We start from the raw sequence: 288358 nt of genomic DNA on the forward strand, positions 1-288358 counted from the left end.
GGGATTGGGCGCAAGAGGAGAAGGGGACGACAGAGAATGAGATGGCTGGATGGCATCACTGACTTGATGGACGTGAGTCTGAGTGAACTCCGGGAGTTGGTGATGGACAGGGAGGCCTGGCGTGCTGTGATTCATGGGGTCGCAAAGAGTCGGACACGACTGAGCGACTGATTTGATCTGATACATTTATTCCTTTATTTGCTTTTTCTACTGTTCTTTTCCCCTTGCAGTTAATCTTTAACATATATAAATCTTCTTTATCTACCTCTATTTAACTTTGCATATCTATTCTTTTTTTTTTCTCTCGTTTCTTCTATACTTATTTGTTAGTTTTATTTTCATTGCTTTATTCCCCATTGGCACCTTGCTTTAGTTGTGTTTTCTAGTTTGTGCTTTAGTTTTGTGCATAACTAGTAAATATGATTTTTTATTTCCTTTGTCCATGTGTCAATCTACTGTACTTTATTTTTGTTGGTCTGTTTTGAATTTGCTCATGGGTATATATGTATATGTGTATATTACATTATTTTAATTATTATTTACCTAATTTTGTAACTGCCATTTGTCTGGGGCTCATCTTTGGTTTCTCATTTTTTGATATTTGTTTTCATCTCACTTAATGACATAAGAAACCACTTGTGGAATCTTCGTTCCTGACCAGAGATAAAGCCCTAAGTCTTTGGAGTAGGAGCAGACTCCAAGACCCTAGACTGTTAGAGCACTAACCCTAGGGAGTACCAAATAGTGAGAACTCACACAAACAAAACCACTTGAATACAAGACCCAACATCTTTTTATTTTTCATTTATTATTTTTTAATTTGACTATAACTACTTTGTTCACAACAGTCCATCTAGTCATGACTATGGTTTTTCCAGTGGTCATGTATGGATGTGAAAGTTGGACTATAAAGAAAGCTGAGTGCTGAAGAATTGATGCTTTTGAACTTTGGTGTTGGAGAAGACTCTTGAGAGTCCCTTGGACTGTAAGGAGATCCAACCAGTCCATCCTAAATGATCAGTCCTGGGTGTTAATTGGAAGGACTGATGTTGAAGCTTAAATTCCAATACTTTGGCCACCTGGTGCCAAGAGCTGACTCATTTGAAAAGACCCTGATGTTGGGAAAGATTGAGCGCAGGAGAAGGAGGTGACAGAGGATGAGATGGTTGGATGACATCACCGACTCAATGGACATGGGTCTAGGTAGACTCCGGTAGTTGATGATGGACAGGGAGGCCCAGCGTGCTGCCGTTCATGGGGTTGCAAAGAGTTGGACATAACTGAGTGACTGAACTGAACTAATAATTACTTTGCAATGTTATGTTAGTTTCAGCTGTACAAAAAAAAAAAAAAAAAAAAAAGTGAATCAGCTCTATGTATACATATATATCCCCTGTCTCTTAGACCTCCCTTCCACCTCCTCTCCATCCCACACCTCTAAATCATCACAGAGAACCAAGCAGAGTTCCCTGTGCTATACAGCAGCTTCCTAATAGGCATCTATTTCAGACATGGCAGGTTACATATATCAGAGCTACTCTCCCAATGCATCCTACTCTACCCTTCCTCCCTGTGTGCAAATGTCTGTTCTCTATGTCTGCATCCCTATTCTTGCCCCTTACTCATGAAGTAAGTTCATCTGTACCATTTTTCTAGATTCCATATATATATGCATTAACATTTGCACAATACTTGTTTTCTCTTTCTGACTTATTCACACTGTATGACAGACTCTAGGTCCATCCATATCACTACAAATGACTGAATTTTACTGCTTTTTATTGCTAAGTAATATTCCATTGTATATATGTACCACATCTTCTTTATCCATTCATCTCTCTATGGACATCTAGGTGGCTTTCCTGTTCTGACTGTTGTAAATAGTGTTTCAGTGAACATTGGGGTCCCCAACATCTTTTGTCATTAGTTTTAGTTGATATTTAAGGTAATGGCTTGGGCCATTTTCAGGAAGTTATTTTTCCTGGGTTCCTTCTATGTTTACAAGGGATATATGCATGTTATTAAACTTCTGTTAGTTTAGTTTTGTTTGTTTGTTGTTGATTTTCTTTTTTCCTTTTAAAAAAATCTTTTGTAGTTTTGTTGCTGTTGCTGTGTTGCTGCTTGTTTGTTTTGCTGTTAATCTGTGTCTTTACAGGAGCTTATCAGCCAAGAAAAAAAGCTCTGACAAGCATAGACAGCATATTAAAAAACAGAGATTTACTTTGCCAACAAATGTCCATATAGTCAAAGCTATGGTTTTTCCAGTAGTCATGTATGGATGTGAGAGTTGGATCATAAAGAAGGCTGGGTGCTGAAGAATTGACACTCTTGAACTGTGGTGCCGGACAAGACTGTTGAGAATCCCTTGGACTGAAAAAAGTTCAAACCAGTCAATCCTAAAGGAAATCAACCCTGAATATTCATTAGAAGGACTGATGTTGAAACTGGAGTTCCGATACTTTGACCACCTGATGTGAAAAGCCAACTCATTAGAAAAGACCCTGATGCTGGGAAAGACTGAAGGCAGAAGGAGAGGGGATGACACAGGATGACATGGTTGGATGGTATAACTGACTCAAAAGATATGAGTTTGAGTAAGCTCCAGGAAATGGTGAAGGACAGGGAAGCTTGGTGTGCTGAAGTCCATGGGGCTGCAAAGAGTTGGACATGACTGAGTGACTTACCAACAACAAAATCAGCCTAGAACCTAGGAGGGTAGAGGAAAAATTATTTTTTCTCCTTCACAGTTTCACAACAAGTGGAGGGACTTTCAGAGACACCATATTTTCTATGGAGACTACAGACAGGATCTTAGAAAACTGGCAGAAGCTGGTGAAGATTAAGAATTCTTACAAAAGTCAGATTTCCTGGATCTAATTTTGTGGTACTCAGTCAAACCAGTGACCCCAAAATTCAACTTCTGTACAACAGTACCAAATTGAACAGCAGAGACAGAGCTTTAAGTAAAATAGAAAAGAATAGCTTTATTGCTTTCCCAGACAGAAGGGGACACCGCTTGCTGATGCTCTTAAAATTGTGTTGCAACCTGGGTGGTTTGGGGTGTGTGCTTGTGAGGAGTTTTATAATCAAGGAACAGTGTTGCTGATAAGAGTCAGGGTGCCTGCAGGGCCTGAATTCCTTCAGTCCAGAATCATCTGGCATCAAATGGTTTCGTAGTGGGCTTCTGTTTTTCTTGAAGTTATTGAACTGTGACCCTCTCTCTGGAATGAAGAATGCTTCATTAAGTAGTTAACTTCTTCCATTTGGTAGGTGTTTTAGTTCTCCATAGGAGTACAAAGATATTGTTATGTGTATCCTTTGAGGAGGAAACAGGATCCTGTCCCAAGTCTGCACATTTGTTTCTTAACTGCTCTTCCTTTGTCTCTGTATCCCTACCTTCCCTAATTAGGAACTGTTTAAAACTGCTCTTTGGAACTTGGGGAATGTCATGGAGGCTGAATGAAGCCTATTTCCTATAAACAAGAAACAAGGGAAACATATAGGCTTTTGTGCCCAGGAGCCCTACAGGGGTCCTGGTCAGTTTCAAGAGGAAGGTAAAATTTTCCTGTTCCTTCCATTTCAACTTTGAACTATCAGGAGACAATATTTGTGAGAATTAGTTCCTTGGGTAAAAATTTGTTATGAGTTCTCTTATTTTTTATTCATCCTTTTTATCCCAGAGATAGTTATTATTTTCTTTTGTTTTTGTCATTTTTCATAAGAAGGGGAATCATAGTTGTAATGAAATTTTCCTTTCATCTTGTTCTTCATCTTCATATTGTGATTTTGTGATTAGTGAGAATAGCCTGTCTGGTCTTTGGCAGCTGAAGGATGCATGCATAGGAAAGCGTCTGCATACAGTCAAATATATTGTGGCTCTGAGGAGCAGCAATCTGTTTGTCCCACCATCCAAGCTCTCAGTAGAGTTTTTCATGAACCAACCTGGTACATAAAGGGCCTTTTTTGTCTCAACCTTCATTGTTTTGTTACTGTTGGAGACGTCTCATTCCAAAAGAATCTCCCCAGTGTCACAATTATCAGGTTTGTGACTGAGAGTGTTTAACATTTTTGAGAAACCAGAGACATTGTTTTAACTACAATGTTCTGCTCTCTTGTGACAATAAAAATATTTGTTTTTTGGGGGGGGCAAACTGAATATAAGTTTTCTAGATCTTGTGAGGACTGCATCTTTTGCACTTTTTAGGAATGACTCATTTGTCCAAGGTTAAGTCATAAAAAGGCTGAGTGATTTGAGTGACACTGAGATAAATATATAAGATCCTATTTGTCAATGGCCAGGTGATGGATCCTGTGAGTTAGAAAAACTTTACCTTTGAAAAAGTACTTAGAGAGTTTTCATTCAAAACAATTGTCTTATTGGTACCTATATGGAAAGACAAAATTTGAAAAAAAGAGTAAGGTGACTACCTTTGGGGTTTCCCTAAAAAGATTAAATTAAAAAGCTCTTTTTGCCTCCACTTTCAGAAGGTGCTATAACATTTAGAGAAGAGTTAAAAGATAAGTGGTAATTCACAGCTTCCACTCATGGGAAATTTGATAAAGGCTTTCCACTCCTGATTATACTGTAATTTTCAAACAAGCCAAATAGCATCCTGGGAACCCCCCACCTCCACCCCGCCTCCCTCAGAAGACATGGATGACTGGAATTTTTCATAGATTCTCCTAAAAATGATCAGCTGAAGGCTAATATTTAGGGACTCATTAAAAAATAGTAGAGGTTTTGCCCTCTAAGGTGAATTACCTATGTTTGATTTATGCATTTAGAAAGAAAACTTTCATTACAGAGATATGGATAAAGAATATGTGGTACATATACATGAAGGAATACTACTCAGGCAGTAAAAATAAAAAAAATATAATGCCATTGGCAGTGACGTGGATGGGCCTAGAGGTTGTCATATTGAGTGAAGTAAGTCAGACAGAGAAAGAGAAACATTGTAGGATGTCCTTTATATGTGGAATCTAAAAACAAAGTATATGAGTGAATTTTTTTTTCAAAATAGAAACAGATTCACAGACTTGGAGAACAAATTTATGGTTTCCATGGAGGAAGAATGAGGGGGAGGGATGGTTAGGGAGTTTGGAATAAATATGTACATATTACTATATTTAAAATGAATAACCAGCAAATACCTACTTTATAGCACAGGGAACTCCACACAGTGTTATGTGGCAGCCTGGTTGGGTGGGGAATTTGGGGGAGAATAGATGCATGTATATGGATAGCGGAATCTCTTTGCTGTCCTCCTGAAACTATAATAACATTATTAATCAAATATACATGTGTACATGATCATCCATGTCCAACTCTTTGAGACCCTATGGACTGTAGCCTGCCAGGCTCCTCTGTCCATAGGATTTTCCAGGCAAGAATACTGGAGTGGGTTGCCATTTTCTCCTCCAGGGGATCTTCCTGACCCAGAGATTGAACCAATGTCTCCTGCATCTTCTTAATTGGCAGACAGATTCTATACCATTGAGAGTATTCCCAGGTGGCGCCAATGGTAAAGAATCCTCTTGTCAATGCAGGAGACGCAGAGATATGGGCCTGACTTAAAAAAAAAAGAAAGAAAAAAAAAAGAAATAAATCTTAGTTGCATTAGACTCTAAAGGTTTACAACATATAAATCTTTTGATTTACATTATATTACATTGCATCTTAGTTAGAAATCTCCCTTATTTGATAAAGGAATAAATTTGAAGTTAAACACTAAAGAAAGTATAGTTGTATGGACTAATCACCCTTTTGAAACCCTTTGCTACTGCTGCTGCTAAGTCACTTCAGTTGTGTCTGACTCTGTGTGACCCCATAGATGGCAGACCACCAGGTTTCCCCGTCCCTGGGACTCTCCAGGCAAGAACATTGGAGTGGGTTGCCATTTCTTTCTCCAATGCATGAAAGGGAAAAGTGAAAGGGAAGTTGCTCAGTCATGTCCGACTCTTCACTACCCCATGGACTGCAGCCTACCAGGCTCCTCTGTCCATGGGATTTTCCAGGCAAGACTACTGGAGTGGGGTGCCATTGCCTTCTCCATTTGAAACCCTTTAGGCTTTGAGAAATCTGTATGCAGGTCAAGAAGCAACAGTTAGAACTGGACATGGAACAACAGACTGGTTCCAACTTGGGAAAGGAGAATGTCAAGGCTGTATATTGTCACCCTGCTTATTTAACTTATATGCAGAGTACACCATGAGAAATGTTGGGCTGGATGAAACACAAGCTGGAATCAAGATTGTCCAGGAGAAATATTAATAACCTCAGATATTCAGATGACACCACACTTATGGCAGAAAGCAAAGAACTGAAGAGCCTCTTGATGAAAGTGAAAGAGGAGAGTGAAATAGTTGGCTTAAAGCTCAACATTCAGAAAACTAAGATCATGACATCTGGTCCCATCACTTCATGGCAAATAGAGGGGAAACAGTGGAAAGAGTGACAGACTTTACTTTCTTGGGCTCCAAAAATCACTGCAGATGGTGACTGCAGCCATGAAATTAAAAGGCGCTTGCTCCTTGGAAGAAAAGCTATGACTAACCTAGACAGCATATTATAAAACAAATTCATTACTTTGTCCACAAAGGTCCATCTAGTCAAGGCTATGGTTTTTCCAGTGGTCATCTATGGATGTGAGAGTTGAACTATAAAGAAAGCTGAGTGCTAAAGAATTGATGCTTTTGAACTGTGGTATTAGATAAGACTAGATCCAGCCAGTCCATCCTAAAGCAGAGCAGTCCTGGGTGTTCATTGGAAGGACTGATGCTGAAGCTGAAACTCCAATACTTTGGCTACCTGATTTGAAGAACTGATTCATTTGAAAAGACCCTGATGCTGGCAAAGATTGAAGGCATGAGGAGAAGGGGATTATAGAGGATGAGATGGTTGGATGGTGTCACCAACTCAGTGGGCATGAATTTGAGTAAACTCTAGGAGTTGGTGATGGACAGAGAGGCCTGACATGCTGCAGTCCATGGGATCTCAGGGAGTCGGACATGACTGAGTGACTGAACTGAACTGAACTGAGCCTTTGAAATCCTTAATTTTTCCAGGATTTGGAAACAACTACCTTTGTCTTGCAAATCTCTACAAAGCCAGAAATGCAGTTCTAGGAGCAATACAACATCCTGCTATCCTTATCAATTCACAAACCTTGCTAATTCATCTCAAAATTCTTATAGGTTAATGTAAAAGATCAAGATATTGGAAATAGGCCTGTTCTGCACTTAAGAAGAAAAAAAAAAAATCAATAATAGTAACTGTAGATCGCTGACAATAGGCAAAAATACTTCTAAACCATTGCATCTTTGAGATTTTCTATTCCCATCTTCTCTAGGATCCAAGAGCCTTTTTTCAAAATGTAAACTTTAGGGAGAATTTTCTCATTAGAAAAAGAAAAATGTACTTTGGGAATTGCACTAATGAAAAATCTTAAATGTTCTCTTTACAAATATTAGTAAAAGGCTTTACCTTTAAAAATAGTGAATTTAAAAATTCAATGGCAAAAAAAAGAAAATTAATCCAACTCTTCTTTAATAAGCTGCTGAGTTTTGTATTACTGTATTAGACTCATAGCTACAATTTTAGAATGATAATAACAATGTTTCTCTCTGCACCTGTCAGTATGTTTATGTGTGTCTACATATGTGTGTTGTATTTGTATGCTATCCCTCTACATCTGGATAGTATTGCCAAAATTAATTTGTAAAAGAGTGCTGTTTAATTGAGTTGAAAGAAAAGCACGTGCAAGAATTGGGTATTCTACAACTCATAGAAATAAAGAATTAACCCAACCGTTTCCAAAGTTCATGTGATCTGGGATAATCTTTGGTATAAAATATGGTTGACGTTTGTTTATTTAATTAAACTAGGCATGACTTCAGGGTTACCTACACAAAATAGGCATGACTTCAGTTATCTCTAATACAGATAAACAACTTTTATTCAGCATGTGTTTGCTATTTAAATTTACATTATCCTTGTTATAAAATTTGTCAGCAAGAAAAACAGCTTGAGATAATGGCTGGCTTCATTTAATGTCTCAAGAAGTTTTCATGTGTAGTCTAAACACAATTGTTAAGAACATGTGATTTAGATAGATGTAACAGGGATAAGGACTTTACAGTGAACTTTTCACCAACAATTATGCTTTATGTTGTGTCTGCTTAAAAACAGATTTTCAAATCTTTTGGTAACTTCCACCATTAGTTTTTTTAAGTTAAATAATGGAAATTCATTGAATACACATTAATAGATCATTTCTAAATAAGATGTATTTCTTATTTCTAAATAAACTCTCTTGGACTGCAAGATCAGACCATTCAATCCTAAAGGAAATTAGTCCTGAATATTCATTGGAAGGACCGATGAGGAAACTGAATATTTTCAACACCTATTGAAAAGAACGGTCTCCTTAGAAAAGACCCTGATGCTGGGAAAGATTAAAGGCAGAAGGAGAAGGGGATGACAGAGATGAGATGATAGGGTGGCATCGTCAACTCAATGGACATGATTCTGAGCAAGCTCCAGTATTTGGTGATGGACAAGTAAGCCTGTCGTGCTGCCATCCGTGGGTTGCCAAGAGACAGACACGACTGAGCAACTGAACTGAACTGAACTCTAAATAAGATAAAATATTGAACATTAATCAGTGATTATATATTTGCCTACACATTCCTATTACAGAGGAAATAAACATATTTGGGTTTGTTTGTAAACATGTCTTGGTCACGTTGAAAGATTATACTATTTAAAAACTGCATGTGAATGCATGAGCTAAGCTAAGTTGCTTCAGTAGTATCTGATCCTTTGCAACCCTATGGACTGAAGCCTGCCAGGCTTCTCTGTCCATGGGGATTCTCCAGGCAAGTATAATGCCATTTAATGCCATGGGTTGCCATGCTCTCCTCCATGACATCTTCCTCATCCAGGGATAGAACCTACATCTCTTAAGTCTTCTGCTTTGGCAGGTAGGTTCTTTACCACTTGTGCCACCTGGGACACCCCGAGTGTTAACCACTCAGTTGTGTCTGACTCTTTGATACTGTATGGGCTGTAGCCTGCCAGGCTCCTGTTCTGTCTATGGTATTGTCCACGCAAGAACACTTGAGTGAGTTGCCATGCTCTTCTCCAGGAGATCTTCCCAAGCCAGGGACTGAACCAAAGTGTCCTTCTTTACAGTTAGGTTATTCACCTCTAAGACACCAGGGAAGTCCAAAAAGGGCACATGCTTCCATAAGCTACTAAATGCATTCATTAAATTGCCAGTCTACAGAATGTTAGCATAATATACAGTTCACATTGTCTACTTCTTAGCTTTCCCTAGAAATTCAAGTTTCTAAGGGTTAAGAATTCCAATATATATAATTAAAATTATGAGAATTAGTAAGGGAAATAACTGTGCAAAAGTATGATGTGCTTCTTTTGGTTAGAAAAGGCATGAGGTACATAGAAGCATTTTTGCTGAGGAAAATGAAAGTGATTTTTTTCCTAAAGTAAAACTGGTTATTTCAGAAGGGGAAAGAGAAAAATAATAGAACAAACTAAATTTAGAAATTTAAAAATAAAGAGAATAAGAGAGAGAGAATTTTATCTTGTTTAATCAAGTTGGCTAAAATTGAATTATTATAAGGGTTTTAAACTAAACTTCAATATCAATAGTGTACTTATGCAAAATTGGAACTCAATTTTCTTTCAACCTCTAAATAGACAAAATTTTTTTATGATTTGTTTGCTCTAGTAAGACAGTGAAAGGATTTTATTTACCTTTTACATAAGCTGTTTAAGAAAATGATTGGATGTTTCCAAAATAATTTTCTAAGCATTATGTTGTCTTAATCAGGTATTTGATTAGTTAAGAAAACTTAATATTCTTATTAAAAAAACTAAGTTTACTATATAGTCTTCTGTATTTGTCTTTGAGATCTTTCATTGTCACATTGGCTGAATAGATAACAATATTATTTCATAATAATTCTTGATTCTTGTTTAGTCAAGTGTCCAAACTTTTTGATATTTTTTAATAAACATGAAAATTAAATTGTAACTAAAATCTATTTTTTAATTTTTTTAAATTTAAAATTGGAGTATAATTGATTAAAAATGTTGCAGTAGTGTCAAGTAGAAGACAAATGATTCAATTATGCATATACATGTATCTATTCTTTTCCAAAATTTTTCCCATTTAGGTTGTGCTATACAATGGGTTATCCATTTTAAATATAGTGATATATACATGTCAAACTCCCTAACTATTTCTGCTCGCAAACCTTTCCACCTACATTTGTAACCATAGGTTTGTTCTCTAAATCTGTGAATTTGTTTATGTTTTATAAATAACTTCATTTGTATCATTTCTTTTTAGACATCACATTTATTTTTCTTTCTCTGTCTGACTTACTTCACTCAATATGACCATATTTAGGTTCATCCATGTAGCTGCCAATGGTATTATTTTGTTATTTTTATGGCTGAGCAATATTCCATTGTATATATGTACCACATCTTTTTGATCCATTCTATCAATGGATATTTAGGTTGCTTCCCTGTCTTGGCCATTGTAAAACAGTGCTGCAACGAACATTGGAGTGCATGTATCCTTTCAGACCATGTTTTTCTCCCATATATGACCAGGAGTAGAATTGCTAATTCATATGGTATCTCTATTTTTAGTTTTTTTTTTTTTTAAATGGAATTTCCTTATTGTTCTTCATATTGGCTGAGGGAAATGAAAGGGATCTTTTTTGGTAGTAATTTACTTTCCCATCAACAGTAGAGAAGGGTTCCCTTCTATCCACACCCTCTCTAGCATTTACTGTTTATGGATTTTTTGATGATAACTATTCTGACAGGTGTGAGGTTATACCTCATGGTAGTTTTTATTTAATTTTTCTCTAATCATTAGTGAAGTGAGCATCTTTTTATGTGCCTCTTGGCCATGTGTATGTCTTCTTTGGAGAAATGTTTATTTAGCTATTCTGCCTATTTTTTGATTGAGTTGTTTGTTTTGATGACGTTAAACTACATGAGCCATTTGTAAATTTTGGGTACTAATTCCTTTTTAGTCCCCATAAACTGTGGAAAATTCTTAAAGAGATGGGAATACCAGACAATCTTACCTGTCTCCTGAGAAATCTGTATGCAGGTCAAGAAGCAACAGTTAGAACCAGACATGGAAAAATGAACTGGTCCCAAATTGGGAAAGAAGCAAGTCAAGGCTGTATATTGTCACCCTGCTTATTTAACTTATATGCAGAGTACAACATGTGAAATCCTGGGGCAGATGAAGCACAAGCTGGAAGCAAGATTGCTAGGAGAAATATCAATAACCTTAGATACGCAGATGGCACCACACTTATGGCAGAAAGTGAATAAGAACTAAAGAGCCTCTTGAAAAATTGAAAGAGGATAGTGAAAGGTTGGCTTAAATTTCAATATTCAAAAAACTAAGATAATGACATCTGATCCCATAACTTCATGACAAATAGATGGGAAAACAATGGAAACAGTGAGAGACTTTATTTTGGGGGTCTCCAAAATCACTGCAGATGGTGACTGCAGCCATGAAATTAAAAGATGCATGTTCCTTGGAAGGGCTTCCCTGATAGCTTAGTTGGTAAAGAATCCACCTGCAATGTAGGAGACATTATGGCCAACCTAGACAGCATATTAAAAAGCAGAGATATTACTTTGCCTACAAAGGTCCATCTAGTCAAATTTATGGTTTTTGCAGTAGTCATGTATGAATGTGAGAGTTGGACTATAAAGAAGGCTAAACACTGAAGAATTGATGCTTTTGAACTGTGGTGTTGGAGAAGAGTCTTGAGAGTCCCTTGGACTGCAAACAGATCCAACCAGTCCATTCTAAAGGAAATCAGTCATGAATATTCTTTGGAGGGACTGATGCTGAAGCTGAAACTCCAATACTTTGGCCACCTGATGCAAAGAATTGACTCTTTGGAAAAGACCCTGATGCTGGGAAAGATGAAGGCAGGATAGGAACGACAGAGGATGAGATGGTTGGATGCCATCACCAACTCAATGGATATAAGTTTGAGCAAGCTCTGGGAGTTGGTGATGGACAGGGAAGCCTGGCGTGCTGCAGTCCATGGGGCAACAAAGAGTTGGACATGACTGACGACTGAACTGACTGGCTGAATCCTTTGTCAATCACATTATTTGCAAATGTTTTCTCCTGATCTGTTTTTGTTTTTCCCTTGTTTATTTTCATTTTATTTATTTATTTTGCTGTGCAAAAGCTTTTGAATTTAATTATATGTCCCATTCAAACCAGTGGACTATGGACCAGTAGGCCAGTGCATAGGGAAGCCTGGTGTACTGCAATCCATGGGTTCACAAAGAGTCAGACATGACTGAATGACTGATATGTCCCATTTTTTAATTTTTACTTTTCTTTACCTTACTCTGAGATATGGATCAAAAAACATATTTCTGAAAATTTTTTTCAGAGTGTTTTCTGTGTGTTTCCCTCTAAGAGTTTTATGATGTCTGGTCACACATTTAGGTCTTTATTCCATTTTGAGCTTTTCTTATTGTATGGAGTTTAAAAAGTCCTAATTTCTTTCTTTCTTTTTTTTTTTGTAACCTGTAGCTGTCCAATTTTTTCAGCACAATTTATTGAAGATACTGTCTTCCCCCACTGTGTAATATTACCTCATTAGTTGCAGATTAATTGACCATGCTGCTGCTGCGTCACTTTAGTCATGTCCGACTCTGTGTGACCCCACTGACGGCAGCCCACCAGGCTCCCCCGTCCCTGGGATTCTCCAGGCAAGAACACTGGAGTGGGTTGCCATTTCCTTCTCCAATGCGTGAAAGTTGAAAGTGAAAGTGAAGTCGCTCAGTTGTGTCTGACTCTAGAGACCCCATGGTCTGCAGCCTACCAGGCTCCTCCGTCCATGGGATTTTCTAGGCAAAAGTACTGGAGTGGGGTGCCATTGCCTTCTCCGTAATTGACCATAGGTGTGTGGAATTTTTTCTGGGCTTTCTATCTTGTTCCATTGATCTATATTTCTGCTTTTGTGCTGGTACCATAGTGTTCTGATGAGAATAGCTTTGTAGTATAGTCTGATGTCAGGGAGCCTGATTCTTCCAGCACTGTAAATAAAGTCTTTTTGACCTGAAATCGACTTTGGGATTTTCCAAAGGGCCCTTGTAACACCTAAGAAGATTTGTTCTTTCTTTTTATTAAAAAGAACTATTAAACTTTAGTTAATCAGGCTTATTCATATGTTAAGTTACATGGAAAGCCTTGGCAAATGAGAAGTAATACTAAGTCTTCTTTATCTTGTATTTGTATAGGTATATAAATGTTTTAGAAATTGTGTGAAATTCCTAAAATTCTGATATGCCCTGGTATAATATTTATCAGTCATGTTTCTAATTATTATCTTACAATGTTGTGTGTCATGGAAATAAGTAACTTCTGTTAGCTGCATTGTAATGAACTCTCACTAAATTTTTAATCATGGCCATTTTAAGTCTTTCACTATTTCCAGTTGTTATTTTACTCTGATGTTTTTGCAAAAATGTTCTTGCAAAAATGTTTCATCTTCAAGGAAATTCATGAAAAGGACTCTAGCAGACACAGGTTTCTGATAATTTTAAGATCATAAGACTGAACTGGTAAAAATTTCTACAACTGAGGAAATAATTGGATTCATGCAGGATAAGAATTAATAACATGTGGCTTAAATAATGCATTTAATGTTTATGAGTTTTGGTTTGAAATATTGCTGGTTCTTAATGTTTTATTTTTCCAGTTTTCTTTCTGCAGATCTGTGGGCAAAACAGAAAGCTTACCTGAACACACAATTGCATTATCAGATAGATCAATTGCAAAGGATACTTTAACCCTCACATGTAGAAGTCTTTACTGGCTGCCTCCAGAATCAGAAACTGGTTTTTAATTTACTCCAACCATTAACTTTTGTTTTTCTTTTATTTATGTAAAAGTTAATTTTATTAAATGTCTGTCTCTGTAATAATACAGGACTAACTTTGGGACCTTAGCTGCATCACCACTTCCTGAAATTAGACACACGTGTTTAACTGAATTTAGCAGTTCTCGGGGCTAAGAGACTGGTTCAGTAAGCTAGGAAATCTCAGCTGCCCAATTAAAAAACTTCTGGGGTACTCTTAAAAGCAGGGCATAAGGGAAGAAGTATTTGTCCCCCAAAAGTGTGCCTCTTTAGCATTTGGTTATTTTAAGATTCTTAAATATATATATATATATATATATATTTAATTATTTATTTGTTTATGATTGCCTTGGGTCTTTGCTCCTGCATGCAGCCTTTCTCTAGCTGTGGGGAGTGAGGCTACTCATCACTGCAGTGCAAGGGCTTCTTGTGGTGGCCTCACTAGTCATAGAGCACGGGCTCTAGGCTTCAATAGTTGTGGCACATGGGCTTAGTTGCTCAGCAGCATTTGAGATCTTGGACCCAGACAATTCTGAAAACCAGGCAGAATTGGCTTCATGTCTGCTCTTCCATCATAATAATCTGCCTTCTAAACCAAAGTTTTCTACATTTTGTATCTTGAAGTATTTTGGGCCATTTTATATCTTGAAGTATTTTAGAACATATAAAAACCAAGTATAAGTATCACCTATGTTTAAGTGATATCTCTTCCATAATGTCAAAATCTCCTCCCCAGCAACAAAGCATTATTTTTTATAATGCTATTTTACTTTTTAAACTATTTTATATTGAAGTATAATCAGTTAACAAGTTTGTGATAGTTTTAGGTGCACAGAAAAGGGACTCATTCATATATATACATGTATATATTCTCCCTCAAACTCCCCTCCCATCTAGGTTCTACATAACTTTGAGCAGAGTTCCCGTGCATGTAGTAGGTCCTTATGGGCTACCCAGTTTAACATACAGCAGTGTGTACGTGTAGATCCCAAACTGCCTAACTCTCCCTTCCCCCATCCTTCCCCTCAGCAACCATAAGACTCATTCTCTGTGAACCTCTTTCAGTACAGACTGTTCTTATCATTTGCAAAGCAAATGAACTCACTCCTAAAGAACCTCTTTCCCCTTGATCCAATCTTGTGATAACTCAGAAACTTTCAAAGTAAAGTGTGTTTTATTAACATTTTGCTACTTTGCTAATTAATTCCTTATAGATATTCCAAGGATCTTTATATCTATATATCCATATATAGATATATAGATATTATATATATAATATACTGTGGGTAAATATTGAGTATCAAGACTAGAATTCCTGAATATTCTGGATGAGATTTAACATTGCCTAGTTATATGACTTGTAAGCAAGCAATGAATATGGTTTTTATTTTAAAACATGGTCTTAGTAATATCTTTGTTTTCTTTGAAAGGTTTTTGAAGAACTAAAGAAGATCACATATGTGAATGTATTAATTGATACTAATGACACCATGTAATTTGGAGTAAAACAATCAGATATCTGCAATTATAACTGAAAATTTCTTCCTTAAAACCTTCTCAATAGTCCTTAAATATTTACACATTATTAGTTTGTGACACTGTACACTGAAGGTAGTCCCATGGATAGTGTGCTAAGAAATAAACAGTCTTTCAATGCATTTGAGAGAATATTATTCAGGAGCAAACAAAAGCCCTTAAATCTGGAAAAATAAAGGCATGAGAAAAATAACATATTTTTGTAAAAGAATTTTCCAAAATCACAATAGAGTTATTTGGCTTTTGAAAGTCTTGCTTAAACATGATGTGAACTTTATTTAAAGTGACATTTGATCTGCCTCTCTCCATTTCAGTAATATCTGCATTTTCTGCTAATAATCCGTGGCATTTGATAAGCAAACTGTCATTTTCACTGGATACTGTTTTCTTTGTATAGCAAGCACTTTGGGAAAAAATAGCCTAGAATACACAGAAAAATATCTTACAGACAACGTTATTTGCATACCATCCATCTCATATTTGACTGCAAAAACACTACTAGAATCATTTGCATGAAAACAAGATCTTTGTCTTTTAAGAGTTTATCTCCTTCTGTTGCTGTTTATCTGATGCTGGATAATGTCTTCAAGTGAGGGAGAAACAGCAGGAACAGATGAACTCTTAAACATAAGGATCCTGTTTTCATGCAAATACCTCTAATAATTAAAACAGAGAAGTAGAAAAATCATACACAAATTATCTGACAAAATCCAATAGGCTTATTCAAGAATAAAAAGACTTCGTGTTTAGATTTAACATTATCTGTGTTACTTTGATCTGTAAAACCCTATGTGGTCCTGATGCTGTGATTTTCAATGAAGTCTTTTAGGCTTCCTGAAGTCCTCCTGCTCAAAGAAGCTGAGAAGAAGCTAAGCATAATTGTTTTCTTTCAAAGTTTACTTTGCAAACATCTGTTGCATTTGAAGATGCAAAATAACGTGTGTGGTATGTAACATATACATTTGTGTACATGTTTAAATGCCATAATACTTCATTGTATATAAGATTAGCTGTATCCATTAAAATATATTTTTCTAACAAGATAGTAGTTTTCAGCCATTTCAGGGAGGAGAACATTTTTTATTATCAAATAATGTTGTCTCCTCTTCACATGATAAATGTTACATTTTTCTTTATTATGACTTTGGACAATATTTATTGTGTATGCAGATGTCTTTAACCTCTTTTGATGGCATGCTTGCATCACTCCACTTTCCAAAATAGCCAAGTTAGTATGTATTTGATTTCCTTACTTATTATGAAGGAGGAAACAGAACAGGCTCCATCTTGAAAGCAGGACTCCATCTTGAGCTGGACTGTGTACTTTGAGCTATATGCCCAGTATCTATGGAAACGACATACCAACTGGAAAACCAGGCTCCCTGGAAGGAAGAGCCCCAGGGCTCATACCTAGATTCTCTGTTGCCTAAAATAATACCCTAATTATATGTGTAACCAAATAGAGTCATACATTCTATTATGCTTATTGGGGTATGACCACAGGCCTATTGATAATTGTCCACTGTTAACCACCTAGGCTTAAGGCATATGAATCACAGGTTAACTTTGATTGTATCTTTCTTTTCCTTTGTTCAGACTAGTTTCAGGGAATCTGGGAGGTGGGTTTGGGCACGTACCTTTAGGGTATATAAGGTTTTCAGAAAAACTGGTCAGGGTCCTTGGCTCAGAGGAGACTCTGCCTTGGGCCCACCAGTGTAATAAACTGCACTCCACTATCTTCATTGTCCTTCTGAGTGAGTTTGTTTCCCAGAACGCACGGCGACAACATTTGGTGCGTTGGCCAGGAAACTCCTCACTTTGAGGAGACAAGTCCCATTTGGGACTACTCCAAGGCCTTAAGGCTCGAATCTTCTAGAGTGGGAAAGGCGTCTCACCCTTCTGGAAGGATTTTGCTTCTCAATGCCCTGACCTTTCACATTAGCAGGTAGTGGATGGCAGCAAGGGACGTGAGTGCTCAGGTGAAGAGGAACCCACCCAATAGAGTGGAAGAGGGGGCCTGATCATCCCCTTGGGAGGGATTAGAAGGAGCACAGACCCACAGGAGCCTGGAATAGGCAGGTGGCAACGATTGCTTGATACACAGGTTGATGAGCATGTTAGGGCTTAGGAAGGAAATTTGTGAAGGTCATTCAGGAGGTGGTGTCCATGCCATCTTGGGGAAAATTATTACCAAGCAATTGCCAGGGGATTTTTAGGAGAAGAAACTTGGTTTTTGTGTGTTAGTATTCTGCCCTCCCCAAGCAGGTGTCCCATCTGCTATGAAATTCTTGACCTCCTCGGTATTGTCAGATTAGAAGGAGGGGGATACATAAATGAGTACAAATTGGCTTTTCTGGAGACGGCCTGGGACGTGGGCTATTTAACCCATCTGTATTTTCATCTGCACCTGATCAGGCCCACCAAGGAAGAATGGACTTTAAAAGTTAAGGGAGAAACAGTCTTGGATCACGTGGTGTCCTGGTTCAGCTGTGCTGACCAGCAGGTGAAAACACGCCAATCCCCCTTCTTCCTCTGGGATCTAGCAGGTAAGGCTCATCTCATCCCAATTAGAAAGGAGGCAGAATGGCAATTTAAGTGTCATTGAGTGGAAATATACTGATAACTTCGTAGACAGAACGAAAAGAAAACGTAGAAGAAGGTCCGAGAAGGTAAGCAAGATGGGGGGTAGTGAATCTAAGGCAACTGTATTGGAGTGCATGATTAAAAATTTAGAAAAGGGATTTGGAGGAGACTATGGGATGAAGATGAAGCCTAACTGCCACCACATACTCTGTGAGGTCGAATGGCCCCCTATGGGAGTAGGATGGCCACCAGAGAACAACATGAACTTAAAAATAGTGGAAGCAGTCTATATAGTAGTCACAGAAGAGCCAGGACACTTGGATCAATATCCATATATTGACTCATGGCTAGGGTCAGCTCAAGACCCGCCTACTTGGACAAGGTTCTGTATCCAGAAGGAAAAAGGAAAAATATTAATGGCACAAAAATTGACTGATGATAAAAAAGGAAATTCTACAGGATTTGGATGGAGACGACCTGACTCCTCCCCCATACTGGATAATGATGCGCCTGCCTCCCAGTGCTCCACCAGGACCGGAGGCTGCCTCAATGCCTGATCCAGGGCCAGGTGAAGTTCCTGCAGCAGCCACTGCTCTTCCACCAGCTCTGCCGGAGTTCATAAAGCCACAGTTCTGGCAGGCTCTGATCCCAGCGATGGAGACCTCTGGTCAATGCCCCCAGAATTCCACCTCAGCTGGACCTCCTAGACTGTATCCACCTCTCCCGGTTAGTACTAATGGGAAATGTGAAGAAAACACAGCAATTAGACAGAGGCTGTGCTCCTCCAAGGAACAGGGGGAAAGAACCCCACTACAGATGCCCCTCAGAAAGCTACAACAGCCTCCAGTTCAGGACGCATGGGGCACTATCATCAGCCCTCTGTAGCCTATTATTATGAGCCATTTTCCTCTACGGATATATTAAACTGGCAGAGACAGGCTCCACAGTACTCATGGGAGCCACAAGCCATGATTAGGCTAATGGAGAATATTTTTCAAACCCACCACCCTGCATAGGATGACATAATCCAACTACTAGTCTCCCTTTTCAGCACTGAGGAAAGGCACAGGATCCTAACTGAGGCCAGAAAATGGTTAAGAGAAATGGTACCTGAGGGTACTGCAAACCCACAGTGGTGGGCAGAACTAGCCACCTCCAATAAGAGGCCCAATTGGGACTGTAACACAGAGGAAGGGAGGGGCCACCTGGAGAGATATCAGGTGACTATTTTACAAGGTCTCAAGAGGGGGGCCTGAAAAGCTATGAGTATCGCAAAACCCTCGGAAGTGATTCAAAGGGAAAGTGAATCACCCTCTGAGTTCTGCAGAAGACTGTGCAACGCCTATAGACTTTATACGCCAATAGACCCACCCAGAGGCTGCTGGATCTCAGATGGTGATAAATGCAGCCTTTGTGTCTGTAGCCTACCCTGAAAATGTCAGATGGGGGGACACCAAGTGACTCATGAATTTTTATACATCCCTGAATGCCTAGTACCTTTGTTAGGAAGAGATTTTCTGTCTAAATTGGGTGCACAAGTGACCTTTCCCTCCACGAAAGACCCAATGTTTGAATGGGCTAAACCACCTATTTACTCTTCCTCTCAGTAACCTCTCAAGATAAATGGAGGTTGCACGATCTCCTGGCAAGGAAACTGGACCATTAAACAGTAAAGAGAGAGTTAACTCAACAATTCCCTGAGGTCAGGGCAGAAGACAACCCCACCCCCCACTCACCCCCCACACCCCCCACCCCCGCCCCCGCCAGGCTTGCAAAACAAGTCCCACTGGTAATAGAACTCAAACTCAGTACAATTACATCAGCACCCGCCTTGGGCCTGCCAGACCTTGCTAAACCATTTACTCTTTCAGTTCAGTTCAGTTCAGTTCAGTCGCTCAGTCCTGTCAGGCTCTTCATGACCCCATGAATTGCAGCACGCCAGGCCTCCCTGTCCATCACCAACTCCCGAAGTTCACTCAGACTCATGTCCATTGAGTCAGTGATGCCATCCAGCCATCTCATCCTCTGTCGTCCCCTTCTCCTCCTGCCCCCAATCCCTCCCAGCATCAGAGTCTTTTCCAATGAATCAACTCTTCGCATGAGCTGGCCAAAGTACTGGAGTTTCAGCTTCAATATCATTCCCTCCAAAGAAATCCCAGGGCTGATCTCCTTCAGAATGGACTGGTTGGATCTCCTTGCAGTCCAAGGGACTCTCAAGAGTCTTCTCCAACACCACAGTTCAAAAGCATCAATTCTTTGTCACTCAGCCTTCTTCACAGTCCCACTCTCACATCCATACATGACCACAGGAAAAACGATAGCCTTGGCCAGACGGACCTTTATGGCAAAGTAATGCATCTGCTTTTTAATATGCTACCTAGGTTGGTCATAACTTTCCTTCCAAGGAGTAAGCATCTTTTAATTTCATGGCTTCAGTCACCATCTGCAGTGACTTTGGAGCCCAGAAAAATAAAGTCTGACACTGTTTCCACTGTTTTCCCATCTATTTCCCATGAAGTGATGGAACCAGATGCCATGATCTTTGTTTTCTGAATGTTGAGCTTTAAGCCAACTTTTCCACTCTTCACTTTCACTTTCATCAAGAGGCTTTTTAGTTCCTCTTCACTTTCTGCCATAAGGGTGGTGTCATCTGCGTATCTGAGGTTATTGATATTTCTCCTGGCAAGCTTGATTCCAGCTTGTGTTTCCTTCAATCCAGCGTTTCTCATGATGTACTCTGCATATAAGTTAAATAAGCAGGGTGATAATATACAGCCTTGACGTACTCCTTTTGCTATTTGGAATCAGTCTGTTGTTCCATGTCCAGTTCTAACTGTTGCTTCCTGACCTGCATACAGGTTTCTCAAGAGGCAGGTCAGGTGGTCTGGTATTCCCATCTCTTTCAGAATTTCCCACAGTTTATTGTGATCCACACAGTCAAAGGCTTTGGCATAATCAATAAAGCAGAAATAGATGTTTTTCTGAAACTCTCTTGCTTTTTACATGATCCAGCGGATGTTGGCAATTTGATCTCTGGTTCCTCTGCCTTTTCTAAAACCAGCTTGAACATCAGGAAGTTCATGGTTCATGAATTGCTGAAGCCTGGCTCGGAGAATTTTGAGCATTACTTTATTAGCATGTGAGATGAGTGCAATTGTGTGGTAGTTTGAGAATTCTTTGGCATTGCATTTCTTTGGGATTGGAATGAAACCTGACCTTTTCCAGCCCTGTAGCCACTGCTGAGTTTTCCAAATTTTTTGTCATATTGAGTGCAGCACTTTCACAGCATCATCTTTCAGGACTTGAAATAGCTCCACTGGAATTCCATCACCTCCACTAGCTTTGTTCGTAGGGATGCTTTCTAAGGCCCACTTGACTTCACATTCCAGGGTGTCTGGCTCTAGGTCAGATAATCATCATGATTATCTGGGTCGTGAAGATCTTTTTTGTACAGTTTTTCTGTGTATTCTTGCCACCTCTTCATAATATCTTCTGCTTCTGTTAGGTCCATACCATTTCTGTTCTTTATCGAGCCCATCATTGCATGAAATGTTCCCTTGGTAGCTCTGATTTTCTTGAAGAGATCTCTAGTCTTTCCCATTCTGTTGTTTTCCTGTATTTCTTTATATTGATCACTGAGGAAGTCTTTCTTATCTCTTCTTTCTATTCTTTGGAACTCTGCATTCAGATGCTTATGCCTTTCCTTTTCTCCTTTGCTTTTCACTTCTCTTCTTTTCACAGCTATTTGTAAGGCCTCCTCAGACAGCCATTTTGCTTTTTTGCATTTCTTTTCCATGGGGATCGTCTTGATCCCTGTCTCCTGTACAATGTCACAAACCTCATTCCATAGTTCATCAGGCACTCTGTCTATCAGATCTAGGCCCTTAAATCTATTTCTCACTTTCACTGTATAATCATAAGGGATTCAATTTAGGTCATACCTGAATGGTCTAGTGGTTTTCCCTACTTTCTTCAATTTAAGTCTGAATTTGGCAATAAGGAGTTCATGATCTGAGCCACAGTCAGCTCCTGGTCTTCTTTTGGTTGACTGTATAGAGCTTCTCCATCTTTGGCTGCAAAGAATAAAATCAATCTGATTTCGGTGTTGACCATCTGGTGATGTCCATGTATAGAGCCTTCTCTTGTGTTGTTGGAAGAGGGTGTTTGTTATGACCAGTGCATTTTCTTGGCAAAACTCTATCAGTCTTTGCCTTGCTTCATTCCATATTCCAAGGCCAAATTTGCCTGTTACTCCAGGTGTTTCTTGACTTCCTACTTTTGCATTCCAGTCCCCTATAATGAAAAGGACATCTTTTTTGAGTGTTAGTTCTAAAAGGTCTTGTAGATCTTCATAGAACCGTTCAACTTCAGCTTCTTTAGCATTATTGGTTGGGGCATAGACTTGGATTACTGTGATATTGAATGGTTTGCCTTGGAAATGAACAGACATCATTCTGTCGTTTTTGAGCTTGCATCCAAGTACTGCATTTCGGACTCTCTTGTTGACCATGATGGCTACTCCATTTCTTCTGAGGGATTCCTGCCCACAGTAGTAGATATAATGGTCATCTGAGTTAAATTCACCCATTCCAGTCCATTGTAGTTCACTGATTCCTAGAATGTCGACATTCACTCTTGCCATCTCCTGTTTGACCACTTCCAATTTGTCTTGATTCATGGACCTGACATTCCAGGTTCCTATGCAATATTGCTCTTTACAGCATTGGACCTTGCTTCTTTAACCAGTCACATCCACAGCTGGGTATTGTTTTTGCTTTGGCTCCATGCCTTCATTCTTTCTGGAGTTATTTCTCCACTAATCTCCAGTAGCATATTGAACCCCTACTGATCTGGGGAGTTCCTCTTTCAGTATCCTATCATTTTGCCTTTTCATACTGTTTGTGGGGTTCTCAAGGCAAGAATCCTGAAGTGGTTTACCATTCCCTTCTCCAGTGGACCACATTCTGTCAGATCTCTTCACCATGACCTGCCCATCTTGGGTGGCCCTACGGGCATGGCTTAGTTTCATTGTGTTAGACAAGGCTGTGGTCCTAGTGTGATTAGATTGACTAGTTTTCTGTGAGTATGGTTTCAGTGTGTCTGCCCTCTGATGCCCTCTTGCAACACCTACCATCTTACTTGGGTTTCTCTTACCTTGGGCATGGGGTATCTCTTCACGGCTGCTCCAGCAAAGCGCAGCCACTGCTCCTTACCTTGGATGAGGGGTATCTCCTCACCCCCGCCCTTCCTGACCTTCAACGTGGGATAGCTCCTCTAGGCCCTCCTGCGGTCGCACAGCCACTGCTCCTTGGACGTGGGGTTGGTCCTCCCATCTGCCGCCCCTGTCATCGGGCATTGGGGCATGGGGTAGCTCCTCCTGGCTGCCGCCTCTGACCTCATTTGTGGGGTATCTTCTCTCGGCCACCGCCCCGACCTTGGACTTGGGTAGCTCCTCTTGGCCATTCCTGCGCTGTCACAGCCTAACACTCTCTGCTGCTGCCTCTGACCTCAGACGTGGGGTAACTCCTCTTGGTCACCACCCTTCAGGCATGGAGTCCTCCCAGCTTCTTCCCCTGACCTCGGACGTGGGGTAGCTCCTCTTGGCCGCACTTAGGGCGCTGGTCACAGCCGCCACCACTACTGAAAAGGACAAGGTGGCTATGGGAGTGTTTTCCCAGATTATGGGGACATGGGACAGACCAGTGACTTATCTCTAATCAGCTGGACAATCTTGCCACTGGGTGGCTGGGATGCTTATGGGCAGTTGTTGCAGTTGCCTCACTGGTCCTGGAGGCAACCAAGCTGACTTTGGGCAAAGATTTGTTCATAAAAGTCCCACATGAGGTCAACACTCTCCTGCAAGGGGACCCCCATAAATGGCTGTCAACATCCCAGATTACTCAATACCAGGAACTGTTCTGTGAGAACCCCCATGTTACTACTGAGCCTTGTCAGGCCCTGAATCTGGCCACTCTGTTTCTTGTGGGAGAAGATGGACCCTCACATGATTGCAAGGAAATATGCCAGCAGACCTGACTTAAGAGACCAGCCAATCCCGGACCCAGATTTGCTCCTGTACACCAATGGCACCAGCCTGGTGAAACAAGGACAATGACTGTTGGGATATGCAATAGTCATGGAAAAAAACATTGTTGCGGCTAGCTCTCTCCCATCACACTGGTCCACTCAACAGCCCAAACTAAATGCTGTAATCCAGGCCCTCCAGCTGTCAAAAGGTAAGAAGACAGACATTTACACAGACTCCAGGTATGCTTTTGCCACACTACAGAGCTCTGTATAAGGAGAGAGGCCTTTGACAGCTAGTGAAAAAGATATTAAAAATAAGGAAGAAATTAAGACCCTATTAGATGCTGCCTGGGAACCAGAAAGGGTTGCAGTCATACACTGCTGAGGACGTCAAAAAGAGGATACCCCCGGCTCAGGGAACAGACTGGCAGATAAGACCACTAAACAAGCAGCTGAGGGTTTGGGGGTGACAAGGGAAGCCCCTATTAAATCTCTCATATTGGCGGAGCTACCTGAGCTAACGCTGCTGCTACTGCTAAGTCACTTCAGTCGTGTCTGACTCTGTGCGACCCCATAGACGTCAGCCCACCAGGCTCCCACATCCCTGGGATTCTCCAGGCAAGAACACTAGAGTAGGCTGCCATTTCCTTCTCCAATGCATGAAAGTGAAAAGTGAAAGTGAAGTTGCTCAGTCATGTCCGACTCTTCGTGACCCCATGACTTTAGCCCACCAGGCTTCTCCATCCATGGGATTTTCCAGGCAAGAGTACTGGAGTGGGGTGCCATCACCCATTGGAAGGGTGCATATACTGTTGTTCTAGCCAGCCCTACTGCAGTTAAAGTTGCAGGTGTCACTCCCTGGATCCACCATATGAGGGAGAAGAGAGCATACCACGCAGACCCGGAGGATGCCAAGTGGACTATCCAGAAGGAGAAGGGGACGACAGAGGATGAAATGGCTGGACGGCATCACTGACTCGATGGACGTGAGTCTGAGTGAACTCCGGGAGTTGCTGATGGACAGGGAGGCCTGGCGTGCTGCGATTCATGGGGTTGCAAAGAGTTGGACACAACTGAGGACTGAACTGAACTGAACTGATCCCTGTGAAACCAAGATCATCTTAAAGAAGAAAAAGAGATGATGCTCTATATTCAACTGCTGCTACAGGACTTGCTGGTATCATCTTGAGACTAACCATAGTTTCAGTACAAAGAGGGACCTGTGCTATAATTAAAGTTGAATGTTGTGTATATATTCCTGATTTATCTGGTTATGTATCAGCCACCCTAGATGACATGAAAGGTCAGGTAAAAGTTATGACTGATGATAATCTTCCTTTTTGGACTTCAGTCCTATCTTGGGTGAAGGGTAACTGGTACAAAACTACATTTACCATTGTTATAGTTCCCTTGATAGTTCTTCTTTGTGGACCCTTTATTTTACATGTATTATGAGGTTTGTAACCCAAAGATTGATGTCATTCTCCCAAATTGGAGGTCGGAGAGTCAGGGTGCAATATATCCCTATGAATGATGCTCATACTATGAGTTGAGAGCATCAAGAGAGGGGAATGAAGGAGGAAACAGACAGAACAGGCTCCATCTTGAAAGCAGGACTCCATCTTGAGCCAGACTGTGGAATTTGAGCTCTATGCTCCATATCTATGGAAACGACATACTAACTGGAAAACCAGGCTCCCTGGAAGGAAGAGCCCCAGGGCTCATACCTAGAGTCTCTGTTGCCTAAAAGAATACCCTAATTATCTGTGTAACCAAATAGAATCATAAATTCTATTATGCTTATTGGGGTATGACCACAGACCTATTGATAATTGTCAACTGTTAACCACCTAGGCTTAAGGCATATGAATCATGGGTTAACTTTGATTGTATCTTTCTTTTCCTTTGTTCAGACTAGTTTCAGGGAATTTGGGGAGGTGGATTTGGGCATGTACACTTAGGGTATATAAGGTTTTTAGAAAAACTGGTCAGGGTCCTTGGCTAAGAGGGGACTCTGCCTTGGGCCTGCCAGTGTAATAAACTGCACTTCACTATCTGCATTGTCCTTCTGAGTGAGTTTGTTTCCCAGAATGTATGGCTACAACAATTACTATGACTCTGCTTTATGTTTTGTGTACAGCTTGACTGTACACAATAGTACAGCTTGACTGGGTTGATGGATCTCCTTTCATGATGGCTCACTCATGTGGCAGCCAAAGTGGGTGCCAGCTACTGGCTGGGTGCTCTGCTGAACTGTTAGCCAGGGGTCTATTTTGCTTTCCTTATGGTTCTCACTATAGTCTGCTTGAAAAGTGAAAGTGAAGTCACTCAGTCGTGTCCGACTCTTTGTGACCCTGTGGACTGTAGCCTATCAAGCTCCTCCAACCATGGGATTCTCCAGGCAAGAATACTGGAGTGGGTTGCCATTTCCTTCTTCAGGGGATCTTCCAGACCCAGGGATCGAACCCAGGTTTCCCACATTGGAGGCAGACGCTTTAACCTCTGAGCCACCAGGGAAGCCCATGCTCAATAAGAAGGAGTATTCCACACAACAAGTGGAACAGATCACTAAATGACTGGGCTCATAGATGTGACCCAGCATCACATCTCTTGTGCTTTATTGGTCAAGTCGTCACAGGCTGCACTCAGATTCAGAGGAGGATATTCTTTGATAAAAACTTACAGAATTTTTGGCTACTTTTAATGTGCCATAAGTTTTCTTTGTTTGTTTTATGATTCAGGATCCAAATATTGGCAACCAAGTTTTGCTTCATGCCTCGAAATAAATTAGCAAAAGTTAGCATCCTCTGCTAGTCACTGTAGAGGACACAGCACATTCCAGAAGGCCTAGTCTGTTCCTTTTGCCATGTCCTGTGCACGGGTGTCTTGAGGATTGCAGAACAGCTCTGCATCTCTATGAATTCCCACATAACTTCTTCCAGGAGTTGTTCACTCACACCCACCAGTGGGCAGGAAGCTCTTCCTCTAAGTTAGGCCTTTGGTGACCTTTGGGCCTTCAGTGGGAATACTCAGGCCTCCTATAGCAGCATTAGCCAAAGATCAACAGAGGAAAATTCTATAATAAAGCAAGGCATGGCATCCATGAAGTATTGTTGCTGCTCATCCTCTCCTGGAAATTCTGAATCCCCGATCCTAAGGTAGATCCTCTTTCCTGCTCATATAGGCATCAAAAGAGTTGATTTTTCCTTTTTTTGCATGTTTGGTGAGATTTCCTCTCACTCTTTTAATACACCTTTTTATTTTTATTTTTTAAATTAAAGAGACACAGATGTATAATACACCTTTTTAAACAACAAGGAGTCTTAATTGAGTGTACTCAAAATAAGAATACTAGATTTGGCACTTAAATTAGTGAAATGCTGCTGTTTCCTTGGTGTAAGGACAGATGATTGACTTCTCCAAATGGTGACTTTGTGATTTAGATAAGCTGCAGCTTATGTAGTGGCCACTCTTTCAGAGGTCAGAATTATTTGGATAATTTGCAGGTAGCCCCTAATTCCTTTCCAGGTCTTCACCTCCTTGGAGCCTTACCCACTACTTTTTTATTCCTGTCACTATAGGCTTAATATAAAGTTTACAAACCTAACTATTTATTTTTGGCTTTGACCCAGGCTTTTGTGGTCTCGATTTATATGTATACACATCTGTTTAATGTGATTTAGGTTTATTCATTTTTAGATAGAATGGGGGTAGGTGGAGGAGATAAACTCGGTATAAAAACAATGACAGCTCTTCTCTGGACTCTAAGTTCGGACCTCTAGGCAGATTAGACTTTCCTCTGAAAGAGAAATAACTAGCCGGGTCAATCCTGAAAGTATTATGCTTCTCAGTTACATGGAACTAAAAACAGGTTTGTAAGAATGCCCTATTCTTATTTAACGATTCAGTTTTAGTTGTTCCTATCATATTTTACTTTCATGATAAATACTGGAATATGTAGAAGCAGTACGTTGATTTTTAATTGTCCTCTTGCCCATAAATCTTACAAGACCCACGCACTTTTCTTTAAGTTGTAAATGTTATCCAAATACTGGAATAAGGAAAGACATCCAATGTTCTATAATACATTAGTAGATCTGCATGATCATAGTGCAATCAGATATTATCCTAAATGTGTGACCCTCCGTGGTCAGTGAAGATGTGTTCATGAGACCAGAGACTGCACTTTCAGACTGACCTTGTCAATCTGACCCTGAGAACATTGGATTTTTTCTCCTATTCTGTGCCATTAATTTAATGCATCATCAATTTGCTTAATGTGAGAAATGCACTATTTTGAGATTAAACAAGTTTTAGCTGTGAACTGTTCAAACAGCATGTTAAGAATGAGAGAATATATTAGTTGGGGCGATAAAATTGCTGACATTTTGGGGAATGACTCTTCCTTCTAGTCTTCTCTCCCCCTAATCATATCATCCTTTGTTCATCAGAGATAAGGCAGTTTTCTTGTCTTCTTTTGCTTTTCTCTTCCCTTCAGATATAGGACTTTTTATTAATGGTGAAATTTTCAATAATAATCAGAATTTTATTAGTTTAACACCTCTGGTGATCTGACTCCTAAAATAAGCACATTTTAATTAGCATGCATCTTGGTGCCACAGAACTGGTGATAGGAAGCAGAAAGATATTTCTTCCAAAAACTTACCAAACGAGCTCTCTGATTGACCACTAGATATTAACAAAGGCCTGTCGTGTGATACACCCAATTTAAGAGCAGTGCTAATGAAAAGGTGAAGAAAGGGAAGCCTGTTTGTGTCAACTACAAAATTTAGATAGTTATTTTCTTCTAAACTTTTCTTATTCTATTAACACTATCTTTCCTTTAAAACTTCCACTGGACTTGAAAAGAATAGTTAAGACTTATGGGACTGTCTATTTAAAAGATCATTCTTGGTTGAATATCAGCAGAAAGCTCTTGAAAGTACCTGTTACTTATTCACTCAAGATACACTTATTCTGTAACAGGACATAATCTTCTCACTAAATCCCATTTACTCTACTTCCAGTTTTGTTCAGTCAATCAGTCGTGGCTGACTCTTTGCGATCCTATGAATTGCAGCATGCCAGGCCTCCCTGTCCATCACCAACACCCAGAGTTCACTCAAACTCATGTGTATCGAGTCAGTGATGCCATCCAACCATCTCATCCTCTGTCGTGCCCTTCTCCTCTTGCCCCCAATCCCTCCCAGCAACACAGTCTTTTCCAATGAGTCAACTCTTTGCATGAGGTGGCCAAAGTACTGGAGTCTCAGCTTTAGCATCAGTCCTTCCAAAGAACGCCCAGGGCTGATCTCCTTTAGAATGGACTGGTTGAATCTTCTTGCAGTCCAAGGGAATCTCAAGAGTCTTCTCCAACACCACAGTTCAAAAGCATCAGTTCTTCAGTGCTCAGCTTTCTTCACAGTCTAACTCTCACATCCGTACATGACTACTGGAAAAACCATAGCTTTGACTAGATGGACCTTTGTTGGCAAAGTAATGTTTCTGCTTTTTAATATGTAGTCTAGGTTGGTCATAACTTTCCTTCCAAGGAGTAAGCGTCTTTTAATTTCATGGCTGCAATCACCGTCTGCAGTAATTTTAGAGACCCCAAAAATGAAGTCTACCAGTGTTTCCACTGTTTCCCCATCTATTTCCAATGAAGTGATGGGACCAGATGCCATGATCTTCGTTTTCTGAATGTTGAGCTTTAAGCCAACTTTTTCACTCTATGCTTTCACACTCATCAAGAGGCTTTTTAGTTCCTCTTCCCTTTCTGCCATAAGGGTGGTGTGATCTGCATATCTTACGTTACTGATATTTCGCTGCTTCCTTACAGAGCTTTTTAATAACTATGGAGATCCAAAATATGTATTAAAAGAGAAAAAGGTCGTAAATGGAGTCCCTAGTCCTAAGTCCTATATCAGCAAACCAAGACTGAATCAGTTCAGTTCACTTCAGTCGCTCAGTCGTGTCCAACTCTTTGCAACCTCATGAATCACAGCATGCCAGGCCTCCCTGTCCATCACGAACTTTCAGAGCTCACTCAAATTCACGTCTATCGAGTCGGTGATACCACCCAGCCATCTCATCCTCTGTCGTCCCCTTCTACTCCTGCCCCCAATCCCTCCCAGCATCAGGGTATTTTCCAATGAGTCAACTCTTCAAATGAGGTTGCCAAAGTATTGGAGTTTCAGCCTCAACATCAATCATTCCACTGAACACCCAGGACTGATCTCTTTTAGGAAGGACTGGTTGGATCTCCTTGCACTGCAAGGGACTCTCAAGAGTCTTCTCCAACACCACAGTTCAAAAGCATCAATTTTTTCAGTGCTAAGCTTTCTTCACAGTCCAACTTTCACATCCACACATGATGACTGAAAAAACCATAGCCTTGACTAGACGAACTTTGTTGGCACAGTAATATCTCGGCTTTTTAATATGCTATCTAGGTTGGTCATAGTTTTCCTTCCAAGGAGTAAGCATCTTTTAATTCCTTGGCTGCAATTACCATCTGCAGTGATTTTGAAGCACCCAAAAAATAAAGTCTGGCACAGTTTCCACTGTTTCCCCCTCTATTTCCCATGAAGTGATGGGACCAGATGCCATGATCTTTGTTTTCTGAATGTTGAGCTTTAAGCCAACTTTTTCACTCTCCACTTTCACTTTCATCAAGAGGCTTTTTAGTTCCTCTTCCCTTTCTTCCATAAGGGTGGTGTCATCTGAATATCTGAGGTTATTGATATTTCTCCCAGCAATCTTGATTCCAGCTTGTGCTTCTTCCAGTGCAGCGTTTCTCATGATGTACTCTGCATATAAGTTAAATAAACAGGGTGACAAGATACAGCCTTGACGTACTCCTTTTCCTATTTGGAACCAGTCTGTTGTTCCACGTCCAGTTCTAACTGTTGCTTCCTGAGCTACATATAGGTTTCTCAAGAGGTAGGTCAGGTGGTCTGGTGTTCCCATCTCTTTCAGAATTTTCCACAGTTTATTGTGATCCACACAGTCAAAGGCTTTGGCATAGTCAATAAAGCAGAAATAGATGTTTTCTGGAACTCTCTTGCTTTTTTGATGATCCAGCAGATGTTGGCAATTTGATCTCTGGTTCCTCTGCCTTTTCTAAAACCAGCTTGAACATCAGGAAGTTCACGGTTCATGTATTGCTGAAGCCTGGCTTGGAGAATTTTGAGCATTACTTTACTAGCATGTGAGATGAGTGCAATTGTGTTGTAGTTTCAGCATTCTTTGGCATTGCCTTTCTTTGGGATTGGAATGAAAACTGATCTTTTCCAGTCCTGTGGCCACTGCTGTGTTTTCCACATTTGTTGACATATTGAGTGAACCCCTTTAACAGTATCACCTTTCAGGATTTAAAATAGCTCAACTGGAATTTCATCACCTCCACTAGCTTTGCTCATAATGATGATTTCTAAAGCCTACTTGACTTCACATTCCAGGATATCTGGCTCTAGGTGAGTAATCACACCATCGTCATTATCTGGGTCATGAAGATCTTTTTTGTACAGTTCTTCTGTGTATTCTTGCCACCTCTTCATAATATCTTCTGCTTCTGTTAGGTCCATACCATTTCCGTCCTTTATAGAGCCCATCTTTGTATGAAATGCTCCCTTGGTATCTCTGATTTCCTTGAAGAGATATTTAGTCTTTCCCATTCTATTGTTTTCCTCTATTTCTTTGCATTGATTGCTGAAGAAGGCTTTCTTATCTCTCCTTACTATTCTTTGGAACTCTGCATTCAGATGCTTATATATTCCCTTTTCTCTTTTGATTTTCACTTCTCTTCTTTTCACAGCTATTTGTATGGCCTCCCCAGACAGCCATTTTGCTTTTTTGCATTTCTTTTTCATGGGGATGGTCTTGATTCCTGTCTCCTGTACAATGTCATGAACCTCTGTCCATAGTTCATCAGGCACTCTGTCTATCAGATCTAGTTCCTGAAATCTATTTATCACTTCCACTGTATAATCATAAGGAATTCCATTTAGGTCACAACTGAAGATCTACTGGTTTTTCATAGTCTCTTAAATTTAAGTCTGAATTTGGCAATAAGGAGTTCATGATATGAGCCACAGTCAGCTCCCGGTCTTGTTTTTGCTGACTCTATAAAGCTTCTCTACTTTGGCTGCAAAGAATATAATAAGTCTGATTTTGGTGTTCACCATCTGGTGATGTCCATGTGTAGAGTCTTCTCTTGTGTTTTTGTAAGAGGTTGTTGGCTATGACTAGTGAGTTCTTTTGGCAAAATTCTATTAGTCTTTGCCCTGCTTCATTCCATATCCCAAGGTCAAATTTGCATGTTACTCCAGGTGTTTCTTGACGTCCTACTTTTGCATTCCAGTCCCCTATAATGAAAAGGACATCTTTTGATGGGCTCGATAAAGGACAGAAATGGTATAGACCTAACAGAAGCAGAAGATATTAAGAAGAGGTGGCAAGAATACACAGACAAACTGTACAAAAAGATCTTCACGACCCAAATAATCATGATGGTGTGATGACTGACCTAGAGCCAGATATCCTGGAATGTGAAGTCAAGTGGGCCTTAGAAAGCATCACTATGAACAAAGCTAGTGGAGGTGATGGAATTCCAGTTGAGCTATTTCAAATGCTGAAAGCTGATGCTGTGAAAGTGCTACACTCAATATGCCTGCAAATTTGGAAAACTCAGCAGTGGCCACAGAACTGGAAAATGTCAATTTTCATTCCAATCCCAAAGAAAGGCAATGCCAAAGAATGCTCAAACTACTACACAATTGCACTCATCTCACACGCTCGTAAAGTAATGCTCAAAATTCTCCAAGCCAGGCTTCAGCAATACATGAACCGTGAACTTCCTGATGTTCAAGCTGGTTTTAAAAAAGGCAGAGGAACCAGAGATCAAATTGCCAACATCTGCTGGATCATGGAAAAAGGAAGAGAGTTCCAGAAAAACATCCATTTCTGCTATTGACTATGCCAACCTTTGACTGTGTGGATCACAATAAACTCTGGAAAATTCTGAAAGAGATGGGAATACCAGACCACCTGACCTGCATCTTGAGAAATCTGTATGCAGGTCAGGAAGCAACAGTTAGAACAGGACATGGAACAACGACTGGTTCCAAATAGGAAAAGAAGTATATCAAGGTTGTATATTGTCACCCTGTTTATTTAACTTATATGCAGAGTGCATCATGAGAAATGCTGCACTGGAAGAAGCACAAGCTGGAATCAAGATTGCTGGGAGAAATATCAATAACCTCAGATATTCAGATGACACCACCCTTATGGTAGAAAGTGAAGAGGAACTAAAAAGCCTCTTGATGAATGTGAAAGTGGAGAGTGAAAAAGTTGGCTTAAAGCTCAACATTCAGAAAACAAAGATCATGGCATCTGGTCCCATCACTTCATGGGAAATAGAGGGGGAAACAGTGTCAGACTTTATTTTTTGGGCTCCAAAATCACTGCAGATGGTAATTGCAGCCAAGAAATTAAAAGATGCTTACTCCTTGGAAGGAAAACTATGACCAACCTAGACAGCACATTAAAAAGCCGACATATTACTGTGCCAACAAAGTTCGTCTAGTCAAGGCTATGGTTTTTTCAGTCATCATGTGTGGATGTGAAAGTTGGACTGTGAAGAAAGCTGAGCACTGAAGAATTGATTTTTTGAACTGTGGTGTTGGAGAAGACTCTTGAGAGTCCCTTGCAGTGTAAGGAGATCCAACCAGCCCTTCCTAAAAGAGATCAGTCCTGGGTGTTCAGTGGAATGACTGATGTTGAGACTGAAACTCCAATACTTTGGCAACCTCATGTGAAGGGTTGACTCATTGGAAAATACCCTGATGCTGGGAGGGATTGGGGGCAGGAGAAGAAGGGGACGACAGAGGATGAGATGGCTGGGTGGTATCACCAACTCGATAGACGTGAATTTGAGTGAACTCAGAAAGTTCGTGATGGACAGGGAGGCCTGGCATGCTGTGATTCATGAGGTTGCAAAGAGTTGGACACGACTGAGCGACTGAAGTGAACTGAACTGATTTAGTCTTGGTTTGCTGATATAGGACTTAGGACTAGGGACTCCATTTAGGACCTTTTTCTCTTTTTTGTTTTTGTTTTTTGTTTTTCTCTTTTAATACATATTTTGGATCTCCATAGTTATTAAATAGCTCTGTAAGGAGGCAGAGAAATATCAGTAACCTCAGATATGCAGATCACACCACCCTTATGGCAGAAAGGGAAGAGGAACTAAAAAGCCTCTTGATGAGTGTGAAAGCGTAGAGTAAAAAGTTGGCTTAAAGCTCAATGTTCAGAAAACGAAGATCATGGCATCTGGTCCCATCACTTCATGGGAAATACATGGGGAAACAGTGGGAAAAGTGTCCGACTTTATTTTTTTGGGCTCCAAAATCACGACAGATGGTGACTGCAGCCATGAAATTAAAAGACACTTACTCCTTGGAAGGAAAGTTATGACTAACCTAGATAGCATATTCAAAAGCAGAGACATTACTTTGCCAGAAAAGGTCTGCCTAGTCAAGGCTATGGTTTTTCCTGTGGTCATGTATGGATTTGAGAGTTGGACTGTGAAGAAGGCTGAGCACCGAAGAATTGATGCTTTTGAACTGTGGTGTTGGAGAAGACTCTTGAGAGTCCCTTGGAGTGCAAGGATATCCAACCCGTCCATTCTGAAGGAGATCAGCCCTGGGATTTCTTTGCAGGTACTGATGCTAAAGCTGAAACTCCAGTACTTTGGCCACCTCATGCGAAGAGCTGACTCATTGGAAAAGACTCTGATGCTGGGAGGGATTGGGGGCAGGAGGACAAGGGGGCGACAGAGGATGAGATGGCTGGATGGCATCATTGACCCGATGGACGTGAGTTTGAGTGAACTTTGGGAGTTAGTGATGGACAGAGAGGCCTGGCATTTTGCAATTCATGGGGTCGCAAAGAGACAGACACGAGTGAGTGACTGAACTGAACTTGGGATGTTAGTTCTAAAAGGTCTTGCATATCTTCATAGAACCATTCAATTTCAGCTTCTTCAGTGTTACTGGTTGGGGCATAGGCTTGGATCACCGTGATATTGAATTGTTTGCCTTGGCAACGAACAGAGATTATTCTGTTGTTTTTGAGATTGCATCCAAGCACTGCATTTTGTCCTCTTTTGTTGACCATGATGGTTACTCCATTGTTTCTAAGGGATTCCTGCCTGCAGTAGTAGATATAATCGTCATCTGAGTTAAGTTCACCCATTCCAGTCCATGTTAGTTCACTGATTCCTAGAATGTCAACTTTTACTCTTGCCATCTCCTGTTTGAACACTTCCAATTTGCCTTGAATCATGGAACTAACATCCCAGTTTCTGAAACGCTGGACTGGAAGAAACACAAACTGGAATCAAGATTGCCGGGAGAAATATCAATAACCTCAGATATGCATATGACACCACCCTTATGGCAGAAAGTGAAGAGGAACTCAAAAGCCTCTTGATGAATTTGAAAGTGGAGAGTGAAAAAGTTGGCTTAAAGCTCAACATTCAGAAAACGAAGATCATGGCATCCTGTTCCACCACTTCATGGGAAATAGATGGGGAAACAGTGGAAACAGTGTCAGACTTTATTTTTCTGGGCTACAAAATCACTGCAGATGGTGACTGCAGCCATGAAATTAAAAGACGCTTACTCCTTGGAAGGAAAGTTATGACCAACCTAGATAGCATATTCAAAAGCAGAGACATTACTTTGCCAACAAAGGTTCGTCTAGTCAAGGCTATGGTTTTTCCTGTGGTCATGTATGGATGTGAAAGTTGGACTGTGAAGAAAGCTGAGCACCGAAGAATTGATGCTTTTGTACTGTGGTGTTGGAGAAGACTCTTGAGAGTCCCTTGGACTGCAAGGAGATCCAACCAGTCCATTCTGAAGGAGATCAGCCCTGGGATTTCTTTGGAAGGAATGATGCCAAAGCTGAAAGTCCAGTACTTTGGCCAGCTCATGCGAAGAGTTGACTCATTGCAAAAGCCTCTGATGCTGGGAGGGATTGGGGACAGGAGGAGAAGGGGACGACAGAGGATGAGATGGCTGGATGGCATCGCTGACTCGATGGACGTGAGTCTCAGTGAACTCCGGGAGTTGGTGATGGACAGGGAGGCTTGGTGTGCTGCAATTCATGAGGTCGCAAAAAGTCAGACACGACTGAGCGACTGATCTGATCTGATCTGATCTGATGCAATATTGCTCTTTACAGCAATGGACTTTACTTCTATCACCAGTCACATCCACAACTGGGTATTGTTTTTGCTTTGTCTCCAACCCTTCATTCTTTCTGGAGTTATTTCTCACTGATCTCCAATAGCATATTGGGCACCTACCGACCTGGGGAGTTCCTCTTTCAGTATCCTATCATTTTGCCTTTTCATACTGATCATGGGGTTCTCAAGGCAAGAATACCGAAGTGTTTTACCATTCACTTCTCCAGTGGACCACATTCTGTCAGACCTATCCACCATGACCCATACATTTTGGTTGGCCCCACAAGGCATAGCTTAGTTTCACAGAGTTAGGCAAGTCTGTGTGATCAGATTGGCTAGTTTTCTGTGATTATGGTTTCAGTGTGTCTGCCCTCTGATGCCTCTCGCAACACCTACCATCTTACTTGGGTTTGTCTTACTTTGGATGTGGGTTATCTCTTCACGGCTGCTCCAGCAAAGCACAGCCACTGCTCCTTACCTTGGACTAGGTCGCCCCTACTGACCTTTAATGTGGAGTATCTCCTCTCGGCCCTCCTGCGCCCATGCAGCCACCACTCCTTGGACATGTCATTGTTGCACTTGGCTGCCATCTTGACTTTGGAAGTGGGGTAGCTCCTCTCGGCCACCACCCTTGACCTCTACCTAATCTGATTACAGTTTCAGTGTCTCCTAGAAATGCAGCCTTAACCAGTCAGTCTGGAATTTCCTGACTAGCACTAGTCAGATGACCCACCTGATAGGCCCCTGCCTTCTCCCAAAGGAAAGTGATTTTGCCTGAAATGGTCCTTGTTTATGACTTCTCTGTCTCTTTTCTGCCTTTAAAAACCTTTCCTTTTCTGCAGCTCCTTTCTATTTGTTATATGGGTTACAGCCTGACATGAATACTTGAATAAAGCCAATTTTCTCTTTAAATTTTCTCAGTTGAATTTTGTTTTTAACATATACAAAAATAGTAACTAACCTATCTCATATTTTACTCCTAGTTAGCTTTCCTTTTCCAATATAATAGGTACCTCAGCAAAGTGTTTGGCCAAGGTTGAATGGTTAATTTTATGTGTTAACTTGGTTGGGCCATGAGATGCCCAGATATTTGGACAAACATTATTCTGAGTATTTCTCTGAAGGTGTTTTCAGATAAGTTTAACATTTAAATCAATGGACTTTCAGTAAAGTAGAAGTCCTCCATAATGTGGGTTGGCCTTATCCCCTCAGCTAAAAATAACATTCTCCAGCAGATTACCTTCATCTGCAATGTCAACTCTCCCTGGTTCTACAGCAGATGACTTTACACCCACATTGGGACATTTCTGGAAGGTTGTCATCTCCATTTCATTTAATTGCCTTTCTTGGGATTTATCTTGTTCCTTGTCCTGGGATATAATCTTGGTGTTTTTTGGTTTTTGTTTGTTTTGTTTTGTTTTGTTTTCCATTTTGGTTAGCTTTCTGTGATTGTGATATTAGTTCTGTCAGGTTCTGGGATTGTAGTTCTTGTTTCTTTTGTCTGTCCTCTGGTAGCTGAGAATAAGAGGCTTGTGCAAGCTTCCTGATGGGAGGGACTGGCTGTGGGGGAACCTGGGTCTTGCTCTGGTGGGCAGGGGTGTGCTCAGTTCAGTTCAGTTCAGCCACTAAGTCACATTCAACTATCTGCGACCCCATGGTCTGCAACACACCAGGCTTCCCTATCCATCATCAACACTCAGAGCTTTTTCACACTCATGTTCATCAAACGGGTGATGTTACCTCATCCTGTCATCCCCTTCTCCTCCTGCCTTTAATTATTCCAAGCATCAGGGTTTTTTTCTAATGAGTCAGTTCTTCACATCAGGTGGCCAAAGTATTAGAGTCAGCTTCAGCATCAGTCCTTCCAAAGAATATTCAGGAATGATTTCCTTTAAGATTGACTGGTTTGATGTCCTTGTAGTCCAAGGGACTGTCATGCGTCTTCTCCAACACCACAGTTCAAAAGCATCAACTATTCAGTGCTCAGCTTTTTCATGGTCCAACTCTCACATCCATACATCACTACTGGAAAAAAAAAAAACAGCTTTGACTAGATCGACCTTTGTCGACCAAGTAATGTCTTTGCTTTTTAATATGCTGTCTAGATTTGTCATAGCTTTTCTTTCAAGGAGGAATTTCATGGCTGCAGTCACCATCTGCAGTGATTTTGGAACCCAATGAAATAAAGTCTGTTACCGTTTCCATTGTTTCCCCGTCTATTTGCCATGAAGTGATGGGACTGGATGCCATGATCTTTGTTTTTTGAATATTGAGTTTTATGCCAGCTTTTTCACTCTCCTCTTTCACCCTTATCAAGAGTTTCTTTAGTTCTTCACTTTCTGCCATAACGGTGGTATCATCTGCATATCTGAAGTTATTGGTATTTCTCCTAGCAATCTTGATTCCCGGTTGTGCTTCATCCAGCCTGGCATTTTGCCTGATCTACTCTGTATATAAGTACAATAAGCAGAGAGACAATACACAGCATTGACATACACCTTTGCCAATTTGGAACCAGTCAGTTGTTCCATGTCCAGTTCTAACTGTTGTTTCTTGACCTGCATACAAGAGACAGGTAAGGTGGTCTGTTATTCCCATCTCTTGAAGGATTTTACAGTTTGTTGTGATCCACACAGTCAAATGCTTTGGCATAGTCAACAAAGCAGAAGCAGATATTTTTCTTGAATTCTCTTGCTTTTTTGATGATCCAACAGATGTTGGCAATTTGATCTCTGGTTCCTCTGCTTTTTCTAAATCCAGTTTGAACATCTGGAAGCTCTCAATTCACTTACTGTTGAAGCCTAGCTTGAAGAATTTTGAGCATTATCTTGCTGGCATGTGGGCTTCCCTGGTGGCTCAGACGGTAAAGTGTCTGGCTGCAATGCTGGAGACCTGGGTTTGATTCCTGGGTTGGGAAGATCACCTGGAGAAAGAAATGGCAATCCACTCCAGCACTCTTGCCTGGAAAATCCCATGGATGGAGGAGCCTGATAGGCTACAGTCCATGGGGTCACAAAGAGTTGGACATGACTAAGCGACTTCACTTTCACTTTACTAGCATGTGAGATGAGTGCAATTGTGCGGTAGTTTGAATATTCTTTGGCATTGCCTTTCTTTGGGGTTGCAATGAAAACTGACCTTTTCCAGTCCTGTGGCTACTGTTGAGTTTTCCAAATTTGCTTGTATATTAAGTGCAGCACTTTAAGAGCATTATCTTTTAGGATTTGAAATAGCTCAGCTGATATTCCATAACCTCCACTAGCTTTGTTCATAGTGATGCTTCCTAAGGCCCACTTGACTTCACATTCCAGGATGTCTGGCTCTAGGTGAGTGATCACACCATCGTGGTTGTCTTGCTCATGAATATCTCTTTTGTATATTTCTTCTGTGTGTTCGTGGCACCTCTTCTTAATATTTTTTGCTTCTCTTACATCCATACTGTTTCTGTACTTTATTGTACCCATCTCTGCATGAAATGTTCCCTTGGTATCTCTAATTTACTTGAAGAGATCTCTAGTCTTTCCTATTCTATTATTTTCCTCTATTTCTTTGCACTGATCACTTAGGAACCCTTTCTTATCTCTCTTTGTTATTCTTTGGAACTCTGCATTCAGATTAGTATATTTTTCATTTTCTCTTTTGCCTTTAACTTCTCTTCTTTTCTCAATTATTTATAAGGCCTCCTCAGACAAACATTTTTCCATTTCTGCATTTTTTTTCTTTGGGGTGATCTTGATCACTGCCTCCTGTACAATATCATGAACCTCCATCCATAGTTCTTCAGGCACTTTGTTTATCAGATTTAATCCCTTGAATCTATTTGCACTTACACCGTATAATTATAAGGTATTTTATTTAGTTCATACCTGAATGGTCTAGTGGTTTTCCTTACTTTCTTCAATTTAAGTGTGAATTTTGCAATAAGGAGTTCATGATATGAGCCATAGTAAGTTACCAGTCTTGTTTTTTGCTGACTGTATAGAGCTTCTCTATCTTTGGCTGCAAAAAATATAATCAACCTGAATTTAGTATTGACCACCTGGTGATGTCCATGTGTAGAATCTTCTCTTGTGTTGTTGGAAGAGGGTGCTTTTTGTGACCAGTGCATTCTCTTGGCAAAACTCTATGACTATTACATCTACTACTGTGGGCAAGAATCCCTTAGAAGAAATGGAGTAGCCCTCATAATCAACAAAAGAATGGAAAATGCAGTACTTAAGTACAATCTCAAAAATGACAGAATGATCTCTGTTCGTTTCTAAGGCAAACAATTCAATGTCACAGTAATCCAAGTCTATAAACCAACCATTAATGCTGAAGAAGCTGAAGTTGAATGGTTCTATGATGACCTGCAAAACCTAGAACTAACATCAAAATAAAAGATGTCCTTTTCATCATAAGGACTGGAATGCAAAGTAAGAAGTCAAGAGATACCTAAAGTAATAGGCAATGTGGACTTCTCGAGTACAAAATGAAGCAGGACAAAGTCTTTCAAGAGTTTTGCCAAGAGAACACACTGGGATGTGCTCCGTAAAGCTTTAATTCTATTTTATTCTGATTGGTGTGGCTGTGTTCCTCCCTGTTATTTGTTTGGCCTGAGGTGACCTAGTCCTGGAGTCTACAGGCTCTCAAATAGTGCTATTGGTGACCTCCAAGGCAACTTGGACACATCTCCCAGGACTGCTGCTGCCACTGCCCCTGTGCCTGTGGTGGGCCAGTGGCAACACACACCTCTGCAGGAGGCCCTCAAACACTCACAGATAGGTCTCGCTCAGTCTCTTGTAGGGTCACTCTTCCTTTCCCTTCAGTCCTGGTGTGTGCAAGGTTTTGTTTTCACCCTCCAAGAGTGGAGTCTCTGTTTCCCCAGTCTTGTGGAGGTCCTGTAATCAAATCCTGCTGGCCTTCAAAGTCATATTCCCTGGGGATTTCTGGTACCTTGGCCAGATCCCCTGCTTGGGAGTCTGATATGAGGCCTAGAACCTTTACAATAGTACAAGAACGTCTTTGGTATTATTGAGTTCCAGTTTGTGGGTCTCCCACGTGGCAACTATAGGATTTGATTTTATTGTGGCCATGCCTTTTCTACCATTTTATTGAGGGTTTTCCTTTGTCCTTGGATGTGTGGTATCTTTTTATGGTGGTTCCAGTGTCTTCATGCTGATGATTGTTCAACAGCTAGTTGCGATTTTGGTGCTCTGGCAGGAGAAGAAGAACACATCCTTCTGTTCTGCCAACTTGAACCAATCTCTGCATTAATATTTTTAAAACGTGTTTCCTGATGCATTCTGATAGCTACAATATGACCATTGTAGACACATGACCATTATGATATAATATTGCTAAACTTATTTTTTATGAGTCTCTACTAAAAAGAAAGAATTATTTACTTTTAGGTTTTACTGGGAGCTGAATCCAAACAAATAAAAGAAAATAAATATTTCACAGATCCTACTATCTTGAATTCTGTGAAGGGTGTTAATCAATCAATTCTTTAAATTAAGAACTTTACAAATATTTTCTTTAGTTATGTGGTTTCTTAACATAAGTTTTCCTTCAAAATGATTAAACAGTTCAATATATTTTGTGGAAATGTCATGATTAACTGCAATTGTATCAAACTATGTCAATGGTTCTTAAATTGAAGCTGAATATTGTGCAGTCTACTAATTTTTAGTGCTTTTTTCTATACTTCATATAGAATGATGTAGTTGTTATTTTTAACATATCTCAAAAATTGGAATAAATTCTGCTATGGCTGGCCACTTAAGAGTTTATTTGCATCATGCAATAAGTGGGGTTTTTGATGTGAGTGGGCTTTTTCCTGAGGAATAACCTGATCTCAACTGCAGAAGATGGTGGAAAAAGAAGAAAATCCAGGCTTAATGTATAATATTCAATTTTCTGTGTCAAAAGAGGCTATAGGTACCTATTTCTACAGGGACCAAGGGACTCTAAACTGGTGCTTTGTGTGCTGCTAGAAAATAGGGTGGGCCATACTTGAAGTGAGGGGGATGGCATAACCAAGGTGTAGGAAACAAGAAAAAAAAAAAAGCATCACAGAGTATAGTATAGTGAAGTCGCTCAGTCGTGACCTACTCTTTGCAATCCCATGGACTGTAGTCTACCAGGCTTCTCTGTCCATGGGATTTTCCAGGCAAGAGTACTGGAGTGGGTTGCCATTTCCTTCTCCAGGGGGATCTTCCTGACCCAGAGATTGAACCCAGGTCTCCTGCATTGCAGGCAGAAGCTTTACCCTCTGAGCCAGTATAGGAATATGTATCTCACATATAGGACTTCTGATAGTTAGACGTGTGGTAAGTTATGTTACAGTCACAAAGGACTATAATCCGAATGAGGATTTTTTACTAGAGGTAAGACAATACAATAAGGGTTAAAGAAAAACTTTGGCCCTAGGCAAGAGAGTGATCATAAAACTTCCATAGGTGGTTCCAGTCTTGGCAGAATGATTAATTCTACAGTTCATCTTCTAACATGTTGTAGTCTGGGTCCAGAACAAATTATGCTTGGTGTGAAGGCTGGAGATATAAATACATACAGCTGGAAAAGACTGGTGATTATAAAAAAAAAAAAAAAAAAAGGAATAGATGTTATATTTTGGGGGGTTTGTCTAGTTCTCATTATGGAGAAGGCAATGGGAACCTACTCCAGTACTCTTGCCTGGAAAATCCCATGAATGGAGGAGCAGGGTAGGCTTCAGTCCATGGGGTCGCTGAGTTGGACATGACTGAGCGATTTCACTTTCACTTTTCACTTTCATGCATTGGAGAAGGAAATGGCAACCCACTCCAGTATTCTTGCCTGGAGAATCCCAGGGACAGGGGAGCCTGTTGGGCTGCCATCTATGGGGTCGCACAGAGTCGGACACAACTGACATGACTTAGCAGCAGCAGTTCTCATTAAGAAGGAAATGACAACCCACTCCAGTACTCTTGCCTGGAGACTCCCATGGACGGAGGAGCCCGGTAGGCTACAGTCCATGGGGTCGCTGAGTAGGACACGACTGAGCGACTTCCCTTTCACTTTTCACTTTCATGCATTGGAGAGGGAAATGGCAACCCACTCCAATATTCTTGCCTGGAGAATCCCAGGGACAGAGGGGCCTGTTGGGCTGCCATCTATGGGGTCACACAGAGTCAGACATGACTGACACAACTTAGCAGCAGCAGCAGCAGCAGCAGTTCTCATTAAAAAGTTGAACTTATTTGTTATCATTAAAACACGTAAAAGTCCTGGATGTGTTAGACAGCCCTACTCTTTCATCTGTCATGTATCGGTGAATCATATGTCAGTGAATCATATTTTGGTTCCTACAAGGCTCTAGGAATTGAAACATGGGGCTTATAAAAACACTAAACCACCTTTCTACTGATGGGATAGAGACAGCAAGCAAGCACAAAATAAAGAAAATTCCATGGTTGGTTCTATGAAGAAAATAAGCAAGGTAAGTGACCGAGTGACCAGATGGAGGGGCTTTACGTGGAATGGTCAGGAAAGGTATTTGTGAAGGGGCAACTATTGAGCAGAGGCATGGAGGCAAAATCAGAGATAACATAGGTAAAGAATGCAGGGCAGGAACATCTTGGATCAGTTGAGTTCTATTGAGGATGCAGTGCTTAAACTCTGCCTCTCTGTACCAGTGCCAAAGCAAATCTTGGAGACAGAGTTTCAGGTGAAGTAGAAAAAAATAGCTTTATTGCTTTGCAAGGCAAAAAGGGACACAGTGGGCTCCAACTTCAAAAACTATGTGTCCCAAGCAGGGAGGATTTGAAGAATTTTATAGCAACAATTCAAGGATGGGGTTGCTGAGAGATTAGGGTGTTAGCATGGCCTGAGCTCCCTTACTTTTGTCTCAGGTGGTTGGTCTCCTAGATTTGATGATCTTCTCTGGCCCCTTTAATCTTGTCTCAAGTGGTTTCTTGGCTGTTTCTCCCTTGATTAGCAACTATTTGAATCTGTCCTTTGGAACACAGGAAAGGTCATGAAGGGTGGTGTCTATTTCTTACAAATAAGAAAAGGAGGACACAGAAAAACTTCCATGTCAAGAAATCCCACAGGGTCCTTCTCAATTCAAATGCTTGTTGTGTCAGATCACAGTGAGAGGGAGAACAGACATCTGTTATGAAGCAGATACAAGTACGGTCTAGAAAGCATGGAAAGAAATAGAAATTTTGCTCTAAGTACAAAGAGAAGCATTGAAGATTATGTGATACGTAATAGCACTCTTTAAAAAAATAGCTTTTTCAGGGAGAGATGGTATTAATGAGGAGAAAATTTTTACCAGGTTTTTCAATTGTAAATGTACTATTACCCCTTTCCATACAATAGTCTTGAAAGTAGGTTACTAGATCCATTCAAAAGTTCAAATTCAAAGGTTGGGAAATTAAGCTCCACTTCCTGGAAGGGGTTATCTGCATGTCTTTGGTAGTCCAAGGAACTCTCAAGAATCTTCTCCAATACCATAGTTCAAAAGCATAAACTCTTCGGTATTCAGATTTCTTATGGTCCAACTCTCACATCCATACGTGACTACTGGGAAAACCATAGCTTGGACTATATGGAACTTTGTCTACAATGTAATGTCTCTGTTTTTTAATATGCTGTCTAGGTTTGTCATAGCTTGTCTTCCAAGGAGCAAACGTCTTTTAATTTCATGGCTGTAGTCATTATATGCAGTGATGTTGGAGCCCAGGAAAACAAACTTTTTCACTGTTTCTACTTTTTCCTACAAGAAGATCAAACAAGCCAATCCTAAAGAAAATTAATGCTGAATATACATTAGAAGGACTGATGCTGAAGCTGAAGCTCCAATATTATAGCCACCTGATGTAAAAAACTGACTCATTGGAAAATACCCTGATGCTGGGAAAGATTGAAGCCAGGAAGAGAAGGGGACGGCAGAGGATGAAATGTTTGGATGGCATCACTGACTAAATGGACATGAGTTTGAGCAAGCTCTGGGAGACAGTGAAGGACAGGAAAGACTGGTGTGCTGCAGTCCATAGGGTCACAAGGAATCAGACACAAATTATCAACTGAGTAACAACAACAAAGCTATTACAGACAGAATGAATATTGTTTAATTCTGTCACAATAATAACCAGTGTTTGACTGTTTGCCTTAGAGCAGCACATTCAACAGCAGAATGTCAGTTTCAACTTTCTAGGTTGTACCTTCTTTAGTGCCATAATTAACAGTATTAGAAAGGAAACAACAGGCCCCAAATGGAGTTCTTTGTAATCATTACCATGTCAGCAAACCAAAACTTCATATCTAACCTAACTGTAGTTTCAGCTTCTCTCATGAATGTGACCTTTAACCAGTCTGTTTGGAGTTACCTGCTCAGGCCTAGTGAGGTAATATAACTGACAGATCCCATTTTCCCCCCAAAGAAGGTGACTTTTCCTGAAATAATCCACTCTTTGCTAGGATAACTTACTTGCCCCACTTCCTTCTGCCTACAAAAGGCAGCTCCTCTGAGCACTACTAGATGTGATGCTGAAAAATTAATATATCATTGAATAGAGCTAATTAGATTTTTTAATTTACTCAGTTATTATTTTTATTTTCTTAGCAGCATCAGTCTTGGAAACCCTAATAGTCATAACAACTGCTAGTCTCTGACTTCTAATTTCCTACACCTTATATTGAGCATTTTCTGTGCATTATTTAATTTACTGAGATATGGAGGAGTTAGTCTCTCTGTTTAACAGGAAAGAAAACTAAAACTGAGAGTAGTTAAATGATTTAACTTCATTTTCATAGATGGTAAATAGTAAAATCAGGACGAGAAGCCAGTCTGCTTGATTTCAAATACTGTACTTCAAATTTTTGTCCTTTCATAGGATCCACTTCTGTTGTGATATTCCCTCACATCCAGTTCAGCTCAGTCACTCAGTCATGTCCAACTCTTTGTGACACCAAGGACTGCAGCACACCAGGCCTCCCTGTCCATTGCCAACTCCCAGAGTCTACTCAAACTCATGTCCATTGAGTGTGATGCCATCCAACCATCTCATCCCCTGTCGTCCCCTTCTCCTCCTGCCTTCAATCTTTCCCAGCATCAGGGTCTTTTCAAATGAGTCAGCTCTTTGCATCAGGTGGTCAAAGTATTGGAGTTTCAGCTGCAGTATCAGTCCTTCCAATGAACATTCAGAAATGATTTCCTTTATTTAGGATGGACTGGTTGGATCAAGTAAAGCTAGTGGAGGTGATGGAATTCCAGCTGAGCTATTATAAATCATAAAAGATTATGCTGTTAAAGGGTTGCACTCAATATGCCAGCAAATTTGGAAAACTCAACAATGGCCCCAGGACTGGATTTTAATTCCAACCCCAAAGAAGGCCCATGACAAAAAATGTTCAAACTACCACACAAATGTGCTCATTTCACATGCTAGCAAGACAATGCTCAAAATCCTTCAAGATAGGCTTTGACAATACAAGATAACTGAGAAATTCCAAATGTATATGTACAAGTTGGCTTTAAAAAAGCAGAGGAACCAGAAATCAAATTGGCAGCATTCATTGAATCATAGAAAAAGAAAGGAATTCCAGAAAAACATCTATTCCTTCTTCATTGACTATGCTAAAAGTTTTGACTGTGTGGATCACAACAAACTGTGGAAATTTCATAAAGAGATGGGAATACCAGACCACCTTACCTGCCTCCTGAAAAACCTGTGTACAGGTCAAGACTCAACACTTATAACTGGACATGGAACAGAAGAGTGATTCCAAATTGGGAAGGGAATATATCAAGGCTATATATCGTCACCTTGCTTACTTAACTTTTATGCAGAGTACATCATGTGAAATTCTGGCCTGGATAAATAACAAGCTGGAAACAAGATTATCAGGAAAAACAGCAACAACCTCAGATATGCAGATGATACAACTCTAATGGCAGAAAATGAATAGGAACTAAAGAGTCTCTTGATGAAGGTGAAAGAGGAGAGTGAAAAATCTGGCTTAAAACTCAACATTCACAAAACAAAGATCATGGATTCTGGGCCTATCACTCTGTAGCAAATAGATGGGGAAAAAGTGGAAACAATAGCTGATTTTATTTTCTTGGGCTCTAAAATCACTGTGGAGAGTGACTGAAGCTATGAAATTAAAAGACAGCTGCTTCTTGGAAGAAAAGCTATGACAAGCATAGAATGTTAAAAAGCAGAGACATCACTTTGCTGACAAAGGTCTATAGAGTCAAAGCTATGGTTTTTCCAGTAGTCACATATGGATATGAGAGTTAGACCATAAGGAAGGCTGAGTGCCAAAGAATCAATGCTTTTGAACAGTGATGCTGGAGAAAACTCTTGAAAGTCCCTTGGACTGCAAGGAGATCAAACCAGCCAATCCTAAAGGAAATCAGTCTTGAATATATATTGGAAGGACTGATCCTGCAGCTGATGCACCAGTACTTTGGCCACTTGATGGGAAGAGCTTTTCCTCATTGGAAAAGACCCTGATTCTGGGAAAGACTGAGGGCAAGATAAGTGGGTGACAGAGGATGAGAGGGTTGGATGGCAGCATTGACTCAATAGACATGAGTTTGAGCAAACTCCATGAGATAGTGAAGGACAGGGAAGCTGGGTGTGCTACAGTCCATGGGTTCACAAAGAGTCGGATATGACTGATCACTGAACAACACCATCAATAACATGCTAAGCAAGTTTGCTTTTCTCTATTGACCAATTTTTTTATTACAAGGGTATCTCAACCAAAAACCTAGAAGGGTAAAGGAAGAACTATTTTTCCTCCCTCAGGGATAGTTTAAGTAATTACAAAAATTTTTTTGAACAATGTCTTTCCCTCTAATCCTTTCCATCTTCTCCTCTTCCTCCCCTTCCTTCTCCTCCTTAGCTGCCTCCTTCTTCACCTCCTCTTCTTCTTTTCTTCCTCTCCCTCACACTGCATTTTTTTGAATCAGAAGATAAATGGGCTCCTGGCTAAGCAGCTGAACTCTATGGACAGATATCCCAAAATAAACTGAGTGGCAGGATCAAGGAGTCTTGCTTAGATAAAAGATAAAGAGACCACATTATTGAGGTTAAAGAGACCTCTCAACTACACAAGCACAGAAAGCTTCTTTAGGGCTCAAAAAAGGAAGGGACATCACCTCATAATATATTGTGTCAACCTTCCCATAGGTCTCTGCACTGGAATTCATCTTGTCTAAGAAATGTGCGTGCACACAAGGGAGGACCCTGAATTAAAATAAATATGAATTCAGAGCCAGGCAAAGAAACATGAGTGACCACTGGAAAACTAGAAGTGATCTATATAAGTGATATAAACTACCACAAAGGTGTAACTCTTTCCCTGAGCCCACCCATATATGTCTATTCACAGGTACTTTTTTCCCCCTAATAAACACTTTACTTTTTTCTTTATTTTCTATTTATTTGTTGAAATGTGTTTCTCCAAAGCAAACAAGCCATGGCTTTGTCACTAGCCCCTGGTTGGGTATCTGAGATCTTGCTTTAAGCTGCTGCATGCCAAGGCCATCTGAGATTAATTTCAAACTGAAAACTAAAAGATAATTTAGAATTTGGGTGAAAAAAAGTAGACAAATAGAATTCATGAATAATGACTTTTTAATTAAATTCTGACTCCTTTTTGCAAGTTTTATGGAGGAAAAAGATATGGTCTTAGACTTCATTATGTTATAAAATTTTGATTCTAATTCCTAAGAATAGACTTCCTTTTTAAGATTTCCACCTGTCTGGGACTGGTTCTGCATGGCCATAGATCACTGGACTTGTATAGTGGAACTTTCTTGATAGGAAATGGAGCAGGAGAGGCAATTGTTATCAAGTTTGAGGTGGAGACAGGCTGTCCATTTTTTTCAGGAGGATATTGTCCTCTTTAATACCTATGAAGATACCTGGCATTTCTTGTCATTTGAGTCATTTCATATTAATACAATTATACATCAAATATTCATTGCCTCCCATTTTCATAGTACTATTGTACAGTACTGGGGCCAGAGGGTAACTGAGAGTCTTTATCAACTCAAAATACTATCAGCGTCTCTACCACTAAAAGTGCCCCCAAATAAACATGCAATCTACATGAAAATGTTTGCTTTGAGAATGAATTTTCAAGAGAAATCTAGCAGTTCACCCAAACTTCCCTCTCAACAGAAGATATTGCTAATTCCTTCCTGTAGAAAAATTTTGGAACTATCACACTAGAAAATGTAAAATTTATAAAGTGTGGTGCTTTCTTTCAATGATCTTATAATCTAATTGTAGAGTAAAAACATAAACTTGTAAGGAAATTAATTAGCAATAAAATATTTACTAAGGCCTTTTTTTTGGGGGGGGGTGGGAGTGAGAGAGTTAATTCTGTGGAGGGTTGATAAGGAGCCCAGGGTCCTCAATGAGGAAGGAGTCCTTAAGCCCTTAAGGAGAAAGGGGTCCGGGGTTCTCAAGGAGGAGAAAATGACAGACATTGTTTTGCTTACATTCCTTAGTCTTAGTCATATAAGTCAAACAAGTCTTTATTTTCTTTAAGGCCAGACCTAATGATTACACAACAAAACAACTCATCTTAAACTCTGTATATATATATATATAACAAGATTATATAACAGCAATGTATCTTGCTCAAGGACAAGTTTCTCCTTCTTAACAAGAACTTTCTGACTAATCTTGCTATTTTAATATATATGTGTGGGAGTCAGTCTGGTAAGACCTTTCTACTGTTAGTTCTAAACTTTTTAACTTAAGATCTATGTTGTGGGAATGGGTCTATTAAAAGTATATAAGGCCTTCCTAAGACTATAAGAGGTCAGAACTCTCTCTGCCCCTCTTCTGATGGCTATATCATAAGTTTTCTCTGTCCCTTTTTATACTTTAATAAAGCTCTGCTTCACAAAAGCTCTTGAGTGATCAAGCCTAGTCCCTGGTCCTGAAGCTAAATCTTCTTTGGAGGTCACAAATCTGACATCATTCACCATAAGCTATCAGGGGAGCACAATTTTTTTTTTTTTTTTTTAAGTTTTGTCTTATTTATTTATTATTTTTTTATTTTATTTTTTTAACTTTACAGTATTGTATTGGTTTTGCCATATATCAACATAAGCACATTTTTTTTTAATAAAAATGGGTTTTTATTTACCGTTCTTTAAAAATCACGTTCAAAATTTGATCTCCCCCAATGCCCTGAGGCATGAGCACATAGGAGGGAAGGAAACCCCAAACCAGACTTGATGGGAAGCAGGTATAACACCACACAGGGCATCTCCGCAAGCAGGAGGAAGCATGTGGTGGACAAGGTGGAACCCTGTGGGCAGTGACATAGAAAGGATATGGGGCCATAAGCCTGGACACCTGAGAGTGTTGCAGAGAATTCTGACTATGTTGGATCTGCTTTTTGACTTTAAACTTTGTTTTTTGTTGCTTTTTTTGTTACAGTAATACATCATGGCCTCTCTCAGGAAAACCTATTCCTTTTCTTGATTGTTACACTAAAATGTCTTTGTCCAGCTAACAGGGAAATAATGACTCTGCCCACATGTGATTGACTGCAGGAAAGAAGAGATTAACACACCCCTTACCAAGGTTGGCCATTCTAGGAGTGATTTGCATGATAATGGCCTTTTTACTTTGCTTTCTCAACTCCTCCCTCTCTCTGTTTTATTAAAAACCAAACAAATAAGCAAAAATCCTGGCATCCAGGCCCCAACAAGATGGTTATTTTGAGACATTAATCTTCTATGTTCTCAGTCATCTGTCTTTCTGAATAAAGTCATATACCTTGCTCCCACACCTTGTCTCCAGACTATCAGCCTGTTGCGAGGTGAGCAGATTGAGCTTGAACTGAATAACAGGGGCAGACTGAATGCCATGGGATGAGGAGGGCTGTCTGCTTCCCAGATTGGTCCTCTATGGCCTTGAACAGATGAGGCTTTGCCCAGATTTGGGGCAGTGCAATGTTAGGGCCAAGGTAGTACAGTGTGGCATGACTCACATGTACTTTCCTTCAGACCCTGAACTTGAACTCTTAGGGTGGGAGGAAGAAGAGGGGCTGCAGTGATGGTGAAGAGTATAATCTGTCACCTCAAAAACTGCAGGCTGAATAGAAGTTTCTCTTCTTAATCAACATTTATATTGTTGATTGTCTTAATCAACATTATATTATTATAAATAAACATTTATATGTGTAAGAAAAATCTCCATTGGTAAAGGTATCTTCCTCTTTGTACCAGAAAGAGGAGGATGACCAAATCTCTAGAAACCTATCAGTGCAGAAGTCAGGGACTTAAATCTGCATAACAACCTTACTCTTGTTCACTGTTCTTTTCCAAAGGTCATTTCTCATAACTCTACCCTCTCCCAACATATTTTGCCTTTAGCATGAGATATTTTTAAGGTGACTTAAGTTAATGACTTGAGTCATTTCTAGGGACTACTCATTTTTCCTGGGTCTCTCATATAAAAAGAGATATACATGTCATTAAACTTTTGTTTATTTGTTTGTATTTTTTTCCCTTTCAATCTTGTCTTTTATTACATGGGGGTTTTAGCAAGGAACCTAGAAAAGTAGAAGGAAATTTATTTGTTCTCCCACACAAGGGCAGGAATATCTGCTGCTAATACTACTGTCATGACAGAGCTCCACAATGTATAGGCAAGGTCGGAACGGAAGCAGCCAGTGACATGGGGGCTTTTCCCACATTAGAGGCAGGAGCCAAGATACTGTGGGAGGCCTTGGGATCAGGGAAATAATGAGGCCTCTCCTCCACCAACCAGGTGGAGGACAGACAGTACAGGGCTCTTTACTAGTCATAGGAGGGATTCTGTGGGAAAATTAAAGTAGCATCACAAAAATAAATTCCCAAAGTCAGTAAGTCCCAGAAGGGTCAGAAGGAGAATAGAAGTTAATAACCAGAGTCTGGAGCTCTAGATCTTGGTTTCAATCCTGGTTCCATCACGTGCTATGTGACCCCAGGTTTCAGTTTTCCTGTCCACGGAAAATGGAAATAACATAATGTTGTACTGTGCTGCGCTGTGCTTAGTCACTCAGTCATGTCCCACTCTTTGGGATCCCATGAACTATAGCCTGCCAGGCTCCTCTATCCATGAGGCTTCTCCAGGCCAGAGTACAGGAACTGGTTGTCATGCCTTCCTCCAGAGGATCTTCCCAACCCAGAGATCAAACCCAGGTCTCTCACATTGCAGGTGGATTCTTTACCAACTGAGCCACCAGGGAAGCCCCAGAACACTGGAGTGAGTAGCCTATTCTTTCTCCAGGGGAACTTCCCAACCCAGGAATCGAACCAGAATCTCCTGCATTTCAGGCTGATTCTTTACCAGCTGAGCTACCAAGGAAGCCCAGGATGTTGCGAGGAGTAAATAAATTAACACATCTAAAATACATAGAAGAGTCCCTGATGCCACAGAATGATGTATTAGCCACTGTTATTGCTTTCACCATTATTGGCTTACCAGCTGGTGTTAGAGGTAAAAAACCAGCCTGCCAACGCAGGAGACATAAGAGAGGCAGGTTCGATCCTTGGGTCGAGAAGATCCCCTGGAGGAGGAAATGGCAACCCACTCCAGTATTCTTGCCTGGAGAATGCTGTGGACAGAGGAGCCTGGCAGGTTACAGTCCATAGAGTTGCACAGAGTTGGACACACCTGAAACTGCTTACACACATACACATTGTTTTCTGAAGGAGAGATAATCTTGGGTTGTAACACTCAGGTGAGGTGCTATGAAAAAGGTCATCATTTTGACTTGGTTTGACAGAAAGTTAGTATTTGAATCAAAGGAACTTAAATTGTAGCGGAACAAAACATGTCACCACAAAATGTGTCTCTTTGGCTTGAGGATTATTTGGAGCTGGTTATTTTTCAGAAACAAAAGGTTAGGAAGAATCTTTTATTACCTCCTTTAATGGCCTAAAGATAATTTAGATAAAAGGTCTTTTCTAGGAAGAAGAAATGTAATCACTGATAACTACCATGTAATATGAATTAAGTGTGGAGAAAAGTCTATATGATTAGAGTCCCCTCCATGTCTCACTGTCCCTAAATGGTTTAGCAAACATTTATTTACCAAATATTTGCTCTTTTTTTCAGCAAAGTAATATTCATTCCTTTGAAGACCCAAACCCTACTTGCCTTCCGCATCTCTCAGATGGCATGTACACTTTGTCTATTTTGTCCTTGGGCCCCATATTCTATGGAATCACATACCTGCAACAGTTAGATATGATTTTCTCCTATTAATCTGTCACATGTCAGTTCAGTTCTTAGAACAGCAAGAAGGGTAGAGGAAAGTTTATTCCTTCTCCACAAACCCAAGACTCTAAATGATATATGTGAAAATAATAGAATGTGTGGAGTATGATGTTTGTTTCCATGATGCTGCAGTGAGTGTTGTCTCTTCTGCATCACACCCAATAATGGTTCCAGGAAAAAATGATTAGCACCTACTATCAATATGGTACTAATGGTAGAAAATTTTAGAGACTCATTGCAGTTAAGTATTTTCACAGTAAGCTGTTTATCTTTTTAATTTTTTTCATTTTATTTTCTTTATTATTTGAAATAAAGCTAACTTACATTATATTAGTTTTAGATATAGAATGTAGTAATTCATTAGTTTTATATATTAAAAAATGATCACCGTAATAAGTCTCATGAATATCTGTCTCTAAGCTATGTTCTGATACCTTTATTTTATAATTGGGAGTTGTGCCTCTTAATCCTTCCTACTTACCCTCAGTCTTCCTCCCTTCTGAGAACTGCTTCTTTGGTCACTGACTCTATGAGCATGTTATAGTTGTGTTGTTTTGTTCATCTGTTTTGTTAAAAAGCAAGTATCCACATGAAGGTGAAATTATATGATGTTTTTCTTCCTCTGACTTATTTCATTAAGTCCATCTATCTTATTGCAATTAAAGATTTCAATCTTTCTTATGCCTAGTAACGTTCCACTAGGTATGTATATTGCATCTTCTTTACTTATTTATGCTTTGATGGGACAAAGTTTGTTTCCATAACTTGGCTGTTATAAATATTGATAAAATGACCATAGATAGGGGTGTATATATCTTTTAGAATCAGTGCTTTTGTATTCTTCAGAAAAATGCCCAGAAGTAGAATTGCTGGAGCATATGGCGGTTCTATTTTTAATTTTTGGAGGAAGCTCCATCTTGTTTTCCACAGTGGCTGCACCGATTTATGTTCCCACAAAAAGTTCTTGATAACACTTGTTTTTTGTTGTCTTTCCGATAAAGCCATTTTGAAAGGTCTGAGGGGACACGTCTTCATAATTTTAATTTTCATTTCCTTGATTATTAGTGATATTGAGCATCTTTTCAGTTGTCTATTTTCTTCTGTATATCTTCTTAGAAAAATGTGTATTGGGGTCCTCTGCTCACATTTTAATCAGGTTGCTTGTTTGATTTTGAGTGGTATGTGTTGTTTGTGTATTTTGAATATTAACTCATTATCAGATATACCATTTGCAAGTATATTCTCCCATTCAGTAGGCTGCTTTTTCACATATTTGATAGGTTTTTTCACTATGCAAAAGTAATTGTTTTCCTTTGTTTCTTTCCTTTTTTTAGTTTAATATATTCTGATACATGTATTTTTACCTGAATAAAAATATTCAAAAAATATTGCAAAGACCAAAGAGTATAGAAGTTTTATGATTTCATGTCTTAACATTTGTCTTTAATTCATCTTGAGTTTATTTGTTTATATGCATGAGAAACTGAACAATTGGATTCTTCTACAGGGGCTGTTCAGTTTTCCCAACACGATTTATTGACACAGCTCACTTTTCCCTACTTTATATTCTTGCCCCTCTGTAATAGATTAATTGACAAATAAATAAGTGTTTGTTAATTTCTGGGTTCTCTGTTTTCTTCCATTAATCTGTGTCTATTTTTGTGCCAATACTATAATGTTTTCTCAACTGTGGCTCTGGAGTACAGTCTCAAGCCAGGGAATGTGATACCTCCATTTTTTGTTCCTTCTCAAGATTCTTTTTTGGCTATTGGGGATCTTTCATATTTCATACAAATTTATAATTATTTACAAATAATTATGTTATGTGAAAAACCCCTTAGACATTGCATTAAATCTATACATTGCCTTGGGTAGAATGACTATCTTAGTAATATTTGTTATTTCAATCCATGAGCATGGTGTATCTTTCCATTTGTTTGTGTCATATTCAGTTTCTTTCATCAAAGTCATAATTTTTCAAGTACAGACCTTTCATGGCTTTGCATATGTTTATTTATAGTTTTTATTTAATGTAATTATAAATTGAATTACTTTCTTAATTTATCTTTCAATAGTTGTTAGTGTATAGAAATGCAAGAGATTTATATGTATTGATTTTCTATCCTATAACTTTATTGATTTTATTGATTAATAAAAAAATCAGTCATGTCTTTAGGATTCTTTCTAAATAGTATAATGTCATCTGAAAACAATCACAGTTTAACTTCCTCCTTCCCAATTTAGATTCCTCTTATTTATTTATTTTTTTCTTATCAGATTGTTGTGCTCATGATTGCCAATACTTTGTTGAATAAGAGAGTAAAAGTAGCGATTCATATCTTGTTTCTGATCTTAGAAGAAATATTTTATCTTCATCACTGCATATGATTATGATATGATTATGGATTTGTAATTAATGGTTTTTATTAATATATAATATATATATTGTATTATGGCTTTTATTATATATATTATGTTATGTTCTCTCTATAGTTTTGTTGAGAGTTTTTATCATAAATGGATGTGACATTTTCTGAGATGATTACATAAATTCTATTCTAGATTTGTTGATATAGTGTATTTTACCATGTTAAATGTTTTGACTTAATAATTAATCTTTTTTGTTTTGTGCAACATGGCAACTTATTTTGGATAGAGACACTTCTACTGTTTTTGTCTTTTAACCTTTCTTCTAGCTTTCTACAAGTGGTTGATGTTCTCTTGTTTATATATGCCTTTACCAGAGTTATTTTTTTCCTTTTATAATTTCTACATTTCTAGTTGTTATCCGCTTACAGAATTCCTTTTAACATTTCTTGAAAAGTTATTTTAGTGGTAATGAACTCTTTTAGCTTTTGCTTCTCTATAAAACTTCTTGTCTCTCCTTCAAATCTGAATGAAAGCCTTGACTGTTGAGTAGTCTTGGTTAAAGGTGTTTTCTTTTCATCACTTTGAGTGTATTATACCACTCCCCTTTGATCAGCAAAGTTTCTGCTGAAAAATCTGCTCATAATCTTATGGGAGTTCCCCAGTATATAAACAGCTGTTTTTTCACATTCTGTTCTTACTCTATTTGTATTTAATTTATGCCACTTTAATTCTTTGGGTTCCTCTTGTTTGGGACTCTTTGCTTGCTAGACTTTGATGTCTATTTCATTTTTCTAGTTATGGAAGTTTTTAAATATTATTGTCAGATAAGTTATATGAAGCTTTCTCTCTCTATTTCCCTTTGTGATGCCTAAAATAAAATTTTATTTTTCTTGATGTTGTCTCAAAAGTTTCTTAAATGACTTTTTTTTTTTTTTAATTCTTTTTTTCTATTCAGCTTGGGTGATTTCCACTACTCTGCCTTTTAGTTTGCTCATCCATTCCTCTGGATAATCTATTCTATTGTTAATCCTTTATAGTGTATCCCTCACTTAGATTATTCAATTCTTTGGCTCTGTTTTGTTCTTCTTTATATTTTCTAACTTTTCACTGAAATTCTCACTCTGTTCATGCAATTTTCTTGGGTTTGTTGAGAATCTTTATGATCATTACCTTGAACTTTTTATTTAGTAGATTAGTTATCTCCAGTCCATTTTGTTCTTATTCTGTGATTTGTCTTATTTCATTTTTCAGACCACATTCTTCAATCATCTTACTCTGCTTAGTTCTCTGTGTTTATTTCTTAATATTACATAAGTCAGCTGCATTTCTTAATCTTGCCAAAATGATCTTTTGTAGGAGACATCATATATTACCCAGCAGCACACTCTCCTTTTGTCATCAGAGGTAAAATACTCTTCAGGTGCTGCTTATGTAGGTTGTGTGCACTTTTCTGTTGCAACAGGGCCAACTACTCTTAGTACACTGGTATGCACTGGCATGCACAGTCCAGGGGACCTGAAGGATGTTTTCATTCTCTTAGTGAGAGGAATGGGGTCCTGGTATGGCTGCCTATGTAGCCTGGGGGTCCAGGGCCTGATGATGTCCCAGTTTTAAATGGAACCATCTCTCCATGGTTGTCTCTAGGGCCAAATAAGTCCAGGTTGGTGCTGGCCTGCTGGTGGGTAGTGTCATTGTATGGCTAAATGATTGACCTGTGGTCCCTGGAGCTGGTACCAACTACCTGATGGGCAAGTAGGTCCGTGTACTAATAGCATGACAAGAAGAATTCAAATTAGCGCTTGCTAACACCAGAGTCTTTGTTATAGAATGAATTCCCCAAAATGATGACTGCCAGAATGTATTCTCTAAGGAGAGTCCCATTTGCCTCTTGACTTCCTGAAGGCTCTCCAGGATCAGCAAAAAGGGCTGACTCAGGTTCCTTTTATTTATTTTTTAAATTTAATTATTTTAAATTGAAGGATAATTGATTTTCAGAATTTTGTTGTTTTCTGTCAAACCCCAACATGAATCAGCCATAGGTATACATATGTCCCCCCCTTTTTGAAGCTCCCTCCCATCTTCCTCCCCATCCCACTCCTCTAGGTTGATTCAGGGCCCCTGTTTGTGTTTCCTGAGCCATACAGAAAATTCCTGTTGGCTAATTATTTTATATATGGTAATGTAAGTTTCCATGTTACTCTTTCCATACATCTTACCCTCTCCTCTGCTCTCCCCATGTCCATAAGTCTATTTTCTATGTCTGTTTCTCCACTGTTGCCCTGTGAGTAAATATTTCAGTACGATGTTTCTAGATTCTTTATATATGCTTAGAATATGATATTTATCTTTCTCTTTCAGACTAACTTCACTCTTTATAATAGGTTCTAGGTCCATCCACTTCATTAAAACAAACTCAAGTGGATTCCTTTTTATGGCTGAGTAATATTCCATTGAATATATGTACCAAAACTTCCATATCCATTCATCTTTTGATCGATATCTATGCTGCTTCCATGTTCTAGCTATTGTAAATAGTGCTGCAATGAACATTAGGGAACCTGTGTCTTTTTCAATTTTGATTTCCTTAAAATGTATGCCTAGGAGTGGGATTAATGGGACATATGGAGGCTTTATTCCTTGTTTTTAAAGGAAGCTCCATACCATCTTCCATAATGGCTGTATCAATTTATATTCCCACCAACAGTGCAAGAGCATTCCCTTTTCTCCACACTCTCTCCAGCATTTGTTGTTTGTAGACTTTTTGATGATAGCCATTCTCACTGGTATGAGCTGATATCTCACTGTAGTTTTGATTTGCATTTCTCTAATATGCTGAGAATCTTTTCATGTGTTTGTTAGCCATTGTTATGTCTTCGCTTTTCCCACTTTTTGATTGGGTTGTTTGTTTTTCTTGTATTGAGTTGTATGAGCTGCTTGCATATTTTTGAAATTAATCCTTTGTCAGTTGTTACACTTGCTATTATTTTCTCCCATTCTGAGGGTTGTCTTTTCACCTTTATTATATTTTCATTGTTGCTTATACTTCCCAAAATTACTGCAGATGGTGACTGCAGCCATGAAATTAAAAGATGCTTGTTCCTTGGAAGAAAAGCTATGACCAACCTAGATAACATATTAAAAAGCAGAAACATTACTTTGCCATCAAGTCAAAGTAATGGTTTTTCCAGTAGTCATGTATGGATGTGAGAGTTGGACTATAAAGAAAGCTAAGCATGGAAGAATTGATGCTTTTCAACTGCAGTGTTGGAGAAGGCTCTTGAGAGTCCCTTGGACTGCAAGGAGACCCAAGTTATATATCCTAAAGGAATTCAGTCCTGAACATTCATTGGAAAGACTGATGCTGAAGCTGAAACTCTGATACTTTGGCCACCTGATGAAAAGAATCAACTCATTGGAAAAGACCCTGATGCTGGGAAAGAATGAAGGCAGGAGGAGAAGGGGACATCAGAGGATGAGATGGTTGGATGGCATCAACGACTCAGTGGGCATGAGTTTGAGTAAACTCCAGGAGTTGGTGATGCATGGGGAGGCCTGGCGTGTTGCAGTCCATGGTAGTAAAGAGTCGACACTACTGAGTGACTGAACTGAACTGAACTGAACTAATACTTTCATAGCCTGTGCAAAAGCTTTTTAGTTTAATCAGGTCCCACTTGTTTACTTTTGTTTATACTTCCATTACTCTAGAAGGTGGCTCATAGGGGATTTTGCTTGGCTTTATGTCACCAAGTTTTCTTCCTGTGTTTTCCTCTAAGTTTTATACTTTCTGGTATTACATTGAGGTTTTTAATCCATTTTGAGTTTATCTTTGTGTATGATGTTAGAAAGTGTTCTAATTTCATTCTTTTACATGTAGCTGTCCAATTTTTCTAAAACCATTTATTAAAGAGGCTGTCTTTGCCCCATTTGTATATTTGTGCTTCCTTTGTCAAAAACAAGGTACCCATAGGTGCGTGGGTTTATTTCTTGGCTTTCTATCTTGTTCCAGTGGTCTATATTACTGTTTTTGTGCCAGTATCATACTGTCTTGATGACTGTAGTTTTGTAGTATAGTCTGAAGTCAGGAAGACTGATTCCTCCAGCTCCATTCTTTTCTAAAGACTGCTTTGGCTCTTCAGGATCTTTTGTGTTTCCATATGAATTGTGAAATTTTGTTCTAGTTCTGTGAAAAACGCCATTGGTAATTTGATAGGGATCTCATTGAATCTGTAGATTGCATTTGTTAGTGTAGTCATTTTCACAATATTGATTCTTCCTACCCAGGAACATGGAATATCTCTCCAACATGGAATATCATCTCCATCCAAAATGATTTCTTTCATTAGTGTCTTATAATTTTCTGTGTATAGTTCTTTTTTCTCCTTGAAAGTGAAAGTTAAAGTGAAAGTGAAGTCGCTCAGTCATGTCCGACTCTTTGCGACCCCATGGACTGTAGCCCACCAGGCTCCTCCAAAAGTTTATCCCCATATATTTTATTCTTTTTGTTTCAATGGTGAATGAGATTGATTCTTTAATTTCTCTTTCTGATTTTTCATTCTTAGTATATAGAAATGCAAGTGTGATTTCTGTGTATTGAGTTTGTATCCTGCAACTTTGCTAAATTCACTTATTAGCTCTAGTAATTTTCTAATACTATCTTTAGGGTTTTCTATGTACAGTATCATGCCATCTGCAAACAGTGAGAGCTTTACTTCTTTTCCAATCTGGATTCCTTTTATTTGTTTTTCTTCTCTTATTACTGTAGCTAGGACTTCCAGAACTACATTGAATAATAGTGGTGAAAGTGGACATCCTTATCTTGTTCCTGATTTTAGGGGGAATGCTTTCAGTTTTTCACCATTGAGAATGTTTGCTGCGGGCTTATCATGTATGGCCTTTACTATGTTGAGGCAGGTTCCTTCTATGCCCATTTTTGGAAAAGTTTTAATCATAAATGGGTGCTGAATTTTGTCAAAGGCTGTTTCTGCATCTATTGAAATGATTATATGGTTTTTATCTTTCAATTTGTTGATATGGTGTATCAATCACATTAATTGATTTGCATATATTGAAGAATCCTTGCATCCCTAGAATAAACCCAACTTGATCATGGTGTATGAGCTTTTTGATGAATTGCTGAATTCTGATTGCTCAAATTTTGTTGAGGAATTTTGCATCTATGTTCATCAGTGATATTGGCCTGTAGTTTTCTTTTTGTATGTTGTCTTTGTCTAGTTTTGGTATCAGGGTAATGGTGGCCTTGTTGAATGAGTTTGGAAGTGTTCCTTCCTCTGCAATTTTTTGAAAGAGTTTTAGAAGGATAGGCATTACCTCTTCTCTAAATGTTTGATAGAATTCTCCTTGAAGACTTCTGGTCCTGGGATTTTGTTTTTGGCGAGATTTTTTTTTTATCACAGCTTCAATTTCAGTGCTTGTGATTGGGTTGTTCATAATTTCTATTTCTTCCTGGTTCAGCCATGTAAGATTGAACTTTTCTAAGAATCTGACCATTTCTTCTAGGTTATCCATTTTATTGCCATATAGGTATTCATAATAGTCTCTTATAATCCTTTGTATTTCTGCATTGTTTGATGCAACCTCTCCTTTTTCATTTCTAATTTTGTTGATTTGATTCCTCTCTCTTTTTTGTTGATGAGTCTGGCTAATATTTTCACAGTTTTGTTTATCTTCTCAAACAACTAGCTTTTAGTTTTATTAATCTTTACTATAGTTTTTTTTTTTTTCATTTATTTCTGTTCTGATCTTTATGATTATTCTTCCTTCTGCTACTTTTTGGTTTATTTGTTTGTTTGTTTTTCGTTCATCCTTTCCCAGTTGTTTTAGGTGTAAAGTTAGGTTGTCTATTCAATGTTTGTCTTGTTTCTTGAGGTAAGATTGTATTGCTATAAATTTCCCTCTTAGAACTGCTTTTGCTGCATCTCATTGGTTTTGAATTGTTGTATTTTAATTGTCATTTGTTTCTAGATTTTTTTTATTTACCTTTTGATTTCTTCAGTAACTTACTGGTGATTTAGAAACATATTGTTTAATCTCCATGTGCTTGTATTTTTTTTTTTACAGTTCTTTCTTTCTTTCTCATAATTGATATCTAGTCTCATAGAGTTGTGATCAAAGAAGATGCTTGATATGATTTCAATTGTCTTAAATTTACTGAAGTTTGATTTGTGATACAAGATGTGCTCTATCCTGGAGAATGCTACATATGCTACTTGAGAAGAAGATGTATTCTTTTGCCTTTGGATGGAATGTTCTGAAGATATCAATGAGATCCGTCTCATCTAATGTATCATTTAAGGCTTGTGATTCTTATTAATTTTCCATTTTGAAGGTCTGTCCATTGGTGTCAGTGAACTGTTAGTTTCTTACTATTATTGTGTTGCTGTCAATTTCTCCTTTTATGTCTGTTAGTGTTCGTCTTATATTTTGACGTGCTTCTAAGTTGGGTGCATAGATATTTACAATTGTCATATCTTCCTCTTGGATTGATCCCTTGATCATTATGTAGTATCCTTCCTTATCTCTTGTAATCTTCTTTATTTTAAGGTCTATTTTCTCTGATACGAGGACTGCTACCCCAGCTTTCTTTTGCTTCCCATTTGCATGTAATGTATTTTTCCATCCTTTCACTTTCAGTCTATATGTGTCTTTAGGTCTGAAGTGCGTTTTTTGTAGACAGCATATATATGTGTCTTGTTTTTGTATCCATTCAGCCAGTCTGATTCTTTTGGTTGGAGCATTTAATCAGCTTACATTTGAAGTAATTACTGATATATATGTTGCTATCATCATTTTCTTCTTTGGGGTTTGACTTTGTAGATCTTTTCCTTCTCTTGCATTTCTTGACTATAGAAGTCTCTTTAGTATTTGCTGTAAAGTTGATTTGGTGGTAGTGAATTTTCTTAACTCTTGCTTGTCTGAATACCTTTTGATTTTACCACCATTTTTTAATGAGATCCTTGCCTGGTAGAATAATCTTTGTTGTAGATTTTTCCCTTTCAGTACTTTAAATATATTCTTTAAATATATTTAAATATCTTTCGGTACTTTAAATATATTCCCTTCTGGCCTGCAGAGTTTCTGCTGAAAGATCAGCTGTTAAGAATATGGGGTTTCCCTTGTATGTTACTTGCTGCTTTTAATGTTTTTTCTTTGTGTTTAGTCTTTGTTAGTTTGATTAGTATGTGTCTTAGTGTGTTTCTCCTTGGGATTATCCTGTATGGGACTCTGCACCTCTGGGGCTTGATTGACTATTTCCTTTCCTTTTCCATGTTGGGGAAATTTTCAACTATAATCTCTTCAAAAATGTTCTTATACATTTTGGGCCCTTGTAATTAGAGTGTTGGTGTGTTTGATATTGTTCAAGAGGTCTCTGAGGCTATCCTCAGTTCTTTTCATCCTTTTTGTTTTACTCTGCTCTTCAGAAGTCATTTTCACCATTTTATCTTCCAGCTCCCTGATTTGTTATTCTGCTTCAGATATTCTGCTATTGATTCCTTCTAGAGTATTTTTAATTTCAGCAATTGAGTTGTCTCTTTATGTTTAATCTTTAATTTTTCTAGGTCTTTGTTAGTTGATTTTTGCATTTTCTCTGTTCTGTTTTCAAGGTTTCTTTTTGTTGTTGTTGTTGTTTTTAATCATCTTTACTATCATTTTTCTGAATTCTTTTTCAGGTAGTTTACTATTTCCCATCATTTATGTGAACTTCTGTGTTTCTAGTTTGTTCCTTCATCTGTATAGTATTTCTCTGCCTTTTCTTTTTTTTTTTTTTAACTTATTCTGTTTGAGGTCTCCATTTTCCAGGCTTCAAGGTTGAATTCTTTCTTCCTTTTAGTTTCTGCCCTCCTAAGCTTGATTCAGTGGTTTGTGCAAGCTTCATATAGGGTGAGATTTGTGCTGAGTTTTCCTTTCTTTGTTTGTTTTTCCTCTGATAGGAAAGGCTGAATGAGGTGGTAATCCTGTCTGCTGATGATTGTGTTTGTATTTTGTTGTTGTTGTTGTTGCTTTGATGGAAAGTTCCACACAGGGTGCTACTGGTAGTTGGATGATGGCAGATCTTGTATTCAGGTGGTTTCATTTGTGTGAGTTCTCATTATTTGATATTTCTTAGGGTTAGTTCTCTGGTAGTCTAGGGTCTTGGAGTCAGTGCTCCCACTCCAAAGTGTCAGAGCTTGATCTCTGGTCAGGAATGAAGATTCCACAAGTGGTTTGTTATGGCATTAAGTGAGATTTATAACAAATAACCAAAAATGAGAACACAAAGATGAACCCCAGACAAATGGCAGTTACAAAATCAAGCAAATAATAACGAAAATAATGGAATATATGCATACACATATACACCCATAAGCAAAATTGAAACAGCCCAACAAAAATAAAGTATAATAGATTGCCCTAGCGAACAAAGGAAACCAAACAAATTATCTACTAGTGAAGAATAAAACTAACTAAAGCACAAACTAAAGCACAAACTGGAAAATAAAACTAAAGCAAGGTGCCAATTGGGGAATAAAACAGTGAAAGCAAAACTAACGAATATGTTGAGAGGAAAGAAAAGAAAGAAAGAATAGATATGAATAGTTAAATAGAGGTAGATAAAGAATATTTATATACATTAAAGATTAAATACAATGGGAAAAGAGCAGTAGAAAAAGCAAACAAATGAAAAAAAATGTAAAAAATAATAATAGGCTTAAGAATTAAAATTTAAAAAAAATAGAAAAGGAAGAAAAAAATAATAAAAAGAAAGAAAACGCCACAGAACTGCAAAAGCCAATGTAGAAGCAGAGGTTTAGAGCAACAATAAAAAATGTGACTGAGAAAGAAAAAGGAAAAAAAAAAAACAAACTCAAAAACAATTAGATTTCATATTGCCAATAAAACTGGCAACTATAACAGAGGGTGGGAAAAAAAAAAAAAAAGGAATCTACAGCACAAGTCCAATCATAATAATAATAAATGTTTTTCTTGAGTAACTGCTGTCAGAGTCCTTTCCTTTGCTTGGAGTCACAGTCCACCTAACCTCCCTAGGATGCTCTCCAACACTGTGCTGGTCTCTGGACCTGCTATGGGGGCAGCTCAGATTCTAACCTGGCCCTACTCTGTGTGTTATTGCTCCAATGTCCACAGCTATCAGATCTAGTGTGTTTTCTTTTGTGGGAGCTCTCAATGACCTTTTATATTGTCCATAGACACAGAGTCTGCTTAGTTGACCGTGTGGATTTAATTTGCAGCTTGTACAGCTTGTGGGAAGGTTTTGGATCTTCTTCCTTAGATGCATTGTCCCCAGGTTTCAATTGTGGTTTTATTTCCACCTCTGCATGTGGGTCATTCACTGGGGTTTGCTCCTGAGGCTGCCCTGAAAGACTTGGGTCTGCCCTAGTGAAGGCCAAGTGTGTAGGTGGTGCAGCAGCTTCAGACAAAGGGGTTCAGGCATCAACAAGTACTCAGGGGAGTTGGCGGTAGGGCAGTAGGAAATATAGTGCTCTAGAAGGGTATTGCAACCAGTATTGGCCAATACACTTCCAGTATTCTTTCCTGGACAAAGAAGCCCGGAAGGCCACAGTCTATAGGGTCACAAAGAGCTGGACAGGACCGAAGCGACCCCACATGTATAGACATGAGTCTTTTTTTTTTTTTTTTTCTTGGCCTATGGCAGCTCTGCCCCAGTGAGGGTTGAGCATGAAGGTGTCACAGCTGCCTGGCTTGTGGCACCAAGTGTGCAGGGACACAGACCACCTCCACTGCAGAAGTTAAAGCCCTATCAGAGTCTTTTATTGACCTTTTTGTAGCTGGAGATCAGAATCCCTCTTTGATCCATTTAGGCACTTAAAGGGCTCCCTGCTTGGGGTCCTTCTCTGTTGTTCAGTCAGACACATAGAGGATCCCCCTTGGCTGAGGTCCTATTCTGTAGATTGGAGAGTCAGGCACTTAAAGGGGCATCCTAGATGGGATCCTGCTCTATAGTTTGGTGGGCCAGCCTCTCTTTTGTTCAGCTGCCAATTCTGGTGTGTGGGGAGAGATAGGTTATGGTGATGGCTCCACCCCCTATGCGTGACTCAGCAGTATTGCCTTGCTTCCATGGCTGCCTGGCTTTCTGCCACAGGCATTTCCCACCCCAATCTCCTTCACATCCCCTTGATCAGTCTCTCTTCAGTCAACAGCAATCGTCACCCTGGGATTGCTCCACAATGTCTAAACTCCAGCTCCCAGCCACAGCACCTTCTAGGGTATGTGCATCCTTATCTGGGGTATGTATGGCTGTGGCAAGAACTGTCTGATTCTCTTTCCATTTAGGCTGTCACACATCAGCTGTTTCAGCCTAAAATGTTTCTCCTCTGAGTCAGACAATTGCCCCAATGTGGGGACTGGACCTCTGCTTCAGTTTCCCCACCCACTGAGGGCAGGCCCAGGCCTACTAATACTCCTGTTTCCCCCTAGTTCCTTCATCCTACCAAGTTTCATGTGGTCCTATACATTATTTTCCACTGGTCAGGTACTCTTGTCCACTCTCAGCTGGTATTCTGCATGCACTTCTGTGTCTGAAGTATTCCTGATGTATCCATGGAGAGAGATGTACTCCACATCCACCGGATCCTCCACCATCTTGTTCTCCTCCTCCAGAAATTTTAACACCTATTCTCCAAAGTTTGTGTCTGTTTCACTTTTGGAAGCCCTAGAAGAGATGGGTGTATGTCAGGTTCCTTTTAAATTAATGCTTCTGTTCTTGCTATTGGGGTGTGGGATTTTTTGGTGTACCCTTTAAGAGCAGAGTCTCTGCATCAAGCTCTCTGAAGTGAAGTCACTCAGCCATGTCTGACTCTTTGCGACCCCATGGACTGTAGCCCACCAGGCTCCTCCGTCCATGGGATTCTCCAGGCAAGGATACTGGAGTGGGTTGCCATTTCCTTCTCCAGGGAATCTTGCCGACCCAGGGATCGAACCCAGGTCTCCCGCATTGCAGGCAGATGATTTAACCTCTGAGCCACCAGACATATATAAGAGCAGAGTTTCTTCATGAGGCTCTCTAGCTCTCCCATATTCAAGTCTCACTGACCTTCAAAATCAAACATTGTCAGGGTTCATATTCTAGATGCAGGGTCCATTGATTGGCAGATCCTGATGTAGTATTTGGACACCACTTCTTGGGGAGAATCTCTGTTGTAGGTAACCCAACTGGGGCATGGTTCTTGATTAGACTTTGTGTTCAATTTTATTACTTTATTTAGTAGTAGATCTTTTCTGCTGGTCTTTATGTCATTCTAATCAGTAGTTACCCTATAAACAGTTGTAACTTTGGTGGGTCTGTGGGAGGAAATGAGTCCAGGGTCTTTCTACTGTCATCTTGAACACACATTTTCATAGTGATTTCTAATAATATTAATTACAGACAACACAGAGTATTTAAAATGGGCCAGGAATTGGTTCTATGTGATTTATGTGTGTGTGTGTGTATATATATATATATATATATAATTTTACCTTATCACAACAATCCTTGAAGGTGTTTCATTTTATTATTGTTAGATAATTACAGATAGTTGAGAGACATGGGGAGGTTACATAACTTGCTATTGGTAACTCTACTAGGAAGAGATGTGGAGACAGGAATTGAATATAGAAAGTTAGAACCTTCTTTGAATTTAACCTGTTAATAAGGGGAGGAGATTAACCCACAACTGTTTAGATGGGGGAGATGCTATGAGGCACAAAAGATGTTGGTACCCTTAAAATCATTTCATTTAAGCCACTTTCTGTTCTAGGTGCCCTGGTGATAGAGTGGACTAATGTATCTGATGATTTCAAACGACTGCATCAAATTTACTTTACATCTACCAAGTCAGTAAGTCCAGTAGAAATTCATCTATACAATTAAAAGTCTCTTTAATGTGTTAAAGTTGATTTAAAAACAATGAGTACCTTTTGTTCAGATTCCATTTCAGAGACACATTCACAAATGTACAAATCCACTTCCCCACATACGTGGTGTGCTGTGCTAATTTACTTTAGTCATGTCTGACTCTTTACAACCTTATGGATTGTAGCCCATCAGGCTGTTTTTTACACAGGATTTTCCAGGCAGAAATACTGGAGTGGGTTGCCATTCCATCCTCCAGGGGATCTTCCCAACCCAGGTATCAAGTCCACATCTCTTATGTCTCCTGGGAAGCCCTCACCACATATAGATGGTCAATTATGCACTTTACTTGGTATTTGGATACACAATTTAACCTGGAGTAAGAAGCATGAACAAAAACACCTCAAGAGAACCTTTACAGAACTCTGATTCTTAGGTTACACAGCAACCTGAGATAAGGAGAAGACACAGTTAGGAATAATTTCTAGTAACATCAGACTCCATTCATCATTTCATGATCTTGTCTTAGAAAAAGGATATTTGGATACAGTGATTGGAGTTTTCACTGAGGAAACAACTAAAATTAATGGAGCACCTTGTATGGTTCTATGTGTGTGTGTGTTTGTCATATATCATGAATGATATAGGGAGTTCTGAGCAAAATGAAGCAAACAGCAAAGCAACTTGTAATGAAAAATATAGATTTATTCAGCAAGGAATATTTTTGACCAAATACAAGTGATATTAGCTCTTTAGGAGTTTGTAATAATGATACTAGATCTACTGTCTGAATAAGATGTTGTCAATAATTGCCAAGAATAACATTTATTTACTCAACATATGGATATAAATATATTCTATTAAAAAAATAAGCTAAAGTGAGGTGACTTTAGATGATCCAAATAAAAGTGCACTATTTCTCATAGTTTACCCTTGCCATTTGAATTTTGTTGAATTTTATTTAATGATTATTTTAAACTTGCTTCTTTGCATTTGTTGAAATGTCTGATAGTATTGCTCCTCAGTTGCTGATGATCAGAATTACCTGGGAAGGTGTTTGTACAGAGTTTTGAAAGTCATCCCTTATAATTCAAATTCAATAACTTTGTGTCAGATTTGTGTCAATTTTAATTATTTTATGATTGTTAAATCAAACAGAATTTCTAAATTATTGCATCTATGAGTGATCAAAGAAATGTTTCCTAAACTATGACTTAAGCCCTATTTTCCCAAAATCTGTTGCCACATGTACTGGAAAGAAATCATGATTATTTTACAAAGGCCAACAGCATGCACAGCAATTAACTCACATTTTAAAAAAAAATTAGTTTTGAAAGAGGTTAGGTAAACTTCACAGACAACATATGTTCACATTGCTGGCAGATAGAGTCAGAATTTTGAACCTTAGCTATTGAATCATACTATTTTTCTAAAGTCAGTGTATTGGAGTTTTGAAGAATAATAACTGGATAAGCACTTTCTTCTTCAGGCATTTGTTTCCATATTTATATATTAAGAAAATGAATATTTTTTCCCATTGGAACTTAATGCTTGCATAAGATAAAATGGTTATGACTTAAATAACCAATGGCAAATATTTCAATGATCAATAATTATAAGATAATTTGATAAAACAGTCTAAAAACCAATATTTTATTTTGTGATAACAAAATTGAGTATTTTTAATTTCTTGTTTTGTTAAGGTTTTTGAAACTTTAAGAGCATCTAGAACTTTCTGATCTCTAATTTTCTGATATATAAAACAGGTGTTATTTCATTACATATGAATAAATTAAGCCACTTCTCCAATTTGCATTATTAGTATATGTTAGTAGGACATTTACAGTAGAGTTTGCAGTTTTTCTCATCTCCAATCCACTGATAAATACCCTGGCAATAGTTTATACAATTAATGTGTTATCTTTAAACTAAAAGTGGAGGGAGAAAAAGTTGGCTTAAAGCTCAACATTCAGAAAATGAAGATCATGGCATCCGGTCCCATCACTTCATGGGAAATAAATGGGGAAACAGTGGAAACAGTGTCAGACTTTATTTTTATTTATTTATTTTTTTTTGGACTCCAAAATCACCACAGATGGTGACTTCAGCCATGAAATTAAAAGACACTTACTCCTTGGAAGGAAAGTCATGACTAACCTAGATAGCATATTCAAAAGCAGAGACATTACTTTGCCAACAAAGGTCCGTCTAGTCAAGGCTATTGTTTTTCCTGTGGTCATGTATGGATGTGAGAGTTGGACTGTGAAGAAGGCTTATCACTGAAGAATTGATGCTTTTGAAGTGTGGTGTTGGAGAAGACTCTTGAGAGTCCCTTGGATTGCAAGGAGATCCAACCAGTGCATTCTGAAGGAGATCAGCCCTGGGATTTCTTTGGAAAGAATGATGCTAAAGCTGAAACTCCAGTACTTTGGCCACCTCATGAGAAGAGTTGACTCATTGGAAAAGACTTTGATGCTGGGAGGGATTGGGGGCAGGAGGAGAAGGGGACGACAGAGGATGAGATGGCTGGATGTCATCACTAACTCGATGGACGTGAGTCTGAGTGAACCCCGGGAGTTGGTGATGGACAGGGAGGCCTGGCATGCTGCAATTGATGGGGTCGCAAAGAGTTGGACACGACTGAGCGACTGAACTGAACTGAAACTGACTGAGCTTTACTTTAAAACTAAGACATTTCATAATCTTAACCAAATTTATCCTTCAAATTCCAAACATTGTCATGGCTGGGAGTCCTTCTTTTGTTGTGAAGACATCCTCTAAAATGATATAAATAAATAAAGTTTTGATTTGGAGCAAAATGAGTCCGTACCTTCAGGGAAGAACCAGATTGGGGTCTGGTGATTCTTACTGTCACAGGCCACTGGGACTGCTCACATACCAGTGTGTTTCCAAGAGTAAATGCCAGACATAAGCTTGCAGTTCTGTTTGCATGGGTTATACTTTGTTTAGAATACCTTCCTAGAAATTGAATAGTCTATTTCCAGTTTTTTAAGGAATCTCCACACTGTTCTCCATAGTGGCTGTACTAGTTTGCATTCCCACCAACAGTGTAAGAGGGTTCCCTTTTCTCCACACCCTCTCCAGCATTTATTACTTGTAGACTTTTGGATCGCAGCCATTCTGACTGGTGTGAAATGGCACCTCATAGTGGTTTTGATTTGCATTTCTCTGATAATGAGTGATGTTGAGCATCTTTTCATGTGTTTGTTAGCCATCTGTATGTCTTCTTTGGAGAAATGTCTATTTAGTTCTTTGGCCCATTTTTTGATTGGGTCATTTATTTTTCTGGAGTTGAGCTGTAGGAGTTGCTTGTATATTCTCGAGATTAGTTGTTTGTCAGTTGCTTCATTGCTGGGCATACACACTGAGAAAACCAGAAGGGAAAGAGACACGAGTACCCCAATGTTCATCGCAGCACTGTTTATAATAGCCAGGACATGGAAGCAACCTAGATGTCCATCAGCAGATGAATGGATAAGAAAGCTGTGGTACATATACACAATGGAGTATTATTCAGCCATTAAAAAGAATACATTTGAATCAGTTCTAATGAGGTGGATGAAACTGGAGCCTATTATACAGAGTGAAGTAAGCCAGAAAGAAAAACACCAATACAGTATACTAACGCATATATATGGAATTTAGAAAGATGGTAACAATAACCCTGTGTACGAGACAGCAAAAGAGACACTGATGTATAGAACAGTCTTATGGACTCTGTGGGAGAGGGAGAGGGTGGGAAGATTTGGGAGAATGGCATTGAAACATGTAAAATATCATGTATGAAATGAGATGCCAGTCCAGGTTCGATGCACGATACTGGATGCTTGGGGCTGGTGCACTGGGACGACCCAGAGGGATGGAATGGGGAGGGAGGAGGGAGGAGGGTTCAGGATGGGGAACACATGTATACCTGTGGCGGATTCATTTTGATATTTGGCAAATCTAATACAGTTATGTAAAGTTTAAAAATAAAATAAAATTAATACAATATTGTAAAGTTTAAAAATAAAATAAAATAAAAAGCCATATCAAAAAAAAAAATAAAAATAAAATAAAATTAAAAAAAAAAAAAAATTCATTTAATACTTAAAAAAAAAAAAAAAAAGAAATTGAATAGTTAGGCCAAAAGTTATGCATATTCACAATATTGAAAGATACTACATGTTGCTTTCTTTTAATTTCATCCATAAGCTATGAGTGTTCATGTATATTAAAACAATTCCAAAATGAATTTTAGTGTATTAAAAAAAAATGCACTTTAAAACCCCAAAAGTTTGGTTTTAAAATGTTACTTTTCTTTTTGTATATTTTTAGGTTTATACTTTATTTATATTTTTATAATTATTTGGAAACTGTTCATTATCTTTGGATTAGTAAGAGCTCTTCATATGTTATGAAAATCTCTCATTTATCTGTCATGCAAACTATATGTTGAAAATATTTTCCCAACTTTGTTGTTTGTATTTTAATTTTACTATACCATTTATCAAAAAAGTTTTAAACTTATATACAATAGAATCATTCAATTTTTTCTTGTGACTGCTGAGAATTGTTTAGAAACACTCTTCCAATCTAAAATTATATTAAAAAGTAGTATTCTGCATGGACTACTAGTTATTTTATTTTATTTTTTTGTTTCTTTTTTTAATTTTATTTTTTCACTTTACAATATGGGATTGGTTTTGCCATATATCAACATGAATCCGCCACAGGTATACATGTGTTCCCCATGCTGAACCCTCCTCCCTCCTCCCTCCCCGTACCATCCCTCTGAGTAGTCCCAGTGTACCAGCCTCAAGCATCCAGTATTGTGCATCGAACCTATCTACCTGGAATTCATTTTGAAAGTTATATGAAATAAAATATAAATCAGTTTTCCCCAAAAGTACATCTAATTTCTTCAACATCACTCATTTAGCATTCCCAATTTAAAAATTACTAACAAGAGACTGGGCTTCCCAGGTAGTGCTAGTGGTAAAGAACCCATTTGCCAATGCAGGAGACATAAGAGATGCAGGTTCAATCACTGGGTCGGGAAGATTCCTTGAAGGAGGGAATGGCAACTCACTCCAGTATTCTTGTCTGGAGAATATCATGGATGGGGAGTATGGCAGGCCATAGTCCACAGGGTCGCAAAGAGTCAGACATGAATGAAGCAACTTAGCACACATGAATGCATGTGTGAACAGGAGATTTGTTTAAGATGGCAGAGTAGAAGGAAGTGTGCTCATCTTCTTAAAGAACACCAAAATTGCAACTAGCTGTTGAACAGCTATCAGCAAGAGGAAACTGGAACCCACCAAAAAAGGTACCCCATATACAAGGACAAAGAAAAAGCTACAAGATGGTAGGCAGGGTACAATCATAAGAAAATTAAATCCCATACCCACCAAGTGGGCAACCCACAAACTAGAGAACAATAATACCTAAGAAGTTCTCTCACTGTTGTGAAGGTTATAGGCCACACATCAGGCTTCATAACTTCAGGATCCTGCAAAGGGGCTGGGAATCCCCAGGGAATTTGACTTTGAAGACCAGTGGGATTTGATTTTAGGACTTTCAGAGAATTGCAGAAAACAGAGACTCCATATTTGGAGGGCAAAAACAAAATATTGTGTGTGGCAGGACCCAGGGGAAAGGAGCAGTGACCCCACAGGAGACTGGGCCAGACCTACCTGTGTTTGAGGGTCTCCTACAGAGCCGTGGGTTGGCAGTGGCCTGCCTCAGGGACAGGGGCTGTGGCAGCAACAGTTCTGGGAGATGTATCTTGGCATAAGTCTTCTTGGAGGTAGCCATGAACTCTACCAAATAGCCTGTAGACTCCAGGATTGGGTTGCTTCAGGCTAAACAAATAACAGGGAGGGAGTGTAACCCCACCCATCAGCAAACAACTGATTAAAATTTTACTGAGTGGGGCCCTGCCCATCAGAGCAAGACTCAGTTTTCCTCACAGTCAGTTCCTCCCATCAGGAAACTTGTAAAGGCTTCTTACCTTCATTTGCTACTGCTGCTACTGCTAAGTTACTTCAGTCGTGTCCAACTCTGTGTGACCCCGTAGACGGCAGCCCACCAGGCTCCCCCGTCCCTGGGATTCTCCAGGCAAGAACACTGGAGTGGGTTGCCATTTCCTTTTCCAATGCATGAAAGTCAAAAGTGAAAGTGAAGTTGCTCAGTCATGTCCGACCCTCAGTGACCCCATGGACTGCAGCTTTCCAGGCTCCTCCATCCATGGGATTTTCCAGACAGGAGTATTGGAGTGGGGTGTCATTGCCTTCTCCGTTACCTTCATCTAGCAGAGAGCAAATAGAAGAAATAAAACTACAATCCACCTCCAGAATTAAAACCACAATCATAGAAAGCCTACCAAAATACAAAGAAATAAGATTATATCCCAGATGAAGAAACAAAATAAATCCCAAGAAAAACAACTAATTGAACCTTAAAGTGCCTCTGAGACAACATTAAATGCACCATTACTCAAATTATAAGGCTCCCAGAAAGAGAAGAGAGAGAGTGTAAGGACCTGTGAAAACATTTAAAGAGATATTTAAAAACTTTACTAACATGGGAAAGGAAATAATCCACCAAGTCCAGGAAACACAGAGAGTCCCAGGTAGGATAAATCCAAGTAGAATCACACTGAGACACATAGTAATCAAACTGACAAAATTAAAGACAAAGATAAAATATTAAAAGTGACAAAAGTTAAAAGACAAAAAACATACAAGGGAAATCTCATAAAGTTATCAGCCAATTTCTCAGCAGAAAATCTACAACCTGGAATGCAGTGACATGATATATTCTAAGTTGTGAAAGGGGAGAAACTACAACCAAGAATACTCTACCCAGCAACATTCTCATTCTCTGATTTACTAGAGAAATCAAAAGCATTCCAGACAAGAAAATTTTAAGACAGTTCATCACCACTAAACCAGATTTACAACAAATGCTAAAGGAACTTCTCTAGGCAGGAAACAAGAGAAGAAAAATACCTACAAAAAGTAAACAGAAAACAATTAACAAAATGGTCATAAGATCATATGTATCAAAAATTACCTTAAATGTAAATGGATTAAATGAAACAACCAAAAGACATAGGCTTCCTGGATGGGTAAAAACCAAGGCCCATATATATGTTTTCTAAAAGAGATCTATTTCAGACCTATAGCCATTTACAGGTTGAAAGTGAAGGGATGGGAGAAGATATTTCATGCACATGGAAATTGTAAGAATGCTGTAGTAGTAATATTCATATCAGGCAAAAGAGACTTTAAAGCACAGACTGTTACAAGAGACAAAGAAGGACACTACATAATGATCAAGAGTTCAATTCAAGAAGATATAAAAATTACATATATATATGTGTACCCAGCATAGGAGCACTTCAATATGTAAGGCAAATACTAATAAACATAAAGGGATATATCAACAGTAACACAATAATAGTGGAAGACTTTCATCAATGTATTAATCATCCAGACAGAAAATTAATAAGAAAACACAGGTCTTAAATGACACTTCAGATGATTTGGACTTAATTGATATTTATAGAGTGTTCCATCCAAAAGTGCAGGTTACAACTTCCTCTCAAGTGCACATGGAACATTCTTCATGATTGACCACATGCAGGGACAAAATGTGATCCTTGATGAATTTAAGAAAATTGAAATTATATCAAGCATCTTTTGTGATCACAATGGTATGGGATTAGAAATAAACCACAAGAAAAAAAAATAAAACCTTAAAAATACAAACATATGGAATCTAAACAATATGCTATTTATCAACCATTGGCTCACTGAAGAAATCAAAGAGAAAATAAAAAATATTTCTAGAGACAAATAAAAGTGAAAGCACAATGATCCAAAACTTATGGGGGTACTGTAAAAGCAGTTCTAAGAGGGAAATTTATAGCAATACAATTGTACCTCAAGAAACAAGAAAAATCTTAAAAAGCCTAAGCTTACTCCTAAAGTAACTAGAGAAAGAACACCAAGCAAACAAAGTTTTTAGAAGGAAGGAAAGCATAAAAATTAGAGCAGAAATAAATGAAAAAGAGATAAAGATTATAATCACAAAGATCAATGAAACCAAAAGCTGGTTCTTTGAAAAGATTAAAAAAATAAATAAATAAACCTTTAGCCAGCCTCATCAAGAAAAAAAATGTAGAAGACACAAATCGATAAAATTAAAAATGAAAAAAAAAAAGAAGTTACAACCAGAAATACAAAGAATCATAAGAGACTATGATGAACAACTATATGCCAATAAAATGGACAACCTGGAAGAAATGAATAAATTCTTAGAAAGGTACCGCCTCACTAGACTAAACTAGGAAGAAATAAAAATATGAACAAACAGGTCAGAAGCACTGAAATTAAAACTATGATTAAAAACTTCCTAACAAATAACAGTCCAGGACCTGATGACATCATAGGCTAATTTTATTAAACATTTAGAGAAGAGTTAACATCTATCCTTTTGAAACTGCTCCAAAAGTTTGCAGAGAAAGGAAAACTTCCAAACTCAGGACCAGACAAAGATAGCAAAAAAAAAAAAAAAAAAAATTACAGGCCAATATCATTGATGAACATAGGTGCAAATATCTTGAACAAAATACTAGCAATCTATAACCAACAATACACTGAAAAGATCATATACCCTGATCAAATGGGATTCATACCAAGATGAAATGTTTTTCAACATCCACAAATCAACCAATGTAATACACCATATATACAAATTGAAAAATAAAAATCATATGATCATCTCAATAGATACAGAACAAAACTTCTGACAAAATTCAGCAACTATTTATGACAAAAACTCTCCAGAAAGTGGGCATAGAAGGTTGATACTTCAACATAATAAAGGCCATGCATAACAAACCTACAGCTAGCATCATACTCAATGGTGAAAAGCTGAAAGCATTCCCTCTAAGATCAGGAACAAAACAAGGATGTCCACTCTCAACACTTTAATTCAACAGTATTGTCAGTCCTAGCCACAGGAATCAGAGAAGAAAAGGTAAAGGGAATTCAATTTGGGAGAGAAAAAGTTAAACTGTCACTGCTTGCAGATGACATGATACTATACATAAAAATCCTAAAAGATGCTGCCAGAAAAATATTAGAAATCATTCATGAATTTGGTAAAGTTGCAAGTTACAAAATTAATACACAGAAATTTTTTGCACTTCTATACACTAACAATAAAAGATTAGAAAGAGAAATTCAAAAAGCAATCAAATTAACCATTGAATCAGAAAGAATTAACTATCTAGGAATAAACCTATTTAAGGAGACAAAAGAAATTTACTCTGAAAACTAAAAGATACTGATGAAGGCAATTAAAGAATACATAAACAGATGGAAAGATATACCATGTGAATGGATTTGAAGAATCAATATTGTCAAAATGACTGTTCTTCAAAAGGCAGTCTACAGATTCAGTGCAAACTCTATCATATTACTCAAGGCATTTTTCATAGAACTAGAAAAAAAAGTCTCAAAATTTGTATGGAGACACAAAAGACTCCAGATAAGCCACTGGAATCTTGAAAAAGAAAAAATGGAGCCGCAGGAGTCAGGTTCCCTGACTTCAGATTATACTACAAAGCTACAGTTATCAAAAGAGTATGATACTGGCACAAAAATAAAATCATAGGTCAACACAAGAAGATTGAAAATCAAAAATAAGCCCATACACCAATCTTTGATAAAGGATGCAAGACTACACAATGTTGGAAGAGAGTCCCTTCAAAAAATAGTGCTGGGAAAACTAGGCAGTTCAGTTCAGTTCAGTCACTCAGTCATGTCCGACTCTTTGTGACCCGATGAATCGCAGCATGCCAGGCCTCCCTGTCCATCACCAACTCCTGGAGTTCACTCAGACTAACGTCCGACCAGTTAGTGATTGCATCCAGCCATCTCATCCTCTGTCCTCCCCTTCTCCTCCTGCCCCCAATCCCTACCAGCATCAGAGGCTTTTCCAATGAGTCAACTCTTCGCATGAGGTGGCCAAAGTACTGGAATTTCAGCTTTAGCATTATTCCTTCCAAAGAAATCCCAGGGCTGATCTCCTTCAGAATGCACTGTTTGGATCTCCTTGCAGTCCAAGGGACTCTCAAGAGTCTTCTCCAGCACCACAGTTCAAAAGCATCAATTCTTTGGCACTCAGCCTTCTTCAGAGTCCAACTCTCACATCCATACACGACCACAGGAAAAACCATAGCCTTGAATAGATGGACCTTTGTTGGCAAAGTAATGTCTCTGCTTTTGAATATGCTATCTAGGTTGGTCAAACTTTTCTTACAAGGAGTAAGCGTCTTTTAATTTCATGGCTGCAGTCACCATCTGCAGTGATTTTGGAGCCCCCCAAAATGAAGTCTGACACTACTTCCACTGTCTCCCCATCTATTTCCCATGAAGTGATGGGACCAGGTGCCGTGATCTTCATTTTCTGAATGTTGAGCCTTAAGCCAACTTTTTCACTCTCCTCTTTCACTTTCATCAGGAGGCTTTTGAGTTCCTCTTCACTTTCTGCCATAAGGGTGGTGTCATCTGCATATCTGAGGTTATTGATATTTCTCCTGGCAATCTTGATTCCAGCTTGTGCTTCTTTCAGTCCAGCATTTCTCATGATGTACTCTGCATAGAAGTTAAATAAACAGAGTGACAGTATACAGCCTTGATGTACTCCTTTTCCTATTTGGAACCAGTCTGTTGTTCCATGTCCAGTTCTAACTGTTGCTTCCTGACCTGCATATAGGTTTCTCAAGAGGCAGGTCAGGTGGTCTGGCATTCCCATCTCTTTCAGAATTTCCCACAGTTTATTGTGATCCACACATTCAAAGGCTTTGGCATAATCAATAAAGCATAAATAGATGTTTTTCTGGAACTCTCTTGCTTTTTCAATGATCCAGTGGATGTTGGCAATTTGATCTCTGGTTCCTCTGCCTTTTCTAAAATCAGCTTGAACATCTGGAAGTTCACAATTCATGTATTGCTGAAGCCTGGCTTGGAGAATTTTGAGCATTACTTTACTAGCATGTGAGATGAGTGCAATTGTTTGGTAGTTTGAGCATTCTTTGCAACTGCCTTTCTTTGGGATTGGAATGAAAACTGACCTTTACCAGTCCTGTAGCCACTGCTGAGTTTTCCAAATTTTTTGTCATATTGAGTGCAGCACTTTCACAGCATCATCTTTCAGGATTTGAGATAGCTCAACTGGAATTCCATCACCTCCACAAGCTTTGTTCGTAGTGATGCTTTCTAAGGTCCACTTGACTTCATGTTCCAGGATGTCTGGCTCTAGGTGAGTGATCACACCATAGTGATTCTCTTGGTCGTGAAGTTCTTCTATGTATTCTTGCCACCTCTTCTTAATATCTTCTGCTTCTGTTAGGTCCATACCATTTCTGTCCTTTATCGAGCCCATCTTCGCATGAAATGTTCCCTTGGTATCTCTAATTTTCTTGAAGAGATCTCTAGTCTTTCCCATTCTCTTGTTTTCCTCTATTTCTTTGCATTGATCGCTGAGGAAGGCTTTCTTATCTCTTCTTGGTATTCTTTGGAACTCTGCATTCAGATGCTTGTAGCTTTCCTTTTCTCCTTTGCTTTTTGCTTCTCTTCTTTTCACAGCTATTTGTAAGGCCTCCTCAGACAGCCATTTTGCTTTTTTTTTTTTTTTTTTTTTTGCATTTCTTTTCCATGGGGATGGTCTTGATCCCTGTCTTCTGTACAATGTCACGAACCTCCGTCCATAGTTCATCAGGCACTCTATCAGATCTAGTCCCTTAAATCTATTTCTCACTTCCACTGTATAATCATAAATTATTCGATTTAGGTCATACCTCAATGGTCTAGTGGTTTTCCCTACTTTCTTCAATTTATGTCTGAATTTGGCAATAAGGAGTTCATGATCTGAGCCACAGTCAGCTCCTGGTCTTGTTTTTGTTGACTATATAGAGCTTCTCTATCTTTGGCTGTAAAGAGTATAATCAATCTGATTTCGGTGTTGACCATCTGGTGATGTCCATGTGTAGAGTCTTCTCTTGTGTTGTTGGAAGAGGGTGTTTTCTATAACCAGTGCATTTTCTTGGCAAAGCTCTATTAGTCTTTGACCTGCTTCATTCCATATTCTAAGGCCAAATTTGCCTGTTACTCCAGGTGTTTCTTGACTTCCTACTTTTGCATTCCAATCCCCTATAATGAAAAGGACATTTTTGGGGGGTGTGAGTTCTAAAACATCTTGGAGTTCTTCATAGAACAGTTCAAATTCAGCTTCTTCAGCATTGCTGGTTGGGGCATAGACTTGGATTACTGTGATATTGAATGGTTTGCCTTGGAAACGAAGAGAGATTATTCTGTTGTTTTTGAGATTGCATCCAAGTACTGTATTTTGGGCTCTTTTGTTGACCATGATGGATACTCCTTTTCTTCTAAGGGATTCCTGCCCACAGTAGTAGATATATAATGGTCATCTGAGTTAAATTCACCCATTCCAGTCCATTTTAGTGTGCTGATTCCTAGAATGTCATCATTCACTCTTGCCATCTCCTGTTTGACCACTTCCAATTTGCCTTGATTCATGGACCTGACATTCCACGTTCCTATGCAATATTGCTCTTTACAGCATCGGACCTTGCTTCTATCACCAGTCACTTCCACAACTGGGTATTGTTCTTTCTTTGGCTCCATCCCTTCATTCTTTCTGTAGTTATTTCTCCATTGATCTCCAGTAGCATATTGGGCACCTACTGACCTGGGGAGTTTCTCTTTCAGTATCCTATCATTTTGCCTTTTCATACTGTTCATGGTGTTCTCAAGGAAAAAGTACTGACGTATTTTGCCATTCCCTTCTCCAGTGGACCACATTCTGTCAGACCTCTCCACCATGACCCGCCCAATTTGGGTGGCCCCACGGGCATGGCTTGGTTTCATCGAATTAGACAACACTGTGGTCCTAGTGTGATTAGATTGACTAGTTTTCTGTAATTATGATTTCAGTGTGTCTGCCCTCTGATGCCCTCTTGAAACACCTACAATCTTACTTGGGTTTCTCTTACCTTGGATGAGGGCTGTCTCCTCACCACCACCCCTCCTGACCTTGAACAGCTCCTCTAGGCTCTCCTGTGCCCGCACAGCCACTGCACCTTGGACGTGGGATTGCTCCTCCCAGTTGCCGCCCCTGGCCTCGGGCGTGGGTTAGCTGCACCTAGCCGCTGCCCTTGGCCTTGGGCTAGGGGTAGCTCCTCCCGGCCGCTGCCCCTGACCTCAGTCGTGGGGTAGTTCCTCTTGGCTGCTCCTGCACTGTCACAGCCTGGCACTCTCAGCCACCGCCCCTGACCTCAGACGTGGGGTAGCTCCTCCTGGCTGCTGCCCCTGACCTCCCAAGAAGGGTAGCTCCTCTCGTCCATTCCTGCACCATGTCAACCTGGCATTCTGGGCTGCTGCCCCTGACCTCGGACATGGGGTAGCTCCTCTTGGCTGCCGCCCCACTGACATGGGGTCCTCCCAGCTTCTGCCCCTGACCTCAGACGTGGGGTAGCTCTTCTCGGCTGTGCTATGTGTGCCTTCACAAAATGAAATTCGTTCATTTCATAACTCTGTACACAAAAATAAGCTCAAAATGAGCTAAAGATCTACATGTGAATCCAGATGATATAAAACTCCTAAAGGAAAACATAGCCAGAGCACTCTCTGACCTAAATCACAGCAACATTTTTTTCGATCCATCTTGAATATCCATTTTGATCTATAAAAGCAAAAGTCAACAAATAAGACCTACTTAAACTCAAAGCTTTTGCACAGAAAAGGAAACAATAAACAAAATGAAAAGACAACCCACAGATTGGGAGAAAATATTTGCAAGTGATGTGACTGATAAGGGATTAGCCTCCCTTATGAGGACTTATTAGTCACCCTTATTAGACTCCGTCATTAGTCTCCCTTAAGGAGGATTTTACAAAAAGCTCATGATGCTTAACAGCATCAAAACAAACAACCCACTTGAAAAATATGAGCACTAGACTTGAACAGGAGAAGGCAATGGCACCCCATTCCAGTACTCTTCCCTGGAAAATCCCATGGACAGAGGAGCCTGGTAGGCTGCAGTCCATGGGGTCGCTAAGAGTTGGACATGACTGAGTGACTTCACTTTCACTTTTCACTTCCATGCATTGAAGAAGGAAATGGCAACTCACTCCAGTGTTCTTGCCTGGAGAATCCCAGAGATGGGGAGCCTGGTAGGCTGCCATCTATGGGGCTACGCAGAGTCGGACATGACTGAAGCGACTTAGCAGCATCAGCAGCAGCAACAACAATTACTTAATTGTATATAGCACATGGAACTCTGCTCAATGTTTGTGCTAGCCTAGATAGGAGGCAGATTTAGGGGAGAATGGATACCAGCATATATATGGCTAAATCTCTTCACTGTTCATCTGAAACTACCACAACATTGTTAATTGGCTATACCCCAATACAAAATTAAGTTTGTTTGGAGAAACAAAATAAAACAACAATAATAATAATAAAGTAAAAAGTACTAATGTAATATATATTTTCATATGTTTATATATCTTTACACATACTATATATTTATACACATGTTACATATAAATGTAAGCAGGTTGCAGGTATATAAATAAACACACACACATATATATATATCTCATCCATGTGTGTGTGTGTGTATATATATGTTACTTGTTTACATGTGTGCATAGTATGTGTGTATATATACATATGCAATGTTGGTATTTTTACTTTATAAATGTATGTCTGTCACAATCTGTGCTAACAATATATTTTAAATCAATGCATCTTATAATATATTTTGGTATATTAAATGACAAGTTGCTACTCATTATCATTTTTCTCACATTTTAGGGAGCATTCTTGTACGTTTAATTTTCCAGATGAACTTCAGAATCACTTTAAAATCCACTTAAAACTCCAATTGACGTTTTCATTGTGTTTGCATTCAACTTATAGGGCGATTTGGGGAGAACTAAATCTTTATAATGTTGAATATTGTCAACCAGAAAATTAATATAATTCTACACTGATTCAAGTATTCACTTATATCCTTCATTAAATAAAGTGTGTCTTACATAGATCTTATACATTTCTTGGGGCTTCTCTGGTGGCTCAGTGGTAAAGAATCTGCCTGCAATGCAGGAGACCTGTGTTCAATCCCTGAGTTGGGATGATCCTCTGGAGAAGGTAATGGCAACCCACTCCAGTATTCTTGCTTGGAGAATCCCCTGGGAGAGAGGGGCCTGGAGTGCTATAGTCCACAAAGAGTCAGACAAAACTGAGAGACTAAGTGCATATCTCTTATTATATTTCTTATTAATTTTATTCCCAGATACACTGTCTAGGACTAGATTTGGCTGAAAATAAAAGAGACTCAAAGTAATAATGGCTTAAATATGAGAGAGATTTATTTCTGTCTCACATGAACGTGTGTCAGAGTGCTGATAGTTTAGTACTGCCACAAGGTCTTAAGGTCTGTTTCCTCTGTGTCATTCTCAGTTCTGGTCCTCATGACTCATAGTAAGTGCAAAAATGGCAGCTGATATATTTGCATTCCAGGAATACTGAGGAAAAGATACACAAGAAGGAGGCAAGGAGAACATCCATTTATCTTACAAGCAAGACTTCTGGAAAGAGACATTTATATCTTTCCATTTCCCACTGGCCAGAATAAGGCCTCACATGGCCAGCCTTCAATGGCAAGAGAAACAGAGAGAAAATTTCCTTTATTCTAGGACATTATGAATCAGCAAAAGTCCAAACTTTTATTTGCATGAAAGGAGAGAAAATTGACACTAGGAGACAACCAGCAGACTCCACCATAGTCAGTACTTTTTAGTTTTTGCTGCTAATATAAACACGTGTTATTTTGAATATATATTTTTGCACATGCTTTTTTCTTATGCTTATATAAACAAAGTTAAACTCAGTTATAACTTGTTAAGTAGTGCCACTCCCCCAAAAAAGTCTGTCTATAAAAAGGTAAAATCATGCCATTATGCATTTAATAAAATGACCAAGGTGAGACTATGTGACTGTCAGATAGAGTTCCAGGATCAGGACAAAGATCCAAATTAAACTTTATGCTACCTGGTTCAGTCCTGCATTCTGCTCCTGGTTGGGTTTCTAGGGTGTCTGCCGGGAGCCGGCATATTGCATATTGAGTGCACATTGCATATTGAGTGTAGCACTTTCCACAGCATCATCTTTCAGGATCTGGAATAGCTCAACTGGAATTCTATCACTGCTGGGAGCCAGCGTGAGGAACTCCGCCCATGACAAAGGTCATGAGGAAGGAGGCTTGGCATACGCAAAGGCGGGATCGAGCCTCAGGAGTGCCCCTGGAAATTCTCGAGCATCTACCCCCCAAACCTGAGTCTGCCTACTTTCTGCTTTGTGCTTTCACCTACACCTCTGACTTTATGGGGACTGTCCCCCACTACCTCTCTCTGAAAAAAGAGTTAGCTTACAGCTCCAGTTAATAATTCTTGGGTGTGACAGTGTTTCAACCTACAAACTCCTTTGGAAATCCTCTAGCCTGCCTGAATAGGTTTTTCTGGCCACATGTGATTGTTCAGAGCCTCCCAACTGTGAGAGGCAGGAGATGTTCTAAACTGCCTAAACACAGATTCCTTTGAGTAGTTAAAAGATTGATTAGAAATTGTATTGTTGAAGGGTTTTTCACTTGTTGGGCCAATGTTTGCTGCTAAGTCTCCATACACCTTACCTACTGTGTCCTTGGCAGTGTATTGATTGATATAATGGGTGTATAGAAATGTAAAATGCAGCTTTGTCCAATGCTTTTTTGGAGGCTGGTGCCTGATTTTGAAATAATCACCTTTAGAGAAAAATAAGTTTCTTAAAATGTTAACAGGCCTCCGGGCCAGAAGATGATGTCAATCACCTGAACTTTTGCATATGATAAGTTTGAAAGCCTGGCTTAGATTAGAACCAGGAACTGCTGTCCTTGCATGACTCTACCCCTTCCCCCATTATCCTCTATGCATAACTTAAGGTATAAAAACTACTTTGGAAAATAAAGCGCGGGCCTTGTTCACCAAAACTTGGTCTCCCCATGTCGCTCTCTCTTTCAAATTCTGGCTGAGTCTCCATCTGGAGCGCGGAACCCACCATGCTTGCTAATTATGCCTGGGCTTCTAAGATCCGACCGGGGAGGCCTCAGTGTCTCCTCTCCTTCGGGAGAACGGAAGGACGCCTGTGTCCTATGTAAGTGGTGCAAACTTCTTGTCTTGAAGTTTTATTGGTCTCCCGCATAAACCAAGCTACTCAGCCTCTTTTCTCCACTGAATTTTCCTACTGAGCTATCCTCATTCTATTACTCTTTGTATCCTTAATTAAAGTGTAATTAAGCAGTTGTTTCCTGACCCTCGCCTATGCCGTCTCTCCTTCAAATACCCTGGATCAGCCGGGGCTGGACCCCGGCAGGTGTCTGAGACAATTTCAGCAATTGTCAGTTCAGATGGTAGCCCTTTGTTGACCCCAGTGGGTAAGATCAGGCTGGTAGCGTCTTGAAACACAAAAATGCATTTTTCCCTCTACTGAAGTTCCCTTAGCAGTCATTCTCTTTCCACGTGATCTTCACCCAAAGATAATGCTTAATCCCACTTTTCGTTTAGAAATGGGGCTGTGATAAAGAAGTGTGTTATTTGCATTATTCAAAAATTCCCATCAGTGGAGGACAGAAGAAAACAGAGGAGGAGTTAAAAGTGGTGATTACCTTCCTCCCCACAAATAAATCGACAATTCATCTGAATATGGAACAATTTCTACAGAACAACTTCTGAATGGCAGAAGACAGCAAACTTCAGAAAAGGCAAGTCAATCTCCTTAGAATGAGGCAGGGCAAAATGTAAAGACATGAAAAGAGACAAAGGATTTCAAGACAGGGACTTGTGCCCTGAGGAAGGGAGTCGTGAAGGAAGAAAAGTTTCTGCACACTAGGAAACCCCATCATGGGGATTGGGAGCTTTGGAAATTCAGACTAGAGTGCAGTGGTGTGAGAGGGGGTTCAGAGGGCAAACTAGAGAGAATTCACCACAGAAATCACTGCTGAATAGCACACTTCTTGACTGAGAAGCAGTTCACAGGCTACTGCCACAGCAGTGGGTGGGGACAGGGTGCTGAGGCTCAGGTTTTGGTTTTAGATGCTAGGGAGAGATTGGAGGATGCCTGTTATTTGAACACTCTGAAAAGGCTACTTTGACACAGTGAGGAGAGCCCAGAGAAAAGACTAGGTGTCACAAAGTGGCAAAAAGTCTTTGTCCATGGGACACTGATGCCACACTCACAGACAATGGCTGAGTGCTTGCCAGTGGTTGCCAAAACCAGAGTGCCAGCTGTAGAATTAGACATGACTAACATTGCCAAAGCTAGAGAAAGTGCCTGAAGCATCAGACAGAATGCCGTTGATACAGTCCCAATCCCAGAGATGGCAACTACCTCCAAGCTGTGATCAGGCACAGTTACCTCCTGCACCTTTCTGGGAACTTACATAGCTTGGCTCTTCCTAGGGACCCAAGACCTGGGGTCAACACCTCTGGAAAAGTGCACAACCTACCTTAGACTATAACAACATCTGGCTGGTCTCTATTGCCACTGGCACTTCTTGGTACAACCCAATTGTGGCTGCTGCATTTTCCCCTCTCCCCAGCCTGAATAAGAATGTGAGACTAATAAGCTTTGGCCTTCACTCCCCACATCTGGGTGGATAACAGACTTTAGGGGCAACTGTGAATTTTAGGAGAAAATATAAGCTGAAGTAAGGCCAGATCTGAGAATGAGCTGACCCCACACTGCCCAGAAAAGTCCCAAGACCCTCCTAGAAATATTAGAGGACTTTGGTGTGGATCTCACTGGGTGTTCTGAGCTGTTGAATGTTTTCTTCATCAAGAGCTTTGGGGTTTTGTCTTCTATGCTATGTGGCTTCTGAGGTCTTGGTGCTACAGTAGGGGTCAGGCTTGAACCCCTCAGGTGGAAGACCCAAGCCCAAGACTTGACCCACCAGAGAACTTTTACGCCAGGGAATATTAATAGGTGAGATCCCTACCAAAAGCCTCCATTTCAACCCTAATACCAAGCCCTACCCAAAGACCAGCAAGCTCTAGCTCCAGACACCCCATGCCAACCCTTCAGTAATACAGGAAAACAACTCTGCACACTAGCAGACAGGATACTCAAAGCCATAGCAAGCCAACAGATATCCCCAAACACCCCAAAACACACGACTGGATATGGAACTGCCCTTCAGAGAGATAAGATCCATACCCATCCACCAGAACACAGGCACAAGTCCCCCCAACTTTCACAGCACACTAGTCCAACACCATCCATGGATGTCAGACTCCACAATTAAGAGGAACTACAACCTTCCAGCCTGTGTCTGGGAGACCCCAAACACAGTAAACTAAACAAAATAAAATAACAGAAGAAGCAGAAGATGAAGGAACATGGTAAAAATCCACAAGATCAAATATACGAAGAGGAAATAGGCAGTCTATGTGAAAAATGATTCCCAGCAATGATAGTTAATAACAAGAACCTAGAAAAATTAAAGAATAAACAATAATTAACAACACAATGATTTGAGATTTAAGGGACTAGATCTGATAGATAGAGTGCCTGATGAACAATGGAAGAATGTCCATGACACTGTACAGGAGACAAGGATCAAGAACATCCCTAATAAAAAGAAATGCAAAAAAGCGAAATGGCTGTCTGAGGAGGCCTTACAAATAGCTGTGAAAAGAAGAGAAGTGAAAATCAAAGGAAAAAAAGAAACATATAATCATTTGAATGAAGAGTTCCAAAGAAGAGCAGGAGAGGTAAGAAAGGCTTCCTCAGGGACCAATGCAAAGAAATAGATGAAAACAGTAGAATGGGAATGACTAGAGATCTCTTCAAGAAAATTAGAGATACCAAGGGAACATTTCATGCAAAAATGGGCTTGATAAAGGACAGAAATGGTATGGACCTGACAGAAGCAGAAGATATCAAGAAGAGGTGGCAAGAAGACATTGAAGAACTACACAAAAAAGATCTTCACCACCCAGATAATCACGATGGTGTGATCACTCACCTAGAGCCAGACATCCAGGAATGTAAAGTCAAGTGGGCCTTAGGAAGCATCACTACAAACAAAGCTAGTGGAGGTGATGGAATTCCAGTTGAGCTATTTCAAATTCTAAAAGATGATGCTGTGAAAGTGTTGCACTCAATATGTCAGCAAATATGGAAAACTCAGCAGTGGTCACAGGACTGGTAAAGGTCAGTTTTCATTCCAATCCCAAAGAAAGTAAATGCCAAAGAATGCTCAAACTACCAAACAATTGTGCTCATCTTACACGCTAGTAAAGTACTGATCAAAATTCTCCAAGCCAGGCTTTAGCAATACATGAACCGTGAACTTCCAGATGTGCAAACTGGCTTTAGAAAAGGCAGAGGGATCAGAGATCAAATTGCTAACATCCACTGGATGATGGAAAAAGCAAGAGACTCCCAGAAAAACATTTATTTCTGCTTTATTGACTATGCCAAAGCCTCTGACTGTGTGGATCACAATAAACTGTGGAAAATTCTGAAAGAGATGGGAATACCACCTGACCTGCCTCTTGAGAAACCTGTATGTAGATCAGGAAGCAGCAATTAGAACTGGACATGGAACAAGAGACTGCTTCCAAATAGGAAAATGAGTTCTTCAAGGCTGTATATTGTCACCCTGCTTGTTTAACTTCTATGCAGAGTACATCATGAGAAACTCTGGGCTGGAAGAAGCACAAGCTGAAATCCAGATTGCTGGGACAAATATCAATAACCTCAGATATGCAGATGACACCACATTTATGGCAGAAAGAGAGGAAGAACTAAAGAGTCTCTTGATGAAGGTGGAAGAGGAGAGTGAAAAACTTGGCTTAAAGCCCAACGTTCAAAAAACTAAGATCATGGCATCTGGTCCCATCATTTCATTGCAAATAGATGCGGAAACAGTGAAAACAGTGGCAGACTTTACTTTTTTGGGCACCAAAATCACTGCAGATGGTGATTGCAACCATGAAATTAATGGACGCTTATTCCTTGGAAGAAAAGTTATGACCAACCTAGATAGCATATTAAAAAGCAGAAACACTACTTTGCAACAAATATCCATCTATTCAAGGCTAATATTCAAGGCTAATATCCATCTATTCAAGGCTTTTCCAGTAGCCATGTATGGATGCGAGGGTTAGACTATAAAGAAATCTGAGCGCTGAAGAATTGATGTTTTTGATCTGTGTTTTTGGAGAAGACTCTTGCAAGTCCCCTGGACTGCAAGGATATCCAACCAGTCCATCCTAAAGGAGATCAGTCCTGGGTGTTCATTGGAAGGACTGATATTGAAGCTGAAACTCCAATACTTTGGCCACCTTATGTGACGAGCTGACTCATTTGAAAAGACCCTGATGCTCAGAAAGATTGAGTGCAGGAGAAGAAGGGGATGACAGAGGATGAGATGGTTAGATGGCATCACAGACTCAATTGACATGAGTTTGGATAAATTCTGGGAGTTGGTGATGGACAGGGAGCCCTGGCGTGCTGAGGCTCATGGGGTCGCAAAGAGTCAGACACGACTGAGCAACTGAACTGAACTGGATTGAACTGAATAACACAATGACTATGATTAGAAATACACTGGAGGGAACCAACAATAGAGTAACTGAGGCCGAAGAGCTAATAGTGAGCTGGGAGAGTAAATGGTGGACATGACTGAAGTAAGATAAATAAAGACAAAGAATAAAAAGTAATGAATGCAGTGTCAGAGGCCTTTGGGACAACATTAAGCATAGAAACACTAGAATAATATGTGTCCCATAAGAAGAAAGCAAAAGAAACGGTGTGAGAAAATATTTGAGGAGATCATAGTCAATAATAGCCCTAAAATAGGAAAGGAAATAGCCACCCAGATCCAAGAAGCCCAGAGATTCCCATAAAAGATAAACACAAGTATAAACACACCAAGACACATATTAGTCAAACTAACAAAAAGTAAACACAAAGATAAAATATTAAGAGCAGCAAGGGAAAAGCACCAAATAACAAACAAAGGGATCTCCATAAGGCTAACAGCTCATCTTTCAACAAAAACTGTTCAGACCAGAAGGAAATGGCAGTATATACATAAGTGATGAAAAGGAAAAACCTACAACCTAGGCTACTCTACCCAGCAAAGTAGCAAGGATCTCATTCATATCTGAAGAAGACACGTAAAAGTCAAGAGAACTCAGCATCACCTACCCAGCTCTTCAACAAATGCTAAGGGAACTTCTCTAGACAGGAAACACAAAAAAGAAAAGACATACATAACAAACCCAAAACAATAAAGTAAATGGTAACAGGATCATATATATCAATAATTACCATAAGTGTAAATGGGCTAAATACTCCAACCAAAATATGGATTGGCTGAATGGATACAACAACAAGATCCCTATATATGATGTGTACAAGAGACCCACCTTCAACCTAGGGACACATACAGACTGAAAGTGAGGTGTTAGAAAAAGATATTCCATGCAAACAAATCAAAATAAAAAAGGAGTAGCAATACACATATCAGATAAAATAGACTTTAAAATAATGACCATTACAAGAGACAAAGAAAGACATTGCATAATGATCAAAGGATCAATCCAAGGAGAAGATATGATAATCATAAATATATATCCACCCTACATAAGATCACCTCAATACATAAGGGAAATGTTAACAACTATTACAGGAGAAACTGACAGTAACACAATAATAGTATGGGACCCTATACCCCATTCACACCAATGGACAGATCATCCAGGCAGAAAGTTAATAAGGAAACATAAGCTTTAAATGATACATTGGACTAGTTTGACCTAATTGATATCTACAGGGCATTCATCCATAAACAATAGATTGCACTCTTTTCTTCAAGGGCACATGAATCATTCTGCAGGATAGATCACATCCTGGGCCACAAATCAAGTCATGGTAAATTAAAAAAAAAATGAAATCATTTCAAGCATCTTTTCAAAATACTGTAAGATTAGATATCAACTAGAGCGGAAAAAAAAACTATAAAAAACACAAACACCTAGAGGCTAAACCATATGCTTATGAATAACCAACAAATCCCTGAAGAATCAAAAAGGAAATAAAAATAAACATATAACAGTGAAAGCATGACAACTCAAAACTGATGGGATGCAATAAAAGCAGTGCTAAGCCGGAAGTTTATACCAATACAAGTCTACCTCAAGAAACAAGAAAGACATCATATAAACAACCTAACCTTGCACCTAAAGCACCTAGAAAAAGACCTGGAAACTCCCAATAATAATAGTAGAAGGGGAAAAAAAATCATACAGATCAGAGCAGAAATAAATGAAAAAGAAATGAAGGAGACAATAGCAAAATTAATAAATTAAAAGCTGTTTCTTTGAGAAGTTAAACAAAATTGATAAACTGTTAGCCAGATTCAATCAAGAAAATAAGAGAAAAGACTCAAATAATTAAAATTAGAAATGAAAAAGGAGAAGTTATGACAACAAAGAAATACAAAGGATCATAAAAGACTACAATGTGAATTTATATGCCAATGAAATAGACAACTTGGAAGAAATGGACAAATTATTAGAAAAGTATAACATTCCAAAACTGAACCAGAGAGAAAAAGAAAATATGAACAGACCAATCACAAGCATGGAAATCAAAACTCCAATAAAATGTCTTCCAACAAACAAAAGCCCAGGGACAGATGGCTTCACAGATGAATTCTACCAAAAATTTAGAGAAGAGCTTACACCTATCCTACCCAAACTCTTCTAGAAAAGTACAGAGGAAGGAAAACTCCTAAACTCATTCTATGAGGCCAGCATCATCCTGATAGCAAACCCAGGCAAAGGTGCCAAAAATAAAATTAAATTAAATAAAAAAATTACTCATCAACATCACTGATGAACATAGATGCAAAAATCCTCAACAAAATTCTACCAAACAGAATCCAACAGCATATTAGAAAGATTATATTTCATTATCAAGTGGACTTCATCCCAGGGATGAAAGGATTCTCCAATATGCACAAATCAGTCAATGTGACACACCATGTTAACAAACTGAAAGATAAAAACAAGATGATCTCAATAGATGCAGAGAAAGTCTTTCACAAATTTCAACACCCAATTATGATAAAGACTCTCCAGAAAGTAGATATAGAAGGAACATATGCTAACATAATAAAGGCCATAGATGTTAAACATACAGCAAATATTATCCTCAATGGTGAAAAGCTGAAAGTCGTTCCTCTAAAATAAGGAACAAGACAAGGATGTCTATTCTTGCCACTATTATTGAACATAGTTTTGGAAGCCCTAGCCATAGCAATAAGTGAAGAAAATGAAAGAAAAGGAATCCAGATTGGAAAAAAAAAGAAGTATACCTCTCACTGTTTGCAGATGACATGATTCTCTACATAGAAAACCCAAAGGATGCCATCAGAAAATTACTAGAGCTAATCAATGAATATAGTAAATTCACAGGACATAAAATCAGTAGACAGAAATACATTGCATGTCTATACACTAACAATAAAATAACAGAAAGAGAAATCAAGGAAAGAATCCCACTCACCATTTCAGCAAAAATAGTAAAATACTTCGGAATAAATTTGCCTAAAGAGACAAAAGTCCTGTATGTAGAAAATTCTAAGAAAACACTGAAGAAAGAAATCAAAGATGGTACAAATTGGTGGAGAGATATATCATGTTTTTGGATTAGAAGTATAGATATAATGGAAATGACTATACTGTCCAAAGCAATTTATAAAGTAAATGCAATCCCTTTCAAATTACCAATGATATTTTTCACAGAATTAGAACAAATAATTTATTAATTTGTATGGAAACACAAAAGGCCTTGAATAGCCAATGTAATCTTGAGAAAGAAGAATGGAGTTGGAAGTATCAACCTTCCTGACTTCAGACTATACTACAAATCTACAGTCATCAAAACAGTATTGTACTGACACAAAAACAGAAATATAGACCATTGGAGCAAGATAGAAAGCCCAGAGATAAATCCATGCACCTATGGACAACTTACCTGTGACAAAGATGACAAAAATATGCAATAGAGAAAAGACAGTTCTTCAACAAGTGGTGGTGGGAAAACTGATGCCTAAAAGAATGAAATTAGAACACTTCCTAACACTGTACACAAAGATAAACTCAAAATGGATTAAAGACATAAGTGTAAGAGCAGAAAGTATAAAACTCTAAGAATAAAATAGGGACAGAATACTCTCTGACACAAATCAAATCAAGATCCTCTAAGACCCACCTTCTAGGGTAATGGAAATAAAAACAAAAATAAACAAATGGGATCTAATTAACCTTAAAAGTTTTTGTACAATGAAGGAAACTCTAAGCAAGGTGAAAAAAAAAAAAAAAAAACTCAAAATGGGAGAAAATAATAACAAATGAAGCAATCAGTAAAGAATTAATCTCAAAAATAAACAAGCAGATCATACAGCTTGATACCATAAAAATAAACAACCCAATCAAAAAGTGGGCAGAAGACCTAAACAAACATTTATCCAAAGAAGACATACAGATGGGTAATAAACAAATGAACAGATTCTCAACATCACTCATTATCAGAAAAATGCAAAGCAAAACTACAATGAAGTATACCAGTCATAATGGCCATCATCAAAAAGTCTACAAACAGCAAATGTTGGAGAAAATGTGGAGAAAAGGAAACCCTCTTGCACTGTTGGTGGGTATGCAAATTGATATAGCCACTATGGAGAATAATATGGAGATCCCTTAAAGAAACTGGAGTAAAATGTCTGACTATTGGGCATATATGCTGAGGAAACCATAACTGAAAACGATACATGTACCCCAACATACACTGCAGCACTATTTGCAATAGCCAGGACCTGAAAGTAACCTAGATGTCCATTGACAAATGAATAAGGAAATTGTGGTACATATATACAATGGAAAATTACTCAGTCATAAAAAGGAACACATTTGAGTCGGCTCTAATGAAATGGATGAACCTAGAGCCTATCATACAGAGTGAAGAAAGTCAGAAAGACAAATATCAAACATTATTAACACATATATATGGAATCTAGAAAAATAGTAATGATGTTCCTACTTGCAAGGCAGCAAAGGAGATACAGATAAAAAGAACACACTTTTGGGCACAGTGGGGGAAGGAGAGGGGGGTGACTTGAGAGAATAGCATTGAAACATATACATTCAGTTCAGTTCAGTTTAGTCGCTCAGTCGTGTCTGACCCTTTGCGACCCCATGAATCACAGCATGCCAGGCCTCCCTGTCCATCACCAACTCTCGGAGTTCACCCAGACTCACGCCCATCGAGTCAATGGTGCCATCCAGCCATCTCATCCTCTATCATCCCCTTCTCCTCCTGCCCCCAATCCCTCCCAGCATCAGAGTCTTTTCCAATGAGTCAACTCTTCGCATGAGCTGGCCAAAGTACTGGAGTTTCAGCTTTAGCATAATTTCTTCCAAAGAAATCCCAGGGCTGATGTCCTTCAGAATGCACTGGTTGGATCTCCTTGCAGCCCAAGGGACCCTCAAGAGTCTTCTCCAACACCACAGTTCAAAAGCATCAATTCTTTGGCGCTCAGCCTTCTTCACAGTCCAACTCTCACATCCATACATGACCACAAGAAAAACCATAGCCTTGACTAGATGAACCTTTGTTGGCAAAGTAATATCTCGGCTTTTTAATATGCTGTCTAGGTTGGTCATAACTTTCCTCCCAAGGAGTAACTATCTTTTAATTTCATGGCTGCAGTCACCATCTGCACTGATTTTGGAGCCAAAAAAAAAAAAAAAAAAAAAAGTCTGACACTGTTTCCCCATCTATTTCCCATGAAGTGATGGGACCAGATGCCATGATCTTCATTTTCTGAATGTTGAGCTTTAAGCCAACTTTTTCACTCTCCACTTTCACTTTCATCAAGAGGCTTTTGAGTTCCTCTTCGGTTTCTGCCATAAGGGTGGTATCATCTGCATATCTGAGGTTATTGATATTTCTCCTGGCAATCTTGATTCCAGCTTGTGCTTCTTCCAGTCCAGCATTTCTCATAATGTACTCTGCATAGAAGCTAAATAAGCAGGGTTACAATATACAGCATTGACATACCCCTTTTCCTATTTGGATCCAGTCTGTTGTTCCATGTCCAGTTCTAAGTGTTGCTTCTTGACCTGCATACCTCAAGAGTCAGATCATTACCACATGTAAAATGCATAAGCAGTGGGAGTTTGATGTATGAACCCAAAGCCAGTTGTCTGAGACAACCTAGAGGCATGAGATGGGGAGGGAGGTGGCGAAGGGTTTTGGGGGGGCATATATACACCTGTGGCTGATTCCTGTTTATGTATGGCAGAAGCCATCACAATATTTTAATTATCCTCTAATTAAAAATAAATAAATGAAAAATTAAAAAAATGTTATTAATGAGAGATGTTGTAACAGTTTCTTGGTAACAGATTCACATTGAAACAAGGTTAAAGACAAAGATAAATATAAAAAGTAAGCAAAAGTCATATATAACTCCATTTGTTGAAAGTGGAAAATATTCATTTTTCTTTCTCACTCTTTCTTTCTTGTCTTTTATTTATTTATTTTTTCTGTTAACTTATGACTGTGAGATGCAGAATAGATTGAATTGCACAGTTTAGCTATTAAATCACCTATTCCTGTCACCGATAGTGTTCAAACCCTTTCCATATCATTAATCTCAACTGAGCTAGTTGGAACTGGGCTCTACTTTTCTGGGCCCCAAAATCACTGTAGATGATGATTGCAGCCATGAAATTAAAAGGCAGTTACTCTTTGGAAGGAAAGTTATGACCAACCTAGGCAGCATATTGATAATCAGAGACATTACATTGTCAACAAAGGTCCGTCTAGTCAAGGCTATGGTTTTTCCAGTGGTCATGTATGGATATAAGAGTTGGACTATAAAGAAAGCTGAGTGCTGAAGAATTGATGCTTTTGAACTGTGGTGTTGGAGAAGACTCTTGAGAGTCCCTTGGACTGTAAGGAGATCCAACCAATCCATCCTAAAGGAAATCAGTCCTGAATATTCATTGGAAGGCTGGATGTTGAAGCTGAAACTCCAATACTTAGGCTGCTTGATGCTAAGAGCTAACTCATTTGAAAAGACCCTAATGCTGGGAAAGATTGAGCACAGGAGGGGAAGGGGATGACAGAGGATGAGATGGTTGGATAGCATCACTGACTCAATGGACATGAGTTTGGGTGAACTCTGGGAGTTGGTGATGGACAGGGAGGCCTGGCATGCTGCGGTTCATGAGGTCACAAAGAGTCCAACATGATTGAGCGACTGAACTGAACTGAACTACCAAAAGGTTGTCTGCCAAAGGAGATGTCCACAGGGGAACATTTACAATATTTTACCTAGTTAGCCAACTTTGTGTGTGTGTGTGTATGTGTGTGTGTGTGTGTGTGTGTTTAAACAAACTAAATAAAAATAAAAACAGCAATCTGTTTTCCCCATTAGCTGTTAAAATATGTTGGAGTTGAGCTGAAAACAAATCACCTCAGTACACATTCATGACTTGCAAAATATAAATTAAAAACTAAGGAAAAATGTAGATAAGGAAACAGTAGGTAAAAGACTCAATTATCCTTCAGCAAGTGAATATTCTTGTCTGGAGATAGACAAAAACCATTCACATCGTATTCCTCAGAGGTGTCATCACCTAAAACATTGTGGCTTGGTGGCCAAGATCATGGGATCAGTAGTTAGGCAGAATTGATTTGTAATCTCACTTCACTCATCCATACAGTTTTGGCCACATTATTTGTTCCTGAGACGCCTCAGTTTCTTCATCTTCTTTTAAATTAATTAATTTATTTTCATTGGAAGCTAATTACTTTGCAATTCTTTATCTTTTGATTGAGGGTAACAACACATTTCCTTGTAGTGCTTTTGTGAACACTAAGATAATTCATTCAAAGATTTCAGACCACAGTGAAGTCAATAAACATTAGCTATTATGCTACACAATAATAATATATATTAATATATTATTATTATTTGTACTCCTACCATAAGAAGATGTTAACCTAAACTCTAGTGAATCTCACTGCCCAGTATCTAATTCCTTGCAATGTGACAATACCATTTCTCCCACAGTAGATGGAATCTATCTCTACAGTTCTTGTATCTGGGCTGACCTTGAGATGTGCTGTGGTGAAAGTAATGTTGGGTGAGTTCTAACATTAGACCTTAAGAGTTATTACTTTTTCTGTTCTTGGTCTATGGAGAATCACCGTCTAGCTTTCTGGAGGATGAGACACCATGTGAAAGAAAATCAAGACACTCAAGCAACATTCAGCAAACTGCCAGATACATGACTGAGGCCATCTTGGATCATCCAGCCCCAGCTGAACCATCAGGTGACCACAGCCACATAACTGATCTTGGGAGAAACCAGCAGAGATGCCATCCATCTGTGCTCAACCAAAATTGCTCATCTGCAAGTAGAATAATTTTTGCTATAAGTCATGTTTTGTGGTTTGTTATAACTGATACACTTTTATATATTATTTTTCTCTACAAACTCCTTTCACTCAAATATTTTAAAGGCCAAGGGTTTGCTTGTGCATATTTTTTAAAATTCATATGCTGGATACTAGGGCTAAAAGTATCAAATTATGCTTGCTAAGGGCACTCTTCATATGAAGAGATTTTATTTGGAAAGGAAGGAGCTGCAGCATATAGACAGTAAATTGTATGATCCAAGAAAGAACAAGTTTATATTTTTAGTAATTTCTGTTTGAAATCTAGTGAGAAAAATCTTAGCACTAATATTGAAAAACTTAACTAGAATGCATGACAAAGTTTTTTTTTTTTTAATTTTATCTTATTTTTAAATTCTACATAGTTGTACTAGTTTTGCCAAATATCAAAATGAATCCGCCACAGGTATACATGTTTCCCCATCCTGAACACTCCTCCCTCCTCCCTCCCCATACCATCCCTCTGGGTTGTCCCAGTGCACCAGCCCCAAGCATCCAGTATTGTGCATCGAACCTGGACTGGCAACTCGTTTCATACATGATATTTTACATGTTTCAATGCCATTCTCCCAAATCTTCCCACCCTCTCCCTCTCCCACAGAGTCCATAATACTGTTCTATACATCAGTGTCTCTTTTGCTGTCTCGTACACAGGGTTATTGTTACCATCTTTCTAAATTCCATATATATGCATTAGTATACTGTATTGGTGTTTTTCTTTCTGGCTTACTTCACTCTGTAAAATAGGCTCCAGTTTCATCCACCTCATTAGAACTGATTCACATGTATTCTTTTTAATGGCTGAGTAATACTCCATTGTGTATATGTACCATGGCTTTCTTATCCATTCATCTGCTAATAGACATCTAGGTTGCTTCCATGTCCTGGCTATTATAAACAGTGCTGCAATGAACATTGGGGTACACCTGTCTCTTTCCCTTCTGGTTTCCTCGGTGTGTATGCCCAGCAGTGGGATTGCTGGATCATAAGGCAGTTCTATTTCCAGGTTTTTAAGGAATCTCCACACTGTTCTCCATAGTGGCTGTACTAGTTTGCATTCCCACCAACAGTGTAAGAGGGTTCCCTTTTCTCCACACCCTCTCCAGCATTTATTGCTTGTAGACATTTGGATTGCAGCCATTCTGACTGGTGTGAAATGGTACCTCATAGTGGTTTTGATTTGCATTTCTCTGATAATGAGTGATGTTGAGCATCTTTTCATGTGTTTGTTAGCCATTTGTATGTCTTCTTTGGAGAAATGTCTATTTAGTTCTTTGGCCCATTTTTTGATTGGGTCATTTATTTTTCTGGAGTTGAGCTGTAGGAGTTGCTTGTGTATTCTCGGGATTAGTTGTTTGTCAGTTGCTTCATTTGCTATTATCTTCTCCCATTCTGAAGGCTGTCTTTTCACCTTGCTAATAGTTTCCTTTGATGTGCAGAAGCTTTTAAGGTTAATTCGGTCCCATTTGTTTATTTTTGCTTTTATTTCCAATATTCTGGGAGGTGGGTCATAGAGGATCCTGCTGTGATGTATGTCAGAGAGTGTTTTGCCTATGTTCTCCTCTAGGAGTTTTACAGTTTATGGTCTTACGTTTAGATCTTTAATCCATTTTGAGTTTATTTTTGTGTATGGTGTTAGAAAATGTTCTAGTTTCATTCTTTTGCAAGTGGTTGACCAGTTTTCCCAGCATCACTTGTTAAAGAGACTGTCTTTAATCCATTGTATATTCTTGCCTCCTTTGTCAAAGATAAGGTGTCCATATGTGCGTGGATTTATCTCTGGGCTTTCTATTTTGTTCCATTGATCTATATTTCTGTTCTTGTGCCAGTACCATACTGTCTTGATAACTGTGGCTTTGTAGTAGAGCCTGAAGTCAGGTAGGTTGATTCCTCCAGTTCCATTCTTCTTTCTCAAGATCGCTTTGGCTATTCGAGGTTTTTTGTTTTTCCATACAAATTGTGAAATTATTTGTTCTAGCTCTGTGAAGAATACTGTTGGTAGCCCTATAGGGATTGCATTGAATCTATAAATTGCTTTGGGTAGTATACTCATTTTCACTATATTGATTCTTCCAATCCATGAACATGGTATATTTCTCCATCTGTTAGTGTCCTCTTTGATTTCTTTCACCAGTGTTTTATAGTCTTCTGTATATAGGTCTTTAGTTTCTTTAGGTAGATATATTCCTAAGTATTTTATTCTTTCCGTTGCAATGGTGAATGGAATTGTTTCCTTAATCTCTCTTTCTGTTTTCTAATTATTAGTGTATAGGAATGCAAGGGATTTCTGGGTGTTGATTTTATATCCTGCAACTTTACTATAGTCATTGATTAGTTCTAGTAATTTTCTGGTGGAGTCTTTAGGGTTTTCTATGTAGAGGATTATGTCATCTGCAAACAGTGAGTGCTTTACTTCTTCTTTTCCAATTTGGATTCCTTTTATTTCTTTTTTTGCTCTGATTGCTGTGGCCAAAACTATGTTGAATAGTAATGGTGAAAGTGGGCACCCTTGTCTTGTTTCTGACTTTAGAGGAAATGCTTTCAATTTTTCACCATTGAGGATAATGTTTGCTGTGGGTTTGTCATATATAGCTTTTATTATGTTGAGGTATGTTCCTTCTATTCCTGCTTTCTGGAGAGTTTTGATCATAAATGGATGTTGAATTTTGTCAAAGGCTTTCTCTGCATCTATGGAGATAATCATATGGTTTTTATTTTTCAATTTGTTACTGTGGTGTATTACATTGATTGATTTGCGGATATTGAAGAATCCTTGCATCCCTGGGATAAAGCCCACTTGGTCATGGTGTATGATCTTTTTAATGTGTTGTTGGATTCTGATTGCTAGAATTTTGTGAAGGATTTTTGCATCTATGTTCATCAGTGTTATTGGCCTGTAGTTTTCTTTTTTTGTGGGATCTTTGTCAGGTTTTGGTATTAGGGTGATGGTGGCCTCATAGAATGAGTTTGGAAGTTTACCTTCCTCTGCAATTTTCTGGAAGAGTTTGAGCAGGATAGGTGTTAGCTCTTCTCTAAATTTTTGGTAGAATTCAGCTGTGAAGCCGTCTGGACCTGGGCTTTGGTTTGCTGGAAGATTTTTGATTACAGTTTCAATTTCCGTGCTTGTGGTGGGTCTGTTAAGATTTTCTCTTTCTTCCTGGTCCAGTTTTGGAAAGTTGTACTTTTCTAAGAATTTGCCCATTTCTTCCATGTTGTCCATTTTATTGGCATATAATTGTTGATAGTACTCTCTTATGATCCTTTATATTTCTGTGTTGTCTCTTGTGGTCTCTCCATTTTCATTTCTAATTTTATTGATTTGATTTTTCTCCCTTTGTTTCTTGATGAGTCTGGCTAATGGTTTGTCAATTTTATTTATCCTTTCAAAGAACCAGCTTTTGGTTTTGTTGTTTTTTGCTATGGTCTCTTTTGTTTCTTTTGCATTTATCTCTGCTCTAAGTTTTAAGATTTCTTTCCTTCTACTAACCCTGGGGTTCTTCATTTCTTCCTTTTCTAGTTGCTTTAGGTGTAGAGTTAGGTTATTTATTTGACTTGTTTCTTGTTTCTTGAGGTGTGCCTGTATTGCTATGAACTTTCCCCTTAGGACTGCTTTTACCGTGTCCCACAGGTTTTGAGTTGTTGTATTTTCATTTTCATTCATTTCTTTGCAAATTTTGATTTTTTTTTTTATTTCTTCTGTGATTTGTTGGTTATTCAGCAGCATGTTGTTCAGCCTCCATATGTTGGAATTTTTAATAGTTTTTCTCCTGTAATTGAGATCTAATCTTACTGCATTGTGGTCAGAAAAGATGCTTGGAATGATTTCTATTTTTTTGAATTTACCAAGGCTAGCTTTATGGCCCAGGATGTGATCTATCCTGGAGAAGGTTCCATGTGTGCTTGAGAAAAAGGTGAAATTCATTGTTTTGGGATGAAATGTCCTATAGATATCAATTAGGTCTAACTGATCTATTGTATCGTTTAAAGTTTGTTTTTCCTTGTTAATTTTCTGTTTAGTTGATCTATCCACAGGTGTGAGTGGGGTATTAAAGTCTCCCACTATTATTGTGTTATTGCTAAATTCTCCTTTCATACTTGTTAGCATTTGTCTTACATACTGCGGTGCTCCTGTGTTGGGTGCATACATATTTATAATTGTTATATCTTCTTCTTGGATTGATCCTTTGATCATTATGTAGTGACCTTCTTTGTCTCTTTTCACAGCCTTTGTTTTAAAGTCTATTTTATCTGATATGAGTATTGCTACTCCTGCTTTCTTTTGGGACCTATTTGCATGGAAAATCTTTTTCCAGCCCTTCACTTTCAGTCTGTATGTGTCCCCTGTTTTGAGGTGGGTCTCTTGTAGACAACATATGTAGGGGTCTTGTTTTTGTATCCATTCAGCCAGTCTTTGTCTTTTGGTTGGGGCACTCAACCCCTTTACGTTTAAGGTAATTACTGATAAGTATGATCCCGTTGCCATTTACTTTATTGTTTTGGGTTTGAATTTATACACCGTTTTTGTGTTTCCTGTCTAGAGAATATCCTTCAGTATTTGTTGGAGACCTGGTTTGATGGTGCAGAATTCTCTCAGCTTTTGCTTGTCTGAAAAGCTTTTGATTTCTCCTTCATACTTGAATGAGATCCTTGCTGGGTACAATAATCTGGGCTGTAGGTTATTTTCTTTCATCATTTGAAGTATGTCTTGCCATTCCCTCCTGGCTTGAAGAGTTTCTATTGAAAGATCAGCTGTTATCCTTATGGGAATTCCCTTGTGTGTTATTTGTTGTTTTTCCCTTGCTGCTTTTAATATTTGTTCTTTGTGTTTGATCTTTGTTAATTTGATTAATATGTGTCTTGGGGTGTTTTGCCTTGGGTTTATCCTGTTTGGGACTTTCTGGGTTTCTTGGACTTGGGTGATTATTTCCTTCCCCATTTTAGGGAAGTTTTCAACTATTATCTCCTCAAGTATTTTCTCATGCTCTTTCTTTTTGTCTTCTTCTTCTGGGACCCCTATGATTCAAATGTTGTAGCATTTAATATTGTCCTGGAGGTCTCTGAGAATTCTCAGACTATTTTCCTTAGCAAGGCATTTGAAGCATTTAAAGAATCAGGGGAAATTAGGGCCTGAAACAAGAAAGGCTTGGTCTCAGGGATTATCAATCATCTCTGTTAATCCTGGCTTTGCAAATGACATGGAAACTAGAAGCAAACCCATGGTAGATGTAGGAATTTAGGGAACAGTCCAGTGATAAGCTATATTCTTGAAAACAGAAATGAAAGGAAGCAGCGAGGGCAAAAGTCTAGGAATTTCAGGGGTTGAAAATTTTGAAAAAAAGATACAAGATGGGTGTTTAAAATACATGTGACTCAGCCTAAAGTCTGAAAGAAGGGGAAAAAAGAAGTAAGACAGGAAGAGAAGGATGAGGAAGTTTTTGTGGTCGAATAGTTTTTTGTTTGTTTGTTTGTTTCCTTAAAGTCTTCACCCGAGCTTACAAAGAGCACATTAGCTGAAGAATTAAAGCTTCTTACAGTTTAGAATAAAGAAATCCCCTGGGTGAAAACCAGAGGAGGGCTTCTCAAAGGTCTCAGAATCTTTGTGTATATTACAGTGAAATAAGTTGATTTTTCTGGTAAACTTACTTGGGCTCATGTTAAATGATTAGTTGATTCTAAATTCATCTCACTTGAAAAAGACAGTAGTTGAAACTATTTTGTTTCTATTTTCTCACTTTATAAACCTATTTACTTAAAGCAAACAAATTAAACATGTCAATTTTATTTTAGTTTAACAATTTTTTTTTTGTAAAACTAGAAAAGGAGAACTCAATCTTAAAATATAAATGAAGCCTTCTTATGTAATTTTCAAGAAATGTATCTATCTTCACTTGTTTTCCACTTATTTTTAGCTCATTGCAACAAGTTTTACTTCCTGGTCAATCATTGACTATTCTAAAATCCCCAAGTTTTTAACGGAAGCATTTAGTCTTTATTATCATAACTAATGAAAACCAGTTGGCAGTAATGTGCACTTCATAAAATTTTCTCTTCCTCTGATATCTGTGACCCAGATTCTCCATCTCTCTCTTTAGATTCCCTCCCTCTCTTTCCTTTTAAACATCTGTGACCAAAGGTTTTATTCTATTCTTGGAACTCTCTACTTTTGTATTTCTTTCTTTTTTTTTTTTTTTCTTTTTTTCTTGTCAATATTATCCATCCTCCCCCATGGTTAATTTTTTTAATTATTATATAAGTTTCAGGTGTACACCATTATTATATATATATATATATATATATATATATATATTCTACAAAATGATCACCATGACAGGTCTAGTTACCACCCATCACTGTACAGTTCACAGTTTTTATATCACCAGCATATTATTTACTCTGAGATGTGTCTTTAGCCATTACTTCTCTCTCAAGCTTAAAGCTCATACATTCAGCTGTCATCTGAGCACATTCTGGAGTTCCTGGCATCTAACACTAATTTTCTTTTTCTTTCCCTAAGCTTACTCTTATCCTAGACCACTTTGTGCCAATATGAATTAATCCTATCACACAAACCTGAGTCGGAAACTTGGGTCATTCTTGAATTCTTCCCCTTTATTAATTTAAACGTCCAATTAGTTAGCAAGATCTGTTGACTAATACATAATTAGGAAAAAAAAAATCTTTAGTCTCTCACTTCTCTGATCCAATTATGGTATTGCTTAGAGCTCTCTTTGTAAAGCCCAAATAAATTATCAACCTACTTAAGAACCTTGCGTGGTCTTTCATCCTCTTGATAGCTTATAATTTTTTTTAGTTTGGTAGTAGTGGCAGTTTTCACCATGTGGCTTCAAGATACACTTCAGCCTCATTTGCACCCCACTTTTCACTGAAGTTAATGCTACTAGCACAGAACTATTCTGAATGTCCTAAATAGATCATGTAATATTACGCTCTGTACCCTTGTACTTGCTAATCTATTTGCATAGATATTCTTCCTCTCTTCCATCTGGTTATGGAACAGTTCAAGGAAGGAAACATTCCTTAAGACACAGCACACACACTATTTGCTTTATAAAGTTATCCTTAAGAGTCTCAATTTTTCTTTTTAGGTTTGTGCGTGTACTTTTGTGTACACTTAATTATAATCATTTGTTTGTCAACATGCTGCTCCTGCTGCTGCTAAGTCGCTTCAGTCGTGTCTGACTCTGTGCTTCCCCATAGACGGCAGCCCACCAGGCTCCGCAGTCCCTGGCATTCTCCAGGCAAGAACACTGAAGTAGGTTGCCATTTCCTTCTCCAATGCATGAAAGTGAAAAGTGAAAGTGAAATCGCTCAGTCGTGTCCGACTCTTTGCGATTCCGTGGACTGTGGCCTACCAGGCTCCTCCATCCATGGAATTTTCCAGGCAAGAGTACTGGAGTGGGTTGCCATTTCCTTCTCCAGGGGATCTTCCTGATCCAGGGATGGAAGCTGGGTCTCTCGCATTGCAAGCAGACGCTTTACCTCCTGAGCCACCAGGGAAGCCCCTCAAATAATAAGTTCCTAGCACAAAGCTTGACCATTGGTATGATAGTTATATATAAATCAATCAGGTGGTTTATTAATGAATGAGTGATAGAACTTCTTGTGTCAGACTCATATTCCTTGTCATACTGTAACAGATTTTCAAGCTGAAATAAAAATGTATGACTTTATAATATGAGTGCTTCTTACTTCGTGTTTCCTTTTTTAAAAATGTGCTGATAAGATTGATATTAATAAGACAAATGTTAATAATAACATTTCTTCCCTTCATCCACAAGCTAGTTACTGAATTTCTGGGTTGTTGATTATAGCACTCCTGGCAATGATGATTTTCATCTTGTTGAATGCAAATTGTAGATTCAAGTCTCTAACCAAATCAAGGTTCTTCTTCATCTGATTTAAATTTCCACATCATGAATAATTCTGTCACTGCACTTTCACTGTGCTTGTTTAGCTTTGTTTAGAGCCTCCACACATGGTTTTACATACCTCACTGAAAGTTAAGTATTGTAATTATTTAGAAGATTTTACAGTGAGAAGTGGTATTTGAAAAGCCTAAAAATGAAACATATGTTGGCTTGGTAATGGTGATTACCGATTTTATTTAAAATACTCTAAAAATATGTTTTTTCCTAGGTCAGGTAATCAAACAGAAAATTATGGTTAAAATAGCACTTAAAAGTAGAAATCCAGTGATTTTATTTTTATGGCCACATTCTATTCCATTGAATGAAAGAAAAAAATTAAGTAGATCTTTACTAAAGGGCATTTGTATAGCCTCCACATTTTGCCATTACCTAAAATATTATTGTAAGCTCACTTTTAATCAAAAATCTGTTGTTCAGCTTTCACACTGTTCCCAGATTAATAGAAAGGAAATGATATCTCAGAACAGTTTTAAAACTTGATTTTCTATTATCAATGCTCAATATCAATTATGCATCTTATTACATGTTTAAGGACCATTTACATTTCTCTTTCCACATATTGTTCACATATTAAATCCATTTTTCTACCTTGTTGTTAGTTTTCTCTTCTGTTACTTAAATATTATGATTATTAATACAGTATCAATGAAAATGCTGTATAAGTTGAAAATATGACATAAGTTGAAAAAAAGTTTAAAATATTTCTCTGATTTTCCATTTTTTTCTCTTGATCATGTTAATATAAAATATGTCCATACACAAAAGTATATAACTTAAAATTTACTTCAATCTAACAATTTATTTAGTTCAATTTATGAATTATCCTTTTATTGTATCTGGATTTTAAGTATAGAGAATATTTTTTTCCTGCCCCAAGTTATAGTAGACTTTAGCCACTTTTTTTGTAATACTTGAGTAATAACATTTTTTATATTTAAACATTAAAGCTATTTAGAGTCTATCATAGCATACAGAAAGAGATTCAATTTTTATTTTATTATATTTTTATATTTATATAATAAATATAATGCATATTATATTTGTTATTTTGCTATCTAGTTATTTTAATATCATTTATTAAAATGGTCATATTTTCCCTAATTATTTAACATGTAATCTTTATCATGTGCTAAATTTTTAAGTGAGATTAATCCTATTTCTGTAATTTTCTTTCTTTCTTTTTTTTTTTTTTTTTGGTCATCCCATGTGTTTTGTGGAATCTTAATTTCCTGACCAGGGATCAACCTATTCCCTTTGCAGTGGAAGCACTGAGCCTTAAACACTGGACTGCCTTTGAAGTCTCTATGTTTTTCAGTTTTATTCCATTGGCTACCAGCTTATTCATACTCTAAATGCCACATGATTTTAATTACATAAGCTATATAATATGTTTAAATATTTGGCACAGCCAACTACTTCCTAACTCCCAATTGCTTTCTTTAAATAGAGGTATAACTGACATAGAACATCATATTAGTTTCACTTTTACCACATAATGATTAAATATTTGTATACATTGGGAATTGATCAGAACAATAAATCTGGTCAAAATCCATTCCCATACATAGTTAGAGAATTTTTTTTTCTTGTAGTAAGAACTTTTAAGATTTACTCTCATAGTAACTTCCAAACATGCACTACAGTATTATTAACTATAGTTGCCATAATATATAGTCGCATTACATCTCCATTAATTATTTATTTTGTAAAAAATAAAAATTTATATCTGTTGGTGCTCTTCTCCCATTTTGCTCATTCCATCTGGCCTGGCAACAACCAGTTAATTGGTTCTCTGTATCTATAAGCTTTTTGATTCCCCAACATATAAGAAAGATTATATGGTATTTTTCTTTCTCTATCTGATTTATTTTACTTAACATATTGATCTCAAGGCTCTTCTTTTAATGGGTGGATAATATTCCATTGTGTACATATTTGGAGTACTATATGTGTAATATATACACACCAGATCTATATCATTCATATATTGATAAATACTTAGGTTGCTTCCATATCTTGACTATTGTAAATAACAACTGCAATGGAACATGGAGTATGCATATATCTTTTAGAGTTTATGTTTTCATTTTCTTTGGATAAATTCCCAGAAATGGAGTTTCTGAATAATATGGCATTATTTTTAAGTTTTTGAGGATCCTCCATACTGTTTTTCCATAGTAGTTGCACTAATTTTTATTCCTACCAACAGGGCACAACGGTTACTTTTTCTCCACATCCTTGCCATCACTTGCTATTTCTGTTTGTTTGTGGGCTTTTGATAGTAATTATTGTAACAGGTGTGACATGATATCTCATCATGGTTTTGATTTGCATTTTCCTGATGACAAGTTAAGCTGAGCATCTCTTCACATGCATTTTGACCATCTGTGTCTTTTTTAGAAAAATGTCTCTTAGGTTTTCTGCCCATTTTTAAACTAGGTTATTTATTTATTATCTTATTGATTTGTATGACTTCTTTATATATTTTGTATATATAAATTTTGTATAACCTCTTGAGAAATATGGTTTGCAAATATTTTCTCCCATCAGTGGGTTGATGGTTTCCTTTACTGTGCAGAAACTATTCATTAATTTAGTCCTACTTGCTTACTTTTGCTTTTGGTATCAATTTTTAAAAATCATTACTAAGACCAATTACAAGACATAACTCTTTTTGTTTTTAGTATTTTATTGTTTTTTTCTTGCTTATTTTTTTCCAAATACATTTTATATTCAATTTGTCTAATAACAGGGAAATAAAAATTGTTTATTATTATAAACATTTTATATTTAATGTGTCAGCCTTCCATCTGATCTTCCTGCATGTCATGTTTTCTTAAAATAGTAGATAGTTATCCTGTTAATACACAAGTCAGACCATGTTACTCCTTTCCTCAAAATTGTTTTCCTATCTCAGTCAAACAAAAGACCTTACAATGTCCAAAATCCCACAACATCCAGTCCTTACTTGCTTTTCTGATATAATCTCCTAACTTTTAACCTCACACACTCTGTTTCAGGCACTTGTACAAGGAAATGCTTTTGCCAACACATCTACATCATTTGTCTTCTCTATCATTCAAATCTTTCTCAAAAGCCATATTCTTTATAAAGAACTTCCCACACCAAACTATTTAAAATTTCAGCCAGATCCTCATTCCTTGGCATATCCTACCCAGGTTTCCTGCCTTATTTTTTTTTTTTTTTTTAATTTTATTTTATTTTTATTTTATTTTTTTTTAATTTTTTTTTAATTTTATTTTATTTTTAAACTTAACATAACTGTATTAGATTTGCCAAATATCAAAATGAATCCGCCACAGGTATACATGTGTTCCCCATCCTGAACCCTCCTCCCTCCTCCCTCCCCATTCCATCCCTCTGGGTCGTCCCAGTGCACCAGCCCCAAGCATCCAGTATCGTGCATCGAACCTGGACTGGCAACTCATTTCATACATGATATTTTACATGTTTCAATGCCATTCTCCCAAATCTTCCCACCCTCTCCCTCTCCCACAGAGTCCATAAGACTGTTCTATACATCAGTGTCTCTTTTGCTGTTTCGTACACAGGGTTATTGTTACCATCTTTCTAAATTCCATATATATGCATTAGTATACTGTATTGGTGTTTTTCTTTCTGGCTTACTTCACTCTGTAAAATAGGCTCCAGTTTCATCCACCTCATTAGAACTGATTCACATGTATTCTTTTTAATGGCTGAATAATACTCCATTGTGTATATGTACCACAGCTTTCTTATCCATTCATCTGCTGATGGACATCTAGGTTGCTTCCATGTCCTGGCTATTATAAACAGTGCTGCGATGAACATTGGGGTACTCGTGTCTCTTTCCCTTCTGGTTTTCTCAGTGTGTATGCCCAGCAGTGGGATTGCTGGATCATAAGGCATGTCTATTTCCAGTTTTTTAAGGAATCTCCACACTGTTCTCCATAGTGGCTGTACTAGTTTGCATTCCCACCAACAGTGTAAGAGGGTTCCCTTTTCTCCACACCCTCTCCAGCATTTATTACTTGTAGACTTTTGGATCGCAGCCATTCTGACTGGTGTGAAATGGTACCTCATAGTGGTTTTGATTTGCATTTCTCTGATAATGAGTGATGTTGAGCATCTTTTCATGTGTTTGTTAGCCATCTGTATGTCTTCTTTGGAGAAATGTCTATTTAGTTCTTTGGCCCATTTTTTGATTGGGTCCTTTATTTTTCTGGAGTTGAGCTGTAGGAGTTGCTTGTATATCCTCGAGATTAGTTGTTTGTCAGTTGCTTCATTTGCTATTATCTTCTCCCATTCTGAAGGCTGTCTTTTCACCTTGCTAATAGTTTCCTTTGATGTGCAGAAGCTTTTAAGGTTAATTAGGTCCCATTTGTTTATTTTTGCTTTTATTTCCAATATTCTGGGAGGTGGGTCATAGAGGATCCTGCTGTGATGTATGTCAGAGAGTGTTTTGCCTATGTTATCCTCTAGGAGTTTTATAGCCCATGATTTGATCATTTAACATTGTATTCATTTTATTTAGTTAGCTAGTTCAATTTTGGTATATTCTCCTTAAAAGATGTAGTCTTCAAGGGCAGGGATTTTTTTTTTTTAAACTGCCATATCTCCCACACCTAAGAAAATAGCACATATTGTTTACTAAATATTTGTGTCTGTGTTTTAACTTTACTTAATATGTCACTGATTTTATAAGATGGTCAATCTGGCTCTAGGAGAATGACCACACCATCATGGTTACCGGGTTGTTGAGACCTTTTTTGTGCAGTTCTGAGCATTCTTGTTACCTCTTCCTAATCTATTCTGCTTCTGTTAGATCCTTGCTGCATTTGTCTTTTATTGTGTCCATTATGCATGAAATGTTCCCTTGGTATCTCTAATTTTCTCGAAGATATCTCTAGTCTTTCCCAATCTATTGTTTTCCTCTGTTTCTTTGCTTTGTTCACTTAAGAAGGCAATCTTATCTACTTTACTATCCTCTGGAACTCTGCATTCAGTTGGGTATATCTTTCCCTTTCTGATTTGATTTTCACTTCTCTCCCTTTCTCAGATATCTGAAAGACTTTCTTAGACAACTACTTTGCCTCCTTGCATTTCTTTTCATTGGGATGATTTTGGTCACCCCCTCCTGTACAACGTTATAAACCTCCATCCATAGTTCTTCAGACATTCTGTCCACAAGATCTAACATTTTGAATCTATTCATTACCTCCACTGCATAATCATAAGAGATGATATAGGTCATACCTGAAATGCCTAATGGTTTTCCCTACTTTCTTCAATTTAAGCCTGAATTTTGCAGTAATAAGCTGATGATCTGAGCCACAGTCAGCTCCTGGTCTTGTTTTTTATGACTGTACAGAACTTCTTCAATTTTGGCTGTAATAATATAATCAATATAATCAATCCAAACTTGATATTGGCCATCTGGCGATGCCCATGTGTATAATCATCTATTGTGTTGTTCTAAAATGGTGTTTGCATTCTCTTGACAAAACTCTGTTAAACTTTGTCCTGGTTCATTTTGTACTCCAAGGCCAAACGTGTCTGTTACTCCAGGCATCTCTTGACTTTCTATTTTTGCACTCAGATCCCCTATAATGAAAAAGATGTCTTTTTTATTTTGGTGTTAGAGAGTTTTGCCAAGAAAATGCACTGGTCATAGCAAACACCCACTTCCAACAACACAAGAGAAGACTCTACACATGGACATCACCAGATAGTCAATACCGAAATCAGATTGATTATATTCTTTGCAGCCAAAGATGGAGAAGCTCTATACAGTCAACCAAAACAAGACCAGGAGCTGACTGTGGCTCAGATCATGAACTCCTGATTAGCAAATTCAGACTTAAATTGAAGAAAGTAGGGAAAACCACAAGATCATTCAGGTGTGACCTAAATCAAATCCCTTATGATTATACAGTGGAAGTGAGAAATAGATTTAAGGGCCTGATGAACTAGGGACGGAGGTTCGTGACATTGTACAGGAGACAGGGATCAAGACCATCCCCATGGAAAAGAAATGCAAAAAAGCAAAATGGCTGTCTGTCTGGGGAGGCCTTACAAATAGCTGTGAAAAGAAGAGAAGCGAAAAGCAAAGGAGAAAAGGAAAGATATAAGCATCTGAATGCAGAGTTCCAAAGAATAGCAAGAAGAGATAAGAAAGCCTTCCTCAGTAATCAATGCAAAGAAATACAGGAAAACAAGAGAATGGGAAAGACTAGAGATCTCTTCAAGAAAATTAGAGTTACCAAGGGAACATTTCATGCAAAGATGGGCTCGATAAAGAACAGAAATGGTATGGACCTAACAGAAGCAGAAGATATCAAGAAGAGATGGCAAGAATATACAGAAGAACTGTACAAAAAAGATCTTCATGACCCAGATAAACACGATGGAGTGATCGCTGATCTTGAGCCAGACATCCTGGAATGTGAAGTCAAGTGGGCCTTAGAAAGCATCACTATGAACAAAGCTAGTGGAGGTGATGGAATTCCAGTTGAGCTCTTTCAAATCCTGAAAGATGATGCTGTGAAAGTGTTGCACTCAATATGCCTGCAAATTTGGAAAACCCAGCAGTGGCCACAGGACTGGAAAAAGTCAGTTTTCATTCCCATCCCAAAGAAAGGCAATGCTAAAGAATGCACAAACTACTGCACATTTGCACTCATCTCACATGCTAGTAAAGTAATGCTCAAAATTCTCCAAGCCAGGCTTCAGCAATACGTGAACCATGAACTTCCTGATGTTCAAGCTGGTTTTAGAAAAGGCAGAGGAACCAGAGATCAAATTGCCAACATCCAGTGGATCATGGAAAAAGCAAATGAGTTCCAGAAAAACATCTATTTCTGCTTTATTGACTATGCCAAAGCCTTTGACTGTGTGGATCACAATAAACTGTGGGAAATTCTGAAAGAGATGGGAATGCCAGACCACCTGATCTGCCTCTTGAGAAATCTGTATGCAGGTCAGGAAGCAACAGTTAGAACCGGACATGGAACAACAGACTGGTTCCAAATAGGAAAAGGAGTACGTCAAGGCTGTATATTGTCACCCTTCTTATTTAACTTATATGCAGAGTACATCATGAGAAACGCTGGACTGGAAGAAACACAAGCTGGAATCAAGATTGCTGGGAGAAATATCAATAACCTCCAATACGCAGATGACACCACCTTTATGGCAGAAACTGAAGAGGATCTAAAAAGCCTCTTGATGAAAGTAAAGGTGGAGAATGAAAAAGTTGTCTTAAAGCTCAACATTCAGAAAACGAAGATCATGGCATCCGGTCCCATCACTTCATGGCAAATTGATGGGGAAACAGTGGAAACAGTGTCAGACTTTATTTTTGGGGGCTCCAAAATCACTGCAGATGGTGACTGCAGCCATGAAATTAAAAGATGCTTACTCCTTGGAAGGAAATTTATGTCCAACCTAGATAGCATATTCAAAAGCAGAGACATTACTTTGCCAACAACGGTCCCTCTAGTCAAGGCTATGGTTCTTCCTGTGATCATGTATGGAGATGAGAGTTGGACTGTGGAGAAGGCTGAGCGCTGAAGAATTGATACTTTTGAACTGTGGTATTGGAGAAGACTCTTGAGAGTCCCTTGGACAGCAAGGAGATCCAACCAGTCCATTTTGAAGGAGATCAGCCCTGAGATTTCTTTTGAAGGAATGGTGCTAAAGCTGAAACTCCAGTACTTTGGCCACCTCATGCGAAGAGTTGACTCATTGGAAAAGCCTCTGATGCTGGGAGGGATTGGGGGCAGGAGGAGAAGGGGACGACAGAGGATGAGATAGCTGGATGGCATCACTGACTCAATGGACCTGAGTCTGAGTGAACTCTGGGTGTCAGTGATGGACAGGGAGGCTTGGCGTGCTGGGATTCATGGGGTCTCAAAGAGTTGGACACGACTGAGTAACTGAACTGAGCTGAAGGTCTTACAGATCTTTATAGAAACATTCAAATTCCACTTCTTTGACATTAGTGGCTGGGTTATAGCCTTTGATTACTGTGATATTGAATTATTTTCCTTGCAAATGAACCAAGATCATTCTGTTATATTTGAGATTGCACCTAAGTACTGTGCAAAGCTAGTGGACATGATGGAATTCCAGTTGAAATATTTCAAATTCTAAAAGATGATGCTGTTGAAGTGTTACACTCAGTATGCCAGCAAATTTGGAAAACTCAGTGGTGACAACAGGATTGGAAAAATCAGTTTTCATTCCAATCCCCCAAAATAAGACAATGCCAAAGAATATTCAAAGTGCTGAACAATTGCACTCATTTCACATGCTAGTATGCTAAATGGTTTCACATCAAACCATAATATGCTAAAAATCCTTCAAGCTATGCTTTACCAGTATGCGAACTAAGAAGTTCCAGATGTGCAAACTGAATTTAGAAAAGGCAGAGGAATCAGAGATCAAATTGCAACATCAGTTGGATCATAAGAAAAACAAGGGAATCTCAAAAAAAAAAAAAAAAATGTACTTCTGATTCACTGACTATGCTCAAACCTTTTACTGTGTGCATCACACACACACACACACACACACACACACACACACATTAAAAAAAAAAAAAAAAAAAAAAAAAACTGCCGAAAAGTCTTAAAGAGATGGGAATAACATATCACCAAACTTGTCTTCTGAGAAAGTTGTATACCTGACAAGAAGCAACAATTAGAACTGGACATGGAATGGACTGATTCAAAATCAGGAAAGGAATATGTCAAGGCTCTATAATGTCACCCAGCTTATTCAAATTATATGAAGAGTACATTATGCGAAATGCCAGGGTGGATGAAGCACAACCTGGAATGAAGACTGTGAGAAGAACTATCAATAACCTCAGGTATGCAGATGATACCACTTTACTGAAAGAAAATGAAGAGGAAATATTGAGCCTCTTGATGAATGTAAAAGAGAATGGTGAAAAAGCTGGCTTAAAACTCAACATTCAAAAAATAAAGATCATGGCATCTGGTCCTATGACTTCATGGAAAATAGATGGAGGGATTTCTGTGTGTTGACTTTATATCCTGCAACCTTACTATATTCATTGATTAGTTCTAGTAGTTTTCTGGTAGAGTCTTTAGGGTTTTCTATGTAGAGGATCATGTCATTTGCAAACAGAGTTTTACTTCTTCCTTTCCAATTTGGATTCCTTTTATTTCTTTTTCTGCTCTGATTGCTGTGGCCAAAACTTCCAAAACTATGTTGAATAGTAGTGGTGAAAGTGGGCACCCTTGTCTTGTTCCTGACTTTAGGGGAAATGCTTTCAATTTTTCACCATTGAGGATAATGTTTGCTGTGGGTTTGTCATATATAGCTTTTATTATGTTGAGGTATGTTCCTTCTATTCCTGCTTTCTGGAGAGTTTTGATCATAAATGGATGTTGAATTTTGTCAAAGGCTTTCTCTGCATCTATGGAGATAATCCTATGGTTTTTATTTTTCAATTTGTTACTGTGGTGTATTACATTGATTGATTTGCGGATATTGAAGAATCCTTGCATCCCTGGGATAAAGCCCACTTGGTCATGGTGTATGATCTTTTTAATGTGTTGTTGGATTCTGATTACTAGAATTTTGTTAAGGATTTTTGCACCTATGTTCATCAGTGATATTGGCCTGTAGTTTTCCTATACACTAATAATGAGAAAATAGAAAGAGAAATTAAAGAAACAATTCCATTCACCATTGCAACGAAGAGAATAAAATACTTAGGAATATATCTACCTAAAGAAACTAAAGACCTGTATATAGAAAACTATAAAACACTGGTGAAAGAAATCAAAGAGGACACTAATAGATGGAGAAATATACCATGTTTATAGATTGGAAGAAGCAACATAGTGAAAATGAGTATACTACCCAAAGCAATTTATAGATTCAATGTAATCCCTATCAAGCTACCAACTTTATTCTTCACAGAGCTAGAACAAAAAATTTCACAATTTGTATGGAAATACAAAAAACCTCGAATAGCCAAAGCGATCTTGAGAAAGAAGAATGGAACTGGAGGAATCAACCTGCCTGACTTCAGGCTCTACTACAAAGCCACAGTCATCAAGACAGTATGGTACTGGCACAAAGACAGAAATATAGATCAATGGAACAAAATAGAAAGCCCAGAGATAAATCCATGCACCTATGGACACCTTATCTTTGATAAAGGAAGCAAGAATATACAATGGATTAAAGACAATCTCTTCAACAAGTGGTGCTGGTAAAACTGGTCAACCACTTGTAAAAGAATGAAACTAGAACACTTTCTAACACCATACACAAAAATAAACTCAAAATGGATTAAAGATCTAAATGTAAGACCAGAAACTATAAAACTCCTAGAGGAGAACATAGGCAAAACACTCTCTGACATATATCTCAGCAGGAGGATCCTCTATGACCCACCTCCAAGAATATTGGAAATAAAAGCAAAAATGAACAAATGGGAACTAATTAAACTTAAAAGTTTCTGCCCACAAAAGGAAACTATAAGCAAGGTGAAAAGACAGCCTTCAGAATGGGAGAAAATAATAGCAAATGAAGCAACTGACGAACAATTAATCTCAAAAATATACAAGCAACTCCTACAGCTCAATTCCAGAAAAATAAAAGACCCAATCAAAAAATGGGCCAAAGAACTAAATAGACATTTCTCTAAAGAAGACATACGGATAGCTAACAAATACATGAAAAGATGCTAAACATCACTCATTATCAGAGAAATGCAAATCAAAACCGCTATGAGGTACCATTTCACGCCAGTCAGAATGGCTGCGATCCAAAAGTCTACAAGCAATAAATGCTGGAGAGGGTGTGGAGAAAAGGGAACCCTCTTACACTGTTGGTGGGAATGCAAACTAGTACAGCTACTATAGAGAACAGTGTGGAGATTCCTTAAAAAACTGGAAATAGAACTGCCTCATGACCCAGCAATCCCACTGCTGGGCATACACAATGAGGAAACCAGAAGGGAAAGAGACACGTACCCCAATGTTCATCACAGCACTGCTTATAATAGCCAGGACATGGAAGCAACCTAGATGTCCATCAGCAGATGAATGGATAAGAAAGCAGTGGTACATATACACACCGGAGTATTACTCAGCCATTAAAAAGAATACATTTGAATCAGTTCTAATGAGGTGGATGAAACTGGGGCCTATTATACAGAGTGAAGTAAGCCAGAAAGAAAAACACCAATACAGTATACTAACACACATATATGGAAGTTAGAAAATAAAATTAAATTAAAAAAGAAAGAAAGAAAGAAAGAAAATAGATGGAGAAACAATAGAAACAGTGACAGATTTTATTTTCTTGGGCTCCAGAGTTACTGCATACTGTGACTGCTGCCAAAAAAGTAAAAGCAGCTTTCTCCTTGGAAGAAAAGCTATGATAAACCTAGACAGCATATTAAAAAGCAGAGACATCACTTTGCTGGCAAAGATTCATGTTTGGATGTGAGAGATGGACCATAAAGAAGGCTGAGTGCTGAAGAACTGATGCCTTCAAACTGTGGTAATGGTGAAAACTCTTGAGAGTCCCTTGGACAACAAGGAAATCAAACCAGTAAATCCTAAAGGAAATCAGTCATAAATATTCATTGGAAGGACTGATGCTGACACTGAAACTCCAATACTTTGATCACCTGATATGAGAAGCTGACTCATTGGAAAACTCCCTGATGCTAGGAAAGTTTGAGGGCAGGAGGAGAAGGGAGTGACAAAGGCTGAGATGTTTGGATGGCATCACTGACTCTATGGACCTGAGTTTGAGTAAACTCTGGGAGATAGTGAAGGAAAGGGAAAACTTGCATGCTGTAGTTTATGGGGTCACAAAGAGTAGCACATGGCTTATCAACTGAACAGCAAGATGGCCACTATTGAAATGTTCATATTAACCATTAGATTATTATTTTTGATTATTTTAGAACATAAGACATTTACTTTTTTATTCATATAAGTTTTTGGCTTTCTATATTTCTTCCCTTCTTTTAGTCTATCAGAAATAATTTTTGAAATCAAATTTCCCAACTCAAAATTCTAAGCCAGGTTAATTTGTGAACACATTACTAAATGAATAGACAAATGATCAAAATTTTTAGGAATATATCATTAAGTAGGATTCTTTCAAATAAATGTAAATCAAGCAAATTTTTTTTCTAATGGAATCAGTGAATCTTCAAGTATCTGTGATTGTTTCAGTTCCAACATTCTTATTTTTTCTTATGAGAAAATGACTGTATCAAAAAGACTGCCTTTGATATTTTCCAGTAGCAATGTAATCCCAGAATCTGGATTAATGGTGAATCATCAGTTTAGTAATGTTTTCCATAGTATATGTTCTGAAACCAAAATGGAAATACATGAATTTATGACTTAATTTCATTGGGCTTATAGAGGAGATTATTCAAAATCAAAAGGGGGTGTTGGAAAATGTGTGCTGCATGGTAATCATAAGAGATCTTACTGCTTCCTTACCTCTTTGTGAATTATCTTCAAAGTTCAAGCTAAGTAAATAAATTAGGCCAGTTAAGTAAATTAGGCCAGTTTATGTTCCAGTAAGTTTGTCAGCTGTATACAGTGTCATCTGAAGACCACTGAGTAACCTCCTTCCACCTCCTCCCACCACACATCCATTTCCCTTCCCAAACTTCTTCAGCTGTTGAAGTGCTATCTTTGAACTTCCCTTTTAGCTGTAAAATTAACTGCATTTACTAATATGTGCTTCTTAGGTGGAATATCATTCTTTTTTGTCACCTTGGAATAATGAATTTCTCAAAGTCTTAAGCAAAAGAAAGATCTCGAAAAAATAAAACACAAGACAAGGTAAATTGCAATGGTGAGAGAAGGAGATGGGAAAGATTGAAATTTTGAAGGCTTGTTTGACTTAATATTGATAGACTTCAGTAATAGAGAATCAACATGACTAAATCAGCCAGTTGCCACAGGATTCTGGAAGGAAGAGGTTTGATAGTGACATCTGATCAAATTCAGAACATCACTTTGCCTTCTTCATATTTTGAATAAAGGCAAGACAAGCAAATAGCATGAAACAATTTTTCATAGGTTGTACAAATAGAGGAAGTTATAGGTACAAGAAAATTATGAGGTTGTTAGCTCTCATCCAAGAAAATATCTTAATTGTTTCATTTTATAAGAGCTCATTCCCTTTTAATGTAAGAGATGAAAGTGGAAAATCACAACATTAAACAGAATGGCAAAAGTACCAATGTATAAGATAGATGTGAAGATGAATTTAAATTATTTTAACTTTAATGTTATTCATGGTGGAATTGATTATGAAGCCAAATTAAAAAAAAAAAAAAAAAAAGATTATCCCCTGAGCAAATGCTAATGTTCTCAAGACTCCCAACAAGAGTATATTGAAAAAAGGATGAAAAGAAGTTAAAAGATTGCATCATGAGAAGGTCATCCTTTAAGCTAGCTGTGTCTACTAAAAGATCACATCATCTCTCAAATGTATGTTTCTTTGAATCCAAGAATCTGTCCCAATTAGAGAAGTTATCAGTTTTCCATGCCCAAAAGCCACAGCATAATCTACAGTATGTGAGTAACATTCTTACATCAAAAGAGAATCTCACAACAGCACCAAAAGCACTAAGAGTGACTTTGTAATGGTTTGAGTACTCTGAAGCAGAGGGAGGAGGCAGGGGAGTGTCATCTCACAGATTTGATATGCTATGCCATATGTGACACTGGAAAGGGTCATTCTAGAAGGTGGGAGTTTCTTTTGCATATCACATGTTTGCAAGCTTTGTGGATAGTATAATTCAAAATTAACACTATGCTTAGAAGTCTTTAAAACCTCATCCATTTTCCTCAGCAATAAGATGATTTGCCTATTTGTCAGTTAATTGAGTAGAACATACTCACTGGGATCACTTAATATATATATATATTTTTAAGAACTCAATATTGATAAGACATATTAACATATAATCATATCAAAATACATTTGTAAAGAGAATTAGTGTTAAAATGGTTCAAATATTAAACTTCTGCCTTAAGACTTATGTTTAGCTATGATCTTTTTTTATTTTTAATCTGTCACTGATGTGTCAAGTGACAGGCAAGTTAACAGACATCAGCTGAACTATAAGTGGCAAAATTTATAAAACAAGAATAATTCCTGAGGACTTCCCTGGTGGTACAATGCTTAAAAATCCACCTACCAAATTCAAGGACATGGTTTTGATCCCTAGTCTGGGAAATAAGATCCCACATGCCATGGGGCAACTAAATTTGTGTGCCACAACTACTGAGCCCCTGAACCTCAGCTACTGAAGCCCAAGCATCCTAAAATCCATGTCTGCAATAAGAGAAACCATCACAATAAGAAGCCCACACACAACTAGAGAGTAGCCCCTGCTCACCACAAATAGAGAAAACCTGCACAGCAATGAAGAGTCAGTGTGCCACAACAGAGATCCAACACAGCCAAATTAATTAATTAATTAAAAAAGAATAATTCCTTTACTCATTTGTATTCTCCCTGGTGTAACTGCTATTCAAATATTAGGATTTTGAAGCTATTTGAAGGAAAACCTTATATGTACATATATATATATATATATATATATATATATATATATATATATGTGTGTGTGTGTGTGTGTGTGCGCGCGCATGTGTATCATAGCAACCAATATTATTTGGCTATGTAACAGATTCTTCCTTTTATAATTATCACCTCCATATATCTTAGTAAACATAAGTGAGTGGAGTGAAGTCGCTCAGTCGTGTCCGAATCTTTGCGACCCCATGGATTGTAACCTACCTGGCTCCTCCCTCCATGGGATTCTCCAGGGAAGAGTACTGGAGTGGGTTGCCATTTCCTTCTCCAGGATTAGTAAACATAAGGACTTAATATAACATAAGGACTTAATAAATATATCAACCCCTCCAAAAATCCTATGGTATTACACTGTGGCAAAATACCCAGTTGTGCATAAATAGTTGTTGCCAGTTTTAGATCACCATTTGTATACAAATCATTTGCATTCAACAAACCTGCTAAAAATTTTGTCAATATTCAATTTAGATTACCAAAAAGATTCCCAAGTTTCAGTTTCATTATATATTTTAAAGTGTCTCAAAAAATCTTCTCTCCCCTCCCACCTTTTGTAACAGTGAGATACAGCATTGTAACTGAAGATACAGCATTGAATAACTCACTCATGACTCCACACATTCCTCTGATAACACTCATGTCAAAACAAGGATTCAAACATTTCAAACTAATATCCAAATTGTTTATGAATTCAACCAAAGAGGGCACAGTTTTCCAACAAATTGTCTCTGTATTATATGAGCAGGATGAGTATGTCAGAAATGAAATTTTTAGCATGTAGTATAAGCATATTTAGTATTAAAAATACTGTCAATTCTGTGTTAAAATATGTGAGAAGTGCACATAATTCTCTGTGAAAATTATCTCCCAGAGTTTCCCAGAAAACACAACTGAATTTTACATAAGATACTTTATAACATTTTGATATGATGTTCTTTAAAATGGAGAATAGGAAGGTCATGTTGATCACATTCTTTGTGTTTCAATGCCAAAATAAACTTTTAAAAAACTAATACAATTTTGTAAAGTTTAAAAATAAAATAAAATTAAAAAAAATAAAAAGCAATCCATTGTTTTCTTTTTTTTTTTTTTTTTTAATGATGTCAGGAATTAAATGTTGGCTTTTTTTTTCATGAACTGTCTAATACTTTCACACAAAATTGACCAGATTCCTTGGCCGTTTCAGTGACAAGCAATTATATTAACATGGAATTAGTAAATAATTAAAGGAAAGAGATTGTGATGCGAGGCATTATTTTCAATAGTTTTATCAGTGAAGGCTTTTTAGAGGAGGACTATACTTGGCTGATTTGACAAATAGGCCACTGTGGCTGGAATCAGTGTTTCACAGTGAAGACGGTATGAGATGTTTCTGGGAACTTAGCCAGGGCCCATTCATGTAACTGTTCAGTTCAGTTGCTCAGTCGTGTCCGACTCTGCAACCCTATGAATTGCAGCATGCCAGGCCTCCCTGTCCATCACCAACTCCCAGAGTTCACTCAAACTCACGTCCATCGAGTCGGTGATGCCATCCAGCCATCTCATCCTCTGTTGTCCTCTTCTCCTCCTGTCCCCAATCCCTCCCAGCAGCAGGATGTTTTCCAATGAGTCAACTCTTCACATGAGGTGGCCAAAGTACTGGAGTTTCAGCTTTAGCATCATTCCTTCCAAAGAACACCCAGGGCTGATCTCCTTTAAAATGGACTGGTTGGATCTCCTTGCAGTCCAAGGGACTCTCAAGCGTCTTCTGCAACACCACAGTTCAAAAGCATCAATTCTTCGGCGCTCAGCCTTCTTCAAAGTCAAAGTCTCACATCCATACAAGACTACTGGAAAAACCATATCCTTGACTAGATGGACCTTTCCTATTTAAGCTTGGATAAATGGCTGTATTAGTTTCTCAAGGAATTTTCTGATATGGAGAGTGCCACACTCATAGAAGGATACACACCACGAATCTTTCTTGCATGAAAGAGACTATCTGATACTGCATTTGTTCTCATGATTCTAGCAAAACTGATTAGTGCTTAGTATAGTCCTCCAGTCTAAGAAAGGAACTTGGAATGCTATTTCTAGAAACTGAGTCAGGAACCTAATCTTCACCATGAGAAAAAAGGAAGAAGAAAGAAGTATATTGCTAAGTGTGGATCCAAGTATCTACAATTTACCCAGCTCGCTGTGTCCTGAATGTAATACAGTGTATCTTGTCTCAGACCAGTAATTCTGACTAGATGAGGCCTCCTAAGATTCCAATCAGGGTTCTTTACCTTCCCTGTTCAATAGAAATTGACTAGAAGAAACACAAGAAATTCAGGCAAGGCTGCTACAGTGATAACAAACAACAAGTTCCTTTGCTTGTCCACTTGCTGAGTGAGAGACAAGCTTGTATCTTATATGTCATAAGGGTAAGGCTGTTGAAAGGTCACTGCTGCGAGCCATGTGCTACAATGGGTTTTGTGACCTCCGGAGGAGAGGATTTCTATCAAAGGCCAGAGACCAGGTTTAACTACTAAAAATTTTTGTGTTCAGTTCAGTCCAGTCACTCAGTCGTGTCCGACTCTTTGCGACTCCATGAATTGCAGCACGCCAGGCCTCCCTGTCCATCACCAACTCCCAGAGTTCACCCAAACTCACTTCCGTTGAGTCGGTGAGGCCATCCAGCCATCTCATCCTCTCTCGTCCCCTCTTTCTCCTGTCCCCAATCCCTCCCAGCATCAGAGTGTTTTCCAATGAGTCAACTCTTCGCATGAGGTGGACAAAGTGCTATAGTTTCAGCTTTAGCATCATTATTTCCAATTTTTGTGTAACATAATTTTATTAAAGTGCAAGAGATACAAAGAAAGCTTCTGACATAGACATCAGAAGGGGGCAGAAAGAATGCCTTATTACTAGTTTTTAGCAAGCTGCTAATCAGATAAGAGAGACACCTCAAGGCTGAGGGAGTTTCACCAGGCCTCTCTCCTACAATATGCATTTTTTGAGATAGAATAGGGAGAGGTGTGTCATCCCCAGTCATAAAACAATTGACATGATTACTGGTTTGTTGAGCCGTTATCAGTCCAAGGTTTGAGAAAAGAATAAAAATAAGGTTGGTCTTATGCAGAACTGGTTTTGTCAACAGAGAAGGGGGCGGGGGAGAAGCACCTGCCACTTGCAATTTATTTTATAGTTTATTTTTTCTCCTGTCACTTGGGGATTTCTGTGCTTCCTACCTGTTACTTTCTCATTCCCCCCTTTTCTTTCTGGAGAATTATATTGCCAAAGGAAAGGAGTGTAATTTTTATTCCATAACCACTTCCTGCTGGGAAGAGGCTTGTTCCTAAATTGTTGAGGTAATATATTCTCCTAACCCTCATACTGAAGGTGCCCAAGTAGTAGTTGGAGGAAGCTGTGGCACTCATAGGAGTTTGGACAACCATTTGTAACTTAAAAACCTTCACACAACTAGAAACAAATCAATCTACACAATTACAGATGCAAGGAACAAACAACAAAAACAGAACAATCAGAATTATTACCATTAAGACAGTCTTCCACCATGGGAACAAGTTAATATTTCCCAAAGTGAGGCAACTGAGGCTTCAGGAATATCCATCACCTGAATCAACTTGTTCATGTGTTTAGTAAACGTGAGTAACATTAGTGCTCGTATCTGATATATATGTACAACATTGAGTATGAATGATGGCACTAATTACTCCTTGTGAGTAATTACAGTCCTTGTGAGACTTAAAATATCTGAGGCCAATCGATTTTATAAAACCACATTTATACTTTGTATTTGTTCAAATTAAGGGCTAAAACCTAACCTTAAGGGCCTCTGACTGTGTGGATCACAATAAACTGTGGAAAATTCTGAAAGATACGGAAATACCAGACCACCTGACCTGCCTTTTGAGAAATCTGTAGGCAGGTGAGGAAGCAACAGCTAGAAATGGACATGGAACAACAGACTGGTTCCAAATTGGGAAAGGAGTTCCTCAAGGCTATATATTGTCACCCTGGTTATATATTATATAACTTATACGCAGAGTACATCATGAGAAACTCTGGGCTGGAGGAAGCACAAGCTGGAATCAAGATTGCCGGGAGAAATATCAATAACCTCAGATATGCAGATGACACCACCCTGATGGCAGAAAGTGAAGAGGAACTAAAAAGCCTCTTGATGAAAGTGAAAGAGAAGAGTGAAAAAGTTGTCTTAGAGCTCAACATTCAGAAAACGAAGATCATGGCATCTGGTCCCATCACTTCATGGCAAATAGACGGGGAAACAGTGACAGACTTTATTTTGGGGGCTCCAAAATCACTGCAGATGGTGAATGCAGCCATGAAATTAAAAGACGCTTACTCCTTGGAAGGAAAGTTATGACCAACCTAGATAGCATATTGAAAAGCAGAGACATTACTTTGCCAACAAAGGTCTATCTAGTCAAAGCTATGGTTTTTCCAGTAGTCATGTATGGATGTGAGAGTTGGACTATAAATAAAGCTGAGTGAAGAATTGATGCTTTTGAACTGTGGTGTTGGAGAAGACTCTTGAGAGTCCCTTGGACTGCCAGGAGATCCAACCAGTCCATCCTAAAGGAGACTAGTCCCGAGTGTTCATTGGAAGGACTGATGTTGAAGCTGAAACTCGAATACTTTGGCCACCTGATGCAAATAACTGTTTCATTTTAAAAGACTCTGATGCTGGGAAAAATTGAAAGTGGGAGGAGAAGGGAACGACAGAGGATTAGATGATTGGATGGCATCACCGACTCAATGGACATGAGTTTGAGTAAACTCCAGTAGTTTATGATGCACAGGGAGGCCTGGCATACTGCGGTCCATAGGGTCACAAAGAGTCGAATAGGACTGAGCGACTCAACTGAACTGAAGGGCTAAAATAGCTTTTTGAGAATCCTGTAAAGCCTGATGAATAAAATTTGTCAGAGCATCAACTCATAGAATAATATATGTAGTTCCCAGAGAGGGAACATATATTGCAGCTAAATAATCATACCAGTGAAATACAGACCTTGTCCAATGAGTTCTAAGGTGTGGCAAATTAGCAGGTTTCTCTGGAAGCTCTGAAAATATGAAGCCATGTGTATAAGCTAGACCGAGGGTGCATCTCCCTATCCCGCCAGGGAGAAAACACATCCTTAGGAAGACACATCCTGCCACATATCCAGCAAGTCCCGGTTGGAGCAAGCCAGAGTGACTGAGGGATCCAGATCCAATCAGTGCCTGGCCAGACAAAATGAGGACCTGAACTGGGGTTAGAAAACACAGGAATGACTACATTGCATGTTTCTTAAGGTAAAAGCCCCAATTGTTTCCAGTCATTATAATTAAGTTGTTGGCTAATTTCCGGAGATGGTTCTATTTGTTCCCATCTTATTGGGGACACTAGACATTAGGCATTTCTTTTCAGGAATTAGTCATATGACCTAATCCCATATTTGATAAACATCAGGTAAAAAACAATCAGACCTAGACCCATATGTCATCTTATGTGCAGCAAAATCGTCATTCAGTTCAGTTCAGTTCACTCACTCAGTTGTGTCCGACTCTTTGTGACCCCATGAATAGCAGCATGCCAGGCCTCCCTGTCCATCACCAACTCCCAGAGTTCACTCAGACTCACGTCCATCGAGTCGGTGATGCCATCCAGCCATCTCATCCTCTGTCGTCCCCTTTTCCTCCTGCCCCCAGTCCCTCCCAGCATCAAAGTCTTTTTCAATGAGTCAACTCTTCGCATGAGGTGGCCAAAGTACTGGAGTTTCAGCTTCAGCATCATTCCCTCCAAAGAAATCCCAGGGCTGATCTCCTTCAGAATGGACTTGTTGGATCTCCTTGCAGTCCAAGTCACTCTCAAGAGTCTTCTCCAACACCACAGTTCAAAAGCATCAATTCTTTGGCGCTCAGCCTTCTTCAGAGTCCAACTCTTATATCCATACATGACCACAGGAAAAACCATAGCCTTGACTAGACGGACCGTTGTTGGCAAAGTAATGTCTCTGCTTTTCAATATGCTATCTAGGTTGGTTATAACTTTCCTTCCAAGACAAAGTGTAATCAAAGTTAAAAGTCACATTATGTCTGTAGTTCAGGTACAAAGTGTTACACCAATCCATATTAGAATTGTTAGATGTCATCAGATTAAGGAGAGGCATCACATGTGATTATTGTTGTTGAAGATAGTTGCAGACTGGGAGAAAGTCCTTTCCCTGAAGTGGAGATTCCCACCCTGGGAAACCTTCCACTGATGAGGTGATAGGGCTCCGCAGACCCACCAATTAGATCAATTGTGGAACACAGCATAGGAATGAGCCCAGGACAGGAAGGTTGTCTTAAGGATCAAACGGCAGACTCAAAATTTTTGGTGTCAGCAGAAGCAGGCTCACATAGACTATCAGGCCCATTTGAAAAGTGGAAAGTAAAACCACAGAGAATAAAGATGTAAAAATGGCATTGCTTAGTCTGAGGGGTCAGGATGCCACTTTTTAACTCGAGTATGGTGCACCCACGAGTTGATTCCTGGCATATTGACAGCTGTGGGAGAAGAAATAATAACCTGGTAAGGGACTTCCCAGAGGGGCTCAAGAGATTGCTGCTCCCCTCCCCCACCCCACCCCAGATACCAATGTCTTTATCAGGACTTTGGTTCCTGGCTGAAACAGCAGCTTCTTTGACTCAGAGGCTGGGTCAGGAGTCACCTCTTAGAGTTCCAGTAATGTCTGTTGAAAAGCTGAAAGTTGAGTTACATAGTTAATTAGGCTTCAGGGTCTATAAAAATATCTTTGCATAATAAGGGTTTTCCATAGAGACATTCAAAGAGGGACACTCCCTTCTTTTGGGGGGCTGTTTGAGCCATCATTAAAGCTATGGGTAGGACTTTAAACTAATTGTCCTGTATCTCTTGAGTTAATTTATGCAAACATCTCTTAATAATGTCATTATCATTTTAAACCATTCCTGAGGATTGGGGTGTCCAGGAACACTGTAAGTGATATTCTATTCTTAGAGCCTTTGACATGCCCTGAGTTACAGCAGTTTTAAAGGCATAGCCATTGTTGCTCTGAAGGCTCCACAACAGCCCAAGCCTGAGAATCATTTCATGGATAAGAATTCTTAAAACCTCCTTAGTTGTTCACTAATGCTGAAGAAGCTGAAGTTGAATGGTTCAGTGACTACCTACAAGACCTTCTAGAACTAACATCCAAAAAAAATGTCCTTTTCATTATAGGAGACTGGGATGCAAAAGTAAGAAGTCAAGAAACACCTGGAGTAACAGGCAAATTTGGCCTTGGAGTAGAAAATGAAGCAGTGCAAAGGCTAATAGAATTTTACCAAGAGAACACACTGGTCATAGCAAACACTCTCTTCCAACAACATAAGAGAAGACTCTACACATGCACCTCACCAGATGGTCATTACCAAAGGAAAATTGATTATATTCTTTGCAGCCAAAGATGGAGAAGCTCTATACAGTCAGCAAAACCAAGACTGGGAGCTGACTGTGGCTTAGATCATGAACTCCTTATTGTCAAATTCAGAATTAAATTGAAGAAAGTAGGGAACACCACTAGACCATTCAGGTATGGCCTAAATCAAATCCCTTAAAATTATACAGTGGAAGTGAGAAATAGATTCAAGGAATTAGATCTGATAGACAAAGTACCTGAGGAACAATGGATGGAGATTCGTGACATTGTACAGGAGGCAGGGGTCAAGATCATCCCCAAGAAAAAGAAGTGAAAAAAAGCAAAATCGCTGTCTGGGGAGACCTTACAAATAGCTGTGAAAAGAAGAGAAGCAAAACGCAAAGGAGAAAAGGAAAGATATACCCATCTGAATGCAAAGTTCCAAAGAATAGCAAGGAAAGACAAGAAAGCCTTCCTCAGTGATCAATGCAAAGAAATAGAAGAAAACAACAAAATGGGAAAGACCAGAGATCTCTTCAAGAAAATTAGAGATACCAAAGGAGCATTTCATGCAAAGATGGGCACAATAAAGGACAGAAATGGTATGGAACTAACAGAAGCAGAAGATATTAAGAAGAGGTGGCAAGAATACACAGAAGAACTGTACAGAAAAGATTTTCACCACCCAGATAATCACAATGGTGTGATCACTCATCTAGAGCCATACATCCTGGAATATGAAGTCAAGTGGGCCTTAGGAAAAATCACTATGAACAAAGTACAGGTGATGGAATTCCAGTTGAGCTATTTCAAATCCTGAAAGATGATGCTGTGAAAGTGCTGCACTCAATATGCCAGCAAATTGGGAAAACTCATCAGTAGCCACAAGACTGGAAAAGGTCAGTTTTCATTCCAATCCCAAAGAAAGGCAATGCCAAAGAATGCTCAAACTACTGCACAAGTGCACTCATCTCACAAACTAGTAAAGTAATGCTCAAAATTCTCCAATCCAGGCATCTCAATACATGAAATGTGAACTTCCAGATGTTCAAGCTAGATTTAGAATAGGCAGAGGAACCAGAGATTAAATTTCCAACATCCACTGGATCATCAAAAAAGCAAGAGTTCCAGAAAAACTTCTATTTCTGCTTGACTGAATGCCAAAGCCTTTGACTGTGTGGATCACAATAAACTGTGGAAAATTCTGAAAGAGATGGGAATACCAGACCACCTGACCTGCCTCTTGAGAAATCTGTAGGCAGGTGAGGAAGCAACAGTTAGAATTGGACATGGAACAACAGACTGGTTCCAAACTGGGAAAGGAGTTCCTCAAGGCTGTATATTGTCAACCTGTTTGTTTAAATTTTATGCGGAATACATCATGAGAAAGGTTGGGCTGGATGAAACACAAGCTGGAATCAGGATTCCTGGGAGAAATATCAATAACCTCAAATACGCAGGTGACACCACTCTTATGACAGAAAGCGAAAAAGAACTAAAGAGCCTCTTGATGAAAGTGAAAGAGGAGAGTGAAAAGGTTGGCTTAAAGCTCAACAAAATTCAGAAAACTAAGATCATGGCAACCGGTCCCATCACTTCATGGCAAATAGATGGGGGAACAGTGGAAACAGTGGCAGACTTTATTTTCTGGGGCTCAAAAAATCACTGCAGATGGTGACCACAGCCATGAAATTAAAAGATGCCTACTCTAAAGGAAACTTATGACCAACCTATACAGCATATTAAACAGCAAATCATTACTTTGCCAACAAAGGTCCGTCTAGTCAAGGCTATGCTTTTTCCAGTAGTCATGTATGGATGTTAGAGTTGGACCATAAAGAAATCTGAGCACCGAAGAATTGATGCTTTTGAACTGTGGTGTTGGAGAAGACTCTTGAGAGGCCCTTGGACTGCAAGCAGTTCAAACTAGTAATCCTAAAGGAAATCAATTCTGAATATTCATTGGAAGGACTGATGCTGAATCTGAAGCCCTTATACTTTGGCCACCTGATGCGAAGAACTGACATTGGAAAAGACCCTGATGCTGGGAAAGATTGAAGGCAGGAGGAGAAGGGGACAGCAGAGGTTGAGATGGTTGGATGACATCACTGACTCTATGGACATGAGTTTGAATAAGCTCCAGGAGTTGGTGAAGGACAGGGAAGCCTGGCATGCTGCAATCCATCGAGTCACAAAGAGTCGGGCACTATTGAGTGACTGAACAGAACTGATAGTGGTTTTTTGGGCCTTCTGATAACTCAGATGGTAAAGAATCTGCCTGCAGTGCAGGAGACCTGGGTTCAATCCCTGGCTAGAAATATCCCCTGGAGTAGGGCATGGCAACTAACTCCAGTATTCTTTCATGGAGAATCCGCAAGGACAGAGAAGCCTGAAGGTTACAGTCCATGGTGTCACAAAGAATCAGACATGACTGAGTGACTAAGCACAACATAGTTGGTTTAAAATGCTTCAGGTGCATAGCAAAGTGATTCAGTTATATATATGTATGCCTTTCTAGTTTTTTTTTTTTAATAGGATATTATAAGAAATTGAATATAAATCCCTATACTTTTTAATATACAGTTATTGTTATTCAGTCCCTAATTTGTGTCTGACTCTTTGCAACCACATGGATGGTAGCATGCCAGGCTTCCCTGGCCTTCAGCATCTCTTGAAGTTTGTTCAACTCATGTCCATCAAGCCAGTGATTCCATCCAACCATCTTAGCATCTGTCTTCCCCTTCTCCTCCGGCCTTCAATATTTGCCAGCATCTGGGGCTTTTCCAATGAGTTGGGTCTTGTATTAGGTGACCAAAAAAATTGGAGCTTCAACTTCAGCCTCAATCCTTCTAATGAACATTCATGATAGATTTCCTTTAGTATTGACTGGCTTGATCTCCTTGCAGTTCAAGGGACTGTAAGTGTCTTCTCAAACACCACAGTTCAAAAGCATCAATTCTTTGGCACTCATCCTTCTTTATGGTCCCACTCTCACATCCATACATGAGTATTGGAAAAACCATAGTTTCAACTATATGCATCTTTGTCAGTAAAGTAATATCTCCTTTTTAATCTGCTCTCTAGGTTTGACATAGCTTTCTTCAAAGGAGTAAGTGTCTTTTGATTCCATGGCTGTAGTCACCATCTGCAGTGATTTGGGGGCCCAAGAAAATAAAATCTGTCACTGTTTCATTGTTTCCCCATCTATTTGTCATGAAGTGATGGGACCAGATGCCATGATATATGTTTTTTCAATGTTGAGTTTTAAGCCAGCTTTTTCACTCTCCTCTTTCACCTTCATCAAGATGATCTTTAGTACCTCTTCATTTTCTGTCATTAGGGTGGTGTCATCTGCATATCTGAAGTTGTTGATATTTCTCCCAGCAATCTTGATCCCAGCTTATGTTTCTTCCAGCCCAGTATTTCATATGATGTAATTTGCATATAAATTAAACTATCAGGGTGACAATACACAGCCTTGATGTACTCCTTTCCATTTTGAACCAGTCCATTTTTCCATGTCTGGTTCTAACTGTTGCTTCTTGTGGTTCTAACTGTTGCTTCTTGACCTGCATACAGGTTTGTCAGGAGGCAAGTAAGATGGACTGGTATTCCCATCACTTTAAGAATTTTCCACAATTTGTTGTGATCCACAGAATCAAATGTTTTAGCATAGTTACTGAACCAAAAATATATGTTTATCTGGAATTCTCTTGCTTTTTTCTTTGATCCAACGTATTTTGGCAATTTGATCTCTGATTCCTCTGCCTTTTCTAAAACCAGCTTGTGCATCTGGGAGTTCTTAGTTTATGTACTACTGAAGCCTAGCTTGAAGGATCTTCAGTATTACCTTGCTACCATGTGAATTGAGCTCAATTGTGTGGTAATTTGAACATTCTTTGGCACTGACCTTCTTTGGGATTGGAGTGAAAACTAACCTTGTCCTGTCCTATGGCCACTGCTGAATTTTCCAAATTTGCTGGCCTCTTGAATGCAGCACTTTAACAGCATCACTTTTTATGATTTGAAATAACTCAGCTGAAATTCCGCTACCTCCACTAGCTTTGTTCATAGTAATACTTCCTAAGGCCCACTTGACTTCACACTCTAGTATATCTGGCTCTAGGTGATTGATCACACCATCCTGGTTATCCAGGTTATTAAGACCTTTTTTTGTACAGTTCTTCTGTGTATTCTTGCCACCTTTTCTTTTTATCTTATTCTTTTGGTAGTTCCATACATTTTCTTTCCTTTATTTTGCCCATCTTTGCATGAAATATTCCCTATGTATCTCCGATTTTCTTGAAGAGTTTTCTAGTCTTTCCCATTCTGTTGTTTTCTTCTACTTCTTTGCATCATTCACTTAGGAAGACTTTCTTATCTTTCCTTGCTGTTCTTTGGAAGTCTGCATTCAAATGGGTATATAGATTTCCTTTTCCCCTTTGCCTTTCACTTCTCTTCTTTCCTCGGGTTTTTGTAAGACCTCCTCGGACAACCATTTTGCCTTTTTTGACTTCTTTTTTTCCAGGGGATGGCTTTGATCACCACCTCCTGTTCAGTATGAACCTCTATCCATAGATCTACATGCATTCTGTTGATCGTATCTAATCCCTTGAATCTATTTGTCACTTAAACTGCATAATCACAAGGAATTTTATTTAGGTCATACATGAAAGGATTAATGGTTTTCCCTACTTTCTTCAATTTAAGTCCAAATTTTACAATAAGGAGTTCATGATCTGAGCCACAGTCAATTCCTGGTCTTGTTTTTTCTGACTGTATAGAGCTTCTCCGTCTTCGACTGCAAAGAAAATAATCAATCTGATTTTGGTATCGACCACCTGGTGATGTCCGTGTGTAGAGTCATCTCTAGTGTTTTTGGAAGAGGGTGTTTGCTATGATCAGTATGTTCTCTTGGCAAAATTCTGTTAGCCTTTGCTCTGCTAAATTTTGTACTCCAAGGCCAAATGTCCTGTTACTCCAGGTATCTCTTGACTTCCTACTTTTGCATTCCAGTCCCCTAGGTTGAAAAAGACATGTTATTTCTTCACTCTTCTCCAGTAGCCTATGAGGTACCTAAAGAGTTGGGGATTTCATTTTTCAGTCCTTGTTGTTTATTTTATATATATATATATATATATATATATATATATATATATATATATATACTAGTGTGTATCTGTTAATACCAAATTCAAAGTTTTTCCTTTCCCCCTTTCTCCTTGGTAACTGTAAATTTTCTATGTCCAAAATAAGCAGATTATTAAGGACAAACCAGCTCTTTACAGTTTCAGATATCTTTCAAATGATGTACTCATTTGATCCTCACAAAGCATTAATGATTCAGTGCTCTATTGCCATTTCTAATTTACAGAGGAAGAGGGAAATGAGAAATAGAGGCATAGTGCATTTTCTAAGAACTTACTAGCAGTCTCCCAACCCGCCTCCTGCTCCCCAGTGTGTGCACATAGGACTCTTCATATGCAAGGGGGCAAAGTGAGGCAGAAAATCCAGTTCCAGGCTCTCCCAAGCTGTGTCATATTGAATGTCAGCAGCTTCATCCTCAGAGATGGTAGTCGCTCTTGCTTGCAAACCTGAAAGAGGGTCAAAAATCTGACACCAGCTAATCTGAGGACTGCTCGCCTCAGAATAAAAATGTACAGTGCTTTTCTTGAAGAATCGGATTCATATTATGCAAAACTATAAAATAAAACATATACAAGTTAAATCCAAGACACCACTAATAGTATTTTCCCTGTTATGACCAACCTAGATAGCATATTAAAAAACAGAGACAATTCTTTGCCAACAAGAGCTAGAAGGATTGCCTCATTCACCAGGAAGGACTTTAAACCTGCTGGCATGGGAGGAGTGACCCCAATGTAGATTATTTTTATACCAAACTTTCTGCTGACTGAGAATCAGGTTGACTTCAGCAACACTGATGATATAACATGTATACAAATATATGCGTGTTGTTGTATAGTTGCTCAGCAGTGTCTGACGCTGAGACCCCATGGACTTTTCCTGGCAAGAATACTGGAATGGGTTGCCATTTCATACTTCAGATATAAATGTATGTGTACAAATATATATATATATATATATATATTCATAAGTCTGTACATGTATTATGGACATGTATATATAGGTGTGAAGATGTAGTTACAATTTTCACTATTCAATTTTCACTATTTTAGGTTGCCATTCAATTTGGTAAATCTCAGATTGCTACTTTCAATCAGATTTCAAATCTCTGATGGTTGCTTTCAATCTTTTTACCAAGAAAGGATTTGCCAGTGTTTTCCAAGACTTTCATAAACAGTGAGAAATAAATCTTTGAAATTTTAAGGGTGAGATTCTGGGGTGTTTTGTCCAGCTTATACGGACCATCACAGTAACTCTACCAATATAACTTGTTGATTCCTTAAACTTACCTTCTACCTGACCCTTCTAATACTATTTCATTCTATCAAAATATTGGGTTGACCAAAACGTTCTTTCAGTTTTTAAGTAGAAATGAAAGGCATATTTTTCATTTTCACCCAAAACCTTGTTGAACAATGTTCTTTGTTCCACTACTTTCTGACACTTTCCAGGCAACTTCATAATTCCATCTTCCCCAAAACTATTTATCTTTTTGAGGAAATAACTGTTCCAGGTGCATTTTAGAGACTTCCATGGAATGGGAACTTCTTCCATTAAGAAATTTTTGTAAATTGTGAAATAAATGGACACCCTAAGGTGCATTGTTAGATAATATGGTGGATAAATCAGAACTTTACAGCCAAGCTGTAACAATTTTTGCCTGGACATCAAAGAAAGATGTCAGTTCAGTCATTCAGTCATGTCCGACTCTTTGAGATCCCATGAACTGCAACACGCAAGGCTTCCCTGTCCTTCACGAAATCCCTGAGCTTGCTCAGACTCATGTCCATTGAATCAGTGATGCCATACAACCATCTCAACCTCTGTCGTCTCTTTCTCCTCCTGCCTTCAATCTTTCCCAGCATCAGGGTGTTTTCCAATGACTCAGTTCTTGGCACCAGGTGGCCAAAGTATAGGAGCTTCAGATTTAGCATCAGTCTTTCCACTGAATATTCAGGTTTGATTTCCTTTGGGGTTGACTTGTTTGATCTCCTTTGGGATTGACTGGTTTGATCTTGCAGTCCAAGGGACTCTCAAGGGTCTCCCCCAACACTACAGTTCAAAACATCAACTCTTCAGGGCTCAGCTTTCTTTATGGTCCATGTCTCATATCCATACATGACTATTGTAAAAACAATAGCTTTGACTAGACAGACATTTGTTGGCAAATTAATGTCTCTACCTTTTAATATGCTGTCTAGGTTGGTTATAGCTTTTATTCCAAGGAGTAAATGTCTTTTAATTTCATGGCTGCAGTCACCATCTGCAGTGATTTTGGAGCCCAAGAAAATAAAGTCTGTTACTGTTTCCATTGTTTCCCCATCTTTTTGCCATGAAGTGATGGAACCGGATGCCAAGATCTTAGTTTTTAAATGTTGAGTTTTAAGCCACATTTTTCACTGTCCACTTTCACTTTCATCAAGAGGCTCTTTCGTTCTTCTTTGCTTTCTGCCATAAGGATGGTGTCATCTGCATATTTAAAGTTATTGATATTTCTTCTGGCAATCTTGATTCCAGCCTGTGTTTCACCCAGCCCAGCATTTCTCATGATGTACTCTGCATATAAGTTAAATAAACAGGGTGACAATGTACAGGTTTGAGATACTCCTTTCCCAGTTTGGAACGAGTCTGTTTCATGTCCAGCTCTAACTGTTGCTTCTTGACCTGCATATAGATTTCTCAGCAGGCAGGAAATGTGGTCTGATATTCCCATCTCTTGAATAATTTTCCACAGTTTGTTATAATCCACATAGTCAAAGGCTTTGGCATAGTCAATAAAAGAGAAATAGATTTTTTTCTGGAACTCTCTTGCTTTTTCGATGATCCAGCAGATGTTGGCAATTTGATCTCTGGTTCCTCTGCCTTTTCTAAATCCAGATTGAACTCGGGAAGTTCACAGTTCACGTGCTGTTGAAGCCTGGCTTGGAGAATTTTGAGCATTACCTTACTAGCATGTGAGATGAGTAAAATTGTGTGGTAGTTTGAACATTGTTTGGCATTCACATGTAGTCTTGAGTTACCCTGATGTAAGTTTGTATGTTTACCATTGAGTTATTCTGGATGCTTTTCATCAAGTGCCACTTTCAGTTAGTCTAATTGTGAGCAGTACTTGTTGGAATTAATTATTTTGTTTTCCAGAAGGATGTTGCCCTTCCAATTCCACCTTCTTTGGATGAAGACGCATTTGGTGTGGTTAGTGGTGGTTCATCTCTCTTGTGCCATGATCTCTTCTATTTCACCTTATTGTGCAGTATCCACTTTTCATTGTCTGTCACAATTTGCTTTAAAGGAAGAACATTTTCCTTACATTTCAGTGAAGAACTGCATGCTGAAATACAGTCAAGATTTTTTTTTTCCCCTTAGATTATGTGGAACTCAAACATCAAAGCAATTAATATAACCAAGCTGGTACCAATGATTTTCTCTGCTTTGTTTGAATTTTTTGAGTGTGTAGATTGTCACCTACATAGTATACTGTTGATTGTTTTCAATGAATGGCTCGATTTGATCTCTATCAACTTCCATTTGTCTTCCTGACTATGGAGCATTGTCCAATAAGAAATCTTCAGCATAGAACTTCACAAAACACATTTGATCTGCCACAGCACCTTTTGCATATCCTGCACTAGTGATTTTTTTGTGTGGTTCAGTTGCATTTTTATCTTTCTTGAATCAGCAAAGTATAATATGCTGAAATGTTGCTTTTTCTCTTCCATCTTGAATATTAAAATGGCTACACAAAAATTGACAAAGTTTGATTTTTTTTAAATGCACACAATATGACAGCTGTCACAATACAATCTAACATAATTGTTTTGAATGAAGTCAAAGACAACTAACTGCTACTAGATATATAATACAGGGGAAAAAGAAAAAACATACATTTTTCACCAACCCAATATCTTTTTTTACTATGTGGAATGTTTCTGCTTGTTTTTATACACACAAATTATGCTGCAAACTTCATGCTAAACTTGTTGTCTATTTAATTTCTTCTGAATATGTTAAATATGTTAATACTATACATTTTGAGCCCAATGACACAGTTTATAATATTGTTACAAAGGCTTTTTTATGAATTATTTAAAAGTATTTGAGTATATTATAGAAGAGGAATATGAGGAGAATACACAGGCAAAACTCAAGATGTGTTAGGTGTGGATAACATGTACCCATGTTAACAAGCGGCTTGTGAGATATAGTGATAAGGGGGATAGTAAACTGAGCTGAAGATAGATATAGAAAATAGAAAGATCAAAAACTACCTAATATTTGTGGTAAATAAAATATCACCAGGATATTTCTGGTGGCTCAGATGGTCAAGAATCCACCTACAGTGCGGGAGACCTGGGTTTGATTCCCGGGTGTGGAAGATCCCCTGGAGGAGGGCATGGCAACCCACTCCAGTATTCTTGCTTGGAGAATCCTATTGACAGAGGAGCCTAGCAGGCTACAATCCATGAGGTCTCAAAGAGTCAGACACGACTGAGCGACTAAGCACAACACACAAATATCACATGATATTTATGAGACACTAAATATATATGTTAGCCATTAAGTGTTCATAAGATTTTAATTTGGCCTGTCAGTACTAATAGTCACTCACTCTGGCCTCATATATTCTCTGCTCAAGAAACACAGATAAAATCCATAGCTCCCCATAGGCTGACCAGAGATTAGTTGGGCATATTTGCCCTGCATCTCTCTGGTAGACCATGTATATGTGCTTGGCCCAGGCCTTTTGTATCCGTTGAGCCTATTTACTGAATCCTCAACTCCATGCTTGTAATTATACCCCTTAATAATTAAGGGGCTAGAGAAGCTCAGAAGAGAGAGAATAGAAGATTGAATAGTATTATAAGATTATATAGGGCTTCCCTGGTAGCTCAGTTGGTAAAGAATCCGCCTGCAATGCAACAGACCCCAGTTCAATTCCTGGGTCAGGAAGATCCCCTGGAGAAGGGATAGGCTACTCACTCCATTATTCATGGGCTTACCTGGTGGCTCAGACAGTAAAGAAGCTGCCTGCAATGCAGGAAACCTGTGTTTGATCCCTGGGTTGGGAAGATCCCCTGCAGGAGGGCATGGCAACCCACTCCAGTATTCTTGCTTGGAGAATCCCCATGGACAGAGGAGCCTGGATGGACTGATAGATACTTTATCAGTATTAGTTTGACTGTTATATTTGATGATTATTAATTCTGCTGCACAGACTGTGAAATTTATTTGTAGAAATATGTATTTATTTTATTTTTCTGAAAACTTGCCAAAAGTAAAATGCTCTGAATACTACAAAGCATCCTTCAGTCTATAATTCTTTAAACGAGCTGATATTCCAAACATTTTATGTCTCTTTCATAAACTTTGTTTAAGGGACTTCTATGTGTAGTGCATTATGTTGGATCACATGGAAATTACAGACGTGAAGATGTAATCTTTGTCTGCAAGAAATTGGTGTTAAACAGGGCAAAGAGTGTTCATATGAGGTGAAATAGTACAAAAAGTAAAATGTAAAAATATGCAGAGTTGAGTACTGTAGGAATCTATAGGAAGGATCCAGAAGACAGAGAGATGCCATTTACAAAAAGGGAGCGTGAGGACTTTCCTGGTGGTCCAGTGGATAAGACTCCATGTTCCCAATGGAGAGGTCCCAGGTTCAATCATTTTTCAGGGAACTAGATCCCTCATGCTGCAACTAAGACCTGGCACAGTCAAACAAATTTTAAAAAAACATTAAGAAATATAAAAATTAAAAAAAAGGAATATGGAAAGTCCTTGTGAATTTAGGAATATAAGGCATATGTAAAGATAAAAATTTGCCAAGAAAAGTCAACTCCCTGCTAAGGGGACTTATGTTTAGTTGTTCAGTCATGTCCAACTCTTTGCAATGCCATACACTGTAAACTGCAAATTTCCTTTGTCTATGGAATTTTCCAGGCAAGAATACTGGAATGGATTGCCATTTTATCCTACGGGGCTTCTTCCCAACTCAGGGACCAAACCTATGTCTCCTGCATTGACATGTGGATTCTTCACATGTCTCACCACTGTGTCCCCAAGAGGACTTACACAGTGCAGTTAATGCCACATAAATTTATCAACTGGTGAGGTCAGTTCAGAAGTTAATTCAATTTACCTTTAAATGCATGGGAACAAAAGTAAACTTTATTATTCTGATCTTATAGTAGAAACACACAAAGAATTTATAATCCTATAGCAAAATATTGAAAAACATGATCACACACATCTTTGGGGGCAGAAAGCATATACTGATTATGGTATTATCATTCAGAGACTTATTATATATCTATTTTAAAAATATCCTTTACTTTTTAAAAATTATTGGCCATCATTATTATTTATGCAAACTTTATTGTACTTTCAAAGAAAAAAATGTAATTTCAAACTTACAGAAAATTTGCATATACATACTATACACAGTACATATACTATACATAGTATATACACAGAACAGGCATTTATTTTTAGTCTTTTGATAGTAAATTGAAAACACCATGCCTTTTTACTCTGAAGTACTTTGGTGTGCATTCCTTAGAACAAAAATATTCTTTAACAGAACAATGATATAGTTTACTAAAATAATAAAATTTAATACTGATACAACATGATACAATATTTTTATCTATAGTCCATATTAAAGTTCCATCAATTATCTCAATCACATCTGCTTTATGTCTACTCTTTGCTGGTCCCAGGGCCACCAATTGCATTTAGTTGTCATGCCCTTTTAGCCTCTTTTAATCTGGAAGAACTCCTCAGACTTTCTGTATGTTTCTTGAACATGATAATTTTGAAAAGTTTAGACCAGGTTTTTTTACAGAATGATGTCACTCAAATTCTTTTTTTCTCCTCATTATTTGTTTCAGATTATGCATTTTTGTCAAGATTTCTGCAAGCCAATTTGTGTCTTTCTCTTCTAAGAGTATCACATCAGGAGGCACAGGATGCTCATTTTCCCATTTATTAAAGATGCTGCCTTTGATCACTTGGCTCCAGTGGTGTGCATCAAGTTCCCCCACAGTACAATTGCTGTTATTTCTGTGCAATGAGAAATAATTGTGGGGACTTCCATAGTGGTCCAGTGATAATGAATCCACCTTTCAATGCAGAGGACGTGTGTTTGATACATGGTTATGGAACACGATCCCACATGCCATGGGACAGCTAAATCCACATGCCATGACTAGAGAAGCCTGTGTGACAAAACTACCAAGGCAGAGCACTCTAGAGCTGAGTACCACAGCTGGAGAAGCCTATTTGCTGAAACAAAGACCCAGCACAGTCAAAAAACAATGCATAACAAAACAAAACAAAACAGAAAAACAGCAAAGTAATTGTGGGGAGACAGTGAGATTGTGTATGCCATAAGCTTTTACCCACTGGTTTTCATCCATGATAATTTTCTATTCCATGATTCCTTCTTACTAATTGGTCCATTCACACTGATTTCCCTTCAAATCAAAACACATGTCTTTTGACATGTCTGTATCAGTCTTACTTCATGACACAACAAGATATTCTAGGATCATCTTGTAGTTTTTATGCTCTGGGAATGAATCCACCAAGGAGTCTTATTTTCCTTTTTAAAAACTGCAAATTCATATATTTAGTTTTGATTGCACTAGGTCTTTGGTGCTGCTCATGAACTTTCTCTAATTGCAGTGAATAGGGGCTACTCTTCATTGTGGTGCATGGGCTTCTCATTGTGATGACTTCTCTTGTGGAGTTCAGGGTCTAGGCATGCAGACTTCAGTAGCTGTGGCTTCTGGGCTGTAGAGTGTATTCCCAGTAATTGTGGTGAACAGGCTTAATTGCTCTATGACATGTGGAATCTTCCCAAATCAGGAATCAAACCTATGTCCCCTGCTTTGGCTGGCATATTCCTATCCACTGTGCCACCAGGGAAGTTTTCCCCCTATTTCCTTAAATGGAATATGGTATTTAGAAACCAAGATTTGGGTGCTGTGTATGCTTACTGATACTGGTGTAATATTGTGTCAGTTAACCATTTTATTATCTGTTCACTTGGATATGATTGTGAAGGGAGCAACAAAGAAACAGCAGCTTAGACATGAAAGAGGGAAAAAGGAGGAAGATAACCAGAACAGAGATTCTCTGATTTTTCACTAGTTCTTGAGTCTTTCCCACCTTCTCTTTCCTTCCTTTCACTGTTAATCATGACTTTATCTCCCTCATGTAAGAAAGTTTTCCTTTATTGAGGTATAATTGGCATACTATTATATGGTCTTCACGTTTATAGCATAGTCATTCAATATTTGTATACACTGTGTACACTGTGAAATAATTATCATAATCTAGTTACCATACAAAGCTAACTTTTGGAATTTATTCTTTTGGCAACTTTGAAGTATGCTCTACCATATAATTAACTATAGTCACCATGCTATGCATTACATCCCCATGGTTTACTTACTTTGTAGATGGAGTTTGTATCTATTGATCTTTATCCAATGTACTCACTCCCCAGCAGTCACTCCCCTCTGGAAACCATCACTCTGTTCTCAGTATCTATGATTTTTGTTTTTTTATTTCTTTTTATTTTTTAGATTCTACATATAAGTGAAATTATATGGTGTTTGTCTTTCTCCATCTGATATTTCACTCATCATAATGACCTCAAGATTCATTTATATTGTCACAAATTACAAGATTTTATTCTTTCTCATGGCTGCATAATATTCCATCATAGATAGTTAAATAGATGGATAGATAGCTGTTTCCATATGATGACTATTGTAAATAATGCTGTAATGAATATGGGGATGCATGTATCTTTTTGAATTAGTGCTTCTGTTTTCTTCAGATAAATGCTCAGAAATGGAATTGCTGGATCATTTAATAATTCTACTTTTCATTTTTTGAGAAAATTCCATACTGTTTTCCACAGAGATTGTATCAATTTATATTTTTATCAATAGTGTATGAGAGTTCCCTTTTCTGAACATCCTCTGTAACACTTGTTATTTTTTGTCTTTTTGATAATAACTATTCTAATAGTGCAAGGTCATATCTTGTACTATTGTGGTTTTTACTTGTATTTCCTTGATGGTTAGTGATTGTGAACACTTTCTATGTGTCTTTTGGCCATCTGTATGTCTTCTTTGGAAAATATCTATTCATATCATCTGTGCTGTGCTGTACTTGGTTGCTCAGTCATGTCCGACCGTAGCCCATAAGCTCCTCTACCCATGGGGATTCTCCAGGCAAGAATACTGTAGTGGGTTGCCCTGCCTTCCTCCAGGGAATCTTCCTGGCCCAGGAATCGAACGGGGGTCTTCTGCACTGTGGAAAATCCTTTGCCAGCTGAGCTACAGGGAAGCCTATGTTTTAATCAAATAGTTTTTCCTTGTTGCTATTGTTACTAAATTTTATGAGTTATTTGTAAATTTTAGTTATTAATGCCTTATCAGATACATGGATTGCAAATAATTTTTCTCACTCAGTAGGCTATCTTATGATTTTATTGATGGTTTCCTTTGTTGTGTAGAAGGTTTTGAGTTTAATGTGATATTATTTATTTATTTTGCTTTTTCTACCTTTGGTTTTGGAGTCAGATCTAAAAATTCATTGCTAAGACCAACATCAAGGAGTTTACCATCTATGTTTTTTTTTTTTTTCCCCCCCTAGGAGTTATATGGTTTCAGGTCTTGCATTTAAGTCTTTAATCCATTTGAGTTAATTTTTTTGTGTGGTGTAAAATAGTGCTCTAGTTTGATTCTTTTCCATAAAGCTGTTCAGTTTTCCCAGTACTTTTGAATAAAGAGAGCATTCTTTCCCCACTGTATATTCTTGCCTCCTTATAATTACAATTCATTGTAAATTAACTGACCTTGTGTGAATGAGTTTATTTCTTGGATCTCTATAGTGTTCTATTGATTTATGTGTCTATTTTTTTAACAGAAGTATTAATATAATTGATTTACAATGCTGTGTATGTGTCTTTTTTTATGGTAATGCCTTATTGTTTTGATTACTGTAGCTCTGCAACAGAGTTTGAAATCAGAAAGCCTGATGCCTTCAGATTTGTTTTTCCTTCTTTACATTGCTGTGGCTAGTTAGGGATTTTTGTGGTTCCATACCAATTTTAGGACTGTTTTGCTCTATTTCTGTGAAATATGAAATTGCAATTTTTATAGAGATTGCATTAATTCTATATATTGCTTTGAATATATAACATATTTAACATTTAAAAATATTAATTCTTTCAATTTATGAATGGGAAATAGCTTCTCATTTTTTTCTGACTTCTTCAATTTTTTTAATCAGTGACTTACAGTTTTCAGCATAGAGGTATTTCATCACTTAGGTTAAATTCGTCTCCATGTGTTTTATTTCTTATGATGCAATTTTAAATGGACTTGTTTTTCTCAATTTGCCTTTCCAATAGTTTGTGGCTAATATATGTCAGTTTTTTGCATATTGATTTTGTACCCTGCCACTTTATTGAATTTTTTTATTAGTTATAACAGATTTTCTTTCTTTCTTTCTTTTTTTTGGTAGTATCTTTAGGGTTTTCTATGTATAAAAGTATGCCATCTGCAAATGATTACTGTTTTACTTCTATCTTTCTGATTTGGATATCTTTTTATTTCTTGCTTAATTGCTCTGGAAAACATTTCCAATACTCTGCTGAAGAGGGGATAGTGGGCATCCTTGTCTTTTCCTGATTTGGGGGGAAAACTTTTAGTTTTCATCATAAAATATGATGTTAGTTAGTGTTAGTTGCTCATTCATGTCAGACTCTTTGTGATCCCATGGACTCTAGCTTTCCAGGCTCTTCTATTCATGGAATTCTCCAGCCAAGATTACTGGTATGGGTATGCCATTCCTTTATCTTACAATCCAGGGATTGAATCTAGATCTCCTGCATTGCAGGCAGATTCTTTACCATCTGAGCCACCAGGGAAGCCCAAATATGATGTTAATTTCTCATATATAGACTTCTGATATATGGCTTTTATTATATTGAGATAATGGAAGTTGAACTTTGTCAAATACTTTTTCTGCATCTGTTCAGATAATCATATAATTTTTATCCTTCATTTTGTTAATGTGGTATGTCACACTGATGGATTTGCAGATGTTGAACCATCCTTGAATCCCTGGAATAAATCCTACTTGATCATGATGTATGATCCTTTTAATGTATTATTGAATCTGGTTTATTAATATTTTGTTTTGCATCTGTGTTCATCAAGTATATTGGCCTATAATTATCTGTTTCTTTCTTTCTTTCTTTGATATCATTATCCGGCTTTGATATGTGGGTAATTTTGGCCTTGTAAAATGAGTTTGGAAGTATTCTCTCCTCTTGAAGAGTTTGAGAAAGATGGGTATTACATCTTTAGGTGTTTGGTAGAACTCACTAGTGAAGCCATCTGGTCTTGAACATTTGTTTATTGTGTAAATTTGACTACTGACATAATCTCATTACTAGTAACTTTCTATTTAAATTTTCTGTTTCTTCCTTGGTTCCGTCTTGGGAGATTGTATGATAATAAGAAGTTATTAACATCTTCTAGGTTCAATTTGTTGACATATACTACAACATCTTTAAGTATGAACTTTATACAGTGTATAAGTTGTTATAAAATAAGACTTACAAAGCATTATTGTCAAATCATCAATCTCATGAATTTGGTCACTTTAAATATTTGAAGTTCCACTGCAAAAAAAAATTATTTAAAAATACTTAAGAAAATGCCAACATGCATTCTTTTTTTTTTTTTTTTTTCCAACATGCATTCTTTAGGTGCAACTAGAAGGCAATGGCACCCCACTCCAGTACTCTTGCCTGGAAAATCCCATGGATGGAGGAGCCTAGAAGGCTGCAGTCCATGGGGTCGCTGAGGATTGGACACGACTGAGCGACTTCATTTTCACTTTTCACTTTCATGCACTGGAGAAGGAAATGGCAACCCACTCCAGTGTTCTTGCCTGGAGAATCCCAGGGATGGGGGAGCCTGGTGGCCTGCCGTCTATGGGGTCACACAGAGTCAGACACGACTGAAGTGACTTAGCAGCAACAGCAGCAACAGCAGCAGCAGAAATACGGGAACAATGTAGCACTTCTTTTTGCTTGAGATATTTGCCTGCTATAAGGGTCTTGATTTCTTGTGAATAGAGTAATAACTGGTGCTATGTATACAAAAGTTAATAAAATTATATATAACATGTGTGTAGTTTTACTCAAGTTTATGAAAAATACCAGGTTTCTTCTCATTGTGTCTCTTTCCTGAAGAGGAATATGAGTGATGGAGCAGACTCAGCATAGGTGAGAGTGGGGGGGCTCAGGGGCGGGGTATCTGCAAAGTGCTGTCCATGGTGTTGAACCCAGCTTTTTTGACACAAATGCAAAACTTCATCACGAATCAAGCAAAGCACTTACTCCTACTGTACTACAGGTACCTCAACTGCATACCTTGGAAACTGCCATCAATTCCTTATAGATGGTTCACAAATTAAAACCTATCAGGCAATTCAACTCGAATTCATGTCTCAGATTTGCATGTACTTCAGAACGTGTGGAAGAAAACTTATTTTAATATGTACACAGTTGACTCATCATCATCAACAGTTTACTAATTTTCACATAGAAAGTACTTGGAAGAATGATTATCAAGAGGATAAATAATCTCATTTTATTCACAAATGAGATTTAACCAGCATTTAGTCTGTACTTGGCACTGTTTGAAGTGCTTCATATATATTGTGATAAAATAATCACAACAAACCTATAAAATAAGTACTTATAATTTTTGTTTTATAAATAAGAAACTTGAAATACACAGATGGAAAATTAGAGAACCAGAATTCTGCCCCAGGAACCAATCTGTTCAAGAATATGGGCCAGGGTATTCCCTTATTTCTAATTCCTTTGTGTGTATTTGTGTGTGTGTGTGCTCACTAATAATAATTGATTCTGCTTGATATTTCTTTAAGTAAAGGCAATATTGCATAGTGATTGAGAAAGATTAGAAGATAGACTTTCTGGGTTTTAAATATCACTTGGATCATCAATACTTCCATGACCTTTGCAGTTTGTTATCCATTCTGCATCTATTTTCTCATCTATGAAGCAGGGAAATATTAATACCTGTTGAATAAAGTTGTGAAGAATAAATTAATTAATATATATAAAGTATTCAGAAAAATACCTGGTACATAGCAGAACTCAGAATATGTTAGCTATCATTATTGCATGTTTTCATAGCATTAATTAAAGGCAATCAGATTTTGAAAAACCTTATCTTGTTCACAAAAAAATTTTTTTGAACATGATTTAAATATTTAATTTATTTCATACGCATTACTTTTTTTATAATTTAAATATAGACGTTTGGCTGCTTGTCCAGCCCCATACACATCTTCTAAATTTGGTCTATGTGGCTGGATAAACAAGAAAGCATAAATTACAAATTAAGACATCCAGATAAATAGTGTTTTGCACTGTGTAGCTGATTTACAATATATAATATTGTAATAGCATTCATATGTGAAATAAGTCAATTAAACTTAACAGAAGAATTGACATTTCTTAGCACGTATGATTAGCTAATCATTAGTTAGCACCTAAAGAAAAAGTGGTCAGTTGCCACAATAAGATGGTCAGATGAGACACACTATATAAATATTAAGGCAGTATTGAATCAGAGATTTAAATGAAATAAGCACTTATAGGAATGCTAAAGGCCACAATTTCTCATAGCTATTGTTTCATTTTAATAATGTCATTCATTTATAAAACATTGATTTGATTAAGCAGGTATTCTAGGCTTTATAACTGGATATTTTATTATATTTTGGTATGCAAAGGATAAATAAAAAATGAACAGACAAAATGCAAGATGGAGTTTTCATCCTTAAAACATTTGATGTCAATGGAAGAGATAATAAGTTATGAAAATAGAGTGTATAAGAAATATGTATAAAATATCATGTGAATAAACAGAAGGAAAGGCCTGTGAGAGTGATTTCAAAAATTATATAATTCTTCGATGTTCTGGAGTAGCATCTTATGAGAAAATACAGTTTGGTTTTTAAGATGTAAGTGAAGTCAGGCTTTAAGTCTTAAATTGTGCTGCTGGCGTAGACTCTGAAGGGTTCCTTGGACTGCAAGGAGATCAAACCAATCAATCCCAGAAGAAATCAACCCTGAATATCCATTGAAAGTACTGATGCAGAAACCAATACAATATTGTAAGGTTAAAAAATAAAATTAAATTAAAAAAAATTACTCTTCAGCCCTCAGCCTTCTTTATGGACCAACTCTCACATCCATACATGACTACTGGAAAGATCATAGCTTTGACTACATGAACCAGTGTCAGCAAAGTGAAGTCTCTGCTTTTTAAATACACTGTCTGTGTTTGACATAGCTTTCTTTCCAAGGAGCAAGTGTCTTTTAATTTCATGGCTGCAGTCACCATCCTCAAGGATTTTGGAACCCAAGAAAATAAAATCTATCACTGCTTCCACTTTTTCCCCTTTCTTTTTGCCATGAAATAATGGAACCAGATACCATGACCCTAGTTTTTTGAATGTTGAGTTTTCAGCCAGCTTTTTCACTCTCCTCTTTCATCTTCATCAAGTGGCTCTTTATTTCTTCTTAATTTTCTGCTATTAGGGTGGTGGTGTCCATATATCTGAGGTTGTTGATATTTCTCCTGGCAATACTCCCAGCTCTACTTCCATTTATCTTAAAATCCTCTCAAGTTGGACAGATGTCATTAACTTCCTTTCCCAAATGATAACGATAAGGTGGCTAGGTTAAATGAATTGCTTAAGCCATAAAAAACTTAGTCACTAAGAGTGTCAGGTCTAGAAGCAAGGTCATAGCCCTCTGATCCCCTTCCATATGGCTCTTAGTGTATGGTGTACTTCAGGAATTAAAGACTTGGAAAATCAGGAATGCCTATTAGGTAGGGTCTTTCCTTGGTAAATATGTTTGTTAGTGTTTTCTCCTACAATAGTTAAAAATGATACAGCTTAGAAAAGTAGTTTACTGTAAAGATTAAGAACTATGACTCAAAAATCAGAAACCTATTGCCCTGTTGTGAATATTTAATTCTGTGTTATCCTGAATTACATGTCTATAAATGGGGTCAGCTGAGGTAATTGAAGTAATCTGAAGATATAAACATGATCACAGGTTCTCGGTGGAAATATTGGAGACAGATCACGTATGCTACTATGACATCTGAATGCCACGAACATTTGATTAAGAGAAACTCCCTCTTAAAATGGAGAGAAACTAACATATGCTTAGATAAATTTGTATCTCTACTTTTTAAATACTTTTATTTTAGGAGAGATTATATATACACACACTTTTTCAAAGCCTGCTACTGTTATATTAATATATAACTCCCTTTTCCCTTTTACAAGCAGTGTGGCATTTCAGAGAACTTTCCCTTATTTTTTTCTCTACCTTTGAACAAAAGTGTTTCCTCTATGACCATTTTTGTGTCCTGTTAGTTTCAATGACCTGCTACAGACACCACAGAAAGAGCACCTGGAAAATGAGCATAAGACATGGGACAACCACCTGTCCTGTAAAATAAGCATGTTTAATGACAGAACATACTGAAACCAGAGTCCATATAACATTAATATTTAGATCACATGTATGAAATAGATTGATTTATATGGATTTCCATTGTTTGTTTACATTTTTATTTTAAAAATGAGATATTAATACAAAAAGCTAGGTTAACAGCATGCTTTCAAAGAATGATAATCTGTGATATATACCTTTTAAACTTTCTGCAAATCCATTCAAATAATCCTTGTTAGCAGAGTTACTGAACATCAGCCAAGTATCAAAAAGGTGAGATAAAAAGGATTCTGGAAAAATCTATATACTGAACTATTTTATTTAAAGAAGCTTGGTTATACATCTGTGCCCAGGGAATATTGCTTTCTATGAGAAAAATGTATGGGTTCTTTCAGATACAATTTGTAAAATGATCTATTTTTCTTGTTAACATCCACAGAAAGGAGGAAGTCTCTGTTTGAATGAGTGGTGCAGTTTGCTCCCCAGATCTACTAGCAGACCAAATGTGCAGAGAAGACAGTTTCTGAGGTAGTCTTTATGTTTATTTATATTTTTATGTGTCTTTCTTTTAAAATTTCATTTTACAGTGATCAGTCTCCCAGTATGAATTCACTGCACCTTGCTTTCTGTCCGAAATTATTTAAGGATACTTTAGAAACTAAAATGCATTGGTATCCTGAGGTACCTTTACTTTGTATTAATAAATAACCTTGGAAGCATTTCATTAACAAGATGACGAAAATAAATTTGGTGATGAATTTAGTAATTGATAGCAAAATTCACGAAATCGTATTCTCCACCTCACTAAATAGGATATGTATATAGAAAATCATCATGCTTTTACTTTTCCAGAGGAAAATTATCTAAAAGTTGCTAGCATGCATTATGAAGGTTAGCTTTATGTACTTAGGCTGATAGAATACATTCTTAGCTTTGACTTGTTACTGATTTTGTTACCTGGCCAATTTTTGTAACCCTTTTAGGTATCTGTTTCCTCATTTTCAAGAGAGGTTAATAAGACATTCATGTCATGGGTCAGTTTTAAAGATCAAAGGGAGATATATATGTAAACGGCACAGTATCTGACATTTAATAAAGGCTTAATAATATTAGCTTTGCTTATTATGTATTAACAAATTCATATCTATCAAAGCTTGTTTTAAAAAGTCACTAGTATTTTACGAGTGTAAAAATGTTATATTTCTTGAAATTCACAAAGGAAAATACTAAAATGTGTTTATTTTCCCCCCTGAACATTCATTGTTTTGTGAAGAGAATCATGTCTCAACATGAAAAGAGTGCAACCAAGCATCAATAATTGGGGCAAAGTTAATATTTCCACTCAGAATCTTCAGTTTCAGCATTTTATATATTCGCAATTTGAATGAAATTAGAGTGTAAGTTTTGTAAGATATGAGTTTAGATTTATTTTTTTCTAAGAATTGTGATACTCCTTTCAATGTAATAATTGAATGTTTTCTTTTAGTCTTGTACAGCCATTCGTTTGGATAAAAATATCTTAAAATAAGGCAAGAATACTGGAGTGGGTTGTCATTTCCTCTTTCAGGGCATCTTCCCCACCCAGGGATTGAACCTGTGTCCCTTATGTCTCCTACAATCCAGGTGGGTTCTTTACCACTAGAACCACCTGAGAACCCCATGGGAGTTCTGTAGAGATGTAGTTAATTCACTTTGCTAACATCAAGGGCCCCAGAAAAGGTGATAATACAGTAATTTTAATTCTCAAAAAGGTCAGAATCATATAACTGAAGAGTTTTCCATAGGACCAAATAAATGAACACATACAAAAACAGTTCATTTTTCTTAGAGTTTTCACTGTAACCCTTTATTGCAGCATTAAAAAAAAAAAGTTGAGAGATACATTTTCTTAACTTTTTGGTTATTTGGCTCAGTCCCTCAGATATGCTACATTCCTATGAACTTCTGTCTCCTTACTTTTGTATTAGTCCAGAGAATGTTGAAGAACAGAAAGATAAACAGAGGCAATGAAGATAGATGGGGCATCAAAGAAGCAATCTAGGACTTTCTGCTACACTTAGAACAGCATCATTCGCAGTTCTAGTTACCTTCTTTCAAGCAATTAGATGATTTTTTTCAAAAATAATCATTGTTTACATTACCAAATTCTCACCTCTCATTTTTTTTCCATCTAGTTTATTTCCTAGTTGCCCTGAATCTTAAAAATCTTCAGCATTTTGCCATTTAAAAATACTTGTTTTTAAAAGTTGTTCATACACTTTATATGTTTTTTTGTACTTTGATTTGAAGGAAAGAATAAGTGATTATCCTTAAAAATAATTTTTTTAATCTTAAAAAAGTAAGGATGTTAACAGGGATGGTAAATATATAATATATAGATTAAAATATTTGGGGTATCATGAATATATATATATGTATAGTTAACATCCTTACATATAGATATCATAGATTTCCTATATTATTTACATGCTATGTGCATCATGACCTTTTTGATATTTTATTTTTAAAAATAATTTCTGATACTGATTCTCACAATTTATTAACCTTTTCTATGAGATGCCCCAGTGGACTTTACAATTTCATAATGCATAACAACACCTCTTTAATGTAGCAAATAGCTATCAGGTTGTTATAACATTGAGTCCTCCTCCTTGTGTTTACAAAGATTAAGGAATTCCTCATTGTACCTATACTTTCAATAAATGCTGTTCCTACTCTTTCTTTCTAAAGGGAGGGTAGAGACCAGGAGGAAAAGTGCGGGTTCTGCTGCAAAGGTTGAAAAGAAAGATGATGGATGAACCTGCTGGCAGAGTCCCATGTTCTTGCCCAAGCACACCCAGGACAGCGTGTCTCCCTAGTACTGGCTGTTGGTGGTCCTCCTTTGAAATTTTAGCTTCTAAAAAGGATGAGAGTAGTAGGTAATCCTGGGAGCTTCTAGAGATAACAACACAGCCTATCACTTGTTCTGAACATTGAGAGTTTTTAACATGATTGATGTAGGGCTAGGTCTCAGGTGTGTTTGGGTGTGTGTCCATTTGTACACGGGAATTCAAAAGTACCGAAGCTGTTTTCCTATTTCTCTAATAAAATCTCAATTGACATTATAGAGAATATTAACCAAAAATGATTGACATTAAATCTTTTATGGCTCTTAATGAGCCTCTTTGATTTAAACGGTGTTATCAGCTAAGGCAGTCCTTGGGAGACCACGAGGAAGTCACCTCTAGAGTGTCCAACAGTATTTGGTGGGGAGACAAGGAGCAACAAACTAAGGCCACGGGGTGAGTCTCTGTTATTGGCTTCTCCCTTGGGAGCCAAGGTCTTTTCCGTGTTAGTTTCCTGGGTCATCCCGTCCTCAATTGCTTCCCAATGCTTTGTTTCAGGAGAAGGCAATGGCACCCCACTCCAGTGCTCTTGCCTAGGAAATCCCATGCACGGAAGAGCCTGGTAGGCTGCAGTCAATGGGGTCGTGGAGAGTCGGACACGACTGAGCAACCTCACTTTCACTTTTCACTTTTATGCATTGGAGAAGGAAATGGAAACCCACTCCAGTGTTCTTGCCTGGAGAGTCCCAGGGACGGTGGAGCCTGGTGGGCTGCCGTCTGTGAGGTCTCACAGAGTCGGACAAGACTGAAGCGACTTAGCAGCAGCAGCAGCAGCTTTGTTTCAGATTCTTTCTCCCATAAACAGTGCACGCCTTCATCCTTTTAGCTGCTTGTCATTGAAGCTGCCAGCAGCCAAACATCCTAAACTTTCACACAGAGGTTAGGGCTCCAGAATCCCAAGGATTCTGGTCAGTCTCCAGGCTGCAACAAAAGTGTCCATCAGTGTGCTGGGGCGCATGAGCTGCTGAGAAGCCAAAAAACTTTTTCACCCTCAACATATACAGTCAGTCTAAACACCAAGATAGAAGAAACCTTTGCAGCAGAACCCGCACTTTTCCTCCTGGTCTTTACCCTCACCTGGCTTGCTCATACCCTAGGAGCCACCTTTTGGCAGACCCCCCCCCCCACCACCACCCTACTGTCCTTGACTCCCGAGATCCTGGTCGGGCCGACTCTGGGCGCGTCTCGGTTTCCACGCCGCCTCCGCCCGCGCTGCGTCCCCGCGTGCGCGCCGGGTTATCCAGTCTTTGAGCATGGCAGATTTTCACCAGATGACATCATGGGAGCTAGTGAGTGCCGGCTCCGCAAGGGGGACGGAGAAGGGGAGGGAGGAGGGGAGGGGAAAGGCTGGGAAGCCGTGCCAGAGCCGTTGCCTGCCGCCCGCCGTCCTTCCGCCAGCCCGGGAGGAGCTCTCCGCCGGTTACTGACAAAGGATGGGAGGATGCCTGCGCCCCGAGATGAGCGTTGTGCGCAGCCCGGCGGCCGCCTGAGCAGCTTCGCCCTTCGCCGGTGAGTGACCACGAAGATCCTCCAGGAAGCGTCGCTGCGAGCCTGTAGCTCTTCAGTTCGCGGTCCCAGAAGCCTGGGTCTTCCACCCGAGCGAGTCTCGGCGTGCCGTCAGCCCAAAAGCGCAGTCAGCAGGTGCCCTTGTCCGGTGGGTCCGCACGAGAGCTCAGGGTCGGTGTTTGCGCTGGTGCTGGGACCCACCTCGTCGGCTGCTGCCAGGGCGGTCGCCCGCCTGTCCGCCGGCGCTCTCCCTGTGCGCCAGCCCTTTCTGGTGGGTCCCCGGTGCGCGGCAGATGCGGACACCACCTTCGTGTTAGGGCCGAATGGCGCCGCTCAGACAGCACTGAATCGATGACAGTGCCTTGACAGGCTCGAGTGTGGGCTTGAGGATCGGACACCGATTCCCCGGGGAGGCGAGCGCAGCTGGTCGCGGAGCGCAGCCTTTGTTTCGCGTTTGCGCCGGGGCGCTCAGCCCCGCGGGTGTTCTCGGCGACTATCCAGGGGAGAGCGGGTTCCGGCTCCGCCCGCCTGGAGGGGTGCTGTCGCGTTCTTTCCGCGGGCAGGACTGAGACCCCAGAAGGGTCTTGGGCTCACAGGTGAGAATCGCAGTTCTGCAGAGCGAGCTTCTTAAGCTCCAGAAAGTGAAGTGACCAATCGAGGCAGAAAGACGCCCAAGTTCTGTCCCCAAGTGGTAAGAGTGAAAGAGCAAACTTGGGGGGAGGGGCTCACTCTTTTTTTTTTCCTGCTTGTTTCCGAAGCGCTGTTTTGTTGAGGATTCTTTGTGGAAAGTGGATGGAGTTAGGGAGGCATATCATTAACGAGACCCACGTTTACCTGGCAATCCCCTTTTGTTTTTCAATAGTTCTAGAAAAGATTTGCTTGCTAAATATTTTTGAAGTCAGCATCTGTCCTAGTACAGAGCTTTGTGGGCTGGTAGAAAAGTCCCTTAGTTTAGAAAAGTCCCTGGCTGCTCAAGTCCCTTAGAGTTGGGCTGCCTCTGAAAGCTGGAAGCCACAGTGCCCACGCCCACTCCTGCTCGCTGCCTGTCTGTTCCACACACATTTTACTAGTGAATTCCTGTTTAAGAAGTCAAATTTTCAGATGACAAAGCAGCGATACCTATTGAAATATTTGATTTTAATGTCAGTTTATTTGACTTTGTGAAAAAGGTGAAAGACGATAAAGTTTGCTACTTTGGGTTCAGTTACTTTATTTTAGAGTTCAATATACTGCCATTGACGTCTGAAAATATTTAAAATTTTAAGAGTTCATATTCATGAATTTAATGATGATAAATGATCTCTGAATAGTAACGAGATTCTTGGTATACACATTTGATATTCCAACATCTAACGTAATAGGAGAGTATGAGAAATTCAGGAGGTCATTTTATTTTCTTTTTATTATAAAAAAAATTGCTGATTTTTCTCTTGACAGGTGTTTCTAAGTAAGCTTTTCCAAACTAGAAGTATCAAAATATATTTTGTTGATCAGTGCATGCTCTTCTGATAAACGTAAGGTCTTTTCAGGACAGACTTGATTAAAAAAAAAGTTATTGGAATAAGAAATGCTGTGGAAGTGAAAAAGGAACTGGTTGAGACCATAGGCAGGTTTTACTAAATAGAAACGGTGGGAGGAAGATGGGTTTCAGAGGATGTCATATCAGTTTTTGTTCATTGTAGCTTTTGCATAGTTAAATAGTTGATGGTTATGTTGAGAGACCAGTGATATAAACAGAAAACCTATCTTTATCCAAAACTTCTGGGTTTAAAAACAAAGTTTTCTCCCGTTGATTCAGAAATGATTTTTACCTCATTATTTGTTTCCTGACTTCTTAACAGAAAGGGCTCTACCAGTTTCTTCAAAAGTTTTATTTCTAACTTTGTTGTACTCATGTATTTATAGTAAAGCTTAAGAAACTTTCCATGAAAGTTCTTAAAGAGCACGCTTCTCACATCAGCTGTTCTCCTGAAATACAGTAATACCAGAATCTGTTTGAAACTAGCCTAGTGAATGACCAGTCTTCTGATATGCTCACATGATGGCATGTACCAGACAAAATAATATACATTTATGTAAAGTATATAATCCCAATCTGACAGTCAGCGAGCAGTGAAAAGCAGGAGGTGTATGGTATTTGGCAAGTGATATTTCCTTTAACAATAAGATATTTTACCCCTCCCCCTTTATATGATAAATGAAGATGTGCATTAAGATAACAGGTTATACTTTAGGTCTGAAATCTTTTATGTCAAAAATATTTATCCAAGAAGGTAAAAATGCTCTGATGTTTTACTACACATAAGATAGAATATGTGAGGAAAGTCCTCAGAAAGTGTAAGCATCTAATAAATCAATATTATTTAATGTATTTGATAGGCAGTACAACATAGATTTTAAATATATGAAGTAATATTCTCATAATGTTCTTTATTATGTTTCACAAATATTTGAAACTATTTTATTACACTGCTAAGTCACTTCAGTCGTGTCCGACTCTGTGTGACCACAGAGACGGCAGCCCACGAGGCTCCCCCGTCCCTGGGATTCTCCAGGCAAGAACACTGGAGTGGGTTGCCATTTCCTTCTCCAATGCATGAAAGTGAAAAATGAAAGTGAAGTCGCTCAGTCGTGTCCGACTCTTAGCGACCTCATGGACTGCGGCCCACCAGGCTCCTCCGACCATGGGATTTTCCAGGCAACAGTGCTGGAGTGGGGTGCCATTGCCTTCTCCGATTTTATTACACAGGACTCTGAAGTTGGAAAGATTAGGGGAAGAAGAGGAAGTTGTCAGACAAAAACAGAGCTATACTATATTGCCACAAGTAGTCAGCAGTGGTGTTTCAGGGTCATGGAAAAGAGCATTATGTCAGAAGACAGGAAGATTCCTGAGGAATAAGTCAATAGTTTTGACTTATGTGACCTCTTGGTTTGTTATTTCAGTTGCTTTATATGAACAGATAATGTAGGATTTCTTTAATACAGTAAAACTCTGTTCACCTTCCTTGAGGCAAAATTAAATATTGAACCCATTCAGAAGTTTGTTTTATGGTCTTAAGGATGCTTTATAAATCATAAAACATCATGACTTGGGTATCGAAATTGATCAGTAAAAGCTTTGTGGCTGAAAGGTTTTTGTATTTCAGCCTTTTCTGGAATTATAATTTAAGAGTAAAAACCAAAAGTTACGGAATTGTTGAAAATACTCAGGAAGGTGATGATATTTTGGGGCTTCCTAAGTGGCTCAGTGGTAAAGAAACTCCCTGCCAATGCAGGAGACATTGGTGTAATCCCTGGGTTGAGAAGATCCCCTGGGGAAGGAAATGGCAGCCCACTCTAATATTCTTGCCTGGGAAATCCTATGGATAGAAGAGCCTGGCGGGCTACAGTCTATGAGTTTGCAAAAGAGTCACATATGACTCTTTCAGCAACTAAAGAACAACAAGGATGATGTTTATAAGAGAAGATAATTTTGTTAATGGGGTTTCTAAAAATAATTTTTTAAGAAATTGAAAAAAACATCCTCAGAAGCCAAAATTATTCCTTTGTTATATATTGCATACATTTTGCAACTTAATGGACCCTTTTGATACTATAAATTCATTTTCTACCTCCCAGTGTAAGAATGTTGAGGACCAGGTAAGAAAAATTTGTTCTAGCTTTAATTTTGTCATCAAATTGAGGATGAGTCTCTGAATCTCCTAACAATTTCCTCTTATATAAAATAAAGATGACAGCATCTGCCTTGTATTTCTCACAGGAAGTGCTATATAGTAAATGAGCTAATATGCAAATATGATTTTAAAAATAGAAGAAGAACTAAAGATTATGTATTAATTAACTTTTAAACTTTAGGTATTTTCAGTTAAAGAAGTAAATGTATATAAAAGTTAATTTAGTTTGTGATTTCTATTTTAAACATCTGGTATTTTCAATTAGAAGCATTCTTAACAATTCACTTATTGTACTCTTCATAAAAATTTTTAAGTAGATTTTTATAAAGTTGTCAACTTTACTGGTAACAAATTCTCTCAATTTTTGTGTGTCTGAAAATATTTGCTTCCCTGGTGGCTCGGAGGTTAAAGCATCTGCCTCCAAAGCGGGAGACCAGGGTTCGATCCCTGGGTCAGGCAGATTCCCTGGAGAAGGAAATGGCAACCCACTCCAGTATTCTTGCCTGGAGAATCCCATGGATGGAGGAGCCTGGTAGGCTACAGTCCACTGGGTTGTAAAGAGTCAGACATGACTGAGCAACTTCACTTTCACTTTCTTTCTTTCTTTCAAAACTTTACCTTGTTATTCTTTGATTCTGGAGTCCATCAGATCTGTCAGTCTTCTTGTTGCTTTAGAGATACTGTGTCTTTGCTCTGACTGATTTTAAAATTGCCATTTGTCTTTTTTTCTCACATCTACTGTGATGTTCCTGGGTATGATTTTCTTTTTTTTTTTTTTTTTTAATTTTATTTTATTTTTAAACTTTACATAATTGTATTAGTTTTGCCAAATATCAAAATGAATCCACCACAGGTATAAATGTGTTCCCCATCCTGAACCCTCCTCCCTCCTCCCTCCCCATTCCATCCCTCTGGGTTGTCCCAGTGCACCAGCCCCAAGCATCCAGTATCGTGCATCGAACCTAGGCTGTCAACTCATTTCATACATGATATTTTACATGTTTCAATGCCATTCTCCCAAATCTTCCCACCCTCTCCCTCTCTCACAGAGTCCATAAGACTGTTCTATACATCAGTGTCTCTTTTGCTGTCTCGTACACAGGGTTATTGTTACCATCTTTCTAAATTCCATATATATGCGTTAGTATACTGTATTGGTGTTTTTCTTTCTGGCTTACTTCACTCTGTATAATAGGCTCCAGTTTTCTGATTTAACTTCTTTTAAGTTTGCAGAGCTTTTTGCATGTGTGGATAGACATCTTTCATCAGATTAAATTCATAGTGAATTCTTGATACTCTACTCCATTTTCTTTCTTTTCCTGAGATCTCAAGTATATTTTTAATACATGGTTTCACTGTGCCCAACATGGCTGTTTTACATACTGCACTATTTTCTACTCAATGCTTATTTGGAAAATTTCCTTTGACTTTTTCTCTAATCTTTTCCTATACCTACACTATGCCCTTTAAACTATTGAACTTATCTATGGGTTTCTACTCTAGTTAATGTAGTTTTTCAGTTTTCAAATGTATATTTCATTCTTTTTTATGAATACCAATTTATTTTCACTACCTTTTCCTGTTATTCTGCACATACTAATTAAATAAAAAAAATTTTTTTTTCTGCTAATGCCAATAACTGGATTATTGTGAGCTTCTTTTCAGCATCTCTTTACTTTCAATTTTAGTAATTGCGTATGAAATTTTTTAAGTCTCTAGACAATTCATCCAAGACCAAAGAATTGTCAACATTTCTTCTGCTAAGTAGATAAAATGGAAGTGAAGTGAAGTCGCTCAGTCGTGTCTGACTCTTTGCAACCCTATGGATTATAGCCTATCGGGCTCCTCCATCCATGGATTTTCCAGGCAAGAGTGCTGGAGTGGGTTGCCATTTTCTTCTCCAGAGGATCTTCCCAACCCAGGGATTGAACCCACATCTCCCACAGTGTAGGCAGATGCTTTACCATTTGAGCCACAAGGGAAGCCCTGTAACATGCTAGGAACAGATAAAATGGAGAGGTGGACAATCGTTGCAATCCAGTTGATGATGGAGCTGGCTCCAGTGTAAATGGACTTCATCCCAGGCAGGGGTACCTAACTGCCAAGAAATAGACATCTAGAGCCTTCCACCAGTGCATTCACAAATACTAAACACAATTACTCAGAGCAAGACCTCTGAGAATCCTGCTCTTCTTTTCAGATGCTTTCTTGTTAGCCTCTTAGCCTCCAATCATACGCACGACTTTATATGAGCAAACATCATGTGGGTAAAACCAGGCGTATGCCAGTTTGGTACTTCATCATTTATTTCTTACTGGAATCTCAGCCTGTTCTAAATTTAATCTTTTATATTTCACTCCAAAAGCCATTTTTTTTCCTGGATTCTCTACCCTGAATCAGGAGTCCTTTGCCCAGGCAAAGCCCATATTCTCAACCTCTTGCTGTGTGTGTAGGTTGCCAAATGCCCCCATTCTCTGTTCCAGGGGAGAAGAGCTCCTTCAATAGTTCAGTTTACCTCTGCATGTTTCCTTTATTTGGAGTCTTGAAGCCTCTAGTCTTGGCTTCTTCAGAAGCTCTTCAATAGTTTTTAACAGATTTTTTTTCTGGCTTTTCTTCTTGTTCCAGGTGGTAATATTGGTCATTGTGAGTTACTCCACTATAACTGTCAGGTGTATTGGGTCATTACTTTTCACTGATTACAAAAACAGATGTGTAGAGATGTAAGACAGTTACTTGGTGATAAAGCTGGGGTAAGTAATCTCAGTAATTTCAATTTATAGGCTTCTAAGCAATAGAGCTAATTCTGAACCCATTTGATTTTAAAAACTGTTGTTATAAAAAGAGGTCAGATGGTTTGGGAAGATCCTCTAGAGAAGGGAATGACTATCTATTCCAGTATTCTTGCCTGGAAAATTCCATGGACAGAGGAGCCTGGAGGGGTACAGTCCATGGGGTTGCAAAGAGTCAGACATGAGTGAACAATTTCACTTTCAGGTAATAGAGCTAACTCGGAACCCATTTGATTAAAAAAAAAAAGGATGTTATTAAAAGAGGTCAGATTCTATAATACTATGCAGTTTCATTACATACAATATGATTTGGAAACTTTTTATTTCCTTTTTGAGGTAGAATTTCACAACAATAGAATGCAGTAATTCAAATAGGTAGTACATTTACATTCATGGTTCAGTTTAGTTCAGTCCAGTCGCTCAGTCGTATTCGACTCTTTGCGACCCCATGAATCACACACGCCAGGCCTCCCTGTCCATCACCATCTCCTGGAGTTCACTCAAACTCACGTCCATCGAGTCGGTGATGCCATCCAGCCATCTCATCCTCTGCTGTCCCCTTTTCCTCCTGCCCCCAATCCCTCCCAGCATCAGAGTCTTTTCCAGTGAGTCAACTCTTTGCATGAGGTGGCCAAAGTACTGGAGTTTCAGCTTTAGCATCCTTCCTTCCAAAGAACACCCAGGACTGATCTCCTTTAGAATGGACTGGTTGGATCTCCTTGCAGTCCAAGGCACTCTCAAGAGTCTTCTCCAACACCACAGTTCAAAAGCATCAGTTCTTCGGTACTCAGCTTTCCTCACAGTCCAACTCTCACATCCATACATGACCACTGGAAAAACCATAGCATTGGCTAAACGGACCTTTGTTGGCAAAGTAATGTCTCTGCTTTTCAATATGCTATCTAGGTTGGTCATAACTTTCCTTCCAAGGAGTAAGCGTCTTTTAATTTCATGGCTGCAGTCACCATCTGCAGTGATTTTGGAGCCCAAAAAGATAAAGTCTGACACTGTTTCCCCATCAATTTGCCATGAAGTGATGGGACTGGATGCCATGATCTTCATTTTCTGAATGTTGAGCTTTAAGCCAACTTTTTCACTCTCCTCTTTCACTTTCATCAAGAGGCTTTTGAGTTCCTCTTCACTTTCTGCCATAAGGGTGGTGTCATCTGCATATCTGAGGTTATTGATATTTCTCCTGGCAATCTTGATTCCAGCTTGTGCTTCTTCCAGCCCAACATTCTCATGATGTACTCTGCATATAAGTTAAATAAGCAGGGTGACAATATACAGCCTTGACATACTCCTTTTCCTATTTGGAACCAGTATGTTGTTCCATGTCCAGTTCTAACTGTTACTTCCTGACCTGAATGCAGGTTTCTCAAGACATTCATGGTAAATAAACACAATAAACTGGCAAAATTGTTCTTTCTCTTAGGTGTGATGCAACACATACACATGTGTGTATTTAAAAAGCACTCCTTTCTGAACATAAGCATCCCATGATTTAGGAATTATCCTAACTCACGTAAGTTCTACATATGAGGAGTAAATAGGGAATCCTCTGGCAGCCCGGTGGTTAGGACTGACTGTTCCCACCACAGGGGCCTGTTTTGATTTCCGATAGGGAAATCAATATGCCATGTGACCAAAAAATAAATAAATAAAAATAAAAGAGAGTGAATAATGTAGGAAGTCTAGAGCCACTCTCTTTGTAGAAACAACTGTCCTTTGTTTTTCAGATTGTTACTTCAGAACAGGAAGGTACATTCTTAGCTTGTCAAATGCATATAATAAAGTTAACAAGTTAATAGTACATCAATTTTTATCATCTTTGTTATATGGTTGACACTCAGAATATTCCTCCAGAAGAAATGTTACAACTGATGGTCAGTTGGTTTTGAAATGATGTCCTTAACAATATACTTAAAGCATGACCTAAATTAACTCTACTTACAATGCATTAGCCTAGAAATTTTGTCGAATCTGTTTATGAATGGATGGATACTCAAAGTGAACTAAAATATTTAATGATATTTCTAAGTGTTTATAACATATGAGAAACCACTGACTTTTGTGTAGAAATTGGAGACTCCAATTCTATTACATGGAAATTGGAGAATGCTGGGAGTGGACTTTTTGCTGCTTTCAGTTCAGGGTCCTGAAGTCCTTTTGGAAATTGAGTGATACTGGTAAGAGTGATGTGTCGGTACTTGCTCACTATTAGGGGCTGGCACTGATGATCAGTGAATTGGTTCTAACGGCATATCACATGCTTCAACTTAGTCCCTGCCTGATACACTTTCAGTCTCACTCTGCTTCTGTCTGTGACTATGGCAAGCATTGTAGCCAAGCTATGACTCAGTTGTATTGATTTCTCACATTGAGCTTCTGCTAAGTACCTTTCACTTTCTCCTCTGTAACTTACCAGTGTGTCTTTCCTCTGTCCCTGGAAGTGCAGCCTAGAAGTAGGAGGCATGAGACTGAATAGGCAGTTCTGAGAGGCTTTCTATGGGGCCTCAGAAGTTCCTGGGTGGAACTTCAGGTGGCCATGATCATGACCTGAATCCATACACCTGTATTAGCTTTTATTTGCCTGTTTCACTTTACCTGGTGTTTCATTCTTATTCTCTGAGATCACCTTCTACTATACGTACATTAGTTTTTATTTCAGACACTGCTTTTGAAGGAAACTTGGCCTAAATTATGTGATAAGTTGACTTCTTCCCTACAGGAAAATTAGAAAAAGAAAGAAAGAGGAAAAGAATCATGGCTAAAGCCTAAGTGAAGTGAAGTGAAAGTCGTTCAGTTATGTCTGACTCTTTGCCACCCTATGGACTATACAGTCCATGGCATTTCCCAGGCCAGAATACTGGAGTGGGTAGCCTTTCCCTTCTCCAGGGAATCTCCCCAACCCAGGTCTCCCACATTGCAGGCAGATTCTTTACCAGCTGAGCCACAAGGGAAGCCCAAGAATACTGGAGTGGGTAGTCTATTTCTTCTCCAGCAGATCTTCCTGATCCAGGACTTGAAGCAGGGTCTTGTGGCTCAGCTGGTAAAGAATCCGCCTGCAATACGGGAGACCTGGGTTCAACCCCTAGGTTGGGAAGATCCCCTGGAGAAGGGAACAGCTACGCACTCCAGTATTCTGGCCTGGAGAATTCCATGAACTGTATAGTCCATGGTGTCACAAAGAGTCAGACACAACTGAGCGACTTTCCCTTCACTTCCCTTCACTCCTGCATTGCAGGCAGATTCTTTACCAACTGAGCTATCAGGGAAGCCCATAAGCCACATTCATTTACAATAAGAGAAAGTGATAAGGAAGAAGATAAAAGTGTGTTTCTCAAAGGTATTTAATTTACAAAACCATAATTTTTAGATTACCAAATGGAGTGCTATAAGGTCATCTGTTTACTTAATGATTAATTTCCCTCTCTTCCTCCCTTCTTTTCTACTTCCCTTTAATATATAATTACTGGTCATCTACTTCATAGCTTGTACTAAACTAGGTCCTGGTAATATAATGATTGGAAAATGTGGCATGATCCCTGCCTCTTTGGAAAGTTTTATTTTGTGAAATGAATTAAACACTTACCCAAGCAGATACACATACGGGAGAGTGAATGTATTGAAAAGGACAGCTATACACTGATGAGAAAGCCTGTACCTGGGGACTTTGACTTAGTTCAGTTTAGAGGGAAGGTCTAGGCAAGGCTTCTTGAGGCCAGGACATTTGAGCTGAAAGCAAAAGGGTGAGTATGAATTAATCAGGCAGGAAGAGGAGGAAAGAGTCTTCTAGTAGAAGGACAAATGTACTGTGCTCAAGGCCCTTGTTGTTGGGAGAAGTCTGACAAATTTCAAGGTACCATTGGCATCTTGAAAGAAGGAGTGTGATGTGGTTGAGCAGTTGTGCCAGATATGAGGAGCTGTTACAAAATATTTCAAATATTGTAGAATGAAGTGTGTGTGTGTGCATCTGTGTGTGTGATTGTGTTTGTGTGTGATGGTGGCAGTAAGGACGGTCCCTCACAAATAAATGAGATGATACATTAGCAAAAAACAAATATATAAAACCTCTGGGGAAAACACTGTATAATATATACAGTCTAAGAACTATTGAAAGTTATGAGCATTTGAAAGATATTGTATGAATGGTAGGAATTGATCCTTCTATGTTAATCCATTCCTGAACAGAGTTGAATAAAAGGGAATGAAGTATTCATTTTTTTTTTTTTTTTTGCTCAATTTATTTGTCCTAGCTCATGTTACCTTAAAAACTGTAAAAATGTCTTTTTAAGTTCAAGATATTTAAGTAGTTTTATATTGGTATAAAATTTATATATCTTTGCTTGTTATGTGTTAATTTTTAGGGTGGTAGAAATATAGGTAGACTTTTCTCTTTGAAAAGTATTTCAACTAAAATGTTACATGAGGTTTCTTTTAGTAGTGTAACACAGAAGGCATCTACTTGGATGCACAGTAGCATGGTGCCTGGCCATGTTTAATTACCCAGTCCCAAGTCAGCTCCTGCACTGAGGTTTTAATAAAGTTAAATTACCTTTGTACCCACACAAGTTTGGATCCTGGATCTGCTAGTTTTTCTTGAATTTGAAATTCAAGGGCTTAGAGACAAATGATTTTACAATTAGAGCTACATTTCCTTTGGTATGTCTTGGCATTAATTTTGCCTTAATTGAACACAAAGTTATAGTCCAGACTCAGTGTGAAATGACCTTTTAAGATTTAACATAACACATTCAACAGCTCTTGCTAGCTATTCTCCCTTCTTGGTGAGATAATATGATTTATTTTTATAGGTTACTTGTAAACTTAATCTTTTATGAAATCTCTTAGTCACATGATTATGTCTTATATTTTTAATGTTTAATAAATAAATGGATAAGCAAGCATTGATTTAGAAAGTACAACATAAAAAAAGATTTGTGCCAGGAACAAAGACAAAGAATTAGGCATATGGGGGAATTAATTGGAAGATTATTAAGATAATGAATAACAAGTTTAAAAGGAAAAGCCTGGGACTGTTGATTTGTTCTTTATGATGTTCATCATGGAGGATAACCACCCCTAGATTCAGAAAAGCAAACTTAGAAAATTCCCCTCCGCTATTTTTTCTAGACCAAAAGTTAGAAAAAAATATCTGAAAAGCAGTGATAATAGACACTATTTTCATGGACTTTTGTTATGAGGATGAACCGTAGCTGTCAACTTACAGAAATTATTAATAATGAATCAGTAAGTATTAACTTACTTTTCATCACATATTTCCCAGTAACCCAGAAAGCCCAAAAATCTATTTTGGGGACATGAAAAGAGATCTTAGAATTTGAAGTCTAATTACAATCATCTGTTTTTCTTTAAATAATAAATAAAAATATTTCAAAATATTGGCAGTAGTCATAGGAGTATGGTTAGTTTATTTCTTTATTTTTTAACTGTATTTTCATATAATCATAAGTATGATTTATTTTTATAGAAAAAAGGAAATAAATACTTCTTGAATGGAAAAAATAAGTATCTGAAGCAAAACTTCAAAGTGATAAATTCTGTTAAATTTGATTTGTTTTGTAGATGTTTGTTATTTTTTAATACTTTTCTCCACATGTGTGTATATATAAATATATTTATGATAATTTTTTATAGAGAAAAATTATGTAAAAGGGATCTTCTATTTCATGCTAAGTTACACTCTATGTCTAGTGCAAAAATTTCGTTGAATAACGTGCTCAACAGTATAAGTGACAACATATGTTTGGCAATTTCTTACTGGGCTCCCAGATTTTTTTATTTTGTTTCAAATAAATTGTTCCAAGAAAATTGTTGATTATCCTCACTAACTTGTCCTAAAAAATAATGAAGAGAACACTTTAATACTGTCAAGTTTTGCTTTTTACTTTTATATATTTTCATGAAGAGCAAAGAGTTATCCACATTTTTTGCCTCTCTATTTTTTATGGTAGCAACATTTGTCTAGATTCAGCACTCTAAGCTCACAGCCACTTACACCTGCATGGGCTCCTCCTCCTTTAGCAACTGCAGGGTCATTTACTCATGTGCGCTTTATCATGTGGGTGCCAGGGGTGTCTGTGCTTTTAGAAAAGGAATAATTTTGTGTTAGTTCTCCCTCAATGAGTGAAAAACTGCTATAATTCAATTTGTACACTTTACTTAAGGAAATATTTGTTATATAAGGCAATTTGAAAGTTGGTTTTAAACAGAAAGGCCTACTAGAGGAATAGTAAGCAGTAGTAGTTGGAAAAAGCTCAGATTCTAAGTCATATGGAAGTCCCCACTCACTAGTGAAGTACACTAACCAAAATGCTTAACCTGTTTGAATGTCAGCTTCCTTATTTGCAAAACAAGGATAATAACCCCTCCCCATTAGGGTTGTTGAGCTTCCCTGGTGTCTCAGTGGTAAAGAAGTCGCCTGCCAATGCAGAAGACAGGGGTTCAATCCCTGGGTCAGAAGATCCCCTGGAGAAGGAAGTGGCAACCTATTCCAGTATTCTTGCTTGAGAAAGAGGACAGGACAGAGGAGCTTGATGAGCTACAGTCCACGCGGTTGCAAAAGAGTCAGACATGACTTAGTGATTAAACAATAGCAGCTAGGGTTTTAGACATTACTTTGAGAGACAAAGGTCTGTCTAGTCAAAGCTATGATTTTTCCAGTAGTCATGTATGTTTGTGAGAATTGGACTATAAAGAAAGCTGACACTGAAGAATTGATGCTTTTGAACTGTGGTGTTGGAGAAGACACTTGAGAGTCCCTTGGACTGCAAGGAGATCAAACCAGTCAATCCTGAGGGAAATCAGTCCTGAATATTCTTTGGAAGGACTAATGCTGAAGCTGAAACTCCAATATTTTGCCCAACTGATGCGAAGAACTGATTAATTGGAAAAGATCCTGATGCTGGGAAAGATTGAAGGCAAGAGGAAAAGAGAACAGAGGATAAGATGGTTAGGTGGCATCACCGACTCAATGGACATGAGTTTGAGCAAGTTCAGGGACTGGTGAGGGACAGGGAAACCTGGCATGCTGCAGCCCATTCGGTTGCAAAGAGTCAGATACGACTGAGCAACTGAACTAACCTGAGGGTTTTATGAGGATTAAAAGTAGTAAGTAAATTCCCTAATAAATATTAGGTATTTAGTGCAAGTTCTTCATGCTATTATTTAAGCCAATATTATATACTGTCTATAAACTCTCAGATAGATATTTATCTATCTGTATCTATCTATCTATGCCTTTCCTGGTGACTCAGACTGTAAAGAATATACCTGCAATTAAGGAGACCTGGGTTGGATCCCTTGGAAAGGGAGTGGCTACTCCCTCCAGTATTTTCACATGGAGAATTCCATGGACAGAGGAGCCTGGTGGGCTACAGTCCATGGTGTTGCAAAGAGTTGAACACAACTGAGTGACTAACACTACTTTTGCTATTATATATAAGTTAGATATGATATACATTATGCATTTTAATCTTTGAGTTATCTTGGTACTTACTAGGTGTAGATGAAATTTGAAGATGAAATTTAGTTACATGGGAAACTAAGAAAATTGCCAGCAGGCATCACCATCATGACTTCCAAATGAATGAATGAGTTAATATATAAATATTATTAATACATGGCATCAATTTACAGTGAGTGCTCTTAAATTTCCTTTTTTTGTTGTTTTAAAAGTTTTCAATGATGAGAGCATATCACTTTGATAATATAGAAAGGAACTTTATTTTTAAAATGAGCTCTTACTAGTTTGTGACTCATAACAATATAAGAATTCAATCTGATTTCTAAAGTATTGTTAATATATCATGGTGCTGCTAAGTCACTTCAGTCGTGTCCGACTCTGTGCGACCCCAAAGACGGCAGCCCACCAGGCTCCACTGTCCCTGGGATTCTCCAGGCAAGAACAGTGGAATGGGTTGCCATTTCCTTCTCCAATGCATGAAAGTGAAAAGTGAGAGTGAAGTCACCCAGTTGTGTCTGACCCTCAGCGACCCCATGGACTGCAGCCTACCATGGACTTATGAAGGCTCCTCCATCCATGGGATTTTCCAGGCAGGAGTACAGGAGTAGGGTGCCATTGCCTTCTCCGTAATATATCATAGTAGGGTAATAAACATAATGCAAAACAAAAGAACAAATGTGGATTTTTTTTCAATGTTTTTGAAGCTAAAACACTATAAAAGCAGGTTTGTTGTAAAAAATTTAAACAATATGCAAATATGTGAGTGAAAAGTGAAAGCCCCTCTTTAATTCTCTCCAAACTCAAAATTACTGACTTTCTTCCTGAGATGTGGCCAAAATGCTGACGTTTTATGTTCATATATATCATGTATATTTACGTTCATATATATTATAACACATACATTTTAATAAATGTGTATTGTGTTGTGCCTTGTCTTTTATTGTATCTCTTGGATATCTTTTTCATGTATGGAATTATACTTCTGGACATATTCAGCAATTTAACTTTTAGAAAAACCCTACCATGTGGGCACAAAAAGATGAGTTTATAAGAGTATCTTTGTATTAATTTAAAAATCAAAAAAATCATAAAATTATAATATATTTATATAGAGAGATACCATATAGAAATTAAAATGACTAAGCTGAAATATACATGTTGGCATAGATCAGTGTGTAAAATTTAGCTTGATTGTAAAAGATGATTATAATGTTACATCTTTTTTATAATTTTACAATTAAAAAAGGTAATTCTGCATGTTACATATGGTTCCTTAAATATGTAGTAAAGTTTTGAAAATGTGCACTGGTTTGAAAGAGCAGTTTCTATTTTCAATATATCTTTGTAGCTCCATCTCTCTTCACAGATATTATGAAGGTGCTCTTCATAATTGTTGTACCTGTACATGCCCTTCAGCAATGCATTATCAGACTTCTTAGTTTTGCATATGTATGTTTAAATATCTCATTGATATTTTATTTTCTTTCATCTGAGTGGTACGTTAAGATCTTTATATAAGGACTATTCAGTTCTTCTCTTTTGTAAATTATCTTTTAAATATGTAGTTATTTTTTTTACCCTCAGTTTGGATACTTAAAATTTGTACACTTTAGGTACTAACTTTTTATCATTTATATACATTGAAAGTATTTACTTTGCCAATGGCCCTTTTAAAAATATTATAATGTTATTTATTGTATAGAGATTTTGCAATTTTATTACTTTCAGTTTTAGTATTCATTTCTTTTATGAATTTTGGTTTTACTTGTTTGGGTAGTCTTTTCTTAGGGATTATAAAGCTATCCTCTAGTTTCCTCCTGAAGCTGTAACTGTGTTTTGTACTGAAATCTGAAATAGTTGAAAGTTGAAATTTATTTTTGTAGTTATTTGAAGTATGAATCACCAATCTCCTCCCCACTCAGAGCACCCACACCCCTGATTTGTAAAGCTAATTTATGGGTTTGTTCTAGATGGTTTGTTCTGTTCCATTGGTTCATTTGTCTAATCCCATGTCGATTCAGTATTTAATTCTTTAATCCTTTAAACATTATAAACAGTCTTTTTTTTTTATTTTATTTTATTTTTGAATTTTACATAACTGTATTAGTTTTGCCAAATATCAAAATGAATCCGCCACAGGTATACATGTGTTCCCCATCCTGAACCCTCCTCCCTCCTCCCTCCCCATTCCATCCCTCTGGGTCGTCCCAGTGCACCAGCCCCAAGCATCCAGTATCATGCATCGAACCTGGACTGGCAACTCGTTTCATATATGATATTTTACATGTTTCAATGCCATTCTCCCAAATCTTCCCACCCTCTCCCTCTCTCACAGAGTCCATAAGACTGTTCTATACATCAGTGTCTCTTTTGCTGTCTTGTACACAGGGTTATTGTTACCATCTTTCTAAATTCCTTATATATGTGTTAGTATACTGTATTGGTGTTTTTCTTTCTGGCTTACTTCACTCTGTATAATAGGCTCCAGTTTCATACACCTCATTAGAACTGATTCAAATGTATTCTTTTTAATGGCTGAATAATACTCCATTGTGTATATGTACTACAGCTTTCTTATCCATTCATCTGCTGATGGACATCTAGGTTGCTTCCATGTCCTGGCTATTATAAACAGTGCTGCGATGAACAGTGGCTGATAACTACTTTCAGTTTGACGGAAGTGGAGGTCTTAATAAAAGATATAAAGATCTCCACTTCCGTCAAACTGAAAGTAGTTATCAGCCATTAATGAACGGTAAACGGTAAACTGTTTCACTAGTCAGGCTCTCTTTGTTTCTATAAAAACTTGTGTGCCTTCTACATGTCATGTAGTGTAAACAATAAAATGTTTCTCCCAGTTTTTTTTTTTTTTTTTTTTTTTAGGAACTTGTAGTCAGTCCTGTTTGATCTGGAGCCAGTTAAGACCATCAGCCCTCCAGCTGGTCATGCTCCAGTATCCACTTGTGACCTTTTGATATCAAGAGCCAAAAACTCCACCCTCAGAATATGTTAATGCTGCTATTTTCTGAGCATGCATCCCATGGAAAAACCTGTAAGTTATGTCTTCATAGTGTGATGATTACTTCATCTTTTTCTTACCTCCAATTACCTTTCCCCTTGCCTCATCTTTATCCCATAAATACCCCAAGCCCCTCACCTTCAGGGAGGCAGATTTGAGACATGTTCTCCCATCTCCTCACTTGGCTGAGTGAGAGCAGCTGCTGGCCAAGTAGCATTCACTGCCACTTATGTCCTGCAAGTCCTATATGGTAGTCCCCCTTGCCCAAGATTTTGCTTTTTGCAATTTCGGTTATATGTTTAACCTCTGTAAGAAAATATTAAATGGAAAATTCTGGAAAGAAACAATTTATAAGATTTAAATTGTGTGTCATTCTGAGTAGTGTGATGAAATCATGTGTCTCCCTTGGACATGAATCATCACTTTGTTCAGTATATCTGCACTGTATACACTATCCATCTGTTAGTGCTGTAGGGAAAAATATAGTGTCTGTGAAGTTTGATACCATCTGAGGTTTCAGACATCCACTGTGGGTTTTAGAACATATCCCATGTAGATAAAAGGTGGCTACTGTGCTACAAAGCTCCAGTTTCATCTACTTTCTGTAACTCTGTACCTTCCTCTTGCCCCATCAAGCCTGGGATGGTTAACAGCATCCCTCTTTTAATTATCATCATGCCTCAGTAATTTTTCCCTTTGGTTGTGATATCTTTTTTCCTCCACGCTTTTGACATACAGCTTGGTGGGATTGGAAGGGCATTCATTTTATAGTTTAAGAGAACTGTCATTTTTATGATAGGGCCTTTCTACTTATATATATGTTATACATCTCTGTTTACCTAGTTCTGCTGTGTGCTTCTATCATGTTATAATTTATTCTATAAAGATATTGCTTAGCCTTTTTGAGATTTATTCCAAGAATTATTCTCATGTTTATTATAATTATGAATGTGATATTTATAAAGATATAAGGCTATTGTTGATAAATATTGATTTTTGCATGTTGATTTCCCATCCACAAACTTACTAAACTATTCTGTTTCCTCTCATAGATTCTTTTGGAGGTTTTCTTCCATATTCTAGGTAGAGAATTATATTGTCTTTGTATAATAAATATAGTAATAATAGTCATTACTAAATTTGCATTGACAATATAGTAGAGGACAGAGGAGTCAGACATGCTAATACATGGGGTCTCAAAGAATCGGACACAATTTAGTGACTGAAAAACAACAACAAAAATATATTGTGAAATCATTGTGTGCATGTGCGTGTGCTCAGTTGCTCAGTTGGGTGATTTATTTTGTATGATGAGGCATTTAGGATCTTACTTCATAGCAAGTTTCACACGTACAGTGAAATATTATTAATTATGGTCATCTTTCTTTATATTACATCTCTAGGAGTTATTTAACTTATAATTGGAAGTTTCCACACTTTTACCCCTTCACCTATTTTTTCTAACCCCCAGGCTCTGGTAGCCATCATGCTACTATTTACATACATTTGGGTTTTTTAGATTCTGTATATGAATGAGAAATTATAGTATCCATTTCTCTGACTTATTTCACTTAGTCTTAAATTTGTGGCAAGATTTACTTCTTTTTAAAATACTTCCAATATGCTACTGGAGAAGAGCAGAGAAATAACTTCAGAAAGAATGAAAGAGGCTTCACTGAAGTGAAAACAACAACCAGTGGTGGTGAAAGTAAAATCTGATTCTGTAAAGAACAATATTGTATAGGAACTTGGAATGTTAGGTCCACGAATCAAGATAAATTGGAAGTGATCAAACAGGAGATGGCAAGAGTGAACATCAATATTTTAAGAATCAGTGAAATAAAATGAGCAGAATGGGTGAATTTAATTCAGATGACCGTTATATCTACTACTGTGGGCAAGAATCACTTAGAAGAAATGGAGTAGCCATCATAGTCAATAAAAGGGTCTGAAATGCAGTACTTGGGTAAAAACTCAAAAATGACAGAAAGATCTCTGTTTGTTTCCAAGGCAAGCCATTCAATATCACAGTAATCCAAGTCTATACACCAACTGCTAATGCTGAAGAAACGGAAGATGATTGATTCTATGAAGACCTACAAGACTTTCTAGAACTAATACAAAAAAAAAAAAAAAAAAGATATAATTTTCACCATAGGGGACTGGAATGCAAAAGTAGGACATCAAGAGGTACCTGGAGTAACAAGCAAGTTTGGTCTTGGAGTACAAAATGAAGCAGGGCAAAGGCTAACAGAGATTTGCCAAGAGAACTCACTCGTCATAGCAAGCACACTCTTCCAACAACACAAGAGACAACTCTATACATGGACATCCCCAGATGATCGATATCAAAATCAGACTGATTATATTCTTTGCAAGCAAAGGTGGAGAAGCTCTATACACTCAGCAGAAACGAGACCAGGATCTGACTGTGGCTCACATCATGAACACCTTAAATCCAAATTCAGACTTAAAATGAAAAAATTAGGGAAAGCCACTAGGCCATTCAAGTATGCTGCTGCTGCTGCTGCTAAGTAACTTCAGTCATGTCCGACTCTGTGCAACCCCATAGATGGCAGCCCACCAGGCTCCCCCGACCCAGGGATTCCCCACGCAAGAACACTGGAGTGGGTATGACCTAAATAAAATCCCTTACAATTATAAAATGAAAGTGACAAATAGATTCAAGGGATTGGATCTGATACACAGAATGCCTGAAGAACTATGGACAAGAGATTTATAGCATTGTACAGGAGGTGGAGATCAAAACCATCCCCAAGAAAAAGAAATGCAAAGAGGAAAAATGGGTGTCTGAGGAGGTCTTACAAATAGCTGAGGAAAGAAGAGAAGTGAAAGGCAAAGGAGAAAGGGGAAGATATTCACATGTGAATGCAAAGAATAGCAAAGAGAGATACGAAAGCCTTCCTAAGTGATGAATGCAAAGAAATAGAGGAAATCAATAGAATAGGAAAGACTAGGGATCTCTGCAAGAAAATTAGAGATACCAAGGGAACATTTCATGCAAGGATGGGTACAATAAAGTACAGAAATGGTATGGATGTAAGAGAAGCAGAAGCTATTAAGAAGAGGTGGCAAGAATACACTGAAAAACTATACAAAAGAATACTTCATGACCCAGATAACCATGATGGTGTGATCACTCACCTAGAGCCAGACATCCTGGAGTGTGAAGTCAACTGGGCCTTAAGAATCACCACTATGAACAAGGCTAGTGGAGTTGATGAAATTCCAACTGAGCTATTTCAAATCCTAAAAGATGATACTGTTAAAGTGCTGCCCTCAATATGCCAGCAAATTTAGAAAACACAACAGTGGCTATGGGACTGGAAAAGGTCAGTTTTCATTTGTATCCCAACGAAAGGTGGTGCCAAAGAATGTTCATACTACCACACAATTGCATTCATTTCACATGCTAGCAAAGCAATGCTCAAAATTCTCCAAGCTAGGCTTCAACAGTACATGAACTGAGAACTTCCAGGTGTTCAAGAAGGATTTAGAAAAGGCAGAGGAGCCATAGATAAAATTGCCAACGTCTGTTGGATCATAGAAAAAGCAAGAGAATTCCAGAAAAACATCTGACTCATTGACTGATACACTAAAACCTTTGACTGTGTGGATCACAACAAACTGTGGAAAATTCTTCAAGAGATGGAGTACCAGACCACCTTACCTGCCTTCTGAGGAACCTGCATGCAAGTCAAGAAGCAACAGTTAGAACTGGACATGGAACAGACTGGCTCCAAATTGGGAAGGAGTACATCAAGGCTGTATATTGTCACCCTGCTTATTTAACTTATATGCAGAGTACATCTTGCTAAATCCCAGGCTGGATGAAGCACAAGCTGGAATCAAGATTGCTGGGAGAAATATCAATAACCTTGCATATGCAGATGACAACATCCTTATGGCAGAAAGTGAAGAGGAACTAAAGAGCCTCTTGATGAAGGTGAAAGAGGATAGTGAAAAAGATGGCTTAAGAACATTCAGAAAACCATGATCACTTCATGGGAAATAGATGGGGAAACAATGGAAATGGTGACAGACTTTATTTTCTTGGGCTCCAGTATCACTGTAGATGGTGACTGCAGCCATGAAATTAAAAGAAACTTGTTCCTTGGAAGAAAAGCTATGTCTAACCTAGACAGAATGTTAAAAAGCAGAGACATTACTTTGCCAATAAAAGTACATATAGTCAAAGGTATGGTCTTTCCAGTAGTCATGTATGGATGAGAGTTGGACCAAAAAGAAGGCTGAGCACCAAAGAATTTTCTGAGCTGTGGTGTTGAAGAATCTTGAGAGTTCCTTGGACTGCAAGGAGATCAAACCAATCAATCCTAAAGGAAATGAACCCTGAATATTCATTGGAAGGACTGATGCTGAAACTAAAGCTCCAATATTGGCCACCTGATGTGAAGAGCAGACTCATTAGAAAAGACAATGATGTTTGATTTTTCTCCCTTTGTTTCTTGATGAGTCTGGCTAATGGTTTGTCAATTTTATTTATCCTTTCAAAGAACCAGCTTTTGGTTTTGTTGATTTTTGCTATGATCTCTTTTGTTTCTTTTGCATTTATTTCTGCTCTAAGTTTTAAGATTTCTTTCCTTCTACTAACCCTGGGGTTCTTCATTTCTTCCTTTTCTAGTTGCTTTAGGTATAGAGTTAGGTTATTTATTTGACTTTTTTCTTGTTTCTTGAGATGTGCCTGTATTGCTATGAACTTTCCCCTTAGGACTGCTTTTACCATGTCCCACAGGTTTTGGGTTGTGGTGTTTTCATTTTCATTCGTTTATATGCAAATTTTGATTTCTTTTTTGATTTCTTCTGTGATTTGTTGGTTATTCAGCAGCGTGTTGTTCAGCCTCCATATGTTGGAATTTTTAATAGTTTTTCTCTTGTAATTGAGATCTAATCTTACTGAATTGTGGTCAGAAAAGATACTTGGAATGATTTCAATTTTTTTGAATTTACCAAGGCTAGCTTTATGGCCCAGGATGTGATCTATCCTGGAGAAGGTTCCATGTGTGCTTTAGAAAAAGGTGAAATTCATTGTTTTGGGATGAAATCTCCTATAGATATCAATTAGGTCTAACTGGTCTATTGTATCCTTTAAAGTTTAAAATTAGAAATGAAAATGGAGAGATCACAAGAGACAACACAGAAATACAAAGGATCATAAGAGAGTACTATCAACAATTATATGCCAATAAAATGGACAACGTGGAAGAAATGGACAAATTCTTAGAAAAGTACAACTTTCCAAAACTCGACCAGGAAGAAATAGAAAATCTTAACAGACCCATCACAAGCACGGAAATTGAAACTGTAATCAAAAATCTTCCAGCAAACCAAAGCCCAGGTCCAGACGGCTTCACAGCTGAATTCTACCAAAAATTCAGAGACGAGCTAACACCTATCCTGCTCAAACTCTTCCAGAAAATTGCAGAGGAAGGTAAACTTCCAAACTCATTCTATGAGGCCACCATCAGCCTAATACCAAAACCTGACAAAGATCCCACAAAAAAAGAAAACTACAGGCCAATATCACTGATGAACATGGATGCAAAAATCCTTAACAAAATTCTAGCAATCAGAATCCAACAACACATTAAAAAGATCATACACCATGACCAAGTGGGCTTTATCCCAGGGATGCAAGGATTCTTCAATATCCACAAATCAATCAATGTAATACACCACAGTAACAAATTGAAAAATAAAAACCATATGATTATCTCCATAGATGCAGAGAAAGCCTTTGACAAAATTCAACATCCATTTATGATCAAAACTCTCCAGAAAGCAGGAATAGAAGGAACATACCTCAACATAATAAAAGCTATATATGACAAACCCACAGCAAACATTATCCTCAATGGTGAAAAATTGAAAGCATATCCTCTGAAGTCAGGAACAAGACAAGGGTGCCCACTTTCACCATTACTATTCAACATAGTTTTGGAAGTTTTGGCCACAGCAATCAGAGCAGAAAAAGAAATAAAAGGAATCCAAATTGGAAAAGAAGAAGTAAAGCCCTCACTGTTTGCAGATGACATGATCCTCTACATAGAAAACCCTAAAGACTCCACCAGAAAATTACTAGAACTAATCAATGACTATAGTAAAGTTGCAGGATATAAAATCAACACCCAGAAATCCCTTGCATTTCTATACACTAATAATGAGAAAACAGAAAGAGAAATTAAGAAAACAATTCCATTCACCATTGCAACGGAAAGAATAAAATACTTAGGAATATATCTACCTAAAGAAACTAAAGACCTATATATAGAAAACTATAAAACACTGGTGAAAGAAATCAAAGAGGACACTAACAGATGGAGAAGTATACCATGTTCAAGGATTGGAAGAATCAATATAGTGAAAATGAGTATACTACCCAAAGCAATCTATAGATTCAATGCAATCCCTATCAAGCTACCAACAGCATTCTTCACAGAGCTAGAACAAATAATTTCACAATTTGTATGGAAAAACAAAAAACCTCGAATAGCCAAAGCGATCTTGAGAAAGAAGAATGGAACTGGAGGAATCAACCTACCTGACTTCAGGCTCTACTACAAAGCCACAGTTATCAAGACAGTATGGTACGGGCACAAAGACAGAAATATAGATCAATGGAACAAAATAGAAAGCCCAGAGATAAATCCACGCACATATGGACACCTTATCTTTGACAAAGGAGGCAAGAATATACAATGGATTAAAGACAATCTCTTTAACAAGTGGTGCTGGGAAATCTGGTCAACCACTTGTAAAAGAATGAAACTAGAACACTTTCTAACACCATACACAAAAATAAACTCAAAATGGATTAAAGATCTCAACGTAAGACCAGAAACTATAAAACTCCTAGAGGAGAACGTAGGCAAAACACTCTCTGACATACATCACAGCAGGATCCTCTATGACCCACCTCCAAGAATATTGGAAATAAAAGCAAAAATAAACAAATGGGACCTAATTAACCTTAAAAGCTTCTGCACATCAAAGGAAACTATTAACATGGTGAAAAGACAGCCTTCAGAATGGGAGAAGATAATAGCAAATGAAGCAACTGACAAACAACTAATCTCGAGAATATACAAGCAACTCCTACAGCTCAACTCCAGAAAAATAAATGACCCAATCAAAAAATGGGCCAAATAACTAAATAGACATTTCTCCAAAGAAGACATACAGATGGCTAACAAACACATGAAAAGATGCTCAACATCACTCATTATCAGAGAAATGCAAATCAAAACCACTATGAGGTATCATTTCACACCAGTCAGAATGGCTGCGATCCAAATGTCTACAAGTAATAAATGCTGGAGAGAGTGTGGAGAAAAGGGAACCCTCTTACACTGTTGGTGGGAATGCAAACTAGTACAGCCACTATGGAGAACAGTGTGAGATTCCTTAAAATCTGGAAATAGAACTGCCTTATGATCCAGCAGTCCCACTGCTGGGCATACACACCGAGGAAACCAGAAGGGAAAGAGACAGGTGTACCCCAATGTTCATTGCAGCACTGTTTATAATAGCCAGGACATGGAAGCAACCTAGATGTCCATCAGCAGATGAATAGATACGAAAGCTATGGTACATATATACAATGGAGTATTACTCAGCCATTAAAAAGAATACATTTGAATCAGTTCTAATGAGGTGGATGAAACTGGAGCCTATTATACAGAGTGAAGTAAGCCAGAAAGAAAAACACCAATACAGTATACTAACGCATATATATGGAATTTAGAAAGATGGTAATAATAACCCTGTGTACGAGACAGCAAAAGAGACACTGATGTATAGAACATTCTTATGGACTCTGTGAGAGAGGGAGAGCGTGGGAAGATTTGGGAGAATGGCATTGAAACATGTGAAATATCATGCATGAAACGAGTTGCCAGTCCAGGTTCGATGCACGATACTGGATGCTTGGGGCTGGTGTACTGGGACGACCCAGAGGGATGGAATGGGTAGGGAGGATGGAGGAGGGTTCAGAATGGCAAACGCATGTATACCTGTGGTGGATTCATTTTGATATTTGGCAAAACTAATACAACTATGTAAAATTTAAAAATAAAATAAAATTAAAAAAAAAAGACAATGATGTTTGGAAAGATTGAAGTTAAGAGGCGAAGGGGACAACAGAGAAAGAGGTGGTTGTTTGGCATCACCTACTCAATGGACATGATTTCGAATAAGTTCCTGGAGATTGTGATGAACATGGATGCCTGGTGTGCTGCAGTCCATGGGGTTGCAAAGAGTCGGATGTGACTGAGTGACTGAACAACAACTTCTTTTATGACTTAATAATATTCCAAAAGTGAAGTTGCTCAGTCATGTCCGACTCTTTGCGACCCCGTGGACTGTAGTCCACCATGCTCCTCTGTCCACGAGATTTTCCAGGCAAGAGTACTGGAGTGGGTTGCCATTTCCTTCTCCAATATTCCAAATACATACACATATATAAATAGCTATATATTTATTAATATATACTTGTCTATATCACATTTCTTATCCATTTGTTTATCAGCAGACACAGGCAGTTCCATGTCCTGACTCATGAATAATGCTGCAAGGAACACAGGGTTTACATGTCCCTTTGATACAGCGACCACATTTCTTGGATTGCTGGATCACATGATGACTCTACTGTTAACACTTTTAAGCTGTTCAATTCTAGGGTGTTTTATTGTATAAAAACAAGTAGCAAAATGTTCCATGGGTACTTCTTTCTCCCTTCATTTTGTTTTGGCTTTTACACTGCTGCAATGACTTAATTTGTTCAGATATGTTTCTTTCTTTTTAAAATTAATGTTTATAGGAGTACAATTGTTTACAATGTTGTGTTAATTTCTGCTCTAAAGTAAGGTGAATCAGATATATATATATATATATATATATATATATATATATATATACACACACACACACACACACACACACACACACATCCTCTCTTTTTTTGGATTTCTTTCCCATTTATGTCATGATAGAGCAGTGAGTAGGGTTCCCTGAGCAATACAGTACGTTCTCATAAGTTATCTACTTCATACATGGCATCAATAGTGTGTGTGTATATATATATATATATATATATATATATATATATAGTCCCAATCTCCCAATTCATCCCACTTCACCTGTCTTCCTTTTATAACCATATGCCCATTCTCTTCATCTGTGTCTCTCTCTTTGCAAATAAGTTCATCTGTATCATTTTTCTTTTCCTCTTTCTGACTTACTTCACTCTGTCTCTAGATCTGTTCACATCTCTGCAAATATCACAATTTTATTCCTTTGTGTGGCTGAGTACTTTTCCATTGTATATATGTACCCCAACTACTTTATCCATCCTTCTGATGAGGGGCCTTTAGGTTGCTTCTGTGTCCTGGCTATTGTAAATGGTGCTTTAATGAACATTGGGGTGCGTGTATCTTTTTGGATTATAGTTTGATGTTGAGCACCTTGTGTTTTTTGGTCATTTCTATGTCTTTGGAGAAATATCTATTTAATCCTTCCTCTCATTTTTTCATTGGGTTATTTGTTTTTAGATATTGAAGCTGCATGAGCTGTTTGTATGTTTTGGATATTAATCCATTGTTAGTTGCTTCATTTGTAAACATTTTCTCCCATTCTAAAGGTTGTCTTTTTGTCTTGTTTATGGTTTTGTTTGCTGTGCAAAAGCTTTTTAGTTTAATTAGGTCCCATTTGTTTATTTTTGTTTTTATTTTCATTACTCTAAGAGTTGGGTCAAAAAAGATCTTGCTAAGATTTATGTCAAAGGGTATTCTACCTGTGTTTTCCTCTAAGAGTTTTGTAGTGATTAGCTTTACATTTAGGTCATTTATCCATTTTATTTTTGTGTTAGAGAGTGTTCTAATTTTACTCTTTTACACATAACTGTCCAGTTCTTCCAGCATATCCTTGCCTCCTTTATCATAAATTTGGTAATCATAGATAAGTGGGTTTAGCACTGGGTTTTCTTTCTTGTTACATTGATCTATATTCCTGCTTTTGTGCCACTACCATATTATCTTGATGACTGTAGCTTTGTAATATAGTCTAAAGGCAGGTAAGCATGATTCCTCCAGCTACTTTTTTTTTTTTTTTTGCCCTCAAAATAGCTTTGGGTATTCAAAGGCTTTTGTGTTTCCATACAAATTGTAAATTTTTTTTATTCTAATTCTGTGAAAAATTTCCTTGGTGATTTGATATGGTATGTATTGAATCTGTATGTTGTAATGGGTCCTATAGTCATTTTTACAACATTGATTATTCTAATCCATGAACATTGATTTCTTTCATCAGTATCATATAGTTTTTTGAGTACATATTTTTTTGCCTCCTTAGGTTGTGTTATGCTTAGGTATCTTATTATTTTTGTTGCAATAGTAAATGGGATAGTTTCCTTAATTTCTCTTTCTGATTTTTCATTGTTAGTGTATAGGAATGTAATATATTTATGTGTATTAAATTGGCATCTTGCAAATTTAACAATTTCATTGACTAGTTCTGCTAGCTTTCTGGCAGCATATTTATGGATTGGAGAAGGCAATGGCACCCCACTCCAGTACTCTTGCCTGGAAAATCCCATGAACGGAGGAGCCTGGTAGGCTGCAGTCCATGGGGTTACTAAGAGTCAGACACGATTGAGCGACTTCACTTTCACTTTTCATTTTCATGCATTGGACAAGGAAATGGCAACCCACTCCAGTGTTCTTGCCTGGAGAATCCCAGGGATGGGGGAGCCTGGTGGGCTGCCGTCTATGGGGTCACACAGAGTCAGACATGACTGAAGCGACTTAGCAGCAGCAGCATGCATAGTATCATGTCATCTGCAGACAGTGACAGTTTTACTTTTCTTTTCCAATTTGTATTATTTTACTTCTGATTGCCATGGCTGGGATTTCCAAAACTATCTTGAATAAAAGCAGCAAGAGTCGACATCTGTGTCTTATTCCTGATCTTAGAGGATATGGTTTTACTTTTTCAGCATGGAGAGTGTTATTTGCACTGGGTGATTTTTTTTTTTTTTTTTTAATATAACCTTTATTATGTTGACATAGGTTCCTCTATTCCCACTTTCTGGAGAGTTTTTATCATAAATGGGTGTTGAATTTTGTCAAAAGCATTTTGTACATCTGCTGAGATCATTATATGGTTGTTATTCTTTCTAAAAAAATTTATTTATATATTTATTTGGCTGTGCTAGGTCTTAGTTGCAGCTTGTAGGATATTCCATCCTTGTAGTGGTGGGTGGGATCTTTAGTTTTGGCAAGTGAACTTTTAGTTTTGGCATTTGGTATATAATTCCCTAACCAGAGATCAAACCTTAGCCCCTTGCACTGGTAGTGAAGAGTCTTAGCCACTGAACTGCCAGGGAAGTCCTTGCTGTTATATTTTAATTTGGTAATATGGTGTATCACATTGATTGATTTGTATATACTGAAGACTCCTTGAATCCCTGGGGTAAATCCCACTTAATCATGGTATGTGAATGATGCTTTTAATTTGTTGTTGGATTATGTTTATTAGTGTTTGGTTCATTTTTGCATCTATGTTCATCAGTGATATTGGCCTGTAATTTTCTTGTTTGTGTATGATTTTTTTTTTTTTAGGGGGGCATCTGGTTTTGGAATGAGCGTGATAGTGGCATCATAGAATGAGATTGAGAGTATTTCTCCTGCAATTTTTTGGAACACTGAGAAGGATAGATGTTAGCTTTTCTCTAAATGTTTCATAGAATTTGCTGGTGAAGCCATCTGGTCCTAGCTTTTTGTTTTCTGGAAGATTTTTAATCACAGTTTCAATTGCATTACTTGTGATTGGTCTGTTCATATTTTCTATTTCTTCCTGGTTCATTCTTAAAAGGTTTTAAATTTCTAAGAATTTGTCCATTTCTTCCATGTTGTCCAACTTTTTGGCATTTAACTGCTTGCAGTATTTCTTTATATTTCTGTGATATTGGTTATTAATTCTCCCTTTTCATTTATAATTTTATTGATTTAAGTCTTCTCTCTTTTTCTATGATAAATGTGGCTAATGGTTTATCAATTTTGCTTATCTTCTCAAAGAACTAGCTTTTATTTTCATTGATCTTTGCTATCGTTTTCTTCATTTCTATTCCATTTATTTCACCTCTTATCTTGATTATTTCTTTCCTTCTACTAACATTGTGTTTTGTTTGTTCTTCTTTCTCTAGTTGTTTTAGGTGTAAGTTTGGATTGTTTATTTAAGATTTTTCTTGTTTCTTGACATGAGACTGAATTGCTATATACTGCCCTATTAGAACTGCTTTTGCTGCATCCCATAGGTTTTGGGTTGTTGCGTTTTCATTATCATTTGTTTCTAGATATTTTTTGAATTTCTTCTTTGATTTATTCAGTGATCTATTGGTTGTTTAGTAGTAAGTAGTTTAACTTCCATGTGTTTGTATTTTTATAGTTTTTTTTTTTTTTTTTTACTAAAATTTTATAATACTTTATGCAGTCTTTTCAAGATGAATGTCCATTTTCTCAGTTTCTGTTTTTGGCATAATGTTCATTATTTCTAGTGGAGTTAAAACCTCCTGAACCCCACTCAGCACTATTTAAAATTTGAAATTCCTCTGTTTCTGGGTAAACTATCTATTCACAAATGAGCTGTGCAATTCAATCACCTTTCTTTTTCAAACTTTTCTTTGCAAAAATTAAACATTACAACACCAACATTTCCTCCATAACCTTCATCTATAATACCATCTCCCACATCTGTGGAGTATTTTTTAGCTTAGCCAAAATGTGGAGCTACTCTTCCATAGCACCTAGAAGGAAGAACTATCTGAATGTTAGTTTTAATGAGGCCTTTCTCCACTGGTGATACTGTGTAATCATAGGCACTATACTGATCATAGCCCACAGACTTTGTGGACCCTTTGGTGGGGTGGTACTGTGTCCTGAGAGCTGGGTCAAATGGGGCTGCATGCTACACTCTGGTGAGGTCTGAGCCTATTTGCTGGGGGAGATGAATTGGGTCTCTTGAGAACAGGGAATGGCAGGAAAACTGTGAGCTCAAGTATAAGCAGGGGAACGAGAACAGAATGAACTCAGCACACAAGATCTAAACTTCCCACCAATCACTCCCTTTCTGTGGTTGATTCTAATCTCATAGCATTGTGGTCAGAAAAGATGCTTGATTCCATTTCACTTTTCTTAAATTTGCTGAGGTTTGAGTTGTGATCCAAGATGTAATCTACCCTGAAGAATGTTCCATGTACAGTTGAGAAGAAAGTATATTCTTCTGCTTTCAGATGGAAGGTTCTATAAATACAAATTAAGTCTATCTGGTCTATTGTGTCATTTAAGGATTGTGTTTCCTTATTAATTTTCAGTCTGGGTGTTCTGTCCATTGTTAAATGTTAAATGTTAGAGTCCTCGAGTATTGTTGTATTACTGTTGATTTCCACTTTTGTGGATGTTAATATTTAATATTTTAATATTTTTTATTTGTACTTGAGTTTTGTTATTTTGATTATATATGTCTTTACATGCTTCTCCTTGGGTTTATTCTGTGTGGGATTCTCTGTGCTTTTTGGACTTGTTTAGCTATTTTCTTTCCTATGTTAGGGAATTTTTCAACTATAATATATTCAAATATTTTCTTAGACTCTTTTTCTTCTTCTTCTGGAACCCTTATAAGTCAAAAGCTGGTATGATTAACATTGCCCCAGGGTTCTCTGAGATTGTCCTCTTACCTTTGCATTTTTTCTCTTTATTCTGCTTTGTGGCAGTTATTTCTACCATCCTGACTTCCATCTTACTTATTTTTTTTCCTGCTTCAGTTATTCCAGTGTATTTTTCATTTTAGTTATTGTGTTGTTCATAATTGTTTGTTCTTTAGTTCTACATCCTTGTTATACATTTCTTGTATTTTCTCCATTCATGGCTCTATTCTGTTTCTAAGATCTTAAATCATCTTAACTATCATTACTCTGAATTCTTTTTCAGGTAGGTTGCCTATATACTCTTCATTTATTTGGTCTTGTGGATTTTTACCTTGCTTCATTGTCTGTTGGATACTTCTCTGTCACCTAATTTTGTCTATCTTACTGTGCTTGTGTTCTCCTTTCTTTAGGCAACTGGGTCATAGTTCCTCTTGCTTCTGCCTCTTGGTGGGTGAAGTTGGCCCTGGGGCTTGTGTAGGTTTCTTTGTGTAGGGACCAGTGGGTGGAGCTAAATCTTGTCTCTCTAATGGGCAAGGCTGAGTCAGGTGGTATGTTTTGGGGTATCTGAGAGCTTAGTGCAATTTTAGGCAGTCTGTCTTCTAATGGGTAGGGCTGTGTTCCTGTCTTGCTAGTTAGTTTTCAGGGCACCCAGCACAGGAACCTGAAGGCAGTTAGGTGAGCCTGATCTTGATGTAACAATGGAGACCTCCAGAGTGCATGTTGATTAACATTCCCTGGAACTGAGGATTCTCTTGTGTTCCAACATCTTGGGATTCAGAACTATTACCACAGAGGCTCAGGCCCAACAACTGGCCAGGGAACCAAGGCCATGCAAACTGAGCAGCATGTCCAGAATGGAAAAAAAAAAAAAAAAAAAAAAAAAAGCAAGACAAATAATGAAAGCAGAGCCAAAGAAAAGAGAAGTTAAAAAAAAAAAAAAATAGAGAACAAAAATCAAGAGAACAACTTAAAAAAAAAAAAAGGAACCCAAACACAAAAACAATAAAAACAACATAAACAGAAAGCAAACTCAAAAAACCCAAAGAAAATATTAAACAAACACACAGTAATATAAAAAGTGAAACTGAACAAAAACACAAAACAACAAAAAATAACAAGAAAAATAAAAAAAACATATTGAAAATTAAACAAAAATCAAACCTAAACCAAAAAGAAATGGAAAAAAAAAAAAAAGTAAGAAAAGACAAACAACAGAACAAAATTAAACAGAAAACAAAAAGAAAGAAGAGAAAAAAAATGATAGTGACAATATTTTCCCCTGGACATTCACTATCTCTGTTCTTGCCTCCACAGTGATCTATAGTCAACCTCTGCCTCCTCAGGCGATCATCTAATACCTCTAGGTAGGTCTCTGGACCAACTGTAGGCATTGTAGGGACAGATCATATTCTGACTTGGCCCAACTCCTGTGTATACCTGCCCCCCAAATTCTACAACTGCCAAAGCTAGACTGGTCTCAGTTTTGGAAGCACTCCTTGTCCTTTAACATGTTCCACAGATGCAGTTTACTAAACAGATCATGAGGATTTAATCTGCTGCTTGCAAAACTGCATGGAGACATCTCCATTTCTCCTCCTTAGTTGCACAACCCCTGGGGCTCAGCTTTGATTTGACCCAATCTGTGTGGGGGGTATGTTCCCCACCTAGGCAAGAAGCAAAATAAGTAAAAGAAGCAACCAATTGAGTCTCTCAAGATGATTAGGGCACTTATATGCATAGGCCAGGAATATATAAGGTGGTTACAACTGGGGCCTTCACTGTGGCTCAGCTGGTAAAGAATCCGCCTGCAATGCAGGAGAGCCGGTTTCGATCCCTGGGTTAGGGAGATCCCCTGGAGAAGGGAAAGGCTACCCACTCCAGTATTCTGGCCTGGAGAATTCCATGGACTGTATAGTGCATGGGGTTACAAAGAGTCGGACACGATTGAGTGACTTTCACTTTCACTTTTAAACTGGGGCATGTGTGAAGCATCTGTGGTGGCAGAGACAAGTAGAAAAATGCAACAGACTGAGACACACTTACCTTAGTGGGAACCCCTCCCAGTGCCTATGGAAGCAGAACTTGTGGGTGGGGAAGGGGGTTGCAGTGGTAGTTCCACCCCTTGCACACCACTCATCAATGGTGCCTTATTTCCTAGGCAGATGACGTATCCTCTAGGAGCATCCCTGGCCATGGAGCCCCTCAATCCTGTTCGCTCAAGTTTTCTGCCAATAGAACATCTCCCTAGATATGTTCTCCTAATCCCATGCTTTAGCACTTAGTCCCCACAGGCATTGGCAGCTTCCTGTCTCAGTCTGGAGCACAAAGATATGATTCTAAAGAGCGTTTTTGGTGGCAGTGCTCAGGACCCCAGAGCCAATATGAGTGGAGGAGGCTTTAGTTTGAGGGGTGGGCAAGACTACTCAGGTCAGAGCCCTTCCCAGTGTCAGTGGGTGCGGAAGGGGTTTGCAATGGTGACCATATCACTTTCATATGACTCAACAATGTTATCCTGGTTCTATAGTGTCTCATGCTCCTTCAGAAATTTCTCTGGTTGTATAGTTCCTTAGTCCTGTCCGTTCACAAACAGTAGCTGCCCCTACCCAGGGTCTATACTCCAAACCTCACTTTTGAGGACCTGCCCCCCCCCAACCCCGATACATCCAGAGACACATAACTCCAGCTGGGGTGTGCAGGGCAATGACACAGATCATGTGAACAGTTCTTACTTTGTCCTGCCTTCCACAGACTGGATGCTGTGTTCCCCTCCAGTCCTCCAAAGGTCCCTTTCTTCCCCAGCTGATCTCCCTACTGTGAACATGCTTTCATGAGTACAGGAAACTTGCCTCACCTTCAGTTCCCTACAAAGGGAGTTGGTCCCTTCCCATTTCCTATTTTCTTCTTCCTTTTTGTCCTTCTTTTATCCTACCCAATTGCATGGGGATTCATCTTGTCCTTTTAGGTGTCTGAGTCTTCTGCTAGTGTTCAGCAGGTGCTCTATGAGTATTGTTAATTTTTACATGTATTCTTGATGTACCTGTGAAGAAAAGTGTATTCCACATTCTTCTATTCCACCATCTTGACTCCTTCCCCTCCTATTTTTAATTTTTTGAGGACCCTACATAGTGTTTTACATAATGACTTTTATCAGTTTACATTCTCACCAATAGTATCAGTTCAGCTCCTTTCAGTCCCTCAGTCATGTCTGACTCTTTGTGACCCCATGGAATGCCACACGCCAGGCCTCTCTGTCCATCACCAACTCCCGAAGTTTACTCAAATTCATGTCCAGTGAGTCGGTGATGCCATACAACCATCTCAACCTCTGTTACCCCTTTATCCTCCCACCTTCAATATTTTCCAGCATCAGGGTCTTTTCCAAGGTGTCAGTTCTTCCTAACAGGTGGCCAAAGATGGAACTTCAGCTTCAGTATCAGTCCTTCCAATAAATATTCAACTGAATTCCTTTAGGATGGACTGATTGGATCTCCTTGCTGTCCAAGGGACTCTCAAGAGTCTTCTCCAACACCACAATTCTAAAGCATCAATTCTTCAGTTCTCAGCTTTCTTTATGGTCCAAATCTCACATCCGTACATGACTACTGGAAAAACTATAGCTTTGACTAGATGGACCTTTATTGGCAAAGTAATGTCTCTGCTTTTTAGTATGTTATCTAGGTTGGTCATAGTTTTCCTTTCAAGGAGCAAGCCTTTTTTTAAATTTCATGGCTGCAGTCACCATCTGCAGTGATTTTGGAGCCCCCAAAAATAAAGTCTGTCACTGTTTCCCCATCTATTTCCCATGAAGTGATGGGACCAGATGCCATGATCTTAGTTTTCCGAATGGTGAGTTTTAAGCCAACTTTTTCACTCTCCTCTTTCACTTTCATCAAGAGATTCTTTAGTTTTTCTTCACTTTCTGCCATAAAGTTGGTGTCACCTGCATATCTGAGGTTATTGATATTTCTCTCTGCAATCTTGATTCCAGCTTGTGCTTCATCCAGTCCAGCATTTCTCATGATGTACTCTGCATCTAAGTTAAATAAGCAGAGTGACAATATACAGCCTTGACATATTCCTTTCCCAATTTAGAACCAGTCTGTTGTTCCATGTCCAGTTCTAACTGTCGCTTCTTGACCTGTATACAGATTTCTCAGGAGGCAAGTCAGATGGTCTGTTATTCCCATCTCTTTAAGAATTTTTCACAATTTGTTTTGATCTACCCAGTCAAAGGCTTTGGCATAGTCAATAAAGCAGAAGTGGATTTTTTTCCTGGAACTTTTTTGCTTTTTCAATGATCCAATGAATGTTGGTAATTTGTCTCTAGCTCCTCTGCCTTTTCTAAAACCAGCTTGAACATCTGGAATTGTGGGTGAAATGTTGAAGCCTCACTTGGAGAATTTTGAGCATTACTTAACTAGTATGTGAGATGAGTGCAGTTGTGTGATAGTGATGCTTCCTGAGGCCCACTTGACTTCACATTCCAGGATGTCTGGCTCTAGGTGAGTGATCACACCATCGTGATTATCTGGGTCATGAAGATGTTTTTTGTATAGTTCTTCTGTGTACTCTTGCCATCTCTTCTTAATATCTTTTGCTTCAGTTAGGTCCATACCATTTCTGTCCTTTATTGTGCTCATCTTTTCATGAAAAATTCCCTTGGTATCTCTAATTTTGGAAGAGATCTCTAATCTTATCCATTCTACTGTTTTCCTCTATTTCTTTGCATTGATCACTGAGGAAGGCTTTCTTATCTCTCCTTGATATTCTTTGGTACTCTGCATTCAAATGGGTATATCTTTTCTTTCCTCCTTTGCCTTTTGCTTCTCTTCTTTTCATAGCTATTTGTAAGGCCTCCTCAGACAACCATTTTGCTTGTTGCATTTCTTATTCTTGGGGATGGTCTTGATCTCCTGTAAAATGACATGAACCTCGATCCATAGTCCTTCAGGCACTCTGTCTATCAGATCTAATCTCTTGAACCTATTTGTTACTTCCACTGTATAATTGTAAGGGATTTGATTTAGGTCATACCTGAATGGTCTAGTGATTTTCCCTGCTTTCTTCAATTTAAGTCTGAATTTGGCAATAAAGAGTTCCCTTTTCTCCACATCTATGCCAATACTTTCTGTCTCTTGCTTTCTTTATAACAGAAATCCTAAGAAGTATGTGTTGCTATCTCATTAGGATTTTTGATTTGCTTTTTCCTGGTGATTAGTGAGGTTGAGCATCTTTTGCCAGGAGAAATATCAATAACCTCAGATATGCAGATAACACCACCCTTATGGTAGAAAGTGAAGAGGAACTAAAGAGCCTCTTGATGAACTTGAAAGAAGAGAGTGAAAAAGCTGGCTTAAAACTCAGCATTCAAAAACCTAAGATCATGGCATTTTGTCCCATCACTTCCTGGCAAATAGATGGGGAAACAGTGGAAGCAGTGTCAAAAACCTAAGATCATGGCATTTGGTTCCATCACTTCATGGCAAATAGATGGGGAAATAGTGGAAACAGTGACAGACTTTATTTTCTTGGTCTCCAAAATCACTACAGATGGTGACTGCAGTCATGAAATTTAAAGACACTTGCTTCTTGGAAGAAAAGCTATGACCAACATAGACAGCATATTAAAAAGCAGAGACATTACTTTGCCAACAAAGGTCCATATAGTCAAAGGTACGGTTTTTCCAGTAGTCATGTATGGATGTGAGAAATGGACTGTAAAGAGAGCTGAGTGCTGAAGAATTGCTTCTGAACTGTGGTATTGGAGAAGCCTCTTGAGAATCCCTTGGACTGCAAAGAGATTAAACCAGTCAACCCTAAAGGAAATTGGTCCTGAATATTCATTGGAAGGACTGATGTTGAATCTGAAACTCCAATACTTTGGCCACCTGATGTGAAGAAATGACTCATTTGGAAAGACCCTGATGCTGGGAAAGATTGAAGGCGGGAGGAGAAGGGGATGACAGAGGATGAAATGGTTGTTTGGCGTTACTGGCTCAATGAACATTGAGTTTGAACAAGCTCTGGGAGTTTTTGGTGGAATGGGAAGCCTGGAATGCTGCAGTCCATAGAATCACAAAGAGTTGGATATGATTGAATGACTGAACTGAACTGAATGGCCATTTGTGTGTTTTCTTTGGGAAAATGTCTATTCTCTTCTTCCAATTTTTAAAATTGGATTATTATTAGTATTTCTAGTAGGATTATGTTCTATGAGTAGTTCTATGAGTAGTTCTATGAGTGTCTTACATATTTTGGATATTAACACCTTGTAGGATAGTTGGTTTACAAATATCTCTGTTTCATAGGATGCTGTTCTGTACATTCAATTTGTTATTTCCTTTGTTGAGCAGAAGCTTTTTAGTTTAATTGTAATCCCACTGGTTTTTGCTTTTGTTGCTTGTACTTTTGGTTTGTTTTGGATGGTGTTGTTAGCTGCCTCCTGTACAGTATTACAGACCACAGTCCATAGTTTTTCAAGGACACTATTATCTAGATATAGTCCCTTGAATCTGTTCATTGCCTCTACTGAAAATTCATACTGGATTTGATTTAAGTCATACCTGGCTGGCCTAGGCTTTTTCCCAGTTTTTTTTTTTTTTTTAAAGCCTGAATCTTACTATGAGAAGCTGATGATCTGAGCCATAGTCAGTTCCAGGTATTGTTTTTGTTGACTGTATACAGTTTCTCCATCTTCAGCTACAAAGACTGTAATCAATTTGATTTTGGTATTGACCATTTGGTGATGTCCGTGTGTAAAGTCATCTCTTGTATTGTTGAAAAAGGGTATTTTCTATGACTAGTGCATTCTATTGGCAAAATTCAGTTAGCCTTTGCTCTGCTTCATTTAGCTCTCCAAGGCCAAATGTGCCTGTTACTCCAGGTATATCTTGAGTTCCTACTTACGCATTTCAATCCCTAATGATGAATACAACATCTTGTTTAGGTGTTAGCTCTAGGAGGTCTTCTAGGTCTTCATAGAACAGATCAGCTTCAAGAAGGCAAAGTGGTTGTGTGAGGTGTCACTATGAATAGCAGAAAAAAGTGAAGTGAAAAGCAAGGGACAGAGGGAAAGTGAAGTCGCTCAGTCGTATCCGGCTCTTTGTGACCCCATGGACTCTAGCCTATCAGGCTCCTCCATCCATGGGATTTTCCAGGCATATATGTGCTGGAGTGGATTGCTATTTCCTTCTCCAGGGGATCTTCCCAAGCCAGGAATCGAACCCAGGTCTCCCGCATTGCAGGCAGATGCTTTACCATCTGAGCCACCAGGGAAGCCCCATGAGAGGGAAAGGTACATCCAATTAAATGCAGAGTTTCAAAGAATAGCTAGAAGAGAGAAGAAGGTCTTCTTCAATAAACAGTGCATAAAACTAGAAGAAAACAACAGGAGAGGAATGACTAGAGATCTCTTCAGGAAAATTGGAAATATCAAGGGAACATCTCTCCCAAAGATGGGCACATTAAAGGACAGAAACTGTAGAGACCTAGTAGATGCTGAAGAGATCAAGAAGAGATGGAAATAATACACAGAAGAACTGTATATATATAAAAAAATCTTCAGATTACTGAATATCTACAGATTACTATGATGGTGTAGTTAGTCACCCATAGCAAGACATTCTGGAGTGCAAAATCAAGTGGGTCTTAAGAAGTAATGCTGCTAATTAAGCTAGTGGATGTGATGACATTCCAGCAGAACTATTCAGATCCCTAAAGGAGGATGCCATCAAAGTTTTGCAGTCATTATGTCAACAAATCTGGAAGACCCAACAGTGGACACAGGACTGGAAAAGGTCGATCCTCATCCCAATCCCCAAGAAGAATATAACCAAAGAATGTACTAACCATCAGACAGTTACACTAATTTTCAATGCTAGGAAGATCATGTGTAAAATCTTGCATGCTAGGCTTCAGCATTATTGAACCAAGAACTTCCAGATGTCCAAGCTGTGTTTAGAAAAGGAATAGGAACTAATTGGATCAATTTGGATCAAATTTCCAACATTCACTGGATTATAGAGAAAGCAAGGGAATTTCAGGGAAAAAAAAATCTATCTCTGTTGAATCGACTATGCTAAAGCCTTTGACTGTGTGGATCATGACAAATTGTAGAAGGCTCTTAGAGATGGGAATACCAGACCATCTTACCTGTCTCCTGAGAAACCTATATGCAGGTCAAGAAGCAACAGTTAGAACCCTGTATGGAACAACTGATGGATTAAAGGTCGACAAAGAAGTATGACAGGGCTGTCTATTGTCACCCTGTTTGTTTAACAGGTATGCTGAGCACATCATGAGAAATGCAAGGCTGGATGAGTTGCAAGGTAGCATCAAGATATGTGGGAGAAACATCAACAACCTCAGATACCACTCTAATGGAAGAAATCAAAGAGGAACTAAAGAGCCTCTTGATGAGGATGAAGGAGGAGAGTGAAAGAGCTGGCTTAAAACTAAATATTAACAACAACAACAACAACAACAACTAAGACCATGGCATCTGGCCCCACTACTGCTTCGTAAATAGAAGAGGAAAGGGTGGAAGGAGTGACAGATTTCTTCTTTTGGGATCCAAAATCCCTGCAGATGGTGACTGCAGCCATGAAATCAGAAGGCGATTGCTTCTTGGCAGGAAAGTGATAACAAACCTAGTCAGTGTGTTGAAAATCAGAGGCATTGCTCTGCTGACAAAGGTCCATATAGTAAAGGCTATGGTCTTCCTAGTGGACATATACGGTTGTGAGAGCTGGACCATAAAGAAGGCAGAATGCCAAAGAATTGGTGCCTTTGAACTGTGCTGGAGAGGACTCCTGAAAGTCCCTTGGACAACAAGGATTGACAGCAAAGTTTGACAACAAACCAGTCAATCTTGAGGGAGATCAACCCTGAATATTCAATGGAAGGACTGATGCTGAAGCTGAAGCTCCAGTATTTTGGTCATTTGATTCACATAGACTACTCATTGGAAAAGTCCCTGATGCTGGGAAAGATTGAGACGAGAGTGGAAGGAGAAGAGGCCATCAGAGGATGAGATGGATGGACAGCAACACCAATGCAAGGAACATGAACTTGGGCAAAGTCCAGGAGACGGTGAAGGACAGGGAGGCCTGGCATGCTGAAGTCCATAGGGTAGCAAGAGTCAGACATGACTGGGTGACTGAACAACATCAACAACAGCAACTTTTGGTTTCACAATTAAAATTCTTGCCAAGACCAATGCCAAGAGCTTTCCCCCTGTGTTTTCTTCAATTTTATATTTTCAGATCTCTTACATTTCAGTCTTTAATCCATTTTAAGTTAATTTTTGTGAGTAATGTAGTATCTGAAGTTCTGATTCTGCTAGTCAAGCAAATAAGAGAGAAGACTTAAAATAAAAAATTTAAAACATTAAAATTGACACCACAGAATTACTTCTGGGATATGACTATAAACAACTACAGGTCAATAAATTGGATATTTCTATATAATGACTATTGGTATTAAAACTCAGAACAAAATATAAAGAAACAATATATATGGGTATTTTGAAACAGTAAGAGTATTATGAAAAAATGGGATTATTTCTATGGGTATAATGAAAGTTTACTTTTGTATTACCTATTAATATAATTCATCCAATGAACATTTTAAGGATAAAATTGGGAGAAATTTTTGATAGATGCCCTAGTGATTTTTGAAAATAAACAAAGACATTTTTGGTTAAAACCATTCGGTTCAGTTCAGTTCAGTCGTTCAGTGGTGTCCACTCTTTGCGACCCCATGAATTTCAGCACGCCAGGCCTCCCTGTCCATCACCAACTCCCAGAGTTCACCCAGACTCACATCCATCGAGTCAGTGATGCCATCCAGCCATCTCATCCTCTGTCATCCCCTTCTCCTCCTGCCCCCAATCCCTCCCAGCATCAGAGTCTTTTCCAATGAGTCAAGTCTTCACATGAGGTGATCAAAGTACTGGAGTTTCAGCTTTAGCATCATTCCTTCCAAAGAAATCCCAGGGCTGATCTCCTTCAGAATGGACTGGTTGGATCTCCTTGCAGTCCAAAGGACTCTCAAGAGTCCTCTCCAACACCACAGTTCAAAAGCACCAATTCTTCAGCGCTCAGCCTTCTTCACAGTCCAACTCTCACATCCATACATGACCACAGGAAAAACCATAGCCTTGACTAGATGAACCTTTGTTGGCAAAACAATAAAAGGAAATTTTATATCAGGTATGAAATCATGTCTAACTGATTATAATTTCTGAATGTCTTTTGTGATATATTCTAAACAATATAAAATCTCCACTATCACAATTGTTGTTCAGCTACTCAGTTGTGTCTGACCCCCATGGACTGCAGCATGCCAGGCTTCCCTGACCTCCACCATCTCCCAGAACTTGCTCAAACTCAGGTCCATTGAGTTGGTGATGCTATCCAACCATTTCATCCTCTGTCGCCCCCCTTCTCCTCCTGCCTTCAATATTTCCCAGCAACAGTCTTTTCTAATGGGTCAACTCTTCACATCAGGTGGCCAAAGAATTGGAACTTCAGCTTCAGCATCAGTCCTTCCAACGAATATTCAGGACTGATTTCCTTTAGGATGGACTGGTTGGATCTCCTTGCAGTTCAAGGGATTCTCAAGAGTCTTCTCCAACACCAAAGCTCATAAGCATCAATTCTTTAGTGCTCAGCCTTCTTTATGGACCAACTCTTACATCAATACCTGGCTACTGGAAAAACCGTAGCTTTGACTAGACGGACCTTTGTCAGCAAAGTAATGTCTCTGCCTTTTAATATGCTGCCTAGGTTAGGCATAGCTTTTCATCCAAGCAGCAAATGTCTTTTAATTTCATGACTGCAGTCCCCATCTGCAGTGATTTAGAGCCCAAGAAAATAAAATCAATTGTGTCACTATTTCCCCATCTATTTGCCATGAAGTGATGGGACTGAATGCCATGGTCTTAGTTTTTTGAATGTTGAGTTTTAAGCCAGCTTTTTTACTCTTCTCTTTCACATTCAACAAGAGGCTCTTTAGTTCCTCTTCACTTTCTGCCATAAGGGTGGTGTCATCTGCATATCTGAGGTTATTAATATTTCTCCCAGCAATCGGGATTCTAGCGTGTGCTTCATCCAGTCTGACATTTCTCATGATGTACTCTGCATATAGTTAAATAACAGGGTGACAGTATACAGCCTTGATGTACTCTTTTCCCAATTTGGAATGACTCCATTGTTCCAGGTCTGGTTCTAACTTTTGCTACTTGACCTGCATACAGGTTTCTCAGAAGGCAGGTAAGGTGGTCTGGTATTCCCATCTCCAGAAAAATTTCAACAGTTTGTTATGATCCACACAGTCAAAGGCTTCAGCATAGTCAACGAAGCAGAAATAGATGTTTACTCTGGAATTCTCTTGCTTTTTCTATGATCTAGAGGATGTTGGCAATTTGATCTCTGGTTCCTCTCCCTTTTTTAAATCCATCTTGAACATCTGGGATCTCTCAGTTTACATACTGCTGAAGCCTAGCTTGGAGAATTTTGAGCATTACTTTGCTAGCATGTTAAATGAGTACAATTGGGCAGTAGTTTGAACATTCTTTGGTCTTGCCCTTCTTTGGGACTGGAATGGATACTGATCTTTTCCAGTCCAATGGCTACTGCTGAGTTTTCCAAATATGTTGTCCTATTGAGTGCAGCACTTTCATAGCATCTTCTTTTAGGATTTTAAATAGCTCACCTGGAATTCCATCACCTCCACTAGCTTTTTCATACTGATGCTTCCTGAGGACCTCTTGACTTCACATTCCAGCATGTCTGGCTCTAGGTGAGTGATCACAGCATCGGGTTTATCTGAGTCATTAGATCTTATTCTTTTTTTTTTATATTTCTGTGTATTCTTGCCACTTCTTAATATTTTCTGCTTTTGTTAGGTCCACACCATTTCTGTATTTATTGTGGCTATCTGTGCATGAGATGTTCCCTTGGTGTCTCTGATTTTCTCAAAGAGATCTCTAGTCTTTCCCATCCTACTGTTTTCCTCTATTTGTTTGCATTGATCACTTAACAAGGCTTTCTTATCTCTCCTTGCCCTTCTTTGGAACTCTGCATTCAGATGGGTATATCTTTCCTTTTCTCCTTTGCCTTTCCCTTCTCTTCTTTACTCAAATATTTGTATGGCCTCCTCAGGCAACCATTTTGCCTTTTGGCATTTCTTTTTCTTGGGGATGGTTTTGATCACCACCTCCTGCACAATGCTATGAACCTCTATCCATATTTCTTCAGGCACTCTGTCTGTTAGATCTAATCCCTTGAATCAGTTTGTCACTTCCACTGTATAATTGTAAGGTATTTTGCTTTAGGTCATACCAGAATGGCCTAGTGGTTTTCCCTACTTTCTTCTATTTAAATCTGAATTTTGCAACAAGGAGTTCATGATCTATGCAACAGTCAGCTTCTGGTCTTGAAGCTTCTGACTGAGCTTCTCTGACTGAGCTTCTCCATCTTCAGTTCCAAAGAATATAATCAATCTGATTTTGGTATTGATAATCTGGTGATGTCCATGTGTAGATTCGTCTCTTGTGGTATTGGAAGGAAGTGTTTGCTGTGAACAGTGTGTTCTCTCGGCAAAACTCTGTTAGCCTTTGACCTGCTTTATCTTGTACTCCAAGACCAAACTTGCCTTTTACTCCAGGTATCTCTTGACTTCCTAGCTTTGCATTCCGGTCCCCTATGATGAAATGGACATCATTTTTAGGTATAAGTTCTAGAAGTTCTGTAGGTTTTCATAGAACCATTCAGCTTCTTCAGAATTAGTGGTTGAAGCATATACTTGGATTACTGTGATATTGAATTGGTTGCCATGGTAGCAAACAGAGATCATTCTGTCGTTTTTGAGATTTACTCGAGTACTGTACTTGAGACTCTTTTTGTTGATTATAAGGGTTACTCCATTTCTTCTAAGGGATTCTTGCCCAAAGTAGTAGATATAATGGTTATCTGAATTAAATTCGTCCATTCTGATCCATTTTAGTTCACCAATTCCTAAAATGTCAGTGTTCACTCTTGCCATCTCCTGTTTGACCACTTTCAAATCACCTTGATTCATGGACCTAAAATTCCAGGTTCATGTGCAATATTGTCTTTTACAGCATTGAACTTTACTTTCATCGCCAGACACATCCACAACTGGGCATTGTTTCAGTTTTGGCTCAGACTCTTCATTCCTTCTGGAGCTTTTTCTCTGCTATTCTTCAGTAGCATATTGGGCACCTACCAACATGGGGAGTTCATCTTTCAGTGTCATATCTTTTTGCCTTTTCAATCTTTTCATGCAGTTCTCAAGGCAAGAATGCTGAAGTGGTTTGCCTTTCCCTTCTTCACTGGACCACACTTTGTCAGAACTCTCCATCATGACCCATCTGTCTTGGGTGTCCCTACATGACATAGCTCATAGTTTCTTTGTGTTAAACAAGGCTGTGATCCATGTGATCAGTTTGCTTAGTTTCCTGTGATTGTGGTTTTCATTCTGTCTGCCCTCTGATGGATGAAGATAAGAACCTCATGAGGAAGCCAGAACTGAAAGAGACACATGTACCCCAATGTTCATCGCAGCAGTTTATAGTAGCCAGGACATGAAAGCAACCTAGGTGTCCATCAGCAGATGAATGGATAGGAAAGCTGTGGTACATATACACATGGAGTATTACTCAGCCATTAAAATGAATGCATTTGAATCAGTTCTAATGAGGTGGATGAAGCTGGAGCCTATTATACAGAGTAAAGTAAGCCAGAAAGAAAAACACCAATACAGTATACTAACGCATATATATGGAATTTAGAAAGATGGTAACAATAACCCTGTATGTGAGACAACAAAAAAGACACAGATGTATAGAACAGTCTTTTGGATTCTGTGGGAGAGGGAGAGGGTGGGACGATTTGGGAGAATGGCATTGAAACATGTATAATATCATATAAGAAACGAATCGCCAGTCCAGGTTTGATGCAGGATACAGGATGCTTGGAGCTGGTGCACTGGGATGACCCAGAGGGATGGTATGGGGAGGGAGGTGGGAGAGGGGTTCAGGATTGGGAATACATACACCCATGGTGGACTCATGTTGATGTATGGCAAAACCAATACAATATTGTAAAGTAATTAGCCTGCAATTAAAATAAATAATTAAAAAAGAAGAAGAAGAAGAAGCTTGTGGAAGTGTCCTGGTGGGAGGGACTGGCTATGGGAATCTAGGTCTTGCTCTGGTGTCAGGGTCATGCTCAGTAAATCTTTAATCCAATTATCTGCTGATGGGTGGGGCTTTGTTCCCTGCCTGTAGTTTGACCTGAGTAGTTTTGCCATAGCTTTAACAAAGGTATTGTACTTTTTCTTTCAAACCTTCTTCCCCAAGCTGTTTTAAAGTTTAAAAAAATAAAATAAATAAATAATAGAAACATAAAGATCTACAAATGCCAGAAATGTTTGTTATGGATTCTCTGGAAACTAAGAACTCCTCTTCTTCTCCTTCAGCAAGGGACCAGATGTCTGAGAAGCCTTCTGCCCCTGGAAGTATGGCAAGTGGGCATCTGCTGTGTTAAACATGTTGCAAAACTTGAAAAAAAAAAAAAAAAAGATTTTTTTTTTTTTTTCCCATTTGGATAAAGCTGGGAGCTTTTATCTTATAAGATAAAGCCATTGAGAGGAAAGCCAGGGGTTCTGCTGGGTCACAAAGTCTTCATTATGATGCTCTCAGTAATGACCACACAGGACAGTTAATGAGTTGACTTGGGATGTATGGTACAGCAATTGATACCTGATATCTGCCTGGGATGCTGATCACATGGATGGTCCTGGGATCCTGATCACATGGATGGCCCTGGGATCCTGCTCATATTGGCTGCTAAAATATGCCACTTTCTGAACTAATGCCATCTTTAATTAAAGTCTTTATCAATGGTTCTCAGATTTTGGTGTGAATCACAAATACCTGTATAATAGCTAAAGATCCAGATTCCTGGGTTCCACTGACAGAAAGTTTGACATTTTGAGTGAGAGGAACAATCTATCACTTTTCTAGTGGTCTGTGTCTCCCAGAGAGAGGGACTTCCAGCTACAATGTAATCACCTATGTTGTAGTACTATTTGTACCTGTGAAGCTATTAAGAAAGAAAAAAAGAAAAAAAAAAAACAGACATTATTATAGCTATGATCTCACTTTAGGAAGAAAAATGAAGCTCTAGATGGCCCCTTATTTATTTCAAAGTACATCTAGTATGTTGAAATTGCAGCATAAATAATTTGAATGTTCTGTGGCTGGTACAGCTGGTTAAACTGTATATTCACAATGTATAGACTATGGACTTCCATAATTTACTTACAGTGTACCAGAAATAAGAACTTCAGAGAGACTCTTTCTTCTCCATAGAAGCAGCAGCTGAAGTATGTATCTTGGTATGTATCAGACAGGTCTGATGAAGTTCAGAGCTTTTAAATACATCAGAAAAGAATATTGAAAACAGTGGCAAATGAGAGAAAGAATGAATTCTTCCCCAAACATCATTTCTTGGTAGAACTGATGAATATGTGATAACACATCCACATATCACTGGAGTTAATAGAATGCTTAAAGGCACAATGCAGACTCCCACACCTTCCAAATGTTTAGTAACAGTTGGGTGCAAAGGAATGAAATTGTCGTCCTTTTAAATTCACGTATTGTGTTAGCAGTGGTCATTCTGAATCGCCAAGAGAAACCGAAAATCTTGGTTTTTGTTGTCTGAGGTTAGGTTTTGTAGAGTAATTAGAGAAATTCCTTTCTTAAATGGATTGAAGTATCAGAATATATTTACATATCTTCCTCCAAATACTCTAAAGAAAAGTATTATTTATTGCTATAAAATACTTGGAAAAAGATTAAAGGACCTTTGGAGCTTCTGTTACATGTCCCTGCTTATTTAATTTTTAAATATCTGGCTGCTGAATGCCCCATATACTCAGAAAAAGCTAGTTTTGAAATAACAAATACTACTCAAAAGCATTATCTATTTCATAAACTATGCTAACCTTGATTTAATATCCAGAAAATAGGTTTAACTTTCTTGGGATGATATTAGCAATATGAAGCTAACTATAACTTGTTTTATAATCTGATGATCTTATTCTCTGACATTTTTCCTTAATGATAATCTGGGTAAATGATAAGCTGCTTATATTAACCAGGTCTCCCAATTCTCATTTGTCAAGAGTCCGATCAGTGTACACTGCCTTTGCACTATTTTTATGTCCCTAAAACTAAATCCATGTTGAAAATGTAATTTATTTTTGCGAAATTAATTTCAGATATTCTGTTTCAGTTAAGTTCAGTTCAGTTGCTCAGTCATGTCCGACTCTTTGCGACCCCATGAATTGCAGCATACCAGGCCTCCTTGTCCATTACCAACTCCCGGAGTTTACCCAAACTCATGTCCATCGAGTTGGTGATGCCATCCAATCATCACATCCTCTGTCGTCCCCTTCTCCTCCTGACCCCAATCCCTCCAAGCATCAGGGTCTTTTCAAACGAGTCAGCTCTTTACATGAGGTGACCAAAGTATTGGAGTTTCAGCTTCAGCATCAGTCCTTCCAATGAACACCCAGGACTGATCTCCTTTAGGATGGACTGGTTGGATCTCCTTGCAGTCCAAGGGACTCTCAAGAGTCTTCTCCAACACTACAGTTCAAAAGCATCAATTCTTCGGCACTCAGTTTTCTTCAAATCTCATTTTGAAATGCACACTGTTGTTTCTTATCTCAGTTATTTTTCTTAAACCTAGTCAAAGTTTTTTTTGTTGTTGTTGTTGTTTGTTTGTTTTTTACTTGTAATTCTTTCTCTGATGCAAAAGAGTCTTCCCTTGTGCTTCATATTCAGTGTTACTTGGCTACCATCTTTCTTGGCCCTTACACCCCTCAGTCAAATTGACTGAGGCTATCTGCCTGTGACCTCTGTCTGTTTGTATTCATGCCAAGAGATCCCAGGGATCCCAGGCACCCATCTAAATCTTCACTCCCCCTTGGGATCCCATCCCAAGCAGCAGATGTTTGCTAGCAGAGGATGCTCTGTAGAGTCTGTTCTGAGTCACACATGGGCTCCAGTTGTGACTGGAGTCTGTTCCGGAGTCTCATACGGGCTCTGCTGTGGACTGATGTTTATAATCTCAATGTTGATGTGGAGGAGAGTTTTGTGCCTTCCTTGGGGAGTAATTGATATTCCATTTATTAGAAAAATATAGCCACAGTGTATAATTTCTGCATTCTTTTCCTCTTTCCTATGACTATCTTGCCACCTGTCACCTGAACACTGGTGGTTTAGAGAATACATGGGAAAATCAGAAACTCTTCTGATGTCATTATCCCTTCTAGAAAATGAATGTTTCTTTTTTCTTTTGGAGAAAGGAAATGGCAACCCATTTTGGAGAAGGCAATCCATTTTGGAGAAGAAAATGGTAACCTACTCTATTATTCTTGTCTGGAGAATTCCATGGATAAAGGAGCCTGACAGGTTGCAGTCCATGGGTTTGCAAAGAGTCTGAGTGATTTTCACGACAGGAATTTTCACTCACTCACTTTTTCTTTTGATGTTTTGCAGAAAATTATTTCTCAAATATTTTTCCACTCAAAGTTAATATCTAATGGAAAGTTTTATTTTGTCTAAATAGATGAGGACAGAATAAAACTAGTTTTTATCAATCATAAGGTACTGACGACACTCAGTACTCATGATAAATAATAACACATTCATTCGTTAAATTCCTCTGGCACTATAGGGTTCTGAATTTTCTCTGATTGAAAATTGATTGAACTACAATCAGAATAATTTTATGTGCATTTTATTACATTTAAATTGTTATTTAATATATACTTTTAAAGTTTTTATTTTATATTGGAGTATAGGTGATTATGGAGTAGGAAATGGCAACCCACTCCATTATTCTTGCCTGGAGAATTCCATGGACAGAGGAGCCTGGTGGACTACTGTCCATGAGGTCACAAAGAGTTGAACATGACTGAGCAACTGAGCATGCATGCATTCTCAATATTCTGATAGTTTCAGAATGCAACAATATTCTGATAGTTTCAGGTGTACAGCAAACTTATACATGATTCAGTTATACATGTGTCTATTCTTTTTCAAATTATTTTCCCATTTAGATTGTTATATAATATTGATCAGAGTTCCCTGTGCTATACAGTAGGTCCTTGTTGGTTATCCATTTTAAATACAGCAGTGTTACATGTTGATCCCAAACTCCCTAATTATCCTTTTTTCTTCACCCTTCCCCTCTGATAACCATAAGTTCATACTCTAAGTCTTTGTTTCTGTTTTGTAAATACATTCATTTGTATCATTTCCTTTTAGATTCTGCATATAAATGCTGTCATACAACAACTCATTTTTTTCTCTGACTTACTTTACTCAGTATGACAATATCTATGTCTACTCATGGTGCTGCAGATGGCATTATTACATTCTCTTTAATGGCTGGGTAATATTCCATTGTGTAAATATATATATTTACACAATGGAATATATATATATATATATATATATATATATATATATCTCCATATATCTGTATCTATATCTATCTATCTATCTATCTATCTATCTATCTATCTACATCTTCTTTATCCATTCCTCTGTTGATGAACATTTAGGTTGCTTCCATGTCTTGGCTATTATAAACAGTGCCGCAATGAACATCATGATGGATATAGCCTATAGAACCATGCTTTTCTCTGGATATATGCCCAAGAGTGAGGTTGTAGGAGCATATGGTAGCTCCATTTTTGTTGTATAAGGAACCCCCATACTCTTCTCCATGGTGGCTGTACCAATTTGCATTCCCACCAGCAATATAGGAGAGTTTCTTTTATGTTTTATGTGGTGTGGAAGGCAGAATAATGGCTCTGAGGCCCCAGATCTCCATTTCCTAATACCCAGAACTGGTGAAGGTTATTTTATATCACAAAGGAAAGTTTGTAGATGTGATTAATTTAAGGACCTTGAGAAGGGGATACTATCCTGGTTTATAAGAGTTGGCCATAGTCCTTATGAGAGGGATGTAGGAAGAATCTAGGTTAGACAAAGAGGTATGATGACAGAAGCAGAGAATTAAGTGATAGGCTTTGAAGATGGAAGAAGAGGCTGTAAACCAAGGACTATAGGCAGCCACAAGAAACTGAGAAGACAAGGAAATGGGATATGTCCTCAGAGCCTCCAGAATGAGGCACCCCTACCAACACCTCAACTACAACCCAGGGAAGCTGATTTTGGATTTCTGACCTCTACAATTATAAGGTGATAAATTTGTGTTGTTTTAAGATGTTAAATCCATAATAAGTAGTAGCAACATTAGGAATCTAATGCAATCAGCATAAGTATTAGACTTGCCTCTCCCTGAAGATGACAGACAGCATTTCACTGTACATTGGTGTGATGTGAAATTGGATCAGCACAAGTGATTTTTTAAATGTAGCCTCTGTGCACAGGCAGTTTGGATATTTTCAGTCTCAGAATATTACAAGTAATAGTAACTTTTTCTTTTGAAAATATGATTATTGAAAATATGTGTATGTGAGTTTGCTTAAATATTTACTTGCTTATTATGAAACATGAATAGGTTTTAAATGCATTAGAAAGATTACAAATTAATCCTCACAGTTCTGTGAAATAAATACTACCACCCTAATTTTATGAATAAACTGAGGTTTTGTTAATCAAAGCTATTTAATCACTAAGTGACAGAATCAAAATTCCAGCTTTGATATTTCTGATATCAAAAGCCAAATATTTTACTTAGCAACCACGTTACATTGTCTTCGGTATGTTTGAAATTTCTTGAAATCTTTGAAAAATATAAGGTGATAAATTTGGAATGCATGTGACTTTACAGTTTTACCTCAAATGCTAAAGAAATATTTTTTCCTTCTTCATCCTTAATGTTATATTCTTTCACAAGTAACTGCTGTGTACTGATAAAACATGTCTAGAGGTATAGTGATTCTGATTATGATATTCAAGTTCTATAAATTATAGCGTATTTAAAGGCTTGTGAAAACCCCTACTCTCTAAACTTGCATTAATTCCAGAAGCATTCCTATAAAAAGGTATAAAACCTATAATATTGGACAATAAGTACTATGATCTAAAAAGGATATAGGAGGAAAGAAATACCACCGACATTTCTTATACCTACATTGGTTGTTAGTAGAAAAAGTGTACTTCAAAATTGGGAGCTATTGAGTGGCTAATGGTTTGATATTAACTTTGTGCTTTATTTTAATATTACTGTCAGAGATGAGAAGAATGAAAATGCAGGGCCCTTGTAATGTTCTTAAACTTCTGTTTATAAGTTGAACCAGAAAATATTCCCATAGTTCATAATTGATTGCATTTTTAAAAGTGTGAATAACTCTTTTAAGTCACTGGTATTGTTTTTAGAAGACATACATTAGGTACTATGAAGTTAAACATGAACTTCTGAGTGGGAGTGCAGATAATTTTTGGTAATTAGCAGTAGATTGCTTGCCAGAATTGATTCAAGAGCTCTGGCTAGAAGAGGCTTTCATCTTCACACCCCCATTATTCCACTCTGCTCTGTGTGCATCAGTACTATTCCTGTGTGTCAGAAAGAGTAAAATCCCAGGTGAAAGATCTTCTGGGGTACAAAAGCTTTACTTACCTTTAAGACCTCAAAGCAGATTTTGTTGATCATAAACTGTCCTCACTAGAGTTTAAGATGCTCTAAAATAGGGAGCTTATCTGACTTATTCCTTGAGATGGTATCTCCAGTATCTGGAAAGGTAAATAAAATATAGTAGTATCTGAATAAGTAATATTTGAATGTATGAATGAATTGGCCAAACATCCACCACCATGATCACATACAACTAAGGTCAGGAGATCATACATTTGTTAAGGTGAGAATCACTTCTCATCATTTCTTTTTTGCTTTATTTTTAATGCTTACTTTATTATTATTAATCCAGTCTCTGATCCTAGTCTCATTCTGTGTAACAATGATATTGTTATTATCCCCCATGTCATTTGGAGCTTCATGGCTCTCAAATCAGGTTCTGCACCTTCTCTTCTATTTGGGTCATCTGTGAAGATCCCACTCCAGTACTCTTGCCTGGAAAATCCCATGGACAGAGGAGCCTGGTAGGCTGCAGTCCATGGGGTCGCGAAGAGTCGGACACGACTGAGCAACTTCACTTTCACTTTTCACTTTCATGCGTTGAAAGAAATGGCAACCCACTCCAGTATTCTTGCCTGGAGAATCCCAGGGACAGAGGAGCCTGATGGGCTGCCGTTATGGGGTCGCACAGAGTCGGACACGACTGAAGCGACTTAGCAGCAGCAGCAGTGAAGATCCTAGCACAGCAATGTCTATTTATAAACAAGCTGTCTTGTAACTATGTCTCTGGCTCCTCCAGATCATGGGAACATCATGAATCACAGAAGAAGTTGGTATGAGACAAATCCCAACTTTATTGTAGGAAGTAGAAGAGCCTTATTCTCATAAGTATTTTAATTATATGAAGATTATCCCTCTACTCCTCATTTCTTATTGTAGTCAGTCAGTATGAACTCCTCCAGTTTCTCCCAAATAAAAATAACTTATAAATCAACACTGGTTGAAGTGAAGTCTAGGTTGCTGAGAAAATTTATGCTTGTAAATAAGGCTGATATTCTATAAAGAAAGTCAGACAACTTTGCTTGATGCCTATTATTAGGCCAATTGTCTAGATTTTTATCTCTTCTCTTGTACCTCCTCCTAGAAAACTAAAAATATCATATTACCACTCCCCACCCCACCCCAACACAGACAAGTTTTCAGTTCACTCTCAGTTAATTTAGTTTGTTATTTAATTACATCTTTTCTTCCTTTTAAAGATAAAATTTTTAAATCTAATGGGATTAGAGATAAGACTAGATTCTTAAATGCGCGGTTCAGTTCAGTCGCTCAGTCGTGTCAGACTCTTTGCGACACCATGAATCACAGCATGCCAGGCCTCCCTGTCCATTACCAACTCCTGGAGTTCATCCAGACTCATGCCCATTGAGTCAGTGTTGCCCTCCAACCATCTCATCCTCTGTCATCCCCTTCTCCTCCTGCCCTCAATCTTTCCCAGCATCAGGGTCTTTCCAATGAGTCAGTTCTTCGCATCAGCTGGCCAAAGTATTGGAACTTCAGAATCACCATCAATTCTTCCAGTGAATATTCAGGATTGATTTCCTTCAGAATGGACTGGTTGGATCTCCCTGCAGTCCAAGGGTCTCTCAAGAGTCTTCTCCAACACCACAGTTCAAAAGCATCAATTCTTCAGTGTTCAGCCATCTTTATGGTCAAACTCACACATCCATACATGGCTACTGGGAAAATCAGTTTTGACTAGGTGTGAATCTTTGACAATGTATTGTCTCTACTTTTTAATGTGCTGTGTAGTTTTGTCATAGCTTTTCTTCCAAGGAGCAAGTGTCTTTTAATTTTGTGGCTGCAGTGACCATCTGCAGTGATTTTGGAGCCCAAGAAAATAAAGTCTGTCACTGTTTTCATTGTTTCCCCATCTATTTGCCATAAGTGATGGGACTGGATGCCATGATCTTCATTTTATGAATGCTGAGTTTTAAGCCAGCTTTTTCACTCTCCTCTTTCACCTTCAATCAGTACGTTAAATGAAAAGAAAAAAAAAAATAGCTAAGAATGAGCAAAGGAGATAGATTCAACATCATTCATTAACATGACACAGGAGGGACAGTAGCCCCTTGGAAGACAGGGGTGATTGAGAATAACATCTGTCTCTGTTGCTAAAAGAGACATTTGCTTTTGACAAAGAAAAGAACTCACCCAGTTCTCCAATGGCCTGTCTCTGCAGTCTATTCCTCAGCTGATAACTCACCAGGGGCAGCTTTCTCAGCTGCATTTGGAAGGACACATAGAAGTAATGTGTGGAGTTTCTGTAATGCAAAGTGAAGGATTAAATAAAAATCAAGATATTTGAAAGAGGTTTTCTAGAAAAATCATTTAAAAAGTCACTGAAAGTCTTTAAAAATGTCACTTCTTCATTTAGCTACATCCAAAATCAAACTACTTCCCACTATTTATTGTTCTTCATTTATTCATTCAACAAATGTGAAGCATTTAGGATTGGCCAGACCCAGTTCAAGGAGCATGGGAAACATCAGTAAAAAAATACAGTTCCACTTTTTTCCCAAAGCACACTCACTTGGAAGGTAATCCCAGCTGTGACTGCCAAGACAGAATGAGCTTAAAACAAATCTAGAAATGTGAATGCTGGCTTATAAAATAAAAGTGGAAAAATTTTAAATTTAGAACTAAATTCATTTTTACTTACATTTTTTTTTTCTTTCTTACAGATATGTAAGAGTAGTCCAGAGTCACTTAGGCGTTATGAAAGTCACTGCAATGTTTGTGTGCTAAGTCACTTCAGTCGGGTTCCAACTCTTTGTGACTCTATCTACTGTAGCCCACCAGGCTCCTCTGTCCATAGGATTCTCCTGGCAAGAATACTGTAGGGGGTTTCCGTGCCCCCCTCCAGGGGATCTTCCTGACCCAGTTATCGAGCCTGTTTCTCTTACATATCCTGCACTGGCAGGTGGGTTCTTTACCACTAGTGCCACCTGGGAAACCCAAAAGTTTGGGAGAGCAACCACCCAGCACTGGGCTCGAACACATGACCCTGGGATTAACAGTCCTATGCTCTACTAACTGAGCTATTGGAGCAGCTCAGTAATATATACATAGTTCTTTGTAAATCTTCATTCAATCACTTGTTCATTCATATATTCAAGAAATTATTAAATTACCCTCATGCCAGGTACTGGTGCTAGGAGCTGTACAATGAATTCATCTTTTAACATGGTGTAGCAGAGCATCTCTAAAGTGAAAAGACTAAGCCTTTCTGACTATCTATATCTGAATATATGCACGTAGGTTTGGGGACACCAGCAATGACATGGCTGTTCAGCACATGGTGCTAGAGGTGCAGAAGATGAGAGCCAGGTCTCCAGGGCCTTTGGGCCCAGCCATCGCATGGAATCTTTAAAGACTAAATATATGTCAATAATGCAATTTACAATTATAGTCTCAAAAAATAATGGATTGCAGAGAATTATAAAACATACCTGTTTTTTAAAGTATGGGAAAATGTTTATGGTGATGAGTCTACCTATTCAATACTGATAATTCTTTTTTCTCTTTATTACTTGAGCCCAACTCCTAGGAGACTCATTTTCTATATTCTGATGTATCTCGGCATTATCTTTTTCGATTCACTTAGCTCGCATATTCAGAACTAATGAGAACAGTCTCAGCTCTGCCACCCAAGATGCGTGGTCATGAGGGGCACTCTCGCCAGATCAGCTCTTAATGTACTGTGACTTTGTCTCAACAGCAGTCAAGTATTGGCCTGATAAAATTCATGTTAACTGTTAAAAATAGTCTTTATATAAATACCTGATCTTATTCATATAATTACTAATAAAGACACCTTGAATGATTTTTATTACTATGAGAATCATCAACATGGGTTTTAGTATATCTTCATTAAACTCTTCAGAGGTCTTCCAGTATTTACAGTGTATCATCAGGTTCTGAAATTCAGGAATACTTTAGTGTTGGTGAAAGGGAAGAAATAAAGAACTTGGAAATAAATGGCAACAGATGATAAAATAGCAAAATTCTATTTAATAGGGAAGTGAAGTACTAACATTAATATTTGCAATTGACCACAGTGAACAGTACAGTATAAGCAGTGATATCTGCCTGATGATGTTGCAGAAACAATTTCAAGTTGTGACTTTTTAATTATAAATTTAATACCTAGCAGGGTGCTTGGCACATGAAAACCACTTAATTACTGATTGCCAAAGTGATAAGTTAAATAATAAGTCCATGAATTGCCTTTGATTATGAAGAACCAAACTTTTTAAACTCAGAGAGCAAAAGACTTCTTTAGTTTGGTAATAATTCCTATTTGTAGGCCTAGGGTGTGTTCCTTTGTTGCAGGAGGTCGTTAAGGAGACATAAGCTCAGATTGACCTGTGAGTAGGCCCCAAGTATCCAAGGTCCCCCTCCACCCCCACCCCTGTCCCCTGTCCTTGGAGTGTATGCTGCATACACAGCCCCCACAGTGGGAGTGTTTTCAAGGGCACAGCCTGGAGAGAGCCACGTGTTGCTGAGGCCATTTGGACTGAATATGCACTGGGGGACTGAAGCCTGTTAAGGCCTCTGTACCAACTAATGCAATTCTGGCTGGTGGGTGTGGTGATCTACTTACCCAAGACAAGCCTCATATGTAAGTTACCTTGCTTATTAAAGCTGCTTATTTACCTGCCAATCTGGAATAACTGTCGCTTTCTTCTCTCTCTCCTTGTCCTTTGTGTCCTGGGCCAGTTTCAGATTTCATTTGAGGACCTCTTGAGAGTGCAAACAATTTTTAGACCTGTTTGTAGGTATGCAGATGTATGGGCCAAAAGGTTACATTTTGCCAAGATTTATAATTAAGTAGTAGCAACAGAAATGGATCACAGACTCCAAATTCATTTCTGTATGTTAGTCCCTTACTGCTAGTTGCCTTTCTAGATCCTCTTTCTTTTCCTTCTTTCTTCCTCCCTCCCTAGGCCCTTGTATTGCTGATCCTGTTTGTGATGCCAATTGTCTTGCTGTTCACAATGTTCAGACTATTCACTGAAACCAGGGTAGGCAAGGCTCAAGTTAAGAGACTGGAAGATGTGGGGAGCTGTAGGAACTACAGGCGTGTTTATTCTCTCCTAACTGGCATGGCGGCCATAACATGGCCTGTCTCCTGGCTGATGTAACAGCCATAACATAACCATAATGTAGCTATAATATAGCCATAACATAACCTCACATAACATAATCATGATGCTGCCCCAGTGTAGCCCCAGTGCAGTGGCAGCCAGAGCTTTTCAGGTGAAGATTATATATACTTTCAGGACAAATGTAGCTCATGGCCAAGTGAGTAACTCATATGTGCATGTGTAGTGCTCTAAGTGATCTCAGCTGTTACATGACCATGCAAAGTCATTGTTTACAGAACATGGGATGACAAGAGGTGAGAGTGTGGGGCAAGAGAGCCTGACTGACACCATCTTGTTAATTTCTCCACATCCCTCTTACCTTTTCTTTTCTTTCCTTTCCTTTTTTGGAGACTCTTTCCTTCTCATTGTGGTGTGAAAGATTAATGGGAATAATTTCCCTGAGCCATTAAAAAGTCAGTTAACACAAATCATCCCTAAATTGTTGGAGAGAAAGCTTTCTATAATGAAGCTAGCCTTATTTGAACCCCTAACCTGGGGTGGGATGCAGCCTTTGCTCTGAGTCCCAACAAGAGCAAAAGAACAAAGCAGCCTGGGAATAAGCTTTAAGAGGTTGCTGGCCACACCTGAAAAAAAAAAAAAAAAAGGCAAAAAACAAAAAAATCATGTCCTACTGACAGCATTCACTGACTGCATCCTTAGAGCAAATGCAGCCTTAATACAAGACTAAGCAACTCCTACTGTGAAAGAAAATGTTCTTTCAAGAGATTGGTTACAACATCCAATATGCTTTATTTTAAAATATGAATATTTGCTTTAAAAGGAGAGAAAAATAACTTATCCTATAACCATTGCCACATATTATAAAATAAACAGAGTTTGGAAACTGATTTGCACTAAAAAGTGATGGTAGGGATCTCTGGGCTCTTTCATGGTAGTAGTTTATTTTGCAATGGACATTGCATATCCCATAAACAGCCTGAAAGACAAAATCCTTCACTCCCTGCTGTTTACTGACCTGACATGGACTCTCCTCCAGGCATACTGGCAAGTCTCAGAATAGTCAATTTGGTTAGTCACCCATCTATCAAGACAACAGCACTTGTAATCTCATTAGTCATCCCGGTAGAAAATCCTAACTTTCACATCTGTGAACCTTCTGCCTCAGCATTTTGTATTCATAAGTTTGACACTAATGTTGTCTCTTGGTGCAGCAAATTCAAGTTCACTAACTGCCATTGAACAAGTAACTCTGTTTTTTCTTCAACTACTTGTTTTAAGTAGGAAAAGGAAAAGATTGCTATTGAAAATATATTCACTAAACTTGCCTGATTGGTGATTGAAGGGCAGAATTATGTATACATAATTTTATAATATTTACAATGCATCTTATCTTTATTATGTAAAATCAGAAACAAAAACAATGTCAGAGAGGACAGTAAAATAAACCCCCATGTTTTTATTACCCAACCTCACCAATGATCAACTCATGGCCAGTCTTTGTTTGTCTTTCTTCTACATTCTTCCCGTTCCTCCATATTTTATTGAGACAAATCTCAGACATTTGATTTTACTCATATATTTCAGTATATATTTTAAAGGAATCAAACCCAGGTCTCCCGCATTGCAGGCAGGTTCTTTACCAGCTGAGCTACAAGGAAAGCCCATTTGTAGAATACAAAGATTATTAAATATCTATACCTACCATACCAAAATCTCACCTAAATATTAGCAACATTGGAAACACAGTTAATAGAGACAGCTTCTAACCAACTAAATATATTGAAGTGTTTCTTTTCCAAGTCCACTTTCAGAACCTCTCACTTAAAACTACAATCTTATGATGCTGAGGTGGCATCCAGAATGTACCACAGATGCCCAGTTAATCCAGACACAAAGTGTGACACTAATTGCATTGAGTTCTAGGTGCTGAAATCAGAGCTTTTCTTTCCTTTGCTCAAGGTCAGCCCTAAAGCAAATTTCAAAGTGCTGTAAAGTTCATCTTTTCTGTACCTTAGATGTCAGTTCTGAAGTCAGAAGACAGCATGCTGTCCCCAAGGCTCACAGTCTTTGCCTGCTGCTAATCACTTCTCTTTGCTCCTTACTCCCAACCCCAGGGCAACATCTCTCCAATTTTGGTAGAAAGGCCATGTATACTATTATACAACAAGATACATGCATTAGAAATAATAATTTTTGAAAGACAACATTTTAATTGTGATTTAAGATAGCACTCTTTGGCAGGTAAAACAGGAATATCAGATAGAAATAGGAAAAGCAGCAATTTGTGTGTCTGGGTCATAATGTATGAATTCTGGGCATCTTAATAGTGGCAAACAAAGAGAACATGGCCAAGGCATGTCTGTTTTTCCTCTGGCATTATTCTGTCTTTTCTTTCTGTTTCCCCACCTATCATTTGTCTTGGTCATATACTGAATAAGAACAGATAGAATAAGAGAAAGAGGAAGTTGGAAGGGAAGACTAAATGGTAGTAAAGCAAAACAGAGGTTAAGGAAATCCCAAAGGGAGATGGACACTCTTTGGAATGTACAACTATGTAAGGTGCTGGCATATTTCTAAAGAAAAAAACTGTTTATTAAAATGATTTCTTTATGCTAGGAACAAGGAAGGTTATTTTATTGTCTTCTCTGCCACTATTTATGTTTGAAATGTTACATAATAAAGATAAGCTAGAATATAGATAGAATATGAAAAAAAATGATGTTAAGATGATTGAGAAGATTGAAAGAGGTATTTGGAGATTTTTCTCTTTAACACTGTGCATAAGGTTTATCCTGAGATTTATAAATTACAGATGTATGCATATAGATAGGCAGTATGCACACACACATACTTATAACACTATGTATACATAGGGCAAAACGGGAAGAAACAATTTGGATTCCTTTTATTTCTTTTTCTGCTCTGATTGCTGTGGCCAAAACTTCCAAAACTATGTTGAACAGTAATGGTGAAAGTGGGCACCCTTGTCTTGTTCCTGACTTTAGAGGAAATGCTTTCAAGTTTTCACCATTGAGGATAATGTTTGCTGTGGGTTTGTGATATATAGCTTTTATTATGTTGAGGTATGTTCCTTCTATTCCTGCTTTCTGGAGAGTTTTTATCATAAATGGATGTTGAATTTTGTCAAAGGCTTTCTCTGCATCTATGGAGATAATCATATGGTTTTTATTTTTCAATTTGTTACTGTGGTGTATTACATTGATTGATTTGCGGATATTGAAGAATCCTTGCATCCCTGGGATAAAGCCCACTTGGTCATGGTGTATGATCTTTTTAATATGTTGTTGGATTCTGATTGCTAGAATTTTGTGAAGGATTTTTGCATCCATGTTCATCAGTGATACTGGCCTGTAGTTTTCTTTTTTTGTGGGATCTTTGTCAGGTTTTGGTATTAGGGTGATGGTGGCCTCATAGAATGAGTTTGGAAGTTTACCTTCCTCTGCAATTTTCTGGAAGAGTTTGAGCAGGATAGGTGTTAGCTCTTCTCTAAATTTTTGGTAGAATTCAGCTGTGAAGCTGTCTGGACCTGGGCTTTGGTTTGCTGGAAGATTTTTGATTACAGTTTCAATTTCCGTGCTTGTGATGGGTCTGATAAGATTTTCTATTTCTTCCTGGTCGAGTTTTGGAAAGTTGTACTTTTCTAAGAATTTGTCCATTTCTTCCACGTTGTCCATTTTATTGGCATATAATTGTTGATAGTAGCCTCTTATGATCCTTTGTATTTCTGTGTTGTCCAAATTGGAAAAGAAGAAGTAAAACTCTCACTATTTGCAGATGACATGATCCTCTACATAGAAAACCCTAAAGACTCCACCAGAAAATTACTAGAACTAATCAATGACTATAGTAAAGTTGCAGGATATAAAATCAACACCCAGAAATCCCTTGCATTCCTATACACTAATAGTGAGAAAACAGAAAGAGAAATTAAGGAAACATTTCCATTCACCATTGCAATGGAAAGAATAAAATACTTAGGAATATATCTACCTAAAGAAACTAAAGACCTATATATAGAAAACTATAAAACACTGGTGAAAGAAATCAAAGAGGACACTAATAGATGGAGAAATATACCATGTTCCTGGATTGGAAGAATCAATATAGTGAAAATGAGTATACTATCCAAAGCAATTTATAGATTCAATGCAATCCCTATCAAACTACCAACAGTATTCTTCACAGAGCTAGAACAAATAATTTCACAATTTGTATGGAAATACAAAAAACCTCGAATAGCCAAAGCCATCTTGAGAAAGAAGAATGGAACTGGAGGAATCAACCTGCCTGACTTCGGGCTCTAGTACAGAGCCACAGTTATCAAGACAGTATGGTACGGGCACAAAGACAGAAATATAGATCAATGGAACAAAATAGAAAGCTCAGAGATAAATCCACACACATATGGACACCTTATCTTTGACAAAGGAGGCAAGAATATACAATGGATTAAAGAAAATCTCTTTAACAAGTGGTGCTGGGAAATCTGGTCACCCACTTGTTAAAGAATGAAACAGAACACTTTCTAACACCATACACAAAAATAAACTCAAAATGGATTAAAGATCTAAATGTAAGACCAGAAACTATAAAACTCCTAGAGGAGAACATAGGCAAAACACTCTCTGACATACATCACAGCAGGATCCTCTATGACCCACCTCCCAGAATATTGGAAATAAAATCAAAAATAAACAAATGGGACCTAATTAACCTTAAAAGCTTCTGCACATCAAATAAAACTATTAGCAAGGTGAAAAGACAGCCTTCAGAATGGGAGAAAATAATAGGAAATGAAGCAACTGACAAACAACTAATCTCAAAAATATACAAGCAACACCTACAGCTCAACTCCAGAAAAATAAATGACCCAATCAAAAAATGGGCCAAAGAACTAAATAGACATTTCTCCAAAGAAGACATACAGATGGCTAACAAACACATGAAAAGATGCTCAACATCACTCATTATCAGAGAAATGCAAATCAAAACCACCAAGAGGTACCATTTCACACCAGTCAGAATGGCTGCGATCCAAAAGTCTACAAGTAATAAATGCTGGAGAGGGTGTGGAGAAAAGGGAACCCTCTTACACTGTTGGTGGGAATGCAAACTAGTACAGCCACTATGGAGAACAGTGTGGATATTCCTTAAAAAACTGGAAATAGAACCGCCTTATGATCCAGCAATCCCACTGCTGGGCATACACACTGAGGAAACCAGAAGGGAAAGAGACAGGTGTACCCCAATGTTCATCGCAGCACTGTTTATAATAGCCAGGACATGGAAGCAACCTAGATGTCCATCAGCAGATGAATGGATAAGAAAGCTGTAGTACATATACACAATGGAGTATTACTCAGCCATTAAAAAGAATACATGTGAATCAGTTCTAATGAGGTGGATGAAACTGGAGCCTATTATACAGAGTGAAGTAAGCCAGAAAGAAAAACACCAATACAGTATACTAATGCATATATATGGAATTTAGAAAGATGGTAACAATAACGCTGTGTACGAGACAGCAAAAGAGACACTGATGTATTGAACAGTCTTATGGACTCTGTGGGAGAGGGAGAGGGTGGGAAGATTTGGGAGAATGGCATTGAAACATGTAAACTATCATGTATGAAACAAGTTGCCAGTCCAGGTTCGATGCACGATACTGGATGCTTGGGGCTGGTGCACTGGGACTACCCAGAGGGAGGGTATGGGGAGGGAGGAGGGTTCAGGATGGGGAAATATGTTTACCTGTGGCGGATTCATTTTGATATTTGGCAAAACTAATACAATTATGTAAAGTTTAAAAATAAAATAAAATGAAATAGCCTTAAAAAAAAAAAAAGGGAAGAAACATGGGGTGAATTGCAGCATTCTTTCAAATACTTTACAAAGTGACCAGTTAAGGCCCATAATTTTAAAGAGAAACAATGGAAATGCACTCCTGTGGCATTTAATGGGCTGATAATGATACTTCTAATACATGCAAATATGTATGTAAAATATAAAAGCCTGAACAAAAGAAATTAAAGTGCTAAAATCCAGTTGCACAAACAAGGAGTCCAGAATTAGAGGTGTGCACTTTCCCTCTTTTTCTTCAAAATCTTGAGTTTCAAGGGTGATTTTTACAGCATTTGAAAGGATGCTTTAACTCACCCATTTTCCTTTTTTTCTTCGATAGGACCTTAATTATTCTCCATTGCAAATAAATTTTGCATGTATTTGATTTTTACTTAAAAAAAAAAAGTAGGTAGTTATTTTTGGTTTTGCTATGTCTTTGGTGCTATGGGGGTTTTTTCTCTAGATGTGGTGAGCAGGGGTTACTCTCTAGTTGTGGTATGCAGGCTTCTCCTTGCAGAGCAAGGGCACTAGGGCGTGTGGGTTTCAGTAGTTGACTCACGTGGGCTTAGTTACTCCAGGACATGTGGGATCTTCCCAGACCAAGGACTGAACCCGTGTTTCCTGCATTGGCGGGCTCCCCTGGTGGCTCAGTGGTAAAGAATCCACCAGCAATGCAGGAGATGCAGGAGACACTGGTTCTATCTATGGGTTGGGAAAATCCCCTGGAAGAGGAAATGACAACCTATTCCGGTATTAGTGCTGCGAACATCCCATCAACAGATGAGCCTGGTGGCCCACAGTCCAGTAAGGTTGCAAAGGGCAGGACACTGCTGAGCGAGTGAGCACGTGCACAGGCTCTCCTGAATTGGCAGGCTGTTTTTTTTTTTTTTTTTTTACCACTGAGCCACCAGGTGAGTCCCTTATAGGATATCTAATATTACTTATTTTGAATGACCTAAGATTTACTTTCCCATTATTTTGCCACCAGTAAAATCTCTGATTTTAACAAAAGGTAATACTATAGGAAAGGGTATATATATATATATAAAGAGATAGAATAAATATTAACTAGAAAAACATAAAAGACTAAAACTACTGGGAAAATGTTTATCAAAAAAGTGCTAATTGTTAAATATCTCAGGCTTTCAAGAAGCCTAATTATCTTCTGAGATAGAAAAAAATGCAAGGCTTTAATTCAGGAATGGATGTTCTTTTGTGTGTCTTCAAGTAACATTCAAAATTGCTTTTATAGAACAGGATCACTATGGCTACCTCTGGTAAAAATGTGATTTATAATTTTCAAAAGTGTAGATATAATTTGAATGATTTGGAACGCTTTATTTTCCCAAATCTGGGAAAAACCCTGGTAATACTGAATATTCCTCCAGGAAAGAGCTCTATTGCCACGTAGGATGGAGGTGTTTTCCCTACTGGACTCTTATTCCATAACAGTTAATACTGCATTTTTGAGACCCCCTTCATGCTTCCATTCAGAAAGCCAGCCATATGTATGTTCCTCACCATGCACTTGCAATATAAGAATCAAGTTACTCCATCTTCATATTGAGCATTGTTTCATGTATTCATAAGAGAAACTCTATATCAGTTGTATTTTCTGTCAGGCTAATCATCCTGAATTGCACAGCTTGCACAGCCTGAAGGCCACAGGGACTTCAGAGGGTGGCAGTGAGAGCCTCTATGTTTGTTGTGCTCAGAACCACGTGCAACTGCCAGGCCCTGAGCAAAAGGAGTGATAGAGCAGAGGACTTGAGACATGCGCACTCCCAGCCTCCTTGTGAAGCGGACTCATCCCTGTACTAAGGGAAGTTCTGGAAAGAGTCTGTGGACTCAGAGCAGACACCACATTGCCGTGTATTTCAGGTGACAAAATGAGGTTTGCAGCTGGAAGGAGCATTATTTCTCATTTCCTCCACAAAACTAGACAGCCAATTGTATGATTTCAGGAGTAGAGGGAGACCACCTATCGCCTGTATTTGGCATTTTTACAAAGACGCTTTCTTTGTGGTCATCCCAGTGGAGATGCTGGAGCAAAAGAGAACAACAGATCTGTCTGTAAGGACAATTGGAAGATTGGTGTATTAAAACCCAAAGGAACACCGAGATCCTTGGAGGAAGGCATTGATATAAATATAACTTCTTTCCCCTCTTTCTTCCCTCCTTTCTCTCTCTCTCTCTTTTTTTTTTTTTTTTTTTTTTTTGATTATTTCTTATGGTGCTGTGAAAAATTGATGGGCAGAATTTCCCTGAGTCATTAAAAAGCCAGTTAATATAAATCATCACTAAGTCCCTTCCTTCCTTCCTTCTTTCTCCCTTAAGCTGGTAAAACCTGGATCACATCAACTGCTTTTCTTATATTTTAGTTGAAATCTTGAATACTATTTTAACACTTTGGACCAACTTCTCTGGTGGCTCAGCAGGATAGAATTTGCCTGCCAATACAGGAGACGCAGGCTTGATCCCTAGGTCAGGAGGATCAGCTGGAGGAGTAAATGGCAACTCACTCCAATATTTTCACCTGGAGGATCGCCATGGACAGAGGAGCCTGGCAAGCTATAGTCCATGGGGTTGCAAAGAGTCAGACATGACTGAACTACTAAGGACATGTGTTAATTTCTGATGATAATGAAGATTTTATTTGTCCCTAACAGTTTTTAAACTACTCAAACTACTGCACAATTGCACTCGTCTCACATGCTAGTAAAGTAATGCTCAAAAGTCTCCAAGCGAGGCTTCAGCAATACGTGAACCGTGAACTTCAAGCTGGTTTTAGAAAAAGCAGAGGAAGCAGAGATCAAATTGCCAACATCCACTGGATCATTGAAAAATCAAGACAGTTCCAGAAAAATATCTACCTCTGCTTTATTGACTATGCCAAAGCCTTTGACTGTGTGGATCACAATAAACTGTGGAAAATTCTGAAAGAGATGGGAATACCAGACCACCTGACCTGCCTCTTGAGAAACCTATATGCAGGTCGGGAAGCAACAGTTAGAACTGGACATAGAACAACAGACTGGTTCCAAATAGGAAAAGGAGTACATCAAGGCTGCATATTGTCACCCTGCTTATTTAACTTATGTACAGAGTACATCATGAGAAATGCTGGACTGGATGAAGCCCAAGCTGGAATCAAAATTGCCAGGAGAAATATCAATAACCTCAGATATGCAGATGACACCACCCTTATGGCAGAAAGTGAAGAGGAACTCAAAAGCCTCTTGATGAAAGTGAAAGAGGAGAGTGAAAAAGTTGGCTTAAAGCTCAACATTCAGAAAACGAAGATCATGGCATCTGATCCCATCACTTCATGGGAAATCAATGGGGAAACAGTGGAAACATTGGCTGACTTTGTTTTTTGGGGCTCCAAAATTACTGCAGATGGTGATTGCAGCCATGAAATTAAAAGATGGTTACTCCTTGGAAGGAAAGTTATGACCAACCTAGATAGCGTATTCAAAAGCAGAGACATTACTTTGCCAACAAAGGTCAGTCTAGTCAAGGCTATGGTTTTTCCAGTAGTCATGTATGGATGTGAGAGTTGAACTGTGAAGAAAGCTGAGCACTGAAGAATTGATGCCTTTGAACTGTGGTGTTGGAGAAGGCTCTTGAGAGTGCCTTGGACTGCAAGGAGATCCAACCAGTCCATCCTATAGGAGATCAGTCCTCGTTCATTGGAAGGACTTATGCTGAAGCTGAAACTCCAATACTTTGGCCACCTCATGCGAAGATTTGACTCATTGGAAAAGACCCTGATGCTGGGAAAGATTGAGGGCAGGAGGAGAAGGGGACAACAGAGGATGAGATGGCTGTATGGCATCACTGACTCAATGGACATGAGTTTGCATTATCTCTAGGAGTTGGTGATGAACAAGGAGGCCTGGTGTGCTGCGATTCATGGGGTTGCACAGAGTCAGACACGACCGAGCGACTGAACTAAATTGAACAGTTTTTAATCTGTTTCCAGGAATCAAATGACAAAATTTTGTCTGAGGTGGAAAGTCCCTTTCCTTTACAGTCAGGTAAAGATGTTGAATATTGAAGTAGGTATAAAGGGATATTTAAGTTCTAAACATGTAATATATTATGTGTGCTTAGCTGGGTAAGACATTTGAAACACAATAGTGATCCTGTAAGGAAAAATCTTTATTGGAAATTTATTCTGTGGCAGGATGTTGAAACTAGGGATCTTTGTTGGTTAACTGTGACTTCCTCCACTTGAGTGTTACCATGTGAATGATGTAAATTAACATTTAATTTTTAAAAAATAGATATTTTGTCTGCTGAAATGTATATCACATGAGTTGATACATTGATTCAGCTACACACTGAATCATCAGTTGCTGTGCTATTGTTAGTATTTGACTGCTTTAAGAAATAGATAAAGGCTGACACTGAAATAAAATGTTCACAACTGACTGGGTGAGCACATTCTTTCTTTAACTGTTGTAAAGTTTTAAATATCTACTTGGATTTGATATACAGTTGTGGAATGCATAAATCTAAATATTACTCCTTGCTTTTTTTAAGTAAAAAATACATATTTGAGTGTTGTCAACATTTTATTCTCTTTCAGAACATATCTGGTCTGTTGCATCATTTTTCCTTCACTTATTCAGTTATGAGAAAATGTCTGTTATTGACATATTTAAATCTAACTTTAGAACGTTTTCCACATTTTTAAACCTCTTGAAAATCCACACTTCACAGGAAGACTCCTGCTCTTCTGATTCTATGGGGTGTAAGAGAATGTGTATTCTCCATCGAGATGGCACAGATTTAAATCCTGAATATCGAGTCCATTGTATTCTGCACACAAAGCATCTTTGCTTGGATCCTGGCATCCAGCACACAGTGCGCTGCCCCATGCTGGACCTCTCCCCATCTGCTCGTCTTCCTGGCTTATAGGATGGCTGCCCCAGCTTTCCAGCAGCACAGACTAGAAGCCTCTTGAGCTGGAGAGTTATCGTAAATTCCTGATTTCCCCCAAATTCCTGTGTCAAATTAGAATCCTGGTATTAAAGACTGGTCTCTGTTGTTTGTTTTCCTTGCTTTTTACTGCTTGGCTTTAACATAGCTATCTTTGGTGCGTGGGTGCTCAGTAGTGTCCAAGTATTTTTGATCCCATGGAATGAAGCCCACCAGGTTCCTCTGTCCATCGGATTTACCAGACAAGAATACTGGAGTGGGTTGCCATTTCCTCCTCCAGGGCCTCATCCCAAACCAAGGATCAAACCTGTGTCTCCTGTGTTGGCAGGTGGATTCTTTATCACTGTGTCATCTGAGACGCCATCATTAGTTCTACTAAATTACTGACATGGCATTTCAAATGGCCACCACTCTCAGTGTCACCTTCATGCCTGGAGCTCAGGAGTATCTGAGCTTGTCATTCCTTGACTTAAAAGCCTTTCACAGTCGTGTTCAATTCAGATACGTTCAGCCTCCTTCCTATGTTGCCTCTGCTCTTTTCACTGACTCTAACCATTCACCACAGTCCTCCTTCTTGCCCCCATCTTAACTCCAGTTATTACAAAGTACTTGATATTCCCTCTTTGATGCTATGATGCTTCATTCTATCATCATTTGCACAAGCTATGTGCTTCAGTTTTCCTCCATTCTTCAAGATTCACTTTGAGTCACATCCAGAAAGGATTTTGTTGACTTTCACTGAGCTTCCAACCCTCTGCTTTCTGAGACTCTGTGTGGATCCAACAGAGGACCTAAAGCTGCTGGTCACTCACCCGTCTCCCCATTAGATTACTTGATGTTAAGGTTATATTTCCTATTACTTTTGTAAATATTTTCAGTGTAAATAGCATCTGGCAAGTAGTACATTCTCAACTATATTTTGGCTGACTGAATAGAGGGTGATGATAATTCCTAACATTTATTAGTACCTATGCATGCCAGGGAGTGTTCTAAGCCCTAAATGTGTTTTCACATTTAGTCCCTTACAACAAGTCTATGAAGGAAGCACTCTTATTAACCCTACTTAACAGATGAAGAAACTGAGACAGAATAAAGTCAAGTGAAATACTCAAGGTAATGGCAAGTGAGCAGAGAATCTGAGCTTAAACTACGTGTTTGTGTACTAAATTGTTTCAGTCATGTCCTACTCTTTCCTACCTCATGGACTGTAGCCCACCAGGCTCCTCTGTCAATGGGATTCTCCAGGTAAAAATCCTGGAGTGGGTTGCCATTCCCTTCTCGAGGGGATCTTCCAGACCCAGAGATTGAACCTGCATCTCTCAGGTCTCATGCATTAGAAGGTGGATTCTTTACCACTAGTGCCACCTGGGAAGACCTACAGGAAGTGTTTTATATTTGGCTCCAAAATCTGTGCTCTTAACTTATATCTATGAACTTTGTGGTTTGGTTAAAAACTTAGAAGTTACTTCATAAAATCTGTAGTTATCTTATTGTCAACCTAGTTTGTATAAATGAAACTATACAAACAACGTTTTGAACTTGTCAAACAGTTATTACTCTGCTCTGTGTATCCTCACATGCTGACTCCCTGTAGTCACTTTATTGTGCTTCCAATTTCTCTCCTACCTACCAACCTTGCTTGTTTTCCTGGTACAGTTCCCAGAAGCCACAATTTTCCTAGCAAATTCCTATAGAGTGACATGTTCAATTATTGTATTGTGTTACATCCAGGCATCCAGTTAATCCTTTTTTTTTTTTTTTAACGGTATATTCAAACACCTTTCCTTTCACCAAAATTTAAGTTTACTTTTGAATGTGGTGTCTCTGGAGGTCAGAAGAAGGTTATGGTGAAAAGATCCATCCATTTTGCATCTCATTGTCCTGTAACTGTGATCTCTCCTAGACTGTTTTGATGTTGCATTGATGTTTAAGAACTTGCTGCTTCTATCCTCAAAGGAAAATTTTCCTCAAAGGAAAATTGTAAATCTAGTGAAGGCAAGGGTAATATATAGAAGAGTGATGTGAGAAGTAAAAAACATAGTTTGAAACCTAATAGGAAGCTTTATTTTGCTGACTGATGAGACAATATGATGGTTTGGGAGTTTGAACTGAAAATATTGTGGGTTTTCTTACTATTAAGAAGTGTTTTCAAGCACTGATAACTGAAAATTTTAGAATAAAAAACAAAAGTATAAAATGATGACCTGTGATTTAGTATATAGCCACTGTTCCATATGTTTTTAAATCTTAATGAAAACTTTTTACTTTCCCTCTTGTTATTAGATATCAATTATTTTGTGTATATTATCTTTTGCTATATTATACTATTTTTATAAAATGGAATGGTTTTTCATATTTTAATACTTCCTATATTTCTCTTTTAATCAAGAAGGTGTGATTTGTACATGCAGTCTCTCAGCTATTTGGTATACTTCTTTGTAAATTAGTTTAACTTAAAACAGTTTTTTTTTTAATTAAATTTGAAAATTTTATTTTAAATTTCAAATCATCTGAAATTAATTTTTGTATATGCAGTAAGATAAGGATCCAGTGTAACATTTTTTAAAAGTGTGTAGTGTAACTAGTTAAGCTAATAATTTAAATGTAATCTATCATTGAAAAAAAGAAAAATAAAAGCCCTGTGTTCAATGACAACTTTTGTCATAAATGTTCCTGTGTGCTGTGTGCTAAGTCACTTCAGTTATGTCCAACTCTTTGCGACCCTATGGACTGTAGCCCACTGTGCTTCTCTGTGCATGGCACTCTCTAGGTAAGAATGCTGGAGTGAGTTGCCATTCCCTTCTCCAGGGGATCTTCCCTGCCCAGGGAATGAACTCACATCTCTCAGGTCTCCTGAATTGGCAGGCGGGTTCTTTACCAATAGTGCCATCTGGGAAGCCTTTCTTTTGGGTGTGTAGATACATACATATATCTATGTATGTATGCATAAATGTTTGTATAGATACATACTTATAAATAATTGTGCATGTATATGTATATATACACACTGTTTGGCGAACTCGGTTCTATGAATTTCATTCTTTCTATTAATCTGTTTGTCTATTCCTATATTAGTAACATATTAATATGATTCCCTTGTAGTACCTTATAAGACAAATCTCTTCTATTTCATATATATATATATATATATATATATATAATACTGTTCTTGGATATTTTTAGAAATTTATTTTCCATATGAGCTCCAATATCATTTTATTTAATTATAATTAATTGATATTTTAATCCAAATTACATTAAAGTTATATATTTTTATAACTTATTTTGTTGTTATATGTCTTGAAAAAAATCAATGCATATTTATTTCATTGCATCTTTTATTGAGTCATTCAAAAGTATTTAATATTTTCTACATGTAGATCCTGTAACTTTCTTGTTAAATTTATTACTAAATTTTTTAATATTTTTGTTACTCCTGAAATATTTTTTGTCACTTCCTTTCAAATTACCTATTGCTAAAATAAATATATATTTCTTTAAGCTAGTTTTATGTGCAAAACTTTATCAAATTATCTTAATAAGTATAACAATTTTTAGACCTGGAGTCCTTGAGTTTACAAAGAACAAAATCCTGTCACTCATTCATTATACATGTCTTATGTTCTTATCCATTATTTATACAAGTAGTTTCATTTTCTTTTTAAATTATTTAGTAAAACTTCCAAGATAATATTGAATGATACTGTGATTCCTTGTGCAATCTCCAATTATAACTGAAATTGTTTTAATGTTTCAATATTTGGAATCTTATTAGCTATTGAGCTTTTATGTTATAGTCATTATATATGTATTATTTTTCTATTTGTTTTACTTAGAATCTCTTTTAAGAATATATGAATTGTGACAAATGGTTTTCATATACATTATTGTATGATTACATGATTTTCCAACTCTGTTTATTGGTAAAATTGACTTATCAGATTTCCTGAAATTGTCACTCATATGCATATTTTTATATGAGTAATTCAATTTCTCAGCATTGGAAACAGTGTCAGACTTTATTTTGGGGGGCTCCAAAATCACTGCAGATGGTGACTGCAGCCATGAAATTAAAAGACACTTACTCCTTGGAAGAAAATTTATGACCAACCTAGATAGCATATTAAAAAGCAGAGGCATTACTTTGCCAACAAAGGTCCATCTAGTCAAGGCTATGGTTTTTCCAGTGGTCATGTATGGATGTGAGATTTGGATTGTGAAGAAAGCTGAGCGCTGAAGAATCGATACTTTTTTTTTTTTTATTTTTTATTTTTAAACTTTTCATAACTGTATTAGTTTTGCCAAATATCAAAATGAATCGATACTTTTGAACTGTGGTGTTGGAGAAGACTCTTGAGAGTCCCTTGGACTGCAAGGATATCCAACCAGTCCATCCTAAAGGAGATCAGTCCTGGGTATTCATTGGAAGGACTGATGCTAAAGCTGAAACTCCAATACTTTGGCCACCTCTTGCGAAGGGTTGACTCATTGGAAAAGACCCTGATGTTGGGAGGTATTGGGGGCAGGAGGAGAAGGGGACGACAGAGGATGAGATGGTTGAATGGCATCACCAACTCAGTTGGTATGAATTTGAATAAACTCTGGGAGTTGGTGATGGACAGGGAGGCCTGGCATGCTGCGATTCATGGGGTCGCAAAGAGTCAGAGATGACTGAGCGACTGAACTGAACTGAATTCAGTTTCAGGAATTCTGATAACATAGTAATCTGTAATAATGCATATTCTTTGCATAACTCCACTTGAGGCATGAGATATTAAGCTTTTTACACAGGACTGCTGCTGTACTGCTGCTGCTGTGTGCAAAGTTCCTTCAGTCTTGTCTGACTCTTTGTGACCCCATGGCCTATAACCTGCAAGGCTCCTCTGTCCATTGGATTATCCAGGCAGGAAAATTGAAGTGCATTGCCATGCCCTGGATTCTATTTATTAATATTTTATTTAAAATTTTACATTGAAATTCTTTAAATTGGTTTGATCTTTATTAGGTTGTGGCATTAAAGTTTACTGTCTTCTCAAAATCAACTGAAGAATCTTTCATGTGCTTTCACATTATTGAATATTTTAATTAACTGAAAATATTTGTTCTTTAAAGGTTAAAGATTAGATTGAATTTTCTATGAGTCAATCTAATCCAGATTCATTTTTAAAACAGATTTTTCATCACCTTTCCAGTTTCTTTATAGATAATTTTTTAATATAAATTTATTTATTTTAATTGGAGGTTAATTACTTTACAATATTGTATTGGTTGGTAAATTATTACCAACCTAGATAGCATATTCAAAAGCAGAAACATTACTTTGCCAACAAAGGTTCATCTAGTCAAGGCTATGGTTTTTCCTGTGGTCATGTATGGATGTGAGAGTTGGACTGTGAAGAAGGCTGAGCACCAAAGAATTGATGCTTTTGAACTGTGGTGTTGGAGAAGACTCTTGAGAGTCCCTTGGACTGCAAGGAGATCCAACCAGTCAATTCTGAAGGAGATCATCCCTGGGATTTCTTTGGAAGGAATGATGCTAAAACTGAAACTCCAGTCCTTTGGCCACCTCATGCGAAGAGTTGACTCATTGGAAAAGACTCTGATGCTGGGAGGGATTGGGGGCAGGAGGAGAAGGGGACGACAGAGGATGAGATGGCTGGATGGCATCACTGTCTCGATGGACGTGAGTCTCAGTGAACTCTGGGAGTTGGTGATGGACAGGGAGGCCTGGCGTGCTGCGATTCATGGGGTCACAAAGAGTCGAACATGACTGAGCGACTGATCTGATCTGATCTGTTCTGATTGTATTGGTTTTTCCATACATCAACACAAATCTGCCACAGGTATAGGTAATTGTTTTATTCAAAGCTTTCTACTTTTTAGGTTCAACTTCGAAATTTAGACTTTACTATTCCCAGGTGGTGCAGTGTTAAAGAATTTCCCTGCTCATGCAGGACACACAGGAGACCCGGATTCAATCCCTTGGTCAGGAAGATCTCCTGGATTAGTATTGGCAACCCACTCTAGGATTCTTGCCTGGAAAATTCCATGGACAGAGGAGCCTGGCAGGCTACAGTCCATGGGATCACAGAATCGGACATGACTGAGCACACACACACATGAAATATTTTACCTCTTGTTCATTAAAAAGAAAAATTGTTGAGATAATTTCAATTAAAATTTTATTCATGTAATGTAATAGCTGGTTATGTCTTTTTTCTGAAGCTAAATCATGTATGACTTCTGCTGTCTAACCATTCCTTAAGCAAAGGTTTAATCTGCTTCATTTGTATCTTCATAGAAGTTTTTAATTCATTTATCTTCTCTAGTTTTAATTAATTTCTACTTTGATGTAAATTGATTTTCTTTTTTTTTTTTTTTTGTCCATAGGATTCTTTTTTTTTTTTTCCCACTTTTTAAAGTAAATTTTGTTAAAGCTATCTCTGTTTCTTGTAAGTTCTATATTTATGTGCTTTCATCTCTGATAATGATAAATGAACTAAAAACTGAAAAATTTTCCTAAATCAAGCTTTTTATTTGCTGTATGTACTCTGAGATGGTGTTTATTCACTGATACGCTTTTCATATTATTTGTATTCCGTTTTGCTTTCCTCTTTTAGACAATATATGCTAATTTGGAATTGATTAAGATTATTTGACATTTTCTAAATTGATTGGAATGTGATCAGTATATTTGTGGTCAACGAATGTGATTTAGTTTTGTTAGTTACCCACAGACTTCCTAAAAAGTATTAAATTTTTAATTGAAGAATATAAGGTTCCATATTTAATCAGTTTCATTGATCTTTTATAAGTAAATTTTTGCATTTATGATTTCCATTTATATTTTTCCTGTTTTTAACATCAGTTCTTTTCATTGCTTTTTTTAAATACCATTTTTGGGAGGGAGCTTTATTGAAACGTAATTCACATATCATATGATTTCAAAAATTTAGAGTATATGATTCAATAGTTTTTAGTATATTCACAGAGTTAGCCAATAGGCTTGTAAAAAGCTGTTTCTTGTTTTACATATTTACTATTAACTTTTTATATCTTCAAGTTTATAGGCATTATGTTTCTTATAATTAAATAATATTCCCCTTTACCTTTGTGGTTATGTAAACTTTAGCCTCCCCTGGATCTGATAATATTACTGACATCCATGTATTATTTTGTCTACATTTAGACGTGTTTTGCTTTTTATGTTCTTTCATGTTGTCCTTCTTTATTACAGTGTCTTCAGTTCAGTTCTGTTCAGTCACTCAGTCATGTGTGACTCTTTGTGACCCCATGAATCGCAGCACGCCAGGCCTCCCTGTCCATCACCAACTCCCGGAGTTCACTCAGACTCACGTCCATCAAGTCAGTGATGCCATCCAGCCATCTCATCCTCTGTCGTCCCCTTTTCTTCCTGCCTCCAATCCCTCCCAGCATCAGAGTCTTTTCCAATAAGTCAACTCTTCACATGAGGTGGCCAAAGGACTGGAGTTTCAGCTTTAGCATCATTCCTTCCAAAGAAATCCCAGGGATGATCTCCTTCAGAATGGACTGGTTAGATCTCCTTGCAGTCCAAGGGACTCTCAAGAGTCTTCTCCAACACCACAGTTCAAAAGCATCAATTCTTTGGTGCTCAGCCTTCTTCACAGTCCAACTCTCACATCCATACATGACCACAGGAAAAACCAAAGCCTTGACTGTCTTACAAATAGCCTAAAGTAGAATTTTGATTTGTAACCAAGACAATTTCCATTGTTTAATGGAAGAATTTAGTATATGACTAATATACAAAATCTTATATTTTTGATGGAGAACAACTATTTTACCTCAAAAGAAATTACTTCCTTAACTGTTTCTCTGCCCCCACAACACACCAGAAACAAATTTAGAAAAATTTTACTTCTTTGTTGACTCTCTATACTGAGACATTTTACACTGTATTCTTCCAACCACAGCTATTCATTTTGAAGTCACTTTAATAAAAGCTATGGATTTGTTATGAGAATTAGTGCAAAATAATTGTGTGAAAGGCTTCCTGATGGTAAAGAACCCATCTGTCAATCCTATGGACAGAGGAGCCTGGTAGGCTACAGTCCATGGTGTCACAAAACAGTCAGGCATGACTTAGCATTTAAAGCAACAATAAAGTGTGTGAAACATGGCTTTTGTTCTGGAGGCTGTGGGATTGTAGTTCTTGTTTCTTCTCTCTGCTCTTGGATAAGAGACTTGTGCCAGCTTACTGATGGGAGGCACTGACAGTGGGGAGAACTGGGTCTTACTCTGGTGGGCAGGGCCATACTCAGTTCAGTTCAGATGCTCAGTCGTGTCTGACTTTTTGCAACCCCATGGACTGCAGCATGCCAGGCTTCCCTGCCCATCACCAAATCCCAGAGCTTCCTCAAACTCATGTCCATTGATTCAGTGATGCCATTCAACCGTCTCATCCTTTGTCATCCCCTTTTCTTCCTGCCTTCAATCTTTCCCAGCATCAGGATCTTTTCCAGTGAGTCCGTTTTTCACATCAGATGGCCAAAGTATTGGAGCTTCAGCTTCAGCATCAGTCCTTTCAATGAATATTCAGGACTGATTTCCTTTAGGATGGACTGGTTTGATCTCCTTGCTGTCCAAGGGACTCTCAAGAATCTTCTCCAACACTACAGTTAAAAAGCATTAATTCTTCAGTGCTCAGCTTTCTTTATGGTCCAACTCTCACATCCATATGTGACTACTGGAAAAACCATACCTTTGACCAGACAGATATTTGTTGACAAAGTAATATCTCTGCTTTTTAATATGTTGTCTAGGTTGGTCACAGCTTTTCTTCCAAGGAGCAAGTGTCTTTTAATTCCATGGCTACAGTCACCATCTGCAGTGATTTTGGAGTCCAAGAAAATAAAATCTCTCAGTGTTACATTGTTTCCCCATCTATTTGCCGTGAAGTGATGGGATAGGATGCCATGATTTTAGTTTTTTGAATGTTGAGTTTTAAGCCAACATTTTCATTCTCCTCTTTCACTTTTATCAGAGGCTCTTTAGTTCCTCTTCACTTTATGCTATAAGGATGGCATTATCTGCATATCTGAGATTATTGATATTTCTCCCTGCAATCTCAGTAAAAGTTTAATCTGATTGCTGATTGTGTCTTCCTGTGGGGCTTTGCTCCCTCCCTGTTTACTGTTTACCCTGAGGCAACCCAGCCCTGGATTCTACAGGCTCTGTGGGAGGGCTAATGGTGAAGTCCAAGTGGCACCTCCCAGGACTGCTGCTGCCAGTGTCACCTTTCCAGTGGCAGGCCACTGCAGACCCATACATCTACAGGAGACCCTCAAGCACTTACAGATAGGCCTGGCTTAGTCTGCTGTGGGGTCACCTGGGTCCTGGTTTACAAAAGATTTTGTTTGTTCCCTCCAAGAGTGGAGTCCCTGTTTCTCCCAGTCCTGTGTTTGTCCTGCAGTCAAATCCCGCTAGCTTTCAAAGTCAGATTCCCTGGGAATACCTAGTCCCTTTGCAAGATCCCCTGGCTAGGAAACTGGATGTAGAGCCTAGAACTTTCACAACAGCTCAAGAACTTGTTTGGTATTATTGTTCTCCAGTTTCTGTGTCACACACCTGGCAGGTGTGAGATTTGATTTTATCTTGGTTGTGCCCCTCCTACCATCTTATTGAAGCTTCTCCTTTGTCCTTGGATGTTGAGTATCTTTTTTAAATGTGTTTTTGTGTCCTCCTGTCAATGGTTGTTGAACAACTAGTTGTGATTTTGGTGTTCTAGCAGGAGAAGATGAGCACATGTCCTTCTTCTCTGCTATATTGAAACAATTCCCTTGAAATATTGCCTTTGTTATGTAAGCAGTCAATAAATGTTGCTTGATATAATTTTTTTTGTTTTGTTTTGATATAATTTTTACCATTAAGTCCACTATTCTCCACTTTGATTTATCTATTAATAATTGTATCACAGGTCATTGGTCACCAAAATTGACTGTCCGCTGTACCTTCTCATCTTCAGGTATCTTGTGCTTTCTTTTCAATTTTTATTTCTTTTGGAGACATGGGTAGTAAACTTGAAGATTCTTTGAGTAACCTCAGAAGTCTTCCTTTAATGCTAACAGATGAATGAGAGTGATGATTGTGTTGCTGTTCTTGAATTTCAGCTTCTCATGTTTTACCAGTGTTTTTCTTGTTCTGATATTGTGGGTAAAAATCAGATGCAAATATGATCACTTTTTTCTTTGTAGATACCTTATTCTTTTTATATGGAAGAGTGTAATGTTTTTTCTTTCTATCCTTGGTGTTCAGACATTTTACCAGGATATATCATGATTTTTTATCTCATTGTATTTTTTTCTGCCTTACTAAAATATTTATTTTCCCTGATTTTTAAAGCTATTAAAGTAGGTCTCAACAGGATGGATGGAGAAGGAAATGGCAACCCACTCCAGTGTTCTTGCCTGGGGAATCCCAGGGACAGGGGAGCCTGATGGGCTGCCATCTATGGAGTCACACAGAGTCGGACACGACTGGAGTGACTTAGCAGCAGCAGCAGCAACAGGATTGACACACTGTTTAAATTAATCTACTGAATCCTTTACTTTGGAAATCTTAAATTTTAAAATGATTTTGTTAAGCAGTGTTTTCTCCAGCAAGATTTTTCTTTGTACTCTAAGTGCATCTCCTTAGGTATTCTGATTATAAATTTTGTTGAAGTTGTCAGCCATCATTTCCAGTGGTTCTTGGTCACTGGCATGTGTTTGCCTTTATCTCCCTCTCTTGATCATTCAGTTCAGTTCAGTCATTCAGTCATGTCTGACTCTTTGTGACCCCATGAACTGCAGCACGCCAGGCCTCCCTATCCATCAAAAACTCCTAGGACCTACTCAAACTCATGTCCATTGAGTCGGTGATGCCATCCAACCATGTTCTCCTCTGTCGTCCCCTTCTCTTACTGCCCTCAATCTTCCCAGCATCAGGGTCTTTTCAAATGAGTCAGTTCTTCACATCAGGTAGCCAAAGTATTGGAGTTTCAGCTTCAGCATCAGTCTTTCCAATGAACATCCAAGACTGATCTCCTTTAGGATGGACTAGCTGGATCTGCTTGCAGTCCAAGGGACTCTCAAGAGTCTTCTCCAACATCACAGTTCAAAAACATCAATTCTTCGGCACTCAGCTTTCTTTACAGCCCAACTCTCACATCCATACATAACCACAGGAAAAACCATAGCCTTGACTAGATGGACCTTTGTTTGCAAAGTAATGTCTCTGCTTTGTAGTATGCTGTCTAGGTTGGTCAAAACTTTCCTTCCAAGGAGTAAGCGTCTTTTAATTTCATGGCTGCAGTCACCACTTGCAGTGATTTTGGAGCCCCCAAAAAATACAGTTAGCCACTGTTTCCACGGTTTCCCCATCGATTTTTCATGAAGTGATGGGACCAGATGCCATGATCTTGGTTTTCTGAATGTTGAGCTTTAAACCAACATTTTCACTCTCCTCTTTCACTTTCACCAAGAGGCTCTCTAGTTCCTCTTCACTTTCTGCCATAAGGGTGGTGTCATCTGCATATCTGAGGTTATTCATATTTCTCCCGGCACTCTTGATTCCAGCTTGTGCTTCTTCCAGCCAAGTGTTTCTCATGATGTACTCTGCATACAAGTTAAATAAGCAAGGTGACAATATACAGCCTTGACATACTCCTTTTCCTATTTGGAACCAGTCTGTTGTTCTATGTCCAGTTCTAAATGCTGCTTCCTGACCTGCATACAGGTTTCTCAGGAGGCAGGTCAGGTGGTCTGTTTTTCCCATCTCTTTCAGAATCTTCCACAGTTTATTGTAATCCACACAGTCAAAGGCTTTGGCATAGTCAATAAAGCAGAAATAGATGTTTTTCTGGAACTCTCTTGCTTTTTCTATGATCCAGCAGATGTTGGTAATTTGATCTCTGTTTCCTCTGCCTTTTCTAAATCCAGCTTGAACATCTGGAAGTTCATAGTTCACGTATTGCTGAAGCTTGGCTTGGAGAATTTTGAGCATTACTTGGCTAGAGTGTGAGATGAGTGCATTTGTATGGTAGTTTGAGCATTCTTTGGCATCGCCTTTCTTTGGGATTGGAATGAAAACTGACCATTTCCAGTCCTGTGGCCACTGCTGAGTTTTCCAAACTTGCTGGTATATTGAGTGCAGCACTTTCACAGCATTATCTTTCAGGATTTGAAATAGCTCAACTGGAATTCCATCACCTCCACTAGCTTTGTTCATAGTGATGCTTTCTAAGGCCCACTTGACTTCACATTCCAGGATGTCTGGCTCTAGGTAAGTCATCACACCATAGTGATTATCTGGGTTGTGAAGATCTTTTTTTGTACATTTCTTCTGTGTATTCTTGCCACCTCTTCTGCTTCTGTCAGGTTCATACCATTTCTGTCCTTTATTGAGCCCATCTTTGCATGAAATAGATCATTAGATCCCTTTAAATTTACATGTATTGTTAGGTTATTTTAAAGTCATCTCTGCTCTAGTAGCCCAAGTTTTGACTGTCTCACATTTATCAGATACCCAGTATTTGTAAATTGATACATTTGTTTGTTTGTTTTCAGTCTTTTTCTCTTTGGTTCTTTTGCATGTAATAGTCATATGTATTCAAGATTGTGAAGGGTATAGATGTTGAAGTTTTCATGAGGGAAACCCATATCACACCAGAAGCCTGTATTTGCTTATTTGTGGCTCCCAGCTGTCAGGTGGCCACTGGGGACTGAGGCCAGCCTTGCTTCCTTCCTGTCAGAGATGGGTGACTTCTGTGACTTCATTCTTATGAAAAGGTATTCATCTTGTCTGCTATTTCTCATCACCTGAGGAGTAAGAATTCCTTAGTTCTTCTTCTAGTGTTCTACTAGGCCTTTCTTCTTATTGTAGATTTTGGGGAATATTATCTGGCAGAGAGTTCTAAAATTAATTCCCTAGTGAGTGAATTCTAGCTCATTAGAAAATTTTCATGATTCCTATATCAATTAAATAGAATTCAAACTCCATGAAGATAGAAAGATTGTTCTTGTCTCCATTATTTCTCCAGTAGCCAAAACAATATCTGGCATAAAGTAGATGCTGATAAATGCTTGTTGAATATAAAGTTGAATTCAGTAATTTACTGAAAAACATTGCATGTTGTTTTGCTGTTCTTTTTCTGATATATAAATGTGACCCGAGCATGGCCCCAAACTATGTATTAATCATTCACAAAGCCTATTATCTCATATCTGTCTTTGTTTTCCTCTTCAAACAAATGATATGAACTAAAAAGTAATTCTTTAACATATAAGGTTGAACGTTAAGAGCCTAACATTTTTCATATTATTTGCTTATATTGAAAAGCCTTACTGATGACAATTTTAAAGCATCTACCACACATGGGTTTATTAAAATAGAACATTTTTATTAGCATATGCTTTTCTCAGTTTTCTATTAAAGAACTATTGCATGTAGCACAGTTAGGGGGAATCATCCAAGTGAAGGCACCTCTGTTTGAGGTGCTGCCTGTTTTGTTTGCTTTCTGTGGCATCATGGGAGTTCACTCACCCAGGTCCAGTCCAGACAACATCTGAAGAGGTTCTTTATCTCTGTCCTTTATAATGAAAACCAAATAAGATGGGCATTATCAGGTGACAGGATATGCTGAACATAATATAATTAATAAGAAGAAAAGCATGTGTTCTCATATGGAAATATATTACAAATGAAATAGAGTTCTGGCATTAAATTTTAATTTGTCTTATTAAAAGTACTTTAGTGGCTAATATGATCTGCAGTCCCACTCCTGGGTATGCATCCAAATAAAGCTATACTTAGAAAAAATAGAATATATCCTGATCTTCATTGAAACACTGCTTACAATAGCCAAGATTTGTAAACAACCTAAATGTCCATCAACAGATGAATGGATAATGAAGATGTGGTGCATATATGCAATGGTATATTAATCAGCCATAAAAAGAATGAAATAATGTCATTTGCAGTAACATGAATAGGCCTAGTAATTATCATATTAAATGAAGTAAGAAAAAAACAAATACCATAAGATATCACTTACATGTGGAATCAAAAATATGATACAAATGAAATTATCTTTGAAACAGAAATTGACTCACAGACATGAGTGTAGACTTGTGTTTGCCAAGGGAGGGGATGGTGGAGGATGGATTGAGAGCTTGGGGGTAGCAGATTCAAGCTATTACATACAGACTGGTTCAACAAAAGGGTCCTACCATATAGCACAAGGAACCACATTCAATATCCTGTGGTAAGCCAAAATGGAAAAGAATATAAAAAAATAATGTATATAGGTGAATATATAGTTGAATCCCTTTTACAGTAAAGATTAACTCAACATTGTAAATCAACTATACTTCAGTAAAATAAATTAAAAAAAATAAAAAAAGTACTTTATTGGCTAAGTGAAATGTAAGGGCAGTCCTTTGTAATCCAGTTTTTGTGGGGTCTGCCAACCTTATCCTTCTCTTGTTACACACAGTCCATCCCCTTCAGTGCCTCCAGTAAGAGCTACCTAGACTCCACAGTTGGTGAAAGGACTCAAGGTTCTCAGTCACCATTCAGATTATTGGAGAAGGCAATGGCACCCCACTCCAGTACTCTTGCCTGGAAAATCCCATGGACAGAGGAGCCTGGTGGGCTGCAGTCCATGGGGTCGCTAAAAGTCGGACACGACTGAACGACTTCGCTTTCACTTTTCCATTTATATAGACAGACTATCCCAATTCCTCACTGTACACAACTTGATGCAATTCCTTCTGTATTTACGATATTCTTCAATGCCTGCTTCATTTTTTGGCCTATAACATGTTCTCTGTCTTTGCAGGGACAAATTTCTCTTTAACATTTGTGTCTATGACCTTCTACGAAACATTCAATCATTTTCAGATGGTCTTATTAGCATTTTTCACTTGGTTTTAATGAGATCCAAAGTGTTTTATGGGGCAAGGACACTCTTGGTTCTTAGCCCATAAAATGTAGATTGGACATCCTGCTATACCTGAGGAGGCTGCCCAGTAGTTTCATCCATGTGCTGTATCTAATATTTACTTGGCAAGTGACTTCTAAAATCATTTTTGAAAGTAGTTTTGTAGTTTTGTCACTGTTTATAGAGAAGAGTTTTTAGTGCAAGTGTTACCAGCAAAAGGGCAATTCCTCAGTCCTTGCGTCCCAAAGGAAGAGGCACAAACCAGTTTTACACAGCACTAGTTTTATTAAGCAAAGTGAAAATATGCTCCTGGAAAAGGAAATCAGATTTTCTGGAAACCATAAACAGTCCTTCAATAGGGGTAGGATTGGGTTTTCAAAGTGGTGGAGAGTCCCTCCTTCTGCCCTGCATTGACAAGTTGACTGACAGTGTTAGGTTATATAACGTTTCCCTTTGTGCACAGGAGCATACCAACAAACACCCAAGGGAAAGCCATAGTGGGGCAGAAACCACAATGCTAGTTTATTACAAATATGACATCATATATTCTGGGTTACTTTAAGCCACTTTTTGATTCTTTGTGTGCCTGCATCAACCTATGCAAGGGTTTTTTCTTGCCTGATCCTGATAAAGCTGGAAACTTAGCAGTGCTTGAGCATAGAAGGGAGGATCTCTGAGCATGTTTTGATCCCCAGTGTCCTGGTGCAGAAGGGAAAGATTACCCCACCCCCAACACAGAGGGGACTTACTCATGTCTGATTGACTACCTAAATGAAGTAGTCAAAAAATAAATTTTCCAACATATTTTTTGTTGAGTAAAGAGAAAAGGACCCGAGAGATTTCATTTTAGTTAGTATAGTGGATGAAAAAGTAGTGGACATAGCATTTATCATACAGTAAGGATTCAAGATATTTTAAATGTATGAATAAAAAGCAATTTTGTTGTGCTCTGTTGCTTGTCATGTCCAACTGTTTGCGACCCCATGGACTATATAGCCTGCCAGGCTCCTCCATCCATGGGATTTTCCAAATAAGAATACAGAAGTGGGTTGCCATTTACCTTTTCCAAGGGATCTTCCCAAACCAGAGTTCGAGCCTCCATCTTTTTTGTCTCCTGCATTGGCAGGCAGGTTCTTTATCACTTGCACCACATGGGAAGCCCTTAAGAATAATAGGAGATGGTAAATAAAAGGCATAATGGCAAGGCCCACTGGATAAATTGCTAACAAAGAACTAACAAATATTTGTGTAAAATTTTTGCATGACAGTAAAAATTGCAATATAATCATATCATCTCTGGAATGTTTCCTAATACACATTATTATTAATTTTATTTCAGTTTGTTTGGATATCTCCAGAGTTAAAATCTCACCCACCCCACTGGGTGGATATGTAAGTTTTGACTGGCAAAACTTCCTACAGTTGCCTACAGTAAAATGATATTTGTGAGTATGGAGAAGGGACTTATCTAGAGTCAATGACTTATATACAAGTTGAAAAAATTCTTAAGTAAATAGTTAAGTTCTATATTCTAGTCCTTGGGTGGTGTGGAGAGAAAGCAGTTATTTCCAGGTGATTTTCCTGGAGAAGTGTGATGCAGGGTCCAATTGGTGCTACCACTCTATGAATCTGTCGTAAGAGCAAGTAAGACCAAGAATAATTAGCCCTATAGATAAACTGTGAGATAAACCCTATAGATAAACATTCTATTGTAAGAGCTGAACTTGACAGGAAGTTACACAAATAATCGTAGTGAAAGAAAAATCCATTCTGATGCAGAACAGAGTGTTAAGGAACACTTTGGGGGTAGAGGAAACAGTTACACAACATGCTGAATGAGCATAAGTGAAAGATTCTCTATAGAAGCTCAAAGATATTAGCTTTATCTTTGAAGCAATGAAGTATTTTAAGCAGGGGAGTACTGAGATTTGCCATGTTGGTTCAAGGCACTTTCTTTGGCATCTGAATAGAGAATGGATTAAAATGGTTTCAGTTGAAGCTGGGAAGCTGTTTTCTTTCAGGCAAAAGATAATGAAGATAAGAACTAGGGCAGATTAGCAGGTATATAGGAGAGGTGGAGAATTTGAGAATCATTAATAAGAAAAAACATTATGTCAGGGCTTGATAAGTGATTGAATGTGGGAAAAGAGAAAGTCTCATTCTGACTCTCAAGTTGCTAGAATGGGTGACAGGGTAGATTTAATTTTCTATCACTGAGTTAGGCAATCTAGGGAGAGGTTTTTTTTTTGGGGGGGGGTAATTTATTCAATTATTAATGACTTTTGTTTCTCCTTTAAAATACATGTTATTTTGGAGAGGAATCTCTAATTGAGAAGTTATTTAGAATCAATGATATTGTCATTATAGATCTCATTTGAAACTTGGGGATCAAAGGGAACTAAGATGGAAAAAAATAAAAAAAAAAAGCTCCAAAATAAAAGACAAGAGAATCACCATTCGAGACATTAATTAGAAAACCATGAATCTCCTCTCCATCCCATGGAGAGCTTCATGACACATTTAATCATATTATCTAGAATTCTTATCATTTGATGCATAAACATTGTTACAGTCTAATTTCTAGTCTTCATGTAAATATGTATTTCTTATGCAAAAAACATCTGCACCAAAAATTTTTGGGAATAGATGTAACCCAGATGAGATTGTAAATTCTTAAGAAATTTCATCTAATCAGATTGTGAAAACAATTTTCTTACACACAAAATAATCACCAAGATTCATGTTCCTCAAGATGATATTTGGAACCATAATTTTTTTCCCTTAATTCCATAGCAACTACAGTGATCTCTTTTTAGATGTTTCAGAACTTAAACACATGGTTTAGACAGATGGTCAGTGGAAAAGTTTCTTGAAGAACTGGTTACTGAATCTTTAAGAAAAATTATTTTTCCTTAAAATATGCATAGTAGAAGCATCAGTAATTGTTTGTATCCTATTCCAAAATATTCCAAAATGTTTAAATTTGATTACTTTCATATTGAGTCATAAAGCTAAAGAGACTATTTCTATAACTGAGATTCCTATTATATTTTCTTTTTCTTTTGTCTGCACCAGGGTTACTTTAGAGAGTGAGAACTTATTTTAGATGTTATGAATAGTAATCCTCTTAATAATAGCTCAATACATGTCTGTCTGCAATTGAGTAGAGAGCACAGTCAACTAAAAACAATAACTATTTCAAGAGGGCTCACCTTTTAGCACACTAAATAAATAATAAAGAGCAACTTCTTTGTCCCTGGAGGCAAATGTAACATGTACAGTGCTTTTGGAATGGTTCCACTTTTTTATTTTCCCTGGAAGTCTTTAAAATGAATTCTAAGGAAAAACCTTATAAGAAGAAAATATTCTTAGTGGAAAGCATGAGCACACAATGTTAGAACTAGGTTTTTAAAACCAAATCTATCTCAGGTTTTAATGTAGCTCAGCTGGTATAGAATCTGCCTGCAATGCAGGAGACCCCAGTTCAATTCCTTGGTTGGGAAGTTCCCCTGGAGAAGGAATAGGCTACTCACGCCAGTATTCTTGGGCTTCCCTGGTGGCTCAGCTGGTAAAGAATCCACCTGCAATGGGGAAGACCTGGGTTCAATCTCTGGGTTGGGAAGATCCCCTGGAGAAGGGAATGGATTCCCATTCCAGTATTCTAGAGAATTCCATGGACTGTATAGCTCATGGGGTCTCAAAGAGTTGGACACAACTGAGTGACTTTCACTTTCACAAATTGTAAAATGGAGAAGAAAAGAATCAATATTTATCCTCCACTGTCATTATTAGAAAATATTTCTAAATTCTGTGTGATAAATATATTTTTATATTTTTTCAATGATCTCATTTGCTTTTTTCCCTGTTTCCTTATGAAACTATATTTCAACTGTTTCATTTAATGATTTAAAATTAAGGAGCTGTGAGTAGTAGCTTTAAGCAAGTAAATAATTTCTTTCAGAGCAAATTGTTACACAATGTAAAGGATTAAAGACCATGAAATGATAAATATATCATCTGTTGTTATAAATAAATTTCAATTTGCTTATAAAGATAAAAGCACATTCTCAGAAACAGAGTAGTTTTAATGATCTCTTAAATCAACATGTGCTTTATAGAAAGGCATTCTTCTCAAGGTGTTACAGTAAAACTAAAATTCAATTTTTTTCTGATTATTTGGAAATAATTTAAAATGAACATCATTTTATGTGCTTATTTTTGCACTGCCAGAGTTTGGTTCTATCACAACTTTTCAATAAAGAAGCTGTCAGGCATCAGAAAAAGAGCAAGCAATGTAATTGCTATTTGTGATTCACTATTAAGTAATTTAAAAAAGCAGAGTTACCACTTCCTGGCTTCTCCAGAAATTCCTTCTACACATCCAATTTCTGGTTTAGTTCTTTCCCCCCTTAAAATCTTCGGGAATACCATAAAATGGACCTTATTCTGTTGAACTTGATTCAATTCCACATCTAGTTATTGGCTGGTTACTGTGTTATTGAGCTGTGCTAAGCCTTGACTATAGAAATAGAAAAGAGCAAGAAGATGTGGATTGGTTCTGTCCTTAGGGTGTATATAATTGTGTCAACAAAGCAAGTCATAGCCTATTCATTCATAAGAGTTGTGATACCTGCCATCATACTTTTGCAAATTATACTACCATGCACCCAGCCCCCTGCTTGAGAATATTGTGCCTCATGTTCTTGATTCAAAGGTGAGATTTTGACCCACAGCACATCAACTCTAGCCTTGCTAACAACTCTCAGGCCCAGAGGAAGCTTCTACCAAAAAGGTTTCATTACCACTGACTTTATCTGAAGTACAGAGAGTAGAAAAGAGCAGACACACAGAGAGAAGCTGAGATATGATAGGAACACACACTCACACAACCTGCTTTATGTATATTCACACATACGTGATATGTATACATATAATCTCTATGTGTGTGTATATATATCATATGTGAATATGTATAAGTATATTTATATATACACTCTATGTATCTATGAATATGTGTATATCTCTATGTTGGCTTCCCTGATGGCTCAGTGGTAAAGAATCTGCCTGACACAAAAGACTTGGGTTTGATCCCTGGGTTGGGAAGATCCCCTGGAGGAGGCCATGGCAACCCACTCCAGTATGCTTGCCTGGAGAATCCCATGGACAGAGGAACTTGGGGGGCTATGGTCCATAGGGTTGCAAAGAGTTGGACACGACTGGAGTGACTGAGCACACATGCTTGTATGTGTACATACATACATTAAGTCCTGTTTATGAATTAACCAGTATTTAGTTGTTTCCCAGAATTATAGAAAAGAATCACAATTTTTATTTATTTCTTTTTTTTTGGCAAACACCACCAGATAATCACGATGGTGTGATCAGAGCCAGACACCTAGATCCAGACATCCTGGAATGTGAAGTCAAGTGGGTCTTAGGGAGCATCACTATGAACAAAGCTAGTGGAGGTGATGGAATTCCAGTTGAGCTATTTCAAATCCTGAAAGATGATGCTGTGAAAGTGCTGCACTCAATATGCCAGCAAATTTGGAAAACTCAGCAGTGGCCACAGGACTGGAAAAGGTCAGTTTTCAAATGCCAAAGAATGTTCAAACTACCACACAATTGCACTCATTTCACATGCTAGCAAAGTAATGTCGAAATTATCCAAGCCAGGCTTCAATGTATGTGAAGTGTGAAATTCCAGATGTTCAAGCTGGATTTAGAAAAGGCAGAGGAACCAGAGATCAAATTGCCAAAATCCACTGGATCATCGAAAAAGCAAAAGAGTTCCAGAAAAACATCTGCCTCTGCTTTATTGACTATGCCAAAACCTTTGACTGTGTGGATCACAACAAAGTGTGGAAAATTCTGAAAGAGATGAGAATACCAGACCACCTGACCTGCTTCCTGAGAAATTCATATACAGGTCAAGAAGCAACAGTTAGAACTGGACAGGGAACAACAGACTGGTTCCAAATAGGAAAAGGAGTACATCAAGGCTGTATATTGTCATCCTGCTTATTTAACTTATATGCAGAGTACATCATGAGAAATGCTGGGCTGGAAGTAGCACAAGTTGGAATCAAGATTGCCGGGAGAAATATTAGTAACCTCAGATATGCAGATGACACCACCCTTATGGCAGAAAGTGAAGAGGGACTAAAAAGCCTCTTGATGAAAGTGAAAGAGGAGAGTGAAAAAGTTGGCTTAAAACTCAACATTCAGAAAACAAAGATCATGACATCTGGTCCCATCACTTCATGGCAAATAGATGGAGAAACAGTGGACACAGTGGCAGATTTTAGGTTTTGGGGCTCCAAAATCACTACAGATGGTGACTGCAGCCATGAAATTAAAAAGAAATTAAGAGACTCTTGCTCCTTGAAAGAAAAGTATGACCAACTTTGACTGCACATTAAAAAGGGGAGATGTTTCTTTGCCAACAAAGGTCCATCTAGTTAAAGCTATAGCTTTTCCAGTAGTCATGTATAGATGTGAGAGTTGGACTATAAAGAAAACTGAGCACCAAAGAATTGATACTTTTGAACTATAGTGTTAGAGAAGACTCTTGAGAGTCCCTTGGATAGCAAGATCCAACCAGTCCATCCTAGGGGAAATCAGTCCTGAATGTTCATTGGTGAGACTGATGCTGAAGCTGAAACTCCAATACTTTGGCCACCTGATGCAAAGAATGACTCATTTGAAAAGACCCTGATGCTGGGAAAGATGGAAGGTGGGAGGAGAAGGGGATGACAGAGGATGAGATGGTTGGATGGCCTCACTAACTCAATGGACATGAGTTTGAGTAAACTCTGGGAGTTGGTGATGGACAGGGAGGCCTGTTGTGTTGCAGTCCTGGGGTTGCAAAGAGTCGGACACAACTGAATGATTGAAATGAATGGTAAAATGGGGTTTCCATGTTGGCTCAGTGATAAAGAATCCACCTGCCCTGAGGGTGATGTGGGTTCAATCCCTATGTTGGGAAGACCCCCTGGAGAAAGAAATGGCAACACGCTCCAATATTCTTGCCTGGGAACTCCCATGGACAGAGGAGCCTGGTGGACTCAAAAAAGAATCGGACTTGACTGAGCAACTAAACAACAGTGGTAAAATACACTTTCTTTTAAAATATCTAAGGCAGCTAATTCTATATAACTATATTTTTATCATGCTTTCAAGTTTATTTATTCTTGTGGCTTAATTTTTCTTTATGCCTAAATTGATGCTGTCTTTGCAAAATATCCCTGGAGAAGTGTATTTCATGGGTGGCAAAGAGCCAGACACAACTGAGTGACTTTCACTTGCACAACGTACTTTTTATTATCTATCCATCTACTTTTAGTTATATTTACTAATATGGCATTTTTATATAATGCCAAGATAATCCTATTTTTTTCTGCTTCTTATCCTGGGATCACTTCATGAAATCATACAGTTTAAAAATTATGCTTTTTCCCCCTAAATAATTGTATTTGTAATCATTTCATTTAATTAACTGATCTCTCCTTGAGGCTTGGGTAAACAGAGAAGTAGAAAGATTGCAAAGTGAGCTGATTTTCTAAGAAAATGATCAGCTTACAGACTTGCATTTTTAGAGTGTGATTTGAAATCAGTAGATTCCATCAATTACCATTCCATCATTACTATTCATGACTGATTTCTTTATCATGGAATCCAAAAAGGAAAATAGAAGATTATTTGTCTCCCAAATTTGCTTCATAGTTTAATGCAAGTATAAGCTCTCAGTTAATGCTTGCTGATATATTGCACTCTCAATGCTAGCCTTTAATGAAATGTCAAGACCCTCTGAGAATTATGTCAAATCAGCACATCATTGATTTTCTTTCTACTTAGAACTAATGATATCATATTATGGTTTGTGATTTTTGAAAGGATGCTTGATCTAAGTATTCTATGTAGAGAGGCATATATCCTAGTCCTGTCATTGCAGCTTTTCTCGTGTATTGCTCTATATTCATTAGTGTATAGTTACTCCATCTGGCAAATATAAAAGAGCTGGTATAGTTATAAGACAACTTGAAAACCTGACACATATAGTAGGCTCAGGGGACCAATAATGTGAGTGAAGACTAATGATTTGAAAGCATTGCAGTGCAATAGTTTTGAAGGCTTGAATGTTGAGCTCATATATTCTTCCTGAAAGGAGACACATTAGGGAGTCACACCATCTTAGAACTTCTTGATCTTGTTACATTACATGTTACCCTATTTTTTGTTCACTTTTTTTGTGCCTGTACTCTGTCTCCTAATAACAGCACCAATTTAAGGGTATCACCTGTTTTTAAATCAATCTATACCTTTAGCAATTAGCATAGTCCCTTATGTAGAGGGTGACAGTTTCAATCCACAAACAATATTTATATTTTTATTGAATTTAATTTCTCATTGGGATCTCCACTCCTGAGAGTAGAAAAGAATGGAATTGGGTTTAGGCTTTCCCTTTCTTTTGCACAGGGGTTTGGGGATGGGAGGTAGGTGGCAGTGAGGTAAGACAGGGATTGTTGGGACTAACTGCACATCCACTCATGGACCACTGATATGTCATCCATCATTTTATTTCAGCCTTGGAGGAGCGAACCCATTGCTGTTAATTTTCCCTTCCTTTCCTGAACTCAGAGTCTTTTCATATTCAACCTCTTGAAATGCATCAGAGTTCATTAGGTTACTCCCTTACCATGCTGGCCTGTAAGGATTTAAGGACTTCTGGAAGCTTTGTCTACCTAAATACTGGAGGGTTTTTTGGTTTTTTTTTGTTTTTTTTTTGTTTTTTTCCAAATGTTTGAGAAGCACAGCTCGTTTTTTTTTTGTTTTTTTTTTTTTCCTGTTCCCTAGATTTATAAATTTATCTGAGGGTTCTGACTTTGGTTCAGAAAATCTAGAAAAGCTATATTTTGCTGGACAAGGCATGAGTTCTGAGTAGTGAGGGAGTCTAGTGTCTAGTTCACCCAAAACTTTTAGATCTTTTGCTCAAGCAAGAGTTTTTCCTACTCTTCCAAATCTATGGACAGAAGGATTAGAGGCTCATAGTGTAAGAAAATATTTTTTTTAAATATATAAAATTAGCATGAAACATCTCTCTCCAAACATTTAAAATTATTCAATGAATAGATGTTGTCACTGGTGATGATTAATTTCTGGCATATTGACTACATAGATTATAATCAAGACCTTTTGTATAAGAGGCTAAATTAATATTTTCTCTTTTTAATGTATTAAATATTGTCTATGTTTTCTAGATAGGTGATAGATGGGCATAAAAGGATTAATTGTTTTAACTTATAAACTTTTTGGATGTGCACTGACTTGCATTAAAACATTCATTCATCTTTCAATCACCATTTGCCCACTTCAATTTAAAGGATATTTTACCCTTTGTTACAAATATAGATTATAATCTAATTTGGCAACTATGCAACAAGACTTGATTTCTGACTTGGACTCTGACCTTGACCATTCACCGTTTCTTTCTGGAACACAGTTTCATCTTAAAATATGATATTAATTGATTTTAGTAGATAATTTCTCAAGACTTACTCAGATCAGATCAAATCATTCACTCAGTCGTGTCCGACCCTTTGCGATCCCATGAATCTCAGCATGCCAGGCCTCCCTGTCCATCACCAACTCCCGGAGTTCACTCAGACTCACGTCCATCGAATCAGCGATGCCATCCAGCCATCTCATCCTCTGTCGTCCCCATCTCCTCCTGCCCCTAATCCCCCCAGCATCAGAGTCTTTTCCAATGAGTCAACTCTTCTCATGAGCTGGCCAAAGTACTGGAGTTTCAGCTTTAACATCATTCCTTCCAAAGAAATCCCAGGGCTGATCTCCTTCAGAATGGACTGGTTGGATCTCTTTGCAGTCCAAGGGACTCTCAAGAGTCTTCTCCAACACCACAGTTCAAGAGCATCAATTCTTCGGCATTCAGCCTTCTTCACAGTCCAACTGTCACATCCATACATGACCACAGGAAAAACCATAGCCTTGACTAGACGAACCTTTGTTGGCAAAATAATGTCTCTGCTTTTGAATATGCTATCTAGGTTGGTCATAACTTTCCTTCCAAGGAGTAACCATCTTTTAATTTCATGGCTGCAGTCACCATCTGCAGTGATTTTGGAGCCCAGAAAAATAAAGTCTGACACTGTTTCCACTGTTTCCCCATCTATTTCCCATGAAGTGGTGGGACCGGATGCCATGATCTTCGTTTTCTGAATGTTGAGCTTTAAGCCAACTTTTTCACTCTCCTCTTTCACTTTCATCAAGAGGCTTTTGAGTTCCTCTTCACTTTCTGCCATAGAATTTTATAATTCTAATAAAAAGTAAAGAATTTCAACTGTATAAAAATGTTAGTGATTATTATTATTTTTTACTTTACAATATTGTATTGATTTTGCCGTACATCAATAAAAAAAAAAGAAAAGAAAAAAATGCTAGTGATATTGATAAGGTTGTGCTGTGTGTCCTGAACTTAGTCACTCAGTCATGTCCTACCCTTTGTGACCATGGACTGTAGCTTGCCCTGCTCCACTGTCCATGGGATTCTATAGGCAATAACACTGGAGTGGGTAGCCTTTCCCTTCTCCAGGGGATCTTCCTATCCCAGGGATCGAACCCAGATCTCCCACATTGTAGGCAGATTCTTTACCATCTGACACCAGGGAAGCCCATTGATGAGGTTCACTGATCAATTTTCTTCTTTAATGATTTATAACCTTCCTAACATGTTAAGGAAAGGTGAACAAATCTGGAGACTACAACTCTTGAGAGTGAATTTTTCTGACAGTGATACATTCTGGGGAATTAAACTTCCTGGCTATGTTTAGTTTTCTCTTTTAATCACATCTTAATTTCAAATACCATGGCAATAGCATTATTTCACTTTAATTCAGGTGCTTGTGAATGAGACATATGTACATTAATAACAGATGGTAACACTATCTTAAAAGTTCAAAACATATAAAAAGTAAAGAATTTCAACTGTATAAAAATGTTAGTGATTATTATTATTTTTTACTTTACAATATTGTATTGATTTTGCCATACATCAATAAAAAAATAAAAAATGTTATTTTTATTTTTATTTTTAGTGAGTTATTATTTTAGATACTGTAGTATTATTCTTTTGTATGTTATTTTATAATTCTAACTACACATATAAAATCATAACGATGTTTTCAATGTAGTTCTTGTTTAATACAATATTAAATGTGGTTTACACAAAATAAATAAATAAGATACTTTCATTTTTTTGCAAAACATCAACTCACCAATCTTTGAGGTGAAGACTAGTCATGAAAGCATGAGGTTTTCAGTTTGGAGATGTTCACCTTATTCTCAGCATCCTTGTTTCCTCATGTTGTTAATTACTGTGACTCTGGAATAGAAGCCAGGTGTTCTGATTTCCTCTCTCATTTGTAAAGTATTTCATCCTGACCTTTTTCCCATTCTTTCCAATATTTGTTTGTTTGTTTGTTTGTTTGTTTGTTTGTTTCCTGTCTGAACATTTCTGCCTGCTTTTGGAGAACTGCTTTTATGTCTTTGTCAGATTTCAGCTAAATGGTGGCTTCATCCTGGATCCACTGCTCAACAATGTTAGCCATTCTCAAAATATGCTGTCTTTTTCCTTCATAGCACTTTTTCATAGCTTGTAATTTTTGTACCTGTAACTTTTGTGTGTATATTGTACTTATTTGGTTAGTATCTGTCTTCCCACTTTGAGTACAATCTACCTGAAGGTAAAGATCTTGCATTTTTTGAACTGCAATTGTTTCCCATTTCCTAGGATACTGTCTGACAAGTATAGTGCACACTAAATTTTCAGTGAGTAAATTAAGGTGTAACTGGATGAGTCAGGGTGTCCACTATAATCAAAGCAGTGTGTTTGGGCATTTTACAAAAGATGTTGGAAACAGACTGTAACTGCATTCACAAATATGATGAAAGCATTCAGGTTCATCAACACCCTAAATATCTAAAAATCACCTTTTCTAAATAAAAGTGAAAAGTTTATTTATTAAATTTAGCTTTCTTCTTCCCACAAACAAAGCCAAAGTAACAAAAACCTGTGGACCCAGCAACCACAGACACGTCTGCTTCTCAAGAATAATTATAAAGACATAATATGCAAATATAAGGGATGCATCAAAAATGTAAACTTCTTTTAATATAAAGTTTTGTGTGTTTTTTCTTTTTAATCTTATTTTAGTTTTAAACTTTACATAATTGTATTAGTTTTGCCAAATATCAAAATGAATCCGCCACAGGTATACATGTGTTCCCCACCCTGAACCCTCCTCCCTCCTCCCTCCCCATAGCATCCCTCTGGGTCGTCCCAGTGCACTAGCCCCAAGCATCCAGTATTGTGCATCGAACCTGGACTGGCAACTCGTTTCATACATGATATTTTAAATGTTTCAATGCCATTCTCCCAAATCTTCTCACCCTCTCCCTCTCCCACAGAGTCCATAAGAATGTTCTATACATCAGTGTCTTTTTTGCTGTCTCATACACAGGGTTATTGTTACCATCTTTCTAAATTCCATATATATGCGTTAGTATACTGTATTGGTGTTTTTCTTTCTGGCTTACTTCACTCTGTATAATAGGCTCCAGTTTCATCCACCTCATTAGAACTGATTCACATGTATTCTTTTTAATGGCTGAGTAATACTCCATTGTGTATATGTACCACTGCTTTCTTATCCATTCATCTGCTGATGGACATCTAGGTTGCTTCCATGTCCTGGCTATTATAAACAGTGCTGCAATGAACATTGGGGTACACCTGTCTCTTTCCCTTCTGGTTTCCTCAGTGTGTATGCCCAGCAGTGGGATTGCTGGATCATAAAGCAGTTCTATTTCCAGTTTTTTAAGGAATCTCCACACTGTTCTCCATAGTGGCTGTACTAGTTTGCATTCCCACCAACAGTGTAAGAGGGTTCCCTTTTCTCCACACCCTCTCCAGCATTTATTACTTGTAGACTTTTGGATCGCAGCCATTCTGACTGGTGTGAAATGGTACCTCTTGGTGGTTTTGATTTGCATTTCTCTGATAATGAGTGATGTTGAGCATCTTTTCATGTGTTTGTTAGCCATCTGTATGTCTTCTTTGGAGAAATGTCTATTTAGTTCTTTGGCCCATTTTTTGATTGGGTCGTTTATTTTTCTGGAGTTGAGCTGTAGGAGTTGCTTGTATATTTTTGAGATTAGTTGTTTGTCAGTTGCTTCATTTGCTATTATTTTCTCCCATTCTGAAGGCTGTCTTTTCACCTTGCTAATAGTTTTATTTGATGTGCAGAAGCTTTTTAGGTTAATTAGGTCCCATTTGTTTATTTTTGCTTTTATTTCCAATATTCTGAGAGGTGGGTCATAGAGGATCCTGCTGTGATGTATGTCAGAGAGTGTTTTGCCTATGTTCTCCTCTAGGAGTTTTATAGTTTCTGGTCTTACGTTTAGATCTTTAATCCATTTTGAGTTTATTTTTGTGTATGGTGTTAGAAAGTATTCTGTTTCATTCTTTTACAAGTGGTTGACCAGATTTCCCAGGACCACTTGTTAAAGAGATTGTCTGTAATCCATTGTATATTCTTGCCTCCTTTGTCAAAGATAAGGTATCCATATGTGCGTGGATTTATCTCTGAGCTTTCTATTTTGTTCCATTGATCTATATTTCTGTCTTTGTGCCCGTACCATACTGTCTTGATAACTGTGGCTCTGTAGTAGAGCCTGAAGTCAGGTAGGTTGATTCCTCCAGTTCCATTCTTCTTTCTCAGGATGGCTTTGGCTATTCAAGGTTTTTTGTATTTCCATACAAATTGTGAAATTATTTGTTCTAGCTCTGTGAAGAATACTGTTGGTAGCTTGATAGGGATTGCATTGAATCTATAAATTGCTTTGGGTAGTATACTCATTTTCACTATATTGATTCTTCCAATCCATGAACATGGTATATTTCTCCATCTATTAGTGTCCTCTTTGATTTCTTTCACCAGTGTTTTATAGTTTTCTATATATAGGTCTTTAGTTTCTTTAGGTAGATATATTCCTAAGTATTTTATTCTTTCCGTTGCAATGGTGAATGGAATTGTTTCCTTAATTTCTCTTTCTGTTTTCTCACTATTAGTGTATAGGAATGCAAGGGATTTCTGGGTGTTGATTTTATATCCTGAAACTTTATTATAGTCATTGATTAGTTCTAGTAATTTTCTGGTGGAGTCTTTAGGGTTTTCTATGTAGAGGATCATGTCATCTGAAAATACTGAGAGCTTTACTTCTTCTTTTCCAATTTGGAATCCTTTTATTTCTTTTTCTGCTCTGATTGCTGTGGCCAAAACTTCCAGGATTATGTTGAATAGTAATGGTGAAAGTGGGCACCCTTGTCTTGTTCCTGACTTTAGAGGAAATGCTTTCAAGTTTTCACCATTGAGGATAATGTTTGCTGTGGGTTTGTCATATATAGCTTTTATTATGTTGAGGTATGTTCCTTCTATTCCTGCTTTCTGGAGAGTTTTTATCATAAATGGATGTTGAATTTTGTCAAAGGCTTTCTCTGCATCTATGGAGATAATCATATGGTTTTTATTCTTCAATTTGTTACTGTGGTGTATTACATTGATTGATTTGTGGATATTGAAGAATCCTTGCATCCCTGGGATAAAGCCCACTTGGTCATGGTGTATGATCTTTATAATGTGTTGTTGGATTCTGATTGCTAGAATTTTGTGAAGGATTTTTGCATCCATGTTCATCAGTGATATTGGCCTGTAGTTTTCTTTTTGTGGGATCTTTGTCAGGTTTTGGTATTAGGCTGATGGTGGCCTCATAGAATGAGTTTGGAAGTTTACCTTCCTCTGCAATCTTCTGGAAGAGTTTGAGCAGGATAGGTGTTAGCTCGTCTCTGAATTTTTGGTAGAATTCAGCTGTGAAGCCGTCTGGACCTGGGCTTTGGTTTGCTGGAAGATTTTTGATTACAGTTTCAATTTCCGTGCTTGTGATGGGTCTGTTAAAATTTTCTATTTCTTCCTGATCGAGTTTTGGAAAGTTGTACTTTTCTAAGAATTTGTCCATTTCTTCCACGTTGTCCATTTTATTGGCATATAATTGTTGATAGTAGTCTCTTATGATCCTTTGTATTTCTGTGTTGTCTCTTGTGGTCTCTCCATTTTCATTTCTAATTTTATTGATTTGATTTTTCTCCCTTTGTTTCTTGATGATTCTGGCTAATGTTTTGTCAATTTTATTTATCCTTTCAAAGAACCAGCTTTTGGTTTTGTTGATTTTTGCTATGGTCTCTTTTTTTTTTTTTTTTGCATTTATTTCTGCTCTAAGTTTTAAGATTTCTTTCCTTCTACTAACCCTGGGGTTCTTCATTTCTTCCTTTTCTAGTTGCTTTAGGTGTAGAGTTAGGTTATTTATTTGACTTTTTCTTGTTTCTTGAGGTGTGCCTGTATTGCTATGAACTTTCCCCTTAGGACTGCTTTTACCGTGTCCCACAGGTTTTGGGTTGTTGTGTTTTCATTCGTTTCTATGCAAATTTCGTTTTCTTTTTTGATTTCTTCTGTGATTTGTTGGTTATTCAGCAGCGTGTTGTTCAGCCTCCGTATTTTGGAATTTTTAATAGTTTTTCTCCTGTAATTGAGATCTAATCTTACTGCATTGTGGTCACAAAAGATGCTTGGAATGATTTCTATTTTTTTTTTAATTTACCAAGGCTAACTTTATGGCCCAGGATGTGATCTATCCTGGAGAAGGTTCCGTGTGTGCTTGAGAAAAAGGTGAAATTCATTGTTTTGGGATGAAATGTCCTGTAGATATCAATTAGGTCTAACTAGTCTATTTTATCATTTAAAGTTTGTGTTTCCTTGTTAATTTTCTGTTTAGTTGATCTATCCATAGGTGTGAGTGGGGTATTAAAGTCTCCCACTATTATTGTGTTATTGTTAATTTCTCCTTTCATACTTGTTAGCATTTGTCTTACATACTGCGGTGCTCCCGTGTTGGGTGCATATATATTTATAATTGTTATATCTTCTTCTTGGATTGATCCTTTGATCATTATGTAGTGACCTTCTTTGTCTCTTTTCACAGCCTTTGTTTTAAAGTCTATTTTATCTATGAGTATTGCTACTCCTGCTTTCTTTTGGTTCCTATTTGCATGGAAAATCTTTTTCCAGCCCTTCACTTTCAGTCTGTATGTGTCCCCTGTTTTGAGGTGGGTCTCTTGTACACAACATATGTAGAGGTCTTGTTTTTGTATCCATTCAGCCAGTCTTTGTCTTTTGGTTGGGGCATTCAACCCATTTACGTTTAAGGTAATTACTGATAAGTATGATCCCATTGCCATTTACTTTATTGTGTTGGGTTTGAATTTATACACCATTTTTGTGTTTCCTGTCTAGAGAATATCCTTAAGTATTTGTTGGAGAGTTGGTTTGATGGTGCAGAATTCTCTCAGCTTTTGCTTGTCTGAAAAGCTTTTGATTTCTCCTTCATACTTGAATGAGATCCTTGCTGGGTACAATAATCTGGGCTGTAGGTTATTTTCTTTCATCATTTTAAGTATGTCGGGCCATTCCCTCTTGGCTTGAAGAGTTTCTATTGAAAGATCAGCTGTTATCCTTATGGCAATTCCCTTGTGTGTTATTTGTTGTTTTTCCCTTGCTGCTTTTAATATTTGTTCTTTGTGTTTGATCTTTGTTAATTTGATTAATATGTGTCTTGGGGTGTTTCGCCCTTGGGTTTATCCTGTTTGGGACTCTCTGGGTTTCTTGGACTTGAGTGATTATTTCCTTCCCCATTTTAGGGAAGTTTTCAACTATTATCTCCTCAAGTATTTTCTCATGGTCTTTCTTTTTGTCTTCTTCTTCTGGGACCCCTATGATTCAAATGTTGTAGTGTTTAATATTGTCCTGGAGGTCTCTGAGATAAGAAATAATATAAAATTTTGAAGTGAGTATTTAAAGAATCAGGAATCATTCATAAGTTCTAGGATCACAGGTGTTTTCATTGTGCTTTGAGAAAATTGTTTATCTTGCTTTGTGCCTTGCCACAATCCATTTCAATTTAAGGTATTTCCATAGGAGTGAGTTAACAATTGAAATGCAAAATAGGTAACTCCCTGAGAATTTGTATAAATTCTCAGAAATTTTCCTTGAAAAACTCTGAGTCATATTTAACTACAGCTACTAACTGACTAAATAGTTTAAAAATGAGTAAAGACATGAAGAAGTGGCAGGAGGAGTCACTGGAGGGGCCACATGTTACTTATTTCTAAATGTACTTGTAGTATAGTAAAAGTTTTATATTAGTAACATATCCTGGCTTGGTTTTCTTTGGAATGTAATCCACTGTGGCTAGGGGCTTCACTGTTTGCATTTTTCTTCTGCAACTTGTTCAGATTATCTTCAAGGATATTTATACTTGTTTTTCTCACTCTAGTTATAGTTAATTATTTAACATAGTTTCTGGCATCTCTTTTTTTTTTAATTTAAATTTATTTATTTTAATTAGAGGCTAATTACTTTACAATATTGTATTGGTTTTGCCATACATCAACATGAATCTGCCACGGGTGTACACATGTTCCCAATCCTGAAACGCTTCCCACCTTCCCTCCCCATCCCATCCCTCTGGGTCATCCCAGTGCACCAGCCCCAAGCATCCTGTATCCTGCATCAAACTTGGACTGGCAATTTGTTTCTTATATGATATTATACATGTTTCAATGCCATTCTCCCAAATCATCTCCTCCCCCTCCCTCTTCCACAGAGTCCAAAAGACTGTTCTATACATCTGTGTCTCTTTTGCTGTCTCGCATACAGGGTTATCATTACCATTTTTCTAAATTCCATATATATGTGTTAATATAGTGTATTGGTGTTTTTCTTTCTGGCTTACTTCACTCTGTATAATTGGCTCCAGTTTCATCCACCTCATTAGAACTGATTCAAATGCATTCTTTTTAATGGCTGAGTAATACTCCATTGTGTATATGTACCACAGCTTTCCTATCCATTCATCTGCTGATGGACATCTAGGTTACTTCCATGTCCTGGCTATTATAAACAGTGTTGCAATGAACATTGGGATACACGTGTCTCTTTCAATTCTGGTTTCCTCAGTGTGTATGCCCAGCAGTGGGATTGCTGGGTCATATGGCAGTTCTATTTCTGCTTTATTGACTATGCTAAAGCCTTTGACTGTGTGGATCACAATAAACTGTGGAAAATTCTGAAAGAGATGGGCATACCAGACCACTTGACCTGCCTCTTGAGAAATCTGTATGCAGGTCAGGAAACAACAGTTAGAACTGGACATGGAACAACAGACTGGTTCCAAAGAGGAAAAGGAGTACGTTAAGGCTGTATATTGTCACCCTGCTTACTTAACTTATATGCAGAGTACATTGTGAGAAACGCTGGGCTCGAAGAAGCACAAGCTGGAATCAAGATTGCCAGGAGAAATATCAATAACCTCAGATATGCAGATGACACCACCCTTATGGCAGGAAGTGAAGAGGAATTAAAAAACCTCTTGATAAAGGTGAAAGAGGAGAGTGAAAAAGTTGGCTTAAAACTCAACATTCAGAAAACAAAGATCATGGCATCTGGTCCCACCCCTTCATGGGAAATAGATGGGGAAACAGTGGAAACAATGTCAGACTTTATTTTCCTGGGCTCCAAAATCACTGCAGATGATGACTGCAGCCATGAAATTAAAAGATGCTTGCTCCTTGGAAGATAAGCTATGATAATCTTAGATAGAATATTAAAAAGCAGATATATTACTTTGCCCACAGAAGTCCATATCAGCAAACTATGTTTTTTCTAGTAGTCATGTATGGATGTGACAGTTGGACCATAAAGAAGGCTGAGCTCTGAAGAATTGATGCTTTTGAACTGTGGTGTTGGAGAAGACTCTTTAGAGTTCTTTGGACTGAAAGGAGATCCAACCAGTCAATCCTAAAGGAAACCAGTCCTGAATATTCATTGGAAGGGCTGATCCTGAAGCTGAAACTCCAAGACTTTGGCCACCTAATGAGAAGTTCCTATTCATTAGAAAAGAACCTGAGGCTGGGAAAGATTGAAACCACTGAGAGAAGGAGGTGACAGAGGATGTGATGGTTGGATGTCATCACTGACTCAATGGACATGAGTTTGAGCAAGCTCCAGGAGATGGTGAAAGACAGGGTAGCCTGGCATATTGCAGTCTATGGGGTCACAAAGAGTTGGAAACAACTGAGTGACTGTACAACAACAACAACAACAAGAATGAACATGTTTATTTTTTAGGTTTATATTTTATGTATTGCTTTTGTGAAAATTGTTATAAGTCTATTATGCTATATACTATACAATATAGTACTGTATAGTCAATTGTGTATGTTGGGTACCTCAGCTAACTTTGTTGTACTTACAAATAAATTGGACTTATGAATGTGCTCTTGGAGTGCAACTTGTTCATATCTAGGGGAATTACTGTATTCCACTCCTAAGAGAGAACAATATTCAGCTTCACTGACAGAGATAAAATTACAGATCCCAACATGGGATTACTTGTGTCCAGCCACTCCCTCTACAGAAAGATCAGCATCTATTAGCAATTTTAAAGATCTCTTTTGGAAGTCTTATATTTGTAAACATAAAAATATCCTTGTAATTATGTCTGACTGAATTTCATTTCACAGTTAGTGTCTTTCTCCTGGCCTACATTGAATATTCTTAAAGAATATTCTTGAAAGCATCTCCAGGCTTAATTATAATATTCTGTATAATGCTGCTCAGTCGCTTCAGTTGTGTCTGACTCTGTGCGACCCATAGACGGCAGCCCACCAGGCTCCTCTGTCTCTGGGATTCTCTAGGCAAGAACACTGGAGTGGGGTGCCATTTCCTCTTCCGATGCATGAAAGTGAAAAGTCAAAGTGAAGTCGCTCAGTCGTGTCCGACTCCTAGCGACCCTATGGACTGCAGCCTACCAGGCTCCTCCATCCATGGGATTTTCCAGGCAAGAGTACTGGAGTGGGGTGCCTTTGCCTTCTCCAATTCTGTATAATAGAACTCCTAAAAAGTGTTATTAGACTTTCTCTGAACCTTATCTTCTGTAAATGAAATTTTCAGTTTTTTAGGAGTTACAGATAAGTTTTTCTATACTTCATTTTTACTACTTTATCAGAGTCAGCCAAGTTATGACCTCTGCCAGCCTTCACCTCTTCTGCAATGTTTTTCCATCCTCTTTGGGGCACTTTCATTCCTTTTGCTATCTATGATGATGAAACTTTGGCATTCTTCCTTGCTTTATTTTTTTTTTTTTTTCCTCTTTGACTCTCATTAAATATGAGTACCTTAACTTTCTGACATTGGTCTTCTGTATTGACTTAGTGTTCTCACCTTGGGTAACTGGATCTACCCCTAAGGCTTAGCTATCAGCACTGTGTTCGTGCATCCCTGATTCACAAATCCAGCCCTGTCCACTTTCCTCAGCTTCAAAAAATCTCTTTGGAGTTTCTTGTCTCTCTTTCTGCCAAATGAACTTATGCCCTCTCTGTTCTACAAAATTCAGTGTAGTCAGATCAAAATCTAAGACAGCCTTAGAGTTCTGTGTTTCTTGTAGCTGTTTTTCACCCAGAATAGAAAGTAAACATGTATTGCTCCACTTTATTTTCCTCATTTTTCAGGTCCTGGCAATTATATCTTCAAAATAATTCTCTTTTCCATCCTTATCTTTCATTTCTATCCCCATTGTCATTGGTCAGCAGATCTGGTTATCCAACCACTAATGCCTTTCTCCTTTAGCATTTCTCAGAGTCTTGAAAGTTCCTGCTCCTTATAAAATGTAAATGTCTTCCATTGTCAATACATCAGATGCTTAATTATGTGTTTGGACATTTTAAGTTATGGTCTCACCTTAATTTTTGGTGGCATTGTTATTCATAATATCTGTCCAAAAACCCTATCCTTGGCAAGTTAGGCAGGAGCATATTCACATTTGTGTAGATTAGCTTTATCTTTTGTTTTCCCATCTTTTCCCTCCCTTTTCTATTCACATCTTCCTCTCCTTTACTGTTCATTTCAGTCTGTCATCACCTTCAGTCAGATCAGGCAAATGGGTAAATATCTCTTTTACCATTTTGCACGTAGATAACAAAGCACTAATAGGAGTTATTACATTAACTAGTATCACTGTTAATTTCATGGATGTTTTTTCTTCAAAAATATTGTAAAAATATTAGTTTAAGGAGTGGAAATTGTCAGAATGGAAACAAAATCTCTAGAGAGGAGATTTGGGGGCATGGAGAAAAATTCTGTTTTTGGAATTTCAGGTCATACTGAGAGCTCCTTGGACAGACAGAAGGCTAGGCTTTAGGATTTATAGGTATCTCAAAAGCTCATTATGGTCAGCAAGAAACTTTCATAAAGATACACCAATTGACTCTAGTTAGCCTGGTGTACAATTTATTGTCTGAAGTATTGCTTCAGCCAGAGTATTTTGAAGGTGAGCTTAGAGCAGCTGTAAAGGTAAACTTTTTGAAATAATGAAAATAAAAATGATAATGATATTCTGCAGTGGAGGAAGGCATTGGAATAGCGGGAGAAAGCCACTTAGGACTGAAGTCAATGCCTAGTTTTTTATTTTTTATTTTATTTTATTTATTTTTTTTTTACTTAAGAATTTTTATTTATTTTTTTTAGAAATTTATTTATTTATTTATTATTTTTTTTGTTCTTCAATTTTATTTTATTTTTAAACTTTACATAATTGTATTAGTTTTGCCAAACATCAAAATGAATCTGCCACAGGTATACATGTGGCAGATTCATTTTGATGTTTGGCAAAACTAATACAATTATGTAAAGTTTAAAAATAAAATAAAATTGAAGAACAAAAAAAAAATAAATAAATAAATAAATGCCTAGTTTTTTAGAAATGTTCTAGTCCTCAGAGAGTAGGCTTCGGTAACTGAAGTTCTGACATTTATTCAGATACATAAAGGTTCCAAGGCAACAAGTGGGTTCCATATTTATTGATTTAGATAGTTTTCTTCCACTGAACACATTTGCTAATATAATTTTGTTAGCTAATGTGTAAATTCTATTGAAAATTGAGATATGTTACTTCAAATAAGACATATATTAAAAACTGGCCCAGTAGCCAAACAGCTCTAATCCTGCCCAACCTTAGAATATCATGGAAGAGAGATTGGAACATTGTTTGTGATCTAGGGTATTTTCATCAGTTGCATCAAATAAGGAAATTCTTCTTTGTACATCTATGGCCTGTGCAGCCCTGACTGGAATCCTTATATTGAATTTATCAGATTTAATTCAGGGGGCACAAATCCTATTTCTTTAACATCCAACAAATTATGCCTTATATATTTTTGATTACTTTATTTATTTCTTTAAGCTAATAGTCCATTTCAATAATAAAGGCAATTTTCTAAGTTTCTCTCTTTTATTATTTTAAGGCATACTGCTTTCAGATGTGATGATTTCTTTCTGTTATATTATTTATAAGATTTCCATTTAGCATGTTAAGTTGTCAGGACTTTTAGTACTAGTCTGTTTTCTTTTTCCCGTCCATTAAAAACAGATTTGAGAAGTGTAAATTATTTGGCCTAAGAAGCACTCTTAATGCAGGGGACATATCTCTAATGGAATGAAAATAATGCTACCTTCTTGTGTAAAGCCTGGCAGAGTGGACACCCAATAAATATTTGTTGAGCAGGTATTTCATGAGTATGTATATGTCAGGAGGAATATATTGTGGGACAGAATGGTGCATACTTTAGGATATGTTTTGTTTAACATATCAAGATTTTAAAAGAAAATACACTAGAAATGCAGTGTTTTCTATACCCTATTTTATTTAGACCTTTTTATCCTGAAAAAAAAAAAATAAGTTATCATTTCCCTCTATAGAGGATGCATTAAGTCCCCTACATATGAAACTTCAAGTTGTGAAATTTCAAAGATGTGAATGTGTGTTTGCATGTCTAATCACATTAAGTTAGTTCACGTGTCTGGTGTATTGATTGTTCAAATTAATAGTGTTACAAATAGTATGCAATAAATTATTTTACTTAGATGTATGAATCTTACTAAGTTTATAGTGAGGTTACATCCCAATAAACACATTCTAAGTTGAAAATATAGTAATTCAAAACTGAATTGAATGCACCTAATCTATGAAACATCACAACTTAGCCTAACCTACTTTAAACATGCTCAGAATATTTACATTGGTGGAGCAAATCATGTATTGAAAAGCCTTATTTATAAAAAAAAGTGTTGAATTTCTCATGTAGTTAATTGAATACCATGCTGAAAGTTAAAACAACAAACAAACAAAAAAAAAACAAAACAGAACAGAACTGTTGGCTGGATCTCAAATACTTGTAAGTATATCAGTTGTTTAGCCTCATAATTCTGTGGTTCACTGGGAGCTGAACTGCCCAGCATCACTAGATATAGAACTATGTATCACCAGTCCAAGAAAAGATCAAAGTTTCAAACTCTAAAAGTGAAGCTTCTACTGAATGTGTGCAGTTGTCTTGCCATCATAAAGCTGAACCATCTGTAAGTCAGTCAGTTGAACCATCTGTAAATAAGTCAGGGACCATCTGTAAGTGCAAATCTACTACATTAGATCTTTCCTGAAACAGACTTCCTCTTCTACTACTGCAATCTGTTTATCCAAGTGATCAAGAACTTCATTTATAGTGTTAAATTATAAATCAGAATGGAAAAGCTGTAACTAATCTTTCACAAATTCTTAGGCATTTAAAAATGATTATATGCTTTATCATCAACATAGTTTGAGTTCTTTCATCTTTCATCATAGTGTCAAGGTTACCAATTATTATTTTTTAATTGTAAAGATGAGGATAAATAAACAGTGGTAATACTACAGATAATCATCATATTAAAAAAAGTCTACTTATGATGAACACATGTAAAGGTAAAATACTAGTGACATATTTGTAACTGAAGTTATTTAGGTCTATATTCTCTGTCCTTGCTTGAAAATGCATACATTTCTAGAAATTAAATAGATTTTAAAGATAATTTTTCATAATCTTTCCTTCATGGACATCTTTCCTTCATGAAAATTTGAAATATTGAGCATAAAATAAATTCTTAGCTTTCACTAAGATGAAGTGTGAATACTTTTCAAATTATTTTCATTATTTGACAGCATTCAATGTGGGAGACCTGGGTTCAATACCTGGGTTAGGAAGATCCCCTGGAGAAGGGAACAGCTACCCACTCCAGTATTCTGGCCTGGAGAATACCACGGACTGTATAGTCCATGGGGCTGCAAAGAGTCAGACACAACTGATCGACTTTCACTTCCCTCCTTGAATTACATGATTAAATGTTTGTTAACACATTTTATCCTTAAATCACATAATTAGAGATTCACATTTATAAATTAGCAAAAGTTAGGCAAATAAATAAGAATATATACATGGTGAGGGAAAGTTTTTGAGTTCTTCTTCTGAAGCAGTCTTTTTCTTTTACCCAATCATGGTTCTAATTTAATGACATTACAAGAGTTTAAGGGCTTCCCTGGTGGCTCAGACAGTGAAGCATCTGCCTGCAATGCAGGAGACCTGGGTTCAATCCCTGGGTTGAGAAGATCCCCTGGAGAAGGAAATGGCAACCCACTCCAGTACTCTTGCCTGGAAATTTTCATTGACAGGGGAGCCTGGTAGGCTACAGTCCATGGGATTGAAAAGAGTTGGACATGACTGAGCAACTTCACAAGAGTTTAAAGTGAAAAGGTTTTGCTTTTGAACTTTAGCAATGATTACTAATGTAAGTGGCTGACTTTTGAAAAGCAGTAAGTTAATCAATCTCAAAAATTTATATTACATTTTTTGTAATTCTGTATCTTTTGTTTGTTTTAATTGATGAAACTTCAAATAATGTAAGAAAAAATGGGTAGGTCTCCTTGATTTTTATGTAGAGACATCATTGTTCATCCATCCATCAAACTTGTACTGAGTGACTGGCCAACCCCAAGGACAAGTGATGTTGCCAAGAATGCCTCTGATTTTAAAGTACATTTATTAGTGGGGAGGGCTTCCCTGGTGGCTTAGATGGTAAAGAATCTGCCTCTAATGCAGGAGACCTGGATTCAGTCCCTGGGTCTGGCTGAAAAAATCTGGAGAAAGTAATGGCTACCCACTCCAGTATTCTTTCCTGGTGAATTCCATGGACAGAGGCTACAGTCTTTGTGATTGTAAAGAGTTAGACATTTTCACCTTGTTAGTGGGGAAAACAAATATTCAGATCAGATCAGATCAGCCACTCAGTCGTGTCCGACTCTTTGCCACCCATGAATCCCAGCACGCCAGGCCTCCTTGTCCATCACCAACTCCCGGAGTTCACTGAGACTCACGTCCATCGAGTCAGTGATGCCATCCAGCCATCTCATCCTCTGTCGTCCCCTCCTCCTCTTGCCCCCAATCCCTCCCAACATAAGAGTATTTTCCAAAGAGTCAACTTTTCGCATGAGCTGGCCAAAGTACTGGAGTTTCAGCTTTAGCATCATTCCTTCCAAAGAAATCCCAGGGCTGATCTCCTTCAGAATGGACTGGTTGGATCTCCTTGCATTCCAAGGGACGGACTCTCAAGAGTCTTCTCCAACACCACAGTTCAAAAGCATCAATTCTTCGGCGCTCAGCCTTCTTCACAGACAAACTCTCACATCCATACATGACCACTGGAAAAATCATAGCCTTGACTAGACGGACCTTTGTTGGCAAAGTCATCTCTGCTTTTCAATATGCTATCTAGGTTGGTCATAACTTTCCTTCCAAGGAGTAAGCGTCTTTTAATTTCATGGCTGCAGTCACCATTTGCAGTGATTTTGGAGCCCAGAAAAATAAAGTCTGACACTGTTTCCACTGTTTCCCCATCTATTTCCCCTGAAGTGATGGGACCAGATGCCATGATCTTCGTTTCCTGAATGTTGAGCTTTAAGCCAACTTTTTCACTCTCCCCTTTCACTTTCATCAAGAGGCTGTTGAGTTCCTCTTCACTTTCTGCCATAAGGGTGGTGTCATCTGCATATCTGAGGTTATTGATATTTCTCCCAGCAATCTTGATTCCAGCTTGTGTTTCTTCCAGTCCAGTGTTTCTCATGATATACTCTGCATATAATTTAAATAAAGAGGGTGACAATATACAGCCTTGATGTACTCCTTTTCCTATTTGGAACCAGTCTGTTGGTCCATGTCCAGTTCTAACTGTTGCTTCCTGACCTGCATACAAATTTCTCAAGAGGCAGATCAGGTGGTCTGTTATTCCTATCTCTTTCAGAATTTCCCACAGTTTATTGTGATCCACAGAGGCAAAGGCTTTGGCATAGTCAATAAAGCAGAAATAGATGCTTTTTTGGAACTCTCTTGCTTTTTCCCTGATCCAGCAGATGTTGGCAATTTGATCTCTGGTTCCTCTGCCTTTTCTAAAACCAGCTTGAACATCAGGAATTTCACAGCTCACATATTGCTGAAGCCTGGCTTGGAGAATTTTTATGTCCTTTTCATTATAGGGGACTGGAATGCAAAAGTAGGAAGTCAAGAAACACCTGGAGTGACAGGCAAATTTGGCCTTGGAATACAGAATGAAGCAGGGCGAAGACTAATAGAGTTTTGCCAAGAAAATGCACTGGTCATAACAAACACCCTCTTCCAACAACACAAGAGAAAACTCTATACATGGACATCACCAGATGGTCAACACCAAAATGAGATTGATTATATTCTTTGCAGCCAAAGAAGGAGAAGCTCTATACAGTCAGCAAAAACAGGATTGGGAGCTGACTGTGGCTCAGATCCTGAACTCCTTATTGCCAAATTCAGATTTAAATTTAAGAAAGTAGGGAAAACCACTAGATCATTCAGGTATGACCTAAATCAAATCCCTTATACAGTGGAAGTGAGAAATAGATTTAAGGGCCTAGATCTGATAGATAGATTGCCTGATGAACTATGGAATGAGGTTCGTGACATTGTACAGGAGACAGGGGTCAAGACCATCCCCATGGAAAAGAAATGCAAAAAAGCAAAATGGCTGTCTGGGGAGGCCTTACAAATAGCTGTGAAAAGAAGAGAAGTGGAAAGCAAAGGAGAAAAGAAAAGATATAAATATCTGAATGCAGTGTTCCAAAGAATAGCAAGAAGAGATAAGAAAGCTTTCCTCAGCAATCAATGCAAAGAAATAGAGGAAAACAACAGAATGGGAAAGACTAGAGATCTCTTCAAGAAAATCAGAGATACCAAAGGAACATTTCATGCAAAGATGGGCTCGATAAAGGACAGAAATGGTATGGACCTAACAGAAGCAGAAGATATTAAGAAGAGATGGCAAGAATACACAGAATAACTGTATAAAAAATATCTTCATGACCCAGATAATCACGATGGTGTGATAACTGACCTAGAGCCAGACATCCTGGAATGTGTAGTCAAGTGGGCCTTAGCATTACTATGAACAAAGCTAGTGGAGGTGATAGAATTCCACTTGAGCTATTCCAAATCCTGAAAGATGATGCTGTGAAAGTGCAGCATTCAATATGCCAGCAATTTTGGAAAACTCAGCAGTGGCCACAGGACTCGAAAGGGTCAGTTTTCATTCCAATCTCAAAGAAAGGCAATATTAAGATAAATAGTTCCAATTCATGTGTGTGAATGCTGTTATAGAGGCATGAATGATGTTCTTCAAGACACAAAGAAAGAAAGGTGCGTGTGTGTGTGTGCTGAAGGATTTCAAACTAATTTCGGAGACAGGTGGAACCAGAGAAGATGTAAGAGAATTCCATGAAGGCATAGACTTGCTAGGAAACAGCAGGTCATTTGTTATGGCAGAAGTATACACTCCAATGGTACATGAGGCTAAAAAGGCTGAGATTATAGCATAAAGAGCTTAGTAATTTGATTTTTATATTTGTGGTGATGATAAACCACTGAGGTATGAAATGTATGGTATTGTATAATCAGATTTTTGAAAGGTATTTATGACTAGGATTGAGGATGTAGTTGTGGAGAGTGATTAAATTCATGAAGACTTGTAATCTATGAAAATCTGATCAAATGTGGGGTAAGGGAGGTGGATGACCAAAGTTGAATCTATTATTGCTTAAATCAGAGGAATGACAGCTTGAACAAGAAAGTTTGTTATCTTTAATCACTCTCCAAAGCTTACTAACTTCCCTTCTGCAACCCCTTGCTTCCTTCCATGTACACAAAACTGCCTACGTCAACAAAAATACATTTGCAAATCTAGTCCTACTTTAAAAAATCTGTTTCATAATGGTTCTAAAATCCCAGTTAATGACCAATGTCTTTCACATTCATTTAAAAAACCTTCAAAATTGCAGATATCTAAAACCATTTGTAAAACCACAGAATATCAAGCTACATAGGAAAATCTTTCCTCAGACCATGACCATGAGCGAGTCCACGAGTGGAAGTTCCCAGACCTCCTGGGGCTGTTATCAAACCTACAAGTGGGTGTCATTTACTGAACCTTCATAGTTAAGGTTCCAGTGAAGCAAAAGCCCCAGTTAATATTATTTGTTTTCCATAAATGAGCATTGATATACATAAAACCACAAAAAAATCTATAGTAAACAAATGAGGATATCAACTTATTTAAGATAAATTGAAACAGAATTTGTTTTTTAAAAAAAGAGACACATGAAACCAATGTTCATAGCAGCACTATTTACAAAGAAGATGTGGTACATATATATAATGGAATACTACTTGGGCAAAAAGAGAACAAATCTGAGTCAGTTCTAGTGAGGTGGATGAAACTAAAGCCTGTTATACAAAGTGAAGTAAGATAGGTAGAAAGATAAAAACAAATATAGAATACTAACATATGTATATGGAATGTAGAAAAAGTGGTACTGATAAACCTATTTGCAGGGGAGAAATGGAGACTGAAGAATAAACTGGCAATCCACTTCACTGTTCTTGCTGGGAGAATTCCATGGACAGAGGAGCCTGGCAGGCTACAGTCCTTGGGGTCTCAAAGAGTCAGACATGACTGAGTGACTAACACTACTACTACTATGGAATCTAGCAAAATGGTACTGATGAACCTATTTGCAAGGGAGGAATGGAGACACAGATGTAGAGAATGGACTTGGGTACACAGTAGGGGAAGGAAAGAGTGGGATTAATTGAGAAAGTATTATATATATAGATAGATAGATAGATAGATAATACTTTGATATGATATATACATTGATAATGTATATATACATATACATATATATACTACCATGTGTAAAGTAGATAACTGATGAGAAGTTACCGTATAACACAGGGAGCCCAGCCTGGCACTCTGTGATGACCTAGAGGTGTGGGATTGGGGAGTGCAGGGGGTGATATATGTATCAGTTCAGTTCTGTTGCTCAGTCTTGTCCAACTGTTTGTGACCCCATGGACTGCAGGACGCCAGGATTTCCTGTTCATCACCAACACCCGGAGCTTGCACAAAATGATGTACATTGAGTCAGTGATGCCATCCAATCATCTCATCCTAGCTGTCCCCTTCTGTCCTCCCTTCAATCTTTACCAGAATCAGGGTCTTTTTCAATGAATCAGTTCTTTCCATCAGGTGGCCAAAGTACTGGAGTTTCAGCTTTAGCATCATTCCTTCCAAAGAACACCCAGGACTGATCTCCTTTAGAATGGACTGTTTGGATCTCCTTGCAGTCCAAGGGACTCTCAAGAGTCTTCTCCAACACCATAGTTCAAAAGCATCAATTCTTCAGCACTCAGCTTTCCTTATAGTCCAACTCTCACATCCATACATGACTACTGGAAAAACCATAACCTTGACTAGATGGGCCTTTGTTAGAAAAATAATGTCTCTGCTTTTTGATATGCTGTCTAGCTTGATCATAGCTTTTCTTCCAAGGAGCAACCATCTTTTAATTTTAGGGCTGCAGTCACCATCTGCAGTGATTTTGGAGCCCAAGAAAATAAAGTATGTCACTGTGTCCATTGTTTCCCCATCTATTTGCCATGAAGTGATGGAACCAGACGCCATGATCTTAGTTTTCTGAATGTTGACTTTTAAGCCAGGTTTTTCACTCTCCTCCTTCACTTTCATCAAGGGGCTCTTTAGTTCTTCTTTGCTTTCTGCCATAAGGGTGGTATCATCTGTGTATCTGAGGTTATTGATATTTCTTCCAGCAATCTCCATTCCAGCTTGTGCTTCATACAGCCCAGCATTTTGCCTGGTGTACCCTGCATATAAGTTAAGTAAGCACAGTGAAAATATACAGCCTTGACATACTCCTTTCCCAATTTGAAATCAGTCTGTTTTTCCATGTCCAGTTCTAACTGTTGCTTCTTGACCTGCATACAGATTTATCAGGAGGAAGGTCAGGTGGTCTGATATTCCTGTCTCTTTAAGAATTTTCCACAGTTTGTTGTGATCCACACAGTCAAAGGCTTTGGTGTAGTCAATGAAGCAGAAGTAGATGTTTTTCTGGAACTCTCTAGCTTTTTCAATGATCCACAAGTATTGGCAATTTGATATATGTATAATTTGGATGATTTATATGATTATTTATGGGGGTGATATATGTATCAGTTCAGTTCTGTTGCTCAGTTCTGTTGCTCATTTGGATGATTTATATGATTTATATAGTACAGCAGAAACCAGCACAACATTGTAAAATAATTTCCCTCCAATTAAAAACATTTTAAAAAGAACAGTAAACAAAACAAAACAAAAATAAAAACAGTATAGCAAATACAAAAAACAAACAGAAATAAACCCAAAATCCATAAAGTATTTTATCTGGAACATTCCAAGTCTCAAGGATTCAAGATTTAAATACTTTTTGCCTAACTAATTCTAGGATCACAATGAAACAATTTGAACAGTCAAGGAATGAGAGAGAATTTGAAGTAACATGAAGTGATAGCATTAGTTCATGTTTTCTTCATTCATTGAGAGCTAAATTGGTATCCTCTTCAACCAAAGGCAACTAATTACAAATGTTAAGTGATTGCTGAGAATTTGATGGTGGAAACTCCTCGCATTTATTTTGAGTGATTCCCAAAGATTTCAAAAGGGCGAGAATAGAGCAATTCTCTAGAAACGTGGTAAGAGATGAGAATTTCACTGTCATTCACATAGTAATGTAACTGTGATTACTCATGTATTCATGATTGTTGGATGGGAGGGAAATCTCTTTTGCATTTCTTATCATCTATGACATTTCATGGAGCTTGGTGACTTACTCTCTTTTCAATTTTCACTCACAATTAGTTTTCATTAATAGTGCTTTCACACCTAAAAATTGTCATTCTCCTTATTTCCTTTTTAAATTTCTTGCTCATGTAACCACCCCGATTGTCATACTGAATCTTGTGCTAGTCTGAGCTCTACCCTTGGGAGGACCTCCTCTATGACCCACAGGGCTGGGTCACTGAGATCCCCTGGTGACATTTACTTTCCCTTTTCACTTCATTTCTTGGCATTAATTTCAATACATTCTCTTTTTTCCAATCCCTATTGAAAAACTCCTATTCATTTTAAAACAACAATTTGAACTTTAGTCTATTTTAATGTATTCTAAGTAATTCTGGCTTTTGAGGTAAGCTTTTTTATATGTGTCTTTCTTTGTCCTTTGTACAATGACAATGAGTGCTCCTAAAGTTTGTGAAAAGTCAGACCTCAACACCAAGTCCTTTTGGATTTGCACCCCAGGATTTCAAGCCATACGGATCATGGATTTAATCTTTGCCTGTGACATTTCTCTTTCCTTCCTACTACACCCATAAAACATTTCTCTTTTAGATACTGATAAACTTTCCATAACAGTCTTAGTTAAAACTGTATCTTTTTTTTTTTTTTTTTTCTGGACCAGTTTATATTAATGGCTGTAGAATTCATTTTAGAATTGCAGCTTCTCTGAGAAAATCACTGTGATCTAAAAGTTTAGTAACACATTTCTAAGAACTTGTTTCCATATGCAAAACCTTACATAATGCAGTTAAAAAGGAACTATTCTCAAGTTACCTTCTAGAATTCTTATGAAGACAAAATACTAGTTTAAATTTCATGTGGTGCCAGCACCACTGCTGTCACAAAGTTAAAAAAAAGATTTTTTTTATTTTGCATATCGTAAAATGAGAGAGACTATGAAGATCTCGAAGTTTGAATAAAGGATAACTTCTCATTTAAGTCCTTTGAAGGCAGCACACAACATAACCAGGAAGAATGATGCAGTCTCAAATACAACATATTTGACTGACTGATTCAAAGGAATGCCTTGGACTGTATTCTCTTAAATGAAGTGCCCAGTGATATGCTTGTTGCTCTGAAACTAAAGGCTCTATTATAACATGATTACTCTGTCTTAAACTGTGCTGTCATTTAACTTATCCTGGAATCTGTTCTTTGGAGTGAAGTGCAAGGAACCTCATAGTAAAAATGATGACAGGTAGTCCTTGACTACTTGCCCTTAAAATGAGTTCATTTGCCATAAAGACAGGTTGTTTTTCCCTTGTTTCCATTCCCATGAAATCTTTGTCATATACTTGACTACTGATGGCAGCAACTCTGTAGAATGCTTGACCTGAATGATGTAATAAATGACATTTAATGGAGACTTCCACCATTTTGCATTTTATACAATGTAATTTTATACAAATCTATGATATAACATATTTTACAGCAATATAATATGTACATATAAAAATAATACATAAAATAATCTAAGATATATTCCCAGACTCTTTCAGGAGGGATTAAGATTCACAATATCAAGGAATGGTATAAATTTCTTGTGTACCTCTAGAGGTTTGTTATGCTTTATTAAAAAATAATTGTTATTATTAGAAAATAGTTGGAATGAGTGATCTAATAATTATAAATTAATTAGCACTACACATTGCTAAAACAGATGAACACATTTATAGGTAGTAGCTAGTTTCAAGGATCTTGAGGGATTGATAAAGTTAAAAAAATGATATAGTTCACTGTATAGTAAAAGTCATATTGAGAGGGAAGCAATTTACTTAAAAAAGTATATAATGCTGTATACTAATTTCCTGTGTAAGATTACCAGATAAAATTCAGAAGAAGCTGAATTTTAAATTTAACATAAATAATGAATATCTTTTTGTATGTATTCATGTAATATTTGACACACATACTAAAAAAAAAATTTCTATGTTGGTCTGAAATTCAAATGTAACCTGGTGTTCTGTATTTATATTTCCTAAATCTGGCAACCTAATCCCTGTGCATGTTTATTCATTAACTCTGATAACTTAGTATCATTATCTCTTATACCTCATTAGAAATTACCTCTGATACTTTATGAGAAAGTGACTTGACTGAGAGATGTGTTTCCAAACATACTAGCCACAAGAGTCACATTGTGGAACATTTCCAAATCACATTTTATTTACACAAAACATGGTGTGTATGGAACTATAAGAGGTGGTGACCAAAGCCATCCCCAGGAAAAATAAAGCCAAGAAGGTGAAGTGGTTGTCTGAGAAGGCCTTACAAATAGCTGAGAAAAGAAGAGAAGTAAAAGGTGAATGAGGAAAGGGAAAGATATACTCACTTGAATGCAGAGTCCTAGAGACTAGCAAGGAGAGATAAGAAATCCTCCTTCAATGAAAAATGCAAAGGAATAGAGAAAAACAATAGAATGGGAAAAACTAGAGATCTCTTCAAGAAAATTAGAGATTCAGGGGGACATTTCATGCAAAGATGGGCACAATAAATGAGAGAAACCGCAAGGATCTAACAGAAGCATAAGATATCAAGAAGTGGTAAGAATACACAAAAGGACTATACAAACATTTCTGAAAGACCCGGATAACCACAATGGTGTGGCCACTCACCTAGAGCCAGACATCCTGTAGTGTGAAGTCAAGAGAGCCTTAGGAGGCATTATGACGAACAAAGCCAGTGGAGGTATGGAATTCCAGCTAACAATTTCAAATCCTAAAAGATGATGCTGCGAAAGTGATGCACTTAATATGCCAGCAAATCTGGAAGATTCAGCAGTGGTCACAGGACTAGAAAAGGTCAGTTTTTATTTCAACCCTAAGGAAAGGCAATGCCAAAGAATTCAAATTTCTGTACAATTGAATTCATTTCAACTGTTAGCAAGATTATGCTCAATATCCTCCAAGCTAGGCTTCAGCAGTACGTAAATAGAGAATTTTAAAATGTACAAGATGGATTTAGAAAAGGCAGAGGAACCAGAGATCAAATTGCCAACATATGCTGGATCATAGAAAAAGCAAGGGAATTAAAAAAAAAAATCTACTTCTGTTTCATTGACTATACTAAAGTATTTTACTGTGTGTATCACAACAAACTGGAAAATTCTTAAAGAGATGGGAATGCCAGACCACCTTACCTGTCTTCTGAGAAATCTGTATGTTGGTCAAGAAGCAACAGTTAGAAACAGACGTAGAACAACAGACGGGTTCCAAATTGGAAAAAGAGAACATCAAGGTTGTATATTGTCACCCTGATCTTTTAACTTATATACAAGTACATTATGCAAAAATGCCAGGCTGGATAAATCATAAGCTGGAATCAAGATTGCCTGGAGAAATATCAACAAGCTCATATATGCAGATGATATCCCTTTAATGGCAGAAAGCAAAGAGGAACAAGAGTCTCTTGATAAAGGAAAAAGAGGAGAGTGAAAAAGCTGGCTTAAAATCAACATTCTAAAAACTGAGATCATGACATCCAGTCCCCTCACTTCATGGCAAATAGATGGTGAAAAAGTGGAAACTGGGGCAAATTTTATTTTGGGGGGCTCCAAAATCACTGTGGATTTTGACCTCAGCTAAGAAATTAAAAGATGCTTGCTCCTTGGAAGAAAGCTATGACTAACCTAGACAGCATATTAAATAGCAGAGACATTACTTTGCTGACAAAGATCCATCTAGTCAAAGCTATGGTTTTTCCAGTAGTCATGAATGGATGTGAGAACTGGACTATAAAGAAAGCTGAGTGCCGAAGAATTGATGCTTTCAAACTGTGGTGTTGGAGAAGACTCTTGAGAGTCCCTTGGGCACCATCCTAAAGGACATCAGTCTTGAATATTCATTGGAAGGACTGATGCTGAAGCTGAAGCTCCAATATTTTTGCCACCTGATGTGAAGAACTGACTCATTTGAAAAGCCCCTGATGCTAGGAAAGATTGAGGGCAGGAGAAGAAAGGAGTAACAGAGGATGAGATGGTTAGATGGCATCACTGACTCAGTGGACCTGAGTTTCAGCAAAGTCAGTGAGAGTGAAGGACAAAGAAGCTTGGTGTGCTGCAGTTCATGGGATCACAGAGTCAGAGAGGTTTTGGTGACTGGACAGCAGAAACATGGAACTACATGCCATTCTCATGCAAAGGAGTTTGGTTTAACTTCTTTCAGTCTGTGGATCTTTTTATTGAGTATAGGTAGACTTTGTCTTCATGGTCAGTTCCTTTTCTTGTGTGTAATCAATGAATCCAGAGTTTGACCACAATCTACTTAAGTCTAATAACCATGTTGCACATTGTTATTTGTGAAAATAATGTTACAAGGATTATGAGGAAATCCGACATTCAAAATGGGAGTGAAGACCAAATCAATAATCAAAAATAAGCCCCTGAGAAACATAATATTCTAGACTACATAAGAATTCAAAATCTTACTCATTTTTAAAATTTCCTGTTCCTTTGGTTGCTGTGACATGCCTTGACTCTTCTATCCTCCATACACACTTCTGCCTGGATTTTCTCATGTCTTCTACAGGCTTGGTCTTCTTTGGAAATGTCTTTTAATGTCTCTGTTGGTCGGTCTGGGTTCCATTTTGCTTTTTTCTTACTATATATTAACAAATCTTTATGAGTAATCTGACTGCCTATGAAGTTTTCAGTGAATGCACGTATGTATACTGGTGGGTTCCCAAGACTGTCTAATCTGCTGACACTGCTGGAAACAATGCTTTTACTCCTCTGACCCTCATCTCTTCTTTCTGTGTTCTGTCTCTTAGCACATACCTTTTAACTCTATGGTTCTCCACAGAAAATATTTGAAAATAATTGCTAAATAACAAGTCCTATCAGGTTTATTAGTTTGTTAATTTAGATAACCCCAGAAGAGGAAATGGGCACTGACTCCAGTATTCTTGCCTGGGAAATCCCATGGACAGAGGAGCCTGGTGGGCTGCAGTCCATGGGGTTGTAAGGAGTCAAACATTAACTGAGAAAGAGCATGGAATTTAGATAAAATGTTTTGTGTTAGTATTTTTTCTTCATTCCTGGTATTATTTATTAATCATGTAAACTTGCAGTAAGTAAGCCTTTAAGAATAACAAGTGAAAACAAAGTTATACTTTAAGGCTAAAACTTAAACAAATTATGTGTATCTTATTTCTGTTTTCAGTGAAATACTTCAACATATATAGAACAAGTGAGATAACATAAAATACTCAGGTTAAAAGATTGACATATATTAAAAACTTAGAGTGATTTTTTTTTCTTTTATTAGTCACATGATGAACTTTCAAATGCAAGTTTCATAAAAATCACACTGCTAGAGTTTATGTAAAACTTCTCCTTATCTTTTTGGGAGTTGAACCTAAGTAGGCTGCTATGCTGAAAACTGGGGGATAAAGTTCCATAGCTGTTTTGTTGGTGTGATTTCAATTTATGGAATACTTTCTTGTTCTTCCTATCAGTTAAATTCAGATTTTTATATTCGTGTTTTCATTGTCTTATTTACATGATTACTTCTCCCTAGGAATGCTGGGAAGGGTGAGACGAGACCAAAGTAGCCTAATGTGCTACTTTATATCAGAAATTCTGTTGGGAGAGTGTTTAAATTTTCAATTTTATAATTTATGGCTTCAGTTTGACCTCTTAGAAACAAAAAGTGCCAGTGAAGATGACACAGTGACTAGGATATTCAATTTACAAAATAAAGTAGTGCTCGCTTCAGCAGCATGTGTACTAAAAAATAAAGTAAAATAGCTTGATTAGTAAATAGTAGTTCCATTTTTAAGCTCTTTTTTGGTTATAATGATATAATAGCTTCTAGTGACATATCTTATTCATATCTTTGTTCTGACTCACAAAAAATTCTTAAAATTTTAATCATAGATATTTTCTTGTTCAGCAAGGTCAGGTAATTTTTTTTTTTTTTTTGGTATAGATAATATTTTGTACTTACACCAGCAGTACTAAAACCACTTTTGTAAAATGAACACTGGCTGAAGAGACAGCAGTTGATTTTATCTATTATTATGTGATCAGTTCATGAAGGAGAAACAAAATCAGCCACTATTTTAGCTAAGGCCTTTGAAAGAAGCTTCATTTTTGTAAGTTAACAACCTAAACATTTTGGATTACTTTGTATCTAATTTTCCCATTGTGTATTTGAAAATGATGTACCAAATGCATATATATTGTTAGACTACTTGCACTTCCCATTGTGTACTGAGGAAGGAAAATGGTTGTGATGGTAAATATCTTTGTGATTCTGACCCAGTTGCCTTATCAAATAGAAGGTAGTAACTGGAGTCAAGCAGGCATCTACTACTACTACTACTACTAAGTCACTTCAGTCATGTCCGACTCTGTGCGACCCCATAGACGGCAGCCCACCAGGCTCCCCCGTCCCTGGGATTCTCCAGGCAAGAACACTGGAGTGGGTTGCCATTCCCTTCTCCAATGCATGAAAGAGAAAAGTGAAAGTGAAGTCGCTCAGTCGTGTCCAACCCTCAGCGACCCCATGGACTGCAGCCTTCCAGGCTCCTCCTTCCATGGGATTTTCCAGGCAAGAGTACTGGAGTGGGATGTGGAAGTAAATCCTATCCTGGAAGTCAGAGAGTGGGACCAGTCTGATCATGGTTTCATGTTTTCCCAAGAGTGTGGAGGCTATTTAAAACTATTTAAAATATTTTCTTAAATAAAAAAAAAAATTCTGAAATGGATTTTTCAGCTCTTCCAAGGTGAGTTTCTTGTTTCAAGTTATGTAGCCATCACAGGAATACTCAAAACCTTGGTTACCCAGTTGCCATGATATGTCATAAAAGTATGGGTGTCCAGAAACCCTATGCTGCTGCTAAGTCACTTCAGTCGTGTCTGACTCTGTGTGACCCCATAGACGGCAGCCCACCAGGCTCCCCCGTCCCTGGGATTCTCCAGGCAAGAACACTGGAGTGGGTTGCCATTTCCTTTTCCAGAAACCCTATAGGACACCCTATTTCCAATAAGATTTTTCTACTCCAGTGAATTGAGCTAGACTATTTATCTTTCTTCTTCTTTAGCTTAAGGACTAGAGAAAAGCAAACTGAATGACCTTTTAACTCTCTCCATTTGGTCTACACTCACATGTGCATCAGAATTCTCAAATGAATGTTCAAAAGTGTTTTGTCTTATCTCACATACAAATTAAGTTTGTTTGTTTGTTTGTTTTCCACTTGTGAGGTGATCTGGATAGCTATCCATTCAAAACCTTATGATCTCCTTCCTCTGTTTCAGTATCTTCAATTTCTAATTCATTGCTAAGTCTCTTCAATAAAGTTGTTTTTAGTTTTAATTGTTGAATCCAGTTTTTTTTTAAGTCATTCTCTTACTTAATCTAAAGTTGAGCTTGACCTTTAATAATTCTGTTTGAACCAGAAATAATTTTTGAATCTTCTGTTTACAAAAAAATCATTCCTTGCTGAGGAAAATAATGAGGATGTCTGCATGTTCAGTTGTGTCTGACTCTCCATGACCCCATGGACTGTAGCTCACCAGGCTCCTCTGTCCATGAGATTTTCTAGGCAAGAATACTGGAGTGGGTTCCCATTTCCTCCTCCAGGGGAGCTTTCTGACCCAGAGATCCGAACCCATGTCTCTTGCATCTCCTGAAGCAGAAGGCAGATTCCTTACCACTGAGCCACCTGGGAAGCCCCTGAGAAACATAATATTCTAGACTACATAAGAATTCAAAATCTTACTCATTTTTAAAACTTCCTGTTCCTTTGGTTGCTGTGACATGCCTTGACTCTACTATCCTCCATACACACTTCTGCCTGAATTTTCTCCTGTCTTCTACTGGCTTTGTCTTCTTTGGCAATGTCTTTTAATGTCTCTGTTGGTCGGTCTGGGTTCCATTTTGCTTTTTTCTTACTATATATTAACAAATTTTTATGAGTAATCTGACTGCCTATGAAGTTTTCAGTGAGTGCACATATGTATACTGGTGGGTTCCCAAGACTGTCTAATCTGCTGACACTGCTGTAAACAATGCTTTTACTTCTCTGGCCCTCATCTCTTCTTTCTGTGCTCTGTCTCTTAGCACATATCACCATCTTTCCTCATTTCTCAAACATTTTCCTTGAGGGCAAACATGGAAACAAGATCGACTTTGTGAAGGAAAAAAAGAAATGACGAATTTCCTCATTTCCTCTTAAGTGGTGTAGACATGGTTTGAAGATGGTAGGGAAGGCACATTTGGTATTGAGGAAAGGAAAGTATGACATACTGAATGTAGAGTGGGTAAATGAAATTAATAAATAAAAGAAGTAGGCTTCTGGGAAAATATTGACTATTTTTTCAACAGAAGAATAGAAAGATCAATGGAATAGCATAGAAAAAGTAGCAATTCACCCAATTAAAGAAACTAAAATATCATAAAGTTGGCATTTCAAATTAATGGAAAGAAAAGAATTATTCAGAAAAAGATGTTGAAACAACTGGTTAACCATTTGGAAATAGAATAAAATTGGTTCATTCCCTGTGACATAAATCAGAATAAACTCCCAGATGGATTATAGATTTATGTTCAAATATTGAAATTGTCTATTACACTTGTCAAATTGGCCTGGAAAATAGAAGGCTGGATTTTATTTATTTATTACAAATTTAGGTAATTTTAGGAACAGGTATGAGGCCATTTAAGATATAAATTCAGACTTCTGGTTTACATTTCAAGTTTATTAAAATTTATCTTTTCCAATATTATTAACTCCATTATACTAAGTGATTAGTGAGGAAGCCAATGGATAAAACTGGAACAAATATTTCTTTTTTCCTATTCCTGATCTCATGCTATGAAGCCAAAATGAGACTAGCTATGAAGATATTGGCTATAATTTTGTACTCCTGAAAATTTGCCTGGTTTTTTAGAACAAAATTGATAATTAATAAGATAATCATTGAGCTATTATACAATACTTTGGTGAGTAAAGGGAGGGCTTAATGGGAAGTCATCTAAAAACTTTTATAAAAGTGAAAGTGAAGTCGCTCAGTCGTGTCCAACTCTTTATGACCCCATGAACTGTGGTCTATCAGGCTCCTCCGTCCATGGGATTTTCCAGGCAAGAGTACTGGGGTGGGTTGCCATTTCCTTCTCCAGGGGAATCTTCCCAACCCAGGGATTGAAACCAGGTCTCCCTCATTGTAGGCAGAGACTTTACTGTCTGAGCCACCAGGGAAGTCCTAAAAGCTTTTATATCTCAGGACAATATGGAAAAAATGTTTTTCTTATGATCAACCTGAATACTCAAGGGCACCTGGATTCAGATGTTTCTGAATGTCCTAGTTACAATATGTTATTGGCTCTATCATGGCATATAATTTTTGGGAGCTTAAGCATCATTTATTGTGGTGCAAAAATACATAATGACACAGAGTACTGAGATTAATTATTTCAAATATTCAAGCAGAAGCCTGATTGTGTCATGATTGTTTTTAATCTGTTCAGTTCATTCATGCTACACATAAGTATTGAATAACTAACTACTACATGCTTTTCTTCTTAAGGGCTAGGTGTTGTCGTTTAGTTGCTAAGTGGTGCCTGACTCTTTTGTGACCCCATGGGTAGCCCACCAGGCTCCTCTATCCATGGTATTTTCCAGGCAACAATACTGGAGCATGTTGCCATTTCCTTCTCCAGCAAATCTTCCTGACCCAGGGATTAAATCTGTGTCTCCTGCAATGGCAGCAGATTCTTTACCACTGAGCCATCAGGGAAGCCCAAGGGCTGGGTGTACAAGTCATAATATTATCCCTCTAAGAGCTTCAATTAAAAGTCAAGATTATGTATCATAGCAAGTACTCGAATAAGGATAAAAGATGTTGCAGGAGCACTGATCCAGGACTGGTGAATTAAAGAAGGCTTCCCTGAGGAGGTGATGCCAAAGTTCAGTCATGAATGATGACTACATTTGTCAGCCAAAACATGAAGGTATGTGAAGTGGGCAGGAAAGACAGCATCAGGCAGCAGAAAAATATACTTATAGGACAAGTATAGAGTATTCAGAGGAATTCAGAGGGATTCAGTAGGTTGGACTAGAATATGTCACGCTGAAGAGAAAATGGCAACTCACTCCAGTATTCTAGCCTGGAGAATCCCATGGACAAGAGGGATCTGGTGGGCTACAGTCCATAGGGTCTCAAAAAGTCAGTAACAACTCTATGACTGAGTACACATGGATGCAATGCTGAGAGGTGACCAGAGAGGAGATTAAGGCACCTGGATCATACATAATGTTAAACTTATCACTGTAGCTTAAGGGCACCATTAAATACTGCTATATAGCCCTCTCCTGTCAGAGGGTGTGCAGTGTGTGCCACCTGGGTTGCCTATCATATATGGCAGGCTTTAGGGCACCTGGTTGGTCCTTATTCTTCTAAGAGATGATTTGAACTAATTGCAAACGTCCCACACTTTGGCAAGCCTCAGTGACACTCATACATTAGATCTCTCTGACTTTCAGTTACTGAAAGATTATCATCCCATCACCAGCTGCACATCTTTCATCTGGCCCAGTGTCTCCTATTTGCTTTCCCCCTTCACCTATTCACTCTGCCTCTTGGGCCTCCTATCTCCTAAACTCTCATAAATAACTGTGTTGCATGAACTAAATTTCATTTACATGGAGTTTGTTTCTTCTCCCTCATATCAGATATCTCATGAGATTTTATATATATATATATATATATATATATATATATATATATATATGTATGTATGTATATATCCCTTTACTGCCAATCACCATGTTTAAATCATTTGCAATCTTTCATCTTTTAATCCCTGACATCATCAGTACTAAGACCACCTGGGTGTACCACTGTGCTCACTAATATTTTCCCTAATTCTGAAATTCACCCATAATTTTGACTCTGCTCATCCTGTTTCCTAGCCTCCTAGATCCTTGAACTCCTCACCTTTATCCACCTCAGTCACTCACTGGCATGATTACAACTGTTCCCTTTATTATCATCAATCATTGCACTATCTTCAGTATCTCAGTTTTAATGAGTTTGTACTCAGACCACCACCTACCAACTCCCTTTAAGTAGAAGCAGTATTTCCACCTCATCAGTCCTCCCAGTGCTTTTCCCAAAGGACCTCACCACCTATCACCACTTTCCTGTTTCACTGTCTTCATCATGAACACTCCCTTGCAAATGCCCTCAACTCTCTCATCCCTCAGAAACATTCAACTGATCTTTTGGTCAGAATGTTTTTCATTACAAGTGTCAGGAACATAACTTTACTCATTTGAATATAAAAGGAATTCAATTTCTCACAATTTGGAAATCCAAAAATCCAGAACAACTGGATCCAGAGGTTCTAGAATGATCAACAGGTTCTGTCTATCTCTACTCTGTCTTCCTCTGTAAGAGTGTTATTCCCAAGCAGTGAGTATGACTCCCTGATAACACTAGACATAAACAGTCCTTAAAATCCATGGCCTTAGGGGAAGGAGATCTCTTCAATCACTAATGTGACCTTGATGCTTCTTGCATTATATGCCATCTTTACATCAATCACTATGGACAGAGATTTGCTATTGTTAAGAATTCAGTGAAGTTCCCTGGTGGCTCAGACAGTAAAGAATACACCTGTAACGAAGGAGATGAAGGTTTGATCCCTGGGTGTAGAAGATCCTCTGCAGAAGGGAATGACAACCCGCTCCAGTATTCTTGCCTGGAAAATCCCATGGACACAGGAGCCTGGTGGGCTACAATCCATGGGGTCACAAAAAGTAGGACATGACTTCTCCAGGGGATCTTCTTGACCCAGGGGTTGAACCTAGGTCTCCTGTATTGTAGGCAGATCTTTACTGTCTGAGCCACCAGGGAAACACAAATCTTAGTTTACTCAATGCTAAGTTGAAGATAATTATAAAATGTGTATACCAGTAATCTTTCTTGTAGAATTTTTGAGAGGATTAACTAGGATAATTGATGTATATACTTAGTATGATTTCTGTGCACATTAAATATCCAATAATCCATTAAATCTCATAATTTATTATGAGATGGGCAATATCCCTTCAATTAACTTTTATTTTAAGGTTTACATTTTTCCTATTCTTTCATTTCTATACTAACACAAATTTAAGAAACATTGTGTAATTTTTTTTTTTTTTTTTTTTTTTTGGCATTTTAATTGAGGCTCATTTGGCTCAGCTGGTAAAAGAATCTGCCTGCAATGCAGGAGACCTGGGTTCAATCCCTGGGTTGGGAAGATCCCCTGAAGAGGGGAAAGGCTACCCACTCCAGTATCCTGGCCTAGAGAATTCCAAGGACTATACAGTTCTTGGGGTTGCAAAGAGTCGGAAACAACTGAGCAACTTTCACTTTCACTAAACCCATAGGTAAATTGGATGAGAACTTTGAATTCCCCCCAAACTTCATGTGTTTCTTACTTTTATATCTCTAAGTAAAATTAGAAGAGCCTTTATATCTTTAATATCTATTTATTGACATAAAATAATATTTGTTATCTTTGAAAATGGGATCGGTTTTTCAAATCTTATTTTTAGTTGGTTATTGCTGATAAAAAGTTGTTGCATTTTAAGAGTGCATTTTGCCATTTGTCACCTTCCTTTTTTTTAAGTTCTAAGCAGCTTTGTACTTATTGGCTGGATTATCAGGTAGACTGTTTTGTGCACAGATTTTACAGTATAAATGTTTTATTTCATTTTCTTTGATTAATTTGAAAAAGCTACACAAGCATTTTGATAGACTATACATTAGTGCAGGAATTGCTTCTAATTCAAACTGTGCTTCTAACTACAAAAACAGGGCAAGAATATAAAAACTTACTTTCTTTTTGCTTTTGCCACCTATGGAAAAGAATATACAATTGTATTATTTAAACTATCAAAATTTAAAGTTCAAATTATTAAATTACATAATTATTTAAATTATTAATTAGTCGTATAAATAATAAATGATTATTATATAACTTTTAAATTATTAAAATATTGTATTATTTAAATTGTTAAAATTCAAATTTTTAATTAAATAATTATTTAAATTAAATAATTTAAAATTTGGAAAGGAGTATATCAAGGCTGCATATTGTCACTCTACTTATTTAACTTATGTGCAGAGTACATCATGTGAAATGCCAGGCTGGAAGAAGCACAAGCTGGAATCAAGATTGCTGGGAGAAATATCAATAAACTCAGAATCGCAGATGACACCACCCTTATGGAAGAAAGCGAAGAGAAAATAAAGAGCTTTTGGATGAAGGTGAAAGAGGAGAGTGAAAAATCTGGCTTAAACTCATCACTGGGATGACCCAGAGGGATGGTATGGGGAGGGAGGAGGGAGGAGGGCTCAGGGTGGGGAACACATGTATACCCGTGGCGGATTCATTTTGATATTTGGCAAAACTAATACAATTATGTAAAGTTTTAAAAATAAAATAAAATTAAAAAAAAAAAACTCATCATCAAAAAAACAAAGATCATGGCATCTGGTCCCATCACTTCATGGCAAATAGATGGGGAAACAATGGAGACACTGACAAACTTTATTTTCTCGGGCTCCAAAATCACTGAGGGTGGCAACTGCAGCCATGAAATTAAAAGATGCTTGTTCCTTGGAATAAAAGCTATGACAAACCTAGACAGTATATTAAAAAGCAGAGATACTACTTTGCCCACAAAGGTCCGTCTAGTCAAAGCTATGGTTTTTCCCATATGGATGTGTGAGTTGGACCATAGAGAAGGCTAAACACTAAAGAACTGATGCTTTTGAGCTGTAGTGTTGGAGAAGGCTCTTGAGAGTCCCTTAGACTGCAAGGAGACCAAACTAATCATCCTAAAGGAAATAATCCTGAATATTCACTAGAAGGACTGATGCAGAAGCTAAAGTTCCAATACGTTGGCTCTCTGATGCACAGAGCTGAATCATGAGAAAAGATCCTGATGCTGGGAAAGATTGAAGGCAGGAAGACAAGAGGACGACAGAGGATGAGATGGTTGGATGGCATCATTGACTCAATGGACATGAGTTTGAACAAGCTCCAGGTGATGATGAAGGAAAGGGAAGTCTGGCGTGCTGCAGTCCATGGAGTCACAAAGAGTTAGCCGTGACTCAAGAGACTGAACAACAACAAGTTTTTGATGTAATAAATTATTCTAATTAATACTCAAAATATAAACTATTTTTAAATTTCCAGAATAATGTATACATATTTGGGTATCTGGTTCATGCTTTATAAAAACTGATTTTAATTTGATAATATTCTATTTAAAAATTAAGCTTATGTTCAAAACTAATATTAGTCTGTGGAATTTTTATTTATTTATTTATTTTATATCCAAGTAATCTTCTTTGTGCACAATGGTTAAAGAGGTGTTTTGTAGTCTTCTGCACTTTGGAATATTTACATTATATAGGAGTTACATCTTTATTGAAAGTTTGATAAGACAAAGAAACTCTTAGTTGCAAAGAACATTTTTGGTGGCAATTTTTGGACAAAAATTTTAATTACCTCCTGCATGTTTTAGCCATTTCAGTTTTTTTTCCCATCTGATTAAGTTTTTATATTTATCTATGGGAAACATTAAATTTATGAACATATTAATTTTATTCTTCCAGAATTTTAAATAGAATTTCTATCATTTTGAAAAATGTTCATTTCTGTATGTAACACATTTTATTTATGTTTTTAAAATTACTAAAAGTGTTATATTTTATTATTCTTTTTTACTTTATCAATTCCATTTTCTTTTTTTCTAATATATTAATTTATACACTTATTTTTTTAAATCTTTGTACTCAGTTTTATTTTCTTTCTATAATTTATTCAATGATTAATTCAGTTATTTTTTTCTATTAAAAGTATTTTAAGTCTTTTGTAAGTCTCATCACATTTGAAATTTGGCTGCATCCTTTAATTTTTATATATTTTAAATTTTGGCTTTTCCCCCCTATATATAACAGATATATAGATCACATTTTACAATGAACGTATATTTTATTAACCATGTAAAAACCTATATTAATTTTCAGTAAAATCAAATACTAATTTATAGTGACAAGAACTGTGAATGGGCCTAACTAAAATACTCTTACCTCTATGTATGCATATGTTTATGCAGATTTTGGTAAGTCTGTGTGTTGTTTCTCTGTGGGTTTATTTTTACCCTCTCTAGCTCATTATTTAATTTAAATCTTGGGAAGAGGTGGGAATACAGAAACTAGATTGTGTGAAATAGAAATTACTCCAAGTGTGTAGAATCAAGCAACTATTTTAACTCCCCACCCCTCTCCACAGTGTGTGTGTGTGTGTGTGTGTGTGTGTGTGTGTGTGTGTGAAACAGATTGAAATGAATTAATCCATATTGAGATTTTTTTTTTTCATACAAGTTAGGTTTCCAAAAACTCTTTCTATAAAAAGGGAATCCAAGAATAACTTTATCTGCTGCTACTCAGGTATATTTCATGTCTAAAACATATACTGAAGCATTGCTAATAGATCCTTAGGAAAACATACTAACATAACTTCCAGTTACACTGAGCCATATTTGAAAGTTTTTTGAAAATGAACTCTGAAATAAGCTAACATTACGCCAATTAATTCAGGAATTATTTCAGCATTTGATTAGTGGCATATGCTTGATGCATAATATAATTTTCAGAATTCAAATTATACATTAAATTTTAACTTTATTAAATCAGTTTAGTGAACCTAGACAGCATATTAAAAAGCAGAGATACTACTTTACCAACAAAGGTCTGTCTAGTCAAGGCTATGATTTTTTCAGTGGTCATGTATGGATATGAGAGTTGGACTATAAAGAAAGCTGAGTGCTGAAGAATTGATGCTTTTGAACTGTGGTGTTGGATAAGACTCTTGAGAGTCCCTTGGACTGCAAGGAGATCCAACCAGTCCATGCTAAGGAAATCAGTCCTAAATTAGAAGGACTGATGCTGAAGCTGAAATTCCAATATTTTGTCCACCTGATGTGAAGAGCTGACTCATTAGAAAAGACCCTGATGCTGGGAAAGAGTGAAGGCAGGAAGAGAAGGGAACAACAGAGGATGAGATGGTTGGATCGCATCACCAACTCAATGGACATGAGTTTGGGTAAACTCTGGGAGTTGACGATGGGCAGGGAGGCCTGGTGTGCTGTGGTTCATGGGGTTGCAAAGAGTTGGACACAACTGAGTGACTGAACTGAACTGAACTGACTGAGTGAACTAATATTAAGCTTTCAATCTTTTCTTTTAACGTTGCTTAGTTTTCTGTTCTGTTTTACATTTTAAAAAATTCCATTTAATTTAGAATCTTCCTTTTAATGATAATCCGCCTTAATTGGGAAGTAATATAAAAACACTACAATAATTTGGCCAATTTTCTATGTATGAATCTTATTATCTTGATTTAAAAATGTATTAATGCCTTCTTTTCTTCATTCATTCCATGAACTCTTTTCTTTTTTAAATTTTATATTGGAATATTTTTCAGTAAAAATGTTGAGATAATTTCAAGTGTACAGCAAAATGATTCAGTTATACATATATCCATTCTTTTTCAAATTCTTTTCCCATTTATATTGTTACATAATATTGAGCAGAGTTCCTTATTCTATACAGTATGTCCTTGTTGGTTATAACATGGGGTAGTGTATACATGTCAATCCCAAAGTCCCTAACTACCTCTCTGCCCCCTTCTCTTCTGTGAATCATAAGTCCCTGAATCCTTATTGAATACACTTAAGTACTAAGTAATTGCACTCAACATTGGACATATCCGTGGTGAACAAACGTGGAGCCCCTGCTTTTAGGGGACTTATGGTGCAGTATGGGAAATATAAATTGTTAAATGTGAAAGTGAAATTCATGTACATACAGTGTGCAGTGCATCAGTTCAGTTCAGTTCAGTCACTCAGTCGTGTCCGACTCTTTGCAACCCCATGAATCCCAGCACGCCAGGCCTCCCTGTCCATCACCAACTGCCAGAGTTCACTCAGACTCACGTCCATTGAGTCAGTGATACCATCCAGCTGTCTCATCCTCTGTCGTCCCCTTCTCCTCCTGCCCCCAATCCTTCCCAGCATCAGAGTATTTTCCAATGAGTCAACTCTTCGCATGAGGTGGCCAAAGTACTGGAGTTTCAGCTTTAGCATCATTCCTTCCAAAGAAATCCCAGGGCTGATCTCTTTCAGAATGGACTGGTTGGATCTCCTTGCATTCCAAGTTACTCTCAAGAGTCTTCTCCAACACCTGATACACAATATGTGAGCACACAATAAATAGGTGGGAGGTCAGGGGATACTTCAAAGAGAAGGGATCTTTTGCTGAGATGGAAAGTTGAGTGGGGACTCACTAGGCAAAGTGGAGAGAAGATCCTTTTAGGCGGAGGGAGAAAGAAGCATATGCAGATACTGCAAGTGGGGAAACATGGTCTATAGAAAGACCTCAGGGAAGGTCTGAGTGGCCTGGATATTGAAAGCCAGTAGAAGGGGCATACAAAGAGGCCAGAGAGGTAGAAGGTCTGCTTTCTGAAGGCCTTAGGTTACATGAGAATATATGTTCTCTACTCACCATGCAATGTGAGGACAAAGAAGTGCTTTAAAGGGACGACATGATGTGACTTAAATTTATGACTGCATTTAATAACTGTTTATCATGTGCCTGCTGTTTGTTAGATGTTTCTCTGCACACAGGAAATACATCAGGGACTAAAACAGAAAAAAAAAAAAAAAAAAAAAAAAAAAACACCCAAAAAACAAAGTTCTGTGCTCATACTGCTTATAATGTGATGCAGTGGTTAGTAGGTCAGAGAAATTCTCATAAAGGAAATAACATATAGGCAAGAATCTGAAGATAATGAGGAGACCCAGGGAGGGACTGAATGATACAGAAACGTGGTGAGTACACGTTGGCCAGGTGAAACCATTCCAGCTGTCCTCAGTATGAATTCTACAGATGACATTGATGGGTTCTCACATGTGTGTGTGTATACATGCATGTATGTGTGTATGTGTATGTGCATGCACACATGTAATGTGCAGTAATTTAAGCAATGGACATGAAGAAAATAGGCTACAGAAATAATATAGGGTGAGGCGTGAAACAAAATTAATGCCAGGTTTTATGACCGGATGGAGAAAGGTGAAGTGGCTTTGAAGACAGGAGAAAAAGCCACAAGTATGTTGTGTGTATTCAAGGGGAAAAGAATGTAGTGGTTTCATCATTAAATGGTGCTGACAGGTAAGGATAAGAACATTACCATATTTTTGGTTTAGTGACTTGAGGGTCACTAGATCCTGTTTTGATAGAGTAAGGGAAGCCAGTTCCTTTAGAATGGAATAAATGAGAAGTGGAAAATCTGAGAATAGTTGTATTTTTAAAAACTTTTCAAAGATGTGGAAAGGAGAGAATAAAATAGTGTCTGAAGGAGATTATTGAATTGAGGAAGTCTTTTTGTTTACTTGCTTTTAATTGGAATGACCATTATGTTTAGAAGTTGATGAGATCCATTCAAGATGGAGATTTTTAATACACAATTGAAAGAAGGGAAAATTAATAATAGTTTAATTGGTAACTCAAACTTGACAAATACTATAAGCTTTGTGTGCACAACTATAGAGGAACTGTCTCTCCATAATCATAAAAATAAGCAATTTTTTAATTGTTATCACTCTAAGGGTATTTTCCAATATCAACTAATAATCTCTATTTAACTTATTAATGTTGCTTTATTTAAGGAAAAGGGGAAATTCCTTTATCTTTCTCTTAGTTGAGTATTTGACTTCAGTGACTCACTGCCTCAATCTCTTGTCACCAAAGATAAATGAAATCTACATATAACCAGTTACAATGCATGACAGTTTATAAATAGCTGAATTTTAGGAACTAATATTAAGTACTTGAGTGGATCTTAATAAATCATTAATCTGTTTATTACTTTTGTGTTATCATCTTTATGTTAAAAGACAAGGAAAAATTATCCAAACACTGTTTAGTACAGTCATCATTAATTATTTAACACGTGCCAGAGGGTTTTTTAAACTTTTTCTCATCCAGGGGTTATTCTAATATCAGAATAGGATAAAAAATATATCTATAGTGACTCTTAACTCTTTCAAACTTAACATTTACCATGTCAGTTAGCTCCTTAGAACAAGAAAGGAGGTGAACCAATGGTTGTGGAAGTCCGTGCAGCAGCAGCAGAAAAGGAACACAACTTTCAGAAAAATCCTCTCTTATAATTTAAAATATTTGACATGATTAATGACATATCCTTCTTTCCTTTCATCCCCCCCCATTGGAACTCTATGTTGATATACAGTTAGTATACTTATATTAAGAAGTAAATCCTATCTCTTATATTTTTACAACTTTCAGAATACTTTTAGAAGTAAATTCTAAAACACATGCAGTGTGTCATGTAGAGAATTAATAAATCATGGCCCAATGGTGATATTTTAAACCTAATCAAGACTGGTATTCTTCACAAGCAACCATGAAAAACAGGGATTTGAGAATGTTATTCTCACATCTAATACAACTTTCAAATTGATTTTTTTTCCTTTTTATGAAGAAAAATAAGCTATCTAGGATTCACTGAAGAACAAAATAACCCCTTGTCAATCATTCTGGGAAATGTTGTAGGCTTAAGCAGTTTTAGAGGTATATATTGAACCTACTATTGCTAAGCAAACTTTGAAATACAGATATATCATTTTCATGAGCTGAAAGGATGTTTAAGCTGCATGTGCACAAAAATTGTGATTTTTTACCCACTTATTAGCCAATACAGAAAAGCTCCATGTAGAGTAGAAACTGAATAAATTAGACTTGTTTGTTTCAGCACAAAATAATTTAACATAATTTACCACCACTGGTAGTTTTAGAATAGGTAAATTCAGCTTTGTGATTTATTGCCTAAGACATTTTCTTCTCTACTGTAACGCCTCATGCCAAAATAAAGTGGTTTTGAGGGTTGCTGGCCTTTGGCAAATTATTTCAATTCTGGCAGTTTGAGCTGAATGTTGATTTCTTCATTTATCTTTTAAAACATTTTGATTTGTTTATTAGATCTTCAAAAATATTTGGAATAGAGCTCATTTGCTTATTTTCTTCTTGTTATACTTTAAAGATTTGGCTTTCTTCTATGAATAAGCTGGAACATCTTCAGATATTGTTTAATTGAAAACACCACCAGTGGAGTTTCATTAAATATTAATTACTATGACTAGTGAAACACATACATCTGTCTTACTGAGATTATCCTACTGTAGTTACTGTTATAATAATAGCTCTGTTTAAGATCAATAATTACATGCTTTTTAAAGGTTTTGTACCTGTTAAAAGTTAATTTTCTTTCTTGGGAGGGCATATTCTATTTTAGAGTTAAACAAATGTGTTTTATGTCTTATCATTTATGGTTTACCACTTTCTTGTTCTTGATTAAGAGTTCTATAAAACAATAAGTTGAGCCAGAATTAAGATGGCAGAATAGGAAGACCCTGAGTTCACCTCTTCCCACGAACACACCAAAACAACGACTGCATGTAGAACAACACTTTCTGAGAATAAACTGAAGACTAGCAGAGTGGCTTACCTACAATCATGCTTATAAACCAAAAGCCACACCCAGATAGGTAGGAGGGGAAAATAAGTGATCTAGTCAGTACTCATATCCTTGGTGGGCAATCAGGGATGGGGATGTCACAAACTCAGAAATACTCCCTTAAGAGTGAATAATTTGAGACCTACATTGCACAGCCCACCCAACACCAGGGACCAGCTTGTTTTGGAAACCAGTGTGACTTAGAATTGGGAGAGCTAGGAGCTGTAAGAAACTCAGACTCTGCTCATAAAAGACAAGACCTTGGCCACAGCAATCAGAGCAGAAAAATAAATAAAAGAAATCCAAATTGAAAAAGAAGAAGTAAAAAAAAAAAAAGAAAGAAAGAAAAAAGAAAAAGAAGAAGTAAAACTCTTACTGTTTGCAGATGACATGATCCTCTACATTGAAAACCCTAAGGACTCCACCAGAAAACTACTAGAGCTAATCAATGAATATAGTAACGTTGCAGGATATAAAATCAACACACAGAAATCCCTTGAATTCCTATACACTAATAATGAGAAAATAAAAAGAGAAATTAAGGAAACAATTCCATTCACCAATGCAACAAAAATAATAAAATACTTAGGAATATACCTACCTAAAGAAATTAAAGAGCCATATATAGAAAACTATAAAACACTGGTGAAAGAAATCAAAGAGGACACTAATAGATGGAGAAATATACCATGTTCATGGATCGGAAGAATCAATATAGTGAAAATTAGTATACTACCCAAAGCAATGTATAGGTTCAATGCAATCCCTATCAAGCTACCAATGGTGTTTTTCACAGAGCTAGAACAAATAATTTCACAATTTGTATGGCAGTACAAAAAAACACAAATAGCCAAAGTGATCTTGAGAAAGAAGAATGGAACTGGAGGAATCAACCTACCTGACTTCAGGCTCTACTACAAAGCCACAGTTATCAAGACAGTATGCTACTGGCACAAAGACAGAAATATAGATCAATGGAACAAAATAGAAAGCCCAGAGATAAATCCACGCACCTATGGACACCTTATCTTTGACAAAGGAGGCAAGAATATACAATGGACTAAAGACAATCTCTTTAACAAGTGGTTCTGGGAAAACTGGTCAACCACTTGTAAAAGAATGAAACGAGGACACTTTCTAACACCATACACAAAAATAAACTCAAAATGGATTAAAGATCTAAATGTAAGACCAGAAACTATAAAACTCCTAGAGGAGAACATAGGCAAAACACTCTCCAACATACATCACAGCAGGATCCTCCATGACCCACCTCCCAGAATACTGGAAATAAAAGCAAAAATAAACAAATGGGACCTAATTAAAATTAAAAGCTTCTGCATAACAAAGGAAACTATAAGCAAGGTGAAAAGACAGCCTACGGAATGGGAGAAAACAATAGCAAATGAAGCAACTGACAAACAACTAATCTCAAAAATATACAAGCAACTCCTGTAGCTCAATTC

At 37.8% G+C, this 288358-nt stretch overlaps 1 protein-coding gene and 1 pseudogene across 1 annotated transcript; one reads left to right on the forward strand and one right to left on the reverse strand.

Annotated features, from left to right (window-relative positions):
• Positions 1 to 24211: 24211 nt before the first annotated feature.
• LOC123465983 lies at positions 24212 to 171454 on the forward strand. The gene is made up of 3 exons (XM_045166240.1): positions 24212 to 24311; positions 152179 to 152683; positions 169516 to 171454. Exons 1-3 carry the CDS (start codon positions 24212 to 24214, stop codon positions 169523 to 169525), a joined length of 615 nt encoding a protein of 204 aa, XP_045022175.1. The 3' UTR covers positions 169526 to 171454.
• Positions 171455 to 182202: 10748 nt separating this feature from the next.
• On the reverse strand, positions 182203 to 183468 carry LOC123334373 (annotated as a pseudogene).
• Positions 183469 to 288358: the final 104890 nt, after the last annotated feature.

The sequence above is a fragment of the Bubalus bubalis genome, chromosome 7, assembly GCF_019923935.1.
Source record: "Bubalus bubalis isolate 160015118507 breed Murrah chromosome 7, NDDB_SH_1, whole genome shotgun sequence".
Taxonomy (NCBI): domain Eukaryota; kingdom Metazoa; phylum Chordata; class Mammalia; order Artiodactyla; family Bovidae; genus Bubalus; species Bubalus bubalis.

Coding starts and splice junctions, on each gene's coding strand:
- LOC123465983 (XM_045166240.1), top strand. CDS start 24,212: ATGGAAAAAAACATTGTTGCGGCTAGCTCTCTCCCATCACACTGGTCC. Junction 24,312..152,178: donor GGCCCTCCAGCTGTCAAAAG/GTAAGAAGACAG, acceptor CAACATATACAG/TCAGTCTAAACACCAAGATA.